We start from the raw sequence: 247,545 nt of genomic DNA, 5'->3' as shown, positions 1-247,545 counted from the left end.
CAAATCCATACATATTAATTTTAGCTAGCTGCAGCCCAGCTAGGCTGGGTGCATGTCTTTGACTGTGCACAGTCAATTAAGATACGAGCTAAGTGAAGTTACAGAAGTTGTGTGCAGACATCACCATTCTTTGACTGAAAAACCTGCAATACAAACAGAAAGGCAGCTTTAAGAAAAAAACTCATTAATATTGCAAAACGAAGCGTTGAGAAGTAAGGTAATGCAAGAGTTGCCTGCACAGTTTTAATTGAGCCTTTTTGTCCATTTATTCTGTAAGATCTGCATGGGTTTGGAGCAGGCAGTCTTTTGTACTCACAGCATCCCTCTGAGGTGCCAGCAATGGAGAAAATGTAAGTCCAAATGACCTTCTAAGTGTTGATACCTAGTAGGAAAAGCCTAGAAGCTGTCACACCATGCCCAGCTCCTGGCTCAGGTTGCAAACGGCTTCTGCAGATCTTCCTGCAAGTTCACAAGTTTGACACCCCAGACATAAAGGTCACAGATTACTGCCTGTGTATGAAAACTTCTGATTCAGTAATTACCCAGCACCACACACTCAGTCCTTTGCAGAGGTGCCGTGAAAATCTTTCAATGGCCAAATAAACCCTTTTCCTCCTCTCCCTTTGTGCTTCAATACTGGAGCCAGCCAGGAAGCACTGGTCACATAACGTGAATATCTTGTTGAGCTTTTAGAAATTTTTCATTCAAATCCCAGCAGGCTGACTGCTTTCCCTGTAACACTGTGGATCCAAACCTCAGCAACGTTTCATTCTGGAGGAGCAAAGCCTCTTGGAACAGCACAAATGGTCAGTGTGAAGCCTGTTGCTCTTGTTCCCTGGCTGTCCCTCTCCCAGGCTACGGCAGAGCTGGGGCTGGTAAAGACCCCAGAAACCTTTCCTCCTTGGTGACCTTTTCTGAGCCCAGAAAACATCATCTCCCACCCAGTCCCAGAATTTTTTGGTCCTTCCTCCACCTCCTTTTTTCAGCCCACCATCCATCTTTTGCCTGTTTTGCCTTCACTTGGATGGCCTCTCCTGACTGTTTCAGTGCTGGAAGGGAGCAAGGGGGGCACAGACGAGACCAGCTTCGCACTTGTCATTCACCCTTGCCAGCCTCCAGCCGCCAGCAATAACCACCACCTGCTCTGCTCAGACGTCTCTGGGGCATTTTAGCTTAAAAACTGAGAACTCTATCAAGCACATGCAAACTGAGTTTTCAAGTGCTTGTAATGCAGCCAAGTTTGAGCACAGTTTTAGAGAGCTGGTGCAATGTGTCTTCCTAACAGAAAGCTGCCTGCTGCCAAATTTCGCGTGCAATGCTTCAAAGCATTAAACGGAGAAAGGAAAATATCGCCAGAAATTTTTCTAACGGGTTAGGAGAAGGTCAGATAAACAATGGGTTTCTAAGAACAATGTCAGCCATTAGAAGGGATTAAAAAAATTTTGGCTGAATGTTCCCAAACAAATTTAGCCTGAGGCACAACCCCAGCTCGGGAGATTTTAGTCTCAGCCAGTTCACTGTGACTTTTTTGGCCTTCAGATGGGGTTTTGTACATTGGAAGTACTTCTACAGCCTTAAGATGGACTGTGCTAACAGCTTGTTCATAATAAAGCAGTCAGCAGAACTGAAATAGCCAAGTCTTTCGTAGTTACTGTTACTATGACTTACTGCCAGCCTTCCCACATTGCAAAGAAATCTGTTCTCCAGGCTTTTCTTCTTTAAAATCCCCGTGGCTTCCTACCCTTTTCCCTGTATCAATTACAGCAGCTCACCTATGACACAAAAAAGTGAGTGTTAGTCAGACTTTGCTTCTTTCAGCCATCCTGTCCCATCCCATCTTGTCCCATCCCCATACAGGTCCCTTGCACTTAAAAAGCACAACTCTGAACTCGATACCAAAAGCAACGGGGGTCTTGGGCCCCATCTTTCACACCGGAGAGGCCACTTTACGCTGGTGCTGCAAGGTGTCGAGGAGCCAGGCTCTAGTGACCACTGTGACCATCCTGGCAATATGAGCTGTGTAGTCACTGCAGGCGTCGGCATCCGGATGAACAAAGCAGCCGCTGAGATGAAGTTACCCACAGACAAGCCTCAGACAGTAAGGGCAAGCTGAAAAATTGAAATAAGAGCAGAATGGCTTTCTTTTGACTTGATTTTGACTGTACTGAGCTCACACATACACATAACACTGCCCAGTAAGGGTTTCACCAGTTCAGCGAGGGGCTAGACCATGGTAGTTATGGACCCTAACCCCAGTATCCTGGTCATGTTAACTGGGGTTAAAGCAGAAATCAAAACAAGCTGGTTTGGTTTTAATCACTGAATTTAAGTTCAGATTTTCCTACAGGCCTTAACTCCTCAGGCCACAGTGTTCCCACTGTTACTTTGAACTGAGTTAGCTAAACAGAGCTCACTCAGCACGTGCCATTTCTAACCCCAGCGCAGGGAGGTAGCAAATCAAAGTGCTGTTTCTCATGGGTAATGGTACCAGCACTGGTCTAAAATGCCTCCTGAAGATACTGTTAAGCTTCTGTGATGTGGCCAAGCTCTGGGAAGATGCCTGCTCGTTCAGAAAATGACTGGCAGCAGTTGCCTTGACTCACACTCTCCTGTGAAACTGTCAGAAAAATATGGCTTACGCCCCCGATACATAGGCTGTTGATGTGTCTCAGCTGCTGGTTTTGGTTTCCTGTTCTCTAAGCTTCTCAAGAGCTGTGAATATATTACTTCTCTTTTCATTTTTGGTTTAGTACTGATACCATGGGGTTTTTCTTTGCTGTAATGAGAGCATCCAGGGGAATTTTGGACGGAGGTACTGGCTAAAATCCTGGGGCTTGTTTGGTTGTTTTTTTTCCCTGTAAGAGATGCATTTATGTCCATATGGGGAAACTCATCTTGCTTTCCTGAAGTGTGAGATCAGTGGGACACCTTTGAAAATAATGAGGTGATTAAATCCAGAGTTTGGAAGCCAAACAGACAAAAGCGCCTTGGTTTAGTTTCTGCCATTGATTTACCCTGTGAGTTAAAGGCAAGCACTCAGCTAGCTGCAAGCTCAATTTCCTCGCTTGTAAAATGTGTTTAATGGGGCTGTTTACCCAGCTGTGAGAAAGCATCTACAAATCTAAGTGCAAAGTACATTAATGAGCACTGATACCATAATTATTACAAAGCAAAGAAGAGGGTTGCCAAAGATCTCAGAGTAGAGGTTAAAAAAAAAGACAAAAAATTAATTTGAAGACTCGCTCTTTTTCCAGGAAACATCTAACTGATCTTTTCCTTCTGGCAGAGGGAGTATTTCACAGTGAGCATTTTGCTGCTGCTTCCGTGTATTGGAAGGACAGCTGGGGATGCTGTTTTGTCATAGTTAGGTTCTCAATTCAGTTATTTATGAATCTAGGTAAAAAGGGAAGTTAATCTGACTAAAAGGAGAATTGCTTTTTTCTCTTGTGCTTACGGCACTCGGGAGCAGACAGAATAACCTGGGGTGATGCTGTCTCCTAGTACGTAAGTCAGATTCCAGATTTCAATGATAATTCTCTCTTTTTTCACTCCAAGCTTATTAGCTTGTTTCTGATGGCTCCTGAACATCCCTGGCTTCCCAGGAAAGCATTCAGAACTGTGTGCTCAGCACATGTCAGAAAGAAGAGATGAAGAGAGGCATTACTTATAAAACATACTTGCTATTACAATTTCCTTGGAGTCAATAAAGGTAGGAGCAACTATCTCTGTTCACATTACTTTCCTCCTGGCTCGGTGGCTGTGATTGCTCCAATGGTGAGAGTAAAAATATTCTTGTTCTGGTAAAGTGGCGCATTATCTACTGCATCCATGTAAGTGTGTGCTCGGAGCAATACCACAGCGGTTATTTTGGTGCATGCTGTTAGCTCCTGCCTCATTTAAGTTAAACAGCTGCTTTCAACATCGTGAACACGTGCTGTTGCTCAGCTCAGAACCCCTTTTCTTCCTTTGTGCTGCCACATTTGCACAGCTGTTTTGTATAGAGAAGCTTGTGTTAGCCGGCCTGTCACCGCATGATAAGGTGTGCAGACATTAGGCTCTCAGACACGGCTCTCTTGTGTGTTTGCCTTAGGCCGGGTCTGGTAGATGCCGAGGATCCTACAGAAACAGCAGAGCTGTACCTAGTCTGGGGCCCTGCTGTGCTGGTCTCTGTAAAGGGACGGCAGCAGGTATCTGCTCCCCAGGACTTAAACTAAGACTGAACTGCAGGGGAACTAAAACGCAGGACATCAAACACAAGGAAATGCCTGAGCAAACTGAGCCCAGTCGCTTGCCAGTCTAGGCTCAGACTGCCGGTGCAAGGGGTGCAAGACCAACGCCCCCCCCAAGGCACTAGCGAAAAAGTCACAGGCAGAAGCAACGCTGCAATTTTTTCCTGGTTTTAAGGACAGCAAACACAGGCTCAGCACATTTGCATGCACTTGGATGTTTACTATAGCTATTTATTAACCTTAGATAGCACCAAGTACAGACATCTGCTGCTGTGCGGGTGGGTGGGCACCTCGCAGGCAGTGGGAAGTACCTGCAGGTCGGGCATGTCATAGGCATCTGAGTTGCATGGCAGGGACAGTGTTGGGGATGTGGTTCCCACTGCCACAGTAAAAGCAACGTGAGCCCAGCTGGCACCCCATGGCGGGTCCCAAGTGGAGAGTTGTCCATACCTGCAACAGGCTGACAGCAGGCTGCTGGTGGGTCCTCCTCCAACCACTAAAAATCAGGTGGCTTCTCCTGGCAATCTGCAAAAACAAAAAGACACCTCTGACTTTGCTCACTAACAAACAGTACAAATCCCAACAATCTCAACACTCCTGTCTTACTCTCAGGCACCTGAGGAGCTTCAAGGGGCAGGACTTAATGATAAGAGAGAGAAAAAATCATGACTGATAAAGAAATCCAAGGAGAGAAGGGAAGCGATGGAAAAGACAGCATGATTTGGAGAACAGACTGTCGCAGGCAAAGGCACGTGTACTGGCAGGCCAGGCTTAACTGCAGAAGAAAATGCGACTGCTGCTCACTGGGTAAAAATTGATGATTGTTCTGTCAAGCAATTCATGATCTCCTGAATTCTGCCCTTTGTTCGGCAGTCCATTAAGGCAGCAGCAGATGAGCAGAAGAACTTACAATGATTCTATTAGGAAACTATAAATAACTTTCACAGCAAAAATGAAATGTGCATTTGTCCCAGCACTTTTTGCCCAAATGATTATTAATCCACTTAACATGAAAATACTCAAACATACAATTTTGATGATCTAAAACCTCTGTTAATCGTTTGTGAGAGCATAGGATGCTTGTTGTTAAGAGTACAGAGTTTATTATTTTGCTATTTTCATGAATAACGCAGTGTCAAGCTCTCATTAGCAAATTTTCATGGGTTTATCTGCACTTTTTCTGTCAGTATAAACAATGGCTTGAATACAAATCAGCATTTAGAAGTTTTTATCAGCCTGCTGTAAACATAAGATTGTTGTGTGTCACCATGACAGTGAAACAGGTTGTTTATGTTTGATTTCTGCATGATGCTCCTAATGATAGTTTATGCTTTGAAAATTCGAATGTGCATTGAAAATCAGAATGTAAATTTTATTTTTTTATGATTAGGAAACCCACAAATAACTGTTTTGGTTTGAAACATTGGCTCAGTCATGCTCACAGTTTGATTAATAACAGTGGGAGCATATGGAATGAAGCAGAAATTAGAAATGATGGAAATGCAGGCAAGATCTTGTGGAGTGTTTAGCTAGTTGGTTACCTTTGGTACTCCATCCCAAGTTATCTGTAGGTTACTTTTGTCAAGAGCAGTTGCTACATTCTCATAGCAACCACACATAAAGGCTTATTTTTCTGTGTTCATTTTTATATTTTCTACAGCTATGTAGTTGTGGGTTTGTGTTAACAAAAATTGCATCAACAAAAATACCCACACTCTTTCACTCAGGAGGTATCCATAAGCAGTGATCTTTCCATGGCAAGGAGGAAGGACCAGAGTGGGCAACTGCAAGGAAAACTGGAAGTATTTTCTCTGTGTTTTTTAAGCTGTCCAAAAAGACTGAATGGATGCTTACAGACACGAGGCTGCCATGCTGCAGGTCATGAGTGGGAGAGATATGACATGGGAGGCTTTGGGGCCTCCATTGGACTGACCCTCCTCGCCTCCTCCTGATGGCAGAACTCTGAGATCCTCAATAAATGACCTCCCCACCTGCAGAAGAACAGCAGCTTCCTAAACCTGCTGCCCCCCAGGTCCACCGGGCACAGCTGTGTAGCCTTGCAGCTCACAGCAAGGCATCGCTGAGCACCAGCAATGTGCAGGGCTGAGCTAGCCAGGAAAAAAGAAGGTTTTTGTGGTAATAACATTTTAAAAATGTCGGGTTACTTAAAAAACCAAAAACTTTGAAAATTGGAAAGCCATGCTGTGTATGGCGATGACAAACCTTAGTCCTCCTACGTACTGAATACAGGTACTATGCAGGTGCGTTAATGCTTTTCTGCAGCTCCCTTCTGACTAGTGTTACTCCAGGATAAGACATACTGGTTCATATCTAGAAAGTGGGAAAGGCCTAAAACATATTCTTAATTACTTTATACTCTGTATTGCCTATTTGAAAGTCCAAAGCTTTTTGATTTGTCTTCACTCTGTTTTGAACTAAGGCCTAATTTTTGCATACTCGGGATTAAAAATTCAACAACTGTTTCTAACATTACCTGTTTTCCTGTGCAAGTGTTATAGATTTGATCGTGAAGGGGGCAGCTCCTGTGATGACAGCTTCGTGGCATATGGATCCCACCACCCAAGTGCACCCCTGCAAACAGAGTCCACGTGGGTCTGTACAAGCACACCGTACTACTCTTGGTGCCTGGAGGGAACAGGGGGAAGGGAAAAAGCTGCCAACCCCGGCCAGCTGTGTTCTGCCGTTTCTGGTGTGAGGGTGAGAGCTGCTGCTGACCGTGCTGTCTGCAACCTGGCTGGTTGCTCTAGGGAAGCAGCTTCAAACCCTCAGGCCAGCAGTGCCTGCTCTCAGCGTCACACAGCACAGGAGTTTTCAGCTGGGAGCACAACAGGGATGGAAAGGCTGCAGATCGCACAAGAAGTCAATGAACAACAAATTTTGCCACTGAAAGGCAGTCAGAGTGCAAATCCAATGTACAAACTCATTTGCACCTCTTGTTTGTTGCTGAAAGTCCATGAAAACAAGCACCTCGCCCTGAGCTTTGGGTGCAGCCCAGTCTGGGGGCAGCAGACAGGCAGCAGTGCTGCCACCTGCCTCTGCGCCCATCCCTGCCAGAAATGGGTGCTGTAAAAATCTCCTCTGAGAGAGAACCTTTAACCTTCTGCCTCATCTGCTCCAGCTCTGCCCTGCAGATTAGAAAGGGTGGCTTCTTATTAGCCTGCAAAACCAAGAGGCGCATGCAAAGGTCTTGGCTGAAACCCCCCTGTATTTTTCCATGACAGCCAGTGGAGCAGCTGCAGGGCTCAGCGAGGGCAGGGTAACCCCTTTATGCCATCCTCGAGCTGCTACAGATGGCCTTCGGCCAGTGCCCAGCTCCTCACCCTCTGCCCCCCAGCTTCATTTGTGCATGGGTTTTGTTGGAATGTGAATTCAGGGAGCCTTACGGTGGCAGCACCAGAGAGCCCTCACGGCTGGTACCCAAGCGCAGCCCTGGGCCAGGGGGTGGGCAGGGAGGCAGCAGCCCTTCCAGGGTCGACAGGTGACCAAGCAGGCAGAGAAGGGTGCGGAGAGAGGTCAGAATGGTAAGAAGGAAAGGTGAACTCCTTCACACCCAACAGGCCAGGGTGAATTCTGCACCACAAAGAGTTAGGTGAGGTGGACCTGTGGTTTCTGTGCAAGGTTGAGATGGTTCATCAGCCCGAGGAGTGTCTGTGCTAGCCAACCCGCTTCCCTCAAGTAGGCTAGGAGTGACTGAAGTCAGGCTGAAGACCTCTAGTCTCCAGAGTATCAACACAAACATCAGGTTTGCTAGAAAGCAGAGAAAAAGCAAGTGGGGAACAAGCAGTGTGTTTCAATTAGAAAGATTTTTCAATTACAAGAAGTAAGGCTCTGAAGATGAAGGCTCTGGTAACTACTTCCCAAAAGCTTCACGCAGGCAGTGGTCCACACTCCCCTTTCCTCCTGGCTGTGCAGGGAGGGATCACGGCACAGTTCCCCGCAGGAACGTGGTCCAGAATAACCACCCACTGCTGCCACAACGCCCCAAGCTGCACAGTGGGAGGATAGAAGACAAGTCACAAGCTGCAGCAGCAGGAATTGCTGCTCCAGAATGGCTCAGCACAGGAAGGGGGGCCCAGAGATGGTGGGGAGTCTCCGCCTTGAAGGTTTTCGAGCAACCTGGCATAATTCTGAGGCTCCACGAGGTTGGACCAGACACCTCCAGAGGTCCCTTCCAGTCTGTTCTGTAACAGGACTTTCAGGTAGCTTTAAAACATGAACATGGATGACAGGTGAAAAGTTCACGTGTCCTTTTTGTAATAGTTATGGTTGCTAGACCAGGATTCCTGATCAGAGAAATTATTTGAATTCTCATTTAACTCTTGAACTAGAGCAGGTATATACCCTTGCGAACAATGGAGAAGATTTCCTCAGTTTTGGAAAAGAAAAAAGCAAAGCTGAAGAAGTCTGGAATAAATCTACTGATTCTATTTAACACCAAAAAAACCCAACAACCCCCAAACCCACCATCCAAACAAAAAAAACCCAGAGAGACAGAGAGAGAGAAAAAGGCAGAATTTCTGGACTTCCAGCTTGCCTGCATGATGGGGACATGTGATAGGCCAAAAACCCAACTGGAGAAGTTGCTGAAGTGATACAGCACTGAAATAGCCACCAGATACCAGGGGAGTAACCTCTCGGTGAGCCTGGAGGGCTGGAGCTTTCTGTGCTGTCTGAGGAACAGAGACCAGCAACAGATGCCCTTGGTCACACTTCAGGGTGAGAGGGAGGGCTGGGAAATGTGAGCTCCTGCATCCCAATTCCTTTGGGCTACAACTCCAAAACACAACCCTTGAGTGACTCCAAGATGAATTAAGAAAACCATGATGAGTTACCTGCAAGCAACAGAGACATGCAATACACAGGTTACCTGAAAAGTAATGTAAAACATGGAGAACCGTGACGATAGAGTCTTACAAAGACTCCTGTCACCAATGGAAATGAGGATGAAAATGTCTCGACCTGTTCACACCCGTTATGAACTCTCAGGTGCTTTTTGAATTGTAGCGCCACAAGGCTTTTCAGAGTGACTAGGGATAGTTGTCTGCTCTGGAAGTTACAACAGCTCAAGCTGCACAGCCAGCAGTAGCAACCAAGCTCAAACACTCGCTGTCAGTTGAGGCAGAAATTAAAACAAACGGGAAATACCACAGTTAGCAGTTCTCCAACATAAGTTACCATGTTATGTTGCTGTTAGAAGCTTATTTCAAGGATAGACACTTAGAAAGTTGTGGTCTGAAGGTACAAAGCCTGCTGACTGCAAGGATTTTATTCTTTCATGAACACTGCCTGTTTGTGTGTGCAGAGGCACAGTGGCACAGGCCTTGTGGGAGACTCTGAATTGTGACATTTAAGTTGCTGAAGTACCCCATGAACTCATGACGGACCTTAGCTGTGGGTTTTATGGCTCCCACCCGATGTCATGCAACCTGGTCAATAAACAGAACCATCTTTTTTCTCAGCTACTGAACCCTTATACTCATATTTCCAGACATATGTATATGCTTATATGCTTAAAAATCAAAAACATAAGTACACGTATTCTTCCACACTGCAAATCAGTATATCCTTAAAGCACCTAGTGAAGAAAAAGGTAGGTCAGAGGGCTGTTGCAAATAGCCAGATGAAAAGGCTGTTCAGACAAGCCCCAGACTGGTCCTTTCTCTTGCATTGTAAAGGACATGAAAGGAAAGTTCCATCAGACCCCTCACTGAACACTTGGCTGCAGACTCGGAAGAGCCGTTTAGGTTTTTGATCAGCTACTCTCAAAGTCCAAGTAACTCCAATAAATGCTAAAAATAAGGGGCGAATCTCTCTCTGCAGAAATGGTAAATGCAGGTTGCACAGACTTTGGGTGTCTTCCTGACTGTAGCAGCTTTTTTAACTAGCTCAAATGAAAACCTAGAAAATGAACATCAGCCTTTGTGTTCGTTTCTGTGGTTTGCTATTGACTGGAGGCAGAAAATGAAGTATATGTGCTTTGAAGAGGGAACAACAAACCCAGGTGACCTGGCCAGCATTCCCTTTTAAAGCACAACAGAGACTATCCTCTGTTTGGAACAACCATTTGGGTGCACAAAGGCTGTTCTATGTTGAAGAGATTTCAGGGCCTGTTGCTGTGTACTCTAATAAATGGTACAGAATGAGTTTGGTATGATAACCTACGTACACTGCTCTTCTAAAACGCACACACGCGCAACTTCACACAGAAAACGTCAGCAGGAAAGCCACCTCCAGCAATGAGGACTTCACGCCTTCAAGTGCCTTTCCAGTGGTCTCAGGTCTCCTCCTTTCATGTCTTAGCATTCCCTACAAGGAGCCCCAAGAACAAACCCTCAGTGACTTCTACTGACCTGTTATTTCTCCATGGCTTTTTCACACAATTAGGCCACTTGTAAAATGTTTTCACACCTCTCCTTATTTTCAAGAGCCACTTTGGACTATAAAGCTGCAGTGCTGACCCTCAGCTCAGGGGTGAATCCATCAAATGTGGGTGACGGGCAGTGTCTGAGGCCAGTGGGCCACACTGCAGAACAGAATTTGTCCCAGTTACTGGCAGTCTACAGTCACTGTTGGCAGTTATTAGGGATTGAGATTAGTGTTTTCTGCTTCTAATTTGTTCATCTTCTGCATGGTACAAAAGATGCACCTTCTTTCCCTCTTCCCCTGAAGCAACAAAACACAAACTCGATGTTTGCTAAGCCTGTCTTTCACATTTGTCATAAGGAATGCTTACATTTCTGCTGTAACAGCATCTTTTCTAAGTCTTTTGTGTTCCTGTGGCAACATGCTGCTGTTTTTAATAAAAATGAGTTGTGTGGCTGAAGTAGTCCATGATGACTGCAGCCATCAATGCCCTCTTTAAGGCTGCAAATGCCCACTTCCTTCTCACGGCTCTGGAAACTGTTTCTTCTCCCAGCACATTTTTCTGTCCTGTGAAGCCAAGAATGCTTCATACTTAGAGCAGAATTGAATACAACCCTGGAAATCTGCTTAGAGTCTGCAAAATCGGTCCATTCTGTATGGCCTCCACTTTTGGTTGCTGGAAATGTTTTCATCAGCAGTGTTTCACTGGCTTTGCTTATTTTCTTGTAGAGTGCAGCTCGTTGTTTTCATTTCCAAATGGTCACTTTATAGTTTCACCATCTATCACCTGTACAGGTAGCGATTCCTCCTCAGAAGTTTTCGCCACAGCAGGACAACAGCTGAACAGACTGCAACATCCATTTTATACAGTGACCTCCTCATCTTGGTTTGCAAAGCAGCAAAGATATTACAAAACCCCAAAGTGTTACATTAAATCACAGTCTTTCTCCTGCTTATATACATAGTCCTTTCTTGCCTCTTTAAGATCCATTTCCATGTGGCCATTCCTAATTTCATCATGCAACACTGAGCAATACTTTGTCGTCTTTTTGGTATTTCTTCCAGCTACAAATGGGAACCATGAAATCTGTCTTACTTGTAAGGTACTCTGACACCAGTTGATGAAACAAGTGCGTGAAAATAAGCAGATACTGTTATGCCCCATAATCCAGGTTGAGCATCTACTCATGGTAATTCCAACAGTGGCCAAAAATAATGTCTTCAAACCAATCTACAATTTTTAAGAATCTAATGATTCCATCTCTCTTCTGAAAGGGAAACACAGCTCAGGTGCAGGAACTCAAGTGGAAGTCCCAATTAAAAACTTTTCCTTTTTAATAAACCATTAGATGTCTCGACACTTCTTTGACGAATCAGCTTCAGCTCATGGGACTCTCACTATACAACACGCTTATCTTTACAACACTATACTTACCTTCAGTGTAAATGCAGAGCACCTCCCAGCTCCTTCCCTGAAAATTTCTCTGCTGATTTTTTGCTGCTCCGAACTGAAAGATCTTAGAATCATTGAATCATTTAGGTTGGAATGGAACTTTAAGATCATCAAGTCCAACCTTTAACCCAGGACTGCCAAGTCCACCACCAAACCATGTCCCTAACACTTCCAGCTTGAAGTCAGCCAATGCCCGACGACCCTTTCAGTGAAGACATTTTTCCGAATACCCAAACTAAACCTCCCCTGGTGCAACTTGGGGCCATTTCCTCTCATCCTATCACTTGTTATCTGGGAGAAGACACTGGCCCCCACCTGCCTACAGCCTCCTTTCAGGCAGCTGTAGAGAGCAGCAAGGTCTCCCCTGAGCCTCCTTTTCTCCAGGCTAAATACCAGTTCCCCCAGCTGCTCCTCACAAGGCTTGTTCTCTAGACCCTTCACCAGCTTCGTTGCACTTCTCTGGTCACGCTCCAGCACCTCAATGTCTTTCTTGTAGTGAGAGGCCCCAAAACTGAACTATTTGAGGCGTGGCCTCACCAGCACAGAGTACAGGGGGACAATCACTTTCCTTGTCCTGCTGGCCACACTGTTTCGGATACAAGCCAGGATGCTACTGGCTTTCTCGGCCACCTGGGCACACTGCTGCCTCACGTTCAGCCGGCTGTCAGCCAGCACCTCCAGGTCCTTTTCTGCCAGGCAGCTCTCCAGCCACTCTTCCCCAAGCCTGTAGTATTGCATGGGGTTGTTGTGACTCAAGTACAAGGTGGGACATTGAATGTAAATAACTTCAGTAAAACTCAGAAAATCATTGTCACGATATACCTTAAAGCCAGGGAACACTGACCTCTAAACTCACTGTGGACTCCAAGTTTTGTTGCTAGCAGGTCTAGCTACAACCCAAAAGCCACTGATCTAATGCAGGTAGTATTTGCAGATGACCTGGGTATGCTCACGTTCAGTAGTATGTGCATGCAGGTTTTACCATGTGGAAGAGTACACAAACAGTCCAAATCCTGATCCACAGCTAGAGTAGAATATTTCCGTCACAGGAGGTTTGCTATGAGCTAAAAGAGTACTTTTCTTTTTCAAATTATTTGGATGGGAGATAACTCTCTCGGGCTGCTAAGAAATATAAGCACTTCTAAATCTAGCCAGGTAAGCTCAAAAACCTGAAACCATAGCATTAAAACTGAGTTAAGCAATAAATTACAAGAAACCTCTACAAGAAGGAAAGCGAAGCAATCTTGACTCTCAATAAAGCCCCATGAAAGAAGCCGGCAAACAAGCAATGCTTTCCCTCCAATACAGGCTCCCTTCTGTAGAGGTACTAACTAGAACGAGCCCCACTTCAGAAATTAAATCCTACAAAAAACTCTGTAAGCAGCACCCTGTTCACTTTTCAGCTGGATGAGAGAGAGCAAACCTCTTGGATCCAACTGAAAGTACAGGCAGAGCAAAAAACTAAACACTCATGTATAGAGATAATGATAGCAACTATTTCACCAACCTTCATACTGTAAGGAAAATCTCATTCTTTCCTTTACAGCTTTACATAGCAATTTCTAGCTGAATAGCACAGGTCAGTTTTGGAGCTGACAGTGCAGGGTATCCATATGGAGATGATTTTTCAGTGATGTACATTAACCAAACTCTTTTACATGCAGCAATGCCATAGACAAAATACGGAAGAGTTACTGGTCTCCCACAATTTTCTAGTAATTACTTTTGCCCTTTATTGACTAAATTCTGACTCACAATATAGTGCAGTAGCTCTTACATAAAAAACAAAAAACCCAACCAAACATGTTTGTTAGAACTATTCCATCAGCCAAACAAGAACCTCATCCTGTTTCACAACAGTTTTCTAACCCAAAACTAACTACACTTCCAGGTTCTCAAAGGAAAGTCAGTAGAGCCACAAAATATTTGCCTCATCTGTTTTCTAGACCTGTAACTGAACCTGGATTACCTGACTTTTGTTCTTTTTCATGCAACTTTTAATCACAAAATCAAAAATCCAGACCAATGATTTATTCATCCTCAACCATCCAGACTGTTCCACTTCCATAGGCCTGATATGTAAATTCAATTTTCTACGTTTTTAGACAGAAGATTGCTTCTTCCAGTCATTCCAATAAGCCAGGGACTAGCTCAGAGAAACCGATTCTGTGTCCCTCTATGAATTATTTCTACCATGTCCAGGACAACCACTGCACTCAAGATGGCATAGGTAATTCCTCATGCAACAACACTGTTATTAGCACGGGAATTTAGAAAGTTTACAGCCCCAAAATATTCTCCCTGTAACTGTACCAGTTTAAAGGTATTCATTTCCCCTCTGATATGTTTTTATGTACATTACAGTTCATAACTGCACATTAAACAGTCAAATTACCAGAGCTGTGATTTAGTTGCCAGTATCTTGACAAATGCTTTTCTTTTAAGAAGAATGTCCCACCAAAACCGTGTTTCTTTTAGCTTGCTATCAGCTGGACTCCATGAACTAGATGAAGAACATTCTTTTGCAGATGCTCTGCCCTGACGCCCTTAACTTTTTTTTATTTCAGTAGTGTTACACATCATCAGTTTGCATCACCTTTTTCTTTCACCTTGTTCGCAGCATTGATTCACTGAGGCTGGAGTTTCCTTTTTAAATGGCAACCACACACTTTGGAAACGGTGTTAAACCATCACATCAATGTCTCCCAGCAAACTGATGTCAGTCTCCTTCCTTTCGCAGATTCTGATGGGAGTCAGACCAAACTCTCATTAGTTCATTCCTCATCCAAACAGCTAATTCCCAATTGGCTGGCAGGATGCTCATTTTGTTCTTTACACAATCTCTGTGTTTTAATGTTCTACTGCGGGTCATTTCTACTCCAAATTCTAAATCAGCCACAATTTCCAAACCTTTTCTTTCTTTCAAGTTTGGGTATCCATATCAAGCTGTTAACTGCTTTTGCAGGATGGAGCTGGTGAACATTTTGTATGGCTTTCAGAATCCACTCAGGCACTTTGTATCTTCTGAGCCAACAGAAATTTTTATTTCCAACTGGATTTTATGGCTGCTCTGGATCGTTTCCAGGTTCTCCCAGGAAACCATTACCCATTGGTTTAGATTCCTCCTGGCTTGGTTTTAGAGAACTGTGGTAGCTCTGGCTTCTGTAAAGACAACCAACAAAGATGACCCACTCCAAGGCTCTCTCTATGAGACAGCACACCCCTTACCTCCACCAACAGCGCTGACAAGAGGCTGAGCAGCAGCTGATCTGAAGGGTCTCAGGCACTCCCCACCGAGAAGTATTTCTATTGAAGTCAAGTGTGGTACCATTCATTTACTCTATGTGGCTCCCTCTACCTTCCAACCGTGGTGCATGAGGAGCTATTCAATCTCCACAACAATTGCCACGAGCACCCACAAGGATAGCCTCCAAGACTCCCTCCCAGGCACCCCAAAACCTTCTGCCTCCGCTGCGTGACAGCACCGTGAAGAGCCAGAAGTATCAAGTTTAGCAGTTTCACCACATGGTCCTCTGCTGTTGTAGTATTACAAAGTTGATTCCTCATCAACATAAATCAATGGAGTAACAGTAACTCCCTTTTTTTGGGTTTTTTTTTTTTTTTTTTTTTCCAGAACAGGTAGAATAGAACAGACACTAGGAAAAAAAAAACCAATTTTTATTCAGTTGAAAAGAAGTCATTTACTCAATCACATTAACTATGCTAAAAATTATTTTTTTCTGACTACACCAGCAGTTAAATATTTTCAGCACCAATTCAGGACACATTAGTGACATTTATCACAACAGGTCTATTTCTTAATGTAGAAGGACATACTAACTTCAGTAGCTGCTACTGGGAAAGGAGTAAGCAGGAGACTGCTCTTTCTTTCCAAATACTTATCAGTGAGAGTAGCAACTTCTAGAAATAAATAACTGCCAAATTATCTCCCAAATCTTTAAATCAATCTTTTAAAAATAGAGTTAAAATAGATATCTTAATATGAGCTATCATAGAATTTATTCTTTATGTGCTGAATACTCCAGAATGTGAGTAGTTGAGCAAGCATCCAGTACATAACTTTTTAAAATAGTTCTTCCCTCCCCACAATATCAACCCCGGTTTTTTATCCAAGTCATGCTGGTTAGATCCCTATCTCTAGTGACTTCCCAGTAAACACCACGCTGTTTGATATCGCTAGGATATGCTACCACCCTATGAGTGAAAGAAGTCTGTGACCTGGTGAAATATCACCAGCTCACATGAACAGAAAATTCATCCAGTTATTGGCTTGTTATCTCTGAACATCAAATAAATCCTAAGCTTTAAATTTTAAAAGCTTTTGTGGTCTTCCTCTTGCTGGGCCAGTTCGAAGGTCGTCACTGAAGACAGAACTGATGAAGGCAAAGAAACCAAAAAGCAGCAGATAGTACTGTCTCTCTGTCCTTTAAACAAATCAAGTTCGCACAAAACAAAAGGAGACAAGGTTAAAATGAAGTTTATTAGTTTTTTTGGTTTTTTTAAGCTTTTTTTATATAAAACTGTTTGTGAAACAGCTATTTTTATTCCCATGGCAGAGTGACCCCTGAAAGATGCACTAACCCCTTTCTTAAGGCCTTAACAAGAAAAAATTATGGGGTTTTTTTTGTTGTTGTTGTTCCTTAAACCCAAATGTTTTAAAATTACATAATTTACAAAAAAAAACCCACCACCCCAAATAACCACATAATGTAGGCTGTTACACTGACATTCCCTCCTCCTCCCTTAGGAAAAGCAAAACATAAAATAAAAAAAAAAAAGGGCTAAGTGGATTTTCCTGATCAGTTTGAAGATATATTGCCTCCATCAGCATTCAGACTTCCCTTCCAGTTCCCCCACCTGGCAGGTAAACCGTACCTTCCTCTCACCTGCCTTCAAAACTGAAGGCAGCTTCTTGGAATGATTTGGGGGTGCATGTTGTTGTCACAACAGGCAAATACTCCTTCTTCCCGTGTGGTACAGGTGTTCCCACATGAAAAAGGTGTACAGGGTCTAGCAAGCAGCAACTACCTCTTACTTCATGAGTCTCATAACCTAAGAGTCTTCAGATGTTTCTCAGACTTCCACTATTAATATAGGGTCTCTCAAAACCAAAATAACCTTCATACCCTGCATACACAAGTACTGACACCCCATCACCTGCAACCATCCAAGCCTTCCTCCCACACCTTACAAACAATTTATCATGATTTTTTTGACTTTTAAAATTAAACTTCCTTGGATGTTGTGAGAAAGTAAGCAAGTGGAAGGGGAGTCTGGAGTACTTCCAGTTCCCCTATTCTTCCCCACAAAATGTTAGGCTCCACAAGCCTTGCTTTGATTTTGGATTTAGTATTTACTTTAGCTACATTTTTCTTTTTAAATTTATATGGGGTTTTGTTAATTTTAATCAAAAGCATCAAAAGGGATATAGCGCACCTTTCATTTAAAACAAAGTCTTTCAAGACTAAAAAATAGATCTTTATATATATATATATATTTATCCCTCCCTCTTTAATTCCCCCCACCTGTTTCCTTTTTCCCCCTCCCCTTCCCACTGTCACTATGGAGATTGTGTCCATGGAAACAGCTGGTTCAGACTCCTTGGTCAGATTCTGTGATGTCATCAGTCTTGAGTGTGATGTAAGAATTTATGAAGGAAGTGCTGGCATTGGCAGGCACGTCGAGAGGGGGCATGGCTGCACAGTGGGAGAGATTCCATTCAGTCATGAATGTCCACCGCTTTTTATCTCAACAGCCTAACCTGAAAAACAAAGTGAAACAGTGATATTGGAATGGTTCCTTCCCTCCATCTGTGAACGTGCTCCGCCCCAGGCTTCACAAACCCCACTCATCAGCCTACCACAGCAGTAACACCAAGAACTCTTTAGTTTTGTGGACTGAAAATGGATGGAAGCATAATGGTGCGCAGCTCATAAAAGCAAATCCACATGATAAAAAGTATTAGTTTAACAACCAGCAGAAATTAAGTCCAGGTACAGAAAAGGTCCAGGATGACAGGACAATCTGTGCCACGACAATGGCATGCCACTCTTCCAGAAAGACCTACCTTGAGCAGCCAGAAAGGAGCTCGTTCACCTAATGTTTGCTCCTCATCTTGACTATGAAAAGTGGAAACAGAGGCCAAGCACAGTCAAATGCTATGACGGCTTCTGGCATACTACACTGCCCCTTCTGGGACTGGACCCAAGTATTTTCATACAGGTGACCACGCTACCATCCAACAGTAGTTTTCAGTGAATATGTAGTATCAAAACTATAGGAGTCCAGCTACAGGAACCAAATCTGGGAAATGGCTAGGTTTCCCAAGCTAAAGGTAAAGCTGCAGTTAAACTAATTGGAGAGTGGGTAATAATTCTTTCCGTTGCCAGATTATGGTGGTGGCAACAGTTTATGGAAGGACTAAGCCTGTGATGTCTTTCAAGACAAATGTGGAAACATCCAAGTGCTTGGCATGCTCGTTCTCCCTGTCCAGAAATTCTCTGAAGTGAGAAAATGAACTTCAGGACTTTGCTAAGTTGGTGGAGGCTCAGTTCAAATGAGGACCTGCAGACAAAGTTGAAATTTCATTTCTGTTAGCTACAGTTCTCATCCTTAATCTGCACAGCTGACAAAGCAAAGCTTGAAATAATATATTCCTTTCTTCCCTTCTCCCAAAACACAAGTGAGCCCAGAAGCAATTTGTTTATTTAGTAAGGTTACTTACTTTGATATAACTTAAATAAATCCCTCCCCACCAACTAGTGAGCTCGGGAAAAGGAAAAAAGCTTGCAACATAAGCGACGCATATGGAAAGCAGTTGATGGCACTAGAGGTGTGCCTGGGAACAAAGTAACACCCATGTTCATTCATAGCTGGCAATTAAACTCCAGGAACCCTAACTAAGTGTGATACAGAAGTCAATGCTGTTCTGATTATCAGCACACCAATTAGATTACATCCCAGCAAGCCTACCTCTTGGCTGCAAATATCCCCTCATACAGGGGTGCCAGGCTAAGAGCGAAGAAAAAGTCAGGCGAGCACATATGAAAAACAGAAGGGTAAGCCATGGAGATACAGCTAGAGAGGAAAGGAGGGAGCTTCCTAGAGAGTTCAGGCAGCTGACCTTTGTGGTATTCATTACTGTGCAATTGTGCGCCCTCGCTGAAGGAGTGTCAAGGCTGTGTTGCTGTCTCTGGCTCCTGTACAACTGCAGCTAGCCCATGCCTGGAACTGGTCCAGAGCATTAGGCACTGGCTCAGGGAGGAAACAGGCTCAACGCACAGGGAGAGTCCTTCCCCGTTCCTGGACAAGATCCAGAGCACCAGACTCACTCTCACAGTCACTCTCCAGATCTGGATTTGATCCAAATGTTCTAGAGGCAACTGGCTCAGAGACAGAAGCAACAGAGACAGAATACACTGACTCGCCTGGATGTTATCCAACATGCAGGATTTCTTCTTAACTTGCTAGGCCTAGGAGTGAACCAGGACTAAAGCAGCCCTATAGTTTAAAAGCTGAGTGCCCATTCTACCTTACACCAAGTCCAGCAGAAGGGAAGCTCCTGTACTACCAGGATTGCTACAGAATTCCTCTAAACCTCTTTAAATACCACAGTAATACAGCATTTAATTATTTTGCTAATTCATTTTTTTAGGTAATTGGATCTTTTAGGTTTGCATAGTTATTTTCAGACGCAAGGTCAGGTTGGAGAACCTGATTTTCAAGGCACTTTCAGCATCAAAAGCAGGGGGAGTCTAAATAATCTGGACCTTCAGATAAGAACTACTTGAGACAGAAGTGGATTTGGAAAGAAATTATGCCTTAGAGACATGTCTAGAGCACACAGTGATCATGGTGCAGAGGTTCCACAGCCTGCAAGGTCTTAAGCCAATACATTCCTGTGACACATATCTAAAAAAAAAGAGTTAGCACTAGAAAATTATGCAGGAAACAAAGCTGTGTAAAGGTCTCTGGGATAATGTTCATCAGTGCCTTAAAGAAATGGCCCAAAAAATCATCACTGAGATTTCTCTAGTGTTAAACAGTTGTAACAGATGCCTTGCCTGTGAGACTAAATCTGTTTTAACGTTATAAATTATATTGGCTTTTACACTTTCAGGAAAAGAGAAAAGCTTGAAAGAACCCCAATGACCTTTACCATGGAAGGAAAAAGTTACTCAAATAATGAACTTTAGATACTGTTTGCATGGTAACTGTTTTAACAACACTCCAAAGCCAAGAAAGAATGCTGTTAAAAATGAAAAATCACAGAACACAGCAGAGCTAAATCAAGTCAGCAGTCTACTATTATCTACTAAATACAAAAAAGTATTCATATGAAACACTACCTATCTTCTAATACTGCAATAAACCCCAAAATTTTCTGATTAATCTCTCATCCTTCACAAAGAACACCATTAAAAATACTTCACAATTACTTAACTTGAGAAACAGGTAAGATTTTAAGGTAAGGGAGGGTGCCTGGGAAGTAAGGGAACAGCAGTTAGGGAAGGGGATTGTTATCATCAGCTCAGGGAATAGACATGAAAGAGCAACTTCACTTGCATGACTGCAAGAAAAAGATAGAGAAGCAACTAGCTTGAGTAAGAAATGCAACTAAGCAGTGAAATGAAGGCATGAGACCTTCCTGGGCTGCAGTTTCCAGGAAAGGCTGCTAACAAGTATTAATACGAAACCAAAAACTTACTTCATTTACATGTCCCTGTTGCCATCAAATGACAATGCACTTGGTGGAAATTAAGAAATCCCAACCTCATTCCATTCCCTGGATGCCAACTCCCTCCTTGTGCTAGGATATTTGCTCAGCCACAAAGGGAACCACATTAGGAAAACGACCCAACTTGGATGCTAACACGACAAAATGTGATTTCAGACAAACTGAATTCCCCAAGTTCACACATGGCTGTATGAATGCTGGGACTAGACAACGGAGGAGGCAGTAAGGAACAGCAGCAAGGGAGCTGGGGCACAAGAGCACAACTGCTGCTCTCCACAACCCTGCTGACTTACAGCAACTACAGCACACTCTGGATGCAGAGTGAGGGGAGGGGAGGGACCAGAGTAAACATTACAAACTTAAGAAACTGTGGCCACCTGTATACTTCCACCTTCCATCACCCATGTCTGTCTGCAAAATAGTGGAAAATGCTGGTCTGAAAAAAGTAATGGGCTCCTGATAAGATTAACTTGGTTACACCTGTATTTACATTTCCACAAAACAGGGGAATCAAGATTACAATAATCTTGAACACATCAGTATTATTAATTCTTCCCTACATAGAAAATTTAAGATACTGTGATGAATTTATTTATTTATTTATTTATACAGAAGCTTACTATTAACTACTCTGAGACTTGGGGAAAAAATCCTTCTGATCCTTATGGACATGATCATGGGAATATGAAAGGAGATTTCTGCCACTGGTTTAGCTGAGACAGTAATCAGGCAGTTGCAACAGCTAACAAGGTTTGCCTTTCACTGCTAAACTGAAGGAAATGCTGTGAAATACAAAAAAGTGAGGTCACTAGCCTGAACAGAATGGTCGCAGGGGAAAAACCAGAAACACTTATTACCAATTTTCTGAACGTACACAAGAGCACCTTGATTTCCTATAGAAATGGCAAAGGCACTGGAGGTAAGGAGCCACACAGAAGAAGGCAGGTGGAAACTGGAAACTCTCCCCAACTCACCTGTGCTTGCTTTTATTTCCATTCCCAGGAGTACACTTCCCCCCTCACCCCCGCTCCGACTGCTCTGTGCTGAGGCTGCCTTTCACCATCTTGTTCTGCAAGGAGGGAAGAGAGCAAGGAAGGAGGGGCTGACGAACCAGCAAGCCAAAAGGAGGAGGAAAAAGAAAATGAGGGAGAAAAGGAAGACAGGGGTAGGGAAAGTGAACATACAGAAAGTGAGAGGGAGAGAGAGGGAGAGAGAGAGAGAGAAGTCAGTACTGGAACCAGATACAGATTTTTCAGACAGAGTTTTCCCTGTGACAAAAGCAAGCAATTCTGCAAAAGTAAAGAGTTTGGGATATGAAAGCCTGGTTAATTTTAAGAAACACAGAATTTAACATAAAAAGGTAGAAAGCTGAGAAAAATCACTTAAAATTGCCCCATAGATGGCTTAAGACAATCTAAGGCTGCAGTGCCACCAAAAGGCAAGGTATCCCGTTCCCCTATATATCCTCCTCCGTGCCTCAGCATCCTCAACAGTTCTGTTGCAACAGCACTTGCTGCGCTGCAGACACACAGCTAGTTGGATCTGCGAGAGGAAGCTAACCCTTCAAAAGATGATTACTTTTCAGACAGCGTTTTCCCTGTGATAAAAGCTGCTATTTTGCTAAAGTAGCACATTCAGGACATGGATGGTTGAAGCATCAATGCTGACAGAAGGAAATGGGAAAGCTCACTGGGGAGCACAGGGAAAGGCATAACCAGTCCCTCTGGGCTTAGCTTGCTTATGCCTGAAGTGTCAAGCACAGTTAATGAGGCAAGACACACCTTTGCTCTCCAGGAGGCACTTACTATGATGAGGTGTATTTACTGATGTGAGGGATAGACTGGAAAAGGGTGAGAGGTAATATACTGGGGGACTTACTCAGTGTTAGCGAATTTATAAAGTTAGTTCTTCCACCCATTAACTACAGAACAGAAGAATGAGGTATTAGACAGTTGCTAATTAGCTACTAACGTTAAATTGGTGTTACCTACAAGCGTAGTTTTAAATGGTCTAATCTAAAGTCCTTCTTCCTCTCAATTGCTCATGTTCATATCATGCAAAAAATTGATGCAATTTGTTCTGCAGTCATTCTGGAGCAATGGTTTTCAACCCTTCTGTTCCTGCCTTGCAACTGGCTGGAACTCCCCTTCCCAGCCACTACAACGGAAGGAGCAGGGTAATCCTATATTCTGCCCTGCAGAAGGATTTGTAACAAACTCGTAATGATCACTGAGCCACAGGGCAAGGGCAAAGTCATAGCCAAGCACAGAAAACTCTGCTTGACTTCAAACAAATTATTCACGTCTTTACTAAGCAAAAGCCAACAAACTTCAGTGTCAAAGAAAGGCTGCTGGTACTGAACTTCCATTTTCGATGCAACACAGAAAATTATCTGCAGTGGCATAGTTTTGAATAAAATTCAAATTTTTATTGCTTCACGAAATACCTTTATCAACTTAAGTGGCAGTTTTCCTCTTCCCACCCTCCAGGATTACTTTAGAAATCAATGTGCCTGCTCAGTATCTTCTTTGGGAGGCTGGATTCTGTAAAATGGTTTCCTTTCATGGTTTGAGCCTCATCACTGCAACTACTCATATACAGGAGCAGTGACCCAAGCCAGCTATGAAAAGCGTTAACGCTATGTTTTCCAATACTTCAGGCAACGGGCAGCAAACATAAAACAGTCTTCAAAGACGTAACCTTCCTATTCTCTTTAGTCAAGTATCCAAAGCTGGGCAGAGGATGGCACTTAGTTGCATTCCACAGTAAGGGGAGCTCATCCTTCACATTTTTGTTTGGCAAGATCTGCAGATTTGTGTAGCATTAATGCATTGATTTAAGCTTGCTGTACATTTTCAACATTATTCCACAATTGTGCATAACAATTTATTTTCTTTTGTATGATGAAAAGTAGGCCAGTTCTGGATAACTGCCTGAATGTCCCCAGAATCTTCCAGCGCATTTTAAAAACATGTGTATAAATACATCATATTGTGGCAGAACATCCAGAAAGGAACATGAGACTAATTCTTGCATGTTTACAAAAGACAGATTAAAGATAATCTGTGAAGACAAAAGACCACCAGATGTCAGTCTAATTCTAGGCAGAGAAGAGATCTGCAGACAAGGACTAAATGGAGACTAATCCCTGTTAGAAAGCAACACAATTCTTCCCTATTATCATTTACTTTCCAGCATAAGCCATCCACAGTCTTACACAATTCCTGTTGTATCCAACTGGCCACAAGAACAGTAATTTTTCTGGATACTTCTGAGCATTTCAGACTGGTAGACTGGTATCCACAGCCTCCCAGAGATGCATCCTCCCTTTTGGGCTGAGAGGGGTATTCCCAGCACTATATCACATTGCTTATGTGTATAAAAGAGTATATACTGTCTGCCTTGCCTCCTCTTTCCATACAGACAGAGCAACAGCAGTCCAGCTCTTAGCACCATTATGTTTACAGGCTCCAGGGACATTCAGTTAAGGATGCCCAGACCCTAGGCAGAAGTAGCATGCTGAATCTGTCACCAACAACTGAAAACTATGATGGGTCTTCTGAACCGTCAAAGATATACAGAACAACTAAATAGATACACCGAAGGCTGAGTAGTAGTACTCAGTCTTACTACCACTAGACTAGAACAAGGTGTTTCAGGTTCATGTCATCGTTTAAATGTTTCAAAACATTTTGAAAACGTTCATCGTTTCAAAAGCCATTTTTCTCACTCCTTGCATCCTCAGTAAATCAATGAGAAAACCAATGCCAGTTTCAGTGTAGCACTCAAACAGAAACAGTGAGTGATGTACTGATTCTATCACGGAAGACAGGAAATGAAGCCGGGCTTTCTAAAGAACAACTGAACAACTAGGGAAAAAACTTAATCTATCTTCTTAAACTCTCTGCATTCTTCTCAAGTCGATGTTTGTCCCCAGAATATACCACAAGCACACATCACAGAAGAATTCATCTAAAACCATCTCTGACTACCGATATTACCTAGGTATAAAATTAGTAATCCACATTTAGATACCAGAAGAGGGCAGCAAATTACAGGTCTAATCCAGGAGAGGATTCTTACCTTGTGCTTGGGGCACCTCACTGAGAAATTCTCTTCGTTTAGTAAACAATCTAGAAGAGGATAAGACAGCAATTTATTACTTTTTTAATAAAAACCAACTTGAATAATACATCACATGTGTTAACCCTGCCTCACGGGTATATATTTTTCATTCAAAGATCTCTTATAGGAATACTAACTTATTAGCAGGCTCATCCCTTCCACCCCCAGAGTCTTAGAAAATAAATTTTAACTAAACATGCCAAATGACAATACTGCCTGGATTACCAAGCCAAGTTCAAGTATCCCCAGTGTCCCCAATACTCTGTATAGAGGAAGAATCACAACAGTGAGTCTACAAATCCTGTACCCCAACCCCCTTCAGTTATTCCAGCCTTCCTTGCTAAAGCACAAGGAAAATGGATGCACTTATCCAATCCGAACAGACCATCCCTGCTTTATACTTAATAGGAAAATCACCACCTTTCATCCTTACACTAAGGTTCTGTCAACATCAGGGGGAGAAGGGGTATGTGTCTCTAGGTATGGGTGTATATGACTGGTTATTTGCAATCCCAAATCTTGGTGATCAGTTTACACTGACACTATGTCTGGTAGTCAGGTCACTCATGCTGCTCTTGGATCTGCTTCCACGATTTGTGTATGTGAAGCTTCTATTATCTAAGAAACAGTTTAACGATTTAAACCTATTAGGGAAAGTGGGGCACCTATGCAGAACTGCTTATTTAGGAACAAATTAAGCAATACTGTTGTTTAAAGAGCATTTCTTTAGTGGCACTACCAGTGTAAGTGTTGCTTCTTCTCTCATCCTCCATCATAGACTATGCCTCTAAGGGATACTGAGTCAGTAGGTCCCAGAACTTCGGCGCTATGTCCACACCAGGAGCACCACTGGCTAGCTCTCTGCCTTCCACTCGCACCTTCCAGATACTCTGTATTTCACCCATCACAGCCAAGCAAAGAAGTAGCACTCTCCTGAGAGAATTCAGCTGCCTCCTCCCGGCACCCTGAACCACAGGGCCACCTCTCAACCCGCCCAAACTGCCGACACTGTTCGTTCTGATGGCCTGTTCCTTCTGATTGCTTTATTCACCGAAGGCAGAGGCTGACTGAACAGTCACCACCTCAGTAGGACCATGCACCATCACCACCTCAGTGCAACTGACACCATGAGAATTCAGCAAGGTGCTTATGGCCTCCCATCTGCTCCAACCTACCCAAATAGCTAGCAACTAAAGAAGCACAATGGTAAATAAAACGTGCCAATTTAAAATGCTCTTAAGTACATAGCATAACCAGCACTACCTGCTGTTTCAATCTGCTGGAAGAGTTTAGCAGACAGCAGGAGACTGCAACTAAAGCTTGAGGGAAAAGCTTTCTAGACACCCGAGCTTTGGCAGAGCATTCCTCTGCTATGAAATTCTTATGTTTCAACATGAATGCCTCTGGCCTGAACCAACGGGAAACAGCATACAATAGGCTAAGTTACTTGAGAGATTTTAGTGAAGGGGAGTAAAACCCTTAATCCCACCTCAGATAACAATTTCAAATGCAGTATTAACAAATAACAGGAAATAAATAAAATGTTGTCTCATTATAAGGGCAGGAATTGTACATTTAGACTACAGCATGAATCATCACTGCATAATACAGCAATCATCAAAAATATACAGAGCAATCATCAAAAACATACACAGTATGTTAGAACAGGATGGAGTTTTCTTCTTTCTTGGAAACCTAACATCGGTAATGTATGCACTTTCCTAGCTGGTACATCAGAAAGGAACATTGTACAAGGATCAGGACGAACTGACAGAAACCTCATACCTCATACCTGATCTGCGTACGGAGCTCAATTTCTAAGGTTGGCATTTTTGTTGCAAATACTAACAGCAGATCCAATTAATAGCATTTTTTTTTTGTTTCTATTAAGAGACAACTATGAGAAATTTCATCAGCTCACTGCAGAAAATCAGCTGAATACCAATAAGGTAAAAATTGTTCATCATTACTTAGCTGGCCTGGATTTCAGTTAGCAGTTCCAAGTATTTTATATCACAGATTACAATTCATCATGAAGTCACCAGACACATAGCTATGATCAGCTCACTGTGACAGAAAGGGAAAAAGAACTGAAACTTGTCCTTGTTTGCACAGATTTTTTTTCCATAAAGTAGTCAGGGAAAACTTAAAACATTTTTAATAGAAGCAATTATTCTTCTGTAAGCTTCACACGTTGTCTCATACCCTGTGTTCTGCCTGTTACTCATCTTTAACGACAACTTGCAGAGACACAGGATTTCTGTTCTCTGAAAATCTGTTTTATTTTGCTGCTAGTCTTTTCCTAATTTACAGTCAAAAATCTTTTGTATATGAAACTGCCTACGATACATGTTGTGGGAACAAGTGTGCTGCAACAATCAGAATCTGACTCCAGGTGGGGAGGAACAAGCAGAGGGAGAGGATACAAAATTTCAGAAAACAAAGATCCTGTTTCCATGGAGACGTCCCTAGGACTAAGTTATCTTGAGACATCAGAGGCTCTTCATCATAAATTTGGACAGACAAAAGCCAAACACAGACAATATTAACCAGAGTAATTTCCATATAAAAATTACTTAAGTGGCACTACTGATCTTGATTTTTATGCAAATGGCTAAGAGGAGTTCAGCTCTTGCACCCTATATTGCCTAAGATTACTTTCTATGAAAGGAGATTAAAAGGAAGGCTGAATTAGGCTATACAAAAGCCAGTATTTATGAACTGGCAGCTTATGAAGCTGCGTGCCTTGCATAGCAGCCAATTAGCTACAGCGGTGCAAAATGTGGCTGCCCACGAGGGCAGGACTGGAAACCAACCAGTGGCGCAGAAGCCAGAGTTCAGGTTGCACTGCAGGGCCAGCCTTCCATGCTCCAAGTAACTGCAGCCGCTCTGACATATTCCACCCTCCAGACCTTTACCAAAAACGTGCTGACTTTCAAATGAGGCACAGTAACTGACAAGGTATTAACTTCTAACCCACACCAATGCAAAAGTAAGAACACGCTTCAGCTCACAGTGCCATTGCCTAGGAGTACGACATGCATGCTGCATCTCAACTAAGGCACGGTCACTTCCAGGGATGCTACAGTAACTCAAACACCAAGCGTTTGTGACTTGACATACCCTAAAAAACACTCCAGCAAGTGTTTTCTGATCTATTTTTTTTAAATACAAAACCAGTCATACATATTCCAAAATCCTGACAGCCCTTGTAAGTGTCAACAAACTTCTGAGGATTCAGAATGGATCTGTCCCAGATCCTCAATAAAGCAAGGTGGCACCATCCTTCAAAGCAGGATGGTTGACTTCAAATGAAACTACCACAGAGCTCAAGGAACTTGAGAAATATCCGTATCTGATTCACTACAGGAAAGACGGCAGCACTGCATAACCAATAAAAAGGGTTTATAGGCAGACGGCAGGCTGAGGAAAGAGAAAAGAATGCTGATTTGCTTCTCAAGGAAGCCTACATTTTCTGCTTGGGCATAAATGAAAATCAATTCCCTGTTCCATGTAGCTTGCTTATTTCTTTTATACAGATTTATTGGAAGAGCAGCTATATATTAAGACAGCTTGATTACACCCACAGATAAAACCAACTGCAAACAAGGTCTTTTACTGTCATACCATCAGGCTGAAATTTTGAATGCTGAGAATCTACTTCAAGCTGGGCTCTTTTATGCATTTTGGTTGAAAACTTCAGCAAAAGCAGCCTAACAATTTCCTTAAAACTCTTTCTTGGAATAAAGGTATTCTGCCCATATTAAACATCCCAGCAAATCTTCTTTGAAAAGCTCTAAACATACCCTGATTTTAAGTAGGACCTAAATTTTAGCTAAGGTATGCCCTTGCCAGCTTACCACAGAATCAGTATATACAACTCTTTGAAAGGAGGAATAGGTATTTTAATCTGCACATCCTCAGGAGAGGCTTCTTAGATTTTAGTAGCTAGGTTCTTTGAAAATTCCACCAAATACACTTTTTTTGGGGAGGGTGAGCAGGTTTTTCCTGTAAATGAACCTGTGGCCCCAGATTTAGGCACCAGACTCAACAGCACTAAAGCTGTCAGCGGACATTTCCAAGGCTCAGGCAGCCTCAAGGAAGAAGGTGACCATTTCAAAACTGCAAATGGTGAAGCACTAGCCCAGAAGGCAGCAGAAGTGAAAATATTACTGAGAAAGACAGTCTGGAACTGGAGACAGAGTGGAGGCTAGCAGGATGAAGAGACCAGTGCTAGCAGAAGTTATGAGCAGGGAATTAAGCTTGAGTGCCAGCAGGAAGCTAAGATTGAATCAGGATTGATTCAGCCACAGGACTATAGGCTAAGAATTTATGGGATAAGGCAGGGAAAGGTGAAACAGAGAAGATTATGGGCAACATACAAGAACAGAGACTAGCAGGGTTAAATGTGACAAGGAGCTAAGTTAGGAGAACCAAATGGGAGTAAGAAGCCCACAGAAGAAAAACAGCTAGGAGCAAGAAAGAGGAGGAGGTGATGCAAAAGCAGAGAGCGGGAAGCCAGAATGACAGCTAGAAAACTGGACAAAGGAGAAGTTAAAAAGGAGTAGGGAGAACTGGGTCTTATAAAGAGACTGGAGTAAGAAATTTGAGAAGAGGAACCTGAGACCAGCTAGATAAAGAGCCTACGGCTGGTATGAAGGGCCAGAGTAGAGAACAATCAGACGCACACAGACTGAAGAGGAAGAAACAGAAAGGAAAATGTAGGAAGACACAAAGAGAAGTCTTTGTTCTCACTAAATCATATTCTTCCTGGAGTGAAACCAGGGATTCATCAGTTCTACCAACTTCTCTGCTATTATTTAAATATGTTTGTGAAACTCACAGTCCAAGTATCCCACCTCCATGCAGCTCTTGCAATTTATTACTGCCATATTACTCAAAGAACAGAAATTAACTTGGAATAGTGCACTCTTAACAGATGGTCACGTGACAATGTGATGTCTCGTAACAAAATCAAAAGAAAATGTACTAAGCATAGCCTTGGAACTTGAATACAAAAAGCTACTCTAAATAAACCTCTAAGGTTGCAAAGTCAAGACAAATGTGGGGAAAAGCCAAATTTTATGTATCCTGTTTCTACATATTACATGGTAGACATATTATGTTACATTTAATATGGAGTAAATTGTATGGTTATATACTATTTTTGTATAGGACACTGCCTCTTCCCTGCATGACACAGAACTGCTCTTGGGAATCAAGTCATGATTGTTCAGTGTATTTGTCATCTGGAGGATCCTACTGCATTTCCTGAAGTAGAGTTAATGATGAAGATATATCTGAAGAAAAAGGACAATATCTTAACTTTTGTACCTATATTTAGAACATAGGAAATGCCATATACCGTATGTAGTAACACACGAATACAAATTAAGCACCCCAAACTACTGGGAATGCCCACCATAATTTATTTTGTTGTTTCATGGTATTAAAAAGTCCAGTCACAAACCAGAAACAGATTACTAAACCCAATATGAACACAAATCTAACAATTCTATCAAAGCTACTGTAAAAAAAAAAGTTTGTTAACGTTCATGAAACTCTTAAGCATGACAGAGATGAACATCACAGAAGATTTCACAGTTCTACCTTCAGAACTGAATGGAATCAGTAGAACAGAGAATCAGTGAGAAGAACACATGTCCATGAATGAGTACCCTTTCATCCTACAGGTCTTATGGAAAAAGATGTCAGTCGTTAATTAGGTAATTACTGTAAGATACATTCATAAGAGACCAAAATTAAACTTACATAGACACCCTTATTTCTGGCATTTTTTTTGTGTGTGATTTTCACAACCTGACTAATATTTAACACCTTATTTCATGTAAAATCAAGGATTCTCCAGCTATACTGTGGCACTAGTAGCATTCCACTGCAGTATTAATTTAATTAAAATCTTTCTATTAGAATAAAACACAGTGCTCCAATAGAGTGGGATTTCACAGTGAGAAGTGCAATGCAGTCATTCAGAAATGAACATACCTACTTCAAATACTGTACCATTTGAAAACCAGCATTAAAATAGGTGTTGAAACAAGAGGGCTGCTGTGAAAGTAGGATAACAAAACAGGAAGCTTGCAATTATTTGCCAGTCAAGTTTTGTAATCTTGAAACTGTACCTGCTTGTTATTAAGTTTTGTATGACAGGAGAAATGAATCAGAGGACTGGAATAGTGGGACATTATTCATTCTGAGCTGGGATTTTTTCTACCCAAGAATAAAGTTTATCTCCATTAAAAACTTTAATTATTGTACACAAAACACCAACTCACAACCCCAGACTCATAACTGGAGATAATACTAGCCAAACCGTTAGCTTATCCAATGCAGAAAACTGACCCTACTCAAGAGACTGGCTGAAATGCTTCTAAGGAGGGAGAAGAAGGAAGGTTGTGCTACAAGTGGTACCGATGATTCTACAAGCACTTTGCACTTGAAATTATTACTGTGACTATTCACAGGAGCATAACCCTGGAAGAGGAAATATCCTTCTGGTTTCTTGCACCATTTTAGCAAAGGATTTCTATTCTTTGCAAGGAAATAGTGATCCATTCTCCTATTACAGCCAAATTTCAGTCACTGTAGCTGCATTCCCACAAACCAGGCTTTTTTGGCACTTACAGGTAGATTCTTTTCCATTACAGGTTTCATCTTGCCCCAATGCGTTATTGTACAGTTTATCTGATGCCACTGCTCACCATTTATGTTACTGTCTTCACAGTAGGTGAAAAACTGAGAAGGAATACATTTGTAAAGTACCTTGCAATTACTTAGCGTCATATATTTTGAATAAACATGAAATATAGTTAGTATGCCATTTGTTCGTACCTGCATCGATGGCACATGGGTAATGGTATCGGAAGGAGCAGCCTTTGTTGTAGCAGCCTAAGGTGGCTCCCGGTTCCTGGCAATGGGAACATTTCTGAAAGGGAAACCAAGAAATGGCAATGAAAATTGCAATCATCTTTCCAATTATCTGTATTTTCCTGGAAATTTTATCAACCACATTCCAGCACACATTTCTCGAGTATCACAATGTTAGACTGTATCTTTCCACACCATAAAAATAAAGGCCTTTTGCATGAAGCAACAACATGAGCTCTTTCAAACAACAAACTTTTCAGTTGTGCTAACCAAGCAAGAGGTACCAAATATTCAAACCAACCATTCAGAAAGAACTTGAAACACTTCTCAAATTTGTTTCACTGGCCCACGTTTCAGTACCCGACAATGACATCAGTGTTAAAATTGGAAGAAAAGAGCTTTTTTGAATCGACAGCTTTAAAATGAGAATTAGCATGACAAAGAATGATTTAGAAGACACCATTAGCGTAAAAGTGATTTGGGTACATGGTTTTCATTATCACTAGCAATCCAAGATGATCATGGCCAAGCTGAACATTTTTTCACAGGTGACCAAACAAGGTTTATCTGGAGCATGAGAAGGTACCATCAAGGGAAAACACCCCACCATCACAGAAATGGCACATCTCCAAAAGAAACGATGCTCATACATTTATTGCCAAAGTCGTTAACGTTCAATTTTCATTACTTAAATCCTATTATCTCAATTGGTCAATGATGTATTTAACCATATTATCAGACCGACATGAATGCAGCAGAATGAGAGCCACTCAGCCATTTACTTCATCCTGAATGACTTAAGGAATGACCTAAGGAAATAGGCCTATAGTACATCTCATTCAGACAGTAATTTTATTTCTTGAATGTATACAGTAAGTGATTTTCATTAATTAATCTAAGATTCCAATGAAAGCTGATTTCTGACAGGTTGACATTTTTCCCTTCTAAAAAGAAAACAAGCCACATCTGGTAGAATCCACCAAAGGCTAGGAGACTGCTACTATTTAAAAATTGAAATGCAAATACACTACTGGCAGAAAAAGAAAAGGTGACCTCCAGTAACTTTTGAGTCATATTTAAGAAACACAGAAATTTTGGTTTTGCTGATAAACACAACCAACACCACAAAAAGGCCTTGTATAACCGGTATAATTCACCTTGACTTCAGGCTATAAGAAGTTGCCTTTGGTCACTGACTGCACACAGAGAGATGATGACATGATCTAAAAACCCCTTCCCTACTGGAAAAACTAGTGTCAAACTACATGTGCTCTGTTAACACTATCAGCAAGCTACACCTGTACAGCACACAGATGTGCTCAAACCAGCAGTGCACCTGGCACTGCACAAAAGCACTTTACCATACAGGGAAGCTCATATGCCCAGATAGCTACATGAGCTAGACCAGACTGCTTCACATCCCCGATTAACATATATGTTGCAATGGGGGTCTGCAGAATAGATGCGGCCAAAGATAACAGCCACAGCGAAGTTCCTCACTCAGCACAGTGAACAGGATTTTGATTACAGTATTTCAAAAAACACTGAGACTATCTGACAGTTATTGCTCTTCCTACTATTCTACGTGATGCAGAGATGACTATAGTTTGTATTTAAATGATTAAATGAAGATGAAAGCAAAACTAGCTCCAGCCATAAACCAGGTGGCCCTCTTCAAATCAAAGCAAATGCAACTAACAGAAAAGCTTGTGAGACGTCACTTCTCATGACATCTACAACTACAGTCTTGACTACTGCCTTCTCTTTTCAGTTATGCCAAAGCATCCTAAGCCTGATCTTCAGTGCTCCCTATTAAATCATGTCTATCTTCTAAGCAATGAATGTGTATCATGACAAACTACTGCAGTATTTATGATCTAAGGAAAGTGTCCCTGAGGCCTAGAAAGAAACAATCAAGCAGCTTATTTTTGCCTGTCAGGACACGAATGCTAGTTTCCAAAGATAAAAAATAAATTCTAAACCAATATTTAAATGCACACCAAAACACTTGGACCTCTAGCCAAACTGCAATGTAATTCACTCTCCCATGGGAATAAAACCCAGTTTCATGTATAGTAAATGTCTTATCCTGGCTATGAAGTCAACCCTAGAAGAATATTATGTACTGGCATTAGTCCCAGATTCACCTATGCCAAGTATTCACGAAGTGCAGCTTGAGGAGTTCTGAACCACAGCTCTTTACCTGGATGCTTTATTCTCACTTTCAGATGTGGCTGACTGAGATTAATTATTCTAACAGGACAGAACCCAAATTGACTATTCTTTTTGAACACAGATATGAATTTCTAGTTTTGTTCCTCAGAGGCATTCTGTCCTCCCCACTTTATCTTGTCTTTGAAGTACCATCACACTGTTGCAACAGAAGAGGTCATTCTTCCCTGGAACACTGTGTTCTGTACAGAGCAGTCAATAAGAGCCTAAAAACTACAGCAGCAGAGATTAAATTGCAGCTGTGTGAAACATTTCTTAATAGTAAAAAGGCATGTCAAATGAGTGTGCTGTGCAGTACAAATGAAAACAAGCAGACCCCTAGCAATTTTTTTTATACTTTTCCAAATGTTAATGTAGTCTTTGAACTTATTCTTTGCTGCATCTAGTGCAGCTATTCTGAAACTTGCAACAGAAACACAATAGGCGTTTTTGACGAATTTTAAGTGTGCCTGCAGTGCTCAGCTGAGAATAGGTATGGAATGCTTTCAAATCCGTTGCAGTTAAGACTGATTAGACGGTTAAAGCGGGTAGTTAAGGTGCCAAAGCATGATCATCAAGCCTTCATTTCCCCTCTTTTCAGTCTGCAGGACCAGCTAGACGATTACCAAGGTTACCTGCAGCTACGCCCACAACCGCAATTCCCCAGTGGACTACTACACCATTGACTGCTCAAGGCAGAGATCATCTCCTGCTGCTGGCTCCCCTGCTGCTGAACAAGTCTCCATTCTGGCAGATGCTTCTGCTTTTCACAAGCCACTGACAGTCTAATGGTCCCATTTCTTCTACCTCCTGGGACCCCGACCATCTGCTTCTTTCAGGGGAAGCTGGGGGAACCACATACACAATAACTACTCTTTTCTTTCGAGTTCTTCCTTCCACAGAGTGAGTGACTGAACAGCAGACACCCTACAAATCTGTATGGTTCTAAACCAACTTAGGAGTCTATCACTTAATCTTTGAAAGAGACTATCACCGTGTAATGCCACGTGGTTTCCAAATTTATCCAGGTGTTTCTAGAAAGACAGAATGAAGTCATTAAAAAATTTCTGGACAGTCTCTTTTACTAGACATCACTACTGTGCTTTAAATGATAAAGATGCATAGTTCCTGCTGGCACTTTTTGCGGCTTTGGTGAGAACCTTATCTTAAGTATTTTTATTTCAAAAGAGAAAGAAAATAAAGAGATGTACACTACAATTAGAAAACATTCTAACCTGAAAATAAAATCACAGAACTTCATACAAGAGATGTGTGACTTGGGCTTAATGACCAGTAATCACTATCTTTGGTCCATCAGCAAATTTTCACCCAAACTCCACCATCCTGCAGCCATTCACCAGCAGATGGTAGCAGCCTGCTTGTCACTTGTAAAGGAATTATAGCATTTTAGCCACGGAAACAGCATTCAAGCTCTCATGGGAAGAGAAATTCCTTTTGCTCAGTAAGCAGTCTGCTTAACCTCCTCTGCTTGAAAGAGCTGAAGGCTGGTACTTGGAGTGTGCTCCCAACGGGAGGTGCCAATGGATAGTAATCATTGCCAGGCACCTAATCAACTCCTGGTTTAAATTAAAAAAGGAAATAAAAAAGGAAAGGCGGGGGGGTGGGAAGACCACACTGAAGATTGATACAGAGGTCCTATCTCCACAATTCATCTCTGGCCGCAAGGCACATATATCTCACTTAGAATAGGCTGGTGAGACTTAAAAGTGCCATTTAGAAGAGACACTCCATCCCTTGAACTAAATTATCAATAGTATTAAAGCCAGATACATTGTGTCTACCTCTCCACAGCATTAGCAGCCCATTTCTTCCTCGCATCAGCTCATCATTCTCTGTCTACCAAAATGAAGTAACACCCAACCTGGAAGTGCAAACAGTTGGGGGACAGTTACCACAGCAGCAGCAGAGCTGCTCGGATTCATTCAAAGTACTAAACCATCCACTAGCTGTATTTCTTTTGCTTTAAGGTGTTTTTTTTTTTCCCCTGCAGTTTGTATTCCTTCATTACAAGAGTAAACTTTTCTGAGACCACAGTGCTCTAAATGTAATAAACAGGAGTGTGGGTTTTGGGTACCTTCTTTTGCCTCCCTCAGATTTGTACCCAGCTCCACAGATATATGTGTTATAACATAAACATGTCCTGAGCTATCTACCTTCCTCCTTCCAACCAAGCAAAAGCTCTTAGGCTTGTGAAAAGAAGTGCTCCAGGCTGCTCAAGTAAAACACACACTTTTTCTCTTTGGCTTTGCACTGACAGATAATGTCTTCGTCTAGGAGTGCTGGAATCCCACAGCAGATAGGGCTTTGCTGGTGGGAGGATGGGAGCTGCCAGACTAGCCCTTCCAGCATATTTTGGGGCAGTAGCAGAAACAGTTGCTTAAAGCAGAAATTAATTGCTTCTGTCTAACACTAATAGAAGGTGTTTTCAGATGATTCCTCCACTTTCTTTCTTGTGTAACAATTACCAAAGCAGTTCAAGCAAGGACATTCAGAACAGATGCAACTGTATCATATTTTCTACTGTCTATAATCCAGAGTTTTTTCTGTCAGTTGCTTCTTTTAGTTTGCTCACCTGCGCCCCACACTCAGGCCTTTCTAACTTCCTCTCTTCCAAGCACCAGTTTTTCCTTTGCTCTCTGTTTTCTTCCCTTTTCCTTTGCTTTGCTTTCTAGGCATCTCCTTGGTTTTCCCCTTCTTGTATACCAGTGTCAAGAATGCATAAATGGAATAAAATGGAAAGCAACAACTGAAGGTTACTAAAAAAGAAAGGCAAGCAAAAAAATGAAATACATGTGGCATTAATTATACAGGTACAAGTCTTCACTTTACATGTTATATGCATTTTTCTTACTGTCCTCTTCGTCTGTTTAAATTACAAGCTTTTAGGAAAATAATTGCTTCTGTGTAATTGCACTGCACAAATGCAGATGTAAGATAATGAGGATTTCAGAGTCAGCTGCAATATTAGGAAGGAGGGCCTTCTGACTATTTCTGATTAAACAGTTGGCAGGCTAGACAGAGCCTCAGATTTAATATCCAGGCGAAAGGGCAACAGAAGCAGCAGGCAGCCACATTCTCTTTCCTGGAAAGCTGGATGCAGAAAGACCGCTTACTCCAACAAGCTATGAGGAAAACCAAAAAATATTTGTGCTGTTTCCTATAGGAGAAAGGAATGTGACTTTGGAAGACTGCTGCAAAAAGGGATTGAGATGAAAAAAAGAGCAGTGTGGGCAGACATTTTTAGGAAATACGAGAGGAAGACAACACTTTCACTCTGATGTGCAGATACTGGTTAATGAAAAAAATTGCTTATGTGACTGCAGCTAGAGATAACGAGCAGTACTGAAGGATACAGAATTATTAGCTTCCATTTCCTGTCAAGCAATTTAAGTTTTCCAAAATCTGGCACAGAATATCAGAAAAATTAACCCCACAATTAAAAAGATAAAAATGCTTTAAACTTGCTGTATTAAAAGGCATCTCGTACCAATGATGCTATACTCCTCTAGCAAGCAAATGAAGTAACAATAAAGGAAAATACAGTCACTGAAGTAAAATTGGGTAGCTACCTTCAAGTCAAGAAACTAAAGAAATTTAGATTCCATGATTTCAGCAAACAGACAAATCAATGATCTGGAAGATGTTACACTGATAAAGCCGCATTAGGAAACACTGTAAAAAGTCAGAAGTGCAGTGCTGCACGGGCTGCTGAAGCACAAAGGGAAGCTGCAGCTCAAAATGGATGGCATGGGGAAAAAACAAACCACCAACCGAGAAGAAATACAAGAACTGAAAAATGTCTTAAAAAGGGGAAATCCTACTCAATACATACAAATTTGATTAAAGTACATCAGAAGCACCTGAAATGCAGACTGGAGCATAGTATTTCCCTCAGCTTGAAGGAAAAAGAGAAAGTAACAAGAACAGAAATAAATGGTTAGTTTTGACGAGGAATGGTTTGCCAGCAAAAATTTCTAAGATCCTATGCAGATGCTTTAAGCTATTCAATTGTACTTACAGAAACTCTCGAAAAGGGGGGTGAACAATCAGATATGAAAACTTGAAGTTTGTAAAATTATCCAAGGTAGTCAGGTCTAACCTGATGGTAAAGAGCTGAAAAAAACACCTCACAATCCTGGATAACTGTATGATGGAACAGAGATAAAATACTTAAAACAACTTAATGTTGTTAAGTACAAAGTTATACACATGGGGAAAATATTTTCACCTATGCGTACACATGGTGACAGAGTTTAAATTAGCTTTTACTACTCATGGGAAGGTATTAGTATTCATCCTGGACAGAAACACCATGTAGTCCCTGCAACCACAAAATAAAGACAGCCAGAACGCAAGAAGTTACTAGGAAAAGAAATCAATAATGAAACCCAAACCTTCGTTATGTCTATATGTTACTCAGTATCCTGACATCTTAATATTGCGTGTGTCGTTCTGATCATCCCATTAACAGAAGAATAAAACAGATCAGGAAAAAAAGAACGACCACAGAGATAACTAGGAATGTAAAGAGCTTCCATATGTGAAAAAGTACAGATTTTGGGAAAGAGGTAATGTCTTGGTTTCAGCTGAGACAGAGTTAATTTTCTTCTTCGTAGCTGGTGCAGCAATATGTTTTGGATTTGGTGTGAGAACAATGCTGACAGGACACTGATGTTTTTGGTGTTGCTGGGTAATGTTTACACTAAGTCAAAAGGACGTTTCAGTTTTTCAGGTCCTGCCAGCAAGAGGCCTGGAGGGGCCTGGGAAATTGAGAGGGGACACAGTCAGTACAGCTGACCTGAACTAGCCAAAGGGATATTCCATACCATATGATGTCATTGTGAGTATATATAAACTGGGGAAAGAAGGAGGATGGGGGCGATGTTTGGCATTACAGCATTTGTCTTCCCAAGTAACTGTTACATGTGATGGAGCGCTGCTTTCCTGGGATGGCTGAGCACCTGCCTGCCGATGTAAAGTAGTAAACAAATGCCTTGTTTTGCCTTGCTTGCATGTGTGGCTTTTGCTTTACCTATTAAAATGTCTTTATCTCAACCCACGAGTTTCCTTAACTTTTACTCTTCCAGTCCTCTCCCCCATCCCACTGTGAGGGGAATGAGTGAGCAGCTTCATGGGGCCTGGTTGCCAGCCCAGGTTAAACCATGACAGGTAACTGAAGGGGGATTGAGATCTACAGAATTAAGCATGGCGTGCAAGGGGGAATGATTCTTAGCCATTTCCAAGAAGGAAGAGCAAATAACAGGTTAAAATTTAAAATAGATCCACTTTTTTTCACACAACAAATAATTAAGCTACAAAAATCACTGCCAAAGAATGCTGCACCGGCTAAAAGATAAACGAGTTCAAAAACAGATTAGACAAATTCATCAAGGATAGGTATGCTATGACCAGTTAAACACAGTAATGTGAAAGAGACTACTCTAAAGCTATGGTTGCTGAAAGGAGGCAGAAAATATGCAAGCAGCACTCTGCACATGCCTGGTTTACTACACATGTCTGAAGATAACTGCTCCTGGCCACTGCTGGAGACGGGACACCACAACAAAACATACTTTTGCACCCGACTGGAATGGCAGTTCTTTTGTAGACCAAGAGATCTGATTGTGAAATTCCACAATGAACGATGAACAAGCCCCCAGCACCACCACGCCACTATTAAAAAGAATGTAGGCACCCAGAAATTACACTGTTACTTTACAAGTTTTAAAGACTCTTCAGTCTCACCCCCATAACAGGAATGCTGAGCTAAACTGTAACGCTATATAAAAGGGCTGAAATTTGATCTAAGCAATAAATTCAGCTTCACTACTCCATACAAGCCTAAGCGTTCCATTCAGTGGAGTGCTCCAAGGCTTAAATGTGCACCAACATGCTCTAGGAGATGAGACTGGTGAAAAGTTGAGAAAGTCATGGAGGAGGATCAACTGTCCCACCTCCCAAACAATGGAAGGAGAAAAAAACCCACCCCAATGAAATAAGGACCAAGCATAACTGAATCTTCAGTTATGATAGATACTTCAAGAATAAACTGATCATTAACTAAAACAGAAATAGCAAAATTAACAAAAAATAATAACTTTAAAGGATAATGAAAAAGCATGTTTAATTTCAAATTAAGCAGGCCAAGTACACACCTTTGTAGCCATTTTGTATTTTAAAAGGAGTATTAAAATAATACATTGACTACCAAGTCCAAGAAGACAAGAAATGTATACATCTTGTTTCCTTTGATGACAAAGAGCCACCCTGAATGAGTGAAACATTTCAGACAACCACTTATAAAATACAGGGATTTGAATTTGCTAAAGTATGCAAGTCTAGCAGAAAAAAATTATACAGTTTATGTTATCTTGGCTATTCATTTGGGGAATTAAACTTGCAATAATAAGTTCAATTTAGTTACGAAAAGGTCTGAAAGACAGAAGAGCAGTCACAAAAGAGGGAAAAGAAATTCACATTTTCAAGCAGTGATTATGTGATAAGGGCATACAGCGTTGCGGGAACAGCACAGTCAGCAAGAGAGCATTTACTCCAGTTGGATTTTCTGCCAGGACAAGTTTTCTTTCCTGACCATCCTGGGTACTGATTACAGAAAATACCCAAATATATGGTGAACTTTTACTTGGTGCAAGGTCTACCGTGTGCAGTATAAAGCAACAACATGTGATTGCGTTAAAACAAAGCAACATCACTACCATATGGGAAGAGTTTTTTGATAAATTAAATAATTACCAAAAGCTCTCCCCTGTAAAGCAGTACCTTTGAATACTGGTAACTGGAGTGACATAAAAAAGGAAAAAAGATTACATAAACAAGAAAATGCAATAAACTCAAGGAATTTGTTTTCAAGACGCAAACTGCATGACGGAACCAGTACTTCTCTAGTCAAAGGGAAAAGTGATGACGCTTAGTATTTACCAAAAGGCTCAAAGAAAAAAAGGTCTAGTTCATTAAGAACACAGTCACTATGTTATTAATGGTGGTGGATTCAACAGAAACAAAACCTTTTTAAAGGCTTAAAAATACAGAAATGCTTTTGAGCAAGTGAAACTGTAAATGGAAAAGATCTGACAAGGTATTAAATACCTATGCAACCTGGCAGGAAAAAGGGTGCAGCACAAATCCACCCCCGCCAACAACTCAAAAGACTCGTAACACTGGACAGAAACAAACCATGTGTCATTATTTATAATAATCTGTGCAAGCCCTTGTCGTAAACAGAGCCCCACTGTGCAAGACACTTTGGTAAGACAGAACAAAGCATTGGTGGATGCAAAGGGATGAAATAGCAATGGTAAGACTGAGCCAGTAGTGTTGGGCAGGGTCCACCGCAGCAGCAGGCTAAGCATATCCAACTGTTAAGCAGAAATCACAGACAAAAAAGGCTTTGAAGAAATGCATGAAGAAAAACAAATGTAAACGTGCAGTGTTTTGAAAGTGAGGCACTTCATTTAGGAAATTATAAAATTAGCTAGGATGCACTAATTGGAAGAAGACTGTAAGTTCTTGAAACTGAAAGAAGAAAAAGAAGCAGGATGAAGGCAGATGAAATAACGATGAGTAACTTATGTTCGAGGCATAAGAGGAAGCCATCAGATCAATGTGAAAGAGGTAGGTATGCAAAAATGATAGTTTAGGGAAAAAATTTTGTAACAGTATTGCAAATATACATTTACTCATTCATACGAATACCGATTCTTAAATTATGGTCTAGAGAGCTTCTCCTATTGTGCAGGAAAAATATACTCCACTGCAAGTAAGGATAGGTAAAAAAGGTACAATGCCCATCTTACCGGAAAATGAACAAGTTGCCTCTCTAGAAAAAGGCTAGCTAATAAAAATACTGCTCAATACTGTTAAAAAACGACAAGTAGACAGGTCCCCCAGAAAGCTGCTGAAGCAGTAGCTGATAGGAGAGTTATAATGAGTAGCAAAGTGCACAGAAATATTCCTGGGGTCACTGGTGGCCCCAGGAAAAGCAGACAAAGATGAGCAACAATAGCAGGTGAAATGAATCCAAGAAAAGAGGTAAAGATACAATGCTTGCAGAAGGAGAAATGTCTGCAAGTCAGTACATCTCTTTTTAGTGATAAGCCGTCAAGTAACACATCAGTGTAAAATAATAAACAAATAAATTGAAAAGATACAAGCTCACAAACCACAGAAAAATAAATAATGACAGTTGAAGAAAACTAAACAAATTAGTAATACACATTGATAAAACTACCTCTGATACAGAGGAGGTGCTCTATATAAAATAACGCTTGCTGGCCAAAAACCTGAATAGGTTTGAAGAGGAATATGTTATTACACCATGCAACAATCATCAAGAAAAAACCCTACAAACCATAATGATACATGTGCTGCTTAAACTACCCATTACAATAATAGCTATTTTTCACTAATTGTAAGCTAAATTTATTAAAAAATATCTAAGGTCTGTAGGTTTGCCAGAGACACACAACACAGGAAAACTTTGTATGAGCTAGCTGCAGTTTAGAAGTGGCAGCGAATATAAATAGCAGCAGCAGAAGTCCAAGGCCGGATGGCATTCCAGCTGGATATTACAAAGCAGCTGAAGTAGTGTCAGTAGTTTCCTTAAAGGACAGACTTAATGTTGTTCTCCTGGGGGAAGAACTTCTTCCGTCTTAAGAATTATGGAGCTGCATGGTTGTCCCCACATCTGAAGGGGAAAAACCCCAGAATCTAACAAAAATCTTTCAGGCTCAGAACACTGCTGCATCGAGGTAAAGGCAGTAATTCTATCTATTTGCAAGCCATGTCTTCAGTTTTTATAAATCCGGATCAATCTATACTAAGATAAAAAGGACTGGTATGAGCCATAGACTACTAGAAATCAGTCACTGTGCAAGATCAAAGGGAAATTTTTTCACCTGAAGCAGAAATTGAAGGATTCAGGCATTTTCGTTTTGTTTTTCATTTGTTTTACACAGGCCCACCCCTTCTCATTTCTTATTCCTCTGTCTTCTAAAGGCGGTAGCCCAAAAGCTGAAGAGTAAGTCAGTAGTAAAGTCTTGTTTGTTAGACAGCTTCACAGACTCAGAATGAAAAATCCTTCTTTTAGCATTACTCTTGAAGCTATTTGTTCAGAAAACTGAATTTATTGGTAACTATTCAAAACTCCTGTTCCCCAGGAACTGCCTTTGCAGATTTCTGCTTAGAGGAATAATACCATGTGGCATTGCTAAAGAATCCTTATTCTCCCCAATGATAATGCATGACACTTCAAAGAAGAAATAATTGAATTTAAGTGTAGGAGTTAAGACTGCATTAAAACCTCGTAAAATAGTTTTATGTACCTATAACGTGGGTACTGGGATTTTTCTAATCTAACCTAAACAATTTCCTAAAATTAGCAACTAAAAAAAATTGTTGGTTTTCTGGAAAGCATTGGTTATGCATCATGTTAACCTTGAAATTTTAGTGATCAAATTTAACTTGAAGAGTTATTTCCCAGAAAACATTTAACTATTAAATACAGTAATGAATTTACACATTATAGCAATGAATTCAAGTTAGGATCTTCAGCATTTTAACTTTCTACAAGTAAAGAGAACATCAGATGAACACAAAACATTTTTGTTATCTTCTGTGGACCTGATGCTAAATGACACACGAACAAACTTTAAACTTCACTTCTTACTATTACATCTACACACCTAAAACATGCAACCTTGTATTAGCTCCCTAATCTTCCAATTTAACTAAGAACATCTGATAATTTAAACACATACTCTACTTTCAATTTTCAAAGCACCCAACAAATTTGTCTTAATGGTCACAAAATAAGTGGTTTTAAAGCCTGCTTTACAGAATAAACAATTGACTTGTCAAAGGCCATGCAGGGAATTTCTGACAGCACAAAATCTTAAAAATTCACATCTCTCACACCTGAACTCAAGTACATGGAGTCATCTTTCCCTCCCATTCCCCCCCCCCTTTTTTTTTTTCCCTTTTAAGTTTCACATTGAGCAGCAGTGTCTTCAGAGAAAGTTTCTGTTTCAAAGATTCATGCAAGGATACCTTCCTCCTCCTTCCCCTCCCTTAGCAGCAAGTCTTTTATGAAGCTGGACAGTCTCCTTTAATCATCAGTAACTTTCTGAAACTTAGCAAGCACGAGTTCTCAGTAAGAAAGAATAAAGGAGTCAGAGGTGCAAGAAAAGCTGCAATTAACAGCAGTATAGTGCAAAGTACCAACTAAACTACATTTTGTGAAATGATACGCCGTGAGAAAAAGACAAACATATGGCTGAGTTAGAATGAAGCATAAATCAAAAGAAAGTATGCAAGGAGCTAGATACAGGGGAGAAAAAAACCCTCACTAGTAGTAAGTGAAGACTGCACAACCAGTTTTTAACATGCACCTTTAATACTTTCTCAAACAGAAGGAAAGCTTAGGACACAGACAACAACCAACTGGTTGAGGTAAGACATAAGTGTATTTATGCTACACTCAGTTGTGCAACCAGACCTCTGGAAGACATATGCAATCTATTTTTACCACTAGTAGCTCAGATACTGACAAAGAGTGCAGCTGCAGCACACAGCCCTAGGCGGGCTTTGCCATTCACCACAGCCTTTTTATCTTGACTAGGGCTGGTATTTTACGTTAAGTCCTATGCTGTTATGTCTTCTCTTACCAACAGTTTAGCAAGTCTGAAGACAACTTAAGTGTATCTACACGATTCAAGTCACTGAGCACTGTCAGAATTTCTCAAAAGAACCTGAAGTTATTTTAGTCCTTTTAGCAGAAGAGAAATGCCTGCTTTAGGTTACTTCAGCTGGCAAATTCAGCCAGAGGAGGGGAGGAAGCATCCTGTCCCTAATGCTTCTTGGTCATGGAATAATAACAACTACAAAACAAACCCACCTTTTCATATGCTAGACAACAAGATGGTTGCGCTTGACATCAGTAATAAATACTGTAAAGCTATATAAATTTGAGAACCACCTTAGACAAATTTTAAAATGTACCTTTTATTGAATTTACTGGTTTGTGCACTTATTAATACCATTCTGGAAAAATTTTCTATCAGAAGTCATGGTCTTGACCAGTCCACTCACTTCCAGACCATTTTAAGACATCAGTTTGTATTTGCTCAACCTGCTGCCCTCCTCCTATCCCTAGCTGGGGCATTCCCCTGTGTCAGTACTGACACTAAAAGTCAAGAAACCTGGTCCAAGAAAGCCAAAAAAAATAGCTCGATAAAAATGAGGAGGGCAAGAGAAGGGGTGTAGAATTTGCTGGCCAGATTAGCTACCTGACTTGGCTCACTTACAGAGCAAGTGCTGGCAGAAAGGGAGGCACAGGGGAGAAGAACAGCTTCTAACAACCCTTAGCATAGATGAAATTACCACATTTCATCTTCACAACAGACTTCTCAGCGGAACAGAAGTGGTTTACAAGGGATACTCTTCTCTCTTTCACACCTTTAACAGCAAAGGAGACTTGACCTTTTGCTATATTCCTACCTCCTGCTACTGTCATCTTACTCCACTTAGGACCTCACATCCATTTCACTTTGCCCAGCCCTTGCCCTGCATTCATCTTTCCCCTGATTTACCCCACCATGGCACAAAGCAAGGAAGAGTGTTATTGCAGTAAAAATGGGGATTTCATCAAGTTCAGGGAGGTAATTTGGAGTAGTTTTAGTTGTGGCAAGGAACGGCATAGAACTATGAAAACCAGCATTACTGTGAGAGCAACTCAGAACTTCAAAGGGCCCTTTGAAGGAGACTATTGGTTTTGCTAACTCCCTACATGAGGGCTAATCCACAGCCAGTCCCTGTGCCCTATGTCCAGGCTGTGCTGTTCTGGCCAGTGTGCTCCGTTTCCCACTCCCATCTCCCCTCCTGGGTCAATGCTGCAGTAGGAAGAAGCTGTGGAGGACAACTATCATTGGAATTCCCATCCCCATATCCCCCAAACAACTTTGTGCCTACATCTCCAGCTACGTACCTTCTCAACATGGCTCAAGCCACTTGCGCTCACCCATAGCTTTAGCAATACAAGACTAATGTTAAATGCTAATTGCTTACTAATGAAAACTAATCATCATGCAATTAAACTTTAATCACTAAGCAGCTGGCTGAGATCCAATCCGTAACAATGAAGGTTCATTAATAACTTTTTTCTAAAGTGCTCTATCCATAAGACTATCCTATACTTCATAGAGAGTCCAGCTAAGTGTATGAAGTTGTTTGAAAAAAAGTATTTTCCCTGTCAAGAAAGAAAAACTACCCAAAGCATAACAGTGTAAGAGTAGCATAGTTTAGATTTGCTGAAAAGGATGGTTTTAAAATTAAGATTGAAGGAACCCCAGCTCCTGGTTTCCTCCACAGCCTCAGGCAAAATGTGCATCACAAACAGAAGCTCTTTTCTCCAATCCTTGTCTCTGCAGAGTAACATTCTTAAAGGCAAAAACCTGAGTTTTAATTTTGCTGTAGTTTCTAAAATTGTTACATGAAAACTCATCACAGTTCAGTTTTATTTTCACTCATCTTTCTAAACCTAGGGAAATTAATCTAAGCTGTTTCAGAACACATTACTTAAATATACTGGGGTTATGTAACTAGGTTTATAAGGGGCAGATAAGATGAAAATTTACTTTTGAAAAGAAAAAAGTTTTAAACCTGCTTTCTATATTATACTTAGTTTTTTGGGTTTTTTTATCTCACACCAACATCAGTGTCCCAGCTGTGCCTGCACCATTCCTACCCCTCTCCGGCTAATGCACAAAGCATTATGCTTATATAGCTTTTCATGAACTTGGTTTGCATTACAGTGTTTAGAGAGTTTTCCTTTATTATGAATGGTAGAGCATCAGTATAGTTGAAGCTTTATTTTTACTTATTCAGTGATCAAAGGATTCAGGATAATGTTTATTTTAAAAATAAAATGCAGAAACTATTTTTTTTATTTAAAAAGTCTTACAAAAGACAGAATGTAATTCTAATAATCCATACAATATTATATAACAAAGTCATGAATTCTTAACTCCAAAAATTAACCTCTCAAACTGAACAGGCAAAGAAAGATCCAAAACTAAATATTTTTTTTCAAAATCAGTTTAAAAGTTCGCATACAACTAGGCAAAAATGCAAATATAGACTATTTTAAACACAAAGGCATAGGGCAGAATAAACTTCGAGTTCTTGATTGTCCTTCAACACTTGTTAGTAGGATTCTTCTAATGAAGTTAAAGGGATACAGCTCAAGTAACTACCATCTGGAATTAGTCCACGTTAAAAAAAGTTAGTTCAGCTTAAGTTAACAGACCACCACAAAAACAGCACAACAACCATCCTCCCCAATTTTGGGGCATCTTAACAACCTTTCTGCCAGCACAGCTTAAAAAGATACAAGCTAAAATGACACGTAAACGGAGTGTATGTACTCACTATTAAGAATTTAGCAAGAGTTTGTGATATCTACGGTAACAGGCAACTTAAATCTTACAAGGACTGTGTGAGCCTGTGGATAGCTGGACAGAAGCACTAAAGCTTTGTTTAGAAGTCTCCTGCACAGAGAAGGCCCCATTCACATTTGGAAACGCTTTTTAGAAATTAAAATTACTTTAACATATTTTGAAATGAAGTTGTACATAGATTTCAAGGATCCATGATGCTTTACAGAAAGGGCACAACTGTGGAATGAGCAAGCTGCTTTTTACATACAAGTTGCCAGTGTTCCTGGCTACAACTAATCTAAGTGGTTAAACATCCTATTCTTTCCCAGCATTCTATTGTCAGTAAATCTATTTTCTGCTTTCCTCACTCCACATGCTAGACTAACAGTAAAATACAAACCCACATGCAAGCACAAACATAATGCTCATACTTCGGGATAAACTAATGGCAAACAAGTCTGCTAGTAAAGATGCACAGAAATTGCTTATCTACTTACCCACCCTTCATTTCTCTCTGCCCCCACACAAAAGATCAATACTGGAAAAGTCTCTCCTCTTTTACCAACATCATCTTTATGTTTGAGACTTCACCTAAACTGTACTTCTCACCACCTATAATCCCTGATCACTAATACGTTGTACCAGTTTTACCCGATTTCTACTCACAGTAAAGCCAAGGAAAGCCACCTTCATTTCACAATGTAATTAATGGCTTCTAGTCACTCAGCATACCGATATACATGTATCAGAAACATCAGTGTGGATTCTGTCTGCTCACCTCTGGCATCTGAAGCTTGTGATACCCATACACAGAGCTGCTGTGAGTTACAAAGCGCTGTAGCACTAGTCATTCACACTCCTACCAGAGGAAGGCAATGAATTGAGATACAACAGGGGCTCGTATCAGGTTCTCATCTCTGTGGCAGCACACTCTTATAGATCAGGAGTCATAACAGCACAGAGAGTTTCAGCAGCACAGCAGATGGCAACGCCCGAGAAAAATGAATCTGAAGTTCATTATTCAGCCTGTCTTTCAGAATTTCTTCTCCACCCATAATATCATGCTTCCTTATTTTTGTAACACTGCAGAAGAAAATTAAAGATGCTGCCATTTCCCGAGGAATGAAAATGAATGTTAAACTAATTATATTAAGGACTGTCTTCAAGAAAGAGCAAGCACATTTCCAGCAGGGGCAACTAGGTTTGTGCACATAGTCCATCAATGAAAACCAAGAACTCTACCACTTTATGGGTAATTGTAAAAGGTGCCTCAAGATTCTGTGTCATTCCACACTTGAGGGGGTTAAAGCATACTAAAATCTGTTGCCAGAGATAAAAATAAGCAGTGTTTTCAATATACCCTTTTTAAACCACTGCTAATGGGCAGTTTTTAAATTCGTTACTGGTTTCCCTTTCCCCCACAGTGAAAAATTAACAAGCTCCAGTGTCACTTCTTCCTACTCTGGAAATTTTTCCCTACTAGTACAGGTCTGGGTGTAAGAAACACAGGTTTTCCTTCCTGTGTTTGTCACGCATGTGGTCTTTGAAGCAGCAGATTACTATTTCAACTGAACCCTGACCTGATGCAGAATTTCACTTGAGGGGCCTTTTTTTTTTTTTTTGAGGGGGGGGGGGGGGGGGGGGGGGGGAGGGGAGGAATAGAGGTTTGGTTCTGCACATTTTTTCTTTTCTAAAAAGAAGGATAATGAATAAATGGCAAGCATTCATCTCCCAACACTCAGAAATACTAGGACTGTGGGCCTAAACTACTTTCAAGTAGTGCTGACACCTGGGCACGATTTCGTTTCATGTCTAACTTGATCTAATGGTTATAACCACCAGCAGAAAGGGCCTTCCCTGTCAGACACAGCAAACAGTTCAGAACAGCCATCTGAATCTGCTTAATCTGGCACAAAGATCCCCCACCCCAAGCTAGTCTTCTGATGGATTAGCCAGCTAAAAATCAACCCACCGTGGAAATGCACAGTTGGCAGATCTAGCACAAGCAAAACAGTGGAAGCAAGCAGCTTGCAAAGAGCAAAAAGTAGGATCATGCCTCTTGACACCAATTCACTCCTAGGCTGGCTTATAGATAACAAAGCACACCTGTGCCAAATGAGACATTCACAATAAACTGACATCTTTAGACTCATGGTGCTACGCTACTCAGGTTTCTGGGGCTAAAAACTGTTTTGCCAGAGGTAGTTAACCTTCCACAATTTTCTCAGTTCATACCGATTCCCTAGTTCAAGCGTTTGATTAGCCACGCAGTTAGGAACCTTTTAAAAGCAATTACTTACAGAATGTGAGAGTGTTTTTGTTAGACTTTGATTTCCCAGATCTGGGAATATAAATAGCTTAATTTCTAGTGATCCCTCTAGGCACCTTTCTTTACCCAATTTACAGCTAGGGTCCAGAAGAGTAGAGGTGAACAAAAGAAAATGGTTCTATGAAAGCAGACTAAACAAAACATTATAGACAGGCAATCCTTATTTCCTCTGTGGTACAAATTTCCATAGATACCATACTGTGGAAGTCTAAGTGGTCAAGAACAACTTTTCTGTGTAAAACCAGAAGTCGTTCTCCATAGAATCTGGATAGTGTACATAAATCTACCTTCAGCTCTAAAGACACACTCAATGTAAGCCAAAAAACTGCTACTGCCCAACAGCAGTGAAAAATTCAGATATCTAAGTTACCAATTTGCAAAGAAAGACAGACAGGAACTTCTGTGGGTTTTAAGAACTTTCTCCAAAGTCAGTCTGACCTTCTGAACAGGCTGTTAACAGTCCTAAAGGAGGCAGATTTCTCCTCTTGAAGTAAGCAGGAGGCTTTCAGAGATAATCCATGGAGCTGGACAAACAAAATTCCATTTTGGTGAGAGAAAGCCCAGAATCTCCTTCTATTATACTGTAGGTCATGGGCAGATTTTACCCTTCACTGCTTATTATTCTTAAGTTCTCCTGACTGAAGCCCAAGACAATCCTTTCAATAAGAAGCAACATAGGAAACAGGTTCCAAGGACTTCTTTCCATGTATAAGGATTAAAAGATTCCTCAAGCTAGGAACGAAGCAGAGATTGATGAGAAAAGCATTACATTCTTTAGACCTTTTCAAAAGAGATCTTTAAAAGAGAAATAAACAAGTATTCCTTTCACAGGGAAACAAGAGCTACACTTATCTTCAGCAAGGTCAATTCTTACAGTAGGGAAGGGGGAGAAGGAAAAAAAACCTACACCAACCACAAGACTCCAAAACCCGTAAGTAATACCTGTACTAAGCCAGAGCCTCTGCCTTGCAAAAAGCAGTGCTTTATAAAACACGTTTCCAAGAAACAACATACCACTCCTAGTGAACAACTTTTTAGAAAACAATAGAACTATTTTCTTTGATTCTGCAACTCAACCTAACACAAAGAACATTCTCTACATTGTTCTACTCTTCACTTACAGCTAAAACTTAATACCGACAATAAAGACCAATTCTTTAGAACATTAAATCTGCTGACAACTACCAAAGTAAACCATAATTTTGCTCGTTTCAAAGGTAACCAAGATTTCATCTTGCATGAAAGTTTCTCATGAATAGGAAAACAATGAGAAGATAAACAAGATAGGAAGCTGTTTCTTAAAAGTATGTATAGCAACTGCATGCAACTGTTAGTTTTCCAAACGTATAAATGCAAAGAAATGCTTGTCATGACTGTAAAAAGAGAGACAAAAAAATTTCCAGAGGAAGAATATGGATGCATTTTCAAACCTGCTGCAAGATTCTTAGTATCAGAAGGCAAAGATCTTACCTGGTATCATTATAATCTGCTTTATCTAGTCTAAAACATGTGTCTGGCCACCTTCAATATTTGAAAGCATTTTATAGGCAACAGGATCATCCAGCACTAGGGGGACAGTATTTTTTTAGATCAAGACACTTCATTAACCTTGGAGCCAAAAATTACTAACTGCAAGAAAGCCAGTTAGCACCCTTACTATGGTTTAACAAGCAGTTTAAGAGAGAAACTACTTGGCAGGTAGGTCCACCTGCTGGGGTAACTAAATTGAAACTTAAATTAAGGACTATTAAACCATTCTGCATCTGAAGCAGTCCAGTAAATCTGATCAGCTACTCATGTTCTTAGAACCAAGAAGCCTTCTAGAGTGGCCAGAATAGGAGGAACAACTTTTTGCCTTTGAGAAAGGCAGATTCTAGCACTTTGGAAATCAGCTGGACTGCCGCTTAAAAGGTAATACATTCACACCATTTCCAGTCTAGGGTGAAATCAGACTTTAAGGAAAGGTCAAAGCTCAGGAGAGTCACTTCACAGTTTGATAAGAACGTATTGTCTTAAAAAGGTTTATCTCAAATTCTTCTAGAGCATTTAGTGTATGTCGATCTTTCAGCAACCTCACAAACGTTCTAAGCCTTGAGATTGACTACAAAATTATTCTCAAAAAAGTGTAGCGAGACACAGACATTTATTCATATAAGGACCAGAAAATTCAACATAACAAGAAAAATGCTTCAAATTCCTTCCTGAATCTGGAAGGCAAGGATAAACAGAGGTGTCGGGGGGAGGGGGGAAATCTATAAATTTCCATGTGAGAAAACAGATGAGTTTGTGTGAGAAGAAATACAGGGAGGGTTACTTATGCCACTACCTCTACATCATGGTTCAATGGTTTATGGTCTAAGACTAGAAGTTTAAGTTTCTATGTCTATAGTAGGATGCTGCATAAGCAACAACAATAGAGCCAGATCTCAAATAGAAAAATAATATTTCAACTCCTTTAATGGTATGGATTCAGTTTAAATTTGGTGAGCATTTGCCCTTTGTGGGTATTACAGTGTACAAAGATTTTAAATTATGGCAGTATTTCATTTGCAGAGAATGTGTTACACACATGAATTATTCACTTGCAGGCTCACGACCCTTCATATACCATAAACTAATGTCCTTTCTTACCCTAGACCAAATCAAAGACCTAGACTCCTGTATGCTTGTGCACACATCTGTCTACTCTCTCCGGCTAGCAAGTAGTTACGTGATTGGCACATCTGCTTTTGCAGGACACTAGCACTGATGGACCGCACATCAGAGGGAACAAAAAGAAAACGCACTTGCAAATCAAGGAAGAGGTAAAGAAAGAGCATACGCAACAAGCATAAGAAGTCAGCCGTCTGAGCCAGAAGGCTATCCTCAGGCAGCAGGGCAAAGGAGTCTAGTTCAACAGAGCCTTCCCACTGCCTGGGGATGGCTTCTGGCAGGTACACCTCTGAATATCCTGACTGCAATCTTCATGTTGCACATAACTGTCCCCTAACTGAAAGGGAGGATATACTGCTTCCAGAGAAGAATACAGCACTCAAATTTGCTACAATAGGATTAAAAGGTTAAGGAAAAAATAATGCTAGGAGAAAACCTATTCCATTATTTGTGACACAGGTGAAAGAGAAAGATGGATTACTCTCAGGACGTAATGCAGAAGAGCCCAGCATTCTGCTAGGATACTTGTTAATGTATTCGTATAAGACATTATCAGAATAAAGCACAAGAAACACACAAGAAAACAGTCCCTGCCTCTGAAAGTTTAGATTCTTATAATTAGATTAAAACCAGACCCAGACAGAACAGTGGAGAGCACCAAAATGCTACATATTACTTCCCATAAACAAAGTAAGCATTATTTCTTACAGCCTTAAATACAAAGGATTAGGAAGAAATAACTTCTAAATCGAACGAGAATGCGAATCCGAGTGACAAGAAAATCAGAACAAGATGGCAGACAGTGGAGTAAGGATGGTGTAGATTAAGAGCCACATTTTGAAGTGACAGTCTAAGAACTCACTATGAATTCAAGAACAATTTTTAAGTTTGCGGCAGAACACATCATGATTCTGGAGCAAAAAGGAAGCTTCACAAGACTCTAGAAAAAAGTGACCAGGTTATCAAAAGCTACCCAAAAGCATGGTATTCCAGGATAAAAAGAAGGAAAGCACAAGCAGAACTTCAATGAAACCCACACAAAAAGCTGGGAGTAATAAACAGCCTCTGCAAAAAACAGTGGAAAGAAAGGAGGTAATCAAAAGAGGACACAGACAGGAAACAAAGATGGAACAACACTTCCAAGAGCAGCACAGCTGATAGTGACAAATGTAGCTGACAGGGAAAGGAAAACGAAGTACTGGATCTGAACCTTAGCTAGGAAAAGATCACCATAAACACTGACTATAATTGTAGTAGAGCACAATTGAAGTTGCAGGCCAAGAGCCCCAGACAATGCACTCAAAGCACTTTGAGATGAAAAAAGGAAAGGAAATTAAGAGGTAGTTGCAAAGGCAAGCAAGGCCACAGGCATTTTGTACAGTTCTTTTTTGAAAGAATGGAAAACACTCATGTCTACAGGTACTATCAGGGAAAAGCAAAGCTAGGAGTTGAGCAAGTGATTAAAGGAAAGAGGTAGAGAGAAAGGACACAAGGTTCAAGCAAGATAAGGAGATGTTCTTGTATGGTGCCATAAGGGCAGATGAAAGGGTTAAGAAGAGGAGAAAAACACGCCACCTTCTGTGACAAACATAACAGTTGGAAAATAGCGATAAAGGACAGGTCAAAGTGTATTCAGTCAGAAAGTCATTAAGATCCCATGCAGAGAAAGAACTAGATGTCAAACAACATGCAAAATCCATATAAAAATGTTGTGGTTAACAGGCTACTATTCAACAAGTTTGATTAGAGACCATCAGCCTGGCATATTTCTGCCAGGCATACACCCTTTGCAGGTACAGGAACACAAAAAGGATGGCTGGAGGATAACTCAAGTGGTTCAAGAACTTGCATAAAAGGCATTTGCTGTTGGGAAAACAAAAATCATAAATGAAATACACAAGCTAAAAACAGGGAAAAGGGAAAATCAGGCTGGAATGATCCAACTTCAAAATAGTGGTGAACTACAAGACATACAAAAGCATGGCCACATGGCAAGTAGAATCCAGAGGGTGGTGGAAATCCCGGAGGAAACCTTGCCGTTATCAGACAAGAAATTCAGCAGTTGCATCAGAACTAGCACAAAGGCATGGCTTGATGAAAACCAAATGAAATTAACTGACTTTGTTTAATGAGAGGCTAGAAACAAGAATGCAGGCCTAATCAAGTTAGGGCAAAGAAGCATGTAATTACTGTCAAAGAACAGTGAGTGAAAATTCAGAACAAGCCAGGAATCAAACTTGAAAAGAAAAAGCTCACAGGGAAGAAACAAGCATGCTGGATGTAACAACACAGAGAGAAGAGAAGATAAAAACCAGATCCTAACACTGTTTAGAAAAGGAAAAATCTGAAGGAGACAGGAAAAAGTAGTCTAGTGCCTCTTCCACAGTCTGGCCTAGGACAGAGAGCACAAAGCAAAAGGTAACCATAAAGAAAGGGATGCAGCACAGTGATGATGGCAAAACAAGCCATGTACATGCGGTTTTAAAGCATCAGCTTCTGTCTCAGAAAAATCAAGAATAGCAAGGATCTCCAACCACAAGCAGGCAGTTGTGAATAAAGTTTTCTCCTTGACCCTGCTTTGATTTTACCTACTTCTTTTCACTCATACACTCACACTTCGGAGAAAGTCAATTATCAGTATGATGTGCGACATAATTCGTATTGAATTCATCAATACTAAACCCACCCATGATTCACTCAATGCTTACATACCTCTCTGCAATTCTACTCTATCCACTTTATAGCAACTGTAAATTCTCCTACGGCCATGTAATATGTATTACGTTCACGGAATAACTTACATTGGAAGAGACTCCTGCTAAAAGCAGAGCCAACTGAAGCTAAAACCAACTTCAGAGGTCAAGTGGGGTTTGCTTAGGGCTTTGTCCAGTCACATTTGTGCACCTCCAAAAACATATTCCACAGCTTCTCTATCATTCACCCTCCCTCAATCCGATGTTTGACCACCTCCACTGTGAAATTTTTTGCCCAATACTGAACTAGAATTTTCTTTGTTGCAATTTGTGTCTGCTGCCACTTGTCCTTTCACTATATGACCCTAAGAAAAGCCCTAGAAAATACTAAATATCTAATAGGACAGAATAAGGAGGGGGGAAAAAAGATCACTGTAGTCACGACGAAGCCTTTGGACATCCAGAACTTTTAGTAGGTAATGAGCATCCAGCTTTTTGATGCCTGAAAAATTTGTCTGGTCAGGTGCGGCAGAGATCTAAATGAGGCCATCAAAAGGACATCACTAGACATTTATTTAAGATGAAAGATGATTGTTAAGACACAGGAAAAACAAGAAACAATGGTATCCCAAATGGTATGCATACTGCAAATGAAAAAAATAATTCTGTATAGTAAGGTTAGGTACTCACCATCTCTCTTGCAATCTCCACAGCTTCCTGCAGCCCATAGAGCCTGCCACAGACCAGGTAGATCCCATTGGCCCAGAGAATACAACCCTCATGGACCCAAAATTCATTGCTGTCAAGAGGTAGTTCAGGAATTTGTAACTCCAGCTCAGTGCCACCTTCTGAAGTGGGCATAGAGGGTTTTGTGTCCAAAGGAGTCTTTTCACCACCACTGCCACCATCAGTGGTTGCTTTTTTACAAGAAGCTCCCCTTGAAAGTGACCGAGAGGCTCCGCTACAGTCCTCAGAGCGGTGCCGCCTCTTAAAGCGGGGATGAGCAGCTAGGCTTCTTTGTTCCTTCTGTTGTTGCTGTTCCTCCTCCTCTTCCGTATCTGTCTTGGAACCATTAGAAGCACTTTTGTGCCGTACCTTGACCTTGCTCTGCATTTCCGTGGCCCTCTTTGGAGGTGGGTTCTTGGGCAAGGTGGCTGCGTAATCCTGGGGGTAGAAAGGACCAAAGAGGTCACCCATGTTGCGATAGCTGGCCCATTTGCCACACAGGCAGCAAACCAGATGCCCTAAGACAGAAGACTCTGTTACTACAGGGCCCTGCAGCATGAAAGTTGAGGTGGGCAGCACTTTGCTCTCTGCGTTGCTAGGAGGGGGTGTTGAAGACCTCTGTCCTTTCCGACCCCTCACCAATTTGTTCTGCTCCTCTTCCTCTGCATTAATGATTGTGCACACAGCGCCTAATTCACACTTGTTTACCACATGAATATAAGGGAAAAAGGACTTGTTCTTGGAGTCAGTTTTATCTACAGACTGGGTAGCATATTTAAGCTTGATCTCTGGTTCTTGAGGCTCCACAATTGGAGCAGCCCGTCTAGGCTTCCGTTTCCGTGGCTGCGCTGCAGGTTTTCGCCTCTCCCTCCTTTGCCTCTTCGGCTTTGGCTCACCACCACCTACCCCTTCTGAAGACTGTGAAGGTACTGGTGGGGGTGGTGGGGGCGGTGGCAGTTGCTGCTGTTGTTGCTGCTGCTGCTGCTTCTTCTGCTTGTTCACGCTCCCAATTGGCCTCCCCTTTTTCTTTCCAGAGGGAAAATATCCCTTTGGAGGGAAACCATCTGGCTTGGGTGAAATGTTTGTCACATCTCCATCTTTTTCCTCAGACTTTGGATTTGGTTCAGAAGTAAACACACTCGAAGGGGAAATTGTTTTTGAGTCTGAAAAAGTCAGAGATCCACCTCCACTTACAGATCCATCAGACCTTCCCTGACCACCTGACTTCTGAGAAGGTGGTGGTGCTGCACTGGATCCTGCTCCTTCTTTACCAATACTGGCAGTTTCAGGGACCTCTTTCTTGGTTTTATCATCCTCACTGCTTTGCCACTCTTCTGAAGATCTTGGAACGGTTATTTCACCAGTTGTATCCTGGCTTGCTGGCCCCACTTGATCTGATGATATCTCTCCTTTTCTCTTCTCAGCCTCTGGTCCATGTCCAGACACACCTCCCCCTTCAGGTCCACTCTTAAGGGACAGGATGTCATCAAGAGTGACAGTATCTGCACCAGTTTCAGCACTGTTGGTAGAAACACTTCTCCTAATATTGGGGGATGTAATTTTTTGAACAATAGCTTCCAGTTTTAATCCTCGCCCCTTTCTTGGGGGCAATATTTTGGTCTTAGCCGGGCTTGTGAGGGAAACAGCAGGGCAATTCCTATTATCAGGACTTGGCAGGTCCTTGAAGGAATCACCCTTTGCTACTGACTTGCCAACATCTTGGCTTTGAGATGAATGGGCATAGGAGTTATACGTTTTATCAGTTCCTTCTTTTGCTGAAGTCATCAGTCGCCCTTTATCTTCACTGCCACTGTTCTTCGTATCCTGTGGCTGTCTTTTGGTAGGGATGGGCGAGATGAAAGAACGGACTCTTCTCCTCATAATTAATGGATTTTGAGGAGACTGGTCTTCCTGGCCAGGGAGCCTGAGCATGGCGTTACTAGGCTTGGGCAGATCTGTAGATTCCTCTCGTCGATGCCCATCGCTTTCTTGAGGACAAAATCTTTTTTGGTTGGCTGCTCCGAGAGGGCCACTGCTTTTGGCAGGAGAAGTTTGCCGAGAGAGGTCCCAACCAGATTCGTGATGCTGCAACTTCTGGTTGCCATGTTTCAGTTCAGTGCATTTGCTCTGAGTACTGTCACTCCCCATAACACAGCGCCCAGCTTCCTGGCTTCCAGTATCATGGTAAGAGCTACCTTGAAGGTACATCATTCCATCCTTGTCATTTTTTAAGGGACTCCTTACTCTTTCCAGAAACTGCTGTTGTCTTGGGCTCTTCCTTGCTCCTTCCTGCCTGTGCTGAGCTGCAGCAATCACACCCTGAGCAGTGCTGCTTGCCCAATCTTTGTATTCTTCCTGCTGTTGCTGGTATATCTGTCTCTTGTAATGATACTGGGAATTTAAACTCTGGTTAGGGTCACCAAAAGCATGAGGCCTAGCATTTGTGTGATATGCTGAAGCCAAAGATGGGCCTTCTGAATTCTGAGGGTAAGCAGAATGCAAGGAACCTCTGTTAACTCTTTCAGATAGTGTCATGTGTGGGTTCATGTGATGCAGATCTGTCCCTGGGCCTCTGCTTCTGCCTGGTGACATTTTCAGCTTATCAGCAAGGTCCTGAAACTGAGAAGGTGATTTACCCCTGCTGCTTCCAGTTCTGCCAGGTGCTCGTCTCATTTGTGTTGATCTGCTGTCCTGCTGGGGAATGTAATCTGGAGCAGCATCGGAGACGGCAGCTCCGGGGCTAGCGTTGCCTCGGAAAGATTCATGCTTGATGCCAGCAGGATGACAATGGTCTCCTGTTTTTTTATTATTGAGACTAGCTGAGCTCTTTGACTGTTCAAAATCTTCTTCTTTTATTTGCCCACTGTGAGCTTTCATCTTTGTTTCCATGGATACTAAACCACCAGGGAGTATTACTGACTGACTTAAACCAGGGGCAAGACGTTCACTCCTTCCACTTCTGGCCTCAGGACCCATGTGCCCCATTGGGTGAGGGCCAGGATCTCTGACAAGTTGCCTTAATGGAGATATGTCACAGATCACTGATCTCCTCTCTGAGAGTGCTCCTCCTTCATGGGCAGAAGACTGAGACTCCACATCAAACTTTCTAGCAATAGGGTAATCAGCTAGATTTATCTGCTTCATGTCAGAAGCTGTGCTGCTAGACTTCCTATCCCACGGACCCCAGTGAGGGCCTTCCAGGAGAGACCCCATACTTTTATTTAAGAGGCCTCTATTGGTCAATTCATTGGTTTGACTAATTAAGATATTGGGCCTCATGGCTCCCTCTAAACTCCCAGCCATCCCAGAATGCTCTTGTGCATTCCTAGAATACCTTCTGTCTGGATGATGGTGGTACCCCTGTAAGACCTCCTGTAGGAGGCTGGGAAACTTCTCATTCCGGCCTTTGCGCTCACTGTGCCCTGGAAAATCCCCTTTTTCTTGACCAGAAGGATACTGTGGAAAGCCACCAATATTTCTCTGTATGCCAGCTGCTATACTATCCTTGTAGCTGTATCTTAAACTACCAGGAGATTTGGAAGGTTCTGTTCTTGCAGGAAAATTTGGCCCAACAACTGCATGACCAGGCTGGCTGTTCCCCTCTCCATTGTGGTTAGTGTTATCTCCACTTTTGCTCCCTTTACTTCCTCCTTGAGTTTCTGCCTGTGCCCCTGTATGCCCAGCTTCTTTCGTTCCACTAGCACTAGCTGGTGCCTGAGTGGCTGTGGAAGCATCTTCTTGTGCAGGTTTATCTTGTCCGCCTGACTTTTCTACTCTTCCTGTCATGGCTTCCCGGGAAACAATCACCCCAACTGCCTTTTCATTCACTTTTGGGGCATTTTCCACGGCCACTACAGCTTCCTTCCCATCAGGGGAGGCCACCTCTTCCCTAGCTGCTGGGCTGCTGCTGAGTTTTGATGGCTCATTCTGAGAGCCTTGTGCTGGTGAGGAGTTGGATCTCTCCAAGTTACCCCCTTTGTAAGTGTTGTCTGAGCTGGTGCTTTGGCCACTCAGCTGTCTCACCCTTTCCCCATGATCCTCTGAACTACTGGAACAGCCACCATCAAGGGACTCTGCCAGGGGAGACTTGAGCTGCTCCTCTGCCTGAGAGGAGCCTTCTGAGTTGGTGCAGCTGTCAGCCTTCTTAGACGAGGATGACCTTTTGGAATTTTTCTTCTGAGGTGCCAAGGCATCCGAAAGCAACATGTGCTGGACTGTATTGGGCAGATTGGCCACTTGAGAACTAAGAGCACTCAGGCTGCTCAGCCCTGGATCTGTGAGCCTTTTTTCCTGCAGTCCTTCCAGCCCAAACCCTTTGAATCCCCCTGCATGAGCATTGGGGCTTGGCATCATAGATGGCGTAGGACTAAGCTGAGGCATCATCTGCAGAATTCGGTTTCTAGAACCCATAGACATGTTGCCTTGCCCACACTGGAGATTTTCTCCACCTGGCATGAGTGGAGAAGGGGTAGAGCTGCAGCTTGGAGACTGAACCACAGATGCTGCAGGAGATGGATTAGAGATTGGACTGAAGTTTTGGTGGAACTGCATCGGTGACCTTACAGGAACTTCAGTCTGGCTGTACTGTCCCACTTGACTTTGAAGAGAGAGCTTGGTGGCAGCATTTGAATACTGCATTACATGCTGAGGTGGGTGCTGTTGCTGCTGCCCCTGTTGCCCACTTTGGGGCAGCTTAGACTGCTCGAAGCTTTTCATAGGTTGAGTCTGAAAGCTGTAGTTTGACTGGGTCCCATATGCCTGTGCATTGGAACCCACAGCATGGCCTTCATACTGCGACCCAGAATTCACACTGTAGCTTCCATCATAGTTCTGTCCTGACTGGCCAAAACGCTGTGGGGAGGGGAAAGAGGAGGATGATGACGATGAAGGTGGCTGATAGTGTTGGCTGAACTGACCCACTCGTAATTGGTACCCAGAAGCAGAGGAAGGCAGGGTGGATGGACGCTGCATTGGCTGCAAGTGTGAGGTGCTAGAAGCAGACTGGCTGGAAGCCTGGGGTAAAGGCTGATGAGATTGATAGATCTGCTGTCTCAGCTGCTGCACCTGCTGCTGCTGGCCAGAAGCCTGCTGCTGATACTGGGCACTCCCTGGAGAAAAAGGACCAGTATAATCCTGTTGATAGTGTGATACACCCCCAAGGGTTGAATGCTGTGTTTGAAACTGGCCCACATGTCCCTCACTCCCATACTGACTCCCAAAGCTACCCCCTTGAGGGGGCCCATAGCTCTGTACTGGTCCAGAAGGCCTGCGCTGAGGTGGCTGCTGCCCTCCTGACACCACTGGATCTTTGTTGGCAGCCATATAGTAAAACTCTCCTGCTTCTTTTCTGAAACCTTGGTAGCTCTGATGGCCAGAGCTCTCACCAGGCATTGCTGTAGAGGCTCCTGTTGCTCCACGACGTCCACTGCCAGCACCTCCTCCAAAGCTCTGGAACATCTGGGCCTGCTGGCGAGGGCTGAACTCTTCCAGTCGGGATGAACTGTGCACTTCCTGCGGGTAGCTCTGCTGGTTTCCGTGATAACTACTTTGCTCCCGAAAGGACTGCATGCTGTTCAGCAGCAGAGCGGCAGCTCAAAAGCCCTCCTAAATGGGAGAGAGAGAAAGAGAGAGAGAAAAAAAGGTATAGCACCCATATCGTAGCAGTCACATCAATACCACTGCTCAATTTCACTGTTTTAATAGCAATTAAAATTTAGTATTTGTCTCCTACTTTCTGGTACATTAATGTGTATCCCCTCTCCTTGCAACTTTCCAGCCTTCTAGGTAGTGCGAGTAAGAGGAGTCACTCACTTTCAAGAAAATACAAGTCAGTGGCATACTACCAGTTGGGAGTGCATTTTCAGCATTAGTATTTCCCCAGAGTCATTTACCTACTTGGTTTGTTTATGTGCCCCTGAAGAAACAAACTTCCCACAGTATTTTGCAAAGCCAAGGATAACAATCCCCACCCTCCAGCTATTCTCTATGGTGAATATCAAAGTAATCAAGTATTTTGTTACGATGTTTTAAAGATGCAACAAGTACCCTGCAACACTCTCAAACCACACTCGGATCTACTATAGGAATGATATCCAAGGTCCACATTTCACTCTGCGAAAAATCACTATTACAAAACAGTCAAGATACCATTGGCCAAAGCTCAAACCAAGATACTCCCATGAAAAGGATCCATGGGAACCTGTGAAAGAACTGACACCAGCACACGCAAAGACATCTGCTCCGTGCTCTGGTCCTGCCTACTCCAGTGACACTTACAGGTGAAAACCGCCACAGCAAGACAACACATCATATTTTCCCCCACCATCTGCTTTGTTTTAAAAGATGGAAAGTCCACTGTATTTGAGAAGAAGGGTCTACACCTTCATCCCTTAAGAGTTTAATATTACCTTGAATGAAACCTAACTGAAAACATGTCAGCCAGAATACATATTTTGGAACACCACGTATGACCATCTGCATTTACATAATCAACTCCTAAGCAAATGCACTTCAGGAAGGCTCTTGTATGTACTTCAATCTATTATTCAGTGTGTGGAATCATGACTCATCCTCAAGGACTGGAACACAGCTGCAAAATGTTTGGGGACCCTGGCTAGTCCCTCTGTAAAAGCCTGACATATCACTAGATGCATTAAGAAAAGTATGGTAATGAACAAGTATATACATATACACTTCTTTGATTTATTTAAATAAACCAATTAACAGATGACAAAAGCATTTTATTTCTGAAACACTTTGTGGTTTTCTCTTCCTGAAAACAAACTGGATAAAGCCACCTGGAGAAACTCCTTCCTTTACATAAATGTTAAGACAATGCTCACACTTTTCCAGGAAACAGAACCCCGACTTCTCAGATGGAGGACTTCCTGGAAGACTTGCCTGCATTATGTGTTGTCATTTAGCCATGTTTGGTGCTTGTCACATTCAACTGAACTCACTCAGAATTAAAGTCAAGTTTTTCTCTTAGAAGTTTTGTTCAAGTCACAGATCACCAAAGAGTCCCAAGGAAATAGGCATCCAAATGAGATGCAGGCAACGTCTGGCATCATGTGCTCTTTTTCCCCATCTGCCTCTCAAGTTTCGGTGGGCTTTTTTTTTTTTTAAAAAAATATGTATGTTATATACAGAAGGCTCTAACTCTATCATTATCATCTTCAGAAAGGCACCTTGGATATATCTGGGTTTCTACTATCTGTTTGGGCATGCAGGCTACAGAACACACACAAAAACCTCCACTGCAATGCATGTCTCCACCGCCCCCCTCTGCTAACTCAAAGGCATCTTTGCATTGCAGCCTTAGTCGGCTTGATGACCACAAGAATATTACTGAAATGCTTATCACAATCAGAAGGGAACTTTCATATTGTTAATACTTCCAACTCTGTCTAGGAAGTCAGCTTTACTGCTGTTTTAATCTTATACTCTTAAGTGTCATACTGTAAGAGTGGTCTGCTGTTCTGCTGAACTTCCACTTTTTTAGCGTGTATTACATGAGTAACACTTCTATGAATGCCACACTGTGCTAATCCATCCAGTTTGGGCATCTTATGGATAAACTCCTCATTTTTCTGAATTACTCCCTTTCACATTTCATCACTTTGAAGCTCCTGCCCTCAACACTACGATACCCCACACAAGCACCTTTCTCTTTTTTTTGTATTACTTGCTGTTAAGGTGAAAAATGAGACAAAAAATAAAAGCAGGAAAGAAAACGTATATACAAGTAGAAGGAAGTTATCAAACTAAAGGCAGGAGGACATCTACTGTTGTAGAAAGCAGCTTCTCTAGATAAGCAGTTTAGGGTTCTGCAATCGGCAACATTCACGTTCTATGAAGACTGCATGCATGCCCTGGCAGTCACATGCTTTGCATCTTCTTCTCATGAAAGCAACGCTTCCATCTTCATCACAAGCCCAGTCTCTCGCAGAACCTCAGACAAATATTTTAAAATATTACTTTAATGCAGCTTACTTTGCATTGTCTGAACAAGGTCTCAGGAAGCCTCTTTCACATTACATCATACAAAAACTTTGATCACTGATGATACTCATTCTTCTCTAATACTAACAAAGGCTTGAAAATTGCTAATATATATTAGCAATGCTAGGAAACATGCTTAAGACCTCCTCAGTATTAAAAAAGAATAATTTTAATTACATAATGGAACAGAAACAGCATAAGATACCTTCAGAAACAGAGATCCAGTAAAGGTCAACCTGAGGCACAAATTCCTATCCTCCATAATCTCATCCAATCACATAATATTTATTTAGTCCAGAAGATACATACACTTAAAACAGGAAGAACATATTTTTCTCCTTAAATCTATTTATTTTTTTTAAATCTTGAATTTTACCCTGACAAATAAACGAAGTTTTCATCAGGAGAGCTTAAATTACTGGTGCCCTAAGCAAATGCTTTCCATTTTCGTGTCTCCTGGAGAATACTTGCTCTGAGTATCTCAAGGAGCTTTAGTAGAATCAGTAGAATGTCAGGAGAAAAAAAAAAGGGGAGGGGGGGAGAAAAAAGAAATGGTTTTTCATTAATAACAGGAGTAAGAAGAGACATGAGATGCTTCAATCCATTATATCATTGATAACTTAAGACACATAGTACATTTCCTGTTACTAATGTACTATAAATATAGGACTATTACAATTACTATTGTAATAATTTCTCTTAAGAATAACAGCACTGTAAAGTGCTTAGATCAAAGTGCTATGTTCTCAGCAAAACCACCAAGAATAATTCCATGAGCAAGCCTTGTTAACAAAATAGATTCAGACAGACGAGGCCTTCAAAGTCTACCTAGATCCACAGGAAAAAAATATATTTGATTAGATTTTTACTGGACGCCTTTAAAGAAAACATTTTCAGTTGGTACATACTCCTCCACATACACCAGCTGCCAACTAGAGGGTACGACACAATCATATAAAACTCTGTAACAGTGGTACACCTCTGTAATCCCACCCCTAGCAGAAGGGGCAAAGTCCTCCAAAAAGTGCTCCATGAACAGCCACAATTTACACACATTTACAGTATTTTCCAACACACCCAACAAAAACATCCAAAGCCTTTCCTATTTATTCAAAGGGAAGGCAAGATTCTGGCACAACTTTCACTACTCTAGTGTCACAATTGCACTCTTACTTTCACTACACGTGCACCCAGCTTTCTCAATAAAGCTTCATGATTCTCAAGTATTTACAGCCCGTAGCTGTAAAGCCATCAAAGTATATCCATCCAGAGATTACAGACTGCATTCACTAGTCTAAGCAGTGTCACTGTGCTCCAACTTATTTGTTTCTTCCCCAGTAGCCCAGTAATCAAAATTTGCCTTCAACCTGGTAGGAACAAAGGAAGCGTATTACAAGCTTGTGTGACTGATAAAGAAACAGCCTCACTTACGAAATCACTACACATAAGTCACAAACAGAAAGAAGCAGTAGGTCCTCCTATCCATATTTGTGAAACATCTGAAGTTAGTTCAGGCAGTCTTTCAACCTACCTTCTCCATGTGAACTTGCATTTAAACACATCTACAATGCAGATTTTGTTTCTTGTTTAATCATCCAAAACAGCCTTGTAGAACTTTGTTAATATAGGAGTTCCTCAAAATATGGAGCTACTGCATTGTGATCCTACTGTGAGCAAGATTATCAAATGGTAGTCAACAGCATGAAGCATCTTTCAACAGTTCTTACATGTACACGAGACTGCCCCCAACCATTGCTGATTAACAGGGTTCATCAGTACTCCCACACCAAGACTGCTGTGTGAAATGATCTTCTGCAACATGCTGCGCTAGGTTTTTTAAATCTATACGAATCTTTAAAACATTTTTGTCCCTATTGTCAAAGGCTGGACAAATACAGGACAGCTGCCCAGATCTTCCCACATAATACTGATGCCAGCATACTAGTGCATCACTGCAGACAGACAGCTCAAAACAACGGAGCTGAAAACCAAAATACTGTGGGGATATGCTTAATTCTTAACAATAATCCTATAAAGGAGCAAACAAAACCAGCATCACTTAATTCTGTAGGATGTAAGTGAGGTCCTTCTGCTTTGTTGAATTTTCTTTAGATTTGGGTTGACTACTGCGACCCATCTGTGCAGAGAAGGCTCAGGCAGCAGTCAAATGCAATATATTTTTAGTGATCTGTCAAAGACCTCTCACTTCCTAGCATGCTTATCAGGAAAGAAAATGTAGTTACAGGCAGGCAACAAACAGTAAGATAGTATTTTCCATAGTCAAAAAATGTACACAAGCAAGTGGAGCTTTTATAGTGTGTGTCCGGGCTCCTGATTAAAGTAGATTTATGTGCAAAATGCTATGCAAATAACAGAGATATACATATATGTGTAGCCATTTCTAGTCACAACCCATAAAAAATGCAAAAATTAACATTTTTGTCCTTCCTCAATGTATCTTCTTAAAGTAGCAGAGCACACCCACAATCAAAAAAACCTCCCCAAACCAGAATCTGACTATGAGCAACTCAGAGGCATAATTTTTAAGTAAACAGTCCCCAGGAATTGAATTAAGTCTGAAATACAGGAAAAAGATTTCCATGTAGAGTATCATTTCCACTGTCAAGGCCAGGCTGCTAACCCTCATTTCTGCAGGTTCACAGTTATTATTTGCACACCTGAGCAATGGCTGGGAATAGACTGATCTTGTTTCAGTTTTGGACGAACATTACCCTGTCTGCTGCTTTGAAGAGAAGGCAAATCAGCTATGCCACAAGTAGATGAATTTAAGGATCAAGCCTAAGACTGCATTTAACAAAGATCCAATTTATTTCTTCTACATTTCATGCCTTTTTAAAAGTAAAGGGAAGCTAGTTTTAGTTTTCAACCTTAGGTGTAATATGGAAGCAAACCAAGACAGCCAGCACTTCAAAAGGTCACCAGTTTAAGCAATAATACTCACTGTTCATTTATTTCAAAAAGTTGTGGTTAACCTGAACTGCCAACAGATTTTCTTCATACTTTCTATAAAGCCGTTTCAGATCCATTCAGTTCCATTAGAAGTTACTTTTGTATACTACAAATAAACAGAAGGATCTAAGACATGGGAAACTGATACCGGTTTATTTACCACCGCACTTCTAGAGAAAACTGCAGTCAAATCTGGCTCTCACCATGCTATTCTAATTTATTCTATCAAAGAACCCTTACTACACCACTCAAAGTTAAAACTGTACACAATTAACTTTCACTGAGAGTGTCAGAACCTGATGAAGTAGCTAAACTGAAGGAGATAAAGTATCTCGGAAAGTGTATAAAAATAAGTTAAAACCAGAATACTACATGACTGAAAACTGTATTTTACAGTAAAAAAAAGAAAGAATCACAACATGTCTTTAAAACACCCATACGTAATTGTTACACTCCCTTAAGTGTCTAATAATAATCTATACTAGCAACATGTCTTGCAAATCAGTACTAATACTGGTCTTGACAAAAAAAAAAACACCTCAATTTTGTCCTGCCAATGGAAAACATCATCAAAAGAGTCCTCAAATGAGTTAAAGCTTGGCTAAGTAGATTGCAGCTAGTTTCCATCATCTCAGAGACACCATGCATTCTTTATCAAAATGTCTGTACAGCTTTTTAGGAAGTCAGTATGTACAAGCTTAAATCCAAACAATTAAGGAAATGGTTCTCACAGAACGGGTGAAGAACAGATGAGCGTGGCAGAAGGAACACAGTGAGCTTTGTCAGTTGAGAGAGAGGAATGCTCTGGGGATTATTGTGCTAGATAAGATCTACATTCACTTCTTATTTCATATATTTCCCTAGAGTGGCCGCAGAAAATTTTACTAAGCCTGAGTCATTGCATCTTCCTGTCTCACAGGGGACATGTAAACAGACATATTCAGAGAATACAACTGCTACAATAAAAAGCATCATATAAACAAACAACAAACAAAATTTATCGGGATTTTGCATGTGGCTATTATAGGACTGCTGATTTTTTCACCCACCCCCAAAATATTTTTTCTGAATTTTTTCCAAAAAATGGCCACCAACGTTTGATTAACACCAAACTAAAAATATGTTTCTGCAAGTCTTCCTTACTCACCACATGAGCAGAACTAAAATACCATCTCCAGTTTACCTCTGCACTTCAAGTGAAGTGTACTGTTAAATTCATATTCTTAAACATGAAGAAAGAAGTTTGACAAGAACAAAGTTTTGTTGTAAGCTGGTATTAATGTTGTGGCGATACAAAAATACGTATCTCTAGAAATAACTAATAATCAAAGTTCAGCAGAATTTTATCTCATATCTGATTTTATTATGCATCATTCATTCTTAGTCTCAATCTAACACCACAGATGCACTTAAATAGATTTTAAAAATCTACCGACTGATGGAAGTTATCCATCTAAATTTGTAACAGGTATCATTATTTTAATAAGAATCTATGCAAATCAGTCAGATTGCATTTTATGTCAAAGATTAAAACAACAATTTTGATTTCACATACATGGTCAGTCCTCTATGCAATAGCTTAAGAGGTCCAGCCTCCTCCACGGTGCTAACACAGCCATTCATGCAGCAAACGGGATCAAGGTACAGATATGGTCGAGAAACAATTCTGTGAGGGAGAAAAGTCATTTATGAACTGACAGATCCAAGTATTTTACCATTACACAAACCAGAAAAACGGACACAGCATGAACTGCCTAAGTGGCATGGCTACTGAAGTGCACTTCAAATCAGATGGTCATATTTAAAAGGCTCTTCATCTTTACACAAGTCAAACAACTCTTCTTACCATCAAAATGAAAATAATACTGAACCTTCACCTCCTCCTTTCTTTTCTCCCAGTTGCAGATCAGCTGACTGTACATCCTAACCCAATTCACTAGTCCTCCAAAAATCTGGCAACTCATTATATGCCTCTCATTGCAAATTCACCTGTGTTTGCATATTTAATGTCTCCAAACAGTCAAACGTCATGTCTGCTTTGGCAATACAGCAAGATCTGAGCAACCATTTCAAGGACAGCTTCTGATCTGCTCTTCACCTCCTCAGTCATGTGAGACAGGAGGTTCAGCAGAGGCATCGCAGCTCTTCACCTTTCAGTTACAAAACTGAAGACAGTGAAAAGGAGAAGTCAATTATTAATTGCAAGAGGAAAGCAGAAGAGTGTGAGCAGGGTTGCCAGGTTCCCACTCCGCAAGCTCCCACTTTCATTGCAGAAATTAATCCACTAACAGAAATACTCAGAACTACACAGCAGTAGAAAAACCCCAACACATTTTTAATTAACTTTTATAATTTGTACATACTAAATAGTAGCACCTGCCTTTAAAGTATTAAATGCATTATCTCTTCAAATTACGACAAGTTGCTAAGATGAATACTTAGGTCATATTTAATATTACCTGTAATACATGTCTGTCTTTTCTATTCAATGTAGCCTACACAATTAAGTCTTTTTATTCTGTTTTACAATGCCTGGTACAATGAGCCTGTAACTGAGACTCCTGGGAAATTGTCAAGGCAAATGAAATAAATTGATACAAAATCTCTATCAGTTATGTGCAAGTATTATTACAATACAGGTTATGCACTGTATACAAGAATTAAATCCACTGATTAGGATAAAATCTTTGTCGAGCATAACACCACCTAGTTACATTATATGCAATAACATTAAAATCAGGTAGAAATACAACCTCCATCTACTTAAACTAACAAATCAAAGAATTACCAACCAATTGCAAAAGAGCTGTACTCAAATTTACGTCCTCCAAACTTCTTACAGATAATTTTTGTTCCTTCAAGATAACACAAATTTAGCTATGCAGTATACCACTTTCAAGTTTCACGAGCCAAGGTTGTTATTCTTCCTATCAATTTAGCACTTCATCCCCCTGAAGTGACACAGATTTAAGAGCTATTTGGATGTGGAAGGTCTGCAAATATTCCTGTTGTGGAAGACTCAGAAAAAAAAAATTACAACCAAGGCCATATGATGTTTACTGATAAAATGTTTAGGGAAAAGAAGATTTTTCTCTAACATAAGAAAGAAGTGGTCGAACTGCCCTAAAAAAAAAAAAAATATCCAAGCATTTTTAAGATTTTCACAGTTACCCAGTTTTTCTTTCCCTGACATCTCTCCTTGTCTCCTACAATCCATACCCTCTGAACATCACTTCACTCATTCTTCCACCCTCTGGATTGCACAGCGTCTGCCTCATGCTGAAGCCAGAAGTTGAAGCAGACCGGTTCCTACAATCTGTTATCTCCCAAAACAGACTAACAGGAAGAGACTAAGACTACAGCCACAGTTAGAGAGACAGGAGAAACAGTTCAGATTCATACAAAATAACCTCATACATTTAAGTGATTCAACAAAAATATTACTTTAATAACAATACTATTTTAAGGAGTTCCTCCCCCTTCCTACCTTCCCATCCCAGCACTGTAGGTTTTCTTTGTTTTTTTCAGATTGGACCAGTTTCTTGAACCATCTCGTTATGTACCCCACCACAGTTATACTGGCATAACCAACAGACAGGACACAGCATACTACAGTGTCGGAGCAAACAGTTAAAAATAAATAATGAATTGAAGGAGTCTTAAGTCCTCTATCACTAAGTCTTGACCTAGAGCACTTAAATTGGTTGACTCTCACCAGCTCCCCCATGATGTCCATGAAAGCCTTCCAGAATTTCTCCTTCCATGTCAACTTTATGCATGTAAGGTGATTAAACTTCTAACACACCTCAGTCATTATATATTATAAGTCTGAAATTATATGGTATAAACTCAGGCCACCGTATCCAACAAACAACATACTGTAACCTGCCACTTTACATTGCAGGCACCTAACTGTGCACTTCTAAGTTCTGCTGCCACAGTCAAAGACATGGTGATCAACAGTAGTCAGACCACACCACAGTCACAAAATTAACTCTTAATGAGCATAACCAGTTACAGAAATGAACAAGCTACAACTGCAGATCTTCTCACAGCACAGGTCTAAAACTTTCTCCTTCCCCATCGATTACAGCAGCACCACAGTGAGTGTCAGGCAGTATTTGATGTGTTGATGGAGACACTTGGAAAGCTGATGCATGAAGCCTCTACTCTGTGTATTCCATCTCATATTCTGGAGCATATAACCTGAAGTCAGCAGTTGAAAGCAAGAGGAGGGATGAGCACCAGAGAAGAAAACCTCTGTAAATACAGATTAGTGGAAGATAAAAAAGATGCTGTACTCCGAGCATAATTTTTAGGAACGCTAGAGTTAAGATTTCAAAATAAAGACAGAAGGAGCTTTAGATGGCCCACTACTCTGAGAATCAGCCCCATCACTCTGTTAAACTTGAGTTTCCTGCCGTCATTCACCCTGTACAGCAAGAAGAGAAAAACCAAAACCAGAAGACTCCACTGTTTCTTTCTCCATTCTGTCTCCCCTCAAGAGGGAGGCAAGTAAGGAGGGACAATTAACATAGTCCATACATGATAGACTATACATAATAATTCCATAATGCTAACATATTCCTAGAATTCTATTACAAGACCATAAAGATGAGACTACATTTCCTCCCTTGCTCTAAAACATCCAAACATTCAATCAAAAACTGAAAAGTTTGCTACCCTGTTTCAGCTAGAAAGATTACAAGTCACTGACTATTACCTTGAGAATTGCTTCTGATTTAATTCTTTATGTCTTGTTAACCAACCAGGCAAAAGGATCTTACTCCTCAGCTTACTTCAGAAAGGCAATGTACACACAGAGCTCATGAGGACAAATTTCATCAGTAAACACAGCCTAAAAGTCTTTATAAACACTACTGTTCCATGGATAAGCAAGGAAGTTTATTTCCTAATTCCTCCTCTTGTCCATATTTAGGAGCTTCCTGACCCTGCTTCTTGTTGAGCTGAGAGATGTGCTTTCCCCAGTGAGCTTGATCCAGATTCACTCAATTCATATTTTTCCAACCAACTTCAACTGGCTTTTGATTAGGCTAGAGTACAGATATAATTAACCTCTTCTCCTCCTCTTGCCACTTTCAGCAGCTCTGTTGTATATACACCCCCTTTGGTTTTCCACAAATTCCACCTTTCAAACCTACCGCAAATTATATTTCTGCAAGGCAAAAAGACAAGGAGACACAAAACGATCACGTGACAAGTCAAATTTATACATCCTAATTGCAGGATACCACCATCATTCAAAAAAACCCCATGTAGTCAACCAAGCAAATCTCAAGAAATCAAAGTTTTGTGTCTGATAACTGGAAGATGAGGAGACATCAAATGTAGAAGAGGCATCATAGGAAAGTACACCAGAGCAAAAGGGAAAAAAGACCAGAAGGCAAAAATCACTACTCTGCTCCTCAAACAGCAGTAAACACGATGCTGACTTTAGTCAGAAGTGCAGAGATGCAGAATCCCACACTGCAGTGGACCTCCCTGGCTCATCACCAGAGCCAATTCCCTACCGCAGCTGGCAACCAAACAATTCAATGTCAGTAAAGATCTCCTCATGCACTCTCACAGTAACAGGAACACTAAGGAAGGCAAAGGAAGGATGCTTCTCCATTACAGTGCAGTGATTTGGAGGGAAGAGGGGTAAGGATAGCAGCACAGTTCAGGTTTTTGTATGCAAAATAAATAGCATCATTTGGAGCGATTCTTGATTATGCTCCTGCTACTTCCGCTCTCCAGCAGTACAGAAGAAAATCTGCCACTCAGTGATGCCCTGAGATACAAAGACAATCTGCTACCACCTTCTGTAACAATTCTGCCCAACTCATTTAATTCACTAACTGCTAAGCGTCTACCATACTTTTCAAGACCTATCTAAAAGACAATTTTAAGGAAGCAATATGCACAAGGTATAGTCAGGATTAAGAGTATCAGAAAATCTGAAGAGTACAACATTCCATGCAAATATGTGGGGGAAGGGGAAGAAGGCAAACTTCCACATGCATGAAGTGAGACAGGGAAAACTTACAGTGACAAACCAAAATGTACGCCATAGGACAGAACACTGTTGACTTCACTCTTTTTTTTCCCTTGAATGCAAGGTGAGAAACAAAAAGAAAACACATGATAATAAAGAATCACAGGATCAATTAGGCTGGAAAAGACCTTTAAGATCATCTAATAAAACTGTTCACCTAATTCAAGTCCGCCACCAAACCATGCCCTCATGTGCCACATCTACATGTCTTCTAAACACCTCCTCCAGGGATGGTGACTCAACCACTTCGCTGGGCAGCCTGTTCCAGTGCCTGACGACCCTTTCAGTGAAGACATTTTTCCTAATACCCAAACTAAACCTCCCCTGGTGCAACTTGGGGCCATTTCCTCTCATCCTATCACTTGTTATCTGGGAGAAGACACTGGCCCCCACCTGCCTACAGCCTCCTTTCAGGCAGCTGTAGAGAGCAGCAAGGTCTCCCCTGAGCCTCCTTTTCTCCAGGCTAAATACCAGTTCCCCCAGCTGCTCCTCACAAGGCTTGTTCTCTAGACCCTTCACCAGCTTTGTTGCACTTCTCTGGTCACGCTCCAGCACCTCAATATCTTTCTTGTAGTGAGAGGCCCCAAAACTGAACTATTTGAGGTGTGGCCTCACCAGCACAGAGTACAGGGGGACAATCACTTTCCTTGTCCTGCTGGCCACACTGTTTCGGATACAAGCCAGGATGCTACTGGCTTTCTCAGCCACCTGGGCACACTGCTGGCTCACGTTCAGCCGGCTGTCAGCCAGCACCCCCAGGTCCTTTTCCACCACTCTTCCCCAAGCCTGTGGCATCACGTGGGGTTGTTATAAACGAAGTGCAGGACCCAGCACTGCTCCTTGTTGAACCTCATACAACTGATCTCAGCCCATCGATCCAGCCTCTCCAGATCCCCCTGTAGAGCCTTCCTTGCCTCAAGCAGATCAATACTCCCCCCACAACTTGGTGTCATCTGCAAACTCACTGAGGGTGCACTTGATCTCCTCACCCAGATAATTGATAAAGACATTAAACAGAACTTGCCCCGATTCTGAGCCCTGGGGAGCACCACTTGCGACCGGCTGCCAACTGCATTTAACTCCATTCACCTCCACCCTTCATGCCCAGGTGTCCAGCCCGTGTTTTACCCAGCAAAGCACAGGCCCATCCAAGCCATGACCAGCCAGTTTCTCCAGGAGAATACTGCGAGAAACCGCGTCAGAGGCTTTACTAAGGCCTACGCAGACAACACCCACAGCCTTTCCCTCACCCACTAAGTGGGTCACTTTGTCACAGAAGGAGATTATGCTAGTCAGGCAGGACCTGTCTTTCATAAACCCATGCTGGCTGGGCCCAATTGCCTGGTTGTCCCATACATGCCGCGTGGTGGCACTCAAGATGACCTGCTCCATAACTTTCCATGGCACTGAGGCCAGGCTGACAGGCCTGTGGTTCCCTGGATCCTCCTTCCAGCCCTTTATGTAGATGGGAGTCTCATTTGCTAACTTCCATTCGACTGGGACCTCCCTGGTTAGCCAGGACTGCTGATAAATGATGGAAAGCGGCTTGGTGAGCGCTTCCACCAGCTCCCTCAGTACCCTCGGGTACATCCCATCCAGCCCCATAGACCTGTGTGTGCCTAAGTGGTGTAGCAGGTTGCTGACCATTTCCCCTTGGATTATGGGGGCTTCATTCTGCTCACCATCCGTTTTCCAGCTCAGGGGGCTGGGTACCCAGAGAACAACTGGTCTTACTATTGAAGACTGAGGAAAAGAAGGCATTACACACCTCATCCTTTACCTCATCCTTTGTCACTATGTTTGCTCCCACATCCAATAAAGGATAGATATTCTCCCCAGCTCTCCTGTTGCTAATGTATTTACAGAAATATTTTTTACTGTCTTTTACAGCAGTAGCCACATTAAGTTCTAGCTGGGCTTTGGCCCTTCCAATTTTCTCCCTGCATAACCTCATGACACCCCTGTAGCCCCCCTGAGTTGCCTGCCCCTTCTTTCAATGGTCATAAACTCTCCTATTTTTTCCCTGAGTTCTAGCCAAAGATCTCTGTTCAGCCAGGCTGGTCTTCTTCCCCACTGGCTCATCTTTCAGCACATAAGGATGGCCTGCTCCTGCACCTTTAAGATGTCCTTCTTGGATTCCTTTGCCCTTCAGGACTACTTCCCAAGGAACCCTGTCAACCAGGCTCCTAAACAGGCCAAAGTCTGCCCTCTGGAAGTTCAAGGTGGCAGTTCTGCTGACCCCTCCTCCTCACTTCTCTGAGAATCAAAAACACTATCATTTCATGATCACTGTGCCCAAGATGGCCTCCAACAGTCGCACCACCCACAAGTCCTTCGCTGTACACAAACAACAGGTTCAGTGGGGCATCTTCCCTCGCTGGCTCGCTTACCAGCTGTGTCAGGGAATCATCTTACACTCCAGGAACCTCTTAAGACTGCTTCCCCTCTGCTGTGTTTCCAGTGGACAATATAATGCTGATCAAACATTGTTCACTAAGTTGATTAGATAACCATTTATGTTAAAAAAAAAAAGCACATACAGTGTTCCCACTATTCCAGAACAACTCACAGGAAACACTGTTGGACAAATCAAATTTTATGGAAATTCAAGTGTATCCAGGCATTCGACCAAAGCTAACAGCAAAATGCAGATATTGAATTGGAAGCTGATTAACAACATTTCATTACAGTGTACAATGGTTTATTCCTTTAAGTTCTGGCAGGTGTGACAGCACCTATTTTTCTTTCAGCTATTAAGTTTTAGATATGTTTTTCATAGTCATTAGCGATGCTGTATATGGACACAAGCCATCTATAGTCAGCTCTGCCAATACCAAGTCTCTAGTTCAATTAACAGCTATCACCAACACAGAGTTTGCAGCACATATTTTTACAGGAAAAGTTATATGAACAATACTTCCAATAAACTGTGTTAAAGCTTCTAATACAGTAGCTCCCCACACAATTTCTAAGTACTAAGCTCTTATCAGAACTCATTGGAGGGTTCTGTTTATGACTTGCAATTTACTAGCAATTAGATGACTGAGTTCATACTAGTAAAATACTCCAAAATAAATCATCATATTCCAGCACAGAATATACAATGATTCCATACACAGTTATTGGTATGAACACAGACATGTTGCATGCTCACAACGAAGAGGGAAAAGAAAAAAAAATCATCTTCCTGGCTTTTTTGTATTTGTTGCTTCAGAAGCAGTCAAGAAATAATGGGCTTCTCAAATGGAGAACAGATCAAATCTCAAAGGGACTCAAGCCAGGGCTCTCAGACAAAGAACCTGGTAACACTTTTTCCAGTCTTCCAGTATTATCACTGGTTACAAACACTGTGGTAAAAAGAATAAACACAAAGAGCATTGGGAAAAATCACATGCATATTCACTGTCACCAGGTCAAGCAGACAAGAGGATGCTTATGCTTTCTTCTACCACTTCGTAACTCTGTTCTTGAGGAATCACTAGACAAGGGGCAGGAAAAAACAGTTTTACTGCAACATGAACGCTTTGTCATATCCAGGTGAAAAATGGAAATTTGACTGCTTGTAGTGCTGTTCACAAATATAGCACAAAGTAGTTCAAGAGTTGGTTAAATTTAGTTTTCACCTTTTTTTTTTTTTTTTTCTTTAAATGCAAATAGGCAGCATATCACAGACTCTGGAACATCCTGAACTGATCTATCCTCCAACAGGGCTAAACAGAACCCACTTCTGATTATACATCAGCCTCAACTTTTTCGTCTTTGATTCTGGCTTCCCAGCCCCACACACACACATTTTAAAAGGCAAGGAAACCCATGTACATACATAGTGAGGAAATTCATGTTTTTCCAAGTATCCCAAACCAAACCAATACATAACTTGGTGGTAAGCAGCAGCGGAAAGGCTCAGCTGAAGAAATCTAGAGAGGTATAGCTAGACACTAGTGGGACACAGATGCACCAGCAATGCTGTACACAGCTGTTAGACAGAATCTTCCATTTTTCCACTCAGTCAAGACTGAAGTCTAGTCAAAAACCGTAAGGGAGGGGGAAGGGAGGGGACGCAGCTCAGAAGAATAACAATACTGACTTTTTTTTTTAAAATAAGAAAAGTTTGATAGAAACAGAATTGCACATTAGGATCTCATTATCAGAATACAATAGCCTGCCCTGCATGATTTTAGACAATTACAAACCTCTGCTTACATTGTGTTTGTCTCCTCTTTGAGGCGTACTAAACAGTTTTTTTTAAAAAAAAGTATTTCTACATAGCATATCAACACTATTAGAAGTCACTAACAGTAAGACTTCCTTTATTTTTTAGAAGTCCAAAAGCCAAGCCAGACATTAAATTTTTTTCAGAGCGAGATCTCACTCCAGACAGAGAAGAAAAACCACCTTTTGCTATTGGACTGCAGTTTAATTACTTGAATGGGAAAAGTTGGTTGGTCTCAGTCCAGTCTCTACTAACAAATCAGCACGCTAGTTGGCTCTTCAGAAATCGTTGTACATAATCTTTCCTGTCTCAGAGGCCAATCGCAGGATTAAGTAACACAAATTCTCACATAGCCAGTTAAGGTACACATTGAAGCCTGAGAAGCTAGCACTGCCAAAAACGTTTCTAATCTTTCAAAAAGTTATGAGAACTCAGGTTCCAAAAACATTAGTCTAATACCCTTCATAAGTATAAAATATAATTGAACAGGGTATGAAAAAATAAATACATGTTTTAATTAAAAAGCTACCCCACCCAAACAGAGATCTGGCATACCCTGTGTCAAAAGGCAAGATATGCATAAGCCAGCTATAAACTCTTAAATATAACCTTATCTCAAATTATAAGGAAGCCAAGCAAGCAGCATAAAATTATTCAGGTTTATTACATATTATACCCTCATTCCAGACAGCAACCTGCCAAGTTGGTAGAATAGGAATTGTGCAGTACAATTCCTATGAAGGGACCCTTCCAAGAGCAGCAGTATTGCCATTTTGCTGTGCTTCATGGGTGGTTTAGTTAAACATGACCTAAAAAGGAAGGCAGAAAGGGGGCATGCAATGATTTTCTTTCTAACGTTATACCGAGAACCCAAAAGGATTTCTTTACGCACATTTCCGCAACAGGAAGGGGGGGGGGGGGGGGGGGGGAACAACGGACCCCCAAAGCATACACACTTCACTCTTTCCCCTGCAGACTTTATACACGTATCACAGACAGAACCATATTAAACACTCTTTTACTTACACTGCTTTAAGCCTTTAAATTTAATCCGAGTATCCTTTCATATGTAGTAAAGGAGAGGTTAATATCTCCCCAGTTCTTCAGCTGAAGATTAAGGAAACTTCTTCTGACAGTAAGAGGGGGTTTTTTTACAACTAATAAAGAAGTTTTCTGTTTCATCTGAATAACCTTCAGATCTTATTTACGCGTTACAGAAACAGATTTACTCCTTTAACATTCACCTCAAAACTTCTTTATGAAGAATTAGTTACTAAGTAAAGGATGAAACAACAACAAAAAGAATCCCGACCCCCTGTTAAAGACACTCACAACCAAGCTGCTCCTAGTGCTTTCATATAGGGAACCATGTTTAACCTGCCCCAGGCTGCAAAGGCATATTAAAGCATACATTTCAGCAAAACTGCAGGTTTCATCAGTTCCAAAGCCTCTGAAATCTGATTTAGAGATCAAAGCCCAAACTGTGTCAAAACACATACCATTCTACCAGAAACGACGCTAAGAGATTTAAAGCTAAGTAGTCTCAAGAATACAAACTTGCAAGAAGGCCCAAAACCCTCCCCTAGACATTTAAGTCTATTAATACAAAGACCGAAAGCTATCAAGCTTGTCTGAGGTCATTCCCAAAACTATAAGCAATAAGAATGTACTGTAGCAAGTCATATATTTGATATAAAAGGTACTGTCATACTCCCACTCTGAAGGCATAGTAAGTTCGCTTGCTAATTTAACCAGAAAACACAAAAATATGCATTTCACATGCCAGCAATGTACAGAAATGAGGAAAAGCTATTATTCTCTCCTTGTAACATTAAAGTTTAAGACATAGATGACTGAACCAATAAGTATCTCCGTCCTTTTTTTTTAATAGTAATTCTTTCTGCAGTACACTAATGCAGCTGCCTTTTTATAGGCCAACAACATAATGCAGACACAGCAAATGAAGAAATACAGCTTCAAACAACTCAAGTTAAAGTGAACTAATAGGGAACCCTATTTGAAGGCACAGATTTAAGGAAAAACAACCACCCCAAAACACTTCAGCCAAATGAAAACTCACAAGTAACAATACTAAGTAGTATTTATCACATATACTTAAACAAATGGACTTAGTTATGCATCACAATACCTGTCTATAAGCCTCAGAAACCAAAGTTATCTAACAAAAAAGCAGTCTAGAAAACAGGTGAAAAAAGTCTAGCTCTTCCCGAATTGAGTTCGGCCAACATGCTACAAACCTAACCCGGAGGCTGCTGCATCTCCATCATGCAGTCACTATATTGCTCTACAAATAAACAGGGTAAAGGTGAGCCAACTGCTATATGCACACCTATTGATCAGGAAGCATGCTAAAAAAATCAAACACTCCAAAGAATTACCCATGGATGAATCAACCAATGGCAACAAGTTACACACACATGAATAGCTTTCAAAATGCTAACTGAACACAGAAGGCTCTGAAACTGAACCTCAATCCCCTTGCAGGTGTATCTCTTATTTTTTTTCTTTTCAAAAGAAGGATTAAAAGAAGCCACCCTGAAACAGAACAGGAAACATTTGGCTGCAATTCAATCAAACTGCCTGCCCTTTTAATCAAGGGGGGAATGTTACTAATAAGATAGCATACACAAAAAATAAAGGATTCTGATGGTGCAAAATCTACCCACAGAGACAACCACTTGTTGATTCACATACAAATGTGCTCCTATTTTCAGCTTAGTAACAGAGTGCCGGTATCATTAGACAGCTCTGATACATAGGTTAAAACACTAAGGTTACGTAACTTTCTCTTATTTCTTCCTTGAAAGTGAGGAAAAATAGCTTCCAACTGCAGTCCTAAACACGACTTCCAGCAAAGTAAGAAGCATTAACAAAAGAAAATCTGATCCTCACAGCAGCCCCAACACACTACATCCTATCTCTGCAAATGAGCAGTGTAGAGTTAACTCTACAGAAAGAAAAAAAGCACCACGAACCTCAAGCATTCACAACACAGCCCGTCCACCTACTGCAACTTGTTCTTCTCCGACATTTTTAATCAGTTGCCCCTTCAACGGAAGCGCCAATCGCCACATCCCCATAAAAACTTCACAGTTCTTGCAAAACACCAATCTTTTGGGACAGGAAAACAGGTGTGCACCTCACCACGGAGCACGAGGGCCTCTTTCAACACACATCAACACAAACATATTTTCTTTAAAGAAAAAAACAAAGCGGGGGGGGGCTTAACCATGCTACGAAGAGAACTTCCCAAGAGCCCTTTCTCAAGTCCTCCTCATACCCAGCACTCGCTCTCCAACTCACGGAGATCCCTACATTCCCTCCCACACAACCCCTCGCACTGCCGGGGGAGCCTCGGCCTCCCCAGCGGGGGCACCGGGCCCCCCCAGCAGCTCTCCCTCCCCAGGCCTCCCCCGAACCCCAGCACCCCGCGGCGCGGCCCGGCCCGGCCCAAGCGCGGGTGCCCCTTACCTGCGACCCTCCCTCCCCACCTCCCCCCGCCGCCTTCCCCGGTGCCCCCCGCCGCCGCGGGAGGTACCGGCGGGGCGGGGGCGGCTCAGCAGCGCGGGCGGCGGGGCACCGCGGCGGGCCGGGGGCCGGGCCGGGGGGACCGCGGGGGCCCGGGGGCGTCTCGCTCCATTCTCCCCTCACCCCACACACACAGAGGCGCACACACACAGGAAATAACACGGGGTCAGCTGACCCCCGCCAGCCAATGGCAGCGGGCGCTGGGGAGCAGCGCGCGCCAGCGGGAACGGCGCGAGGCGGCGGGTCCCGGCCGGGCGAGGGAGCGGGGAGGGGAGGGGGAGCGGCGCGTGCGCGCGCGCGCCTGTGTACATGTCTATGTGTGCGCGCGGCAGCATGCGGGGGGGTGGGGGAGGGGGTGGGCTCTCCCACCACGCGCCCGCTTAAAGGGGCCGCGCAGCGCCGGGAGGAGCCCGTTGAGGGCGCCTGCCCGCCGCGGGGCCGGGGAAGGGCAGCGGCAGGCCCGGCCCGTGGGCTGGGAGCGGGCGGCACCGCCGCCGCCGCACGTGGGCGAGGCACGCCCGGCGCGCGTGTCACGCCCCAGCCCCCCGAGGCCCCCGCCCGGCGGCCCAGCCCTGGCGGCGCGGAGGCAGGACGGCGGGCCCCCTCAGCCCTTTCGGGGGCGGGGCCGCGGCGGTTTCCACGTCCATCCCCTCATAAATCAATACCGAGTTATTTTAAGAACCGAATTTATTCCGTTTGGCCGCTCCTCCCCACCGGGCCCCCTCCCAGGCGGGGTGCAGGCAGCTGCGGCCGGCCCGGGAGGGCTGCCGGCGGGGCGGGGGAACCCCTTCCCCGGCCCGCAGCCCTGGCGGACACCCCGAGCCGCGGCCAGGCCGCAAGCCGGGGCTGGGCGCGCCCCGAAGCAGCGGCGCCGCGCGGAGCTCGGGAAACAACATGGAGGCTGCGGGCGGCCGGGCGCGCGCCGTGCCAGCGCGGGGCACCGGCGGCGCGAGGGCTCGGCACGCGCGGCTGCGCCCAGTGGGGCCAGCCCTGCGCCCCCCGCCGCTCCGGTGCCTCCCGGACGATTAGAGACGGGGCTGCCGGCGCTTCCGAGGCCCCCGTCAGCCTTAAATACGGGAGTGAAGCGTGTCCGGTTCGACTTCCACGCTGCAGAAATGATTAAGCTTTTTGGAGCATATTCACTGGTCTTTGGGTTTAATTTTTGAGAGCGATGGGGCAAGGAGACTGGTGGAGGGGGCAGCCCGAGAGCAAGGATGCAGCGCCTGTCAAATCATCATCTCCTTCATTTAAGCCTGCATGCCAGCAAAGGAAGCTCTGTATGACACTACAGTTTCCTCCATCTGCCACTCAGAGCATCTCACGTGAAAACGCAGGAGGCTGGCAGCCTGAGCAGCTCGAAGTGCTGGGCAGAGAAAGCTCGAACATCATTTAAACCTCACTTTGCCAGGAACTTTACAAAGCAGATATGACAGCTTCAAGACAGTCTGCCCTGCTTCCCAAGCTCTGTTCCCCAAATCCTCAGCAAGCCTGATTCTGAGAGAAGGCCCATGCTCATAGCTCATCCCAAAAAGCAACGAACTGCTTAGGAGGCCTGTGTTGTAAGCACAACCGGCTGACAACTTCACTGATGGTTCCTCCACAGGTGACTTGCTCTTTATGTAAAATAAACACGAACCACCATATCTTGTACCATGCATTATCTGTCAAAAGTAATTCAGAGCCTGGCTGAAATTCCATCTAGGCACGACTGCAATGATGGCAATAGTCTGGGGAAAACAACCAGAGCAGACAACAATTACACGTGCTCCTACCCTTTGTCTTTCAGGTTCACAATTCACCAGTGTCGGGGACTCCGCAGCTGCCAGCTGGGCAAGTCACGAAGCGGGAGTGCCCACGAAGGACTTGCCTGCTCCTCCACCCCCCTCTGGACTCAACAGGCAACAGCTCCTTTTGGAGGCAAGCCTTCTGCTCTGATCTATGCCTTCTCTCGCAGATGAGATTACTGAAATGTGCCCTGCATCAGCTACCTGGGAGCTGCAGCTGGAGCACACAGATGCTGCCTTATTGCATGCTCTTGCAGTATGGTGTGCCCCTGCTCTCTTCAGCACTTGTTGCCTATTTGCATGTAGCATTTAAGGAATGGTGGTTCACTTACGGGAGGTGGAGGTCATTGCTTCCTTTGCCTGAAGAAGAGGATCCGACAGCACATTCACTGTGATAAACTGTGAGGTTGCTCTAGTCGCAAACAGCCTTAATCTTGTTGACTGCCATGGCATGCTAAGAGCTTGGTTAGAGCAGCATTCCCTCTGGGGATCCAGGGCTGTGATAAAAGCTGTAATGGGGTGGGGGAACTCGATAAGGTTTTTATAATTTGATTTTGCATTATCTGTTTTCTGATTTTGAAGTGAAATGTCAATTGAGGTCAATCCTTTATGTAGATTTATAAGGTTGCAGCACTCTACCTTAAGTTAAACTTAAACTTACCTTAAGGTAAAACCTTTCTGTGTATACAAATACATGAGAAAATACCCATCTATAAAATCTTGGTATATAGAGATTTTTTTTTTACTGAATGTCCAAAATGAAGTTGCAGCATACATAGAAACAGTTTTGTACAATGCTCAAAAAGGCACTATAAAACTACAAGAACAGCTAACATTCACAAGTCCAACATTTTTCAAAGGACCAAAAATAAGTGAATTAGCATACTTAAATACCTGGATCTCTAGTCTGCTGCACAACAACATTTCCCATCTCCGCTAATGAGTACTTATAGGTGTTACAAGGGAAGTACAAGAGGAGATGCTTTTTAAAATATTTAAAAGCTCGTAACTGTGTGGCTGATTTTAAGGCACGAAATGAAGTTTAAAAAAACGTCAGGCTATAAATACAGGTAAATGCCACGCTATCGTCAGCTGTTGTACTACAGTAGGCATCACTGGTAATATAAAGGGTCATTAAAAGCGCAGAATGAAAACAAAGTTACCAAAACTATATTAGTTAAATATCACACAAGCAGAGACACAATATCCTTTGTAGCTTTTGAAGTGATGTATCGGGCTTTAATGTACAACCCCACTGAGCTTAATGGAGAACTTGATTCTCTCAGAAACTAATTTTTGGCTGTCTGCAGACTCCGGATGAAAAAACACTGTCATTAGTACACCTTGTTCACATCACCGAGGTTTTTTTTGCCACTGAACATTTCACTTTATTTCCAGAAGGAAGAAATTCAACATCCTGACTTGGCCATCCAGTGACAACTACTTGACCACCATTAGTTACACACAAAGTAATTTTTAAACTAAAACAGTTAGGACTAATGAAGAAAGTAACGTCCATCATGCTATTAGGGCTCTGATCCTGCAAACACACAATCAGGCGGGAAGCTAACACTCATGCAAACAGTTCTAGTTCAGGGTAAAGTCATCAGTAGTATGTATCTACATGCTCTTAAAGCAACTTACAAGCAAATCACCCTTCAGTTCTGAAAAGAAGAAAAAACCCAAGGATTTAAGGCCAAAACTGGTTACTTACCAAAACAAACCCTTAAAAGGATCCATTTTCAAATCAATGCAAGAACTTAAACTGGTTTGCAAGTACATTTCCAGCAAACATATTCCATCATTGAAGAGTTAAGTGCTATAAATTCAGCAGATGCACTACACCACAGTTGTAAGAAAGACTGAAGTCTCTGGTTCTAGTGTAAGACAGTCAGGTCAGCCCTAATTGTACAGAGCCATTATGGTACTACCACAACAGAAACCTTCCAAATCCTACCCATTTCCACCCAGACACCCTCCCCCAGCTCCTAATCAAAGTGCTTCCAAGGACAGAGGCACAAACAAGGTAGAGACGGTCAGGAAAATGGCCTCAAAACTTGGCACCCTCCTCTACAATGGATGGGAGATTCCAGGCAAAATAAAGCCCCCCGATTAGCCCCTGGGGTTAGTGCCACTGCTCCTACCAGTGCTGCTATTGCAGCACACATGCAAGCAATGTTGACTCTTTTCTTGTACATGAACTATGTAATGGCAAAAGCAAACGTTTTTTCCCTGTTATGCCTTAATATAAAGCTTACCTTGCACATCCCTTTCCCCTCTACCACAGATCCCAGAGAAAAAAGGTCCTTCTGACCCCAAGAGGACTGACAAATGGAGATAGAGAGTCTCCTTCTGTCTTTGAGGTCACCACTTCTGATCTAGCCATAATGCAGTAATTACTCAGTTTGTGTGGCTCTCCAGAAGCATACATTAGCAGCTGGGGGGGGGGGGGGGGGGGGACGGGACACACGACACGACACAGGGGACAGGATGGAAGGATGACACCATTCCTGACCTCAACCACCTCTCATCTCCACACACTCTCTGTCTGACCTCACTCTGCCTGGAAGGGGGGAGGACAGCAAGTGATGCAGCTTGCAGGATCGAGAAGGAATTGTCAGGTAACATACGCTCGAAAGATTCTGAGCACCCCAGTGTTTCTTAGAGGAAAGATGATTTCTGAATGCAGCTGGTGGGGTCCTCTTGAGAGACGACTTCTTTACAAAAGGTTTCATTCCTGATGAAAAGCACTGAACTAGCAGCACCAGGAGGCTGAAGTCTCTGCAGAGTCAGGCACGCAGATTTCTCACAGGCACGGCACCTGTCCCCTCAAAGTACTACCCTTATCCTAATCCTTTCCCCCGTTACACAATTTTATGTCATGCACAGGCTCACCACTGCACTTTTGCAGCTTTCATCTAAAGGCACTTAGATGCTACAGGAATGGGCATTAGAGGCTAGCTTGAAGATAGATAATACAAAAGATGACCGCAAGATCGGGCACCTACAGGTCACGCAACCAGGGACTGAAACGGTGGGACAGCTACATCTTTAAGCAAATGTAAAGCAAGGGCAGCTAGCCTGTTTCTCTTTCTCCAAGAAAGACATCAGCATGGCTGCATTCATTAACATTTCCTACCTCTCTTCCTATCTAGCCCCAGGATTTCCCATACCTTCCTCCTGTTTCTTTTGCGCTTACTTCAGATAAAAAGTGTTACATCTGACCCTACACAAGGGAGAAGCCGTATCAGACATCTCCCAAGGAATTGCAACGAAGACAGGGAGGGCTCTCCTCTCATTAATTCACCAATATTGAACTTTTCCCCTTAAGACAGCCAAAGGATCTGTGTGCTTGCTGGAAAGTATTTTGGACAAGCACAGATTCTCAACATACTGTCATGTCTCAGCTGCATCACTTGGAAGCTGCTATCCTCCAGACACAAAAATGCTATCCTCTCCATAAACCATAGTGTTAAGTCCTGCAACAGAGCAACAACTGGGTTGGAAGACTTTGGAGCACCTCAAAGGAAGGAAAACGATAGGTAGGTAGCATGAATCATAGCAGGAGAAATATTAAAATCACCTATATGGGAGACAATTCTGCTCCATCTTTTAATACTGCAACACTTCTGTCCTCTCATCTTCCTGCTATAAGCAGCTGATTCATGAAAGTAAGATCTTTGTACCTTAAGACCTGCTCAGCTGCTTCTGCTTATTCCTTTTACCTTCTGCCAAAAAGCTGCTTCTGGCAGAATCAGAATTAGTTGCTGTAAAAGTAATTGTGATGCTGCAGACAAAAGAATCCAAGTCTAGTAAAAAAAGCGAGAAAAAACAGAAGCTGGGCTTTTGAGGAAAAACAGACCAACGGACCACATTTCCATGTGTATGTCCAAATAAAGGTGGAAATTATAATAGAAAGTCACACAAACAGGATTCTCTAGCAAGACTGTCTCTAACACGGCAGAAAAGGCCATCAACAAATCTTCATTATCTGAATTGCTAAACATATCTAAATAAAAGGAGAAGTTCAAATATTAGAACTCATATTTTTTTAAATGGTCTTACACAAAACCAACTCTGCCTTGCCTCAACATGTTTTACAGAAAGGATTTTTTTTTTTTTTTTTTTTTTTGCTTTTACTTCTGCTGGCCTTTTACAGAGGTTTCATTTGGGGGGGTGGGGTGGGGGGGGTCTGCCTACAGGGAAGTGTGAATTTCCAGGCTTAACAAGCTTAAATCCCCATGACATATAGTCCCCAATTTCAGAGGCAACTATGATTCTGATTCTTACTTTGCTCCCTGTTGGTTTCCTCCCCGATGCATGCAATAGCTGTTTTGAATCTTGGCTGTTCCAACGGGGTGGTGGGAGGAAGTCCCTGAAGGAACAGCATTAGTTCTTCCAGTCACCTTGCTGCCACCATGCTCCAGAATTCAGGCACATGGAACAGCACATGAGAAGGGCTTGCAGCAGCAAGAGGCAAAGCAGAGGGCATCAGACTATACCAAAACCAAGAGGTCGTCCACATTCGTCTGGTATGAAGGCTGTATTTATACTGGGTAATCTAAGGGTCCACTGAAGATACATGTTGCATGAAATCTCATTAACTTCTTGTCACAGAAACTGATTTCTGCTTTTTCTGTCATGTATAGGGATGTTCTCTGGTCCCATTTCAGCAGCAAGATTAATTTATAAAGAGTATTCTTTTAAGCTTCACCACAGTTTACTTATATATCTCCTATTGCTAACAAAACACAAGAAAGAAAAAAAACCTACTTCAAATATGACCACTTTAATTACTTTGTATCTTGAGACTCATAAAAGTACATTCAATGCTCAAATCCTCTAATTCTACATTTCAGAAGACATTAATGTCTTATTTTAGTACTCTGCGTTACTTCTAAGTCACATTCAAATCCAAGTCAGAATAGTGCACAAGAGAACATACAGAACTTTCAACTTTAAAAACAACATATTCAACCATTTACGAGCACTACCAAGACATTTGGCAGTGGGGGAAAGAAGTGTATTTTGATTCATGTCACCTAACCCAAGCAACAGGGATGCCTTAAAAGCTACCAGGTAATAGAGGTAACCATCCTGGGTTAAGAAAATCAGCATTAAACTTTGCAGAGTGGACAGACCTATTTTTGGGAAGTCTGAGGCATGGAGTAAAACCTTCAGGAACTTGTTTCTGTTTCAGGATTCAAGGGACTCTTCCAGTTGCCTGCTTAAGTTCAGGTTCAGACTAACAAACCTCTGCTTGTATATTGGTGCTTTCATCATCCTTGTTGAAAAGATTATCTTCTGCAGCTGGGAATCCTCCCGGCACTCACATTTGTCCTGAGAGGTGATTAGGACTGAAGGCCCCCTATTTAACTTGTCTGTAAACGTGCTCAGAGTAATTAGACCTAAACAAAACACTGTTGGTTCTATCAGGGCCCAGAAAATAAGATGGGCACTCCTTAGGACATCACCAGCAAGAACAGAAGCCTCAGCAAGAACAATTCATGTCAACCTACCAACTCAATGGGTCCCCACTGGTTTTAGCAAGTTTTAGAAATCCCAAACCCACAAAGAGAAAACAAACTATCCCAACACAAACATTTTCATGAGGAACAGCAGCATACAAGGGCTGCAGTCCTCAAGGTGGTCCCCTAATAACCCTGGCTGAAGCCAGGTTTAATGAAGAGACTCTGCTTACGTTGGCAGAGAGAAAGCATTTCACTAGGGGTGAAATTTCACATTCCCTGGGGTACCTGCCCACAGCTCAAGGATCCTTCCCCCAGAGCTAAGCCTTTCCATAGGAGAGAGCGTGGGGTGAGAGAAGGGACAACTCTCTTCACCAAAACCAGCAATGCTTTGAAATCTTACAGTGAGATTCATTCCACGGGCTGAAGATCAAGGTGTCAGGTTATTCCTAATATTGATGAAAAAGGGTAGTCACCCTATTTACAATAAGCTAGCATTATCTCATCTGAGAAACAGTAAGTCAGCAGCTAGCCTTAAGTGATAAGCAGAGGGGTTTCCTTAACAGTCCTCTTCATTGAGACTGAAGTTTAAAAAAAAAAAAAAAAAAAAAAAAAAAAGAGGGCCAGAAAAAAGCAGTGGTGGTTACAAGAAAGGGAATATCTTAACAGAAAGGGGGAGGGGGGGAACCAATTAACACTTTCAGCTCATTCCTCTTCACCACTACCTAGAAATTCTCCTCCAATACAAGCATCACCTGCTAGGGCTTTTTGAGAGACCCTCGCACATCCTCACTGATTACTTCCCCTACTCAGGGAGACAGACTGTCCTTTACCCTAAATGCTTTTATGCTCTTGATGAGGTCTCTTACCCAGCTGGATCCTGCCTCCTTCTCCCACTGCAATCTCTGAGCCTGAGAGAAGACACCTGGGGACCTTCCACTTTGCTTAGGAAAGAGATTTAATCCTTTCATGTCCTAGCATGGGGTTGAAGTGATGCATGCCTCCCCCCTCCCCAAACACACATGGTTACAGTCCTGTGCGACAGATGTCCCCAGCTGAAGAGAAATGAAAGGAAAGGGTTTTCTCCACTGTTTTCTGCTCTTTCAGGACTCATTTAAAAGCAGGTGTAGATAAAGAACTGAGGAAAACCCCATAGGGGACAATCCTGCCATACCCAGACAAGACAATGAGGCTTAAAATCTCTTCTTTATCTTATCTTAGCTAAATCGAATCCCCGATGTCCTCTGCTCCCAGTTTCACGGGGACCATTTTGCTCATTGTCCCCCACCTCCCAGGCTCGCATGCAGTGAGTGTCCAGTCCCACTTGATCACCTCCACTTCTGCCCTTTCTGGTGCCAGAGGTCCAAAGCAGGACCTTCCCGCAGTGGGGCATTTGACTTAATCCTGCAAGGGGGCTGCGGGGTGATTCCAGGCTTTGCTTCCCAGCCAAGCCCGGGTTGTGACTCAGACAAGCCACCAGACAGCACTCAGCGCAACACAATGATTTTTATCTTCAAAGTGCTTTACAAACTAACAAATCCTTACTTCCCCTCTGAGAGAAGAAAGAAGGAGGGAAAAAAAAAAAATCCCTAAACGTCACCACCTTGATGGAGCAGAGATGCAATAACGCCTGAAGTCCTTTCATGTCAGAGCAGGGGCAGAGGAGTCTTGCTGCACAGCAGTGCTTTTTAGGTTTGGGCTTTTTTGTGGTGTTTTTGTCTTTTACACCAAAGACCTGGATTTGAATTCTGTTTCAGATCACTACGGACAGTATGGTAGGACAGAGGCTCCCAAGCTATGGCCAGTAGGTCACTCCCTTAAGGGCTGTGGAGTCGGGGGTCTGAGAAGCAGGCAGCAGTACACGGGTGTTTTCCAAGAATCCACTTGCCTGTTCAGACTGCAAAAGTGCTGCACAATTAATTATACATCTGTGCTACAAAAGATCAGCTCTATAACTGCAGGGGGTGCTATTCATCAGCCTTGAAATGTACTGGCAGAGGACAGCCAGGGTCCAGTAGTTGAAATAAAGAAATAAATAACTACAAAAGCAGGATGCGCTCTGGGTCGTTAGGAGTGGAGTGCAGCGTCGGGACCCAAGTGACCCAGGAGCAGAGGGGAGCCCGGTGCTGCAGCCAGTCGGGATGCAGAGCTTTGCCCAGGAACTTCACAAACCACAGCAGGCGGAGAAGCCACCGGTCATCGGGGTGAGGTGCCTCGCAGAGCGGTGGCAGCAAGAAGCCTGCCTGACACCTGCATGCACTTTTCCTTCCTCAGCCCTCCCCTTTCGAGGAGGCAACAAAACATCACGTTCCCAGCAGCCAGAGTCCGGTCTGAAGTGGCTTCACTGAGGGGCAAATTCAGAAGGACCCCCTTTTCCTCATCCCTTTCTTTGGAAGCCCCCCTTTCCTAGAGCAGGCGTTTAGCAAGTACAAATACACCACAACGTTAGGCATCCTTCCACTGTCACTCTCCACTATCCTTCCTCCTCCAGACACACACACTAACACAAAATGACGGCTTCCTCAACAGACTGAATGAGCAAAGCCCTCGCGCCGATCCTTAATTGTCTGTGCTTTACTCTCTCACTCCAGTCATATTATATCACAAAACTCAAAGCAGCCCACCCACTGCCCCAGTCTTTGTCCAAAATCTCCAGTGAACAGTAAATTGGACACAGGAAAAAAAAAATATTGCTGAAGAAGAAGGGAGGGGCAAGCTAACCCCCCCTTTTCCTCCTCCCCCTTTTTTTTTCCTTCCTTTTTTTTTTTTTTTTTGAGGTTGCTTTTTGCTGGTGCACCCACATTGCTATTGTGCGGATGTCAGTTAAAAAAACCCAACAACAACCAAAACCCAAAAAAGATGGAGATATTAAAGAAGAAATCATATCTCACAGCCCTTGAGAATGTGACCCTGAGGCCCTGCCCTTCTCCCTCCTGGTGTACCCACGCATCACGGTGAAATGGCAGGCCCCCACCCCATCCACCCCCGTGCTACTCTGAACCTGCAGAGCGAGAAAAAAATGAAAACGCATCCAAAACCAAAACAAAATATAAAAGGCATCGTCAATGAGAGACACAGGGGGAAGGAAGGGGGGGGAAGCCCCCCACACCACACACAGACGCACGCACATGCACAACCCCCCCCCTAACCCATTTACGCCGGTCTCGGAGCAGGGGCCAGGCTGCAGCCAGCAGCCGGGGCCTCCGCAAAGGGACAGGGCCAGCGGCTCCCCGCGGCCGGAGCCGGCCGCCCCCCGCCCGCCTCCCCCGCGCCCCCACCCGCGGGCGCCCGGGCGGGCACGGCGGCGTCACTGGGGCGGGTGACACGCACAGGGCGCCGCAGACACACGGCCGCCGCCGCCGCGCGTGTGGTCGGCGAGAGCTGGCCTCTGCAGGGCAATTTTCCACTCTCAACTTTCAGGGAGAGGAAGAGAGAGATAAAGCCCATTTACTGTACCTTTCTGGCATCTTTCTCAGCTTTCCCTGCTGCTTCTCCCCACCCCCTTCCGATTTATCTCAGCTACTGGTTTTATAAACCGAGAGGGTGGAGGGGGGGAAGGGAAGAGGAGGGGGCTTTTTTTCTCTTCTCTCAGCCCCGTCTGCACCTTCTGCCTGAGCCCGCCGGTGAAGTCACAAGGCTGAGTCTCTGACATCACACAGAGCCCACAAACGCCGGATTGTGACTTCACTGCAGGGTAGAACAGGGAGGAATAGGAGAGGGGAGGGGAAAAGGCTCTTATTCAAACACATATCTGCAGTAGTAACAAAGGGAACTCAGGAAATGGCTGGCCAAGAAAATGGCTTTTTTTTTTTTTTTTTTTGTATAAAACATGCTCTCTTTTTTTGTTGAGGTTTTTTGTGGGTTTTTTCCCCAAAGAAAGTTTGTGACCACGATGGAAATACCTTTTTAAAGTGGTCTGGGCAGGATGGACAGCAAGCGCCAGCCTGGGCACCATCCTCCAGTGCAGCACAGGCTCCTGCAGCCCTTTTGGGACGGTGCCGCTCGCCGCAGCCGCGCTGGACCTGCCGGGGCTGGAGCAGGATGAGGTGCTGGGGGAAAAATCGACAGGCACGGGCGGCCGGGGGAGAGGCTCTGTGGGGGGACAGCAGGGGGGGATTGAGGGGAAAGGACCGAAACAGGGATGCTGCGGGTCGCACCTGATACGCGGTGGGAAGGCAAGCACCGAGAGCCACCCGGCCAGCACAGTCACCAGTGTGGCCGAAGCTCCGTGGCAGAGGTCTGGGAGCCATGGGCCAGGCCAAGGTAACGCTGATCAGTGTGCTCTTGGGGTTTTCTTTTCCCCCACCTGAGGATCCGAAATAAACCACTTTTAAAATATAATTGGAGGAAAAGAGGCATTAAAGGTCAGGGTTAAGGTAACAGAGTTGTATGTGAGGCCTAAGCAAGGGAATAGGGTTAAAGAGTGAGGTTTTCAGTTCCCCAGCGCATTTCTAGGTTTTAGGTGCCCTGGGGACTGGCAGGGAGGCTGGGGTAGGTGAGAGAGAGGTCAGGAGGCTTTGATGTACTCCCAGTACAAGGCAATGCTTGAATGTTGCTCTGGGAGCAAAAGCTGATGATACAGACTTCTGTGGCCATTTCTGAAATAAACCCTAAAAGAAAAAAAAGGGTTATTAAGTAGCTATTGGTTTAATGTGACCTGCAAAGTTGTACAGTTTGGGGACTTTTTTGTCTATCCAGCTGGAGGATTTTTTCTTAACATCAGTTTCTTAAAATTTAACACAACCGCAAACATGTTGGTAAATAAGGAAAAAAAATAAAATATCTGTTATTTGTGTTTAAAATTGAATATTTTTTTCTCCTTTTGAAGCAAGGCAGCTCAAACACTTCCACTGTGCTAATCATGCCTGAAGGCCAGGAATTCAGAGGGATAAGCCAAGGGCACAGCCACAGCCAAGTGAAATAAATAATAATAATTTAAAAATTACACAGTGCTAATTGTGGACAACATTATATTTATAAAGTTATTTGAACTGCAGAGCCAAAGGGGAGACAGCCTGTGCTCCTCACAGTGTGTCCGCTGCTCTCTCCAGCCTCCATCTCTGCCCTCGCCGAGACTTGCAAAGCATTCCCCACTGCCGTGCCGACCTGGAAGGGAGGAGAAAACAGCATTGCCGTTGCAGTCTGCCCTTCCCGCAACCTGCCAGTGCAGCAGGAGGGAAATCTGTACGTGGAGTGAGCGAGAAGCGGGGAGGAAATGATCCAGATCCCTGCCACGAACCGGCTGGCAGGTACATTCCTGGCTTGCTGCTGCCGGACGGCAGGAGCACCCCACGAGTGCCTGGGATGCCCCAGAGGGCTAGCAGCATGCGCAGTGGTGCTGGAAGCCCGGCAGCATGCAGGGGCGAGAGGTACTTGTCAGAAACTTCTGTACCCTGGCAGCTCTACATGCTTCCAGCGTAAACACAGGTGGCCAGAAGATGCTTTTCCAGGTGGGAACTCCTCCATGGCTGAAGCCTCTGTTCCCATACCAACTCTGAATCCCCAGCACCTTGGGGCATCACCCCAGCCCTGGCACGGCCATGGCACCAGGAAAGACTTCCCCTGTCATTTTATGGCTTCTCTATGCCAGTACAGCGATAAACCAGGCTGCAACAGAAGGAATCCTGCCTCCAATTGTGAGAGGGAGGAAAAAGGTACGAACTGCAAGCAGGAAGGTCCCCATCCGATCTCATATCCTTCAGCAAGTCTTGCTCCTTGTTTGACCACAACTTTGCTGCCATTTTTATACTGACAAGCTCCTTTCATCTTTTTTAATTATTTCTTTCCACCCTGCCAACTGCATGAGAGAAGCCTCCACATTTATCCCACTCCTTCCCTCTTGGGGAATCTCTCTCAACCTGCCCGTGGCAGGGAGGCAACATGGCTGCCACCATGCCAGGATGCCAGCAAGGCAAGGAGGTGAAGGGGGGAGAAAGGGAGGCACAGGCATTTGTTGGGAAGTGGAATAAAGCAGTGGGAAGAGGAAGGAATCTCAACACAGGCACACCGACTAGCGCGGACTTGCTCCAACTTGGCCCACAATGCAATTACCTGACTTGGAGGCTGGCCAACTCTCCCAGGCTAAGTCCCTCTGCACTTGTGCAAAGTGCTGTCAGAGCTGCTGGGACCACAAATAGTCAGGGCTTCAGCAGCATGTCTCGTCCAAAAAGAAGAAAGGAAAAAAAAAAAAAAAAGAAAAAAGACAGGGCAGGGACTGAATGGGCTTATTTTCACACAACTGCAATTGTTTTGTTGATGCGGAAAGGTAATTAAAAAAAGTTCTGATTTCAAACGTGCCACAGAATTCCCAGAGCCCGGAGGCTGCTGCTTAGAGGCAGATTAATCACACTGAATTCTCCATCTAGATATTGCATGCACTCCAAACTCCCACCGCTAATAGCTCTAATATTCTCCTCAGCGTGTGCATGCTGCTGGTGTTATGTTCCAGGAATATTAATTCCCCAACTCAAGCTCCTTTCGCTTGCGCATGTACCCTAAAGGCTTGCTGCCGGGCACTGGGAGATTATGGAAAAGAGAAAACAGGGCTAGAGGAGAACCGGGGTGCAAAGGTACTGGCTGGAACTCCTCAAGGAAAGTCATTAATGTTCTTTGGATAAGCAAGCCATCCAAATAAAATCTACCTGAAGGCCAAGTTCTTTAAACAAAGAGAGCCAACTACACATGCACAAGATGGTTGAAATTAAAATGAGCTCCCAATGCTGGCTTTGTGTTACCCACTCCCGCTACCCTGAGAATTGCCAAAAATTTCAGTCCTGTTAATTGTGAGCCACAGCTCAAACCAGGGGGTTCGTTTCTGTCTTCTGCTGGTGTCTTCCCCCAGCCCCCTTTACCCCCAAGCAAGGCTGCAAGCATCTGAACTCTTGCTGCCACACGCTAGCAACAGCGAAAATACAGCAGGTTGCAGTGCAAGCATCCAAAGAGCAGGTAGCACTTTACACGGTGAGCCCCTTCTACCACTAGCAAAACTGACAGGCCAGTACGTTCATGGTCCAGTTCAAGGTCTTGCTGCATGTCAGAGGCCAGAAGGTGTGTCCCTGGGATCTCTCATTCCACGCAGAAAACAGAAAAGGGGAGGATGAAGGCAGGAGAAAAATGTGCAATTTTTCTTTGAATTCAAATAACTGGCATTCCTAGTAAGCAGTTCAGTGTGTGTGTGATCTATATATATGGCCAAAAGGCTGACTGCTAAGCTTTAAAACCAATGCACACTTGAGAAGTACCATTTAAGATGTCTATGATGTAATTTTCAAAGCTGCTAAATGCCCAAAGCTCCTACTGCTGTTCAGCAAAGACTGCAGACAGTCGCCAGGTTAAAACACAGTACCCTGAAACCAGCCACACCAGGACTCTGGAAACCACAGTGAAGAAGACACCTCAAAACAGATGGCGCTGGTCATGCTTCCATTTAGTAGGATTACTTGCATGACAAGAAGCTGTCGTGGGCATGATTTTCTTTGTCAAGCAGTCAAAATATGTATCTCCCTGTAATATGAATCAGCATGCCTATGTCAGCACTGGAAAATAAAAGGGAGTTTGCCCCTTTTGTTGCAGGCATTTCTGATATGCGCACCAGCAGAGTACCTGAGCCATAGGTCAATTTGGATGTACAGACCAGCCCATCAACTGTTTTCACAGCTCAGAAACCTTACCTACTCTCTGGACTAAACCCTGTAACATCACAGGTGCGCTGGGGTAGGTGGTGGCCCTTTCCACAACCACAGCAGGTCAAAGAGAAAAGCCAACATTTTAATGGCTAAATACTTTACAGGGGGCTGTTGGTGGTAGGAGGGAGACGCATTAGAGGAGAGACATTTTTTGAGGCTTCATTCATTTGCTATGTATCATGCAGGTCTACAATCATGTGCCCTTGTTGCGACTCTAACCCAGGCACCGCCTGCATAAGGCCTCTGGGGTTTAACTCTGCTGTGGTGGAAGGGGAGAGGCATGGGCTTCCTTCGCTGTGATAAACCAAGGCATCGCTGTGTGTAGCTTAGGTGCAAATCTGTGATCCTCTTTCTCTCTTTGTACACAAAGAATGAAGCTGATAGCGAAGCTGACATCTAAATCCTCACTATTGCACATCTGAGATAACCCCGGTTGTTTTTGTTTTTCGAATTCAAACATATGAGAAGGGAGAAAGACAGAAGGATTTCAACCCTTGCCAAACCCTGTTGCCAGCCCCCTGAGTTACAGATCTATGAACTCTTACATGGGATGAGGGCTCTTTGCTTTTATCTCCCTGTGCAGCGCATGTCCTCAGCCCTTTGCAAACAGATGTTTTGCCCTCCGAAAGGGAAAAGAGGAAAAGAGAGCGAGCATGAGCACGGGGGAGAGAGAGTGAGCATGAGCAAGAATGCTGTCTGCAGATGTCAATCAGGACTTCAGTCTGGGTCTAACCTGCCAGTCCTGCAAAAGGAGGATACATGAATTTTCTAGTTGGATAGTCAGTATCATCAAACAAGAAAATTGTGAGGTTTAGATTGTAATGCAGTCTCATGTTCAGTAAAAAGGCCTTGCTACATGGTGATGATGTGGGACTGAGGAGCCTATTCCTAGCAGCTTAAAAATTAAAATTTCACTACAAATATCCTAAAGAAATGGTCAAAAATAGTACAGCATTTCAGACCGTTTTTGTAGAGCATGGTAACGTTGGCAAGGGGGAAGTGATCGTAGGTAGAATACTGTCAGGTTTAGGGAAAGCTTTCTCTGCATTTTAAAAAAATTGCATGAAGGAAAATATTCTTAGGAATGAAAAGTCTAATGATTACATGTATATAGAGAGTGTCATCTCTATCTTGGCGTTTAACAGAAATCAACTCCCCCATGCCAACACCCTCCCCTCCAGCCACCCACCCTGATATTCTTCTTCACCACTTCCCACCCATTAACCCAGTACCTGCAGTGCAGTGTTCAAGTGGGACTGGCGGAGCTGCTGCCGCTGTCATCTCCTCAGAGCTGGCAGTCACCTGCCAATCTCGCCCCCACTTCCTCCTCCCTCCTGCTCCCCCCCACCCCTCGTCAGTGCAGCTTTCCCTGGGATAGATCACTCTCCCCCCCACCCCCCCCAGCAGCCTGACAAATAACTACTGTTAACTCAATAATATCCCCTTCCAAGGTTTTTTAATTACCAGCTGTCCGCAGGGTGCAAGACTCTCACGTACAGAGAGAAACGGGCCAGAGAGGGAGGCTAGCAACAGGGGGTCGAAGAGTTTGGGCTGAAGCGGGCTTCACGCCGAGGGACAGGCTCCTTGTCCTCCATCCACATGGCAGGGCTGGCACAGGCAACCTGCAAACCCCTGCGGGATGCTGCCGCCCAGGCAGCAGATACAGGCAACCCCAGCAGGTGCAGGGTGGTTAACATGCCGCTGTATTTTTTTTTTTTTTTTGGGGGGGGGGGGGGGATTTGATCCTGAAAGGGCTGATGTGGAAAGCTGCTCCTGCAGGACAACGGGAGGCTCTGCTATATCAGCTGAGGAAGCACCATAGTATTTGTTTATATGGCATTTTAAATGGGAACCAGAAAAAGGAGGGGGAAGGGAGAGGAGAAAAAAATCAGGTGCATTTCTGTTTGTGTATCTTTACCAAATACATCTATCTTTTCACATACGAGAAGGCCTTTTTTTTTCCTTTGCAAGACAATAATCTTATTTTGTCTTTTTTTTTTTTTCCCCTGAAAATTCAGGGGTCTGTGGCTCAAGAGGCTTTTTCTTAGCCTTGCATTAAATGGACACACAGCTTACAGAACTTTCAAATAAGCTCTCCACCTAGTATTTGTTTGTTCACACCCAATTACACTCCCTTGATTTTTAACAGGGTTGAATAAGGCTTATTTTTAAAATTCAGTTAATGAAGTTTTATCTGAATAGTCATAAGCCTATTAGAGCTCGAGTTGTCCATCGAATCCCCCCTCCCCCCCCCCCCCCCCCCCAGAGGTTAAACAAGACCAGAAATCCTTTTGTACTTGAAATAACACGCTGGGAAGAAAAGAAGTGAGGAAGGATAAAAAAGCCCAAGCCCCACATTCGGTCCTTTTTAACTCATAAAGAGACACTGGGAAAAGCACGTAAATGCAAGGCTTCCTCCCTGCACCCTTCTTCTACTCCTCTCCTTCCTTTGTAGGTCACCTTTACTATGAAGACAGTGATGCTTCAAGTCTTCATTTGCTTAAATCAAGACATTAAGTTCAGCACACCTATCAGGTAACTGCCATACCCCAGGCAGGCAATGAAGGGGAAGGAGCGTCCATCCCAGCATCCTGGCACTGGCGAAGCAGGCACCCTGCATGGGGCAAGGACCGGGTATTCCAACACAGGAGTGGGGCCGAGGAGGCTTCCCTGGGAAGGGGCAAGCACTTTTGGAGGAGGACAAGTTTGAGGACACAGCACCAAACATGCTGTGCTCGGGTGGAAGGGGAGCAGACAGACATGTTGTGCTGTGGGATGGCCCAATGCTGGCCTCTGCACCCCAGCAAGGGCTGAGGGTGGCAGTCAAGTGGGACAGCACAGCGAGCACAGCCTAGGAGACCTTTAGCATCAGCCCCTCCACCCCTGGGGAGCATCCTGGCAGGCGAGAGAGCCCCAGCTCCCCTGAAATAAACAGCAGCCTTCCCAATGCTTCATTAAACTAACACAGCTTCCCGCCATTGCCCCGGCAACCGACACAGGCCTCCTGTTTGCCAGCTGGGAGAATTAAAGGCAGCCTGGCAGCCAGCCCCTGGCTCCTCTGAAAGCTCCCCTTACACGGTCAGAAAGCATCCCCAGGCGACCCCCAAGGTGCCATCTGAGATGGGGGGGGAGTCCTGCCCACCCCCCGCTCTGGCAAGCTGCAGTCCTCAGGGAGCCAGGGACCCCAGGATCCCACCACTGCCACCAGCTCTGATGCTGGAGGACAACACAAAGCTGGAGGGCTTGCCAAAACAATCCTTGGACTGGAAAAGGACTAAATAACCCCCTGGATGGTCCAATGGGGCAAAGGTGGACGCTACTCCCTGTCACAGCAACACCTCTGTCCAAATGTGATCAATAGTTCATATTAATTAGCAATACATTCCTCTCACTGCCCATCCCCTAGCTGAGTAAGCAAATTATGTCCTCTTGTCCCTGTTTTCTTCCTTTCTCTTAAATTATATATGCCACAAGGAAAGCCCTAGCACAAGCCCCCCACTAGCATCAACCCCCTGGCACAGGCAGGAAAGGCAACAGGGGACAAGCTGCCCCATCCTTCATGGCTCGCCCTTAGAAAAAGCCATCCCAGGAAGAGCTCTGAATGAAAGTATTGATGCTGTACCAGCCTCAAGTGCACAGATGTCCTGCCACCCTTCTGCCTGCTCTTGGTCCATCCATTCAAAACAGGTAGACGGTCCCTTCAGGCAAGGCAGAGACATCCTTCCACATGGCCTCAAGCGGAGGAGCTCATTGCATTGCCCAAATCCCAAAATTAGATCCACTGGGTTGCTGCAGGTACAACATGCCAGCTGCTTCCAGCACCTTCCTCCTGCCACCACTCCAGGCCACCAACACACAAAGGAGGCCCGCCAAGATGGTGAGGAGAGGAAAACACCTCGCTTCATAATGGCAATGAATAAAGGAGCACTATTCACTTGCTCGGGCATCCACATCTGTTTTGTCCTGTTTTCCATGACTACTGGCTGTGAGCAGAGGTCTCACAGGGAGGAGCATTAAGTATTTATTCCAGCTCTCAGTTTTGTCAGCTTCTGATGCCACCAACATGTTTCGATTCTGCTTGGAAAACTACATTGCTTTTTTTTAACCCAGGGATCCCAAAACAACCTATAAAGGTACTTCCAACCTCATCAACAGTACCCTAGCTTTCCATAGCCCTGCAGCACACGTTTTGCCACAAACGTAATTCTGTCCAGAGAGACCCACTCCAGTCCTGTCTCTAAAAAATTTCTATGACCTACTCCGCTCATTTTGTGGTAATATTTAGCTTTGTGAAATACTACTTAGCTACACATAGCAGAATTAAGAAAAAAAAAGGAGGAAAATAAAGAAATTAGTACATTTCAGATTCTGGCGACTACTCTGCATTGCATGAGGAAGTGGCACATGGAAAACGTGGAGCTGTTTATAAGCATTAAATAACACTCTCTAGCAATCTTGCAGGGGAAAACATAAAGGCAGCGCATCCAAGCAACCCTACAAAAATTAGCCCAGAGACTGCACCTCAGTGACAGAAGACAGCACTGCAGTTAAGGATGTCTGAGCAAATGTGGAGCAGAGGGAAATAAGGGGCAGCAAAACATAATCAAACACCTTCCTTCAGTCCACAGCTCCCCAAAAGAACTGTACAGACCATGAAAGGGGAGTCTTTGAGGTTAAGGGGGAAAAGTATGAGCACTTTGACATGATCACTGTAAATTATAGTGACAGTGGGAAGAATATTGCCTTAGCTTTGATGGGGGATGCAGAGAAAAGGGGACACTTTCAGCTACTTGCAGGAGAAATCGTGAGGGGAAATTGCAAGGGGAAGATGTGCGTGCAGAGCACCACAGGTAATGGCCGTTAGACTGGGAAGCCTGGTTAAAAGTTGCAGGGCTGCCAGCAATCCTGGTTTAACCATGTCTCTCCTACTTTGCAAGTTTCTGATAGTCTCATCTTCTGGTTCTCTTCTTGTGCAGGACTCTTGACCTGTCAAAAAACTGCATGCACACAGGTTTCTAGTTCTTAAGCTTTTCTTCAAAGCAGTAAGAAGTTGAATCCTGGCAAACCCCTTCCCCCAAACAGAAACCAATTTATGTTTAATCTCGTTTTTTTCAGGCAGTGCCAAGGCATGGAGGGAGACGAGGTTGACAAGTCCTGAGGCAAAGGGACACCTGCACCAATCTGGACCGCTCTGTGCCCTGTCCCCACCTCTCCAACTGCGAAGCCCTCAGCCTGCTGTTGCCAAACCCACCGGTTTTTTTTTTACCATGCTCCTTGCTAATTAAACCTTCAGTCAAGTCTGCCTCTCCTCCCACCTGGACTAGCTCAACTCCCTGCTTTCACATTTTTTTCATTCTTCCCCAGACCCAGGAGATTTAAGTTTCTTGAGTCTCAAAGCTCCTGGAGGATAGGGTGGGCAAGGAGCGGTCTCCTGGCTCAGGCAAAACACGGTCCCCCTCTGACTGCCCTCCTCCGGGGCTGGATTTCAGAGCAGAAGTGATTGCCGTCAGTGAGCCAAAGGCGCGCAGGGGTAGGGGAGGTGCTGGTCTCCATGTGCGCACCGCGTCCTCCTTCCCCGCTGCTGCCATACATGATTAATCATCCCTGAGACACGCCTGCTGCTTCCCTCTGGCTCTCCAACAACCACAACAGCGGCGGTGGCAGCAGTTGAGAGCAGAGAGACCTCCTCAGGTTCCCAGCCCGGGCCCGGCGAGCGTCTCCCAGCGGGGACCTCTAGATCCTCGCACACATCTCGCTCTCGCACGTGCCGGCCTGCCTCACGGCCTCCCAATTAATCGCTCCCCTCCCCCCATTTTCAAACTCGGCTCGTCTCCCACCCCTCCCCCCACCCCCCCCCACCCCCCCCCCCCCCCCGTCCATCTGTGTCTAATTGCATTTCATCTGCAGTCATTCTCTGGAAAACTCACCGGGAAGGTGTCCAGGAGACTAGCACAAGCTTAAACACGCGCTTGACACAGGGAGCCAGGGGGAGGCCGGCTGCTCTGCCGGGGCGGCTGGGGCCCGAGGGAGCCGGCCCTCCCCTCAGCCCACCTCTCGCCTCCCTGCTCCCAGCCTGGGCAGGGGACGGGGGGGCGCTGCTGGTGGGCAGGGGGCTGGCAGCTGGGGAGAGGTGGCAGGCAGCCAGGAAGGGCCAGCAAGAGCCGGTGGGGCGAAGGCGAGGCAGCTCAGACGCCCTCCTTCCTCCGCCAAGCACCAGGCCCGCCTGCGGGCTCTGCCAGGGGCAGCGCAGGGCAGGGGCAGGGGAGCGGCAGGGTCCTGCCAGCACGACTTGCTGCCAGAGGAATCCGGGGGCTCCCCTTGCTTCTGCTCGCCAGGACATTGCCCTCTTCCCCCTCACATTACTGATGCTCCTGCCCTGACCACTGCACACTTAAGCCAGCCATGTCCCAGCTGTGTCTGGTGCAGTGTATGCAGCCCTGCTGGTCACACAGGTCCTTGGTCCCACCTCATCACCTTGCCACTGCACTGATCCCGCATGGCCTCCTGTAAAATCCAAATGTTATCCAAGGGCTTGTTCACCCTGCGAAGGGTGCAACAAGCTGGGCTCTGAACAGGCAGCATGCTGGGCACCACACGTCAGCTCATGCCACAGTCACTCTTCTTCGACACCACTGGAGTGAGCAGCTCAGCTCGTAACTGCATATGAAAAATGCCCACACATAATAGTCCAGAACAGCTAGGGAGCCGTACATGCACACCCCAGCTTACTGCACACTGACCTCCCTGCACAAATAAGTGCACAGCGGTTTTACACTGCAAGGAAGGTTTCCTCTTGGAGAAGCAGGCCCCCAGTGGGAGCTGCTCATGGTTTTAGACCTCAGGCAGAGAATCTGCAGCCCAGGGGCTGGGCACAGACCACAAGTTCATTTCCTGTAGGCTAGAGCCACCTGACTTCACGCATCATTGCTGGATGATGTGAAGGTATGGACTAATGCCTGGCTGCCCAAAAAGCCAGCTTGGCTCTCAACAACAGAAAGGTTCTCCGCCTTTTCTGCAAAGAGTCAGTCTTCCAGCTATGGGAGGGGAGGGACTGAACTACTAACCCATATAACACCACCTTAAGCCTTGTCTATTTGCTGCCAAAACTTTAAATATAAGAATTTACAGCTCTGATAAGGGTGACAAATTTACTTCAGTAGGCCAGCAACTTAAGACCCAGACAAATCTTTTCTCCAACCAGCCAGCAACTCTGCAGACAGATTTGCTTCTACCCAGGCTAGCCGCGAGTAGAGTGATTACAAGAGGTGATTACAGAGGTAACTCGCAGGCTTTTCCTTTCACTTGCTTTCCATTGACAATGGCTACCCACCAAAATCAGTCTAAGAGATGCAAACACAGAACTAAGCAACTGAGTTATCATGACTAACAAGTTACTATTTGCCAGCTGAGTTACAGCAACACCGAACCAACCAACCTCCTGATGATTTAAGCAAACATTTTACTACTTACTGCAATGAAGAAGGATCACAGAGTCAAACTACTATAGCCCACACGACAACTTATAATCTCACTGTGGTAAATCAACTTGCTGGCAATCATTTGTTCATACGTTTTGCTCTGCCAACACCAGATTGAGTCAAATCTTTTGGTTCCACCAAACACCACAAGCCAAATGCATTTCTGCAGTACAACTGCAATGCTGTTTGTGGTGAAGATGCAAAAAACTACAAAAGTTAACCCTTTAAGTTCCTTGTCAAGACAGTTATTCTAATGAGAAGCTGTTAATCTCCAGAAGCAGATTCAACACAAACATATGTAAATATATCTTTAAATAAGCACAAAAATCATCCTGTCTTCTCCCTCATTCTTCCTGGGTATTAAGACACTGAACTGAGAATCCCAGAAGTCTGGGTTCAGTTCCCAGTTTTGATGCAGACCCCTTCTGCACCATCTCACACCACACAACACAGTTCTGTATGAAGCTATAAAATGGGGATGCTCCTAGCTTTGACACAAAGCAAGGTAGAATACATGCATCAATGCTTGTAAAAAGCTCTACACGAAAGACAAGGGTTGTATAAATAACTACATATAAATATACACAGCAAATTTACAGTTGCCCCAGAACTCTGACTTTGTAAGGCACTCTACAGAGTTCTGGGTATTTTTCTGATGCTTACCCATTTAATGAAAACAAGTACCTGTGAGAGACCAGACAGCACTCCATCTGCAGATGAATTTTATCTGCTTTCAATGCTAGTTCAGAGCCAGCACATGCTGGGAGTAAACAAAATCCATTATAAGACAACAATTTGTGATAAATGAGAGCAATACGTGGACTGAGAACCACGGAACAGGTCCCCCATATGCATCAACATCACAGAAATTACCATCATCCTTCTGAACTCTTGCAGAGGTCATGAGTCGGGCAAGGCACAGAAACTTACCTGTCCTCCTGCTTCTAGTGGCACTCTGCTCCATGTCAACACACATCCTCCACGCTGGCAGAGGAAGTTTTTACTGGCATTGTCTAAACTGTATCGTTACAGTGCAAGGACTGTCAACCCTCTCTCTTTCATCAGCACAGAGTTCTTATCAGAGAAGAGAAGCACAAAAGGGAGAGAGAATTACGTACACACAAGCAGTGTTTCTCCGATGCTCAGCATAAAAATCTAATCAAAATTGTACCAGAATGGTGATGTGAAAAGCACCCTGCCAAGTCAGTAATAAATATAAAATTCATATCTTACATTTCCACAATATATCACCTCTCATCCCACAGTACTTTACGCATTGTTGGGACTCGGATGAATCCCCAAATCAGAACAGATTTGTACTGGAATCTAACATTTTTGTTGGCTTCACATTCATTCAAATTACACCCTTAAGCGAGAGTAGGATAACAGGCACTTAAAATGGCCCCTTGAATGCAGCGGCAGCCATTTTAAACGGGGCCAAACTCCTTCCAGCCGACAGACTCATTCCCTGAAGTTCATCCCCCACCCACCCTCTGCCCCTCTCACTCCCCGAGCCCTGCACTCAGTCCTGTTCCCCCTCCCATCCACACTGCAGCAGAGGAAAGACAAAGTGGTATTTTTAGGGTGCAGAAACAGCTGGTTCACCCCAATGGGCCCCACTGATGATAGCCTAACTCAAAACACAAACCATCTAATTCTGGAGCTTGCAGCCACTGAGACCTGAGCAAGCCTCAGCATAAGGCAATAAACCCCTATCTTCTCGGCTTTCACCCTTCCCAAGCAATACCACCACACAGATGGTACACATAACAACCACAGAGACCAAGAGCTACGCACTGTGCAGCCAACAGTAGTAACAGCTTCTCCTTTTTGTGAAGATCTTATGAATTGGGAGAAAAGTTGAGGTAACAAGAGTGAAAAGTCACAGTCTACCTCCCTGTGCCTCATTATCCTAATACCCATCACCGAATCCATCCTGACAGATGCATTTGCCAACGACTCTGATGGGAACATTCAGCAGTGCCCTTCTTTCTCATCCTATCAGTATGCCTATATGACAAAACTGTGTCCGTTTTTGGCCCAATGATTTCACCTTCTGAAAGACAGATGCATAAAAGACAGGAATGTTAGAAAACCCTGAGGAACCCTGCAAGCGTTAATAGTAGTAGGTACCTTAGACAGAAGTGCTGATTATAGTTCTTCATGCATCATACCATACCTGATCACTGCAGGTCTGAATAGGGAAGGCATCTTCTAAAAGCTCAGCTAACACTAAGGTGTCTAAACAAAGGCCAGGCTTTCACAACTGCTCTGGAGCCATGAACAGTAGGTGTTCAGTTCTCCTAAATTCTGATGTTGCCCCTGATGAACCACGGATGATCTCAAATTCCTCTGCCTCATCACCAGTGGTAGCACAGCTAACCAGGGATGGCAGCAGTGAAATGTATTGCAAGGTTTCCCTTTTGTCAGTAAGGCTTTGGAGATCATCATATTTTTCATATTCTTACCTATTCACATCTTGATGGGACTGCCTACAAGCCAGTATTTGGGGGAAAAAACTCTTAGAAGCTACAATAATATGAATGATTTACAGTAGTCCATCCAAAGGAGGAAGAAGATGCTACTAATACTTGGAGATGCTTCCAAAAGGAGGCACATGATAAAGGCAGGTGTCTTTTGTAGTTCCAAGTACTTTTATCTGCATCTACACAGATGAAATCAGGACAGTTATTTCCTTTGGCAGCAGAATCACAGCTGCAGCACACACAAGAATCAACTCCTGATATTAAAAAAAAAGGGGGGGCAAAAAGACCCCACCCCATAATGTCATTCAGCTTTACAATGAGATGATAAACTACGCATCATTTGTCTTCCTTTTCCAGGTATAGATAACTGCCTAGAACAGCGTCACCCGAACTGTGGTCCACAGGTCACTGCTGGCCTGTGAAGCATAATAGGTGGTCCGTGCAGCACGCTATCTGCAAACAACAGTCAGTGAGCCACGGCATCTAATAAAAATCCATCCACTGCCCTGTGTCATTTTTCTCATTATAAACACTGAATGTTTTTATGCCTGTATGACAGATAAGCATTTACATCTAAATTTAAGACATCATCCAGAGTGCATCTATTTTGACCAAAGGGAAGAGACAGTAAAAGGCCCTTCCTGAGAGAGCCAGCCATCATAACTGAAACATCAGCAGTTTCTACTCACAGTCACTGCAATGATGCAGGCATAGAAAACGCAGGATGCATCGGTGGGCAGTCTCCTGGAGAAGACTGTCATAACAGAGCTACTTCTATGTACAGGTGGGTACTGTTGCAAGCAAATAGCTGCGGTTGCTGCATGTGCTTGCAGTATTATTTGCAGTTCCTAGAGCTGACAAACCTCAAATTATTTTGGTTGCAAACATACCTGACAGCTAGTGTTTAATTCAGGGCTAAACCTGCTCAAAAAACTCATGGCAAAATAGAAGGTTGCAGAAGAGCAACAAGTACATTACCAAGAGCCAGAAATCAATTTACAAACACAAGGACTAAATATAAGAGCTTGCTAAGCAACGGCCAATAAGCTGGGAACTGAACTGTTTACAGACCTCTGACAGGCACAAACAAAAAAGGGGATCATTCAATGCTACCTGGATTATGCTCAGGTCCAAGTGGAAACCAAGAAAGGAAAAACGTAGGCATGTTGCTGTATGGGGAAAAGAGGACAAATCACCTTAACACGGAAGCATATAGTCTCGTCTTCTCAGGAAAACACTGGAAATGCAATCACTCGGGACAGCTAAAACTAAATTGAACACAAACACCAGAAAATGTGTGGAAGGAAGTATCACATCTACTGTGTTTTCATCATGTGCAGAGCTAGGTAATCAGATCAGTGGGTTGAGGTTTTTTTGTTGTTGCTGGCTAACGGATATTCAATTCCACAGCTGAATAGCAACTTACTCTTCACTTCCACCTTGCCATTGCCTACCCAGTCCAGTGCGGGACTGTCCCTGTCACACAGGAGCATGACACACCTATACCTACAGTACAGTGCAAGAGGCTTCAGGAAGAACCTCCGTTTTGAACTCTACTAGTATAATCAGATAATGATGCTCAATCAGGCTGGTTGGTTGTTTTGCTTAAAATGTTTTTATTTCAACAAGTAATTAATATTTTGAGTAGAGAAGGCCTTTGTTAAAGATTCACCACATTTACCCCTTCAGTTAAGGTTTTAAATGTTCACATTCATAGACTCATTTACACCTCCCACTTGTCCTTCAGCAATGCCAGAAAAGACCAGAGTTTACATTCCTGGTGTCACCAAGATAAAAGAGAAAGGGAAAATAAAACCAAATCCTCCATAAAACAACAAAACCAAACCTACCAGGTCTTTTATCCATCTCCAGAAAGAAGAAATGTCCAAGCCGAGCTGTTTAGAAACCTCTCCCCTCTCATGTGCAATACTGCAGTTGTAAGATGAATTAGAGGAGCAACTCGGGCCACTGGGGCATCACTGGGCACTGGAGGAGAAGACCTGAGCCCCCCAGCCTGGGCACAGGGCTGAAAGCCCTCACCCTGGGGCTCTGCACCCCAACGTGGGCAACGCGGAGCGGGCAGGTGGGGGGCGGGGGGATCCAGCCTCCCCTAGTGCCTGCAAGAGGGCCCAGGCACTTCTGCTGTGCCCGCAGTGAACTCTGTGTGCCCCGGCAGTGGGCAGGTACTCCGGTGTGGCTAGGATATTTGCATATGTTAATTGCAATGTCAAGGTGTTTGCACCCGCTGCGCTCACTTCTTCAGGGGAAATGGCGGCGGGATGCGACTCTACCTGTGCGGTGCTGGTGACGTCACAGGCAGCTATTTCCAGCCCAGTTGCCATGGAAACCACCAGGCCTCAGCACCAGTTAGTGGTTCAATATATAATTTAGTTATTCTTTTTCACCTAAGTGATTAGGACTCAAAATACAGAAGCATCTCACAGACCCTCAGATCCTCCGATTGTTTCATAGGAATTTCTTGTAGGCAAAAACCAGCCTGCGCTACTGAGCTGTGAGCTCTCCAGGGGGAAAAAAAAAAACAAAACCACACACAACAGGAAAATAAAAGCCTAAAACAAGAAAGAAAAAAAACAAAAACCAAACCACCTCAATCCTCTCATCTGCTGTGTCCCCTGCCCTCCCAAGTTTCAAGGGAGACAAACGCTGCGGCTCCTGGAAGACTTCACAGGGCTCCCACCGTCTGAAGGAGATGAGCCGGCAGCGGAGATAAAAGCCCAGCGCAGGAGCTGCTGCGTCCGGTGGGGCCTTCAGTCCATCCCGCCCGGGACTCCGCACCCCACAGGCAGCCGCGACCCGACAACACCGATGGCATGAGGCACCTGCCCTGGTTTGTGCCACTGGTGATGGGTGGCAGCAGGACCCCCAGAAAGTCTCTTTTGGCTCCTACAGACGACCACTGTGCATTAAGGAACAAGTCTCTCCTCCTTAATCTTGGCAGAAGCAGTTATGAGCGCCACTAGTCAATGCCACACCAACCAGAGCCCTGGGGAAGGCAGCCGCTCTATCTCCACCCCCTCTTACAACCCGGGATTGCAGCAGTTGCCTTTATTTTCCACAACTTTTTTAACTAGAGCCACAGTCAGAGGTGAGGTGATTTCTCTGCTTTTCCACTGCCTAATTAGTCACTGCAAAAGCTTGTGCGAGACCCAAGGGTTATGCTTCAACATAATGGTCCAGGGAGAGAAAATAAAAATATTTTTACTGGGCAAATTTTCAAATGATTCATCTATTTTCAGGTAGTTTTAAAGTACCCACCTTATCGTTTCTTATTGTGCTTCATTATGTTCTAAACCGATACCTTTCAAAATGGGAAGTTTTAAACAATTTTGAAAACCAGCTGCTTTGTGGCTGAACCACGTGGTCTGGCAAAACAATAGGAACAGCAGCGCTCCCCAGCCCCACCATTTCAACCCAGCATAGGCCACCCCCCTCTTATTTTCTGAAACAGGTCATCGCAAACCATCCCCACTGCACCCCTTCTCCTCGCTGCTCCTTCCTCACATGCAGAGCTGGCAGCAAGGAAAAGAGGTCAACCACCACTGAGACCCAAACAAACAAAACCAGAGGCATTATTTGGCACAGTTTTAAATCAGGCATATTATTCCCTACACAGACAAGAATCTTTCCGTAGTTAGTTTTTGTTGATGTTCTTAAATGCTTCTTCACATGTTCGAAGTTCCCATCTACAACACAGGACAATCTGAAAGCTACCAGGACAAACTGGCAGGGGACTGTGCCAAGCCATTAATGTTTTCAAGAGTTCAAGGGGATTTTCCAGCAAAAGGAGGGTGCTGTCAGATACCAGTATGACCTCAAGAGCAAATCTGAGGTCTTCCCACTCCAAATTATTTAACATGTTAATTTCATGTAGTCAGACGCTTAAAAGAAAAGAAAGCATCATTTTGCCCCAAGTTCAGAAATATAGCGTAATGCCTCAAAAGTAAAAATCAAATAAATGTTCTCTATAAAGCTAATTGACCTCAATGAACCTTTTTCCTTATTCCCTCCCTATTTTTTCTTCCAGTTCCTCGACTCAACCCACCTTTCTCTGAACTACTGCTTTCATTTGTGCTCCACTTCCTTTCCTTTTTTGATCTGCAGCATCTTCTTTCCTCTCACCTTATGCATAACCGTCCACATTCCCCACGGCTCAACACCAGCTCCCCTCCAGCACCCTTTGGTCTGAACTTCCTTTTTTCCCCATCAGCGCCACTGGTCCCTTTCTGTCCCTTCATGCTCTCACTCTAATTCTGCTGGGTCACAGGGTGCTTCCCTCTTTCTCCAGTATTAGGATCTGGTACACGCTCTACCAGTATCAACTATATTAAACAGCCACAGAACCTTTGAAAGTTTACCACAAGCTACCCTGATTTCAAAGTGAATGGAAATAGAAGATAAACTTTTAAGTAACTGAGCAAAGACCACATGGGAAGGCAGTAGTATCGGCTGGAATAAAACACAGAATCAGCCTGATCCGTACTCGGGTCACTCGGTGTCAGAACTGGATCGCACCATGGACAAATCAAAAGTGATCCATGCCAAGTCTAAACCAGAAACAGTCACTGAAAAAAATAATGTTGTTTGGCTGTACATCGAGAAGTATGATTAAAAAGATGATTAAATGTTTCTATTTTGGAAGAAAAAAACAAAACCAAACAACAAAGAATGTCTTTAAACCCCCTTCACTACAGCAGCTCATTTCACACAGGGAACAAGGCAAGAAAAACATGTTGCAGCGACTTCAGCTATGGGAAAATGACTGATACTTTGGACTGAGCTGACAGCTGACTTAAGAGTCATCACTAGGGCTAACATCTTCCTTCTCCATGCAGCCAACAGTGGTCTGGCATGTCTCAAAACTTGAAAGGAAAAAAAACCCAAACCTGCTGATTTCATATGGAAGTAGCCTAAGAGGCTGTTTAGAGGATGAAGTCAACGACATATGGTTCTATTTATTTGTTTGTTTTGGGGTGGGGAGAGGGAGTCAGTGGCAAATTCTCAGCCCTAACAACCAGATCACAATAAAAGCTTATGAAGTCAAGAGTTCCTCAAGGAAAAGAAACACTCTTAAAGTTTGTATTTATTACATAAATGCCAACATATTTGCAAGATTCCAAAACTCAGGCAGCATCCAGCTCCAATGATTAAAGAGCATTTCTTCTTGAGGCCACATTTGAATCCAGCCCAAATAAACTGTAATCCAAAACTGCCTTTGGATAGCAGGTCAATATAGTTTACACAAAACCCTCCTCTGTTGTACAGAGGTGATACAAAACAGGTACACTAAGCAGGTCATGTCCTAATGCACACTTAGACCTCTACACCACCAACCAAACTCAGCTCAATTTGGATGCATGACCAAAGTGGGGGAAAACCAAATCCCCCTAGGAAACACCATACAAAAATATCCTTTCTATGTGCTTTATGAATGAGAATTCACATAGAAAAAGGCAGGAAATGAGGTAAGGTTGCTTTTTCCCTCATTCTCTATATTATGACTGCAATGCACACATACATTTCTAAGTTTAAGAACATAATCGCATATTCGTATATAGCTGCATCTCATCCAAGCGCTGGTCACTCGGGAAAACTTTGAAATTCAAGAATTCTATGACTCTGATCCTACAACCATTACCAGTTGGGAGCTAACATACATTTCTTTTTTTGTTCATCCTGAAGCTTTGAATTATAATTTGCTCATTAGCCTAATAAATATCTCATCGTTGTGTGGCCTGTAACAGCAGAAACAGCAGTTATTATAACAGTTCCCCACTGCAGCAGAGGAAGCTCGTCTGACCTCAGCATCCCTCTGCACCTTGAGCAAACACGGATCCCGTACAGCCATGATCCTCATGGAGCGTTGCTGCTAACCCAAACATCGCAAAGCAAGAGGTGTGACTCTCCTCTCTCTGGAGTGTGCACAGGCTCTTCTCCAGTCACAGGAGAAATAACCCATCCCCAGAGGTTTTCTCCATCTGCTCCTGGTAAAAAAAAAATTAACAATCTATGGCACGGGGGCAACACGTGCTGTAAAAAGGGTTCACTAGCTCAAGTGCTTTGGTTGTGCTGAGCATTTCAGTTGTGACCAACATAATTTCCTGCCATTTCACTTTTCCCAGGTTGCCTCTACATCTGTCCTGAATCTATGTGAAACTCCTGCTTATACTCGCTCCGGAGCCTGGCAGGAATTCCCTCTTAGAATGGAAGGGTAAGAAAACCAAGAGGTATTAACAGTTAACAGATTTTAATTTTTTTAAAAAAAGCTTCTCAATGCATATAAAAATGACCTCAAAATAATGAGTTTGGGTTTGTTTGGGTTTTTTTAAAAAAAGAAAAAAAAAGCTGAGATTGTGATTCTGATTCTGCTGAAACCTCCCCTGGCCCATTCCCAAAACATATGCATGATGAGAAGAGCAATGGCTTGCCCAAATGTACTAAATAGGGCGATTTTGGGACCTCCTCCAAGATCGCTCTCCATCTGTCCGTCTCTGGCCCAGCAATTCATCGTGTCCCCCAAATCTCTTAACTCCACTGTGTTCTCCAGCCCAGGCATCAGCTCCTGTCTCTGTCCCATGTTAGTCTGGTCACATCCCATGCCAAGGCAACATTTTCGCTCTTCCTGGAGTTGTCTCCTTTCACAGACTCACACCAGCAAAATTCTCCAGTTCTCCATTCCCAAAGCCAGGTAGTCCCCAGGGCACAAAGGGACAAAACCCACTGCTTGCAAAAGGGAGAGGGGCAATCCTATGGAAAAAATCTTTGCCGTCTGCTGCAAAAACAGGCATCAATCACAAAAGCAGAGGCGTCAGGTTCTGCCTCCTTTCTATGCTGGCTCACACTAGCTCAGTAGCCCCACTTGTCCTGTTTCTCTTTGGGGTTACTTCTCAAGCAAGGCTGAACCTTCTAGCACCACTATCAGACCTAATTCAGCCCTGCTGAAATCCTAACATTTCCCTGCATAAAAGATGGAATGAATTAGCACTGATCTTATACCCAGAACTACCAACTGTCTCTGTACACAAAAGACTTAAATACTGATGTTGCACGGGCCCAGAGGAGGTGGCAAAAAGACTCTTCTGCCTGCAGCAGGTGAGAGATGGACCTGCAATTTTCCTGGAAATCGGCCTTTTTCCCTTAGCCTTCTGATTTACAGCACAATCAATAGGTTTCTGCCCACTGCTGCCACCCCCTTTAGTTTCAGAATTGATGGGCGGCAGTGCTCCAGCACTACTGTGTTACAGACAAACTGTGAAATGCCACTGAAGCGAGTGCTCGGCTGAGTCACACACAGTCAGCACAGCACCACAACCGGGTCAGGCAGCATGCTGGAAAGCTCTGCACAGACCTGGCCAGGCCAAGGAAGCCCACTCCCTGCCATCAGTAGCCCTTGCCAATGCCATTTCTTGCCCTGCAGAGGTTTTTCCAGCAGAAATTATCCTCTTGGGTCTCTCTCCCTCCTGCACATGTATACACACGCATGTTGCATCTGATCACTACTCAGCCTGCGATACCCTCATGAAGCTGGGAAATACTATTAAATGGGGATAACAGAAGAGGACAAAGGGTAGAAGCAAACAAGTTAGCTAAATAAGCTGAAAACACATTGTTGGGTAACATGTTGAAACAATTCAAGCCTTACTTCCACTCAGAAGGGCAAACAAGCCCCTCCCACCCTCAGCACATTTCCACGACCAGATCTGGCTGAAAAATTATGTTTTTACAACATTAGTTTATCACAGCACACTTGCAGCAGTAACAAGGAACATGGGAGGCAACTGGATCCATTCTCTGTGGCAACTGTGCTAATCCGTATCTACTTCAACGCACCACAAAGCCATGCCCTTATAGACAGCCTGAAACCAGCAACCCAAACCCCAGTACTGCCTCACCTCCGAGCTGCAGATTTCAACTCCAAATCATGAATGGAGTAACTTAAGTGCAAGTCTGCTTTTGTGAAGGTTCTTCCATCTGTTTCCCTTCCCCCAGCTCGGCTGGAAGGGGTTCAAGCCGAATTCCTGCCTTCCTCATCAGATACCCATGGCCAGAGTTTGCAAAGGGAAGCCCTCCAGCACATCATCTTCTGGACATGCAAAGAAGCTAAACAACGTCGTCAGCAGAGGCAGGTTTGGGTTTGAAGCACAGTGTGTGGAGTCTTCATCAAGCACCTTCCCTCCAGTGTTAAGCCATACCTTCTCTCCTTCCCCTGAGCTGCACAGGCAAATGATACCGCATCCACGGCACTGCCAGTACCATTTAATATGAACCTGCAACTTGACAAGCAATTACTTAGCGCATGATATCAATGAGGACCTGGATCACAGGTTGCACCCAGTCCTGGCCCTTTCACCCTCCAACACCTTTTGAAGACGTTTTCCAGGAAAAATGTATCGCACACCAGCTTCCAAAGTCAAACGGATGTAAGTATGCCTTAATTACGCTGTGGTAGATCACAAACCTTTTCAAAGCTTTTTAAGGAAACAAAATACAAGCTTCTCCTCCCCCTCCTCACAGAAGGGCCCAAAGGCACAGCTGGATCCTGGCTGCTGGTGACAAAACCAGTTTCCAAAGCCATTGGTGCTCACTCCTTAACCTCTTGCTGTCCCAGGCACGACTGGGAAGCAGGATCTGTTTCAGTAAAGACAACCACCAAAAAAAACACTTTGCCCATCACCTCGGGCGCAAAGCCTTGCTGTAACTCAGAGGAGGGCCTTTAAACTGGCAGGCTAGGGAACATTCTGGGCAGCCGGACAACACCGCATTCCTTTCCCTGTGAAGCTTGTATGAAATGCTGTGTCTTAGGCACTTATGACCGTCTCAACTAAAACTTTGCAAAAGAGAAAAAAAGAAACAATCAATAGTCCCAACTGGCTTCGGTGCTCGTATCTACAACAGAAGGAGAGGAGAAATGCTAAGAGGGACAAGAGAGGGGAAAGAGAGTGTTTTCAGATTAAATAAGAAATGTGAGAGAGCACTGACAAAAGAGAGATGGTCAGCAAGTCTCTTCCAGAGTCACGCAGCTGTACAGGAGTTTCTTCTACCAGAGGACAGATTTTTTTCATCTCCAGAGCCTGCAGTTCCGGAAGGAGGCTCCCTGGATACCTGGACATGGAGGGCAAGCAAAGTTTCTTAGATGTAGGCACCACCTAAGAGAAGGCCTTGCCAAATCACAGCTTCTGCAGCCACAGGACAGAAGCACATGGAGTTGCTTTGACAGTCCAGAAAAAACCTGGCCAGTATCTAAATTCAATTAGACTTCTCTAAGGATAATGAAAACATCCACAGTGGTATCAGATAGGAAATCAGTTATAAATTAGTACAGCCCCTCACATTTCAAAATATATGAAAGCCAACTGAGAGAGACATAAAGAATCAGCTTCTCTCTCAGGGTTTATCTCCAAACTATCCACAGTGGAGTAGTTCTTCACTTTCCAGCCAACACTTGGTCTCGGCTCCAGCATCACAGCCAGCTCCAGTGTCCAAGACTGCGTATCAGACTGAAAGGGTCAGTGGTCCAAGCAGCATGGTGGTGTGCCTCTGGCACCTTATGCTACCACGGGCATGAAGCAAAGACCATGCTTCTTCATTTCCACTGAGATACCCAAGGACTCATCCCATCACAGGAAAGTTTTGGGTGATGAACTACCTGGTTAAAAAAGATGGTTTTGCTACTGGCAAGAACTCCAAATAGTTCCTTTGAACAAGAGACTTCATCACTAATCTGCCATTTTTACTTTTGCCATAAAGAAGAGTTTTGGATTAGGCCTGGACGCAGAAGAGGTAAGTGACTCTGCTAATTGCTCATCTCTTTGACAGCAATAAAAATTGTGCAGTTCTGCCAGCTCTTTTGTATCGGTCATTTGCCTGCAATTAGCCAACATCAGTGGGCCACAGAAGCAAGAGAGAGACTGCTCTTGAAGGGGACCAAGTCACCATCATTATCCATGGGATCCTAGACAGCAAAACCAGCCGTTTTCTCTACATCTCAGGACACAGCTTACATTACAGATTTTGATAACCAGTTCAATGCCTATCTGCAGACCTCAGGCAGACTGGAGATGAGCTATGGGGTAAAGTATCTTCTAGCATCCAGTTTTGGAATTCCATCTCAAGCAACTCATTTATGCTCCTTCTCAGATCAGGTCAGAAAGGAGAACTAACAGCACCTCATCACTGATAGAGCAGCAACACGCAGACCATGATAGCCCAGTCCTTCCAGGAACATGCCGTGGTAAGAGGCTTGGAAGAACCACTGACAGTAGACATGATTCATACAGCAAGCATCTCACTCAATTTTGTCCACCATTCATGTTTATCTTATGTAACCAAAATAATAATGAAAAATACAGTTCTGTAGGATATGATATTGAAGTCTGGGATACCCTATTGCATCGACCTGCAACCTAGGTCTCAGATGCAGAAGAGTCCTATGAGAAATAGAAATAACCTGCAAATATCCAGAGAGGATACCCCTTCCCAATAAGGCTTTCAGATCAGAGTCCTCTCGGGCAGAAACACGGCTTAAAACAAAAACTCAGGGAAGGGGACTAAGGAGAAGGATTGAAATGTAAGGTTACATCTAAGATAAAGCTCTTGTAGGGAAACAAGGCTAACAGCAGAAAGACATTCCTGCTGTGCAAAACCCAGCATGCCTCATCTTCACCTGAACTGCCCACCCACCAGGTCTAATCAGCAAAAGTACATGTTCCACTGGCAAGGGACAGGCCAGACAGGTAAAGGCAGAAGAAACAGAGAGCCTCTGCGAGCTCTCTGCGACCTCCGTTCTCCCAAGCTGGAAGTCATTGCTCCAAAAAGCTAATGGAAAAAAAGGAAAAGGTTGGGGTGGGGAGATCAGACTCTATTTGAGATTCTGGGAGCTGAAAGAGAATAAAAAGCTAGCTGAAGCCTAGCAATCCACTCTGCTAAAAACCCTATGTGCAGACACAGAACAATGCTAATTTTACACTAGAAACCAGGAAATGAGGTGGAGGGAGAATGCAGGACAGCGCTGTGTTTCTACATTAGGATTTTTAAGTACACTGCAGGATTTCTGTCTCAGAGTACTCATTGAGTTACATCAGACTGTAATGGCCTGTTGATTTTGAGAGATTATGGCAGTGCTGCTGATGCAGGGGGAGAGGAGATGGAAGAGAAGATGTGATGTATCAGCCAGTGTGCGCACACATTTCAGATGATTACCTACACTCCCGTGCGAGAGACACACATCGGATTCACAATGGGACCAGGACTGGGAGGGGACCATGCATGGGACCCCGTTAACAATCGAGGCTGGCACAGAAGGCAGTTTTGGTCCATCCCTGACCCCCATTTCACTGCCCCAGGGCAGCAGATGCCAAAACCAACATTTCTGCAGGGGAGTCCCATCCAGAGCTGGCAAGACCAGAGCCACATGGCATGGCACGGCAAGTGTAATGGAGGAGGTGTATCCCGTGTGTTCAAGGCACATGGCGTGTTCCTGAGATGGATTCTGTCTCACTCTGCCAGGCTGACAACTTTGCCTGCCTGCCTTTCTCTCTCTCCTGTATTTCACAGAGAGATGGTATCCTTTCCTTTTCCTTTCTTTGCTCCCGGGCACAAGCAATCAAGAACAAAGGATGAAAGAAAAATGCAGTGGGGGGGAGTGAGGCGGGGGAGGGACATTTGAGAGTTAGGGAGCAATCTTTTGCAGAGAGAAGAGAATTTTTTATAAAAAAAAAAAAAAAGAGGAAAAAAGGAGATGAGATGCAGAGGCTTGGGGAAAAAAACCACAATATGCAAATGAGGCAGAACAAAAATCAGAGCTGAAAAAAATAAAATAAAATCACACCAAACCAACCCACCTCTCCATAAGCTGTGTCTCCCAGACAGGGGATGCCACAGGGGTGAGGGTTTCCAAAAGCCTGCTACCACCCTCCATCTCCAGCAGACACCCGCAGCTCACTGCAGGCAGGCAATCTGCCCTCTGGGGCATAGCGAGGGAAGGGAAGAGTAAAGCGATTCTGAATCCTCGTTTTCTCTCTGAGGTAGGGAGCTGTGGGGCAAACAGAACCAGCCAGGTGCTTCTAACACGATGTTTGTCAAACAATCTGATTTCAAGCTTCACTGGAGTAGTCCCTCAGCAGCTGCTTTAATCTACCGCAGCACTTCTCCCCCACAGCAGGATGCATTTCCCCTGTCCCTCCCTCCACTCTTCCACCAGGACAGAGGTCCTCCAGGAGCAGAGACCTCCACTCTGGCTGGCAGCAGGTTGTCTTGCAGACCAACTCAGGCCACACCACAAGCTAAGCAGATCAAGCTTGAACATGAGGTTTCCAAAGGGCATCCAGCTGCACAAGGAAAAGGGGGATTTTGCCACTGCAGAAGTCATCCTGCTTTCAGTGCAGAGCCCTCACACAGCTCCGAGGTGGGTGTCAGCAAAGGTGGACTCTTCCCTCCGGACTGTGGAGTAAATAACTCATCCATCAACTTGTTCATTAGTGACACTGTAGCCGGTGGTGTGTTACGACACACCTTAGTGCAGTTACCCTTCTACTCATCATCATTTATTTTTTCTCCTTCCAAGGTATGGCAAAACATCGGTGCATGCTCCTCAGCTGGGAACAGAGAGAGGTGTAAAAGGGAACTAGGAAGCAGCAGGATTCCTGGCTTTTAGACCAACTCTCTGGGGCTGACTCACCTGAAATGACACTTTTAAGCACCAGTAGTACTCTCCTTTCACATGAGCAGCAGCTCCTTTGCCCCAGCTTTCTGTTCTCCTTCCTGCCCACATTTCTACTTCCAAACGTTAGCTGTTTGTCCAGTTCTGCCTGCAAACACCTGAAGCTAAGGACTATAAGCTATGGGTTGGTCTTTACAAAACAAAGATTTTTTTAAAAGTTTATCAATATCAGAAAAAGGGGTTACTTTCACTTACTACCAAGCAGCATCATTTAACTTTGTAAATACTAACTGCCTAGAAGCACAAGTCACAGCTGTGATGTAAGGGCTAGTTAAAAAACAATTTCAAGAAGCTGACAAATTCCACAGCAGAGGTTGTCTATGCACTGGTGAGGCGTGCAAATGCAAAGGCAAAGCCTTGCACTGTCTTTTACAAAGGACTGCAGGTATCAAGGTATAGCAGACACGGGAAGCTGTGCACATGTTGAGGGCAGTAAGTTGCCTAAGAGGAAAACAGCAAAAGAACAAAAATGCAGTGGTGATAGTGGGGGGGGGAAGAGAAGAGGGCAACAAGTTTTAGCAGAGATCTGTGACAGGCGGATGTAACTGCAACCACCTGCAAAGGTCTCTCACACCTCCAGCAACCCGAGTGGCTGCAGGCACCAGCTGTATTTCCCAAGAGCTCCCTTGTTCCCATGTGCAACTCCTCCGCCCCAGAGACCGACAGGGAGGCAGAGCGAGAAGACGTATGATGTCTCAGTTCACATCTTAGCCAGGTCTATGTCCTCATCACTAAGTACCGCCACCACAACTGACACTAATTGGTTCTCTTGTTGTCATGCTGCAGAGGTGACATGGACCACATGGACACGGACAAGAAGCCTCCCTCTCCCCAGTTTCCTCAGGTCACGGCTAGGTACCCTGGTAAGAGCAGTGTGTGTGCATAGCTGGTGCCACGACGTGTGTGGTGCTTGCTCAGTGAATAAAGAGCATCACTATCTGGAGCTGTCGAGCCTGCGTCACTCACTGCAAGAAGCAGGGCGGGGGGGGGGGGGGGGGGGGGGGGAAAGACAACTACCAGCTTAAACCAGATTTTACTGGTAGGAGCACCACCAGAAACCAGGCTCTCAGGGACTTTACAAGGGAACCTGAAACATTACCATCTGCAGTTGCAGCCTCCATACTCTCCTTCAGCCTGGAAAAACAACAATTAGCACACGTGTGCATTAGTGCATGCATGTATTTGCATGAGCCTGCAGTGCAAACATATACAATAAACTGAGTGAGGAAGAAAGAGATTGTTGTTTGAAGCTCAAAGAAGCTATTTGTAAAAAACAGCGTGCAAGTGAGAATGAAAAAAAGGCAAGAATTACTTTCATCTTTCTAGGAGGGAGATGGGGGCAGGGAATTAAGCACATATACACCCCGAGCAATGCCCAGGAAGAATTATGCCGCTCGTGATAAATGCACTTTTCTGGTTCCGTGAAAAATCTGAAATAATGAAAGTACCTTGAATGCAATTACTGGCACTTGTTTAGCATGGCAGGGCATTGCACTGCCACTGGGCTCGCTCCTCTCTGCTCCCAATTAGCATGCCAAGTACTCCAGCCACACACATGGGCTCACGGGTCAGGGATTGGCGCGGAGGAGCAGCAACCAGCTACCTGCCTCCAATGAGGGAGCGAGCAATGTGCTGGAAAGCTCCGGCTTCCTTCATTTTACATCCTCCCATCCCTATCACACTCTTTTCCTCCACTCCTCCAGGGTCTCTGGAGGCAGTGATAAAAACCGCAAACTCTCCCCCTCCTCTCTCAGCTGGTCTCATTCACAGCTCATGGCAGACCCAGTTTCCTCTGGGGACTCACTAATGAAGACGGCCAACGTTAATCTCTTTCCCCCTCCCTGACGGGTCGATTTATAGTTCCACGGAGAGTCCTGGATTGCAGCCAGAGGGCTTGACACATTCTTCTTGTTCCAAGACGGAAGGGGGGAGAAGAGACAGGCTTGCGCGCACACATGCATACACACACACACTGAAGACACACACGCGCATTTATGATTTGGATTTAGCTGGAAGATGGCAGCTGGAAAACCTGTTTACCTGTTCTGAAACGGCAGCTGAAGGGAACAGTAACCAAGAGCGCTTTTGTATATATGTGTACACTCCAAACATCGTTGTGTTTCCACAGCACTTTTTTCAGCCCAAAGACCCCAAATCACAGGGTTCATTCCCTCATCACCAGGATGGAATAAAGCATCAGTTGTGTGGCAGCACCATTACCTGTGAGTCATTAGGAGAGGAAGCAAATGGTAACTTTTCCAAGATAAACAGCAAGGGGAGGGGAAGGGGAAATTTTAGATCAGCAGAAAGTAGTAAACTGGAATCTGGCCAGGACACCGAGGTTATTGTCCCCTCATCTCATGAAGAGTGCAGTGGGATCTTTAACGATTGATTGATCAAGGCCTCGGCTCTATCTCTCATCCAGAAGACAGTCCAGTAGTAGCTGCCGCTTCTCCAAGAGCAATGCTGGTGCAGGGGCTCAGGAGCAGCTGAGAGGCATGCATCTCTCTGGTGTACCCCCCACGTGCCTTTCCACAGCACTGCGTGGCATTGCCCCTCCTCAGACCTGTCATTCCCATGGCTGCACCTTCAAAGAAAACTGGAGAGAAGGAAAGACTTGGATATTTTTTTACCACTGAGCTATAAGGGAGTATCCCTTCCTCCCCACCAGCATTTAATTTTCTCCCCTTTTGGCAGCCGCTGCCGTAGCCTCACCGCATCCCCTAACTCACATTATTTGCTTAGTTCAGTTCCCCATCCGCACACCGGACTCTCCCATGATGACAGCACAGCTCTGCTAATAGGGTCAGTCAGTGAGCTACTGCTGCAGAGCCGCAGGGGAGCACAAAACACTGGCTTTATTCCTGTAAGACCTATACATTACCTCCTCGCCCCCGCCCCCTCAGGAACCAAGTGGTGGATTTAAAAGGAGCACTGTCAAGTCATTTAGGCCCATTATTTTGCACTAGAAGAAATGGCCTTTACAATGCTCAATGGAAGCACACTCTCATTCCATCTTTAAGTAATCTTGAAGGTTTCAATTGCAGGGCTGTAAACCACAATGCAAAAAAGCACAGACAAGTAGATCGGATCAGATATGAGACTGCCCAGACAGAGTTCCACTTGCCAAGCTGACTGCAGAGCAAAAATAGAAATGAATGCTGCACATAATTATAGTATTTTACATTTCCACTGCACTTTCCATCCTGAAAGATCCCCAAGTGCACACACATGTGCATGCATGTGCATACAGAGACACAGGACATTGGGAAAATTCACTTGCTTGTGAAAGAGACCAAGAAATTGTGGTCCGGTAATAACAGCTTGTACTGAACCAAAGCCTTCATTAACACACACACACACACACACATGCTCATAGAAAATCATTATAATGTGAAACAAGACTAAGCCAAGCCACAGCAATCTGTAAATCAGCAGCTCCAGCACTTCTGCTGCTGCTCAGCGTTTCCCCCAAAACAGAAGATTAGAAACTGATCTTTTACTAGCTCTCACCCTCTGCTTCCCAGCAAAGCCCAAGGTGCCAATTCCACTTTGCTACTGCAGGGCAAGGGCAGCTCTGCAGCTGTCGATCCCCAGCCTTCCCCTCTCCCGCTGTTGAGCACTTGCAGCCTGTGAGCACGCACATCTTCCAGCCCTGTGGGCTCCAACAGCCCCATTTTGCAGACAGCAGAACATCTGAACAGGGGAACCAAAGCCAGGGACAGTGCCCTAACCACAGTGCTCCTCTTTCCCTCCTGACAAAAGAGCTGGTGTCAGGCACAAAGGCCCGTTCTCTACTTGCATGCCACCCAAGATGCTCTGAGCAAGGATGAAAAGGGCCAGGGAAAAAGAGCACTGGAAGATAAGCAGAAGCAGAGATGTGACACTGACAGAAACCTCCAGCTTTCTCAGGAGGCTAAGAGGCAGGGGAGAAAAGAGCAGGCACTAGCTGGAGCCTCAGCCTAGGATGCTGGGTCACTCCCTACTTTCCCACATGTCTGTGGCAAGTCAGTTTTATCTTCCATATATTAAATATCTCACAGGGGTTTTAAACTCTCATCTGATCATACAGGCATTTTGATGTTGACTTGTGGCCAAGCATATGAAGAATGGGGGTAGGAAGTTCAAGAGGAGACAGAAGGTGGTGGCTGAGGGCACTACAGACACAAAATGATTGGTCAGGAGGAGGGAAGGAAACAGTCTGAGGTTATGAAATGATACAACAGCTGGCTAGGTAGAGCTGGGATTTTTATTTTTTTTTTTAATGAAAAAAAAGGAATCTCACCAACAATACAAACGTAATCAAGTGTAATATGCAACCACCCGTTCAAGGAAGAGCCTCCTTACTAGTAGCCTTAGCCCTCCACTAGCATGAAGCTGATACCTACTTTTGATGCCCCTTGCAGAAGAATCTGTTCACTCAGCAACACGCTGCAGTCATGTCTGAGGCTTGGTGAATGACCAACATGTGCCCCCCTCAGCAGAGATTTTGGGGAAGGAAGAGATTTTGTCAAGGACACTGCAGCAACACCCTCCCCTATACTTAGGGAAACAGCCATGGGATTGTTAATGTCCAGAGAGGACTCCAGGTTTTAGTAAGGTCACATCTGAAAGAGACCCACATAATAAGCTGCATGGAAGTCAATTTATTGACCTCAGCGCACAGGGCTAAGTCAAGCCTGCTGGGATTCAAAGTTGTGGTTGCAGGGCGCTTCGGTAATTCATACCTGATGCTCAAGGCCATCCCCTCTGGCTACGTATAGGAGATGAAGGCGATTTCTTAAATTTAATTTAGTTTAATAGTCCAGAGCATTATACAAGAATGCAAGGCAGAACCTGCTTAAAATAGGATTTTTATTTTGACAATGTCACTTTAACAACAAATAGCTGGTTGCTCAGTTCCCTTAGTGAGGAGACAGCAGGTGCTCAGCTGGCTGATTTAGCAGCAGCCACAACCACCACCACAAGCTGCTGGGTGCAGTTCACAAGCTGCAATTCCCTGCTCCCATCAACGGGACTACAGATTCCCAAGGAAGGGGAAGGGCTAACAGGAGTGAGAGAAGACGAGTGGGGGCAAGCTTGGGGTGAAGTATTATTAAATTAATGAACAAACCTCACTGTCACTTCACTGAGACACTCTCACTGGACTCCAGTGGGTATCCATGCCCATGTCAGCTGCCTTCCCCCAGCTTTGTGTGTTCCCTTTCTTGCATATGGGAATTAAACACACTGGTCAGGAGACTCCTTTCCCCTCCCAGAAATAACATGCTGACTTTTTACCTGCATGCAACATCAGCAAGATACTCCATGGTCTTCTGAGACCCTCCCCAACAGCTTCCTTTTATGAAAGCCTATCAGTGTCTTCTGCTCTGCCTTAGTAAACAACTAGAAAGCAAGAAAATCATGTAGCACAGCCTTGTGCCTACAGAAAAGCAGGGGTATGGCAATACATTTTAGCAGAGAGAATGGTACAGCAAGCAGTTCATGGCATGAGATTGCTAGGGATGACCTTAAAATAATATTTAAATTAAAAATAGATGTGTGCATGTGACTTCATGGTTTGGTTTTTGTTTTAGTTTGGGGATTTTATTTTATTTTTTTAAACATACTACATAAAGAATGTCAAGACAGAAATTCTGGCCGTTTCCTTTACCTCCCCCATCTAGCAATGAAGGTTTTTTCTAGGCTGAAAGACTGACAATCAGCAGACCAAGGAACTTATGTCTTCCTAAACAGTGAGAAACTGAAAGCTATGATGTTAAAAGGGAATGGGATTTTATACAGCCCACATCAAATTCCAGTTGGTCTTCACTTGCTTTTGCTAATGTCTACACTAAGATTTGTATTTATTCAGTTGTTTTAAGCTGAAGACAGCCAGCAGACTCAAAACTTTCTTACCTACAATTAAAGTATTAGAGCTCCCAGAAACATCCATTATACCTCAGCAGCAGCTCTCTAACTAAGCCCACCGAAAAATTAAAACACAGAGCATGCATTACTCTTTATTGCAGCCTTAGATATATCAGGCTTGATGACAGCACCATTTTTTAAATCCATCATGGCGGGGGAGGAGGAGGAGATAAATTGGTACAAGCCCAGTGTAAAACAAACATTCCCCACTTTGGGTCATCTTTAAAACTAATCTGGACACGACACTAGAAAGCACGCTTAAGGAGACAGACAAAAACCTTCCAATTGTTTTATAAGCACACTATCAGTAGAAGAGGCCCGAGTAAAAATACTATCATACGACTGTATTAGCTGACTGTTATTGTTGGCTACTCAAGCGAAGTAGGGCTTCAACAACCCAGAATTTACAGAATCGGGAGCCTGGTGGGTCTCTGGTTTTGATTTTGTGCCAATTCACATTCACTCATGCTCTTGGATAAGTCATGATGCCGTCAGCAACCTCAGCCCAGCTGGAAAACTGGGTTAAGAAAGCAGTGGTCACTCACTGAAAACTAGGGCTTGCCTGCACAGGGATACAGAAGAGAGGCAAGCTGAAGCACTTTAAGCAGACAAGTAAAATGGCATTAAACCCCTATGTGGACAGATTTATAAAGAATACCAGTGTGTCCCTGATTTGCCTGCTTCACTACTAAACCTATTTTTACTAAAGCAGCTGAAAGTTAATTTAAATCTAAATAAGGGTATGGTCAGATCAGCCAAGCAACCTGGTCAGGGCAGGCTAACAAGTTGCCATCCTTTCAGTTAGATATCAGTAACTCAACATATGTGCTTCCAGTCTTCTGTAACGCGAAGAAACTTTAAGTATCCTCAGGGAAATCTCCCACAAACTGTTTTTGTGCTACTTAAAAATCAGAGGGGACAGTATGGCTGGGAGTTGGCAATCTGGCACATTGGCAGGGGCAAGCTACAAAGGATGTCCCTAGAGTTGCCAGTCTAGCACTGCTCCTCGGCTACAAAACTAAATCAACAGTCAAACTTCCAGTTTTCCCAAAAAAAGACAGAAATACAGCTTTGACCCTGCTGGGATACTACCTCAGGAACACGCAGAGATGTTGCCACCAAGAAGGGGCATTCATCTGCAGCAGGATGCTTTCCAGCACCAGTCACTTCACAGAAACAAGACACCAGGCGAGGGCTGTTGGCAACTTTCACACACTCTACTCCAGGACTGGGCAGGGACTCAAGAAAACGACTTCCCAACCTCCTCCCATCAGTGACTCCAGCCATGCACCTGTCTCAAGAGATGTTGGCATGGGCTTTATGGCCTTGACAAGAAAATGCCTCCCATGCATTGGATTCCTCACTTGGAAGAGGGTCCCCAAAGCACATGAGTGGACAGACCTCCCGTGAGTGCACATGGAGAGCTGAGCTTGTTGCTAAATACAGGGGAAATACAGAGCTGGCACAGTAGCTGTTTCCTGGGGAACAAGTTGCTGGCACCAGCACTGATTTAGTCTCTGATTTTCTGTCCTTCCTGCCCCAGGGTTATGTTGCTCTCGATTGGGATTTTCTAAGAACGGGAGTGCAAAGACAGAAGAGAGATGCCACTGCTCCCCTAGTCCTCCTGTGTCGGGAGCTGGCTGGGCGTGGGCTCAGTCCATTGTACCCCTCCATGCCATAACCCCTTCCAGCCAACCTGTCAATGTGTCACAGGGGCCATCCTCTTCCAGCTGTTGTACCTAAATGGCATGCATCAGCACCAGGGCTCCTCACTGCCGGCTCTCTCCCTCCCTCACCAGGGCTATGCAGCATTAATTCTTCACTGGCAGCCCTTGCTCTCCTCGTGCGTGTTCCTCCTCACAGCTCTATCAAGCACACTTCTGCTCCGACCTGCCACCCTGCACTACAGCCCTGGCCACTGGGCTCCTAACCCCCAGGACCCACAGCTGTCCCAGCCCCAGCAGCGCTTTGCATGCATTTGGAACAGGAAAGCAGCAAAACCACCATCGCCCTGGGGAGCCAGCTCGGACCACCAGCCTCATCCTGCCTGCAGCTTAACTAGCCCATTAGGGCTGGAAGGGGAAAATGACCAGTACCCCCCCACCTGCACCTCCCTCTTCAACCCCGCCAGCTCCCTCCCCTCCCCAGCTCGCCACTGTAGCATAAACCTTTTGTTTCTCATTAGAAATACAGCAATTATTTCAGAAAAATCTCTCTCCTCACCACTGGTAGAAATACCACAGTCTGAGACAGTAGCTCTCTTGATGATCACAGACAGTGGAATATTCCAGAAAAAGAGGAAGATTTGAGGAGGGGAGGAGGTATCTGGGATCCAATCTTCCTCTCCCTGCCAACTACCCTCCATCTCTAGCAGATTTCATTTATATCATCAGGATTTCTGTGAAATTTTCACTCAACCCTCCCTCTCTCCCATTTCAACTCCTGGCTAAGCTGAGTCAGAGGTGCACAAGAATAACACACTGCTCCACTTTCCTTGCAAGCTGGACAAATAAGTCTTCAGCTAGCCACATGGAAGCCATTAAAAATATATTAACATACCCAGCAGGGTCTGTCACTTTTTCTCTCACCACCACCACCACCCCCCCTGCTTAAACACAGACAAGGAAGAAATCTTGCCACAGTAACAAGAGGTTTTCATCAAGTCTCATTACCTCAAGCACAGCCGTGCACCACAGCCCCCACAGAGAACAGCCTTCGGTTCCTGCTGTCATTAAAGGAACGAAGATCTTAAACAAAAATTAAACCCCGGACAGCGTGAAGTTGAGAGCACATGAACAGCTCAGGCAGGGAAGGGTGCGTGAAAGGCGAGTGGAAGAGCAGTAGCAGAGCCACCAGACAGGGCTCCACTCAAGCAGCTCGGGAGGGATGGGGCAGGTTAAACATGCCCCGCGGAGCCGGGCAGGGGCAAGCATTTCCAAAGTTTCAAGCTAGCATCCAGAGGTATGCTATATTTCACAGAATATAGTGACACAGCAATGTCCTGGAACATTAATAAGGCTCAGGGTAAAACCAGACCAGCAATTACGATAAGCAAGAAGCTTTTTCTAAGTCTGAGATTTGTACAACAAGAATGATTTTGCACACTCTTTGACATGTCCATTTTTACTCTAGGGAGTCCTCAACCCTTCTGAACAGCTTTGTGGCCCACACTTCCCTGAGCGGCTGCACAGTGCATCTTACCCTGAAGCAGCTGCTCTAAGCCTGAAGCAGGTGGCTGCTGGTGTTACTAGTTTGGGAGGAGGGTTTGAAGGGCAGAGGCAGCAACTCTACATTTAAACAACAGATTTCTATACCAGGGGGTTATTAGGCAAAGGACTATCAAGTCAAAGTGCCCTTAAACTGTAGTTTCTCAAGTACTTCTTTGGGCAAATCACTGGGTTAAGCAGCTTTCCTCTCCACCCTGGCTACTTTAATCCAGATCAATTCCCTGATCCAGTTCAGTGTTCAGCTGCACTGGCACAGCTGAACAAGCAGCTCAGGAGCAGCAGCAGGGGCTGCTGAAAACAACGCTCATAAAACTACACCCTCGGATTCAACAGGCATAGCACTTAGCCCCAGAAGAGCCAGCCACTGCATGCAAACCCCACGAAAACAAAGATAAGGGAAGAGAGATACTTCATGCATAGCTAGCTGGAAAGAGATGACCTGTGCCAATGGGGCATAACACCCCAAAAATCTAGTGAGGGTGCGGCCATCTTTTATGCACCCCTACGTGAGACACAAGTTTTATTTCTCCCATGGGAATAGGGGAAAGCAAAAAGCTCTCCCTTGTGAAGCTGGCAGTACAGTCAGGAAAGGCAAAGATGCAGAAGAGCTGATGATGGTAAAGCACCACTGAAAGGTGGACAAAGACCTCTGAGGAGCAAGGAGGAAGATGAGAACCCATGGCAGGTGAGAAATGGAATCTGTGTGGGGACCACCACAGAAGTAATTCCCCGGCAGCATCGTCAGGAGCAGCAGGGAGTCAGGACATGAACTGGGTGATGCAGAGGCAGGATGGGGATGTAGAGGGGTCCACCCTGGGTGCAGAGAAGAGGATCAGGAAAAACAGTAAGGAAGCTACTTCAAATCTCTAGTGTCACAACCATGCCAGTGTGAACAGTTTAATGGGTTGTTATCCAAACAGTTCATAGTCCCTCTGGTTCTGGAGTAATTATATCCATTTTTAAAAAAGACATCACATAATGAGGTCTACCAATACCACAGAACCAGACAGGAAAGTAAGCAAAATGTCTGACCATACTAGGCAGACCAGAAAATAGCCCTGATTTCATGATGATATGATACAAGCCAAAGATGTATTCGCCTCTGCAACACCAAAACTTCCTCTAATCATACTACCTTGGAAAGGGAATACGAAAAACTGAGGGGGCTCAGCAAGCCACAACAAAGAAAGGAGACCTGGAAGACAGCAAAGACTTACATGAACTCCACACACACTAAACAGCAGTTATGTGCTAGGGGGGAAAAAAAAAAAAAAAGTCGTCCTCGAGTGCAACCAGACTATACAGCATACCAGGGCTGTGACACAGTGGGTACACACTCTTGTCCCCAGAAAACCTGTCCACCCTCTCACAGCCACAACCCAGCAGTAACTGCCATTAGCCATGGGAGAGAGCCATCCCTTGAAGGGGTAACAAGGCAGACTCTTTCCCCATGCCTGCCAAACTGAATACACTGTTTGCAAAGTCTTCACTGCGGAGCTTCATGGTTGGTATTTCCACAGCCTCGCAGACAAACAGCTTTGCTGGGTTGCCTTTCCTAGCTGCTTCAAGATAGATGTAAAAGAAATCAAGAGCCCTACTTTAAACTGATTGCAGGAATATACTGGAGTCTTACCTGCACTCCCAAGTTTGACAGCAACGTAATGAGGTCAGGGGATAGCTATGCTGTAACAGATTCCTTGGACTTGGCTCTATCCAAGGTAGAGGTGCACACAAATGCTGCTTCAGCTTGGATCTGCTTGCTCGCCAGCAGCCTGGATTCTTGAAAACCTACTCCAAGTGACGAGCCCGTCTCAGATTGCAATTCGGGCCCTTGATGTGGGCTCCCAGCTCCGTACTTCTGCAACGGCCTCTGACAGCAGCACTAAGGACAGCAAAGTTTGAGCCAAGGTACAGCTGCCTGCAGCTGAAACAGGCCTGTAATAAATGCCAGAGGAGGGGGGACAGGCTCCAGGCAGCACATGCAAGGAAAGCATCTGACAGAGGCTAAGGTCGTCCCAGGGACCAGGAGTTCGACACCCATGATTAAAACATAATCAAGAAATGTTTCCTGACAGTGAAGTCTATTAGGCTGTGAAACAGGCTCTCACAGGAAGCAGGGGAAGTTTCATCCCACTGTCTCTGCAAGGAGTGATGGGGCAGGCAGTAGAGAATCAAGCTCCAGGACTGGTGAAATGGCCTGAAGGGGCCAGTCCCACAAGATGCCTCTTTCTGGAGTAACACCAACTTAAGAAATTCCCTCTGCCCCTCCTGCAACATCTCCTCCCCAGTTCTGCCAACATGGCTGCTCACAAGGCAGCACCATAGACTAGATCCTTGTAGCCTGGGTCGTTTCACATATTTGGAGGGATGGGGCTTTTGACCCACATTAGGTCACTGATGTATTTTATACCATAGTCCTACCAATGGTTACATCCACACAACCAGTGGGATGACAGCGGTGGTACTGGACAGGAATGTGAGGTGGGAGGTGAGGTAAAAGGAATTTCTTAGGCCATGCTATAAGTATCTTTATACTAACCCTGTGTGCATAAACTCATGCAAAGAAAGGCAGTGGAGGATGCAACTAGGGTGGAGGGCATCAATGAAATCATGATTTAGTATGGTCAGACTTGTGTAATTTGACATGACCTAACACATATGGAGATTATCTTAATTTACAGCAGAGGATGTCTCTGTTAATAATATATATGGTATCAAGTAAGTTTCTGACACACTGGGCTGGCACTAACTTAGCGTCAGGTCTGAGAGACTGCCTCAGTTTTGACTTTATTCAGTGTTCAATTGCCTCCCTTAAAGATTTCCTTTTTATGTTTTTTTAATGGGGGAAAGATCAGCTTGGTTTTGAACTGTGCAGATTGACAGGAACGCGTATTTTGCCCCATTTAAAGCTAGCAGATGCCTATCTCCCTTTTGGGTTCGTTTTTGGGGGGGGTATTTTTGTTTGTTTGTTTGTTTGGGGATGGGAGGGAAAGGAGGTGTTAAAAACATCACAAAGTTCAAAATTAATGTCTCAACTCGTAACACACTTCCCCCTCTCCCACAACACTGGTTGCAGAAGCTACCCACGGCTGACACTACTCGTGAAGCTCCATATGGTTCTGCTTCCCTTCATTTTTCCTCAGCCTGACAAACTTTGGCACTGCTCAGGTTTTCCTGGTCCTTGGGAAACAGGAGAGATTCCAACAATTCCAGCTTCTCCTTCCTTTGCTTTTACAAAGCTCCCATGGTGCCATGTATGAAAAACCTATTGTAATGGCAAAGCATAAAGGCAAATTTGTCTAAAACATCATGGGTACTGTCAAATTTTTCATATTGCACTTAATATTGGCAATAATTACTTACAGTGCATTAGAGTCGAAGGACTTCAGTAACATCAGGGTCCCTCACTCATTATAACATACACATACAGCACAAATGTCTGTGGCTGACTAACAGGCTAGTATAGTAAAGTTATTTTATTTAAGGTAGAAAGGCTTCAAAATGGACTGTCATTTTAAAGCACCATGAGTTGACAACAGTTTGTACAATTATCACAAACCATTCAGAGAAAGCTTCCACTACACCCAGGAAGTAACCATGAACACAGTGAGTATCCTGTATGCACCATAACTCAGCAAGTGCTTTTTGCAGCTCCCTTCTACATCAGTCATGAAGGATATAGATCATTACAGCCTCCAGCTATAGAGCTTCAGCTCACAGAGTAGCAGCTCACACTTCTAGCTCTGGAGATCCCCAGTTCAATCTGCTGCATGTCAGCCAAGAGGGCAGCTGTCATGTAATTACAGCCACAACTTTGCATGTGAAGAAGTAGGGAGAGCGAACAGAGATCTTATTATAGAATTCTGTTTGCAACCTGCTGAACAGCTCCCTATTTAAAGTAACTTCTTGGGGGGGGGGGGGGGGGGAGGAGGGAAAGGAGTCTTCCAACTCAGCTTCCCAATTCTCTCCATTTTGCAGAAGAAATTGGTGCTGCTTTGCAAAGTCTTTTGTTACCAATACACATATATCAGACAAAGCACAAAAGTCTAGAGCCAGGAGTAACGCTGTAGCCCCTTATCAGTCAAAAAAGAAAAAAACAAGTCTCGTTGCAACCAAGACATCTGAAGTTCAACAGGGCATCTTAGTTTCTGAACTATAACCATTCACCAGCAGCCAAGCCATTTGGTACTGTGCTTTAAGTATTAAAATTTAAGTTTAAGAAACCTTAACTTGGTCACATCTTGTTTTCTGCAAACTGCACATACAAGCTCTCAGGGAGACTTAACAAAACAGAGGATCCAGGAGGACAGTATGTTTGAACTACAAAGGTACAAACCATGGCAAAAAAAGCAGTCTCAAATGAAAAGATCTTTTAATGAATGCAACACAAAACAATCAAGCCAAGTTTCTTTTTATCCATTAATTTTTCTGCAGATCCTTCTGCACACACACAATTTTTGAGCCAAATTTTTTTCCAAGCCAAGACATTCAAAAACAGAATTTGAAACAATATAATCCAGTTTTACAGAAACATTAGTTTTCCCCCAACAGTTCCTCTAGAAATCTGTCTTTCCTCAGTAAAGTTATTTCAGGCTTAACACACAGATTAAATTCTTTGCAGAACACTCTCCTCTCTCAAGACTGTGCCATCCATCCATGACCCAGCAGCACAGAACCTGTGGGTCCTCCATTGTCTGGGGTGAATCAGCCACTTTGGACCATGAGCAACAGATCGGAGCTAACTCTACAACTTCCTGCAAACTACCAACATGCTTGCTAAATACACTCAAAGTAGACTGATCTGACTCAAACCATTCAGGACCTGCCTGCAAGAACACAGACTCGCCAAAAAACATCAACTAGTTCATGCACGCCACACCAGCGGCCCCTCAAAACTCCCCAAAACAAAGTGCTGTGCTTCCAACAGGATTTGATGAGAAGCACCCAGCAGACAGCCAAGCTAGAAGGTGTTCAGATGACTGCTAACACCAAGTGCAAGCCTGCAACAGTTAACTCTAGAATTCACTAACACATTGTATTTAAACCAGCTGACTGAATTCTCTGGCGACATCCTCTAGTCAGCCTCATTTCTGAAGGCCCATTTTCATTTGGCTCAGAGTGTCTTCTACTCCGCACCTCAAGCAAGACCTGCTCAGGAAACACACAAACTACTTGACCATCTCCTTCCCTTTAGAAGAGTGTGAGGGAGAGAAGGACACAAAGCCCAGTTTTGAAGAAAGCTATGTGCAGCTGCAGCAGCACAAAAACATTTGGGGCTGATTATACACACGCAGCAAAACCCTGGCTGGGCTCATCCCACAGGAGGGACCCATAAAAGGTTCACCTCCCCCTCACCTACTGCAACCAGGCAAAGCCCAGGAACATCTGAACCACACTTGTTGCAGACATCCAATGAAAGCAGTACAATCCTATGCAGAGATGACTGAAATGAGACACCATTATGCTATTTTCTGGTATTATTTCTGTAAATTTAGCACTGCTAAAAGGTTCCAGATAGACATTCTCTGGAGACCAAAATCTTTTGCCTACCCTGAGAACATATACAGAGAGAACAGCAGCAAAACTTACACGTGCTCTTCTCATCTCTCCCAGCCTGCCGAGGCTGAAACGACTGACAAAGGTCCAAAATAAGGGGGACACATAAATTATTAATATTGTACTAGTAGTCTCGCTGTTGCTGTGACAGTCTAAAGACTTAACAGAGGCAGGCTCTGCAGGGAAATCCTACTTTACTTCAAAATCATTCATTCAGGAAACTTACACACTGAGGAGAAAAGAATCATTCTGCAGCACGCTCTGTCAAACCCCTCAGCTTTTAGACCCTTGGTTTCTAAAGCAAAAGCAATTTTAACAAGAACAGGAAATAGACATGAAGCATAAGGCCCTTCGGATTTCAAGTGAGCAACATTGGAACAGCATTACTTCTGGACGCAAACCCTAACACATCTTCTCATGCCTGACCTGGAAAGTCCATCCCACTTCTGAGAGCCAGATAAGTGTTTTGTCTCTGCAGCATCTCTGCTGAAACAGCCAAGTGGCATACCAGCAAGAGGATAATGGGTAGCTGTGCAGAGGCAAGTGGAAGGGAGCCAAAAATCCACTTCAGTTTGCCGCTTGGGCTGCAACCTGTGCTTTAAGCCCATGTGAGGCTCCAGATTCACATTCTCCCCGCAACCTTTTGTTTCATTCCAGGTCTCATGCTGTACCTGCTGCCACCTGGCCAAGTACCCATAAGTAATACTCAAAGAGATGCTGCTTCCTACTGATCTATTCGCCTCCTCTCCCCTGTTGCAAGGGGAACAGTTTGTACAGAGGCATTAGTCTGTTTTACGTCAATTTCTAGAACTTGAACAAATTACCTGAACTTTTACATTTCTGAAAAAAGTTAAATTATTTTCATCTTTCTTAGTAATCAGAATAGATTTACTTTTCATTTAAAACACAAAATTTTCCTCCCAAAATATTTGACATAGTTACTGAAATGTTTTCTTTACTAAAGCCCACCAAGGCTTCAAGATTATTAATATTTTGAATATAAAGAGGCACAACATTGCTCCATACCAATAAAAAAAGCAAATTTTCACACAATAAAGTAATTAAATTTGAAAACTAATACTTTCTACTAAAAATTCTTGCATTTAAAAACACAAAAAGGTTTCCAATAATTCTAGACACTGATGGGGGCAAAGAAAAATCAGACCCTACCCCCAGCTGGATGGCATTCCTCTCTTTGGGTGCAATGTGGTAACATTTGATTGACGCATCTGATCCATTCCAAAACTCCAGGCGATGTTTAATCATCAAAGGGCAGAATCCTATTAATTTTCAGGAAAAAAGAAAAAATAGAAAAACAGAGTAGAATATGGAGGCAGGACACAGATCACCTGGTGTTTGTCTAGCAGATCCAGTTGATTAAGCTAGGTCCATAATAACCAACAGATTAAAGACTGAGTTGATGGCAGAAACTCTTATATAGCAGTTTAAGCCCCTTCTTCCCCTCCACCCTCTTTCTGCCATCTTGGCTCAACCCAGTCTCCCAACACAACCTGGAACGTTAAACCCATAGCAAAGGAAATGAAACAGGAATATGGAAAGGAGTGGGAAGAGATAAACCAGAGTAAATAGGGACAGCATGAAGAGCCCATTGGCATGCAACCAAGAGCCTATGCAGGCCCTTGCGACAGCAGGAAACAAGAGACCAGGCACGTTATCAGGAGATGGCAGTAGAGCAGATGCAAGAAGGTGAAGGTTCAAGTGGTCCCTGAGCTCAGGCGGTAAGAAACAGCAGCAGGCAGAGTACAGAAGTGAACCCAAGCATGCACAAAGATCTAAGCTTCAGAAGCAGCAACACACCAGGCAACACACTAGCTTGGTGTCTGCTGTGATAGGCATTTTCATTATCAACAGCCACGGTACAAAAAAATACAGTGTGAACCTTCCACATTATACAAGGCTTTCCAGTCTGCCCATAAATTTATTTTGCTATCAGCCAAACCCAGATCCACCAGTATCAACCACTTCTGCTGTAAAACAACCCTCCACTTACAGTCTTGCATTGAACAGTTGCCACTGTTCCATTTCTGCATTGATGAGCACTGCAAGCCCTCAGGACCCACCAATGCAGCACAATCCCAAGAGGAATTTACCCATTCCAGCAGCAACCAGGCAGCAAGCATCACCAGTATGATCCTTCCACCTGGCCACCTGACTTGTCAGATCAGCCCACATCCCTGTCAACCAGCCTGAAGCCAGACACCTTCCCACTAGAAGTGGAAATTTGGCTGAAGTGTCAGCATGACAGCAGGGAAATACTCCTGGTCTAGCTGGCCAACCACCTGTTTGGAAACGTGAGCTGCACAGAGGTCTCGGGGCACCTCAGTCAGTTGCCTGGTTGTTTCTTACATCTGTTCTGTGTTCACAAGTCTTGGGAGGATTAACAGTAGAGAAGAGCTGGATAGGGAAAAGTAGAGAAGGCAAGAACAAGCTGACATACTGCAAAGGGAAGTGAGCAGCAGGCTGAAGATGGAGTTGTACAGTAGGAAAAGCAGTTGCTACACTGCAGAGCGGGAGCTGGGGGAAACGGGAGGGGGCTGTTAGCAGAAAAAAGGCAGGCAAAGGCACGCCACCACAGGGAATGGGAAGGGCCTGTAGCCCAGGGCTGATAAATCAGATATTGCTGCCAGAGCCTTACACCAGCCCCTAAAGCCTCTACCACTGACTGGGAGGCTCACCAACAAGCAAGATCTGCCCCAAGTGTGCCCACCCAGCAGCTTCAGGTACTCATTTAAGGTATCTCGGGTCTGGACCATTAAGTACCCTCAAGATTAAGGACACAGACTTTGAATTCGACATGGCAGAGTCACGTGCAGCTCACACAATGAGAGCAAGATATGCTCCCAGCCCTAACAAGGACTGCAGACTGCAGCTCATGCCTCCCTCAGGCTCCTCAGAGCAAGCAGTTGCACACCCAGCCAGACTGCCTTTGTAACCAACCCTCCGGCCCATCAGGGCCTGAACCCTGGACCATCAGCAGTGAAAACACAAAATTCCACCTCATGCTCTAAATAATTAAACTCTTTGGGAGCACCGGCAGACTCATAAAACTCTTACACAGACCAAGCCAGTCATTAATGGGGGTCAAAGATGAATGCTTTTTTTTTGTTGTTTGTTTAAAGTGTGCTTTGATGCGTGGGAAGAGTGGTGAGAAGAGATCTTCATTACCCTCTCTGGTACCTGATGAATTTTTCCTTTCCCAGCTATCAACACCTCCTACTTCCACCCAAACCTCATACTGCTGGCAATCATCCGGACGGCCAGAGACAATCAGGAGGTGTGTTTGGGTGACATCTGTGCTAGCCGATCACCTGCAGGTAGGGACACAAGAGGCCTTGCTGAGCAAAGCCAGGCTCTACCAGAGGCTCAGCCAGTGCTTATTACAAGGGTTTGGGTTTCACACAAATGCCGGCGGGTGGAATCCCAGGGCCAGTGTGATGCTAGAAGTCATGCAAACCACAACCTCACACACCATGTCCCTTACAGCAAGGCATGGAGCAGAGCAAGCCAGTAAAATCTGTCGGGATTATTAGCCTGGGCTCAGAGCCAGAGCTGGGAGCTGCCACAAGGGCAGGGAGGCTGCCTGCAGCCCAGCAGGTCAGCAGGAAGGAAGTGGAAGTCCCCTGACAGGCCAGGAGAGACAGCAGGCAGGAAAGGCAAGACACAGTTGAGAAAAGGTCACAGAAACACTAGTCTGACCCACCCCTTCTGGCCTTAAAATACATACATACATACGCACACGTGTGAGCTTCTTACTACTATGCTACTGTCCAGACATTTTAGGGAGACCTCTGTTCTTCCCACTCCCTTTGCATTCCCCCAACCCACACCAGATTTGAAAATGGTTCTTTAGGCTATCAACGAAAGCCTTGGGTGGAGAGAAGGGAAAGCAGGTTTTGTGGGGGATTACCACATCAACACAGAAAACGGCCCCCAGCAGTATGCCGGGATGTTGGATGCTCTATCAGCAGTATCAATTCCAGCCTGCACCAGCCAAGTCTCTGCCAACCTGTTTTCTCTGCTGCTTTTGCTCCATGTGGAAGAGAGGCCACAGACTGGGAGTGGCTCTGGGATCTCTGCTAAGAAAGTGGCTGGTGTAGCAAAGCCAGCTTTTATTTATTAAGTGGTACTGATAGATGCCCCTTTTTTCAAGTCACTGGGAACCTTCTCCCAATAAACCCCAATACTCGCACTTCCAGAGGGAAAAGCTTTACAGACCACACTAGTACTCATCTTTCTCAGCGTGGCAAAAGCAGCAGCTGTTACTTCCATTATTCTTGGAAATAGGGGGGGAAATAGCTAGGACTCTCAAGCCTTGGCACCTCTTCCCTCCCACCCTTTGGCTACCAGAGCTACAGTTACTATTCAGGGCAGAAGTGCTCAACAGAGCACACATTCCAGGGGGCTGAGCCATCCCACGTGGCCAGGCTCAAAATGGCAGACAGCAATGAATAGGATAATTAGAAAGTACAACAGAAACCGCAACATAAAAACAAGCAGCTTCTCTTACAAGAAACAGTTCTATGGCATGGTTAGATCCATCACCCCATATGCTGGGTCATGGTGGTGCCTCAGGAGCCTGCTGCTATTATCTGTTTGCAATCACATTTCAGCCCATCTTTCTGCTTAATGCACGAAAAGCAGAGCTAATCAGATTCACTCTCTCTTTCTGCTTAATGTCTCCAGTTCCCAAGCATACTCTGTACCGCTTCAATTGATGTTCAACTAACACTAGCAAGGAGCGTGCAGTGCAAAGAAAAAAAAAAACTAAAAATGGAACTATCTATTAATTTTAGTCCTTCTTTCCACCTATTATGTCTAAAATTCCTTCTACACTTGAGCTTTGCAAACCGAAGTCAGGAAATTCCCATTTCCCTCTCTACACCACACCCGGCTCACATATGAGCTCCCTTCTCCAAGCTGCTCCTCCAGTCGTATCTGGGCAATTAATTATAGCACAGACCTATCAGGCTTTCCTCTCACTCTCTGGAACAGCTTTTTTAAATATTTCCTGGCTAGGAACCTCCACAGAAGGATGTCTTCTGCTGGCACCGTAATAGCCCCTCTTTGTTAATCTATCTGAAGTGACCATCACATGATCTCCTACTCCCTCTCCCACCAGCACTATTTAATTATTGCAGTCCTACACAGGAACTCTAATGTGCCCTCAGCATTTCCAGTCTGAGGACAAACAGGACCCTGGAACGGCTGCTTCTCACTGCATTCCTTCGCACTCCACATGGAAGCTGGAGCATTGCTAGAGTCAGCTACGGTACCTGGATCTTCGCTAGAGCAACCAACACAACAGCAGAGAAGTCCCCAGACTGGGCAGATCACATGAAAATTCAGCAAAAAGATTCAGGAAAAGACTGCCTTACAGGAATGCCCATCATCATGAGCCTGGTTAAGCTGCACAGGAGGAGAGTCACCCATTACAAGCACAATTGAAGATTTGCCAGAAAAGCAACAAAAAAAAATAATCAGCCAGTATTTACAGGAGATGAGAAAGAGATCTAGGTGGAAGACAAAAGTGCCAGGATACATATCTCTATCCAGGAGGAGTGACAGAAAGGAAGACCGCAGAGATGAAACCCCAGCCAACCTATGCATCTGTACACATCCCCCAGCTAATACCCACGACATCAATCAGAACAATGGCAGCTCTGGAGAAGACCCTGATTATCCAGCTCCTTCACTAACATCTTCCCCAGAGGCTGCAAGCATGTGCAAGGGGATGGAAGAAAAACACACTTTGCAATGAGATTACTTAGAGCATTTTCTATATGGCCGCCTCTCTTATAAATATGTCTTTTTGAAAAAAAAATATTGCAGCTGGCTTACAAGTGTGTCGGATTTAAAAAAAAAAAAAAACAAACCATAACCTTGAAAACAAAGACACTTTGTGCTCAACATCTCCAGTGGCACCATTATTTAGTATCAATACACTGGTTCTTCCTTTAATTCACTCCATCCTTGGAACACAAATCCACTGTAACAGCCACCCAGTGTACAATCTTACCATGCAAAGCAACACAACCCTACAATAATCTTTCTCTTGCCATAATGTCTTCACATACCAATGAGAAAAATTTAGCCTTAAATGCTTAAAAAAAACCCCGATCAACTGCAGTACAGCATGAAACAAATCTATAACAACCCTCAAGTTGAAGCAACTTTCCTTGTCCCTCTCTACTACTTTTCTTATTTGAAAATGGCTGCACAAACATTTCTAATTTGTGCACCACACCAACTGCAACCTGCCCCTCCTGCTAGTACAGCCGCTCAGTCAGTCCACACATGCATAGGCTCACTGCATCCTGCTGCCTCTGGCACACTACTCTTCACTGACATCATCTTCACTTTCATGCTGTATAAAATTCACCAGACAGACACAGTATCTGCTCCTTTAGCTGTAAAGCAATCACTAGGCCAACAGATGCCTCCATGCAGTCTCCCAAATGCGCACTCTGACCCACACCATGCCCCTGCTAAGTAGATGCTTGGGCATGCATCTCGTTCGGTGACACATCCCCCCTCCCTACAGTCAGCAAGGGCTGATGCAGATTCACTGACCCATCAACGGCAAAGCCAAAGCAGAAATGCTGTTCACACTGGTCAGCAGAAGCAAAGTTCGCCTTGGCCAGCTCCCACAGTCTGAGCTTCAGCACAACCCTGGCTTCATCGCATCCCCGGAGCAAGATGGCACCGTTCTGCAATACCACAGCAGTGTCCCACAAGGCCTTCCCAATTCCTGCTGGTGCCTGCAAATTAGTTAGGCAGCAGCACCTGGAGCAACTCTAAGTCACAGTTCAGAGACGGAGAGACTTCCTCCTGCTGCCATGGTACCCAACTTCAAGCCTGGCTCGCCACAGGTGTGCAGGAAACTCTCTGGACATTTCCCTGCCCTTGCCATTTACCCCAGGCCTCGGGGACCACCTGGTCACACCAACTCCAAGGCCTCAGTCCAAACAGCCGCCATCACCACATGTAGGGAAGCTCTTTCCCAAACTCTGCCCACAGCTATCTCCTCAGGCAGTCTCCTTTTGCCCTCTTATAGGGGAGGGTTACAGCTACTATTTTTGAGCCCTTTAATAATAATAATAATATATCAGCCTAATAATAACAACAATAATTCTTAGGCTCATAGCAAGATGCTGTTAGCAAGCGGCTCTCGGGACCTGTGGTATGTCTCTTGCTGCAGAGGCAGTGGAACTCAACCTTTTCCCTTTTTCCCCCTTTTGAAAATACTGCTTGAGAACAGAGTCAGCATCTGGAGGCACGCGAGTATATCCCGAGGAAAGAATGAGAGGGGAAGGGAGGGACCTGAAAATGAAGGCTGAGGGTGAGGTTTCACATTACAGCTGAACCAGGCTAACAGTTCACTGCTGCCAGAAAAGCGGGGCCCCGTTTCCACCTTTCTTTCATTCCCTACCTTTCACCGCCGGCAAAACAAATCTCGCCCCTCCTGTGCGGTAGCTCCGATACGAGCCTAAACCTGGTGAGCAGGTTCCGCTCTCAGTCCCAGGAGAAAACTATTCACTTTTTTATATTTTTGGGCAAGTCAGCTTTCCAAACACTGAAGAAGCTGGATCTGTTCAGCACCAGAGCCGGCATAAGGCAAGCAATAATGGCCACAGAGCCACGAGCAAGGCACGACCAACAACACGTAGTTAGATTGGTTCAATCGCAGCAAGAAAATCCATCATTACCCAAGTGAAACTGAGGCTTCACCTAGTTCTTCACGGGCTTACCAGTCAGCATAAAACAAGGGGCCCAGCTGAAAAGCCTGCAATAGAGGTGTTTGCCAATAATCTTAGGCTCTACCTACAACAACATTTCCGAATTGGATGCTGAAGACAGCCGTGTAGGTAATGAATGACACTAAAACTGAGCAGACCCAAACCAGACAGAAATACAAGAAGTACTGCAGGTTTTCCAATAATAATTGTACCTATTCTTAAACTGGACTCTGTTATTATTAAACAAGATGGCTGCCTTCATCACTATGCTCAGAAATGTCTGTTTTCATTACAAACTTAACAATTAGTTTCAGGGTGCTCTTGATAAAGCATTTTTCTTTCCCTATCAGCTTCTACATCATCAGATGAACAAAAATAATGCAGTTCTTTTTGATTAAAAAACACAAAAACAAAAACAAACCCATATTACTTCACTGTCTTTATTCCTCTCCACCTCCTCTGCTCAATTACTAAAAGCAATTTACAGACAATAAATGTAACTTCACAGCTGCCTGTATGAAGTATTCCCTTCATTTTATAGATGAGGTTACAGGCTATGCAGAAATTAATATCAGCAAGGTCTACTTCAAAGCTGGATAAGCAAGAGGAACAGATGAACTCTTAAAGAATACAGATCATGCCTGTGCTCCAGTAAAAGCAGTAATAACGAATTAAGGATGTTACCAGTTGGATATAAATTCCTTGAATGTATCTACTTAAATACAGTATCAAACAAAAGCTTGCTTTGAGGTTTTGCTTTGGTTTATTCTGTTTTTATTAGGAACAGCATCATGAGATTTCAGATTTACCGCTCAGCATCCCATAGACCAAACATGCTCGCTTTACGAGTAAACACATGCTTAACTGATAACCTCACAGGCTCAAAGAGGGTCTTCCCAGTTGGTGCATGCTCACCAGGAACCTGCAGCTAGAAATTTTAATTGCTAAAGATCAGCAAGCCAGGAGAGAGTCCAACATTTTCTGCCATAACCTTGCGGGCTTTGGCAGGGCTAGGAGAAGCAAGAACCCACATCTGTTGTTCAAATCGCCAGCAGTGAGTTTGAAAAAGCAGAGTAGCAACACTAAAGGGAAAAAAAAAAATTAAAAGTGCAGTTTTGTGCAGGCTCTCTTCTGATTATAACTGCTCCTTAAGGCTTAATAAAAATGCATGGCCAACTTTTCTTCTTCCACACATTAGCAGAGCCCAGAAATAGCACCCGAGTCTGGTTCGACAACTCAGCAGGCCCAGCTTCTCCTAGCAAGAAAACACCACCAGCACACTAGTACTCCAAAGGCTGAGTCACCTGAATCCCTTCAAGGGAAAATAATTCTATTAAGAATTGGGGTGTTGGTATTGAAGACAAAAAGGAGTGTTAATTTTGGCACTCCTTAATTATGCTGGTTCCACTCCGTCCATTTACTACCAAACCTAATACCTGTAGGGTAGTAAATTCACCACACTCCTTCATCCACCCCCAAGGTCCTTACCTAATACCATCCCCTCTTTAGCCAACAGTTGCCTGTCATTGCTCATGCATTTCCTTATCCCTGACTAACACAAACTAGTATTTGTACAACCACAGCGCTTAGAAAACTAATTTAGGATTAAGGCCTTCATTTCTAGCCTGCATACAAATACCAGGCATGCTTAAACCAACAAGGCATTGTGGGCTTCTGTGCTGTGACTAGCTTAAACCCAAAAGCCGTATCGCGCACACATCAAAAAACAGACAGGCTTCAAGATGGAGCAAAAAATCAAACGCAACACAAAGGATTTGGACTTGCAAAATCTCTCATATGAGGAGAGCTGATAAACACAGTAACATTTCTAGCAGAACTGCCATTTTCTGCATTTTCACTGCAGCAAGTACAGATGTTTGTGCCCACTGATACTTGTGCCCTTTTCATCCAAGCCTGCAAAAGCATCACAACCTCACACTAGCCCTAAAAATGGCTCAGCATATGTAGCTGCTGCAGAAAGCACCTGCCCCAGCAAGTGGGAGTCTACACACAGAGCACACAACCCAGAAACCCCTTTTCAGGCAAGGTCTGGGATGTCCACGCCAACCCATCAAGCCACAAAATTTCCCAACAGCTGCACAACAGCAGGAGGAGAGAGGCAACCTAATGGGCTTGAACAGGTAGCCCTGTGGTTTATACTGGCACACCAATGTTATCAGCAACACTACAGGAGTCCAGAACTCGACTCCTACCACAGCCCCAGTCCAGCTGCCCTCATCTGCTCCACCTGATGACAGGCCACGGCACTCTGCTCTCTCCTAAACTCTTCTAAAGGGGATAGACTTGGAAAGAAATTGGTGGCTCATGGTCAGAATTTTATTTTTGAGGTTAGCTGATCTGTTGTGGAGACTGATCCACTGATATTTTTCTAATTTAAGGAACATATAAGATGCCTAGAAATTGATAGCTGCTTTTTAATTAAATTGAAATAAGTAAATCACAGCCTGTTGCCATGGAGAATGAACAGACACAGCCTCTTGACTCCAGGGCAGGATCAAGCAGGAGAGGCAGACAAGGCTGCGAAATTAAAAACACCTATTTTAAAGCAAATGGTCTTGATAATTAGCAAAAAACGTGGCATAGGGAAATAATATAACCATATGGCAGGAAGTGGTTTTCAAGGTGAACTACAAAGCTGTTTTAAATAAATGAATAAACTACTGGAGCTGCTGGGTCTCTCACAAAATCATACATGCAGGATTAAACGAGATTTTAAAAATACACCCCAAAAAATAGCAGCTCTTCTTTCACTCTCCTGCCTATAGCCTGCATCAGTGTCTGTTCTTATTTTTAAGGACTTGTTTCAAGTGATTAACATTTGCACCTATTTGCAGTTACCAGAAACATTTTCAACAGCCTTTCGGTTCACCCTGAAGCAAGAACCAAGTGTATGGGATATAATCCTGGCCAGGTCATCAGACACTAATAATCACCCCTGAATCTACACATCCGTGTTATGACTTCCATGACAGTGACTTTGGAGGGAATTTGCCCTCCACACACCACATATCCAACCCTGTGCTACATCTCTCAAGAAGCACAGCTCAGAGAGAGTCAAAAGGTAATGCTGGTCTGTCAGGGGGGAGGCAGCACAGCCTTCGACACAAGCTTGGCTGATGGGACAAGAGCCTCGCACACTCCCTTCCCAGTTTGTCCAGAGCACAAGGCATCAAAATATTCCACCCCTTCCCATTTCCAACCTCACCTGCTACCAGCTCACCCCTGTCAGGAACGGCTGCCCAGAAAGACGGGGCTGGACAGTTTATGTTGCTCCTCTACCACCTCTGCAGAGAGGGGATTGTACAGCAGTTGTCACGACCCTTTTAAGACACTTCTGCTCTGCTCAGATCCAAAAGGGCTGCAGCAAGGAAACTCCCTCATCACCTTCTCGAGCCCAGAGAGGGCAAATCGGAACAAGACTGTCTTACAGTTTCCAGTGAGCATGTGGCCAAAGTACATCAAATTCATAATAAACCTAAAATATTCGAAATAAATTGTACCTCATGACTCAGTTTCAAAAGTGTGCTGTACGTTTTTTTGAAGGGAAGGGACAGATGAACTAACTTTCACTTGAAACATCCCATCCACTCTGGGGAAAAGCCAGCCTTTTCTCCTATTTGTGAAAACACAAGTTCTCAGCCACAGTCATTAGTCTTCCACGGCAGCTAATGACCCACATGAAACAAACTGTCAGGGTCCCAGTCCAGGCCCTCGTGACAGAACTGGTTACATTAAAAACTAGTCACATTCTTAGCTCTAAATTCCCTTCCATTTCCCACCATAACCAAGAAACATCCACAAAGGGAGGGGAGTCAGGACAGGAATCTTAGAAAAAGAAGGGGTTGGGGAAAAAAGAGCAATTAAAATCAGTAATGGCTGCTTTCACAGTTTTGCCTCAGTTTAGAGCATTAGCTCCTTTAACTGAAATCACACTACATAAGATTCATGGCTTTCATTAAAAATAAACCCCAGGTCCAAGTCTGCATGAAGATATGCATAAACTGGCAAATCTGGTTCACCCAAAGGACACCGACAAGGACCCGAATGCCACTGCTTAAAAATGCTGGGGTGGGGGTAGCATGAGTGGGCAGACTGGTAGTCTTTGAACAGTTGAGGCAAACAGCAGTATCTACCCAACCTCCTCGCTCATGCACTCCCTTTCTTTCCAAAGCCTGCAGCAAGAGGAGCAGTGAAATGTCTTGGGACACACTGGTTGCACCAGAAGCTGCTACACACCCTCAGTTTCCCCTCGCCCTGCTGCCTTCCCTGGCGTGTGTTCGGTTTCTGACTGCTTGAACCATGGTCCTGCCCCACCACCTTGAACCCAAATGGCTTCACCGGAGCTGTTTCTGCCCTCACAGGCACCAGACACCCAGAGGGCAACAGATGGGTTGCTTCTCCTCACCTTGTAGCTTTACCTAAGCTTAATTTTGACTTAAAGAGAAGAGATCTAGCACAATTATCAAGTCCAGCCCAACACCTCCCTCTGAAAGGGAACTGTGGTTTCTTCTGTGCCCTCACAAGCCAAGATAACCATGCATGACCGTGCAGGGGAAGACTCCTTCCCAGGGACACTTCCAGTTGGACAGAGCCAGGGTTAACGGGCGCCTGTGCTAAGACTCAAGCCAGGCAGCCACTTGGCATATAAAGAAACATGCTAGCCGTGCCCAGGAACAGGTTATTTTCTTACCACAGCAGAAAGGGTCATGAACCAAAAAACAAATTGAAGAAAATAAAGAAAAAAGAAAACCCTCAAACATAAATCCATTCTCTTCAGCAGCATTGCACTGTGCCATATACACCAAGAGGGGAGAGCACTTGCGGGACCAAGCCCCCTGCCCAGGCTGTCCACAGCCCCCCATTCCCATCACTCTTGCTCACCCTCTGCCCGCTCTTCTCCAACCTCCTGCCTGTCCCTGTGCCACCACAGCTCCCTGCAAGTCCCTCCTGCACCCCCAGCCCACGTCCCTAGGACCCCTTTCTGCTACCCACAAACTCCTCCTGACCCCTACATCCCCAGTGCACCACACTCTCAGCACCCACACGCAGCAAAACCGGGAAGAAGTACTCCCCAAACCAGAAAAAGCTTCAGACACCAGCCTTGCCGGGATAATTTTCACCCAGCGGCGGGTGTCCCCATGGCGCTCCATGGGCTCCAACCGGGAGTTTCCAGCCGTAAACCTCGGCCGCGTGTGGCACATGTGCGCGCCCCCGCCGCTGTCAACAACTTCCAGCAGCCACTGTCCCGGTGGACAAGTCCCGGGTGGGAGGGGGCTGCCTACCATCGCCAGCAGCGATCTGGCTTGGGAAAAGCAGCTCGTAAGCGGGATGGCGCTTCGACAAAAAAAAATAATAATAAAAAAATCACCTTAATATTCTTCTTAACAGCGACAAAGGTCGGTCAGTACGCCTTGGTCCATAAGGGGGGGGGGGGGGGGGGGTGTTATGGGCGAAGGAAGGGGAAGGAAGGGGGGGTCACTGCACAAAACCGCACGGCAGTAACTGTTTGCTCGCCGTAACATGAACGTAACACGAAGGCACCGGAGGCGAACGAGGCTGCCCGCCGGGCAGGAACCCCCGCGCGGGGACAACCGGCGGTCTGCGGGCAGCGCCAGCGCCCCCCCCCCCCGCCCCGCGCCCTCGGCACCCGAGCGCGGCCGCCCCCGCCCCGCCCGCCGGAGACCCCCCCGCCCCGCCGCGGCGGCGCCCGCCCTGCACGCGCGGGGAAGGCGGCCGGGGCGCGCGAGACGCGAGGGCGGCGGGTCGTTCCCCCCCCCCCCCCCCCCCCCCCGCCACGCGGAGCCCCGGGCGGGGGGGGCGCGCGCAGAGCCGGGGTTGCGGCCCGCGGAAGAACAAACAGCCCCCCGGTAACACCGCACGCGGAGGGGGGGGGGGGGCAACAAACCCCAAGATTTACAAAGTCACCCCAGCACAAATCGGGGGGAAGGGAAGGAAGCGGGGTGCCCGCCCCCCCCCTCCCGCGCCGCCCCCGCCCGGGTGAAACCCCCGCCCCGCCCGCGAGGTGGGGGGGCGCCTCGCGCGCCAGGTGAGGCGGGCGGGCAACCGCCGTCAGGGCCGCCGCTTACCTGTGGGGGCCGGCCCTCAGGGTCCCATGGCAGCCCCGTCCCGCCCCGCCCCGTCCCGCGGCGGGCAGAGGGGCTCCCCAGTCTTTGTTGCGCGGAGGGGAGCGGGTACGGATCCTGTCAGCTCATGTGCCGCGGCGGGCTCGGTCTCCGGGGCTTCTCCGTGCTGGTCCCCCCCGCTCCCCTGCCCGCCCTCCGCCGGCGCTCAGGGCAGGCCCCGCAGCCGGGCGCGGGTCTCAGGCCCGACTGGCTGCTGGCAGAGCGGCGGCGGGGGAGGAGGAGGAGCCGCCGGCGGGGCGGGCTCCCTCGGCAGGGCCGGGCGCGGAGGAGGGCTCTGGCATCTCACAGCGCTGCCTGGAGGGGGAGGCGGCGGGGGAGGGCGCTGCCGCGGGCCCCTGTGCCCCGTCGCGTGTCGTCCCCGTGTACCCCCCGGCTCCCGCTCTCGCCCCCGTTTCCTAGAGGAGGCGGCGCCGCGGGCCCGCCCTCACCCCAGGCCTCGCTAGGATCGGCCTCTGCCCCGGCTGGGCAGGCCCCGCTCCGGGGCGGGGTGGCCGCCCGCCCGCTGCGGTGGAGCAGAGGGAGCCGCGGCGGGTCTGGGGACAGGCGCTGGCTTTCCCAGGAACGGCCGCCGGCCGCCTCACGGCTGGGGGGAGCCCGCGGGGGAGCCGGGCAGCGGCGCCGCCGGCCGCCTTTAGCGTGGAGCAGGAGCGGATAGAACGGGTCCTTGAGTAGTGGGTCCTTCCCCTCCTGAGGCTGCTGTTGCTGCGCTTCGGGCCCTGATGCATAGGCCTGGGCCTGCCACAGCAGCCTGGAAAGTAAATAAAAACGTAATTATGTGTGTTCTAGTTTGGGCTCGCAACAAAAGAGAGGAAAAACCCCTCGTTTTCTCTAGAAGACATCAGAGAAATGGCAGGACTGAGTCAGAGCAGCACCCTACCTCCAAGAGTGCTGAACAGTCAAACCCTAAGACAGTCGGTTCCAACAAGCAGACGGCAACACTGCCCCCGAAGACCCCCCTGCGAAGACCCCCCTGCGACCTAGTGATCCTGTGGGCAGGCACTTCCAGACCCACAGCTGAGGTCTCTGTATTTAATATCTTCCAACGGATTTTTCTTAACGCATTGAGTATTCTTTTGGGGGTTTTTTGAACCATGTGAAATTTTCATATCTGCTACATCATGCCGCAAGCATCCAGCTCTCTTCTTCAGACAGCATTTAGTCATCTTTTGTTTGCCGAGCTCTAAGTGGGGGGCAGAAAGAGATCACCTTTCTGCAGCTCTTTAATGCCCCAATATGCCATTTTTCTTCATAGGCCAAGTCTGAAAAACATTACACCAAGCCAGGCTGTATATAGGAAACACAGATGACATTTCTATCAGAAATGCCGACAGCTCAGAAAACCTCAGCGTCTTTCATCAAATACAACTGCAAATTCAATGAGCAGCTTCCCTGCCGCTCTAGTCAGTCCCAAGATTGCTCCTACACTGGCATCAGCTTTCTAGACACCACAATTGACATTAAAAAACGGCACCCTGCAAGCTAGCACATACACAAGAACATACAGACCATAAAACTTCCCCTATAAAGTGGATGCAATAAGACCAGCAGCCATCCAAAACGCACCAAGAAGCTGTGAGATTCAGCCAGCCCTGCAGATACTGTTGCACCTGCACTGAGGGGAACACTGGTGATCTGCTTGATCCAGCAAGGTCACTTTTCCAGCAAAGTAGATATGAATTTACTACAATAAAGATATGACAGGAACAACAGCAATTTTAGAAAATCACTTTTCAAGGACTCAGGGTTTAATTGGTGTTTGTCTTGTGCAACAAAAATTAGCAAGGACTGGCAAAGTCTCTGACCACATTAGCTTTCTGCAAATTTGTTTTTCTGCTTTTTATTTCAGAGTCTGTACCGTAGCATTCCCTCCTACAACCATGTGCCCCTGATAGCGATAATATTCCACGCTAAAATTCATACATAAAATAATCTTTTAAATTACTGTCTCGGAAAGATTTTTTTTCCCTGTGTCTCTTCTAACCTTCAGGCTCTCCCTTTCCCAGCTTGTTACAGGAAGCAAATCCGCAGATGAAAACACATGAAATAGAACCAGATACCACCAGAGCATCAAACATGAAATACACCAGTACCGCTCCACAGACAGCATAATCAATGCCCTTCCTCACCTAGCAAAACCGCCAAAATTCTTTGTTCCTGCATGTAACTCATCCCAAATCTCTACAGTTCATCACTTCACCCAGCACACGAGATACCCCCACAGAAACCACGTGAATTAAACTAAATAATTTCTGTCTTAGAATGAGTGCGTACAGCCAGCCATTAAAGGACAGAAACATATACTCATCATTAAGAGAGTATCTGTCAGACAGCAACAACTCAAACCCCTCAGTTCCTTATCCCAAAGGAGACATACAAAATGTTCCCAAAAGATAAAGCTCAGAATTAAAACTTATAATCCCTGGATACTAAAGCTCATGGATTTAATGGAGGTGTTGCCTTCCTAGCCCATTACAGCCTCCCTGCTGACCTCTCCCTTTGTCACCAGCACAAACAACCCTTTTTTGCTAGTGCTCCAGCAGAGAACCAACAACCTGTCAGTCACTTCTGCTCATGCCCTTTCTGCTTCATAGGTGCTCCTTTTTTTCTCAAGTGGTCAAACTGATGAATATAATTAGATTAAAATAAGAACAACCGCATCAAACCTGTAGTTAGCTTGAATACTGCTGCTTTCTGTCAGATCTGATACAGAGACCCTGTGCCCAAAAGCTTGTTTGCTTTTTCCAGCCTTATCAGTTTATCTAATAAAAGATACCACCTTTTGCCACAAACCTTGCTTCCCTAGGATCTTTAGACCATCATGGCTACAACGCCACTTATAATGTCTTGCTTGCTTTGATTGATTCTTCCAGATTCTCTTATCTGTGAAATAGCGTATGATAAAATGTATTCCCTTCTGTATCGATTCTTACACTGTTTTCATAAATGTAATATCCACGTACTTTCTAGGACTGCATTAGCTGATCTGAATAACACCTGTCACATGGAGGGTTTGTTTTTCTTTTTCTTGTTCTTTCCCCAGGAAGAAAATGGTGCGTGGAGCAAAGTGTTTTGGTTTCATGAGGTTGGGGTTTTTTATTTCCTCTCCTCTATTCACGTTGCTCTGCGTTTATACCAGAGAAAATAAGGATGATAGCAATTTCTGTGCCAGACCTTATTTCCCAGGGAAGTTACTTTCAGAGTGTTGAGCCACCCATAGAAAGATGTTTCCTCCACAAAGCAACATTTTAATATGTCATTCCCCACCAAAGAAAAGCTAATCCATATTCTTGACAGTTGGAACAGAAACTTCTTAAGGAAAGAACAGTGTTTCCCTTTCTCCAGAAAAAGAGTTTCAACCCGTGATCCTCAGTATGTGGTGTTCAAACAGATTGTTGCAGGTTATTAACATAAAGGCCAGCGCTCTATGCAGTTACAAGTAGGAAATCTGGAAACCAAAGAGTAACATGCCTTTTAATTGCACTCAGGCAGATTATCATAGAACGGCTTGGAGGGGAAATGGTGGAGACAGACTATTTCATGCTAAAAAATAGAGAATTTACTTATATGTAAGGAATCACACTGTTGTTCCTCAAAGGGAAACCCTGAATAATCCCATGTGTCTAAAAAGGCAGTAGGTACAACATACAACCTACTGAAAGATAGAAACTGAGGTGAAGAGAAGAATCATCTGCACTCAAGCACTGAAAGCAGAAATACCAGAAGACCTCAGGGAGACAGGAGACAGCAGATTTAATATGTTTTTGCAATGTGATATGGCAGCAAAAATCATGCAGTTAATTTAATTTGGGGTTGTAAAGGCAGAGACCTCTTCTCAGAGATATAGGCAATAGTCCCATTTTTTAATATAGTCGTGAGACCGCAGTTTGAAGACATGTTTAGTTCTGGACAACTCAGTGCTAGCTAGATGTCAACAACTTGGGGGGAAATAAAAAAAGAGGAACATAAAATGATAAAAAAGCTGGAAGGGATTACAGCGTGTGTAGGTTGGCCAAATAACAACTGTGAAGAGCATCACGGGAATTGCCCGTAGAACTTCAGGGGTGGAGAAGCACCAGGGAGTGAGAAAGACTGTTTAAGGTTGTCTGAGGGAGTATAAATGGTATAAATGTAAATTAAATTAAGCAAAGGAAACATTAATCTACAAGACTGCAAGATGGCATCCCAGAGGAGCTCCCATCACCTGATTCACACAAGACTGGATGGAGCAAAGCATACAAGAAACCACTTAAGAAACCCTAACTGCAGGAAAGGATTAGATGAGGACAATATGCCTTTGGGATCATTTAACTGCCCACTAACCGGGACATCTGGAAAGCACTAGGTCTCAGCCCAGTACTACACCTGTAGTCCAAAATAACCATGCTTAGTTCCAGCAGGTAGCCATAGAGGGAATGCTGTGTTCAGAGGAGTTGGGAGTGTGTGTGGGGTCTGTATTGTCAGAATTTTTCCCTTTTACCGCTGGGATTCTCCTGAGAGGTTACCAGCTCATCATCTGGTAAGAAAGCAGCAGTGGCACTCCTGTGTTTTGATATTGTCACCGTAACATTCCCTTGGATTACACAGATTTTTTAGTAGATGTCCTGGATGGCACTTACCTCTCTCAGAAAGACTGTAGCATCCAGATACAGTGGTTAATTGGAATGAAAAAAAATCAGAGGCTTTATTATTCCTTAGTTAGAGGGAGGAGATCAAGATAAGTACTTTTTCTAACATAGGAAAGCCAACTTGAACTTGTACCCCTAACAACTTTACATCACACCGTGCCGGCACATATTCTCGCCTGCCTGTCATACAGAAAAGGAGCCCGAACAGTATAATATGTTCCTCCCAAGCAAGGGCTGATATACTATGTTGCTCTGCATCCTGGATGTGCCACACACAATCATGGAGGGGGGGGGGGGGGAGGGGAAGGCCAAAACAATTTTATAGGAAGGCCAAAACAATTTTATAAATGTTCTATAAGGGGTTTGAATGTCTTTTCTTATTTGGTCTATATTTTTTTAACACGACCCCTTAGGGAGGCATGTGCAGAGATAATTACCAGTCCAACCACATACAAAGCACACAAAGGTATAGTCTCCCATAATTGTTGACCTTAAATGGCCTTTCTTTACTTAGAAATGTCATGATCTTCATAAAGGAAACTTTTCTGCTTATTTATTTAAATGAAAACCAAGGCCTAACATGCACAAGCATACACCAAATGTAAATGTACTAATGTTTGGGTTTGAGATAGTCTTGTAATGAATTGCTGAAGCACATCCTAAAAATAATCCATTACATCCCTCTAGTTTATCATGAACCTCCTGACTGTTTCACTTGTACTCTGCCTAATGGCCCGTCTTTCTCAGGACAATATATGATACAAACCTCTCTGTAATTCCATGCTCTTACCTTGCAGGTTATGTTTAAAAGAAAGAAAAACACAACAAAGGAAGTATTTTCTCCTTTCTTTTAAATGTAGCTCTTGTTTAAGTGCTAGGACAGGCACTGTCAGCTCTGAAAATTCAAGATTAATCAAGCAATTAAGAATTGATATCTGGTGACTTACCATGACTGGAAATGAGAGATGCTACATTCATTTTAGTTCTGCAAGAACCCAGAATAGCTAACCTGATTTTTATGGACAGCAAGATTATTTTATATCTTTTGGGGAGGAGAAGAAGAAGAGTTACAACTCCTTCTGTTAAACTTGTTTCTTTAAAATCCCCATCTGCATTTTGCACAATCCTTAGCAAAGGGCCGGTCTGTACAGAAGGCCATGCCAGAAGAGCTGTTGTACTTCAGATTCACACCCTGCCTTGACCTGAATGAGTCTGAAAGTGTACAGAAATCCCAAGAGAGCAAAAGCCAAGCTGAAGTTTTACTTTCTCTTCCCCATGTGCTAGTGCAGCACTGCACAGCCTGAATAAACAACCCAACCGAGCAGGAATTACATCACCTCAAAACTGTGGTTTCCTTTAAACATTAAAAAGAATGACAAGCATTTCCATTCGTGTAATTATCAGCATTATCACATCTCTTCACACCTCCTTCTTCTCCAGCATCCAACTGTTGGGATGGTAGGGACTTCCCTGCCTCCTTTCCTCACAGCAGAGAGCGCCTTTGCAACAAACAGCTGCAGCCATTTACTCTTCCATGTCTAACCCCTCTCAACATGCTCACACACTTCTTCAGCAATCAGGAAGACTTCTTGAGCTAGATGCGCGGCACCTCAGCACATTCCCTCCATAAACACTTATTTGGGGAATTACAGCATACATATTCAGGCTTTCCATGACAATTTGGCTCTGACAAGCTTTACCTGATTGCCAAAATGGTGAATACCTCTGTAAAAGAGAGGAGTAACTTCTCCTGCAGCTATGCTACCTCAGCAAACAGACCTCAGACAGGCAGACATGAGCCTGATCGACACCTGCATGAAAAAATAAAAAATGTGAAGCAAAGTGCTGCAGAAACCGGTGCTGGTGACTCAGGAAGAAACTTCCTTTTTTCCTAAAGTATGAGGAGCTCAAACAGGGACTACCCACCTAGCTACTGGCTCCTACCTGGACAACCTGATACAAATAAGGACACAGGAACCTGAATTCTCTACGCAGCTTCACCTCTAACTCTCTACAATTTTGGAGAAGTCACTTAACCTCCCGAGTCTCCATTTTTTTCTGTGTATGAAGCTGAAACATCATACTAAGCCTTGCAAGGACTTCTGAAATCTTTTATTTTAATGGCACGTGTCAGTGCCAAAAGCACTGTTAGTAGCATTACAGGGCTAATTCCCTCACAAGGGAGGGAAGCTCACTGTGGTACAGGTATTTTGGGTACAATTACTACCACTGGACGTACTCAGATATCATTGCATAAAAATGTAGGCAGACAAATCTTTCAGATGGGACAGAAACCAGAGGCCCTGACTGGTTATTAAAAGATGTAACATTTTGAGGAAGCCCATATGTTAGCTTTTCCATGTTCACCCTGTTCCAATTTGGTTAATTACATTCTGACTCCTTAAAGCAGGGTGGCTGACCTGCCTGGCCCTACCAGCTGTATATCCAAACCTTCGTGTGGCCCGGAGCAATACAACACAACCCACATACTTTAAAGAACTGAAAGAAAAGAGGAGCCCCAGGAGAGGTTCATCGGCTGGTGAGGAGAAAGACTCCCTCCCAGAAACGTGAGCCCACTCCTCCTGCCTAAACAGTCCTTGCCTCAGGAGCTGACAACTTGCCCTCCTGTGTCACTTCTCATGGGAACCTGCCTGGTATTGTCAAAGCACCATCGCACTTTGTTCCCAGGTGGCCGTGTCATTGCAGAGCTGGTGCTGTGAACCTTGCAGATACACAGCTCACAACACAATTTGGCAGCTTGAAGGCCTGGTTATTAATAGTGAAGTACCTAGTAACATACTAGTTACTAATAGTAACCTGCATTTTTATTTTATCATTAACAAAGGAAAACATTTTATCCCTGACAGTAAGTGGAGACCGGCTTGCCCTAGAATCAAGCAAAAGAAGACACTGAAGGTTCACATTCTCCTCTTCCCTTGAAGACCACTAGTGCTCTCTGACCTTGTCCTTTTTTGCTTATAAACTCTTAATGATACTTCACTGTGCATGGCAAATCTTGACCACCACAGAATCCCAAAACACAGAAAAAGCAGTATCTGAGCCTTCATCAGCTTCCTGACACAGCAAAGAGGAGCAGCATATACTGCAAAGAATTTTCTCACCACGGACACAAAATACGTTTTCCCAAACCCAAGGCAAGATGACATTTCCAAATGGTGAAATAAGGTGGTGGCATCTCCAAGCAGCCCCTAACATCTTACTAAGTGTGCATTTCAGATGCCAGTCTCACCCAGTGATGGTGTCAGCAGCCACTCTCCTGTCCCTCACATTGGGCAGCCCCGTGCCAAGACCCTGGTACCAAGTTAAGCTATTTCTCCAGGCTTCACAGACACAAAGGAGGGGAACCTGTCCTGCCCTCATCTCTTCACAACTGCTGGTGGCACCTGGGCTATGGTGCAAAGCTGTGAAGGGTGCCAGAGGCACCAGCCCTAGGGGCAGAAGACAGTGATGGTTGGGAATGTTCTGCATGGCTGTAGGTGTCCACCCCCAGAGTCTGTGGTCTGGGGGCTACCAGGGGAGCTGGCAGGGGGATGTGGGCAGGTAGGGGACAGGAAAGAGAGCAGAGAGGACCTAGGGCACCATCTGGTGGCTTCAGTCACTGCCTTCCCTAAATCCTTGTCTCACAGGGTCACAGTACTGCAGGGCCAAGGGCTGAAGAAACACCAGGTCTTTCCAAGAGACAGCCCAGCAGGAAGAAGAGACCTCTGCCCTTGGCCCAGACTAGCATGCCCTTAGGGCACTGCTGGGTGGGACAGCAGTGCAAACCAGAGCAGCAATAACCATTCCACTTGGGTGCTGTTCAGTCAAGTACTCCCCTTGATAAAGAACCAGGCCTAGATGAGTATTTAGAGATGATTTACAGTAGTGACACCCCTGAGAAGGAAAAAGGAGTGTAAGAAAGAGTGATGAAAGAGAACACCTTGGACTGCACCTCGGACATACATTTCATTGTCGTCATCCACCACAGCAAGTTCTTTCTTATCTACAGATAAAGGCAAAATATAGTTGGTGTGTTTCTTACAACACAACAGTACCCATGCAAGAGTTTGTCCTCTGCAGAAAAGGATGAAACCAACAAACCAACGAACCAATCAAGTGTACCCCAGTTTCTGCCTTCTCAAATTAGGATTTGCTGTAAAGCATTGTGAAGGAGTTGTTTTAAAGGGAGTAGATGACCTCAGTGTCAACAACACCCTTTGCAGCAATGCCAGCTAAGACGACACATTGAGGATGATCATGGTGAGCCATTGCAATCTTTCAGGCTCATACCTGCTGGAGAGAGCAAAGGATCCTAGTGCTAACACAGCATCTCCTTTAGAAGAAGGCAGGCAACACACTTCCACCTTGCACCACTGCTTACTTTGATAATGGGTCTCCACTTCCCTGAAATCCTCTCAATACAAAAGGATAATTCAAATACCTGGGAATCAAAGATTATACCACTGTAACCTGAGAGCATGTCCTGTGCATAACAGCATCACGCTGTGGGAAGCAGGTGGAGCTGAGGCCCTTAGAGACACAGTTTTTAAGAGAAATCCATTCTCAACATTCATTTTAAAGCAAAATGTGCAGAGTGAACACAAGCCAGTCATCACCTCCCACCTTTGTGGAGCTGGGGGAGCCGATCCTTAATATCTCTTCCCCCCGCCCCCAACTGCTCAACACTTAACAGTGAAATCCTTTCCTATTGCTGGTAACACTAATTTTCTGCACCTATTCTCATGGGCCATAGAACCAGGTAAATCAAAAAGACCAAACGACTGCCTTTTTCCTGAACAAATCTCTGCTACAAAGTAGCTATACCAATATTATATACATGGTATTTCCTAGTCTCTCCTACCTGTGCCTGAAGGCATTTCCTCATACCTCCTTGGAAAACTCCATACCATTTAAAAACATCCCTGCTCTCACAGTATTCTGCTTTATACCTTTCTCTCTCACACACTCTGATGCTACTGCAGCTGCCCATGGCACAGGATGCTGAAGAAGTGATATTAGCTTGTGGCTATGTAGCCTCCAAACTTCCTTTTTCTCATGCAGCAGCCTTTTACCCTTGCAGGGCCAATCCAAACCCCATTGAATCAACGCAACAAATCCCCCTGACTTTGGCAAGCTTTGGAGCACAGCCCAAATCCCCAGACTTGCCAGTGTTTCTTGGAAATTTTTACTTTTTCACTTAATTGATCAGAACCTGGTGTGATTCTTGCAGTACTTTAGCACTGGCTGTCCTAGAATAGCCTTTTCCATTCCAAATACTGTTCTTCCTCTCATGTTTCATTTTAAACAGCTTCAGCTACTTAATGTATAGAATCATTCAGGCATAAATGTAAGAAACATACTATTTAAAAAGGTAATAGAAAGATAAGACAAATCAATTCACTGCAAAGTGGGATCTTTGCCAGGAAATTTCCAGCAGCACCCAGTACTTTTAGCATTTACAAAATTTGAAAAGAAAACCACAAAAACTAAGCAGCATTATTTTGAAAGTTTTTACTTTACATCTAACCCACCAGCTTCTGCTGAATATTTTATTGCCATACTGCAACACATTTATAATTCATCTCATCATTTCTTCAAATTCGTTAAGGAAGGAATTGTTATATTTGTACAATCCTTGTTATACTTGTACAGTTCTCTGTAAACTCTTCTATGAACACAAGTATTTTCTGGTCTTATTAGTAAACACCAAGTTTTTTTACTTCAAAAATATTTATAATTGTCACAACCATGTAACAAATGGAAAAGGGGTCTAATAGGCCATGCTGTCGATTCATTGCTCTTTCTGAAATGAATTCCTCAACACTGGGAAGAGAACAAGCATTTTCCTGTGGTTAAAGAAAGTCCAAATTGCATGTTTGAAATCTCTTGTAATAAAAAGAGCAAAGCAATAAGCGGATTATCTCTTTAAACATAGTATAGGAAGGCTGGAGGCCCCGGAGACATTTTCCATAGCCTCTATCTCTGATGCATAGCAGCATTATCTTCAAGTAGAGAGCGTCCTATGACCCTGGAGCTCAATTTTAATTTGATCTTCTTCTTTAAAGAGGTTTCTATGATTTCTCTCAAGTTATGCTGCATATTCTTATTTTGGGTTGGTTCTGTTTGGTTGTTGTTTTGTTGGTTTTTAATCTGAGATAAAACAGCTTCAGCTTTTTGATCCACTAGTTTGATCATGTTATATGGATATTTAATGTAACCTCTTCCCCATCAGAACTAGAATATGCATCAGCACAAATGGTAGGCAAGTTCCAGCCGACAGGACAGAGAAAAGCTTAGACAGAAAATTCACCTCTAGGGTGTCCCTCCTCCCTCCAGTCATTCTAGGTTTCAGAACTGGTCTACCTGGCCAAAAAATGTGTAGGGATGGGGGTAAAGGAGCCTTATACCCTTTCTGGGAAATACTGGCGAGTTGAAACAAAAGCAAACTTACTGGTTTTGGTGGGGCAGGGGTACATGCCTATTTGCACAGAGGCTCAAAATCCCAAGCAATAACACTGCCCCTTGCCAAGAAGAACAGGAAATTGGATTGAACTTCTCTGGGCTGCAACCTGGCCCCAGATCCGCTTGGCTTTACACAGCCCCAGCAAGGGAGTTTCCTCGGGTCCCCACCTCCTTGTTCCTTTCCCTTGTTCTGGAAAAAGCACTGCCACTGAGACGTGTTGCCAGGCAGGGATATTTCCTCTGTTTTCCTTTTCTCCATCTTTATCTCTGTCTGTGCATCCAGTCCTCACTGTATACTGCTGATATTGCTGAAGGGAAAGCATTTACTTGGAGGCACTGATTTGAGTCGACTGAGTATGGTCACAGCAGGCATCTGTGACTACTTGATGGGATTAGCAGATTATGAGAAAGCATGTTTCACTGTGGGGTTCCTGAGAAAGGAAAAATGGGCAGGTGGAGGCTTGGATCTCGGTTAAACTATGCATGAAGGCCTGTTGGCCATGTCAGGAAAGCCGTAGGCACAGGATCAGATGGACCGCTGCAGGTCAGGATTGGAAGATCAAGCCAGGAAGCAGGGAGGTCTCTGGATTGTCCTATCATTTACAGAGGAACGAGATTTAAGTATTTCAGCCAGGCCAGGTGAGAGAAACCTGCACAGATCCCATCTGCATACATAAAATACATGTGAGTGCCTGACAAAAGCAGCTTTTCTTTTGCATCGAACAGCTTTGCTGCAAAATAGCTTTGCTGCATCAATGCAGACTGAGCCTAGGTGGGATTTGAACAGATGCATTCTGTTGTTAATGAAGGGCAGTTTAGAATGAGCCAGGGATTCACAAGTCCCTTGTGGTTGTGCCCTGAGGTTGCTGTGGATCTCTGCAGAGAACTGGGGGTGTAAGAGAGTAGTTCTGCCGTACAGAAAGCTCTCTGGTCCACATAGGGTCAGATTTTGCCTCTTAGATATTCTCATACAGTGTATCAGAGGATTCTTCTAGAGTTGCTTGCTTCTTAGGTGTCTGCAGAATGATAAAAAGGAGAAAAAAGAAATGGAGGGAAATTATTCAAAAGATGATGAATTAATTGTTAATAAGCAGACACTGACGTTTGTTCTGTTAGAAATGGCTATAAGTGATCTGCTGAAACGGAAGCCACTACAGTGAGAAATGTTGCTCCGCCAGAGACGAATGTGACTAATCCAGCCCAAGGGATAAAGATGCCTCCTTTACTTGTCACTCTTTCCCCAGAAAGCTGTCAGACAGGGAGGGGAGGGAAAATTGGACTTGGTAAAAAAATAAATCACTTTGGATTCTGTGAAGGAGGAATTCCCTGACCTCCTCAATCCTGTTTCTTCAGCAGTTGAGTCTATTCCTCACGACCGTTCCTTGTGTAGACAAGGCGCTGACAGACTGATATTTTAAGCGCTGTGTGGCACAGGCCTGCTGTAAGCAAGGTTACACAGCAAGTAGCTGAAATGCCACCGGGTGAATGAAGCCCTACCTACACTAGCATTTTCTCTGTTGCCACCACCGAAGGGAAACATTTTACAAAAGTGCTGAGTGCAGGCACTTCTAAAGCATGCGGGATTAACCCCTTGCTACCCGAGCTGGCTGGCAGTCCAATGCAACAGCATGCCAATGCTCTTGTTTCAGGGGCTCTCTGCCCTGCTTGCCTTTACAGCTCCCCCTCTGTGCACAGCATCCCACAGCAAGGACTGGCCCAGACCCTCTGCAGCAGAGTCACCCACTGTTCAGCAGTCCCAGCTACCGCTCACAGCCCAAACCCACTGGCCCACAAGTCTTGCTCTTGGGGAAAACACCCTGTTATATTCTGGCACAGCCAGCTGGAGGATGTGTCCCAGGCCGTCACAGCCCAGGATGACTGACAGAGAAACTAATCACGGTGCTTACAACAGTAGTGGAAAGCACAATAAAATTCTCCTGTCCAGAGATCACGGGGACCTGCGACTCACAACTTCCCTTTCTTCTGACCAGCACAAGAACTGAGGACACTTGGTGGTGTCTGCTCTTGGTGCTCATCCCATCCCTTCTCTTTGCTTTCTTCTTTGTTTCTCCCATCTCTGCTTCACCCTTCACCCCACCCTGGCTGACACTACCAGTGCCAGACCCACTCACACACAGATGCTCCTTTGCTTTTGCTTTGTTGCTTTGCTCCTGCTCTGTTTTACAGACCTGCTGCCCCTCAAAGCAGTGGTTGAGTGGTGTGGGCCACACACAAGCAATTCATTGCAGCCCAGACAGCTCCACACAGACTGCATCTCATCATCCAGACTGAATCATTTCAAAGGGGACAGCTGGTAAAGGTATACAGAAGAACAAATAGGACAGGGAAGAGGGATCAGGATGTACTGTTCTCCCTATACAACTAATTCAAAATGCAGCAAGAACACAAAACCAGGGATGCTGTCTTTTCCAGTGCGTATGGTGCGCTGAGGTATAAGACAGCCTACTATAAAACAACCCATCCTTCCCCTCAATAATCAGATATCTGACACTGCCTTTGCTACCACCAACTACTGTGGTGCCACAGCAGTAACTGCAGGAGGCCAGTGGCTTTGGGACCAGACCACGTGGCAAGTAGCTCGGACACAGAGGGAGCTGTTTGATTCTAGACCACCTTTTCCTAAAAGGTGGGAGTTGTGAAAATGCTTCAGATACTGGAAAATACTGTCCTTCATGAAACAGAGGGATGGTGTCAACTGATGCTGGCACTGTGGTCCACACTGCAGCCTGGAGAACTCTCCCCAACAGGACATCAGTGGGGGGAAGTAAGAAACTTTTTCAGGAACATTTCCCAGTGTTAGAAGAGTTAATGTATTTTTTAAGCAGATAAGAGGTCTGGAGGGTAAAAGAACAATGGACTTCTGAGGATAGGAAGGAAATGTTCCCTGGGGTGCATGATGCAAGTTTTGTCCCTATGAAACAGCTGATGCCTGCTAAAGGCAGAGCATAGGTTTGTGTGGGCCTCTGCTCTGCATCATGTGGTCACCACAACTGATCTGCATATTCCTAGTTGCAGCTACTTTCATTATGAGTGCATTTAGTTCCTTGTCTGTAACTCCTAATGCCCAGCCCAGCAAGAAGATCCAAGCCCAAAACATACCCACCCACACTGCCTCTTCCTGAGCCCCAGAGCTGACAGAGGCTGTATCAGCTCAGCCTCTCTGTTCAAACCATCTTAGATTCTGCTACCATGAAAGGGCTCTCAGGTGCTTAATGCTGGTGAGAGCAAAGCTGTGGCCACGGTCTGACACAGATTCCAGAGCAGGGGTCCTCAAACTACGGCCCATGGGCCAGATACAGCCCCCCAGGGTCCTCAATCCAGCCCCCGGTATTTACAGACCCCCCCAGCCCCCTCCCCTGCCGGGGGCTGGGGGGGAACCAAGCAGCCGCAGATGACTGCCTGCCACTGCATCCGTGCGCCAGCCCCCTGTTGAAAAAGTTTGAGGACCCCTGTTCCAGAGGGACACAGATTCTTCTACCCTGGAGGAATTCTCAGCTGCCTAAATAATCTGGAAAGGGCAACAGTGGGGACAAGAATCTGGCCATCTCTTCATGAACATCTGTCCCGTTCAGAGGGAGCAGCAATGCCAAACCCCTCAATGCCTTTCATCATACATCATACAGCAAAGCATCTCCATGAAACTGGGACTTCCAGAACTGCTAGAGCTGCAGGAACAAGTTGTTCTGCCGGAAGAGGGAAGATAGGCTATGTGTGCAGCCCAGCTGAGGAGTGGGTGCCACATCCCATTCCCCTCTTTTGTTGGGACTGGAGACACACTTAGTGCCTGCTAGGGCCATGGTGACTCTGTGGGTTTTCTTTCCCCATGTGTGCAGTGCATAAGGGAAGTGTTCAAGAACAGGGCCCCAGCCCTTACCTTTCCTGGAGGACTATTTTTGAGTGACTGGTTGTTTGTGTTGTTCTTGAGGGTAGAATAGACATCAACTTGCTGAGAATCCAGGCACTGCACAGGGAAAAGAGAAAAGAGTAGGGGTCAAATAACTTACTTAGGTTTAAGACAACTAATTGTCCACTGTGTTGCTCCCCATCTTGTGCCTGACATGTTTTAGGAACCACTGTCATCTCCGAAATTTTTAAGTTCCTGGCCTGAACTTGAGCAAAGAGAAAATTCTTTTCCCCTGAAATCTCTACAGTGCAGCTGCATCAGCTTCCTTTTTCAGGCTCACAGAGACAGGCTTTGATGTTACCTACCCTGTGTAAGGCAGTGGAGAAGAATGCCAATGCTCCTGCCTTCCTCTGCTCCAAATTGTCCCAGAATGCAGAATAAAGACCCCTCTGCCACATGAAAGGATGTTGTGTACCATGGGGACCACAAGTAACAGGCAGCCCTCTGCATCACCCAGGACTGTTTAGGTGCCTGACACTCACAAGCTCTTACTTGCACTTATTCTGGGCACACGAAAGGGGGAAGAGGGGTGAGACTGAAGGTGCTTAAGCACAGGGGCTGCCAAAAATGGGAAACCCTACACTGGGCATGATTTCTATTTATTGTCTGGAGTTCTGTAAGTCAGAACTCTCCTTTCTTCTTAGAGTGAACAAAAAATAATAATAATAAAAAAATCAATACACTCCGACCCTCAAACATATCCATGGTCCCACACAGATACACAGAGAAACAGAGAACACCCTACATGTGTATGCACCCGCTGGTCCCCCAGATAATCGTGTCACAGGAGATGCATGTCAGTTTGAGTGATGTTCCAGATCTGCCTGAAGGATCAAACATAACAATCAGGAGGACTTTTCCATGTGTGTTTCAAGGATGACAGCAGGTTGCCAAGGTGGCTGTTTCTCTGGCAACAGGAAGATGGGAGGAGCTCCGGCCGCAAGAGGGGCAGATGGTATTAGTGGAGAGACTGCAAAGGGAGTGAGGCACCCTGCAACGCAGTGAGGAGGGTGAGCAAAACATGGAAGCTTGATTCTGGGGCTGCTAATCACCTGAACCTTCATCGTTTCATCCAGAGTTGCAAACACTTACCATCTTTCGGGATGATGGCCAGCAGGACGGTGGTTTGAACAGGACCAGATGATAGAGGAGCATTTGGGAGTGGCGCTCGGAACAAACAAGCACTCAGATAGGAGGGGGGCGCAGTGCACGGAGCACCACACGTCTCTCCCATTCCCACTCCTCCTCCTGGAATATCAAATTATTTCACCTGTCTGCTTCCCACTCCCAACAACCCGCTTGCCTACACATACATTCCCAACTATTTGCATGTGCACATGCGCACACAGAAAATCCCATTTCCCTCGCCTCATTTTCAATTCTCTTTGTGATGCTCACAGCGAGGACCTCGTCCCGCGTGCTGTGCTCCCAGCAGCCTGGCTCCATGTCCCCTTGGCAGGACAGACTGCCACTTTCACCGCACTCGTCTGAAGCCACTCGCAAGCCAGAAGAATCCTTTTGGTGTTTAACCTCCAAAAAAGATTCCCTTCCTCCACAAGCCCTCTTCCCATGGAGGCTGTTGACAATGTGGGTCCTTCGCTGGCCAGTCGGAAAGCGGGTGTCTTCAACTGCCATTTGCAAATTAATTACTTTTACTTGGTCACTGACCACCTGCTACTGTCACAGTGGAGGCACACAGGCCTCTCTCCTCCCCACTGGCAGATATGCCTTCCTGTCCCCAGGCAGCCTCCTTGTCTCCCTCACACCAGGAAAACCTTCTGTGCTCTGGAACCCTCCTGCACCGCATGAGTTCTCTTTGCTGCTGAAAAAGCTTGTTTGAAGTGTAAAGTGCATGAAGCAAGTCACTTGGATTGCAATTTCCAAGCTGCTTGTTAACTAGGTAGCTAAGCTGGAAGACAGAGGAAAATACAGGTTTGGGTCTGGGCAGTGCAGTGAGGTAGAGCTGCTCTGGGGCTGCAGAGGACAAAGAGGTCAAGGAACACCTGGCAGTGTAGTGGGAACAAAGTGGGTGCCCAGCTGCTCCCTTATTACTGGGGCTTTTTGCTACCAGCTGCTTTTCACTGTGTACAACCACCCCCAGGGACCATGAGTAAATGGTGGCACCTGGAAGAGCCAGCGGGGAAAGCATTTCCTCCTAGAGATGTTCAGCAGGGTAGCTTTGCAGAAGGTGTGCTAGGACCATTCCCACTCCAGGGGTGAACCTTGCTGCCATGTAGGGTAACACAGAGAATTTGATGAGCTGTACCAGCCAGTTCCAAGACCTTGCTTTGATGTCCAGTGCTGCCTCCTGTTGCTCCTGCTCCCAGCTCCGGGTCTGCAAGGACACTGTGATACCCTCACCTGACTTTTTTTCAGACTGACCTCTTGCTTTCCCCCACAGATAGAACATCTGTTGTGTGCTGGCCTCTTGTCCGATCCCCTAATTTCTGGCCTCCTCCTTTATCTCATCACTTGGAGTTACCTCTCACTCGTCCTTCTGTTTTCCTTGCCTTAGCTTACCCCAATACTGACCATAAATTTCCACCCTCCCTGTGAATTAAGCACTGTGTTCAATACTCAATTTAACACCAACGGGTTTTCACACATAATTTCAAACACAGTTTGCAGGGCTGGGTTTACATCATGCAGAGTCCCAGCAAAATTTAGCAGTGGGGCACCAGAGCCATCTTTCAAAGGAAATAAGGTTTGTTGGCTTTCTGCTCCCCTCACCTATTTGGAGGGCCCATCCACCGCAGGGTCTCCATCCCAGGGCTCTTGCCCTCTTTCCCGCATTAACTTCCCTGTCACACCTCGCAGCCCTGCTCTCACCACGTGCCATGTCTGCGGCGGGAGCTGCTGCTTCGTGCCTGAGCAAGTCACCCTGCAGCAGCTGCTCCACTAAAAGCAACCTCCAGCGGGCGGGCTCGTGCCCCCCAGCATGCATGAGGTGGTCACAGGCTGCTTGCAGCTCTGCCAAAGAGGGCTGAGCCACCTGCCCTGCGCACCCCACCGGGCTGGCTAAGAGCTCGGCACAGCTGTGTGTGGCTAACAGGCTTTGGGGGAAGGCTGGCCGGGCTGGGGCCACAGGGCTCCTGCAAGCACAGGGGCCCAGCCAGCTCCAGGGACTGCCTGTGCCTAAGGCTAGCTCTGCTGGCTTGCTATATTAGCCTTAGTGGGGCCTCCTGAACAGAACAACATGATGAAACATGTAATTAAGATGGAGCTAAGGATGCATGACGAGGCCGACTGAGCGAGAAATGGATTTGATTTTTTTTTTTGTCTCCTTGCAGAAATCATCCACTTCAGCAGGAAACTACCCATTTGGATTTTCATAAGCCTGAATTAAAAAGAAATTACTTGCTACAAATGAAAAGGTTTATAACCTGCAACCTCCTTTACTCAAACCGTTGCTTTTTTGCCCAGAATAAATGTATCACATACAATACATAGTACTTTCTTTTAAACCTCTACTCCAGAAATTAAAGGGCCACTGAATGGTGCCCCCCCACCTGCAAGTGAGAATGAGAAGGGGGCAGGACCATCCTCTTGCTCCTATCTGCTCCCACCAGGTCTCCTGCCTCCTTGGCAGAGCTCTGCTCCTCTCTGCAGTACATTCTCCAGAGCTTTGCTTCGTTTAGTTTAAATGATTAATGCAGCAGAGCTTACAGGTTTTCCTCAGAGAGACTTTTCCAGTCCTTATAGACCTCACAGCAGAAAGGTTTCCTAATACTCAGGCAACATCCTTTTCTACTCACTTTTATTTTATTCCTCCTTGTTTGTCCCACAGATCACGAGGAAAAAAAGAAACCTTCTTAGTGGAGCATTCCTCCCATGGGAGTAAAAGGAGGAAAAGGAATCAATTTTAAATGGAGCTGAATGGGTTATAGTTGGGATTATGGGTCATGGTTACTTGAAGTAGCTGAGGTCTGGGCTTGATATTTCAGTAGAACCACTCCAGTCCTATTATCTATGATGCTGTAGCTACTGGGCTTGATGAGTGGGATTTGGAGTTCCCCAGTTTGGGGAATGGAAAAGGAGATCCTATGCAATGAAAAGGGAAATGCTCAAAAAAAAGACTCCACTTTCTTCCTGCTCCCTTTCCCCTGAGAGCTAGTCAGCCTACTCAGGACTGCAGTGGTCTTTGACACTGACACCAGTGAAGGTGTCACAGCAGGAGCTCTAAACAGCTGGGGTTGTTGGAGGGAACACTTCCCTCTGCCTCTTTCTTAAGTCATCATTCTCCAGCTGGGAAGGGCATGTCCTTGAGACACTCTACAGTACAAAGTGGGGCTGGGATCCTCTCTTTCTTCCTGACTTCTGGAGACACTTGTATCTCTACCACCAGGAACCTTCTCTGGCCCCACACTTGCTGCTCCCTGCTGCCACAGTGCTGGCAGAGGGAAGGATGCTGCCCAGCAGGGCATGGTGCGAGGCTTTGGCACTGGGAAGGCCACGAGTGGTATCAGAATGAAGACACACAATGTGCACAGTCCTGAGAGGAGCTAAGCGGGGCAGAGCACAGGAGCAAGGTCACTAGTACCAGGCTGGCACACAGGTATTGCTTATGTTTCACATCATGATACTGGCATTGTCTGTACCTTGGCAGGGCAGGGAAAGGAAGGGTTGTACCATGATGCAGACAGAAGGGATGGAGAGTGAATCTGGTACTCACATCATAGACAGGAGATGGTGGTGGTGGGCTGGCTGAAGGAGGCTGCGTTTCCACCTTCTGTCTCCGGATATTTAGCTGGTTCTTTACAGGGCACAACACCTGCTCAGGACAAGACAGCAAATGACACATTTGGAGAAAACACCATCTCCCCCCAGGTGAAGTGAACACCAATGTCATGTCAAAGCCAGCTGCCTGCACACCCAATGAGTGCTTCCACAGCAAAGAGTGCCAGCAACTCTGCATAACACAGGCTGGTCCCTTTCCTCACCACGGGGTAAAACGGAGGAGTCTGCTGACTTACACTGGAGCAGAGGAAAGGAGAACTTGGCTCTCTGCATACATAAAAATCACTTCCACCACTGAAACTTAGCTGGACAGAGGGTGTACATATTTAACAGCACACAGCGATGCTGTAGGACAGGGAGTAAAGCAGGGCCCTGTTCCAAGCGTGCAGGGGAATTTCAGAGAGGCAAAATCTAGTGACTTTTGTCAGGATTTGGCCAGGAAGCTTTTGCTAATACATAGAATCTAGAGAATAGGACCAGACAACCGTCAATGATGACATATAGTCAGTGATACACTGACGTGCAAGTCCAGCATGGGGTGGAAGGAAGAAGGTCTCTTCCTCTGAAACGTTTCTTGCATCAGATGAGCTCTCCTTGAACACGTTCCATTCATGCACAGATAAGAGCTAGCGCTGCTCAGCAAGCAAGAGAGGAGGCAGAAAAGGAAGGCTTTGCTAAGTATCTCAGTTCTAATTCAGAAAGAGTGGGATGATTATATTCACATCACATGAAAACGATGAACTGCTTTCCAGTCCATTAGTAACTAAGGAGGATGCTAAATAGCTTCTCTTAAAGATAAACATTTTTAAACCAGCAGGTCTGAGCAAGCTGTGGTGAGAAATATGGGTTGTGTTCTGCAGGAGGGCAAATGTAATGACTGTATGATCTCTTTGGGCCCCAAGGAGAGCCTGTAGGCCTGAGACTTACTAGCCCACCTCAAAACCTAGAGATGCCAATCAGCAAGTCATGACAGTGCCCCTCTCCTTATCCCCATGGAGACTGTCTAAGCAAGCAGACATGGAGGCCTGGCTCCAGCCCGGTCACTCTGCCGCTTACACTCCTTACCCAGGCTGCCTGCAAGGTAAGTCTCACAAGATTAGCAGGTCTGCCAGCTGCTGCCATTCTGTTTTCAACCTTATGGTCTCTGACTGTGTGTGCTGGAGCCTGATGTTCCTTGGAGTTGTAGGACTATACCAGCAGCACAGCCTCCACATAAAACATGCATTCAGAGAGTCTGCTCTCATGGTGGCAGGGAGCAGCCTGAAAGAGTAAATATGGGGCATATTCTACCTAGAAAAAAACAATCCCCAAATTCTGTTCTAAACGACATCAAGGTTTTCTAAGCCAGCCTTGAGATCTCTGGAAGAAAGCAAGGGACGCTATTTGCATGCCTGAAGGTGGCAGTATGCAGAGCAGTAGGTTTCCCCCAAACAACAGAGATTCCACGATCATGACCCCAAAGTTTTGGCCACAGGGCCTCTGTCTCACCCATATCTTTCAGTCCTACTTCTGGCTCTTCTGTTCTCTACATCCTTTCTTCCCGACTCCAGTTTCCCCTTTGCCCTCAGCTACTCATCCTAGCTTCCACTTCCTTCCCCAGCTGGTCCCAACCTGTGCCACTATTCCGCTTACCTAAGGGGCCCTATCAGTCTAGTCTAAACACCCTCCTCCAAGCTCCAGTGCTCCCTCACTCCAGATTCCAGTCCCAGTTTCCTTCCCGAGGCTTCTTCCAGCCTCACGGAATCACTGCTGTTGGAAGGTGCCTCTGGAGATTGTCTAGTCCAATCCCTCTCTGATCAAAGCAGAGTCAACTAGAGCAGGTTGCTCCTTGGGTCCTTGTCTCTCTCTCTCTTTTCCCAGTTAGTCAGAACTTCCACAGAGGCTTTCATGGGATCCTTGTCCTGACTTTACCCTCTCACTCTGCCTCTTAATGTTTTCCCTGCCAAACACATGCACAAGCTTCTGGTCCCCATCCCCTCCACACTGCAGATTGGTTTCTTCTATGGCGCCCAAGCCACAGCTCAGGAATACAGTTGCACAGTCCCCTTGCGACCAGGTTGTGACCTTGAACCAGAGTAGCCCCCATCTTGAAACAGGGAAAGTCCTGCCCTCCTCCTGCTACCAGGGCTGCAACAGACTTGCTTGGGTGCACAGAACATTACCTGTCTGACCCACACCACGTGGAAAGGCAGGCTCACAGGGGGCCCCTTTTAAGTGAGCTGCTAAATTCACAGGAGCCATGACTGAGCATGCACAAACTGCAATTTTCCAAAAACCCACCACAAGGCTACTCTCAGGGACAGAACACCGCTAGTGTGACTTCTTGCCCTGTGTCAGATCATTGCTCTAAAGCAGAGCATGCCAGAGTCAAAATGATTACCAGAATGTCTTTAATGGACAAATCAATTACTTGTTTTGTCTTTCCTGTAATCTTTTGTCTCAGAAAGACTGAACTTCAAAAAAGAAAATAAACCCGAGGCAGACACCCAGCACGGAAAATTTTAGCGTGGGGACTTCCAATCCAGCCAAGTTACAAGCAAATGAAATAAATTCCTAGAATGGGTCGTGTCAGGTATTGCTTTTTATTTGGTTATAACTTGCCTTTCTTTTCCACAGAAGCAGAGCTGTTGCGGTGATGCTCAAAGCAACAAGAAGAGTAGTTACTGTAATGAGGATTTGCCACCCATAAGAGGTCTGTATGTACCCTGTACCTGTAAGAAATAAGACAGAAGTTTCACACTGTGAGTGGAAGTTACAATCCTGCTGCATTTTTAACCCTGGAAAGAGCCTTGGGAGAACTGAACTACAGAAGCAGTGCAGAATACGGTGGCACAGATGCACACACCCTTCAAAACCTAGCCTGACTGAACAGAGAGCAGGGTGCAGCTGAAGCATCACGCAAAAGAGGCAGGATATGAGCAGCTGCACTTCATGTACATTAGAGGGATCTGACATAACTATGAGAGCCAAGAAAGGTGGTAGGTAGAGCCTGGCAAAGGTCTTCAGTGATAGGGGTAGAAAGACAGAAGGTGGAAAGCACACAGGCTGCACAAACTAGCAGGGTGGGTATTGTAGGCACCCTCTGACCAGTGTAGCAAAGCTATTTCATCATGGCTCTTTACATTTATACTTTGTAAGAAGTTTTTCTTATCCAGCATTCAGTAATGCAAATCCCGCCAGTCAGCAGCATGCATGTCCTTAACGCTTTTCTATAGCATTCCTCTTATCTTGGCATGAAGTTCTCCTGTGCCTTCTAGTCTGCACATTAACGGAACAACCAACCCCTTGTACCACCTGGAAAAGGGGTGGAGGGATTATGGTGAGCTCCTAACTTGTTTGTGAGCCCCAAATGTTGAGTGCCTAACCTGTACATCTGATTACAGCGACCACCCTAACCACCGAGCTTCTGTTCAACTGTCTCTGTCACACTGCTAAAGGCTAACCCACACCAAATGGCAGGCTCCTGAACACTGGCACCTAAAAGCACCCAGTGCCCAGGCTCCCTAGTTAGGTCCTGCCTTTAAGCCTGCTGCTCCCAGGAGGCTGCAGCAAGGCAGATAAAAATTACTGCATCTTCACGTCCCATCTGTGCATTGGGAAAAGTAGCATAGGTCACCTGTGTAAAGTGGATTCAACTCTGATGGCATTAAGTATTGAGCATAAAGTATTATTCCCACCTGACTTCGTAGCATGTTTGGGTAGAGGAAAAGAAAAGCAAAGATTATATTTTCATAGCTAGATCCAGCTGATTTTTAACGTACTTCCCTTCCTTTCTGGTTGTTCACTTACCTCTAGCAAGGACAAACACTCCCTTTCCCATCTTCTGGATGTCATTCCATTTGACCTCACAGTAGTATGTGCCAGTAGAAGAGGTGTTTTCAAGTGGCATGATTCTGTGGTTATAAGGTATGACAGCAGTCTTATTCTCTTTTCCAGAAGGGATTTCTACCTTTTCCGACCTACTATAGATGGATGTTTTCTGGCCCAGTGAATTAATCCAGTAATAGAAGATCGAAAATCTGGTGTATCTCGGCATGTAAGGAAAGATGACTTTACAGGGGATGGATATTCCTTCCTTGAGCAGCGCAACCTGGATTGGAGGTTTCTGCTGAACATCAACATTTCCCCCTGTAAGGGTAATAATTGTTAGCCATCACCTATCATCACTTTAAGTCAGGAGAGGACTGCTGCCCCAAAGACAGGATCACACTGTGAAAATATCCGTAAGTCAAGAAGCACACCCGTAGCACGCAGTGTTGGCCCTTGTCAGAAACTGAGTGATTCAGAGCATGTGGCCTGTGCGATCTGCCACATCTCTTAGGTAATTGCTGTGTGATTTGCAATAGCCTGTTGCATTCACAGGCTTGCCCTTTTCCCTTGTGAGCTCCTCTGTACAACGCCAGCACACAGAAAGGCAGGAAATGAAGCAGGAAGTGAACTGATTTTGCAGTGCTGTGAGACTGTATTTACCGCGGATGAATAGAAAGCGATTTTCCAAGTCAAACGCTAGCTGGACATCTCCTGAAACTTCTGAGTTACGAATCTCTGCTTGGGCATCTCGGCATCTCTGCACCAGTGAAGGTGCTGTACACAAGCAGGTGTTATCAGTGGGGCTGTGTACTTCTGAAGCACGAGTGAGGAAGGAAATTGCACGTTCTGTACAGGGGCCAGCACCAGGGCCATGAGAAATAAGACACAGCTTAATCAAACTTGTGTTGCCGTAAATGGGCAGCAAAGTGCAAGACTCAATGCTAGATACAGGAACTATCTGCAGAAGAGTGCAGATCTTAAGTATCTGTACGTGACAGTATCTTAGGCAAAGAGATGGGATGGGAGATCATGCCCTTTGTGTGGTTCCTCCTTACACAGACAGGGCTGTTGAAAGTGATCTATCACTGCAATTCAGTAGACAATGATGTCAGGAGTTATAAGGGGGGGATGGATAAGCACAGATGGGGAACCACACCATAGTTCACTCCCTGTTCTGTTTAATAAAAGAAATAAAAGAAAAATAAAAGAAACTAAGAGTAAGCCACCCCAGGCTAGTAAGGAGCCTGGGGTACAGGACCTCTTTCACTTCCCAGCCAAATCTGGGTTTAACACCAGGCAGTCTCTGGATGTATTTGTTTGGCAGCTGACATAACACCACATATAAAGAAATTTAAGAGGAAGCCTGTGCAAACCATTGTTGTCTTTGAAAAAGGGAACTGGAAACTGACACACAAGTCATCTTACAAAATGAAGGATTCTTTCAGAGACATGAAAATAGAAGGGGGGTGGGAAAGTAGAAAGTAGGGGATCAGCAGGCTTTTCCATTCATGCTCTTGATGGGATTCCCTGGGGTTCTGCATTTATGAACAGGCTCATAACAAGGCATTAAAGCTGTCCCAGAGCACAGCCAGGCTTGCTTTCCTGTCATTGTGCACTAACGGTGCACCGCAATGGCAGCATCACCTCTGCACAGCAGGACTCAGCCTTGGAAAAGGCAACTCAGACTGAGTGCTGCTGAATGCTGAGCACTGGAGAAGCGTTGTGGGGGGCAATAATGGAGGGAGGAGATGGCCGCTGTCCAGAAAGGGCTGTTGGTAAGTAACATCCATTAAGAAAAATCCTCTACAGATGACATAGCCAAGGACAATAGCCTGAAAGTAAGGAAGAGCTTAGGTTACATCACTAGAAAAAGGTTCTTAGCTGTAAAAGCAACGAAGACACAGTACAGTCCTAAGGGACCTGCTCATTTGTTGTGAGCCCACAGTCCTGTGTACACTAGATACAATATTATGGAAAGACAGTAACATAAAATCCTGCAGGCACTGTGGGAGTGATAACCCAGGTGGTTTCTTCTGGGCCTTAATTTTCCAGAATCATTCATCATCCTTTTCCTCATCTCTACCCAGCAGAACACACATGAATACAGTTTCTATACAAGACATGGCTAAGCACTGCTGTAACAAAACAGAGGAGAGATCCATCTTCTTACAGTATCCCAGGAGCCATTAGCTTGAGAAGAACGTGCCAGGGAAAAAGCCAAACCATTTTATTTAGGTTATCTAACCCTTCTCCCATGTTTCTCCTTTCTTGAGGATTCTCTCTCTCAGCTTTGAAATGCTTAAAAGACAGAAATAGCAGCAGCGTGCAAATTCCTAGAGGGGATCTTTGAAAATTAGCAAAAGATAGCAGCTGGAAATGCTCTAATATGAACAAACGTGAAAGTAAACAAAAGGAATAAAAAACCACTTTTTTACCTCCACACTGAAGCAACCAAAGAAACAGGAAGATGACTTTTAGATTAGAGGCCATGGTGGGGGTCAAAGGCTGTAAGAAAGCAACCAGACATGAAGATCCAAAAGGGAAAAGAGACGGGGGTTTGACAAGTATTTCCACACCCGGGCAGCTGGTTGATCCCCTCCCGTTCACGAAGGGACGGGCGGGATGGACACACTGTGTTTGGCAAGCTGTTCCTGGCAGATGCAGGCTCTTCTGCTTTTCGGTCAGACTCCTCCCCACGCCGGGGTTCATTTCTCTGTACTGCTATGATGGTGTTAGAGCTATCAGCAGGTCTCTGAAGATTAGACCCTAAGCTCTTCAACGCATGGAGTTTTGTCTCCCATACAGTATCATACGCACTCAAAGCAAACTTTGTCACCTTCCACAGCGACTGAAGCCCTGTGTTGGAATACGGAAAAAAAATGTGCTTTGACTGTTGCAGATCAAGGCCATTTGAGGCAAATGTGGTCAAATGCAGGGAAGGATTCAACAGATCCTGGAGCAATGGACAAGCTTAAAAGTGGCATGGTGGGATTTTTACCATAATTCTGCAAGGATTTGTTTACACAGTTCTTTTGGAACCGCTATTCCCAATTATTCCACTGCATGGACCACCCAGGTTTTGGAATAAGGGCACCTTACTTCAAATTATCTTAATCAATTGCTTTGTTCACGTGGGGAAGCTACTGAGCAGTGCCACAGGATGTGGGCTCTGGGCAGAATAGCCCCATCAGACTCCTTAATGTGAACACTCAACTGTGGGATCACAATTTTTTTGCCTTCAACAGGGAAAACAAGGACCCACATCAGCAGTCAGTACAGAGGAATGGCTCCACTGTACTTCTGACTGCACAGAACCTCCCTCCACAGCCAGCTCCTCCACTAGGTCACTGTGGAGGAAGGCACTCATATTCCAGAAGCGAGAACAACCAGACAGCAAATTCATCCCTAACAGCTGGGATGTTTCAGATCCACACGATGCTGGCTCTGAATCAGCTTTGCAACGCAGGCAAGCCTTAAGAAATCTATTGTAGGGAAATATATGGAGAGCCCTTTGAAGAAGAAAACCCTTTTTTTTTGTGGGAGGATCCTGCCGCCTATACTCATGAAGAAACTTTGATTTTGACAAAAGCTTGTTTTTTGCCAAGATATCTGCATTGCAACAGCTGAGCAGTGTCTGACTCAAAAAAACTCTGATGTGTGAGAGCTCTTCACTTCTCTCTAGGTAGCTTCCTCCTTTTGCACTTCTTGTGAGACATTTGCACTGTCCACAAGAAAGCACTTTGCTGCGATTTCAAGGGTGCCCGCTCACATGGGGTGCTGTGATGTGAAGACTGGTAGGGGATGGCTGTGCAAGGAAAAACCTGAGAAGGTAGATAAGCCTGTAAACTGTGTGTCATCAAAATCAGTCAGTTGTTTTATCCCTCCAGAGTTTGTAGGAGTGAGGTTTGCTCCGAGGCAACCTTTGGTTTACAGCATTTTTCCTCCTGTTCAGCCTGGGATGGGTCCTTAGGAGGAAGGGGTCTTGACTCAGGGGTGGCACACAGCTGTGGCCACTGCGGCCCCCTGAGCCCAGGGATGGCTTTGGCACCTTGCTGAGAGCCCTGACAGATGGGGAGAGGAGCAAGTGGCTTTGTGTAGCTCTGTAAGGCTGGTGCAGCAGCTGCACTCCTCCAGGGAAGGTTTAGCTCAGATTAGCCAAAACCAACTTCTCTCCCCAAGACATGCTGACATGAGCTGCACGGGGCTGGTCTCAGCTGGAAATCACTCCTCGCAGGTCTTAACGCTGAGCAGCAAGGACAATCAAGAGCAGTAACAAGGCATTTGGGACACACTTGGCATTTCAGATATGTAGGCACAGATCAGGCAGCTGTGGCTCTGGGGGGCTGTGGGGTCACAACAGCTCGGCAGCGTTTCTCAGGCCTGAAGAACATCTCAAGGTAGTTGGGGCAGGGAGGGAAAAGGGGGCAGGGACTTGCTACCCTCCTGTGGAAGAACTCTGCTGACCAGTCAGAGCTGCTTCTGCTCTTATATCACACTCATCCCCATGGTAGCACACAGCTTTGCAATTTCCAGCATTGATGTATTTCTAGAGGACAGAACATGCTGCTCCTGTCAGAGATGTGTTTTAACTGTTATCAGCATTTATCTGCTTCAGGAATTCAGAGCGATAAGTGGATTAAGTGCGGTAGGTTTGTAGGGCTGCTAGGTCAACATCATCCTTCTGTCCTTTCCCTTCTCTTCCTATAAACAACCCTCTTGCCACTCTAAATGCCAAGTCCTAGAAATATCGCTGTCTGGAATTTTTTAAAAAATAATATATAGATCTAGCATTTCAAAAGAGATCACACGTAAGACTTGGCTGTGGGATTAGAGGCACGGCCAGGCCAGAAATACATTCACTGCTGGGATTTGCTATGGTAGAGCTCGCTGAAAAGAAATGGCTTTGAAACGACTACCCAGCAGCTCTGAACTGCGAGACAGGATGACATTCTGTTCCTTAGAGCCTAAAGGGAGCCTGAATCTTTGAATGTTAAATTCTAATTCAATTTGGTCTGGGGATTCTGGACTGGGTTTTAACCCTGGAGACATAAATGGGAGGAAGGTGAGGAAAAGCTGAGGAGTTGTGTGTTTGTACTACCAGCCTGTAGCTGGGCTGAACTGATCCCCCCGAAACTTAGGCGGAACTAACCAGGATACCTGTGCCGAAGGAAATAAATTACAAAGCTCCAAAGGAATAGGTCATTGCATGACCTTCACTCATGCATTATACAGTACACTGCTGCGTGTGAGCTGGTCCCTGCAGCACGATGAGGAGGGAACTGCCTGTCCAGCTGTAGCCCCGCCACAGCACAGACTGGCCAGGATCTGTATGGCTTAGTCCTTCCTTTGATGCAGTGAATGCTAATCACTTCCTGAGACTAAATACAGAATTGGGCTAGGTGCTAGCAACAGTTTCTGCTTGTAGCTGGAAAGTGGCCATTAATTTCATTCAAGCACTGTTAAAAGCCTGCGACAGCGGCCAGCATTCCCAACTGTGAGGAAAAGCACATTGTTCTGGCGCGCATGAACAAGTTTGGGCAAGTGCTGAACCTACCAGAATTGCCTGTTCACAGCTGTGTCCAATGTACACCCACAAGTAAAGGCGCACACACACACGTGCCCACACATGCCCCCACAGCCAACTCCAGGGAAAGCATTTATTCAAACAAAAAGGCTGCTGCTAGCCAAGGCAAAAGCAATGCTGCAGAGACCACAACAAAGCCTCTTTATTGCTGAAGCGTTTAACACCACAACCATCCAAAAGAGAAACACCGCTTGGCGCAGAGAAGAGCTGCAGCAACTCAGCGAGCCTGATTGCAGGGAGCGCTTCAGAGCATTCCCCAGCACAGCAGCTCCGGATTTGCTGCCTTGTCAGAGACCAGCTCAGTCCCCCATCGCTGGAAAGCCAGCCAGCGGCAACACACGCACCTCTGAGGATTCACAATCTCTTTGACTCTTCTAACCCCAGACTCCGAGGCGTACAGTTTCCCTCTGTCTGGCGGCAGAAGCGATAGGAGAGCCAGCGCGAGCGGGGCTGTACCTCTGCCAGCATTTTTACCACCGTTGTGTGTCGAGTGCCTCTCAGCAGGGCTGGATGATGCCGAGGTAAAAGCTGCCAATGCCCTTGTTACATTTCTACCCATTGAACTGCTCTAGGGAAGAGAACAATCAGCGACTCGAGGGGAAACCAGAAAAAGAAAGGTGTTGACACTACCGTGGGGAAGTGAGGGAGCACTTCTGTAATTCCCTTTCACCAGCAAAATTAGCCTGCCTCAGAAATCACCCGCTCCTGCTCTTTTTCTGTTCACCTACGGGAAAGATTCCCAGGGACCGAACGGTGGCCACATGCCCGACGTGCTGTCGGGGCTGACGCAGCGTGGCTGCGCCTCAGCCCCGGGTGCTCCCTGCTGTTCCCCGTCCCGGGCTCCCTGGTAGGAGCAGCAGGCCGGGCCGAAGGGGTTCCCGCAGGCGGCCACCTTCCAGCAGAGCGGCCACCGGCCGGGGCCGGGGCTGAAGCGGGGCCAGCCAGCAGAGCGGGACATTTTCCCTCCGCTCCTGCAAGGGGCGAGAAGCTTCTCCCACGCAGCTCACCCGCACTGGCAGCGCAGGGCCGGTCTCGCCTATGCCGACAGCCACCCGCCGCGCCGCCGCGGAGCCCCGGCCTGGCTCGGTCGCGGGGCGGGGGCGGTGGGGCGGCGGCCGGTGCCCGCTAACCCGCACCCTCGCCCACAAGATGGCGCCGTCGCCCCGGCCGCGCGCCGCCGCCGTCCCCGCTCCCGCCCGCCGGCGGGGCCGCCCCCGCCCCCAGCCCCGGGCCCGGCACGGCACGGCACTGCACGGCTCGGCCCCGGCGGCTGCGGCACGGCGGCGCGCTGAGCGGCGGTGAGCGCGGTTTTTCCTTTCGAGGCAGGTGAACAGGCGCCGCGCCGCGGCCGGGGGCTCGGCCAGCGCGGCGGAGGGCTGAGCCCCCTGCGCCTTCAGCTCGCGCGAAATGCGAGAGCGGGGCCGGGTCGCTCGGCAAGCGAAGTGCGTGAGACCCCGCGCTGTGCGGGGCCCGGCCGCCCCCCCGCACCGCCCCGGGCCGCCGAGGGAGCCGCCGTGTTACACACCCGGTGCCGCTCAGCATCTCTTCAGCAGCACTGCGGCCGCAACCCCGGAGAAAACAAGCGCAACTAGGACCCATTTAAGGCAAAACTAATGCTAATTAACTGTAATTAACAACTAGAAGAACAACATTTACTCAGCGAGCTGCAGATACTGCAGTAGCAGTTTGCCCATTAGGTGGGAGCAGGCAGAAGCCGGGGTGCGGAAAGGGAAAATAAACCTTACTGCAGGCTCTGTCGGACGCACAGCGCCGCCGCAACGGGTTTAATCCATCCCAGCTGCCTGCTGCCCTCCTCACCCCTCAGCTGCTCGAGGGCGCTGTCCCTGCAGCAGCCCCGACCTGCCACCCAACACCCCTCTAGCCCCACCGCTACCAGCCCCCCTTGCAAGCCCCCTCAGTGGGCGGTGGCAGCTGAGTCGTTGCTGCTGAGCCCTCTCGGGGTAGCAGCCCCCAGCCCGGGGGGGCGAAGCATGGGGAGCCACGGGCAGCATTGCCTCCAGCACCTGGCACCGTCTGCCCCAGCCACTCGCAAGCCATCCCTCCTACGCAGAGGGCATGCTGGAAACTCCTGCCAGTGCTGGTGAGGAGCACGGTTTTACTATGAATGATGCTTCTCAGCTTGCAGAGGCCTCCTGGGTAGTTTCCATGTGTGGTGCTTTCCATGACCAGCAAATCCCAGGCACCTATTTCATGTTGCTAACCAGTGATGCTGGACTAGTCGAGGCTCCAGCGATGGTGTTTAACTCGCTGTGGTTGCCTTAGCAGGGGTAGGCTCAAATCGGTGCCTCCACAAAAAGGGGCTGACTTGCTGCTGTGCTCCAAGGGGGTGCAGCTGCTTCAAGGGGCCCCAGCAGCAGCATGCCTCACCGGCCAGTGGGAGTATGAGAGCAGGAGTCATAAGCACACAGCCCTCCCACAGCCATGACCACGAGATGTGTCACCAGCCCTGAGGTGCCACAGCTGGGCCAGCCCAACCTTTCTCATATTAGCAGTAAAATTGCTGGGGGTGGGATGCTGGGCAGGAGCGGGGCACATTGCCCACAGCTCCAAACCGTACTCTCTTGAAACAGGAGCCCCTGAACCCTCTCCTCACCAGCTGTGCACCTTGAGGTGTGCACATCATGACCTGAAATCCTCCCTGAGTGAAGGGCTGTGCATCCTCTCTGTGAGGGGCGAAGGGTAGGAGGCAGGCAGGTTTGGCAGGGGCTGGGTCCTGTGCCGGGCAGTCACAGGAAGAATCATGTTGGACAAGGTGGCAGTGGTTGTGAGGGAGCCACAGGACCAGTCCCTGCCAGCAACAGCCTCGCCAGATGGCCCTTCTGGCCACGTCTGCACAGGAAAGCTGCTCCGGCCTCAGCAAGTCCTGCTTTGAGCCAGGCGGCTGTGCCAGCCCCAGCTCCTGGCACCCTGGCAAGGAGCAGCTTCTGACCGCCTCCGGGTACCCAGGCTTGGCCCACGGCTGCTTCTAAATTCAAGCTCCTTCCCTCCAAGCTCCCAGAATCTTCTGGGATTAACTGTCCATTCAAGGAGACTCTGTGCTCCCCTGCACCCATACCACCTCATTCCCTCCTCTGTTCCTTCCGTTGCTTTTTTCTGTGGGTTTTTTTGCCCTTTCCTTTTAATACCTTCCCTACTTCTACTTTTTTCAGTCGGGGCTCTTTCTTCAGCCTGTGGCAGCTTCCCAGCTCAGGGTGTTGGGAGGCACAACCCACAGCGCAGCCGACAGCAACTCGGGAACCAGCAAGGACCCCCACAGCAGACACACGCACGCAGTCACACCCCGCTTTAGATCGGCATGACTTTTCTTGTGCACACCAGGCCTCCGCCAGCTCCTGGAAGGAAGGCTGGGAAGGGATTAAGTAGCTAAATATCTCACTGGCAAATTATTATGGTGCTTTTTTTTCCTATTAATTCTTCAACTTCGCTTTTATCGTCAACTGGGGAGAATATGCAGGCTGATACAGCTGTTATAGCACACTCTCCTAAGGTAGAAAAACATCTTTTCGCCACCAGGCCCTATTCTGGCTATGCAAACTAAAGAAAGCATACTGGCAGAAGCATTTGCTGGAAGAACCACCTCTCTGCTAGGATGTTTGCCAATATAGAAATGTGTTTCGTTTTGTCTTCCCTCCCCATCCCCCAATTTCCCACCTGCCGTCTACATCGCTGGCTGACAGGACTACAGGACAAGGAAGGATCTGTAGTTTTGGCCTAATGCATGACGATCATCATCAAGTTTTGTTTTTCAAACCCTTGAAGAGCACTGCTGGGCACACTGGGAGCAGCCAAGGCTGTTCTGGGGCTGGGGGAGACCTGGGAGGGATTTTCTGAACCTCCCTGTGGGTCTGGAGGCTGGGAACTGAGCCTGAACTCACTCCAACCCCTCCAGTGAAAGGGGTGTCTCCTGCCTGGATAATTGTGTGGTAGTAGACATGGGTTCAACAGGGATGGGAAATGGGAAATGCAAAAATCCCTGGAACGCAAGAGGAAGCATGTTCCGTCTGCATGTAGACATAACCTCAGCAAGAACAAGTGCATGGAGGTGGGACTAGGTGGATGCCATAACAGGGTTCAGACCCCTTCTCCTGTGGCTAAATATATATCTCCACTTGCTCTTTGTATATATATGCGTGTATATACATGTACACACACACACACTTTATACCTAGCTACCGATACTTGCTGGGGTTTCCCTAAGGCAGCCCCCGTGCCCCTGTGTCCTCCCAACCGCCTGAGTAGCCATGCAGAGACCCTCTACTACAGCCGGGCCCACAGCTTCTCCCGCAGCCCCCCCTCTCCCTGCTCTGCACACCCCGGGGAGATCCTTCCCCACCCCAGTACTGCTTCCTTTATTATCTCTGCCCAGCTGTGGTTTATAAGTTGTTTAAATCTTTTCTAGGAACAGATAGAGATCACAGTTACCCAGAATCCAAAAACGCAGACAGCTTGAAATGTGGTTAGACTCTGCCCTACTTTCATTGCACTGAGAGCAAGGCTCTGCCAAGGTGCTCAGGGGAGAGAAGAGGAGAGAAGGAGAAAAGAGAAAAAGACCCATCTCAGCAAACCGCCCCTTCCTCCAGCCCCAGGAAACAAACCTAGCCCATCCTCCCCAAGCTGGCTGTGTCTGAACCGCACTGCCTTTCCGCCTGCTTGGCCTGGGACATGCAGGTGAGCAGAGCAATGGAGGCATGAAGCTTGAGAGAGATGTTCTCCTGCACCCCAACACTTGACACAAGCGTGGGCATCTCCCCAAGCTGAGAGGTGTGAGGGTTTTGCCAAATCATAGCCACGAGGACAGCAGTGCTGCAGATTAAGAACGAGATGCGTTGGTAGAGGTTTTACCATCCGCATACCCACTCACAGCTTTCCCCCATACTAAGTTGCTCCGAGGCCCGGAGAGCTGCAGAAGTGGAAGAGCTGCCTGGGGCTTCCCTGCTGTGAGAAATCCCCTGCCTGGGAAGTCCGTGCTGGGTTACAGAGCTGCTGTGGGGCTGTGCCTCCACAGCGAGCGCAGCTCCCTCGCACCATCAGGCTCCTCCAACAGCAATACTTCCAGGAACCTGCAGTGATCTGGAAAGGGATCACCAATAATAGTGGGAGGCCTCTTTCCTTCTCTCAGCGGTGCCAGCCCACAAGACCAACCTGCAGACAAAGATTTGTGTTTCCCAAGCCCATTTTCCCAGGGTCTGATTCTGATAACCCTGGGCTTTTCTCACAAGTGTTGATGGTTTTCAGAGGTGGGGAAGAACAGCTTACCAATATCTACCTCCACCTCTATGACTTTCTCCAAAGTAGAGTAGTACTGGCTAAGTGATTCCACCCATATTCCTCCAGCTTTGGAGCAGTACATAGACAAGCCACTTGCAACCACTAATATTTTAAGGGCGTTCCTTACCCCTGCTTGGAAGGGCATGTATCAAAGGAAGGATCAGAGCAACAGTGAGGTATTTTTGCTGGTGCTCTCACTAGTGGTAGCAACAGTGAGGTGTTTCGGGGAAAGGGTTTGCTGTAGCCAAGGCCATAGAGCGAAGCTAAAGAAGGTATCATCTGAAAGATAATACAGTCCAAGATCATTACAGTATTTATTAACGCCATTTACAGGGACTGATCTGAACAGCCTTGGAAGGAAGAATGAAAAACTGCCAGCAAACACATATGTTTTCCTGCAAGAAGTTTTTTCATCCTATTGAAAAGCTTTGTTAGAAAGAATGATGAGAGCGGTAATAATAAGGCACTATAATTATACCTGATCCTTCTATAATCTCTCTCTCTGCAGAGTTCGGGAGCACTTTACTGCTATTATTGGATTTGAACAGTCCCATCTGGATAACATACGACTGGTTTGTTTGCATGGCTTATTTTAGGTATTTCAGCACGTACATTAGAGTTGCCTTCGTATCTGGCCAATTCCCTGCACAGTCTGTAAGAGCAGGAAAAGATCTTCAGCTCCTGTTCTCCACTGCCCCATTCTCCCATCCCAATGCCTTGGAGAGCACTTCATCGAAGTCCAAGGATAAAAGGAACCATCACTCCTTCCCAACTCAGTACCACAGAACGAGGGTTATAACCTAGAGGCTGGATACTAGCTAGAACATCTGTATTTGCACCTGTATTATTTTAGGCTTGAGAGTCAATGAATCCCAAAGCAACCCTAGATGCACCTAAAAGTCTAGAGGCAAGGAACTGGCACATGCGTTGTGCTAATGTAGATGCTCTGCGGTCAGAATAGCTGCTTTTAGGCTGAAGCTTTTAAACAAAGGCGTCTGCTGCATGCATGTGTTGCTGGCATGCACAGAATCAGGGAAGGCGTGATGGATGCTCGTGTCTTTCCAGACTCAGCATTACTTGCAATGCCATCTCAGTTACAGTGACGCTGGCAAGCTGCTGCTGCAGCTCCCATTCACTGTGGCATCTAAACGAGCGAGCAGCTCCATCAGCGCCTAGAACTTTGTTGGCCCCTTGCAGGAGCTCTTGGGTGTGAAGCTGGGCTCTTGCGACTTCCCTGTGCCAGGGCCAGGAGAAAAGAGACATAACTGAAAATAATTCAGCCCATGTTTAAAAATGTAGTCATAAAAAATGAGTTTTAAAAAATAATAAAAGCACGACACAAAAACTATGGTTTACGTGACCTGAACTGTTTTCAGGCTAAAATTCAGAGCAATTTGTCACTATCTTATAGTGCAGGGAATGTCCCTTTCAGACTGAATCCCCATAAAAATTAACAAACACAAGTTGCCCAATTCTTCTGTTGCTCTCACTGCTTTTAAAGGGATTTCTTCCCCCCTGTGAATTGGAGCAGGGTCTTCTCCTGAATCCCTTCCACACCCCACCTGGCCTCATCAGCACAGACAGGTGGGGGGTGCAGTGCCTGCCCATCCCCAAGGCTGTGGGTACATTTTGTTGAGGAGTTTAAAAGGACCCATTAGTTCTGCCTTACGTTTTCCCCCAACTTCAATTTTTGAGTATTACATCCAGTCTCCTTGCTTTCATTCTCTTAGATTCTTCAGAACCGTCTTTGTCAATTTGTTTACTTCTGGTTTATTTTTAAAAGACAAACCCCCAATGGACATAAGCTCTCAAGTCCCTTTTGAAAATGCTGTCTTGTCTGTAAGTGCTTTGTTTGTGATCCTCTCCAATCCTTTAGGCTACTGTTTATGAGCTGGAAGGCATCTGCGCTTGGGCTAATCATGCCAAATGCCAGCAACTCCCTCAGCATGATTTGTTGCACAAGCCAGTGGAAGCAGGGTTTGCTTTGATTAAGTTTAGTGTGGAAAACCCATGTTTGCTCACATCGGCCTGACAAAAGGGTCTGGGGGGCTAATGCAAAATCTTCTGAGAGAAATAACAAAACTGGTCATTGATTTCAATGGCATCTGGGACCAGCTCAAAGGTAGAGAGCTCTGATGGCAAGGGTTGTGTCTTGGGAAAGCAGGTAGCCCAGGAGCAAAAAAATTTTCCTTTGAAAGTGTATACTTGTTATTTGCCCCGACTTGGATAAATCAAACGCAGATGTAGGAGGCTGCCAGTGCTATGTGGTGTTTTGCACACTTTTTCGAAGCTGTGCAGCTCCCTTCTGACATGAGGTTAGTCAGGCTGGGACCCCCCAGCCTTACGCCAACCAGTACGGCTGGGCACAGCCATCCCAGCTTGATGCTGGCCTCCCCTGATGCCCTCAGCTGACAAGTCAGACTGACTCATTTTGGACGATGGTGATGTTTTTCTCCCCAGCCTGTGCTGGTGCTTGCCTCCAGGCATCAGATGGGTGTTCCAGTTTTTCTGCTCATGGAAGCTGGAAGGAAGTGCATAAGGGCTGCTCCCACTGGGGCCATCAAGCCGCTGCTAGGGCACACAGCCACACACTGTACAGGTGGGTGTACGGGTCTGCCACGTGCAGTCAACCCCTCTGCCTTGAGAGATGCCAGCGCAGGTAGCAAGAGCTCCATGCACACCCGGAGCTCAGCCCAGGAGCTCCATGCACACCTGGAGCTCAGCCCAGAAGCTACATGCACACCCAGAGCTCAGCACAGCTGTCCCCTGCTGAGCCACTGTCTCAGCTGTCTGGGCTGCACCCAGTGCTGTTCAGCCTAAGACTGAGCTTAGGCTGGCTTCTTCTCGCACTCCTGCCACAGCAGACGCGTGCCCAACAAGGGACAGAGCTCAAAGCTGCACCTGGATCCCACCTCTCCCCCATTTCCCGACGCCGCTTTTCCTCCTCCAGAGGTGTGCTGTTAATCACCATTAATCCCTTTTTGTACTCACAAAGAGGTCAGCCTCGCCAGTGGCCTGTGGCAGGGACTTTCACAGCTTAAGTTATACACCACATGAAGAAACGTTTCCTTTCGTTTCTTTGGGTCTTGCGCTTGGCTATTTCATCAGATGCCTCTCTGTTTTTTTAAGGAAACACGCTTGCTTGGTCACCTAACCCGTGGCACTTAGGCTTCACAGATCTCTGCCACAGACCTCAGCCATCTCTTTTCTGGCTGAAGAGTCCTAGTCTATCGAGCCAGCCCTTACACGGGAAGCATTTGGAAGTACTCTACTTTGCCCGAATCAAAACCCCAGCTCCGCCAGCCCCAGTTCAGATCACAAGGCAGCAGGAGCAACAGAGAGAGCCAGGCAGCTCTGCAGGGAGGCATCAGGAGTCGCAGAGCGGCTCTGCTGCATCTCCCTCTCCCTTTGACACCTGCTTTCTCTTTGAACACTGCCCTCAGTAGCTGTGTCTGCACCAAGCAACAGCGCAGGGCAGGCAGAAAGCTCCAGTGCTTCACAGACGCCAAACGTCTAAGGAATCAGTGCAAAACAAACTCAAGACAAAACCGTTACATTCCCCTAACCAAGGTATTCCTGTAAATTAAGGGGATTAGCACATTCAAAGACTGATGCGAACACACATTTTTGGAGGGACATCAGGGTAGGGTTGCAAAACTGAGACCCAGCTGTGTGTACACAGAAGGTTTTGTTTTGAAGCTTGACTATCTAGGAGGAGCTCATTTCCAAACACTGAGGGTGCCCAAATGTTAATACATTTTTTTGAAATGCTTTTGCACATACTTGTGTTTTTTGGTGAATCCTGATCCATCAAGGCAGATCCCCAATGGCACACAGACCCTTATGTCAGAGGTAATCAAGTATTATTACAAGAGCTGCTGGCTGTGGGGCCCCTCCTGTGCACACACATGGGTACATATGGAAGTTATTAACAAGCTTCACGGAAGGATTTTGGGAAATTAACCCCTGGGGCCCCGGAGCACTGTTAACAGACAGCTAGTTGGGAGCAGATGAAAAGCAGTTTCCTGCTGCTGGATGCCTGCAGCATGTTGGGACCCAAATCCAGGCCTTTGCAGACGGGTAAAAGAAGCCCCTCTTGCAAGGTCTAAACTTTTCAACTTCTGCTGTTAGGAAGAACAGTTGGAAAAAAAACATCTGCGAGGCTGTACAAGTTTCCTCGACAAACTGAAATGAGTCAGCTGGAGAAATGTATAACATAACATATAAAAATGCAAACAATTTTCTTCTATTCCCCAAATGGCGCTCAAGAGGTTGAGAGGAAGTTTGTAATTTCTTTATAAGCCCCTTTAGGAGCCACCAAAAGAAACATTTGGAAATGGGCCACCAGGAGCTGCTCCTACACGACAGAGGGACCAGTTCAGAGGCAGTGCGATTAAGTGAACATCTCCCACTCATCAATGAAAGCCAGTAGGATGTTGTTTGCAGTTACTCCATGGAAGTAAACTCTTACAGCTTTGCTTTGTACATCTTTTTCTTGAGAGCTGAAAGAAAAAGGCTTCTCTTCCAACATCCAAGCAGAAAACAAAGGAGGACCCTGTAACGCCTGCCACAGCTGATCCACTTTTCACATTCCAGTTCTTCCCATACTGGTTTCCTTTCTTGCACCAATCCTGATCTGCAAAGTGACCTCTCCTCAGGAATAATGAGGATACTCACCCATAATATGCTCTACACTTCTATAATGTAACAATGCTTGGCAGTCATTCACTGCTTTTCATCCACAGATCTCAAATCAATTCGCTGCAGCCCTGCTGGAACTGACTTACTTGTAAGATGGAGACGAGCACTTGCTGTGCAATTAAAAAGACCTATATAAATGAATAAAATAAAGTAGACTTTATTAAAATCCAAACTATTTCCTCCTCCCTGGGTGTGATTTTGATTTTCCTAAAGCACAATCCTAGCTGCAAACGGGGCTCTTCTGCAGCCCCCAGCCATACAACCCAAGATGCTCATTTTCAGCCAAATGAGAACAGTTCACAGCCAGGTCAGAGCAATCTGGTTAGAAAGCTCTTCCCTCAGTGAGGTATAACTGTGCCCATAAAACAGAAGCATTCCTGTGCTTGGTTATAAATGTGGAAGAAATTAGCCTGCTCCTTCCCCCTCCTCAGTTTCTGAAGGGAAGGTGGGAAGGCAGCCAGTGCACCTCAGCAACAACACCCCCAAGGAAGAAAAGGATGGAGGGGTCAGGCAGGGTGCCTGGGGCAGCAGGCCCAGCCTCACTCTTCCCATAACAGGCAGAGAGGGAGGGCAGCTGTGTAGCTGACTCCACCGAGGCAGGGCTTCACCCAAGAGCCAGGGAACAGTCCCGAAACACAGGTGCTCAGAGCCACCCGAGATGCTGGCAGGGCAGATGTAGGAACTACAGGAGACCTGTGCTCTGCTGGAGCTCTGCACAGAGCACTGAAGGTGAGCAACGGCATGGTGCCCGAGACCAGGCCAAACCCACAGCAAGCAGCAGCACCCAGGGCGCGTGTGGCCTGGGAACGCTCCATGCCGCATGGGAGGTTTTCCCCTCACCAGCACACCGTGCCACCATCCTGGCCTGGCACCCTGGCAGCACGCTGTCAGTGCAGCGTTCGCCCTTCCCTCCACGGTGGGTTTTCCAACCACAGCACCTGCAGCAACAGCACACGCACCACCCCCAGCCCCACCACCTCCTCTATGGCCAGTCCCCCCTCCCTGCCCCATGAAAACACAGAACCACAGAGATATCCAGGGGAAGGGACCCGAGGAGGTCCCCTCCAGTCCAGCCTGGAACAGCTCCAAGGTCACACAGGTTGCTCCAGGCTTGACCCTTTTGGGTCTTGAAAAATTCCAAGTGGGGAGACCACCCAGCCTCTCCAGGCAACCTACCTCCCATCCAAACTACCCTCGTGGGAAAAAGGGTCTCCTCACAGCCAGCCAGGACTCGTTTCCCCTGTCTGCCACGTCTCATTCTCCCAACTGTGGTGAGCCTGGCTCCTTGCTGACGTCCTTGTAGGTAGAGGCAGACTCCTGTTAAGTCCCTCTGATGCCATCTCCTCTCTGGGCTGAACAAGCCCAGCTCCCTCAGCCTCTCCTTGCAGGGCAAGTGCTCCAGCCCCCTGAGCTTCTTGGGGTCACCCCCCTCCCAATCTCACTCTAATTTATTACATTTTCGTTGCACCACAGAGCCCAAAATGGGATGCAATATTCTAACTGGGGTCTAAGGAATGGTGAGTATAGGGAGGTGATCACTCCTCATCTGCTGGCAGTGTTCCTGTTAATGCATCCCTGGATGCTGCTGGCCTTTGCTGCCAGGCAGCCTACGGAAGGATTTGGCTTTGCTGTCTGCCAAGATCCCTAGTCCTTGCATGGGTTACGTTACTTGGATAGGGCTGCTTCAGGAACTGGAGATACCAATAACCCTGAGCAACAGGGTGTGTGTTTGAGCAGGGGATGCACGGGACTAAACTCTCAGGGTGGGCTGAACCCCAGCCCCTCTCATGATACTGCTTGGGGTAACGCAGGACACCCCAGCCCTCACCCAGTGCACTACAGCCTGACTTGGGCATCTGAGGCCTCCAATTCACCACCTCTAATGGACCCAGTGACAATGATGGATGCAATTACCTGCTTAGCTTTTTGCCCTGGCTCTACACAAGATTACAGATCTGGTGGCAAGCAACATCATACCCGCGTCAGCTGCCACTGTGCACGTGAACCCTGTGATAGTGAACAATCCCAGCTCACGTTTTTGCACCGGGCTGAGAGCTGCAGGAGCTGCAGGGCCACTGAGCTGCCCCTGGCCTCCCTGAGACCAAGAGGAGCAGGCAGCAAGAAGATGGCCGCTTCTCTGTCACTTACTCAACTACCTTGGTTCATAAGCCAGTGCCCCGAGATAGGAGGCCAGGCACCTTGCCATCAGCAGAGTGACAAGACCCTCCAGAGAATAATTCAGAGTGTCTGAGTGAGGCTCCTGTGATGAATCACACCCTGTGTCTCTCTCCCTGTGCTGACCGCATGCTTTGGTTCCTCAGATAAGGTACCTGAAGCCAAAAGAGCAAATTCAGAGTAATCTCTCCCCCCATGCAGTTTTTTCCCCGTACAGGTCTGAAGGGGAAAACCAGCATGAGCTTAGCAGGCTGCCTGCCTGACTATGGATGCTTGGCTGCATGCAAAATGGTTTGGCTCAAATTTTACAGTATCTGAATTTCTCCTTTCATGGAGCTGTTTTCAGTCACTTATTTTTAAGACATCATACCTGCCGGCACCCCTGAAATGAACCATAGCCCTATTTACGTCAACTCTGTTCCTCTCACCTTACTCATCCTCACCAGTTCGAGTTCATTGATGCTGTGCCCTTTTCTAGGATCTTCAATTACTCATTTCTTTCAAACACTCAGTACAAATTATAGGGTACTAAAAATAATTCTGAAAATCTCACCCATACATTTTTAGAACTACCTTCTGTTTAGAAAATTCTTTACTGGATTACACTGTAAGATGAATTAGATTTATTGTTCCCAGCTAGGTCGATTCATTTATGTTCTGCTTTTGGTCTTTATAAGACATTTACTTGTTCCGTTTCAGTTTGATTGCCATGTCTCAGCACTAAACTAATCGGGTTTCTAACACTGCAAGGGAATGAAAATACTGCTATGTATTCATTGACTGTAAAAAATAAGTATAAAACCATGTTTATTAACATTTTAAAAAGTCTCATATAAAAAATTCTTTGCCTTTTTTGAGGCAAAACCAAAACATCTTTTTACGCTCTATAGGTGGCAGCAGCATACTATCAGATGAGCATAAGAAAGGGTGCTAGATCCCATCTCTTCACACCCTCCCAGGGCAGACCCAGTTCTCCAGTCGAGGGTTACCTCTGCAGGAATACCATGCCCTTAGTTAGTATAACATAACTCATCTGCACTCCCAAAAATCTGTTCAAAGAAAGCAATGCAAAAGCCAGTGAAGCTGCACGTATCGTACATAGCTGCAATGGTTTCCTTCTAGTGCAAACATTGGCCTCTGAAGTGCCAGGCATTGCATTCATGCTGCAGGGAGCGAAACGCACCCTCGCTCCACCACGGCTGTACAAGTGTCCAGTCAGCACTGGGGTCGTGCCCACCGATGCCCAAGCTGCACTGCTGTGGGAGCGGACTCACCCACCCCCACTTCACAAGGGCAGATTTGTAGCAGAAATGAGCTTAGACACTTTGGGGTAGAGGAAAACACAGGGCTGACCTGGGAGGACAGGCAACTCACCTTCTTCTCAAGCTTGTAAATTATAAATGGAGCAAAGAGCAGGACTTGTTTGGGGGGGGAAATCTCTGCTCTTCAGATGTGGCTTTACCCCAGGCATCTCTGGAGAAGGCCACATGCATTATGCACGTACAAGGACACGGCTGTCACAGTGAGAGGGTTCAAGTCATGCTCCCCCCGCCCTCCTCTTCCTCTCCCAGCAGCAAGTCCAGCCCCACCAGCATGGCGTGTGTCCCACCAGCACAGCCATGTAACAAGCACCTCCCTTTGTCTCCCAGACACATGGCATCATCTCCCAGCCCAGGACAGAGAGGGGCTGGGGACGACGCTGCCCTCTGACCCACCCCTTCTGCCCACGGGTGAGACAATCTTTGTGGGGCGCATCCCTGAGGAGCCCCCCAGCCCTGCTCTGTCCCCCGCTGCAGTGCCAGCAGGCAGGCTCCGACAGCACAGTTCTCGCAGTGTGGGCACTAGCCGGCGGCTCCGGCACAGGGGCTCGGAGAAGACCAGGGGGGTTCCCCCCATCTCATCGAAGTGCAAGGGGTTGTTCCGGGTCCCCGCCACCACCAGCTCCAGCAGCTGGACCACGCAGTCTGAAAACCAGTTCTTCAGGCGGAAATAGCCCTCTTGGAAAGAGATTCGGAGGCTGACCGGCCCTGTCGGCATCCGCACGCTCAGGCTGAACAAGCAGTTCCCCTGTGAGCTGTCCCGCACCAAGTAGGTGCCGACGGGCTCACACTGGAGCTTGGCATGAGCCTCCCCCACGGACAATGGGCCCCAGTAGAAGTCGCTGGCCTGAAGGATGTTGAGGGACCGCTCCAGGACCTCCCACTCGCAGCTGCGAAACATCCGGAAACGATCGGGCAAGCTGGACGGCACAGGGCTGGGAAGAATGCTTCGATGCTGCCTTTGTGGATGAGAAACAGTGGTGTGCGTGTTGTGCAAATCATCTGGCCTCCCTCTGATCATCTCTCAAAGAGCCCATGGATCCTGGAAAGATGCTGCCTTTACCATGCTTCCTCCTTTGCATCCAGCCTGTAGGACAGAAGGAGAGTGAGGCAAACCCAGTACCTTCTTCTAACTGGGCAAATGAAGACACTTCACAAGGGAGAAAGAGCAGCAAGAGTACCAAGGAGCTACTGCATGTCACCAAGCCCCAGCTGTAGGGACAATCAAGGATATAGGTGCAGGAAGGGCTCCAGCTGGGTCCCCAGCAGCACAAGGTAGCACCTTACAAAGCTCCGCATCCATTGGGTTTCTGTGATTCACAGCTAGGGGCTCCCCAGCACACCCTTCAGCGGGCTGGTTTGAACCTGGCAGATCTTGGTATTTCAAGACTCCCCTCTGTTGCATGCTCAGGGGCTTTTCAGAGTGACCTTGAGACTGACAAGGGGAAATGACACCTCACAACAAAAGGGAAAAGTTTCCCAAAGCAAGAAAGTATCATTTACTTTGTCATTCAGTGAAAGGTGGAAAGGTTTCCTCACACCTCTCCAATCCTTCTGAATCCTGTTCAAAAAGACAGACCACTGGGCTTAAAAGCAGCAGAAGATGGGACTGAGCCTATCCCACCAAACCCTGTGAACCACTCCCTCACCCCAGGACATGCCTGTTTTACTGTGCAGAAGAACACAAAGGTCTCAGATCAAGACCCCTTCGAGAAAGTTACATCATCAACTTCAGGGCTGGGACTGCCACAAATGAGACCACTTAACATGATAGCAGACGCTGCTGATGTCTGAGGAACAGTTCTGCTCTGGCCCTTGCAGCCCCCCAACTTCTGTTTCTGCTGGAGGGATGCCTCCCCCCGCCAACAGACAGTGCTGCCTTCTCCCAGTCACCGTCCTCTGCTCATGAGCTTCGTTCAAAGTGCCCTCCCTCACTTTCACAAATTTGCTCATCTCCTGCACCTCATACCCAGTGTTGAAGTCAGCAACTAACTTCAATTATACAAAAAAATACATATTCTGCATGTGTGTATATATATATATATATGCATAAACATAAAAACCACAGCCCCAAACCAAAGGCTCATTCTGTGAGAAGCTGAGCTGTTACATACCGCTTCCCCAGGCTTGACAAGTCAGTAGCTCACCGCCAAACCCTGCCCTTGGTCCCTTGACACACTCCATTAACCCAGTCACACTCGCTGACAGCGCAGCCGTGCTCAGAGCAGAGCAGGCTGCTGAAACGCAGCCTGCAGTGGAGGAAGACATGCTTCTCTGTCTCCAACAGTCCTCACAACTTGCGGGAGCATCAGGGCTCACAGTGGGCAGGCAGCCTCCCAGGGAATATGCAGGGACCTGTGGAGGGCTTGCTCTAGAGGGAGAACTTTAGGTTAGGCTTAGCAACTTGCGAGGTTCCCCTTACTTTGCACACTTTGCCAGCTATTCAAAAGCCTTGTGCTCCTTTTGGTGCTTGTGCCAGCTGGACGGCCATGCGGAGCTATTCTGCTCCTGGGGAGAGGACATGGAGCAGCCATGGCCAAACAAACATCTTTCCCTTGCATGGGCACGGTAGTTTTGGAAAGGAGGCATCTGCCTGGCAACGTTTTGCCTACAGTCATCTTTTCCCTCCTAACATCTCTCTCAATACTTAACGGTAATACCATTAATGTAGCTGTCAGGCACATCTCCATCCATGGAGCCATAAACACCCTTTCCAAGAGCAGCCTGGGAAGCTTCTTCAGTTTCTAGCCCTGTGATTTGCAGTCCACAAGCTGCTAATGTCCCTGATACTGCGCTGAATGCTGCTGATCCTGCCCTTTAGATACGTGTCACTGTGAAAGGGAAATTACATGCTTAGAGAAAGGTGGGAGGGGTAGGAAGGAGTTAATCAAGTCAGGTTTTTTATTTTCTATTTAAAAAAAATGTAGCAGTTGAAGGCTGCTCCGATGGTTCAGCAAGTCAGAATAAATCTCAGGGGAAGTTGATTTAGTGAGCAGAATGCAAGTAAACAGAATCACCACGTGCAGCGACTAGGGCCATCTTTCACCACTGAAAACTCAGCACTGTAGGTGCCACAAGAAGTTACAGCATTTCTGTCCCTTTTCTTCTCCTCTCTACTGGGTGAGGAAGCTATAGAGCCCTCTGACATTAGCTACTATAGAAAAACAGGATCATACTCCTGCCAGATGCCTCCACGGCTGCAGGTATAGCCTCAGGGAAAGCAAGAAAGAGACTTGCTCCCACCAGAAGTCACACTTCCCAAACAGCAACTTCTCTTGGGTCCAAACAGAAACTTTGCCAATGTCATGGGTCTAGGTTGGAAAATGAATTCAAGCAGGAAAACAGAAGCAGACAGCTGTCTTTCATTTCCAGGCTAGTTTTAAAAATAACAAACAAATAGATAATTTGTTTAAGGCTGCGATGCTATTTGACAGAAAAAAAAAAATCCGAACATGTTTGTCCCAGTTTTCAACCTCCAGTCCTTCTCCCAAGTCCTTTAAGAAAAATCCACTGCTACTAGAAGTCTGACTAACTAAGAACTGAGACTGCGTCATCGCTTCAAATTCAAAGTAAATGCAAAATTGCACCCTCACAATTTGCTCACTTGCTTTGAAATCTACATATGGCTCAGAGCCTCAGACGGCGTGAATTAGTTTAGCTTCAGTGACCCACTTCCAACAGATGACTGCCTGGCCTGCAGCACAGTACGAGTTATATTAATATTAGCTCTTGAAGCGCTTCCTGATATTACCTTTAAGGTTCACTTTTAATGGGTCAAGAGGTCCTACATGTACATGGCCTCCCACGTCAAGGAGGATGAGCAGACTCTCAGGATTAGGAATAAGCCAGCCCATGGGTGAATGAAAATGTGTAATGAAATACACATACAAATTACTTCTGCTTCTGATTTGCCACACCACGATTTACTTTCCCTCCCCCCACTCCAAAAAAGCCCCAAGAACCCCAATGCCCAAACATGTCACTACCTCCCTACTATAAGACAGTCAGAACAGTGCTTGCAGCCAAAGCAACACACCCTAAAAAGCCAGCGTCCCGCTAATTAAAAGGCTGGATAAGTTTCTCCAGACCTCCTGATTTACTGCAAGTTCAAGAGCTTTTCCAAGTAAGTGCTCTTGACACAGGGCATTCTGCTTTCCTCCTTGCTCACTACACAGGCAAGGCAGTGTACTTCATGTAAGGAGACAATTCTAGTAAACCAGGGGACTGTATGCAGCCTCTGGTGTCAGCCAAGCCAGCCCTGCACCCTGGGGCTTGACAGATCTGGCACGTTCAACAGCAGCCTCAAGTACTCAACTACGATGCGTTCTTGCACTCTTCCTCCAAGACACTAGAAAGAGCTTACCTCTTTACATTTACCACCCATAGGGATGAGTTTCTGGAAGTCAGGCCTGGAAGTGGTCCAAATTCAAGAGCTCCGATGCGGCACTTCCCAGTTTTTGCAAAGCTTTACTTATGAGCAGATCCATCCTTTGAAAAGAAAGGGATGTCCATCAAACAGGTGACTAAGTCCATTATTTCACCCTAACGTGGATCTAAAATACAACAGATCTGGGAACAGGTTGTCTGTCTCAAACTCTTTGACCTGTATTATTGTAGAAGCATGTATACAGCACTTCAGAGAGCAACACAGACAACAGGTTATTGTTGTTGTTATTATTATTATTATTGCTACTTATAAAGCCATGAGCTTATTAGGTCCAGACAGTTCTCAAATGGCCTAAGGACAAATGCAAAGACCATAAAGTTGCCATCATCTTCTGGAAGCGGGAAGCATAAAACCCAAACGTTAAGAGACGATGGCAATAGGAATAAGCTTAAGGATTCAGAACAGCAAACTCGGCAACACACAACATTCAGAGTATCTTATCTGAAACCACAGAGGAAGCCATTCACTGCTAAGTTATTACAGTGACCCAGTCCATTCTGGCTGCGCTTTTCTGCCCTGCTTCCCTAGCTCTCATGGCTTTCCTTTGTCACATCACAGACGGAAAACAAGCCCCTGACCTGGTAGAGCAGCACGCCAGCACGTGTGCAATTACGTGTTTGTCAGTGGATCCATCAGCAAGCTGAAGAAACCAAACCCAGCCTTCTGCATGCCTTTCAGAGGCAGTCCCTGTAAGGCTTCACTTATACCTATACTACATTACTTAACATCACTTCTCTGCATCCCCTGCAGCAGAGCCCAGACCAGGCACACACCCCACAAGCCACATTAACTGGCAGCTAGCAGAACTGTGGGTCTATCCCTAACTACCTACCCGCTCCAATTGCTTTGACATCTCCCCATTATCAACCCTGCAGTTCCCAGAGCAGTTAGATGGAGGGTAGAATAATTTGGAAAAGCTCTCCCTGCGGTACCCTGCAAGCCCTTGCAGCAGCACAGCGTCGCCGTTCCAGGCAGCAGAGCTAGAGCAGACATCTCTTGTTTGCACGTCTGCATCCCACAGAAATGCGCTGCCTACTGATTTGTGGCTGGAGAGGATGTTTCAAAGCAAAGTTCAAGCAAACAACTGAAAGAAACCTCCCTGGTAAAAGCCAAGCATGCAGTGTTGTGTTTTAATGGTGGGCCAGCCTGGTTCCCACAGCCGCCACCATCTGCCACGCGCTGGCAGCAGCTGTCACTGCTATGGTGCATGGTCACACCAATGCCTCTTGTCACAAGCACCCTACCACGGCCAAGGTGACCAGGGCTGATCCAGAAAGAGCTTGCAGAGGGGGAAGGGAAAGGCAGGAGACGCACAGACAGACATGTGCCAAAGAGCACAGAGGGAGCTGTGGTTAGGCGAGGAATGTGGCACAGCTTAGTGAAGAGGACTAATGTTAATCACAGCCAATTTCTCCAGCACAAAGCAGGCTTAGGAGACATTGCAGTACCCTCTATCTTTTATGCCATGGCTATAAATAAGAGTTTCATGTGAGGCTGCCATTATGTCTGACATATGAGGGGATATATGTAAAAAAGAAAAAACCCTGCACCCCACATGCATACCTCAAAACTGCGTTTCCCTATACAATCAGCATTCAAGTATACAAGATTTAATAAAATAAAATAAGCTGATACAGGACACACACTTTGACAGTTCCTGCTTCCATGCAGCAGAGATGCTGAGCAGAAGGATCCTGCAGGCGGGCTCTGGGAACCAGCTGCTGGACACCTTGCAAGAGGACTGGTCTTATCAAACCCTTCCCAACATTCTGGGGTTGGAGAACACACCTCAAAACCCACAGATAACTTCCTATGGATCTGCAATTTAGGTTTTGTACTTCTTACCATAATTTTCTATGATGTGTTTTCTGCATTAATGTGACACGTTGCTGATACAAACTAAAAGGTTTTTTTACCCCAAGAAAACCCACAAGACAGTACAATGTGCGCCAAATATTCTTCAAGGCAGGGAAGCCTGCAAGCATGTTTGGTTTCTGCATAACATGCTTTAAAAAAAAAAAAAAAAGGAAGGTTGCAGTTTACAAGGAAAGCCAATTGCTTTTGCTAGACTAACTGAAAGAGCTGGAAGAAAGATTCTGCTCTCTGGGTCCCCTCCTCACACCTTGGAAATACTATGCACATTCAGAACAACTAATTCCAAATTAAACAGCCTGTTCCTCATAGAAATAGCCCAGCGTGAAACTGTAATCCTGCCATTTCAGAGTAACAGAGAAGTCACATCGCTTCCCCGAACTCAAAGACCGCTGTGCAGTAGCCACAAGCAACTATGGCTTGCTCCACAGCAAGTAAAACTACCAAAACTACCAACTGACTTCTGGCCAAAGACAGCTTCTACTGGAGACTGAAGTACTCCCTCCCCCGCCGTCCCATAACCGGGGAAAAGAGAATTAAAAAAAAAAAGTTAGGAAAAAAGAAATCTGTAGGGGTTTCTCCTAATTTTCAAAGCTGCAGCTGAGCTTACCCTGCCGTGGCTTAAGGAAAGAAAGTTGCTGCTTACCTCTGGCTAACACCAGCATTTTCGGTAAGCAAGGGAAGCCTGGTCATGTTGCTCCTGACATTTGCAGTTTCATAGTGAGCAGCCACCCCTGCGAATGTCAGTGCAGCACAGCTACGCTGCACTCAGCTGGGGAGCACAGCCTCTGCGGGGCTGCCTTCCCCGCCTCCCCACTGCCGGCAGTGGGGAAGCACCCCCCAGGAAGGTGACCTGGGCTCTCCCCGGCTTGGGTGAAGAAATGAGGAGAGGGCACAAGGAGGAGGAAGAAAGAGGTGAAGACAACAGTAGTCCCTCATGGCTCCCATTGGAAATGCTCTGTCCTGTCTCCCTGCTGAGAGGGGGATCAGTGGGAAGTGGGTAGCAATGCCCAGGGCTGCATCCTCGCCCTCCGCTGGAGCGGAGCCCTGCATCCACCAGTCACAGCTCCTCAGCCTTGCCAGCTCCCCCCATGCCCAGACCAGCAGCATAGGTACGTTTCCTCCATTCCAGCCTCTTTCAGCTAAATTGACTTTTTTCAGTTGTTCCAGCACCCTGTTTGAGGAAACTCATAAATCCTGAGAAGCAAAGGCCATCAGCCATCCCTGTGATGGCCACAGCCTCTTATCAAAACCATCACATTTAGCAGGAAAGGAATTCAAAGCAGCAGCTAACTCTTAAGAAATAAGCAATGTCTGCAGCTGGTTCAGTACCATGACCAGAACTAGAATGTTTGAGAAGAGTCCCAGGCACTTAACCAGCCCAAGTCAGAGCACAGAGGTACCAGGGAGAGATCCTCCCTTGGCTCTTCCGAAGGATCAGCTTCAGATGTGAGGGGCCATTCAGCAGTAGCAATTACCGTGCCTTGAGAGGAAGGGGCAAGGGTCAGAAAGCATAACTAAGTTTTATAATGGGGGATTTCCAACACGCAAAATAAACTAGTCCTGAGAGTCAAAAGTGAAAAGAAAACCAAATTAAGTCATGAGAGGTTATTTAGGAAATCTTAAAGTGATAGACCATGCAGTCCTCCCACAAATGATGGCGCAGAGATGCTGCCTGGCTAAGAGGACAGGCTTGGCGGACAACACAGGTCATGCTGCAGGTATTAGCTGTAGGTGCAACAGCTTGCAAGGGCATCTGCCATGGATCAGAGGCACCAAACACACACACTACAAAATGACAGTCCCTGCCCAAATCTCTCTACAACCCCAATAATCCTTCAGAAGATGAAAAGCTAACCCTGGCAGAGCCGATATAAAGGAATATAAATTACTGACAGTAGGGAGCAAATTTACAATGAGGATGGCTGTCATGAAACTAGGACAGTAGGTAGCCAAGATAAAACAAGACAAAAACCAGAAAACAAATGGCATTTTCAGTTTATCAAAAACAGAAAACCTCTGGGCAAAGCATTTAATTGACTGGGACACCAGCAAGGGGGATGAGGACACTGCAGAAAAGCTATGTGAACAAGCAGATATTCTTTTCTTTTGTACACAGGATGCTGAGGACATTCCTCAGTACTTAGCATTGTTTAACCTGGAGAGGGAAAAAAGGGTGCTCTAGCAGAACAGTCTGGGGAAAGGGACATTAGAGCAGAAAGTCAGCTGGACACAGCGGACTGTCCCCATGGATTTTGAACAACTGGGAAATGGCTGGTTGGGATGCAGACAGAAGAGCTCTCTCTAATCAAATCAGCTGCGACTACCAATTGTCAGAGGGCTGCAAGCGTTGTAAGGAACATTTTTTGACATGCGCTACTAAGGCAGGAGCACCACATGGCTACCTGACTGTGGGAGAGAGGCAGACAAAGCTCCCCATCAGGAAGATGGTATCTGAAGAAGCAACAGCTGCTGGGACATGCCTTGTGCTTCCCCAAAGCCTCCATGCCAGAAGCAAGTCAAAAACCAAGACATGGTGCAGGAGGTAAACAGCCGGCAGCATTCCAGGACCTGTAAAACAGATGGACAGAAGACAAGGAGCTGTCACATCCCGGGGTGACAGGAGGTGGAAAAGGGGTGTCCTGAGAAAACCAAGGCGTTTCAGTTTCAGCCCCTGCACATCTGATCGTCTGTCTGCTACCCTCCCAGCTGCTGCATCTTCCCCTGAACCGACTCAGCCCACTTTGCAGAGCATACATCCCTCCCTGCTGCTTGACAGGCCAGTGGGTGCAAGTAGCCCAAAGCCTCCCCCAGCTCAGGTGTGAGAGGCTCCCTTCCCCCTGCCCATGCAAACACACGTGTTGACCAAGGTCCCTTTCTAGAAATCCCCTCCACCAGTCTTCAAGCTGCCATTGCTGGCAACACCTTCAACACCAGAGCTCTAACTTCGCCCCACAGCCGGCAGCTTCCAGCTTCATGTTACTTAGATCTAGGCAGCCAGCTGGAAAAGCAATGAGGCCCCTCCATCGCCTTCCGAGGGCAAACAGTGACAAGAATCACTTCACTCTCTGCAGGCCAGAGAAGTCAAAGGTCACTCAAAATTTGGCAGGCTGGCAAGCACCAGGAGTTCAGGCAAGACTCTGTCCTGACAAATGCAAGCACGCAGAATTGGAAAACAAACTGGGTCTGTATTTCGAAGAGCGATAAATTAAGTGGCACAGCTAACCAATGAGCCGAGTAACCGTGCTGAGGGCTCATTAACAAAAGCTCTGGCTCTGAATGCAAAAGCAGTCATTAAAAACCAAGAAGCAAACACCAGCACGAGGTTGCAAAATGGATGGGTGGGAATGTAACAGTAATGTCACCACCTGAGATAATACGTTCAGTTCCAGTCACATTAAATAATAACAGATAGAGCTGAAACAAAGGGGACAGGCCTAAAGATGGGTGATGAGAAGTCACATTTAAGTGTTCAGACAGAAAGAGACTGGAGAAACTTCATGCTCAGTTTAGAGGGCAGATGGATACAAGTAGATGCAATAGAAAAATACATGACAATCAGGCCATTCTTTTTATATACTCTTTCATAAAACTGCAAGAGAGGAAGTTCAAAGGTGACTGAGATTGAAAAGTAACTAATTTTAAAACTCATAAAAGGAAAAACTCCAATCACATAAACATTAAAATGCTGCTGCTGGGGAAAGTGAGAGAGCTCATCTGAGGAGTCTCATTTCTCTCTCAAATGCCTCTGCTTTGTTTCTGTAAAGCACCCACCATGCTATGCTTTAGCAGACCTTCGGCAGAGGAATCCAGCAGCAAAGGGCTGGGGTTTTTAGCATCACCTTTTTAAGCCACCTTTTAACCATTCAAACTTTAAAAAAAGACTAAGAGGAGCCCAGCACAAGGCATAAAGGTCCTTCAGCTGTGCAAAACTGAAGAAGTAAACAAGGGTATACAAAGTCACTATAAAGAATCAACTATTCCTGCTGCAGAGTAGTTAAAGCAGCTCAGCCTGTTTTTCCCTCATTTTTGAACGACTAAAAAGAACAGCACCTATCACTTGGATGTGCTGACTTGAATACTGGTGTGCATCCTGCACAGATGGCAAATTTCAGAGATTACTGCTAAAGCTGCTCAGAATCAGAAACGGCTGTGGCAGTGATGTTGGAAAGAGACACTCCCTCTGGTTCAGCATCCCCTTGAGTGGGGCTCTTTGTCCATCATGTCACTTAGCTAGGCCTTGGGGGATGAATATAACTTCTAGCAGGGGGGATTGCAGAATGTTTCTCCAGTTCCAGCTTCCTCCCCTCAACATTCCTAAAGTCTCACCAGAAAACAAGAAATCAAATGCAGACAAACAGCAACATTGCTGGTCTATCAAAAAGCATAATCAAACCACTCCTGCAGGCATCTGGGCACATCACCACCAGTGTGCTGGCCCAGGCAAACCTAAGCCAAACCCCTCTCAGCAAGGCACCTTCAGCAAGCTGCAGAGAAGCCCAGCTACACAGTCCAGATTGCAGGAACAGGAATGGAGATCTTTGACATTCTCCAACTGCTAACAACCACACTTACTTTCTTCCCTGACAGCCTTAACCTAAGTTTCCAAACAAAGTTTGCTACCGAGGAAGTACAAAAGCTGTTCCAAACTGTTTCTGAACTGCAGAATCACACACACACACAAAAATCCCCCTTGCTGCACAAGTCACAATCTGAAGTCAAAATTTTTCTTCAGCATTTGCAGGGAGTGAGGGGGAGGACAAAATCTCTCTGCAACAAAGGCAACTGAATGCTGCCAGCTTAACCCAATTTTGCCAGCCGCGGCTCCAATGTAAAGCTACAGCAGCTTATTTGCAAACTTAATATTGGCACCGTTAATTCTTTCCCTCATACTTTGCATGTGTCCGCGAACAAGAAGCACAGAAAGCACATGGGGAGCAGGAAGGGAGAAGGCAGAGAGAATGCGCATTATCAAAATACCTTGAGAGCAGTTCTTGGAAATGTGCAGCCTGCAAGCCTGTATCAGACACTCATTTCCTGTGAAGTGCACACAGGCCTTTTCATTTCTCCACTGAAGAGGACAAAAATAAGGGGGGCAGCTCTAAAGTCTTCGAAGACAACACAAAACCAGCATTTAGCAATTGTACTAAAACTGAATGTAACATTTTTATACTATTAAATACCTATTGGACAGAAGCAGATTCCCAGAAGTTTTTAAAGTAGGACTTTCTATACCTCTCACTTCTAAATCTTTACTTGAAATCTTGCACTTGGTCAGGGAGGGGAAATGAATTTTACTCAAGTCATTCTGACCACTCGCTAACACAAAGCCACCAAATCCTGCAACATCAAACACCACTGCATTTGTGTTTTTTTAAGGGTCTGAGACTGATTTCAGCAAAATGGTGAGCTACTAAATACCTTACCGAGGCAGAAAGCTGCAGGATATGCACAAATGCAAACCAGAAGAGCAGGCAGTAGTGAAGTAGACAGACAGGATAGAAGGGGGTAAATTGATATCATGCCCCTCTTCTGCCTCTACTTACATGTAATCAAGGGTCTAATTAATGTAGCATTTAGTTGCGTTATTTTAAATAAATATATGATGATGCCTCCTAACGAACACACACTTAATACCTTTACTCAGTATCACCCCTGTATGGCATACTCAGCTCTTGTACCATCAACATTTTCATTTACAGAAAGATATGCAGGTGCCCACTCCTCCCAGCTTGCGAGCTTTCAGCAAGCACCAGTAGCCGAGTTCTGCAGCAGCCTGGAGTAACGGCTCAGGAACGCACCACCTCCCCACAGCTTTTATTAATCTAACCACAGCGTCAACTCGACCCAAATGATGTCATATTTAAGTATTGGCACTATCTGTTTATTGCTGACCGAACTAAGGTAGGAGAAACCAGAAGACAGAAGCCTGTGGGTGGGTAAGGGGAGATGGGGGTGGTGAGGAGCTACAGGGAAAGACTCAGGAGGAAAGAGCAAAAGGTCCCCAGTGGGGACAGAGAGAAAGAGGAGCAAGGGAGGAAACACAGCTCCAAAGGCACATTTTCTCCTTTGTTTCTGAGCAATGCAACCACAGTATTAGTGACAGCAACTAAGAATTTACCCCACCCAACTCCAGCTCTATACTTGCGCAAACTGACCACCAACTTCACAGAAATCCCAGTTGGATTGAGGGTAAGAGGCACTGGCTGCGTGTTTGAAGCTGCCATCTGGAAACTGAATTTGGCCCTCTCTGAGCAGGCATGGCAGTAGCAGGGACACACACCTGGGAGGATGTGCAGAAGCTCAGCCTTTCCCTGGCACTCCCCTAAGCCTGCTTTGTGGGACCCCAGCACAGTTTACCTGTGCGTTCCAATGAAGCTTTAAACAAAAGCCCTGTGCTGCCTCTCAATGCCACTACATTTAAGCAAGCCAGGTTACTGAAGGATGTATGACATATCAAGCGATAACAAGGAGCACAGAAATAACAAAGGCCCAGCTGCCAGCCTAGCTCAGGAAAAGATGGGAACCTGAGTGGGAGGTTGGCATCCCAGTAATCCTGCGGGTTTGTGCCCAAGAGCCTTCTACTTTGGAGGGGACAAGAACCCATACTTCAACAACTACATTTTAAATCACATACCCAGCAGAATCGGTCACGAACACAGCAACAAAGATTAGCTTCATCTGCTGCAACTGGCCACATCTCGTGGTAACTTGATTCAACCAAGACCAACATTATGTGATAATGGAGCCTCAGTCCAACAAACTTCTGTGCATGTGCATAATTTTTAAGCACGTGACTATAGCCCTGCTGTGTCTGAATGGGCTATTTGACATTCACGCAGCATCTGAACTGCAGCTACGATTGTTTGGAGAAAGAAGATATGCCTGCATACCCTCCTAAGGGCACAGTTATTAGAGAATGAAACATCAGGAAACTAGTTACTTCTGATCCCGCTCCATTTTAGAGTTGAGCATGCTCAACATGTGACTGGGTTTTTCCTTTTAAGTTCTCTGAGAGTTGCAAGGACTAGAACTAGCAAACAGCACTGTCTGGACCACATAGTCCTAAATAGCAGCTTGCTAACAATACTCTTTACCCTCAACTTTCCAGAACAATAGTCAAGCCACATCCCCCTCCTTCATCCACGCAGGGGAAGAAAAATGCCAGGGACATCAATTCAACATTCTTGAGCTCCTCTCAGTTACCTCCAGGGTTCATCCCAGATCCTGTTTCCAAGCTTCTATTGAGCAGGAAGGAATACACACTTAATCTGATTTTTTTAAAAAAGGAAAGAAAAAAAAAAAAAGATTGTAAGAGTAGCATGAGCTGAAGTTTTAGGTGGTAACTATTCCAAAATTCTCAGTAAGAGCGCATGTGTTTGTGGGAAAAAGTGAGTAGCAGACCCTACATGGCTGTGAGCACCATGACTCAGACTGCACGAAGAAGGAGGTTTTAGCGATAACCTTTGCCGACAAGGCTTTTCATGGGCGCGCGGCACCGATCTTCTGCGAAAAGGCAGGTGTGCGGCTGCGTTCTGACTGTGCTGGGTCTGGAGGATGGCAAGTTCCCCTGCCTTTCAAGGGCAACCCCTACGGGCACACACGCTCCCGGTTCACGGTTACCCCGTTCCCCTGGCACGCCGTCCATCCTGGCCCCTGGCCGGCAGCTTGCCTTTCCAGCTACAACTCAGCGGAACACCCTGCGCGCCGCTTCTCCCGTGGTTTATGTGAGGGGGAAGAAGCAACGTGAAAACCAAGTTATTACCCGCTCCCCGGACCCGTGCGGCTGCTTCCCCGCAGACCCATCTGAGACAGAAGTTACCGGTTTCACTTTAAAACAAGCGTCTCCCTGCTCTGATGCTGCGGAGAACACCTTGACGCCAGGACGAGCCCCAAGCTCCACGGAGCCTCCCGGGCTGCTCCCAGCACCCCACCGCCACCCCACCCCAGCACACGGCTCCCTTCAGGGCCGGCCGGTGAGTGGCAGCACCCCAGGTCCTCCCCTGAGCCCCGCCGGGGAAAGCACCCCAAGCCCCGCACGCCGCCTCTTCCCCAGCCAACAGCCCCAGCGCCGCCCGGAGCCAGACCGGCCGCGGGCTGCACCCCCGGCGCCCGCCCTGAGAAGCCACGGGGGGCCGGAGCAGTCAGGCAGAGAACACCCCCACCCCCAGAACGGCCAGTTTCAGTTACCGCCGCACAACTTACTCTCGGCGCCTCCGGGGCCGCAGGCGGGCGGGCGGCACTGCCGCCGGTGCGAGCGAGCGCTCAGTGCCGGGGCGACAGTGGCGCTGCCCGGCCCTGCCCCCGCCGCCCTCCCGCCCCGAAGCGAAACTGAGGCGGCCCCGCTCCCACCGCCCGGCGCCGCCGACGCTCCGCATCCCCCCCCCCGGCCCCTCCACTGACAAAGGGGCCGGTGCGCGGCTTACCGGAGGCGGCGCGGCTGCCCGCCGGGCCCTCTCGGCCGCGGGGCAGGCGGGCGCCGTCGCGGCGGCTTCGACTCCGGGGAGAGCAGCGGAGAGGAGCGGAGCGGCGGGGGGCGGAGAGGAGGGGAGGAAACCCCCCAAGTGGTTCTTTTCCGAGGAAGGAGCCACGGGGGAGGGGAAGGGGAGGGGTTTCTCCCTCCTCCACCACCCCGTCTTTCCACGGCGTGGGTCTTGCAAGGGGGAGGAGAAAAAGAATAAAAGAAAAAAGTTGTGGGGTTTTTTTGTTTTGGTTTGGTTTTTTTTTCTTTTTAAGAAAAGATGGACGGATTTGAGGGGAGAGGAAAAAAGAAAAAAAAGGAAGAAGAAAAAAAAAGCAGCTGTGAAAGCCCCTCCGCCGCAGACTGGGAGCGGAACCCCACCGGGACGGCACCGCAGCATCCACCGCCCCCCGGGACCCGCCGGAGCCACGCGTCGCCCCGCGGTGGCGGGCCGCAGGGGACCGGGGCTCTGCCCCCCTCCCAGTTACCATCAGCTGCCCTCCAACGCGGGGCTGGGGCATCGGAGCTCGCCAGCACCGCGGCGGGGGTGCTGTGCCCAGGGCTGGGGAGGTAGCGCTGTGAAACCGGGGCGGGGGGCTATGCACAGGCCCGGGGCAGCACAGCCAGCAACCGAGAGCCCTTTACACCGGTGAAAAATGGGGAGCCTGTCCCGGCCTCCGCTGCCAGAGTTTCCCCGGCTCCCATCGGGCACTACAGGAGCCCCCAGAAGGGCACCAGGCACCCTGGCAATGCAGCTGTGGGGCAGCCTAATGTGCACTTGAGGAGCGTGCCTAAAAATGCACGCTATTGCCTTGGTGGGTTGAATGCAAATACTGGAAATCGTGGAAAAAATGGGAAAAGGCACAAAAGTTTTATGATGCAAAATATAAATAGTGCACCACATGGTGCACACCATAAGCATATTACTGCTCAAACTGAATAGATGCAATAGGATAGAAGATAAACTTCAGAATTCTGTACAAACCCCACAGCTGTCAAAGAAGGCCTAGCCTGCAATTAGGCTATGACTTGATCGCACCATCAGAGCTCTCATTCACCTATATACTTTCTCCAGATCCCAGTAAGACTGCTGCATATGTTTTTGGTGCATGCATGCCAGGTGAATTGCCTTGTAGAAAAAGCTATATGCAAACACCAAACACAGACGTGCTCTGGCTGCTCTGTACCGGTCCACTGATGCAAAGCAGCTGTAACTCTGCGTTGAGCCGCTGACTAAAAGTGCTTTACAGCTGCTTTGCATTGCTAGGGAGCACGAAGCAGTCAGAAACACTGAATCTGATCTCCAGTGTTGCCAGAAGTTCCACTGAGTATTGGGACATCAGTCCTTGTTTTCTCTTTCAATCAAGCATGAAGATGCTGCTGACCACAGAAGAATTTGTGAACTTCCACAAAGTCTGGGCAAAGCGCTTTTTCAAGGAGGCTTCAGTGGGAGGACCTGCCGCTGGAGCCCTAAATCACAGCAGAGATGAAGTGCTCATCTGTTCCATTTTTGGCTTTTAAGTAGGCTTGTCACACTTTTCTTTGTATTTTTGGATGGCAGCTTCAAAAATATCCTGTGGTTTGCTTTACAGTTGCCTAGTAGGGAGTTCGTTTCCCTCTATGGATATTTATAGCATTTATTGGGTGACTTCATAGAGTCTACCAGCCACCTTGCCTTAACAAATGGACTAGTCTAATTCTGCCTTTTATTCTTCTTTGTCTTTGCCTGCAAAAAGTAACAACAAGCCTCACTGCTCAGAGATTGTCTGTGGGTCTTGCTCTTCGCTCTCTCATCCACTTGAAACTGTGACCTCACAGCAGTTACACTTGAAGCATATTGCAGCAATCCTCTTCAGCAATAAAAGCTGGTGAGACATCTCAGGATAGCACCATTACAATTTTCCAAAGTTCAGACTTCACTCACAGGACCCAAAATGTGTTCAGGAGCGAGGTACTTCTGAAGTGCCTTCATTTAGGTGGAAAACACAAGGATCCTGAAGTAGCTTTGTATCCTGTGACATGAAGAAGGAGATGGCAACCAAGCCATGCTCAAGCACTGGCTTCACTAGTGCTGCACTTCTTCCCTGTTAGCCTGAAACCAAGCCTGGATGTGTTTAAGGTGGAAAAATAAAGCCTTTCTTTAAGTGAGTTTTCTTAAGAAAAAAAGAATACAAGTAAATTTCCTAGAACCAAGAGACTCCCCATGCTCTCACCACTGGATTGGTGCTTGTTTCCCCAACTGCTTTCAGCGCATGGATACCTGCCTGAAAGGCTCTGTCTGATGGCAGTGGGGATGCAGACAGGATAATGGTCCTGCTGTAAGCAGCTCACTTTGAACTCTGCCCACTGGTATGTCTCTGGAGAAAGCTGGATCCATCCTAAAGACAGGGTATCTGAGATGCCCAGGATGCTGATGACAGCATGGAGAAGCACAGCTCCCAGGAAGAGGCCAGGATTTGTTCTTAGAATGACAAGTTTTATCCTACTCATTATTTTTTCCTCCGCCTAAGGATACATATACCCTCACTATCCCTGATACTGAAACTTCAAAAAACATTAAACATGAAAGCATTAATTGATAGAGCTGCTGACAGAATGAACCATTTCCAGAGAGTTTTGTCTGAAGTCCAGCTGCTGAGAGCAGTAGGTCTGAGTTCATTCTACCTTTGGATCATAGTTCTGCTTTGTGGTACTTCTCTGCTTGTTCTTCAGTAACCTCCAAGTCTTCCTTTGTAAGTTCAAAGATGTTGACATCCAGCAACCCAAGAGCCAATAACATCCTAACAGCTTCGCTCTTTCTCAGTGTGCGGATTCCTTATGGCCTGCACCAGGTAGAAAGAGCCACAAGCTGTCTATATGCCCCTGCCAGTTTGGGAAGTGTGGGAAGAAGAAAGGTATTTTGGGGCAGGTCACTGCAAACTGCTGAATAAAGATGCTTTTCTGGGAAAGCGAAAGGCATGCATTGCCTCAGAGTAAGGGAGAAAGTAATACAGTGAGGAAAAGAACTGAGATGGAGAGAATGAGGCACTGAAAATCTTCAGAAGAAAGTAAGAGAGGTACAGAAAAGTGAAAGGAGAAGAACATAGAGGGCACGCGGGGTAGGAAGATCTGTGAATGTATTAGATGTGTCAGTACTGCTTTGCCCTTCAGCCAGCAAACCTTTGAGTAGAAGCTCAGCTGATGCTGGAGCATCATCTCCAGTGGATGAATGACTGATGGCTTAGGGGCTCAGTGCCCTGCTGGGCGTCCAGCCAGACCCAAGGTGCTGCTGCCCACCGGTGTGCACCCTGGCTTTGTGGATGGAATGTGAAACTGCCCTGGTGATGGAACAATCCAAGTGGCCCAGACAGAACCCAGACAGGGTTCCTGCCAGATGGTCAGATGGGAAGGAAGGGGCATGGGGCAGGCCTGGGTACTCTGGCATGAGAGGTGATGCAGGCAGTGCATGAGATTTTGTACAGAGAGGACAGAAGGATGCTTGGGGTGTGGATAGGAAATGACTATTCATGATCTCCTGATGTGCTGCAAGTCCATCCTGCAAACAGTACAAAATGTACAAACTTTGACTACACACAGTCTTAGGTGGTTTCTCCCTTCTGACCCTTCCTCCCCTTTTCTAGGTGGTCCCCCTTAACTTTCTAAAAGCCTCCTTTTAGGAGGTGCTAACAGCAAAGCATTAAGAAGAAGAAAAAAAAAACCTCAACAACAACACAAAAAAAGAAAGCCAGGGCAAAACCAACAGCAAAAATCCCCCAGCCCCCTTCCTCTGCTCCCCTCAGAAAAAAAGCCCCAAACAAAAACACTTTTCTGTGGTTTAGAGCCAGCGGAGGTTGTATTAGTTCAACTCTTATGAGAAAAATTAGCACAAGTAGTGGCCCCTTTGCGTGAAGCGGTGGCCTGGCCCCTCCTTCCCCTCCAAGAGCAGGGCTCTTCTCACTAACAATGAGAAACTGCTTTCCAGGAAATTGAAGGTATAGGGGCTGCCCAGGGCAGAGTGACCTAGCACAGCTGCAGCGAGCTGTGCACCACTGCTTGCAGGCTGCCAGCCTCTGGCACAGAGCTCGTGCACTCCCGTACCAAGAGATGCTGTGTGTCATGGAGGGCTTGAGAGTGGGGAGCCATAGCCAGCTGTGCAACGGACACTCCAGCCACTACTGCTGATGCGCCTTCATTCCAGTCTGCAATACCCTCTGCTGTTCTGGCTTTCCTCCACAGCCACGGCAGACGTGCTTGTGTGCTTCAGCCTGCGCTGCCAGCCCCACACAGGGCTCCTGCATGCTCCTTGGCCGTGCCTGAGGCTCACAAGAGCAGCAGCGAACACGGGTCTGTTCTCCTGGCTCCGATGGGCAACGTACAACCTGACGTGCCCGCAGGCAGCAAGGTCGGGAGCGAAGCTGAGAAGCCGAGCAAGCCAGCGTGCTGCTGAGCCTGGGCACAGCAGTTGCCATTGGGAGGCTGGGCTTCACAAGGTGGCTGTTGCGGGGTGCAGAGGCGCAGAGCTGAGCTGTGGCAAGCAGAGGGTACAGTGCTGGGCAGAGGCAGCCCAGTAGGACGGTAGGATGCTTTGCTGGTGCCTGTTCAGGCTGCTATTTCAAGGACGGGGTTTCCCTGTGCAAAGGAGGGCAGGTGGGCACAACCAGCTCCTTCCCTTACAATCACATAGGTCCAGAAAGCTGAGGTTAAAGTGTACCTGATCTTCTGCTTCAGGTTTTTATAACATGCACAGTTATTGATGTGAGGACACAAGTGTAGCAACTCTTGTATGTTTATTATTGCAAAACTCCAAAAGCAGAGTAAGGGAAAAAAGGCAGGGCAGTTCTCACTTGTTGCCAGTGCCATTACAGCTCTGTACATGCCCCTGGTTCATTAGAGGGAGGAAGACCCAGCAGTCAGTGACCTTCTAGGTTTTCAAAGAAAGCACCGGGCTGCATAGCTTGATAGGTATTTAGGTCAGATTTAAGCAGCTGCAGAGTAAACAAACAGCCTTTTATAACTGTATAGCAAACTACTCCCTCGTCTCTGAATCTGCCTATATGTCAAACACCCTAAAGCAGTAACAGAGGATGACCTGGGACAGGGGAAATGAGGTACCAGCCCACTGCACCAATGGACTCAGGTTGAGCTCCCTGCGGCTCTGTGAGCCCGTAAATCCATGACCACCTCAGCTAATTCCTCCTAACATTGCTGCACACAAGACATGGAGGGAAAAGCTCAGTTAAGGATTACATTGTGTGCCTGAGGCCTGTTGCTTCTCCGTATTATCCCACATTTTCAGGACATGTTCCTGGAGTGCTGTCTAAAAGTGGTGGACCTTGCCTGGGTCCTCCACTCAGAATCCTTTGCCTGGAACACGTAGCCTCAGTCCTGCCCATGCTTCCCCAGATTTGTTCCCCCATGCTGAGATGGGAGGTGATGTTGAACCCCACTCACAGGGTGCAGGCACAGTCTGATCTATGCCCACCTGCTTCAGGGTTTTCTCCAAAGCAAACAAAAACCGCCATGAGAGTCCATACCACAGGGAGTGATCCAAGACACAGACCCCATAGCAGAAAGGTCCTAAGTCAGTGCTGGACCTAGAAGCAGGGGGTTCCTCACCTGAGGAAGCTGAGCCTCTAAACCAAGAAAAACAACGTAGAAGACAAGAAGGAGTACAGCCACGGGCTATAGTTTTGGGAGCAGCTGTAGCAGAAGCATTGCAGGCTGGTACCATCCGAAAGCAGTGTCTGTTGCACTAGACTATTTTCCAGACTGGTCTGCTTTCCAGATGATCACAGGTCAAAGGAAACCATCACATTAATCATTGTTGTTTTGTTAAACATCCCATCTTAATTAAAAAACTGCCAATGGTTGGGAAGCTGCCACTACCCTAAGTAAACTGCTCAAATATTTAACTACTTTCTCCGTTATAACATGTATACCTCATCTCTGGACTGTTTTTTCTTGTACCATTGTTAGACAGAGCAGCAATTAGAAGAGGAAAAAATTAATCCTGCATAGGTATATTTAGGCTTTGATCATATCAGTCCTAAGCACTCCTCCTCCTTCCATCCCCTTAACAAGCCTTAGAGCTCTTGCAGGAAGCCTCTCCAACTTGTTAACTTTCTCCTTGAATCTTAGATGTCAGAACTGGGAATTTCACATCAGTAATCACATCCATGGAACTAGCAGACAAAATAAAATCTCCTGCAATATAATCTCATTACACCTGCTTCACATTCCCTGCTTATACATCGAAGGATGGAATTAGCCTTTCTGACTGTGGTGTTGCACTGGGAGCTCACATTCAGCTGCTCCTATGCCATGAGTCAAGCCTTCACCAGAGACACTTCTTCCACAGACAGGGCTCCCAGACCAGAAAACGTGGACTGTGTTAACTCACCATTGGGCTGTTTCAAAAACATGTTACGTGCTTGTACCAACTTTAGCATTTTCACACTTGCTAGCTTGTCAATTTTCAGTCCAATTACTACAAAATATGTTAGTTTGGTATCATTCCATTTTTAAAAAAATCAAAACACAGTGTAAGACTGTATCAGTTTCCTTGCTGGAGCCCTATCACATCAACAGCTTTTACATTTATCAGCCAAATCCATAACCCAAACCTGTAACTTACATCTCCAAAAGTTCCCAAGCAGTTATAGGTATTCTTTTCCATAAACACAGGAGACTTGGCATTAACTAGAACTCTTCCCTTGTTTTTAAATTATCCTTATATGTGCTATTTCCTTATTCTGTCTGAGGTCAATAAGGAGCTGGTAGGCCTGTAATTACAAGTGTCAGGTTACTTCTGGTTTTCGCTATTATTTTGTCTCAGCCTATGGGAAACCTGCCAGATTTTCCAAGTGAAGGAAGGTTAAGTCTAGACAAGAGTTGGAGACAAACTCCTCTCCTTCCCCTGCCACTTCATACATTAAAATAGGTGCTTGTTCTATAGGTATGTATGGGTTTTGTAGAGACCCGGAGATTAGCTCACCCCCCTAGTTAACTAAAACGGGCCCAGGGGATGGGAATCAGCAGACTTCTGAATCTGTTGCAAATATAAAAGACTTTCTGATTAAGAAGCAAACGGAAAGCTGAGACAGGAAAGAGTTTATTTGTATTATGGGTGCTCATATATAATTTATACACAATAAATGTTTCTAGCTATTTCATTAGTTGCAAATAAAGTGATACAAATGTGCACCACTTGGAGCCGACGCATGGTGTGTGCCTGGGGCTGCTTCCAGCTGAATGGTGGTGGTTCATGTGGGAATGATTTAACACTCCAGCAGCCCCACTATCCAAATTCTGCTATAGGTTAGTCCCTGGAGCAGATGCATGCCACTTTCTTAACCACTCATAGCTTGGCTTATTAACTTAAACAAAGATTTCCATTTAAACTATCACACTGGCCCCAAACTGAGACGGGTAAAGAGCTAGCATCTATTTGTCTCTCCCATTTTCTGCTGGGCTGGTCAGCTCTGGGATGAGGAGGGCAACAGGCACCTGCGTGGAGCAAGGAGAGAGAGACCACCTTAAGCTATCACAGCATTTTTTGAGCTTAATATGTCAGCAGCTATTTCAGTCATCAGAAACTCATTCACATTAGTGAAATTCAACACAAAACGAGGGAAAATCAAAGGAAAAGTACACCATGTGAGGTACTGTATGGGTCTGCTGCTGTTGAGCAGAGCCTGGGGATAGCAGGATGTTCATATCCCACCCCAATTCTTCCCCTGTGGGCAGCTTGTTTAAACTCTTGTGACTCCCTGGAACTATCTCCAAGGCAAGGGTTGTGGATGGGGCTCAAGGGAGGGAGATCTCAAATGTCTGCAGGGTATAGATCTGTAGTTCAGACCCTCATTGAGGCCTCACCTTTCTTAAATTGTGTTTTCCTTCCAGAACAAGTCAAATTAGGGGATAAGGTCCTCACCTCTGCAATCTTGTGTACAAGACAGAGACCAAAAGGGCAGCTGTTCTCAGGCAGGGGGACATCAAAGAGTTTGCATGACAAAGAGAAGAAGACTTATTAGGGATCCATGCACTGGGGAGGTGGGGGCTTCCCTGTGGTCGAGTGCCTCTCTCCTCCCACTGACTGCACTGTGGGCTGCCCAAGCAGCGCCTGCACCCAACACCAACAGCTCTGCACTCACCAGACTTCCCCCCTCTCTTGCAGGGATCACTCCCCTGTTCTGGGCTGCTAGAACAGGGAAGAAGCTGGTTCTTGTCACAGAAAGAACTGCTCTGCAGGCCCTAACAGCACCCCAGACCTGCCTGCTGCCCATAAACCCAAAGCCTGGGAGCCAGCATGCTGGGGCTGGTTACGTGATACATGCTGCCCTGTGCTCACTTTTATTTTTCTGTCTACTATAAATTGCAGCACATGTTCACGATGTGGGGCTTTATACAGAGGTATATCCCCTATATATCTTCTGAAAGGAAACACTTAAGCTAGCAATAGCATGGTTTTTTACTTGTATAACTGCACAAGAGAGTTTGGGGTACAGGGCTATTACTAATAGATCACCATAAATAGATCAATATGTCAGTACTTCAGTGCTTGAATCCAACCAGCTATGGGGAATTTGTCCCTTGATAGCAATCAATTTGCTGTACTTAAAGTTTCCTCATCCAATCTGCAGCTAGCACAAACTGATCAATGCTGTTCCAAGTCAGCAGAGAGTAACAGCTTTGCATGTCCCAACGTTCACTCTTGCAGGTCACCTCCTCCTTTGCAAGGACACCGAGGTTAAATTATCCTTTGCTAAGCACAGGGGATATCTCAAACTAACTCCCATTTCTTTATGCAAAACCAGCCTTTCTTACCACCAGGCCCATGCAGCCCAGCCAACACCCCAGCACCTTTCCAGGCAGAGTCTAATTTGATCCTCCACAAGGAGCAATTCCACTGCAGTAGCCTGCAGCATTTCTTAGAAGTAGCTGCAGCAAAATTAATTCTGAGCTATCTAAATTTTGCCATGCATCCTGCACAGAGCCCTCCTCCTGGGGGGTGGTTTGCCAGGTGGTTGAGGGGAAGATATGCAGTCTTGTAAGATGCTGGACTGCTCTTTCAGAGGGGTAAGAAGCATTGCTAAAGAAGTCATGAGGGACCTGGAAAAGATCTCAACAATCTGGCTTTGGCTAGTAGGATGATGGTCCTGCTCCTGAGGGAAGGTCCAGGGCTGCATCCCAGTGCAGCCTTCTCCACTTGGAGCTCTATCCCACATCACCAATTGCTGATGAATTCTGTGAGAAATTTTTCCTTTCCCATGAGGTGCCTGCTGATGGAGCTTCCTACCAGAAGTGACTTGGGATGCATGTCACAGGAGTCCAAATTCACTAGAGAACGCATCATTCCCACCTAAGCCCCAGAGGTCATGTCTGTGACTCAAAGCAGAGAGAGACCACATCCTACTGGCTGCCAGAGTTGGGGAGACGGCCCAAGGTGGTGGGGGAGAGGGTCCAAGAGCTGTGAGTGGTGACGCACATACCACCAGTGCAAGCATTTATAGCAGGTCCCAGTGTTATCCCAAACAAGGCTGGTGCCCAAAACTGCTATTAGGTAGAGGTCAGGGCTGCCAGATAAACCACTCTGGTAATTAACATCTACCTACAAGCTCTGTCCAGAGCTCTTGGCTGTTAACAAGCTCCCTGGGATCAGCTTCCAGCATGTAGCAGTCAGAGGATGTTGCTTGTGTGTACAAGTTCTCAGAGGTAAAGTTCCCTGTGCCTGAGGGACATGTGGCAGCCAAGGCCTGGGGTCTGTGAAGGGGATACCCTGTACTGTGCTTGCATGGCCAGCTGGACAATGCCACCACCTTCAATAGGTTCATTCCACTGCTCTCCAGAAGTGGGTCTGGCTCACGAGGATAGGTTGTGTCATGTTTCAGGTCTGCATGCCTGATTCTCTCTCCTTTTCGGATTGCTGTTACGTGGCAATGGATTTTCCTGGCCACAGCCTGTTGTTCCACCAACCGCAGAGGTTTGTGCAAAGGGTCCGTATCACTTCTGCTCCTGATACAGGGTCCTCTTCCTCAAAAGCCATGCCACAGCCAGAAGTACCACAAGCCTAGCAGACACTGCGTAACAATTACACCACTTTATGGTGGCTTGTGTCACCAAGAAATCCCAGCAAATCGCAGGAAGGTGCTGCCCTCCACAACAGCAGTGACTGATTATGGAGTGCATTTTACAAATCTGTTCTGCAAGGTGTCTTTTGCTTTTCACCTTTTGTGATCAGACACCTGCCTCTGACAGTTGTAGGAAAGAAGCCATACACGGTACTGTGTCCTCTCACGCTCTATGTGGCTCCCCAGCATTTATGGTCTGTTTTCCTGTTCCTCCCTCCATGGAGGCCTAAGAAAAAACAATGCACTGGACTTTCCAAAACTGTAAGAATTCATGTTCTGATTTCCCTCATAGCTCCTATTTCTTCTCAGCAATGGGTCCCCAAGGTTACCTTTCAACTACTGTGGTGCAGAGCCTATTTTGGCAGGATAAGTTTGAGCTAGGCAGGACAAGCAGGGCTGTAAGCTTCTACACTGGTTTCTTTCAAGCTTTGCAGACCGTTCTGAAAATGTATTGTGTCATTTAGGAGACTGATGTGCTGAACCAAGCAGAGAGTTTTCAATTACCAATATAAAAAAAAAAAAAAAAAAGACTCCCTAAGAACAGACATTCATTCTACTCTCTCCAACTGATCCAGCAAGGCATCCCACTGCTCACAGCATGGTTTGACTTTGCTTTGTTTGACTGCAGAGTCCTTCACTGAAGGGGATCGGTTGTGGCCTGCATTAGGCCTGGCAGACTGATTGCTGGAGGAGATGCGAGGCACCAGCAAGCAGTGTTCCCAGCCATCCTCAGATACATTCTTGAAGCTTGGTCTATGCAGCCACCCCCCTTCTGAGCAACTAATGAGGCAAACTATGTAGAAGCCTCTCTAGCTAAGAGGGGTCTGTTTTTGCAGAAGAGTGGAGCGGCTAAGGCAGTGCTGTCTGCTGTTTATCTGCTGCAGCTTGGTCCTGCCGTAGAGTCAGTGCACTGTGATGGGTCACAGTATGGGAGCAACTGCTGTCAGTGGACCAACGCGATTCCAGCAAGTGTTACGAGTTCAGAAGAGTTTCTCTATCAGAGAGAGACAGAAGTTTAGCATTGGTGTCAAGCACTGAGCCTTTTTGATGTCGCTACGATGCTCCTGGGTCACAGTTGAAATACCTCATGCTGTGTTGCTGCAGTACAGGCAGTTTCCATTGTCAGTAACGTGCTTTCTGCAGGTAGTCAAGGATGAGGCCGTGCCTCCGTGACTGCAACTCCTCACAGCTCCCTAACATGCCCAGTAGATTGATCGCAGCTCCAGATCCCTGGTAGATCATTAATTCCATGTTACTCTCACCGAGCCCCATGCAAATGCAGGCTCTGAGGAAGGTGCCAGCTCCTGCCCACAGCTTCCACCTGCCTCAGGCACCACAGGGCAGGAGCTGGGTCACGCCAGGGGCTCCAGAACCAGCTGGAGGAGGTGGCGGCTGCCGTGGTTCCACCTGTTTGCACAGGCAAGAGGTTTGTGGGTCTGGAGAAGGGGCCAGGCTGGGCTGCTGTGACCGGGGGAAGAGCCAGGCCAGGAGGAAAGCGAGTAGGTGCGGTGCTGTAGAGGGTCGCGTTTGCCGGGATGGGCCGTAGGGCCAAGGGTGGGGAATGGTGGGGAACCTGGAAACGCTCCCCGGGCAGGGAAAGCCGCGCCTCCCCGCCCTCCCGCCCACCACCCCGCTTCCCAGCCGGCCGCCCGCAGCCGGGAGGCGACGAGGGAGGACAAAGATGGCGGCTGGCCCGCCCCAGCGCCTCCCGCGGGCCACGGCGGCCCCGGGCCAGCGGCGCAGCAGGCGGCGCCCCGGGGAGGCGGGGAGCAGGGCGGCGCGGCCGGCATGGCCCGCCCTGCTGCCGGGCTCCGTCCTCCCGCCGCGGCCTTGCTCTGCGCCCCGGCCGGACGGAGCGGTAGGGCTGCGGCGGGCCGGGCGCAGCGTGCGGGCGGCGCGGGGAGCGGGGCCGGGGCGGCCGCCAGCAGCCCTGGCGCTCCGGGTGCCGCGGCCGTGCGGAGGTCGGTCCCCGGGCAGCCCTTCCCCGGGACCGAGACCAGCTGCCCCAGGGTGCCCGGAGGCGAAGGCCCAGGTGTAGGGAGACCCCACCCGAGAGCCGGGAGGGACCCCGGGGCCGGAGCCCAGGCGGGGCGGGCTCGGGGAGGGCAGTCAGGCTCTGCCAGGAGCCCAGCCCGCCAGGCAGGTCCGTGGGGAGCGGGCAGGCCCGCGGTCACGCCGGGAAGTCGGCCCAGGGTTGTCAGGATCGGGCCCGATCCTGATCAGGGATCAGGGTCAGGCGCGGCCCCGCGGTGGCGGCAGGCAGGGCCGTGGTGCCGGGGCTGCCGTCGCTGCTGCAGACCAGCGCTCCCGCAGCGGGGCTGGGGATGGTCCCGGTCCCGGTTGAGCGTAAATCGGCTCATGGGTGGGAGGGAAAGATGTAGGGGGAAGAGAGGGATGATAGGGAGGCCCCAGGTGTGGCTGACTGGGACCATTAGGGCCTGTAATTGGTCTCAAGGCCCTGATGGCAGCCTCCCCTCTCAGCCTACCCCCTCTGACCTCACACCTTACAGAGGTATGGGCTCAGGAGGGACTTGCAGAGTGATTTAATTGCTGTTAGGTCTCAGGGGCTATTTAAGGGAGCAGAGATCTGAAACATGTCACTGGGAAGGGTATATGGCACGGGAGACTTGGGAATGGGGGGCCACAGGGGTCAGAAGAGCTTGGGGGTAAAGGGGAGGTATTCAGACCACCCCTGGAAGATCCCCAGAGGCTGGGTAGTGCTGGGGGTTCACTCAGGAACCCAAGGTTGAGTAACAGTCAGAGGTAGTGCAGCGATTGCCAGGCAGATTCGCAGTGATGAGACGGGTCTGAGGTTGAGCAGGTGCCTGGGAGGTGGTGGACCCATATCCCGTGCAGGGTCCCTGGCCCTCAGGGGTGCAGAGGAGGGTGACAGCAGAGACCTGCTGTGTGGCATGTAGCCAGCTCCTCTCTTGAAGGTGCCAGCTGGTGGTGTAAAAGAGGAGAAACACCAAGGTAAAAGAGAAGGTGGTAACAGTCTAGTACAGGAGGCAGCATCCTTATTCCCCAAATTGTCTTTTTGGTCCAGGACAGGTGCCTGGCTGACTGCAGCTAGCTGGGGGAATTCTGTGTGGTTCTCTCTTGCCAGAGCTCCTGTACCTTCTGGTCAGGTTGCAGCTGCTGCAGAGACACAGAGAGGAGGGTTTCTCCTCCTGCATAGGGAAAGCATGTTTCTTCCTAGGAGCATCACTAGTACGTGCTGGGAGGAAGATTCCCCAAACAGGCAGCCAGGGACGGCAGCTTGGGATGTTGAATGGGGACCTATAAATCATCAAGCTGCTAATTAAGACCACAGGAGGCTGGTGAGTTACTAAAGACCTGTATTACTCTTTTTCAGAGCTCTGGGCCATTAACAAGATTCCTGGGACCTACTTGAGTGCAGCTCTCCAGGGACATCACTTTATTTTGGGCATGTTCTCAGAGTTAAAGTTCCCAGTGCCGTGGGGCCATGTGGCAGCCAAGGCCTGGGGATCCTCAGAGGGACACCCTGTGCTGTGCTTGCACGGCTGGCTGGACAATGCCAACACTTTTGACAAGCTCATTCCACTGCTCCCCAGAGGTAGGTCTGGCTCATTAGGATGGTTCTTGCGTTGCAGGGCTACACATCTGATACTCTCTCCCTTTCAGGTTACTATTATGTGGCAATGGACTTTTCTGGCCACGGCTTGTCATCCCACCGACCTGCAGGCTCCCCCTACCATTTTCTGGATTATGTGACCGATGTGCGCCGGGTTGCAGCAGGTGGGTGGTTGAAGGGGCCCTTGAGGGGATGTTTGTGCAGGGGGTGCTATATTGCTCCTGCTCCTTAAACAAGAAGGCAGCATTTACTGCCAGAAGGGTCAGTTCCCTCTGCTTCTCCCCAGCCTGGTGTTAGCTGATGCTTTGTGACCACAGACTGAATCAGTATCCCTCTTCCTCGCTATCTTGTGAGAGGAAGAAACAGAAAGCCCTGGGAAGCGAGTGTTTCTGTACTAAAAAGCAGTAGTGGCAAAGTGGTAGATGCAAATAGTTTTGCCAGACTGACTTTTTGTAAGCAGCCAGTGACCTCTAACCAGTGTTAGGTGTAAGCTGGAGACTCTTGATTCTCCCAGATGGCAGCTTGCTTTAGTATTGTACAAAGAAAGCTGTAAACCAAGGTGTCTTGGGTTCTTAATAACTCCTGATATAACTGCCCATCTCGGTGCTGATCTTGCGGGAGGTTGTGGCATGTGCAGTTTTGCATCCCTCATTCAGTATACCAATAGCCACTAGAAGTTCTTTGATGTACTAGAGGGTAAACCACATCTTTCAGTGAGGTGTATTTCAGATGGGCAGCACTGTTGAAGCAGTATTTTCCCATAAGCCTCTTGGAGTGCCATAAAAATGCACTGAAGAGCCTGATGTGCTAAATGGTCCAGAGAGCTTCCGCTTGGAGTAATCATGATTTCCCCAAGGCAGTGGACCTGTCTCTGTGTCCTCACGGCTCTTGTGGAATGCCCTGCAGCAGGATGCTTTGTCAAGGTTTCTCTTTTCCAGCAGATGCTGCCCAATTAGGCTCCTTTGCTTCTTGCCAGTCTTATGTCTGGCAACGAAAGGGAATTTGCTGTAGCTTGTTTGTCATACAGAGAGAGCTTGATAGCTGGATGACTTAACTACCAAGGAAACGAGGTGGTAGAGGCTCTTTTTCTTTAAAACTGGCCTATAATTTCTGGATTAGGAAGAGAACTGAGCAGTGCAAAAGCTCTCTCAGGGGAAAGGGCCCATGTTAGAGAAGCAGCAAGATGCCGCTGCTCTGGTTTCTAATGCAGCACTGTCTGTTTTTGTCTATTGCCACTTAGCCTTGCAGTGGAGACGGTTCACCCTGATGGGTCACAGTATGGGTAAGTGGCTCTTGTCCTTGTTAGCTGTGAGATTTGTGGAAATAGGATTAGATAATTAATTTACAAGACATGCTGCTAGGAGCTGGGCTGGAATATTTATTATATTCTGTCAAGTACCAGGTTCCTGCTTGAGCAATTCAAAAATCCGTGCCCTTGTTTGTAATGCCTCTGCTTTCAAGACCCTGTAGTATGAACAGTGGTAGCTCTCGCTGGCTTTTCCTCCACCCCCAGGAGGGAACAGTGATGGGCAGAGATGGGTGATAAATGGCAGGAGAATTTGCAGCAGGCCCTCCTGCCCAGTTCCCACAAGGCCACAAAGCCTGTGGACAGCAGGCCCTTCTTGGTGGGTCATGGAGCTTGCTGAGAGGAACCGAACTCCAGGCTCTATCCCCTTAGGCTTGGGACGTGATTGGGTTTTGCCATGATCTGGGTTTTGCTCCCCAGGGCTGCTCTGGCCACAGCTTACAGGACCTGTACACCATAGCATTTTAACTAGTAACTTCTCCATGGCCTTTGCTGTGTGAGAGGGAGGTGGGGATGGTGCAGGATGGGATGTTCAGCCCTGCTCTCTGCCTGCATCCTGTCTACTGGGAGAGCTCTGTCTGCAGCTAGGGCTTTATCCCTTGGCACAATGTACATTTCTGCTTCTAAGGCAGCTCCTGCTGTGGGAAAGGGGACTTTCTCTTACTGGGGGATGTCCTGGACATAACTGGACACCGTTCTCTCCTTTGCAGGTGGGTCTGTGGCAGGAATGGTGAGTCAAGCATCCTTTCTTCATGGGGTTTCTACAGCTGGAAAGACAAATGGGAGAGGAATGAAGGGACAGACTGCATTGGACTCGGATCTCAGGGGAGGAGAGGCCTTTCCCTGACTCCCTCTCCAGTGGAGCAGGACAAAGACATCACTCATTGCTCAGTTTTTCTCTTTCTCTCATATTGTTTCATCTTTCTTCAGTTCTGTTCCCTTTATCCTGAGATGGTGGACAAGCTGATCCTGCTGGAAAGTCTTGGATTTATGCTAGCTGCAGAGGTTAGATTTCACATGTCCTTTCCTTCCCTTTGTAAAGTAAAAAATACATTTTTCTTTTCTTTCCCTTCCCTCATTTGCTTAGAGAAGGCACTGATGTGACCAGTTCCTGGCAGTTCACACAAGTCTCGGGGCTCTCCTTTTTGGCAGCCACAGATCTGCTCCTTGTTGCATGGCCTGAGGTCCCTGCTTAGGGTGGCCCTTGAGACATTTGGTAGTGTTCCACATCCTGCAGTCTCTTAGCACTGAAATTCACTTGTCTGTGCCATGTCCTTGTACAAAAGGAACTGGAACCTCTGTCCAAGGAACTGCCAGCTGAGGTCTTTTTGCCAACAGCTTGTTAGGTGACCTGGGTGCAAGACAGGTGGATTTTTCTGTTCCTGGCAGGACATAAAGCTGTATTCCCAATCTGCCATCATCGCTACCAGATGCTGGAGCTTTGGTTGGCAGAAGTGGGACAGAAGCCCAGGGTCGGAGAGACAAAAAGATACCAGATTTCTCTTGTTCTTTTCAATAGTTGTCCTCAACTCAGAAGTGAGGTAGGAAGAGGCAGAAAAGGTTGTGAGGGTAAAAAGTTACTAAGCTCTTTATAGCAGTGCTTAGCTTTCTATCCTTACCTTGCTGTTTAAGTGTTGCTGTTCCCTTTCCCCCGGAAATGGATATTTTTAATATGATGTCCATAACTGGTACCAGTTCTGAGGGATGTTGAAGGGTGAAATACCCTCTTCTGCCCTCTGATAAGGAGTACAATGATTCAGAACAGCAAGGTTACCCCAGTTCCCTACCTCTTTGTTTCAGGACACTGATGCATGGCTGAAATCAAAACGGATGGTGATTGACAGATTACTGAGTCTAGAGGCAAAGCAGCAAACTCCCAAAGCACGGAGCCCCGAAGCAGCATTGCAGAGGTGGGTTCCCATTTGTCCTCTTCACTTGCTGCCTGTCCTCACCTTAGAAAGAGCTGCAGCTCTGTGAATGGGAAACTGTCCCTGCACTTCCCCTTTCAAGTCCTCCTGGAATCTCAGCAAGACCTTTTGCTTCTGCTGCCAGAAGCCGCTGCTGCTTCCTGCTCTTTTCTGAAGCAGCCTGAGAGCTCGCTGTCACCTTGTGCCATTTTCGCTTTGCTTCCTCCCTTTTCCAGCAGCACAGTCTCTTTGGCATGTCTCCCCCAGGCTCTTAGAAGCAAACAGACATCTGACAGCAGAGGGTGGGGCAATCCTGCTGCAGCGAGGAGCAACTGAGACACCCGCTGGTAAGGGGCTGCATGGAGACAGGGCTCATCGCAGTGCTGGGCCAACACTGGGTGTGGGAAGGGAGCAGCGCCAACAGCCATTGTCTTTTGTAGGGTACAGGGTGCCCTGGCTACAAGTTTACACAGCCTGAATGGGATCAATTAAGTCTGGAGGCAGCCCTCTCCATTCCCAGCAACTGGGGTTAGTGCTCAAGTTATAGAAGGGGGCTAAAGAAAAGAGATCAGAAAGGAGGAGAATCTGAGTTAATCCTATTCCTCCTGTCTCTTAAAGTCTTGGGCAGACCCCAGAGGTGAGGGGAAACGGAGCAACTCCAGCTCCTGTGAGACATGAAGACTTTCTCTTGTTTTTTTTTCATTCCAGGATTGGTATATAACAGAGACATGAGAGTCCGTACCGTGAGTGTTGCTCTTCTGACATGCCCCCTGCTGCTTTGGAGCCCTGAGCTTACGGAAAACTCAGGGATAGTGGAGGCTTGCTCACTGAGCCCAGGCCCTTCCTCCACCCAGCCGTTTACTTTCTGCTTCCCAAATTCCCACATGTCTTTTAAATGGTGCTGTTAAAAGAGCCTGCACTTGATCATTAACTGACTCAGCTTACAGAGTCACTGGAAAATATTACTGATTTCTTTTTTAGCAGTTCCTCTGCCCCAGGGCCTCCTGGCCACATTTTCCTGCCATTATAACTCTTCAGGCAGCAGATGGATGGATGCTTTCTGTCAGCTTCTTTGTCGGGTCACCCGTATAAGGGGAGAGAGTTTAACAGTCCTTATGTTTGATATAAGGGCCTCCACTACCTGTGCTACTGCCAGGGTATGAAAGCCAGAGTAGTGTACCATCTCCTCTTCAGTAAAAGGATTTTTAAAGCTTTTCTCTGCTATGAGATCATTCCTGCATGTGCTGCATCTCAGCAGGCAGCATTGTTGGCAGTCCTGAAACGCAGCTGGACAGAAGGAGCCTTTGCAAAGCCAGCTCCTCTTCTGTGCAGCCTGGCTGCCTGTCATGTCCCAGCATGGCAGCTTCAGGGCCACAGCCACTTCTGCCTTCAGAGCTGCTAGTACAGGAGGGATCAGGGACACCCTCTAGGGACACCCTCTGCCCCCAGCTGCTGTCCCTGACCATTGCCACTTTCCCTGTCTTTGCGCCTGCAGCAGAGTCAGGAGGCCTTCACAGTGGAGCAGTGCGTGGAGCTCCTGCAGAAGATCCAGGACCATGCTCTCATCATTCTGTGAGTGAGGCACAAGCCAAACCAACCCTTGCTGCCTCCCTGCAGCCTGGGCAGAGGGAGTGAAAGGTTAGACAGGAACCTTCCACTACACGCTCCTCTGCAGCAGCCACCCAGACCTTCAGGCCAGTTGGCACAACAGCACAGCCTCACATGTGAAAAGCATTTCCTAGTTCCCCACTACTGCCCTGGGCCAGGCAGGCTCCTGGAGCAGGCAGAGAGTATCTGGAACATTCTTCTCTCAGCCTGGTGCTGTGCTTTCAGGCTGGGCCTCCCTGATGCAAAGCTGACTGAGGAAATGCCTGTCCTGTCTTCCCTGTGTTCCTGCCTTCATGCCCCTGTCCCATGACTTTCCATCCTTTGGCCCTACAGCAAGGAGCCATCTGTGAAAATATGACCCTCCACAACACTGCTCCTTCTTGCTTTCCTCCTGGCCTGGCTCTTCCGCCCGGTCACAGCAGCCCAGCCTGGCCCCTTCTCCAGACCCACAAACCTCTTGCCTGTGCAAACAGGTGGAACCACGGCAGCTGCCACCTCCTCCAGCTGGTTCTGGAGCCCCTGACGTGACCCAGCTCTTGCAAGCTCTGCCCTGTGGTGCCTGGGCTAGGGAGGAGCTGTAGTGAAGTAGCTTGGGGCTTGCACAGAGTCCCACAAGCTGTGAAGCTGTCTGGGTGGGTAGCTGGTTCTGTCAGTCCTCTGCATTTTTCCTTGGAGGGCAAGATGTGCAGGGCTCTGGCTACCTTGGCCTGTGTGGTGCTGTGAAAAAGTCTCTCTAGGAAACAGGGTGCAGTTTTGGCTTCCCTGGTCTGTTGAAATCATAAGAGGCTAAGGATTTCCCTACTTATCCAGAAATGCAACTTTATGGTAAGGACAAGTCCTCTAGGCCATACAGACTGAATGCCTTTGAGCCTGGCTTGTCACCTTGTCCCATCACCTGCAGCACGGTAGGAGACAGCATGATCTTAGCTCTGCAGGTCTGTGCTGGCTGCCTTGGTACTGCCCTGGTACCTCCCTCCCCGAGCAGGACACACCCTGTTTAAAACAGCAGCATGGAGGGGAGAAAGGGACTGAGGGGAGATGTAGAGGCTATATGAAAGGAAAAAGAGCAGAAAGCAGGGTGGGGGCAGGGAATGGTGTACTCTGACCAGTTAAAGAGTCAGTCCTGGGGGGACACAATATTTAACCAGTCTCTACTCTGATACTACTAGGCAGTCACCCAAAGTATTAAACAGATAGTTGGATAGAAAATAGCTGCTTAGCCAAGCTGTGTGGTGCTCCTCCGACTACCGTGTATGATCCTGTAACCTTGCTGCTTACGAGCAGCCTGGAAAGAGCAGTTGGGTCTGTCACCTCACTGTCTTAGGGACACTGCTTCTGCCCAGGACAGCAGCAAAGACAAACTGAGGCATGCTATGTGTTGTACTGAGCCTTGCCCTTGCTTTTCAGAGCACAAGATGGACTTTTGGTACCGCACAAGCTAGACAGCAGAAATCACTTTGCGAAAATTCTACAGGAGGAGTTTGAGTCTACTCTCAAAGAGGTGAGAGCAAGCTCCATCCTTGCATCTCTGCTCTGTGCACCAACCTGGGACCAGCAGCTAGGAAGCAGCTCACCTTGATGGACAGCCCACACTAGTGGACTTGTCCTGAATGGCATAGCCCTTACATGGCAAGGGGGAAGCCAACCTTGGCTGCTGCCAAAGTCCCAAATTAATAGTGCCCTCCTGGAGCCAGCTCTTCCCTAGTCCTCCCAGCACTGTCCTGCCTCACTTGCCCCACAACCCCCTGGGTGCCACACAGCAAGCACAGCTTGCCCGAGGGAACTCCCGGTCCATATCTTGTGTCCTTTCCCTCCAGCACATCCAGCTAGTAGAGGTGCCTGGGAGTCATTTTGTGCATCTGAATGAGCCTGAGGTGGTGTCTGGAATCATCAGCAACTTCCTGACTGTGCAAAACACCAGAGCCAGGCTCTGAGAAGCCCTCATCGCTGCGGCAATCCAGGAGAACAGGGAGCCAAAAAGCACACCCTGGAGGAATTGTCACCATTCCTAACTCGCATCCAACATCAAGTGTCACGATACCCTCTCCTATGCTTAGCTCACTGCAGGATGGAAGCAGGTCTGCTCAGGGGTTCCCTGGAGGAGGGCTGAGCAGAGTTCTTCAGTTGTCAAAGGGCAAAGGAATCCCTTCACTTCCAGCTCTGTGAGTACAGGGATAGAGGCCCAGGGTGGCCTTCCCCGTGCTTGCACCCTGAAATGGAGCAGAAATACAGGTAGAGACATCATCTGTGGGAGTAGCATGAGAAAGGTGGCTCACCTTACCTCCTCCCCAAGGATGGTACACCCAGTCTCCTTCCAGGATTAGACCTTCTGAATAAACAGAAAGTGTTCTGCTTCTCTGCTTACTTCCACAAATGCCTGAGCTCAGAAGGCCTTGGTGTCTCTGTTCTACTGTGAGAGCTGCTGCTTTTTTAATCAGCTTAAATAGAAGCTCACCTGGGCACAGAAGGCCATTTTAATGAACTTCTAGGGAATGAGTCACTAATCCTCTAGCTGAAGCAGCTGGGAGAACTGCTATTAATGGAAAAGTTGGCAAGATTATTTCTGTCCTTCTAAATAAAGATTAATCTCCTAATGTTAACTGTCTCCTTGACTTTACAGGAGTGAACCTCCTTTCTTTCGGGACACTCGCCCAAGGAGCTAGAACACCAGTCTTAGAAGGCAGCAATTTTTACATGCAGCCTGCTTTAGACAGGCCATATTAAGGATCCACCTGCCTCCTAGTTAAAGTGATGCAAAAAGCCAACTGCAGCAAGCAGGCCTGGCAGCTTCTCCATGCAATGGAAACTACAGGGGTTTTTCTAGGGGAGGGTAAACCTGTTTTAACCCAGCTCAGTGGAATTTACCAGTATTTCCACCTTACATTCATGGTCGCACCTGTAACAAGGCTTCACACAGTAAAATAACTGTGTAAAAGCCTGGGGGTGGGGGGGTTACAGCCCCTTTCTTATCACAGAGCATGCTGGGGTGAGCAATCATTAGGCCCGAAGCTGCACAAATGTTACATGGGCAGTATGAAAGCATTGTCCTGTGACTCGATGTGCCCATCGGCATCCTTACCTGCCTCCTGCAGACAGGTTAAGTGCAAAAAGGGCCTTGGGCAGTCTGGTTTCTCCCTCCAAAGCCAGGCTGCCACCTCATCTTGCTCTAGTAATGGTGCTGAACATCAGAAGTTCCCACAGCCCAGGCTAGACACTGCTGTAGAGGCCCACACAGAGCCAGAAGACTGGGCACATCAACACCTAGCTAAGAGGGAGCTGTCTGTGAGGGAAACACCAAGGGAAGGGGTGAGGATCTGTACCAAACCACTGATAATTCCTTGAGACAACAGGTCTGGGACCTTCCCAGTTGGGCTTTTCCCAAGGTTACTTCCCTCCTCTTCTTACTCATCTCCAGATAAAATGTGCAAAGCAGCACCAGCATACAAGCCATGACTTTTACTGCCACCCCAGCACACAAGAAGCTGCCCCCCTACAGCAGACCAAGGGGGAGAGAAAGGCATTCCAATGTTCTGAGAACATGGCAGCAGTTTATTTACAGTTCTTCAGCCACTCCCTGCCCCTGCAGAAGCTGTAGTAGCTCTCACCAAGCTTTAGGAGGGCCTTGGGTGGCAGGGAGATACAGGCTGTCAAAGGAAGTGCCTCAGCCCCTCAACCTGAGCACTCTGGGAAGTGATGCCACAGGGCTGAACAACGACCAGGAGAGCAGGATACCGGTGCAAGTGAAGGAAACTCCCCCTCCAGCAGCAGTTTCTGGAATCTCCCATTTCAGATCCAAGGGCAGGGACAACCTGAAGCTGCCTCAGTTCCTTGAAATCTTTCGGCACGTAGGAGCCCATAGGTATTGCTCCCACCCTCTCCAGCACAGGCATCTGAGGAATAGCTCAGCACAGCTTAGTACGGCCGAAACTTGCGCTGGGCTCGCATCAGCGCAATTCTCTGCTTGTCCTCCTCAAATTTCTTCCTCAACTGGGCGATATCTGAAACAGGCAGGAAGAGAAAGAGGACAGGTCACACAGGAGCAGCAGATATCCCTCCTGGGGAGCTGTGCTTCCACACACCAGGAGGGGCTCAGTCCTGACGCCCACAGAAGCACACTTCCCAGAGCAGGTCCTCTCGCGCCCGGGCTGAATGCCAAGCTAGGGCTCTGGCGGCCCATCTCCAGCAGTGCTGCAGCTCCCTCTAGAGGGGGAAACTGCCCAGGTTCCCCTTTGCATTGCTGCCTTCGTGCACCGAAGAAACATCTCCTGGGAAGCCACGACCTGCGTGCTCTCCCACAAAACATTCCAGCAGCCCTTGCTAGGACAGGTGGTGGCAATGGGCCTTAAAGAGCTAGTGAGGCCATTCACATAACCACAGAGTCAACTGTTGACCTGCAGGTGGACATAGCCTCTGCTGAAGGAAAAAGGACACTCTTTGGGCCACAGTGTGAAAGACAGGAGACACAGGCAGGGGTAGGAGACCTGGATACTCACGCTCTCTCTTGGTCTCACGATGCTGCCAGGCATAGAAGTTGAGCAGCTCTTTGCGGGCCCTTTTCTGTTTCTCCTTCTCCAGCAGCCGCAGGTTGGCAGCCTCTGTCCGGGGCAGGCCAGGCTTCCGGCCCTTCCGTGTTACCTTCACCCAGCCCTCCTCATCTGGAACACCTTCCTCCCTGGCCGCTTTGGCTTCTTCCTGTAAAGACAGGAGGGTGAGGCAGCTCGGTGCAGATGGGCTGCCAGCCAGCATAACGCATGGCTGCCCCACAGTCCCGCCAAACACATGCAAAGCTACAGCTCCTGCTTCTGCACAAGATTTGAAGAAAGGCATGGGACCAAGGGTGCAGGCATCCAACTCTCAGTCACAACACTGCACGCCAGCCAGGAACCAATTTATTTGTGGATACCTATGGTAAGTCCTGGATGGAAGGCTCATGGACCCAACTAGGACCTGGCTGCCCATCGGCAACTGGGAGTAAAACCACCCTGCCCACCAGCGTGCTTCCCTCCGCCCTTTCTACCGAGACCTTCTCTATTCCTTTCCTCTCCCCAAACAAACTGCTTAACTGGGTTCCTTCCCCAGCCTGACCTCACCTCTGCTATCCTTTTGTCGTAGTCTTGCATGTAGGCATCCACCTCAGCCTTCAGCTCCTCCTGATCCACAACTGAGGCCGCATAGCTGGCGATCCACTCTGAGACAAGAGAGGGCAGAAGTCAGCAGTAGCCTCTGTTAGAAGCAAGCCCCTAGCATTATGGCTTCGGACAGCTCTATAGAGAACTGCTCTGGAGAAGGACACACATGCTCTGTTCCCGCTCCTGCTCAGCCTCCCCACTGCCACACCTCAACCAACTCGTGGCCCAGGACCCAGCCGGTAAGACATGGGAAGAGCCTGCAACTCTCCCAAGCAGGAGTGGGCTAGCCCGAAACCCAAGCAGCACAACATTCAGGGCTGCGTTCCTGTCAAGGGGTCACATCTTAAGTGCTGTCATCTTGACAGACACTTGGTGCCTGTTATTGAGTCCGGATTCCATTCTGAGGGCAAGACACAGCCAGTTTCTCTGAATCCATGTGATACTGAAAAGATGTTGGGAAAAGTTGCCCTTCCATTGTACCACATGACCCCATTTTCCCATAAGGTCACTGGACCAGACTACAACACCCAGTACAACAGGATTGCTTTTTGTGAATAACAGAAGCAGGACAATGAAACACCGGGCATCTCCCAGTTCAGGACAAAATGGTGAGAATTAATCTGGGGCATGCAGGGTAGGATTTAGCAGGGAATTAGTATAGTTCTTCCCTGGCACCAGCTAGCAGGAAGATAGCTAGGGCTGACTTACTGCTAATGCCGGTTTTCACAGGGTGACTCTCTGTTGATATCAGCAAGGGACCTCCCTGTGACAGGGCTTTGGCTGCCTGGACACCACCTGGTTTCCTGAACACCACATATGCTACTTGAAATCCCTAAAAGAAAAAGACACCTAGGCCAGTCAGATACATTGGGGAAACTGGGGACACAGCAAGGAGCTACAGTACAAATAATGATACAATAAAACAAAAATCAAACCGGAAGTTTAGTGGGATAGCAAAAAAAGGTAATGTAAACTTAAATAATTGCATCACACAATGCACCCAAACGCTTTCCCATATTTCACGTTCCAAATAGTACCCACTCAGTGCTTTCATCCCCTCCCATTCTGACTACTGTAGCATCAGTATTCCCCTCCCCAGAGGGGAGTACTCCCCAAGCTTTACCGTTACAGATTTTCGGTTGAAGAATTTGGACGTCAGTTTTTCTTTTTTCTCTCCCGGCTCTGGCTTGTCACAGATGTCCACAAACTGCACATGCCCGCAGCGGGCGAAGAGCCGAGACAGAGCATCCTTGACACGGGGAGTAGGAGAACAAGCGGTACAGAACTGCGGGAGCGGCCCCCCTCGCCCACCCTCTCACGCACGGACCGCAGAGCGCAGCGGGAGGCTCCGGCGCGCCCCCAGCCCCTCCGCCCACCGGCTCCTGAGGCGATGCCCCCCCGCCATCGGTGAGACCCCCTCCCCCCCAGCCCCACTCACCGCGCTGCAGTACGGGGGGACGTTGAGGACGAAGAGGGTGCGGCGAGGCGGGTGCGCGGTGCCGGCCCCTTCGCGCACCTGGTGCTCCTTCACCAACAAGCAGTGGGGCGAGCGCTGCCGCGCCCCGAACTTCACCGCCAGAGCTGCGAACGACGCACCGGTTAAAGACCCCGCCGCCGCCCCGGCCCCGCTCCCGCTCCGCTGCCCCGGGCCCCCTCACCCGTGTAGCCCGGCGGCGCCGCTCCGGCCCCACGCTGCTCGGCGGCCGCCATCTTAGCTCGGCGGGAAGCGGCCGGGCGCGGGGGCCGCCGGGAGCTGTAGTTCGCCGCGGCGGCGCGGCGCCGCTAATGGCCGCGCTGAGGGACACGGCGCCGCCCCGGGCTTGGGGTGACGGAGCAGCGCCGCGGGGGCTCTGTAAGAACGCTAATTACACACCGTCATCTAGCCCGACAGTTCTGAAAATGCGTGCAATGTGCTTAATCCTAGAGAGGCAAATAAAAAATAATTTTTTAAAGATATGGAAGAACATTCAAAGACAACAGTAGTAACAACCGGGTTTAAAGACTCTTGTAAAGCAGGAAACGAAAAAAAAAAAAAAAAAGATGACCATTACAGAGGAACTTGTATTTATGACTGAATGGAAGGCAGAGCCACTCCAAAAATAAAGATATGAAAGCAAGACTATGTACAAAGTCTCAGCGGGAGTAAGAAATTATACGGAAAGCTGACTCAACCAAATAACCAAGTTAATGAACATCAGAAGAAATGCTACATACAAGAACTATGAAAATATACCAAACAAACTTGCACATTATGGCATCACTTCAGAAGTCATCGCATTTTGGGGAAAAGAAAAAAAAAGCAAAGGAAAAAGAAACAAATACCATTACAAATTACCTCCTACCTGCCCTGGCCAGCCACGTGGAGTTAGTGCAAGCAATCTGTGTTTTATATGCAAGTTTACAATCTCTAACAGCCCAGAAAACCCCCTGAAGCATGTTGCATGAGGTCATGTGCACAGATGTGAGGTCAGCAGGGGGTAGGTGAGCTCAGTGGGACACAAACAAGGTTGACTTGACAACTGCAGGCCACCCAGGAGAAACTGGAGACCTGCAGAGTGAACTACTGGGAAAGCACTAGGAATAACCAACTGGTTACTCCTTTCAGTGCCCAGCAAAAGCAGCCACGCTATGAAGTATTAGAAGACCAAGATACCTTTAGTGAACTGAGAAAAAAAAAAGAGCAATGCACACCAAGACATTGCTGTAAGACAGGTCATGGGAGTGGTGTTTAGACAACCACTGACTTCAAGTAAAAAAAAATAAATACTGCCATAGATTACACAGCTAGAAAACGGAGCAGTAGTTCTTCCAAGAAAGTATGTTAATGTCATCAGAGTTTCTCACAGAAAACCTAAACACAATGCACAATTTACCAGCAAGTTAAAAGTGCATCTTGCTATTTGGCCTTTGGAATGGACATAAATCTATTAATTAAAAAAAAATATATGCTTGGCTCTCCCCATTCCTTCAGAAGAGTCAGGATATGCCTCCACAATACATGTGTCTTCCCATTTCGTCAGCTTTCTATCTGGATAATTAAATCTATGATAATTAAAGTACCCTACTTCACCAAGAACTTGTTCCCTGATTTCACAGCTATTTTTTTTTTTTTATAAAATTACTTTTTGAATTACCAGTCTGTCAATAACAAAGGACATTCTTTTTCTTTTCTGTGGTAACAGAACTGGAACTAGGTGGGGACACAAATTGCTCCCACTTAGCAGCAAGATCAGCTACAAATTTTGATGATCCAGATTAAAAGGCTTATCAGTATCAATTCTCTCACCCATATACTCTTCTTGTCCTTCATCACATTATAGAAACTTCAAAACTGATATTCTAAAAGCATGCTTGACCCGATGTTGGAACACCACCTAAGTTTAGCTGCTTCACAGCATCTAAAAAGGCTTAGAATCCACTCTCTGTATAACAAATGTTTATTCAGAAACAGATAATACATTACCTTTTCAAACCCCTAATATTTCCTCCCCCTCCCCCCAAATTTTTTTTTTTAACAAAACACAGGTGTTCGATGGACAATCTAAAAAAGGAGAACAATAGCGGTCTTAGGCCCCCTCCCCTACAAACATCTGCTGTTCACATGAAGCACCCTAACAATAACGGTGTTGCTGGCTTCCAAACCAAAGAGTACTCCAGAAAAACAAGCCCTGCCAAGTCCTCAGTTATTTCCATGACTAATAAGGGATTCAGTGAGATAGAGGAATGGTTTGCACGAGCTAGATAGAGCAAAGAGTTAATACAGATCAAGAAAAAGAAATAGGGTCGACCAAGAAATTGAATCTGGACCCACAACGGTTACAGAGTTCATTAAAGTTCAGTGGAGCTGAACAGAATCGAATCTGTTAGTCTTCTAGCTAAAGGCTCAAGTTCAACCCCCAGCCAGACTCTGGAAGCGGCTCATAGCTTTCCTCCCTTACAAAACTTGAGCAAACACAAAGCAACGGAGCTACGGGACCCGGACCGGCGGCCGTAACGCCGCGCTACCACCTGCGGCCACGGGGAGCGCCACCTAGCGGCGGCGGCCCGCACGGGTGCTCAGCGGCCGCAGGCACAGCCCGGCGGCCCCGCACGGCACCTGCGTGACTCCCCTCGCCTACCCGTGTGCTCCTCACGACTGCTGGCTGCTCTCTCCAGAACCTCCCCCTGAAGCCGTCAAATGCAGCAATCGTCCTCCAAATCCACGCATACGAGCAGCATGCCGGCACAGCAGCCAAACATAGTCCAAAGCCCCAGCTCCTTCCTTTTTATAGCAGACTGGGTAAGTTAGAAGGTAAGAAAAAAAACTAATGTCCCTGCATCAGCAGAAGGATGCAATACAGTCTAATGTGAGTAAAACACCTGGATTTCCTCCAGCTTTGAATACCGGTTCTTATTTTTCAGTCCAGAAAGAGGAGTACAACTAAGCCTGACCCTACCGGGCTAATACATTAATTGTAGAAATACCACAGCCTTCCCCCTCCACCACCACCCTCTCTGCATTAAAGTTGAAGCATCCCTCCCATAGCACAATGGGTGGTGCAATTGTGCATATGTCTCTTCTGCCCGATGCCTCCGTGGGCTGGCATACACAGCGGGAAGCTCAGTTTTTCACAATTCTCAATGTCACAGCTGCTGAGCAGAAAAATGACCAAACAGCCAGAATGAGTATTATGCCACTGAATGCATACAAGTCAAAGATGCAAGATGGTGCCCCCTGTATGGAGCCACACTTGACTTGGTACCCAGCACAGCAACTTCAGGAACAATGTGATGCTCTTGCCTGTTGAATCAAGGGGATGTACCTTTTAGTTAAAGGTCAGTCAGAGGAACGGAGAAGATCACCACTCCTTCCCTCACAATCTATGTGCACTTTTAATCGCCTCTAGGGGCTCTGGAGTAAAGGAGGAGTTACATGGCATATGCTTGGTAATACATTACTGGCAGAAGGGGGAGGTTATTCTTTTGGAAAAAAAATCATGGAAGAAAACTCCAACTATGAAAACAGAAAGTACACACACAAGAGGAAACACTATTGTACAGTAAGGGAGCGATCATAGAAAACAGAAAATTTCAAGGCAGGCAAATGCAAACAACACCTGCATTCCTGCACTTTTCTTATTCCCCAACATAAATGAGTTTTCCAGTCCACTGTTTGCTCCCCCTTCTCAGAGTTTAATTTTGAATTCTGTGGGCTGCACAGAGGCAGAGACCCCTGAGGATTTGAAGAGTGCCTTCAAGATAGTGTCAGGGTCCACTTCAGCTGGGGGATTTGAGGAGGCGCTTGCACTTGACCGGCGTGGCTCCCCTTCCTTCTTCACTGAAGGGGTATCACTCAATCGACTGGAGGATTAAAAAGAAACAGAATTTAACCTCTCATTATGAAACAAAATTCACCACTATATCTACATGTAATCGGTGTTACCCCATTACAAATATTGGAGATAAAGGTTTTCAGCATGCTTTCCTCAAAATCAAACTTTCTCATCTCAGACTAATTTTGCACTTCAGGGCTGCAAACACTATGGAGTCAAGCTATACTGCACTCAGCTCAGAGTGCCACAGAGAAAAAGAGAAGGAAAATATTAATGGGACAACAATTTGCCCACAGTTTCACTCCCCTCAGGTCCTTCCTCCTCAACACAGGACTCGCAAACCTGTTTGGTTCTTCCCCCCCCTCAAAGGACACTTACAGCAATATAGGCTGGTCTGAGGTGATGACGTTCCCGTTCATATGAAGATTGCATTTCATTGGTTGACCTAAATAAAACACACAATTAAGTGTCCTATCAAATTGTGGCAAGGCAAGACTCCAGAAACACCACATAACAGTGCAAGCAATAGAGTTCCATACGCTGGGGAAGCATGAGAAAAAACAGCTGATACATCTTCTGTTGCAAAATCACAGCAACAGAAGAGCCACTGAAACACTCAGTACAATATGAAGAATCACACTAATTAAGAAGTTATACATCGGTACAAAACCATTAGCAGAGACACGAGAGGATCTCTCATTCTCAGCTGTCTGCTCCTCATCTGACATTCGTAACATGTCACTCATCTAGACAAAGAAAAAGCATCTATTTCCAGCTAAAAATTAACACCTAATTTCAGTCTGTAACACTGCAGGTGGATCCAGAGTAAAAACCGCATTGTTGAAAGTTTACAGAGAAACCAGTACTAATTGTTTCATAAGTCCAATTCAAAAATGACTCTATGCCTTGAGACTTTTGCAAATATCAGTTCTAGTTGTACTTTGCAAACAGCTATTCTGTAAGCAGCTAAAGCCTTCCTAAGGACTATCTAGCTCTTGGCACTGGATTAGAAACGAAACACAATCTGGAAGTTAGACCAGCAGACTTACCAGGACCCTGCCTCTAGCTCTGAGCATTCTCTTTCCAGGCAAACATGGGGTGGGGTGAGTTTATTTCACTTAAATAAACTGTGCATATATTCAGCTAGTTATATAGAAGCATATTCCATTGTCATAACTCTTGAACTGATTTTCTGGCATTTCCTCTCTCTTGGCAGCATATGAGCACATGAGATGCTTTTAAATTCTCCACCGAGCTGGACAAGTTGCCATTGATTTACTCATCCTAAATGTGATACTGGCCTCAAACTTACCGTCTAAGCACCTGTTGTTGTATTTCTTATATGCTGTGATAGCGTCTTCTTTCTTCACAAATACTACCTCAGCCACTCCAGGGTGCACCAGCCGGGCTCGCTTCAGAGCACCACACACACAGAATAACTCCTGAAGGTAGAGAGCTAGTCATGACCACAGTCACATCAAAAGTACCACTTCAACCAAAGACATCAAGTGACAAAGGCTTAACCTCCTACTTGTACCACCCATCCTGCTTAGTAATCACGTGGCAGAATCTCGACACTTGTCTTACTGTGTTTGCTATGATATGAGTACTTGGCATTAGTCATACAGGTTGCACATGCAGAAACATTCAAGACCAGTACTCTATACTGTCTGTCACATATGAAGACCACGCTTATTCCCAGTGTGATGAGAATGGAAGCACCTAGATAATTTGGATCGGGGCAAAAGTTCAAGGAGAACACCAAACATCACTTGGCATGAACTCTTCTAAGTGATGTTAGGTATCTCAGTACACCCTAGAAATGGTATTTTGTCCCACCTTCTTCAGCACACACTTTTTTTGAAAAAGTGAACAAACCCCAAAACAATCAGGAACCCTCAAAGTTTCTGCAAGGAAAGCAAATGCACATCATACCCCTCTTCACTGCATTCACCATAGATCAAATGATTTATCAACAGAGGTAGGATAAGGGAAGGAAGTGTCACACATCCACAGTCAGGCAGTAAGCACTCACAACAATGTCTTCCTCTGTGACTCGAGGATGCAGATTGTTTACGGTCATCTTTGTGCCTTCCAAAGGACTGAATGCCAGCTGCCAACATAAAACCCATCACATAAAAGTCAGAAACACAGCGGGCAAGACAGTACAGCAGAGAAAGCACTAAAAAAACCCAAAGACACTAAGGTGATGTTTGGGAAAGTCTGTACACACACAAACCAGAGTGCTACAGCTAGTAATGGGAAGTATCAATGCTTACAAAAGCCCAGCTCATCTGACGATGAAGATTAGCCCCCTTTCCATGCTAATTTCTCTTTCATTCCCAAGTATAACATTAACTTAATCTGCATATGTACACAGTACTCTGGTCACGCCCACACTTTTAGGCACATGTGTCATGTTGTACTCCACACCAGCTAGCAAACCCCACAATATGGCCCCAGCCCCTCACGAGTGTGCTGAACTCAACATGCCTGGGAACACCTGGTGGGTCACCTGTACCCAGCATCAGGCAGTCTGGCAAAGAATTGCAGGCAGGTTGTCTACAAAATGCCCGAGAGGTCTTGTGTGTACGAGTTGTGTTTGGAAGAATCCTGGTTTACTCCTTGCTAACAGGACTGGACAGAAGACAACATATCTAGCAGTGTTAAAACACTAGGGACATGGAAGCCACCAAGGAGTGCCCAAACAACAACTGCCACCTCCCTGTAACACGGATTCCTCCAGGACCATGTGCTCTCATGCTAGAGAGAAAAGCTAGGAGAAGCAAGATGCACCATCTGAGAATTCCCAGTCTCTTAATAAACTCTGAAGAAAAAGATGTTTAGACAGGTTTCAAATTCTTGGGACACAGACTGCAGTTATCAGAGTAAGCTTGAGGGAGTCCCAGAAATAATGGTGCAAGACAGGCAAAAAAGAGGTGTTCACATGACCAATGAACAGCAAGTTTCAGATGTTTCAGAGACTTCTATAAGGAGCATTTCCCACTTTGCTGAGCTCACCTCAACAGGTGCTGGTTCCTTTGGAGGCTCTTCCTTGGTCACTAAGGTCCGGGACATGTTTGTCAAGGCCTTTGTCCGCATAGGAGAGGGAGGTGCAGGTGGAGCTGTGTAAGTATCATTCTGGACCACTTTAGTCAGGGGAACAGTCTTGGACAGAGAGAATTTATTGCCACTCAGTCCAGTCTACAGGAAGAATAAGTATCTCAGAGCTGCAGGCTACAAAAGTCATCCCTCTTTTTCAAGCACCAACAGCAGTTGAGTATTACTAGCACGTACCAAGAACTGCATGTCCTGTCCCATGTCAAAACCAATACAGTGCTGGAGACTTTCAGCTTTGAGACAAAAATTAACTAAAGTTTCTGGGCATAAATATAAAAAGATACGTTTATCCCAAAAGAACACTTTCCTCACTAATGAGCACCTTTTAGTTTCATATTCTTCTTAAATGAACTTTACCAGTGCAATGTGAATTTGAAAAGCTCCTTTTATCCGAAGATTTTCAAGTACTTTACAAAGTGTTCACAAAGATTGTTCATTAACAATGAGATTGAGCTGCCCTAGTACAAACCACAATACTTCTTCAGAAACACCAAGCTAGGGTACACAAAGACATAGAGTGTAAACTTTCCAGTTGGAACTACCAGAGTTTAAAGCCAGACTAAAAACTGCTTGGTAGCTGCTGGAGAAAACACATTTGCTCCTTAAAAAAAAACACCAACAAAACAAACAAAAAAACCCACTCAAAAAACCACAACCAAAAAAGCTCACCCATAAGACTGTTTTTAAGAATCAAACAGCCAGGAGATCTATTCTAATTACCCACGTGAGAAAAAAAACATGGGATAATCATTGCACTAGACTGTCTATGTGACAGTAAAACCACATGAATATGCTTTAGAAGAACCACAGAATAATTTAGGACAAACATATGTCCAATCCCTATGTCTGAAACAGGGCTAACTCCAAAGACATATCACGTTGGTCAGGGCCTTATCCAGTTAAACTCTGAATATCTGAGAATGGCCATGACACAACTTCTCTGGGTCACTGTGCCAGATGCTGATCAATACCCGAGAACTGCACCACCCCACTAGAATTTTTTTTGCTGCAACACAGCTGTTGGTTCATCTTCTCCCTGTTCTTTCCTGAAAAGGACCTGGGGTTTGCCTTTTCTATGACCACATATTAGGCAGTAAGAGTGAACAGATCTCACCACAGCCGCCTCTTCTCAGCCTTGAGACACAGCTCTCACCCTCTCCTCACACATTATGCGCTGCAGCCCCCTGACTACCCTGTTGTACTGGTTCTGTCAGTGTCTGTCTTGCATCACAGAGCCCCAAAATCGGCATAGAACTCCAGGTGCATTCTCAAAATGCCAAACAGATGGGAATAATTATCACCCTTGATTTGCTGGCTATAATCTTACTAACATCCAATTTACATTTGGCCTTCATTACTGTAAGGATGTGCTGCTAACTCATTCTTAGTATATCACTCAGCAGGACCCCCATGCTCTTTCCTACAAAGCCACTTTCTAGCCAGTCAGTTCTTGGTTTAAGTTGCAGGTTACCCCATCCCAAGAGCATCCCAAGACCTCACATTTATCTGTATTGAAATTCCACCTTCTCCAGATCATCAGCTCTCCAACAAGCTGCCAACTAAGATTCTGCATGGCAAGAGATTTCTTGCTTTGATATCCAGTCTTCATAAGCAGTTAAAAGCTTTCTGTGCTTGCTTGCTTGCTCAAACAATAATGAGATAGGTTCAAAGTACTTCCTCAACAAGAAGAAAGTCAAGAGCTAACATGCAGCAACCTGCCAGCAAGACAAAGCACACACTCTGGCTGTAAAAGGCCTATAAAACCACAGTTAGCATAAAAAGGACTCTGTCCCAAAAATAACACTAGAAGCATTGGCACAAAGGGAAGAGTGGGATGAGAGCAAACATTTCAGGAGAAAGCATTCTTTACACACACATTTTAAAGAACATAAGCCCTATAAAGCCACAGCCTGTGTGTCCACCCAGTGTGAGCATGGCGTGGTGGGGACTGTTCAGATAATCCCTTACCGCATTATGCAGAAAACTGTTTGTGGTGGTGATTTTCATCTGTTTGCTAGTAAGGGGAGAGACACTTTCATCATCATCTTCCATGTCATACAGACCCTGTAGAGAAGCAAGGTAATTGTTTACAAGCAGGTAGATTTAATCTAGACACCTTTTCCAAAATAAGTAGTTTTCTCCTGTCTTCAGCCTTCTTCAGTTAATGAATATGACCTACATTGGACTTTACTCCTGTCCTTGCAGCTTGGGACACAAAGCTGAAGGTACCCAAGTCCATTTCAAAACATCAGTGTAAAAACTATCAAACTTCTTTTCCAGAAACGCCACAGTAGAACTGCTTTCCCAGGTGTACTGAAATGACATACAGATTTCTCTAATCCCTAGACCTCATCAGGACTAATGAAACCACATCAATGGAATAAAGCCTCAGTGCCTTACTTCTTAGCACCCTGCTACCTTTAAAGTTGAAGCCTGTGCATATGATTTTTTAAAATTATTTTTAAATTAAGCAGATGCCTGCCAAATACATTTGAACCAACCATTCTTTTTGAATAGCCTCCTTTCCTCAGCACAGCACACATCCGTCTGGCACTCAAAAACACTGCACTAGGAGGTTTACTGAATGAATAATTAATTTCCCAGTTCAACTTAACACTCATAGCGCAGCCTTAAAATACTGAGGCGAACTCCTACACAAATATTTTTTCATAGACTCAAAATAACGTTAAGAAAAAGTCTATACACATATGGCACTACCCAGAACGTAAGAAGTCACGACTCAACACAGCTTCCCATTAATTCAGTAGAAAGGTAAGAAAAATGGAGGTATTAGGAAGGAGAGTTTGCAAAATCAGTGGGTTTTCCTAGTCGGCAAGATTCTGGTTTACAAACAGGAAAGCTGTCCTAGTAACAGAAGTACTAGGAAGGAAAAACACCCCAAAAGGCATGGTAGAACATGGAAGAATTGTGCAGAAAAGAAAAGAGCTGGGAAAAACACTAGCCATCAGGACAATGGACTTGAGTTTGAGATAAATAAAATCAATTCCAGGATTACAGCGCTGAGAGGTCAGAATAATGATGACACTTCCTTAAGTGACAGCATCTGGGACAAGTAAGGCCAACAGGTCAAAGTTGAGGTAACACAAATAGCTGAAGTTACCATAATCGAGGCTAAAAAACCCCAGGACATGGCATTTTGGATCTCAGCTTTCCAATATTTAATGTAATGCTTTGTGTACAGACACACACAAGCATTTGGGCACAGACACCTCACACAGTAAGGTAAGCAATGCAAATGTGTAATTCCTCTCTGAGAGGACCCAAGGTGTTCAGGTGGCTGAATGGCTGGGGGTTGTAACAAAGGTGTTAAAGTGATGCCAGAAGAGACAGCACAAATTCTAGGGTCTGCCTCACAGCCTATTTGATAAGGGATATGGCAACTTTGAAAGTACATCAGAATACCAGTTAGCATCATTCACTATCAGGTTTCCAGCAGGGACCCACAGCTGGGATTTCACAGAAAGGTTACACCCTCTCCCACCTCACTGTAGAACATCTGACCATGTACAATCATATCCATCCTCTGAACAGGCTGGCAGGATGGTGAATCAAAACAACCAATAACTTGATCTGATGGAGTGTCCCTGAGAAATTTACAGAAAGACATCAGAGCTAAAGGTCACAGTCTCTAGAAAAAAAAACACATTAGCACATACAGATAAAAATTGGAAATGCCAACTTTGCATTCATATAACACACATGGAATCAAGATCAATTAGAGTAAATGAAAAGCTCAATTACCATGAAAGTATCTCAAACACACAAGGACAGGGAGCTAAGCTGTTAACAGAACTTCCAAACACTTTAATTTCCTACTTAGAAGTTTTCTTTGCACCTGCCAATGTTTATGGACACTTTCCTTCCCCCACAAAGGTAACAAAAAGCACAGAGCAGACACACACCTGTTTGTGTGTATGGTTGTTCACCACATTGATCCTCATTCCTGCTGGATGAGAATGTCCAGGAACTGGAGCCTTCTGCTACAGTCAGGGAGAAAGAACCAAAGCATTAAATGCTAGAGTCCACCAGATCCCCGTTTCAGAAGATCAGAGCCATTAGTTGGTACCCTCAGACATTTTAAATGAAATTCGCTCTCCTGCTCTTGAAACATATTACCACAATAAGTTATGAGATAATGACTATGTTTCCTGTAATACATTCAATACAAGATAGCTTCGCTTAATTGAAGAAATGAAAACCTAAGGCCACACAGAGAAACTGACGCAAGTTACTTGAGTTTTAGTCCAAGATTAGTGGGAAGGAGACTTAACTCCAGTCCTGCCAGCACTGCCTTGATCTACACTTTTGCCAACACAAAACCATGAATGGGGTAAATCAACCTCCCTTCACGCAACAGGGAACCAAAGACACCCATTTCCACAAAGCTCAACAAATTGGGACACAACACAATTTAGTTCAGTCCTGTTTCAAAAGAGAAGTAAAGACTGTCCCTTCACACTAGAGCTGAAATAAGCTGTAGCAGAATAAAATGATGCACAGGGTAGTGTAGCTGACCCTTCTGCAGCCTGTTATTCCATGAAACAGGGAAACCACAACAACAGTTGTCAGGGAATGCAGCTGTACTAACCAACAACTGAAATCAAGCAGCAACTCCCCTGAAAATGCCCTTTTGATTTTTGAAAAAGCTGGAAGCTGTCCATTACAGGACAGAATGGGTGGTTTTACAAGAATACTCCATACAGGCAGTAAAATCTTTAAATTTGCATTTTCCCTAGCTAACTTACACCACAGCACCCTTGCATTTCAATTTGCTAATTAAGTCAGAAATAAGGGTACCTGTCCTACAGAAACATCAGCAGAGCTACGGAAATTCTTTGCATTTCAAAGACTTTTTTCCTTTAAGAGAAACAAGGCCACAGTACAGAACATTAGAGCCGTGTGCTGCATCTCAGATCCAGATATTTCAGCTTTATTCAACTCCCACATGTGGGAAGAGAGGAGGACCATGGGCAATTTGGGATTTTGGTATAAATCTTTAAAAAAAGTGACAAGATAATTGCTGTTATGTACCATTTTGTCTACAGCCTTATTCACCGTTACTACAGTATTTTTTCTTGCATTATGTTGCCTAACAAACAGAAAGTACTATAGGTCAAACTAAATCATACAAAAAAAAAAAAAGACCTGGTCAGAGCAAATTGCTACAGCTATTTTAACTCCTAGAAACTTTGTAGAAAACATTCAGCTCCTAATGGCTGATGGTGGTGATCTGGCTTATGACAGCATTTGTACTAATTACCCTAATAATAAAAGACTACTGAACAGACTGCTTTATTGCTCTGTGATTAGCCCTTCTTACTGCCACAAGAGTCCTTTCTCTTTCTTACGTCAGCCTGGCAGGTTCCTGCCAAGTAACAGGAAATTTCCTAGGCTAGTTTACAGGATATATTTGATATTCTTGAGCAAAACCCACAGTTGAACAGAAAACAGGCTCATCCAGGCTTTCAAACTGATGAGAGCAGGAGATTTTCTGGGTATGTGTAAGCACGCTGCTGATCTTTGGGAGGAGGAACAGGAAAGAGAAACGTCAGTTTCATGCTTGTAGACCTAAGGAACAAAACCACTCTTCAAACAACAATCCTGACAGTCTGGGAACTTCTCTTCTGACTACCTACTGTACCTAACACACACATAGTTTAATAGTAGCTGCTTCTCAGAGAAGTTTGCTAAGGATCAAGTTACTGTGCGCACAGCAAAGTGAAATTAGAAAATTGTCAAAGGAAATCAGCAGGTTAGGGTGACCAACTGATTATTTTGCAGTTGAAATAGATCTTGAGCCTCAGCAGAAATGCTTCATGTAATCAGGCAACTCCCTGGAAGCCAGGGCTTTCCTGAAAACCAGACAAGTAGAAACAGAGAAATTGCTCATTCAGTTTTTTATCTTCTTAGATATAAACACAGCTGCATAATCTGAACCGTTATCCCAACGCTAGAATAAACCAGACAGACAGGACAATCTACCACATCAGACTTGCAAAGAGGGGTGATTTAAAAACAACAAAAAGTGCATACATTTTCTTTGTATTCAGGTGGGAAAGAGACAAATTAACTATTCACAATGACTACTTTAATGCTGACAAGAGTGCTGCTTTAGTCTTTATTGGGCCCAAATTTAAAATAAAAATTTAAATGAAAGCTGGGATTCTACAAAAAGACCCAAGTAGCTGCAAGGACACCCAGAAGGCTCTAAATCCTGCCCTACAGGCTGGACTGAACTGTATGACCATCACTTCTATTGTAAACATGTGAATATACTCATGTATTAGAATTTCTACTGGACTGCTGTACAGTAACTGAGGGGCTCAGAAGTGACTTGCTTGACCTACTTGGATAGTTTTGGTGATCTTCACGGCTGGATTTACTGTCCCCATAGCTGGGCTGATAGCAGCTGGCGCACTCCTTTTTAAGCTGATCTTCTCTCTGGCATCCACCACTTTGGTCACCTTCTCAGCAGCAACACTTTGCTGCTTACGGGAATTCAACATCTCTCGAGCATCCTGCACCTTCCCTTTGATTTTGAACCGAGCATCCTTTTGAACCAGTTTTTCACGGGCATCTTTAACCCCCAGTTTGTGTCGGGCATCAGTGAGTCCTATCTTCTGTCGGGCATCAAATGTCCGCTGGAAATTGACAGCTGGCGATGATCTATTTAGAAGATTTTGCTGGATTCCAATGCGAGATCTTACACCTCCAAACACTGGCCTTGTGTTAAGCCTGGGGGGCAGGGGAGAAAAAAAACAACTTTCAGACATTGTAAGATGTGACACAGTTATTAATAAAAGTATTTGTGTAGCTGCAAACAAAAGCTCATTATTACTGTACAGAAATCCACTCAGGTTAGATGTCCAGATAAAACAGCTTAGGAGCTCTACTGTTGTATGCTGGATTTTACTTTCTACATAAACAGCTAAGGAACTTATTTCCAAAATCCATCCTTAAGCTCACAATCACAAACTTAAGTTAAAAGGTCTGACTTCAGCTGTGCCAAGTAAATACTACATTTAAACAAAACTCATCAATTTAGGTACTTTGGGGAAACCTCTGAAAACAAAGAGGAACAGAAACAGATTTTCTAGCCTTAGGATTGAGCAGGTCTGCCAAAGCATCTTTTGTAATACCATAATATGTCCTGGTACGAAAGAAACATGGAACTACACACGATTTCAAGAATTCTGGGCAGCCAGTTCAGATCTGTGGGAGTGTAGAGGCTTAGCATGTACAAGCACCAGTAACAACCTCAGTTCAAAGCTACCAGTTTCAAAGTTGATTAACTGCCAGTGAAATACTTATCAGTCAAATTAAAGAAGAGGCAGTGATATTGAAAAGTAATCTACTAACAAAACTGTTGCAATTGATGTCCTTTATATTCTAAGCACACGGTCACAACAGTGAGCACAGAAAGATAAAAGCCCACAGAAAGGACAGCATTTATACACAAGTATTACTAAGCAGCAGACCATTATGTAGTGAAAGCTGAAACTAGCTTCTTGTTATTGGTCTGACTCACTTTTTCAAGATCTCCCCTAAAAGGAAACAGCTTGTCTAATTTTTTAATACAGTTCCTCTAAGTATTTTTTAATTTCTTTCTCCCATTATGTTTATTTTTAAAAGAGATTACAAAGTACCAAGAGATGTTAAAGTTAAGGTACTGAACAAATAGTCTTGCTGTTGGCTTTTCAGAATTCAAAATAAGCTACAGAGGGCTACAGTGTTCACCTGCTTTCTGAAATGTACTGTCCCATATTATAGTCTAAAAGTAGATACCTAGAATTTGTTGTAAAACTCAAAAGGCTAACATCACAAATTCAAACAATGATGCAATTTCAATTCTTCATACAGCTTTACATCAGTATTGCCTGATCTACAATCTTAACATTATTTACAGTCCTGTATTTTCAATGGAGAGTTCTGTAAAAATAGAGATGAGAGACTGAACCTCCATTTCTGTCTCTTTCATTCTTGTGTCCAGACAACTGGACAGCTAAGGCTAGGCTCCCATTTTGTTACCTGGCCAAGAATCCTATGGCTGCTCTCTCATACAGTCAAAGCACACTAGCCTGAAGAAACAGGACCATTTATTAAAACATATCCAGAGTAATACAGAAGACAAACAGTACTCATAAAGCAACAGCCACAGAACAAGACTTCCCTTGCAATTTTAAAAAGCATTGATTTAGCTATGCTGAAAGCATTCAGTACTTGAGTGCTGCAGAAGGGTTTGATGAGTGGTTCCTTTAAATGAGCATAAAAGAGGTCAAAGTAAAACCAGAAATACATGTATCAGCATTTAAACCAGAATTAGTTAAAACTGTTAATGACATGAACTAATTAAACTGGTTAGGAAACTCTGTACTGAAGATTACAACATCTCTGAAGACTTGTTTATCCTAATCAGCAACTATTCCCTAGTGAACTGCTTACCAGACAACAGCATCAACTCCTCAGACATTTTGTGCCACAGCATCTGAAATAATAGGGAATCTCAAACATCTAATTCACTTTCCAGTACCCAAGTTCTGGCTGGAATATTTTGTGGATTAGTACATTTTATAGGTGGGAAATTTTCTGTTATTTCATCTAGACTATTGAACAGCAGTTTACTCAGCCTATCCAGCCTTCACAAAGTCATAGACATCATAGAAATCTCATGAAGTGAGCTAAACATGATGAACAAGAGAAATGCAAGACACAAAAATTCTTAACAGTGCTGCAGAGGGACTACTGTTCAGCAAAAAAAAGCAAGAAGAATTCCTGGAAGAAATGAGATTTAAGGAGGGATCTGAAAATGGAGAAAGGAGGTATTTGGCATGTTAAGCAGCATAAGACTGTTCCAAGTACGCAAGATAACATGAATGAAAGGGCAAAGCCAAGGCCTTGTCTAGACTAGGATTTAAGCATGTGTTTAAGTATTTTACTAGTACACATCAGCAGAGACCTTTCAAACTACTACTCTAGGCACGTAAGTGTGGATATTGCGAGTTTAAACCTAAGATTCTCCAATGACCATTAAATTAAAACAAAAAAACCCACCAAAGCAGCAACAACCACCAAAAGGTGCACACTTAGCTAACACAGATAGGGAGAAATCCATCGATAAGGTTTTCAGAAGCAGCAAGAGACTATGGCAAATGGGAATACGGAAAGCTACCAAAGGAGATGCCAAATAAAAACTGCCAAGAGCTGCACTAAAGTAAATGGCCCAGCCCACGCTGGAGACATCTGCCGTACAAAGAAAGACTGTAATCTTGTAGCTTATATGTAACACACTCCACACCCAGACAAGCATTTCAAACAATCTGCCAGAGCACCACTATAGAGACTACAGGTTCCAAGGGCCGGCCAGCAATTTCTGTGAAGCCGTTGCAGCCCCAGGCCTGGCCGGTGCGGCTCCCGACCAGCTCTGCCACAGTTACGGCTGCCCGTGGCACCCCCACCCCTCCCACGGCTATCCCGCAATGCACCGTGCCGCTCCCCAACGCGCCGCGGCCGGAGCTGCGGGGACATCGCGCACCCCGCGGCACAGCCTCCCGCAGAGCTGCGGCCCGGCACTAGCTCCAGCTGCAGGGCAGCCTGGCTGCCGACGGGGCTCGGTGCTGAGGGGCGCCGCGGCCCCGCCGATCCCAGCTCGGGGAGCGCCAGCGGGTTAATCGGCGGGGAGAAGCAGGAGGTAGCAGGGAAAGCGCAGGTCGGAGACACCGGGGAGGCGATGGGCTGTGCCGCGAGTCTCGAGAGAAACGAGAAGGGCCCGAGAAGGCACGGGGAGAGGCGGCGCCTGGGCCTGCCCCGCCAAGGCCGGAGCCCACGGGGCAGCGCCGGGCACAGGGGGGCGAGGGAGGGGACAGACCCCCCGCCCCGTCCCCAGCCGCCTCGTCCCTGAGCGACGGCCACCGCTACCAATCTGCACCAAAGGCACGGCCCCACAGACCAGTGCCTAAGCCAATGGGAAGGCGACAGCCAGGGACAGGGCCGGGCCGCGCTGAGGGAGGCTGCGGCCCACAGCCTCCGGAGCGGAACGACCAAAAGGGAGAACGGAGAAACCCCCGGAGGTCGCCGTGCCCGGGGCGCTACCCTCGCGGCTGCTTACCTCCCTTTCACGGTCACACCGCGCTTCCGTATGAGCTCGTCTAAGGAGAGGTCCGCCATCTTGTCGCGGGGCCCACCGATAAGACGCAGCGAGCAAGACCCGGACATGACATCATACCGCTTCCGCTCCTCGCCCCGCCTCCAGAAGTAAGACAGTCCCCGCCCCCGACCCCGCCCGACCGTGCGAGGCGGGGGGGCCGGGAAGAGCGTCCCACAACCCCCAGCGACGCCCGGGCCCTTCATTTACATATCGCACCGGCATATCCCGGCGCGGTTCGTCCGGCGCCGGCGGCTACCCGGCACAGGAGGAGAAAAAGAACGGGAATGTGCTGGGGAAAACGGAAGATTAACTTGTGCGGCGTGGGACAGCGCGGGAAGAGGCGCTCGCCCTGACCTTGAGGGCTAACGCCCAGGGTTCTGCTAAGGGGGCGGGGCAGATCTCTTTATGCCTTAAACTTATGAGTAAGGAAAATAACGACCCGGGGTGACGCCCGGGTCCTCACTACCAATGTGAGAGGAATTTTTGCGCGGGTACAGGTCGCCCCCGGGTGCCCCGCTTACTTCGCGGGATGCCCGGGTGCCGTGATCTGCCCGACCTCTAGTGCCGCGCGTCCCAAGGATAGAACCGCGGGGCGGGCGCCCCCCCACCCCGCTGGGCGCCTGCGGGGTGTCCGGAGGGCCGCTCCACCCTCGGTAGGAGCGCAGGGCTTGATGTATCGGGCTGGAGTCGCTTCCCTCCGCCCCTGTTCTGCTCTGTCCAGTGTGTGCGGGCTGGCGTTGGGGCTGTTCACGAGGCCTAGAAATACATCACCAAACCCCGCATAACACCTAATGTGCGCAGGAAGCAATTCCTTTGTTACCCTTTTGTGGGAGGAATTACGCCGTCTGGAATCAGACTTACGGAGGAAAAAAAAACCCACCAAAACCAGTGAAAGGCAAAAAGCCTTGCGCAGCAGGCTTGGGCGGAG

The 247,545-nt window shown here is 46.1% G+C and overlaps 6 protein-coding genes, 1 long non-coding RNA gene and 1 other non-coding gene across 40 annotated transcripts; 3 read left to right on the top strand and 5 right to left on the bottom strand.

Annotated features, from left to right (window-relative positions):
- Positions 1–16,548: 16,548 nt before the first annotated feature.
- Positions 16,549–166,683, bottom strand: TCF20 (transcription factor 20). 14 transcript variants are annotated; one of them, XM_056342019.1, is made up of 9 exons: positions 166,644–166,683; positions 161,942–162,028; positions 134,209–134,318; positions 82,825–83,001; positions 55,885–61,524; positions 31,802–31,895; positions 24,908–24,957; positions 21,799–21,926; positions 16,549–17,848 (listed from the first exon to the last, which is right to left on the bottom strand). In XM_056342019.1, the coding sequence occupies exons 5-8, from the start codon at positions 61,486–61,488 to the stop codon at positions 21,843–21,845; spliced, it is 5,832 nt and encodes a 1,943-aa protein (XP_056197994.1). In that variant the 5' UTR covers positions 61,489–61,524; positions 82,825–83,001; positions 134,209–134,318; positions 161,942–162,028; positions 166,644–166,683; the 3' UTR covers positions 16,549–17,848; positions 21,799–21,842. The 14 variants fall into 14 exon arrangements, 13 of the variants coding, with proteins under 13 accessions (XP_056197994.1, XP_056197992.1, XP_056197991.1 ...); XM_056342017.1 differs by lacking the exon at positions 82,825–83,001; XM_056342016.1 differs by lacking the exons at positions 161,942–162,028; positions 166,644–166,683 and adding an exon at positions 146,903–147,077.
- Positions 81,126–83,650, top strand: LOC130150770 (uncharacterized). Its single transcript, XR_008822378.1, has 2 exons — positions 81,126–82,311; positions 82,495–83,650. It is a non-coding gene; the product is annotated as an uncharacterized LOC130150770 (long non-coding RNA).
- On the bottom strand, positions 157,081–173,196 carry NFAM1 (NFAT activating protein with ITAM motif 1). Its single transcript, XM_056342028.1, has 6 exons — positions 172,954–173,196; positions 170,498–170,836; positions 169,310–169,419; positions 166,644–166,742; positions 161,942–162,028; positions 157,081–159,062 (listed from the first exon to the last, which is right to left on the bottom strand). Exons 1-6 carry the CDS (start codon positions 173,006–173,008, stop codon positions 159,003–159,005), a joined length of 750 nt encoding a protein of 249 aa, XP_056198003.1. The 5' UTR covers positions 173,009–173,196; the 3' UTR covers positions 157,081–159,002.
- Positions 173,197–189,043: 15,847 nt separating this feature from the next.
- LOC130150490 (suppressor of cytokine signaling 1-like) lies at positions 189,044–204,477 on the bottom strand. 9 transcript variants are annotated; one of them, XM_056341490.1, is made up of 6 exons: positions 204,332–204,475; positions 203,112–203,176; positions 200,886–201,013; positions 198,311–198,476; positions 193,950–194,074; positions 189,044–190,673 (listed from the first exon to the last, which is right to left on the bottom strand). In XM_056341490.1, exon 6 carries the CDS (start codon positions 190,605–190,607, stop codon positions 189,927–189,929), a length of 681 nt encoding a protein of 226 aa, XP_056197465.1. In that variant the 5' UTR covers positions 190,608–190,673; positions 193,950–194,074; positions 198,311–198,476; positions 200,886–201,013; positions 203,112–203,176; positions 204,332–204,475; the 3' UTR covers positions 189,044–189,926. The 9 variants fall into 9 exon arrangements, with proteins under 9 accessions (XP_056197465.1, XP_056197467.1, XP_056197462.1 ...); XM_056341492.1 differs by lacking the exon at positions 200,886–201,013; XM_056341487.1 differs by lacking the exons at positions 200,886–201,013; positions 203,112–203,176 and having other exon boundaries at positions 204,332–204,477.
- An 11,252-nt stretch (positions 204,478–215,729) lies between these two features.
- Positions 215,730–225,491, top strand: SERHL2 (serine hydrolase like 2). Of its 7 annotated transcripts, none has more exons than XM_056339164.1 (12): positions 215,730–215,894; positions 217,831–218,052; positions 218,121–218,234; positions 219,311–219,352; positions 220,087–220,106; positions 220,307–220,381; positions 221,177–221,286; positions 221,551–221,630; positions 221,992–222,026; positions 222,779–222,855; positions 224,299–224,392; positions 224,709–225,491. In XM_056339164.1, the coding sequence occupies exons 2-12, from the start codon at positions 217,905–217,907 to the stop codon at positions 224,823–224,825; spliced, it is 912 nt and encodes a 303-aa protein (XP_056195139.1). In that variant the 5' UTR covers positions 215,730–215,894; positions 217,831–217,904; the 3' UTR covers positions 224,826–225,491. The 7 variants fall into 7 exon arrangements, with proteins under 7 accessions (XP_056195139.1, XP_056195135.1, XP_056195137.1 ...); XM_056339160.1 differs by having other exon boundaries at positions 215,730–215,901; XM_056339162.1 differs by having other exon boundaries at positions 215,871–215,978.
- A 928-nt stretch (positions 225,492–226,419) lies between these two features.
- On the bottom strand, positions 226,420–229,828 carry RRP7A (ribosomal RNA processing 7 homolog A). The gene is made up of 7 exons (XM_056339165.1): positions 229,679–229,828; positions 229,459–229,601; positions 229,144–229,269; positions 228,729–228,852; positions 227,982–228,079; positions 227,385–227,583; positions 226,420–226,889 (listed from the first exon to the last, which is right to left on the bottom strand). The coding sequence occupies exons 1-7, from the start codon at positions 229,728–229,730 to the stop codon at positions 226,804–226,806; spliced, it is 828 nt and encodes a 275-aa protein (XP_056195140.1). The 5' UTR covers positions 229,731–229,828; the 3' UTR covers positions 226,420–226,803.
- Positions 229,829–232,873: 3,045 nt separating this feature from the next.
- On the bottom strand, positions 232,874–246,736 carry POLDIP3 (DNA polymerase delta interacting protein 3). 6 transcript variants are annotated; one of them, XM_056339151.1, is made up of 9 exons: positions 246,579–246,736; positions 242,821–243,208; positions 240,376–240,453; positions 238,421–238,516; positions 236,354–236,536; positions 235,368–235,445; positions 234,645–234,774; positions 233,711–233,777; positions 232,874–233,360 (listed from the first exon to the last, which is right to left on the bottom strand). In XM_056339151.1, the coding sequence occupies exons 1-9, from the start codon at positions 246,683–246,685 to the stop codon at positions 233,186–233,188; spliced, it is 1,302 nt and encodes a 433-aa protein (XP_056195126.1). In that variant the 5' UTR covers positions 246,686–246,736; the 3' UTR covers positions 232,874–233,185. The 6 variants fall into 6 exon arrangements, with proteins under 6 accessions (XP_056195126.1, XP_056195128.1, XP_056195127.1 ...); XM_056339153.1 differs by having other exon boundaries at positions 236,354–236,500; XM_056339152.1 differs by having other exon boundaries at positions 240,376–240,450.
- Positions 246,737–247,022: 286 nt separating this feature from the next.
- Positions 247,023–247,171, top strand: LOC130150890 (U12 minor spliceosomal RNA). The gene has a single exon (XR_008822415.1). It is a non-coding gene; the product is annotated as a U12 minor spliceosomal RNA (small nuclear RNA).
- Positions 247,172–247,545: the final 374 nt, after the last annotated feature.

The sequence above is a fragment of the Falco biarmicus genome, chromosome 5 (genome assembly GCF_023638135.1).
Source record: "Falco biarmicus isolate bFalBia1 chromosome 5, bFalBia1.pri, whole genome shotgun sequence".
Lineage (NCBI taxonomy): Eukaryota > Metazoa > Chordata > Aves > Falconiformes > Falconidae > Falco > Falco biarmicus.
This window is presented reverse-complemented; position numbering and strand designations above follow the sequence as displayed.

Excerpts from the sequence above, each read along its gene's own strand:
- POLDIP3 (XM_056339151.1), bottom strand. The coding sequence starts at position 246,685 with ATGTCCGGGTCTTGCTCGCTGCGTCTTATCGGTGGGCCCCGCGACAAG. Across the intron at positions 236,537-238,420 it reads ACAGTTTTCTGCATAATGCG|ACTGGACTGAGTGGCAATAA; the intron begins GTAAGGGATTAT and ends TTCTTCCTGTAG. Across the intron at positions 234,775-235,367 it reads TCACAGAGGAAGACATTGTT|GAGTTATTCTGTGTGTGTGG; the intron begins GTGAGTGCTTAC and ends CTCTACCTTCAG.
- RRP7A (XM_056339165.1), bottom strand. The coding sequence starts at position 229,730 with ATGGCGGCCGCCGAGCAGCGTGGGGCCGGAGCGGCGCCGCCGGGCTAC. Across the intron at positions 229,602-229,678 it reads GGCGCCGCCGGGCTACACGG|CTCTGGCGGTGAAGTTCGGG; the intron begins GTGAGGGGGCCC and ends CGTCGTTCGCAG. Across the intron at positions 227,584-227,981 it reads ACGACAAAAGGATAGCAGAG|GAAGAAGCCAAAGCGGCCAG; the intron begins GTGAGGTCAGGC and ends CTGTCTTTACAG.
- SERHL2 (XM_056339159.1), top strand. The coding sequence starts at position 216,264 with ATGGCCCGCCCTGCTGCCGGGCTCCGTCCTCCCGCCGCGGCCTTGCTC. Across the intron at positions 220,382-221,176 it reads GATTTATGCTAGCTGCAGAG|GACACTGATGCATGGCTGAA; the intron begins GTTAGATTTCAC and ends TCTTTGTTTCAG. Across the intron at positions 224,393-224,708 it reads TTGAGTCTACTCTCAAAGAG|CACATCCAGCTAGTAGAGGT; the intron begins GTGAGAGCAAGC and ends CTTTCCCTCCAG.
- TCF20 (XM_056342019.1), bottom strand. The coding sequence starts at position 61,488 with ATGCAGTCCTTTCGGGAGCAAAGTAGTTATCACGGAAACCAGCAGAGC. Across the intron at positions 24,958-31,801 it reads CCCATGTGCCATCGATGCAG|ATTGTTTACTAAACGAAGAG; the intron begins GTACGAACAAAT and ends ATCCTCTTCTAG. Across the intron at positions 21,927-24,907 it reads TGAGGTGCCCCAAGCACAAG|CCCCTCCTTCCTTGCTCTCT; the intron begins GTAAGAATCCTC and ends CTGGTTCGTCAG.
- NFAM1 (XM_056342028.1), bottom strand. The coding sequence starts at position 173,008 with ATGGCCTCTAATCTAAAAGTCATCTTCCTGTTTCTTTGGTTGCTTCAG. Across the intron at positions 169,420-170,497 it reads AGTGTTTGTCCTTGCTAGAG|GTACAGGGTACATACAGACC; the intron begins GTAAGTGAACAA and ends TATTTCTTACAG. Across the intron at positions 159,063-161,941 it reads AAAATAGTCCTCCAGGAAAG|ACACCTAAGAAGCAAGCAAC; the intron begins GTAAGGGCTGGG and ends ATCATTCTGCAG.
- LOC130150490 (XM_056341487.1), bottom strand. The coding sequence starts at position 190,607 with ATGATCAGAGGGAGGCCAGATGATTTGCACAACACGCACACCACTGTT.